The sequence below is a fragment of the Vulpes vulpes genome, unplaced genomic scaffold (genome assembly GCF_048418805.1).
Source record: "Vulpes vulpes isolate BD-2025 unplaced genomic scaffold, VulVul3 u000000899, whole genome shotgun sequence".
Taxonomy (NCBI): Eukaryota; Metazoa; Chordata; class Mammalia; order Carnivora; family Canidae; genus Vulpes; species Vulpes vulpes.
Genome location: NW_027325780.1, coordinates 590,421 through 878,778, shown reverse-complemented (window position 1 = coordinate 878,778; position 288,358 = coordinate 590,421). Strand labels below are relative to the sequence as shown.

The window sequence follows — 288,358 nt, the reverse complement described above, 5'->3', positions numbered from 1 at the left end:
CAGGTTTTCTGGTTGTTCCAGGCATATTCTTTCTCTATCAGGTTATTTCTCATTGGATTAAAGCTAGTTAGTATTTGCATAAATTCATGACTACATAACTCAATCTGTGTATAAAAGAGATTAAACTTCCCTGAATCTCTATTCTCAGCACATGCCATAGGAGAGATAAGCCAAGTTTAACTTTACTGTCTTTTAGTCCTTGCCCTTGAAAATAATATTGGCATTTGCTTCAGTAGGATTTTGACAACTTCCTCTATCAATAAGCTTACATTTTTCCCCTGTTATCTTTAGGATTAATCAAAATTAATTAAAATAATCAAAATTATTTATTGATCCATTTTTACTACAGCTTCCAGGGGAGGGAAAAAATAGGAGTTTTAATTTACTCTCATCAAAGTAATTTTTGCAAAAACTCCTGCTGGGTAAACCAACCAGTGACCGTTTGACAAGCTTCAGCCTCCAAGCAACGTTGTCATGTCATCATATCAAGACCCCTGCACTGTTTGGGCTTTCAGGAGGGCTCCATATCCAGTAGCACACTGACCCAGAAAAGGAGAAGTGGAAGATTCACAGCTATAGCTCTGTTGAAAAAAAAGTCTCAAGTTTTCATTTAAAATATTCATGTTGAGGGACGCCTGGGTGGCTCAGCAGTTAAGCATCTGCCTTCAGCTCAGGGCATGATCTTAGAGTCCCGGGATCGAGTCCCACATCAGGCTCCCTGCATGGAGCCTGCTTCTCCCTCTACCTGTGTTTCTGCCTCTCTCTCTCTCTCTCTCTCTGTCTCTCATGAATAAATAAATAAAATCTTTAAAAAAAATAAAATATTCATCGTTGAATACTTAAATCATTTGGAAAACCCCACAGCTTAAATCAAGGATCTTCCACAGGAGATTGGACTTGATCTTTAGCATTGGAGAAAAATCCTGAAAAGGTTCAAAAGTTCACTTGTGGGTGAGGGAAATGAAAGAACTTCTAACACTAAGGTGGTTTCGTCACCTCCACCAACAGGGAAGATCAGAGTGGATTTTGATGACTTGCAAGGAAAGTTGTTTCAGTGAGTCAGAGCTATTTCCAGTCTGTGGATTTTTAAAGCAAAAAAGCAAAAGAAGCATAGCATGAGGAGACTGTAGGTTGGGCCAGAATCAGTGTAAAAGCATTGGAAGTGATTTTCCCAGCTTTCTCATGTTCATGTACATTCTAAGGGTATTAGACTGAGTTTTGGAGAAGAAATGTGCTACTTATCTCCAACAAACAAAGATGTTTTTAGGGCTGATAGAGAAGGACTTTTAGTCAACTGGAAAAAAACAACAACAAAAAAAGCCAAGATACAACTAAAACACAAGATCCCAATGCAAACCCAGAGAAATGAAATGGCAGATTCGGCAAGATAAGTGGATTTGCTCACAGAGTTCACATTTAAATTTTTCATGGGTACATATGATACATAATAATAGTTCCTATTAATTAAATAACTTAAAATAATTTTGCATTAAGATTTCTTATTCATAATTCATGTATACTTTTCTGGGAAAAGTGAATATTGTAGACAATAATTGTCATCAGATCTAAGAGTCTACAAAATCAAAGAAAATTGAGGAAAAGTGAAAACTAACTAGAAATCACAGCCACACACTTCTGCAATATTTTTCCTTTTTCCAGGGTAAGAGTAGATTTGAATAAAAAAGAGCATCCTTGTAGTTCTTCTCAGTGTGTCCAAGGTTTACCAAAAAAAATGATGACAAAAAAAACTTGTTTAAAGTAACTGGGTAGAACTGTTGTAGTTTTTATTTAAAAACAAGGAAGGCATTCTCTCCTTCTAAGGAGTTAACTAATTGTGAGACTAGAATACTGTTTCTAGGACATCTAACCACTATTCTGCTTGAAAACAGAATTAAAAAAAAATCTCAAAGCTCTAGCTACAAATTATTGTCATACCAGATTTTCTCCCAGCAAATAAAACAGTTAAAAGCAATAGTGGCATTGAAAGTTGCCATTTACTAGGTCTTGACCAGGTGCTTGGTGCTTCCAGAAACTCTGAAGTGTAGTTACTGACATAACCTATAATTTATAGATGAGGAAGTTGCAATTTAAAGAAGTTAAACAACTTGTCCAAGATTCCCCAGGCAGGATACTGTCTCAGAGCTCCATGATTTAAAAGCTCATGCCCTTAACCATTTCCCTGTACTGTATCCCTCCCAAGGTTCACTCATTCTTTCCTTTAATACAAAACACTATGAGTTTCTGCCATCTTGGAGTTTACAGCCCATGCTCTAAACACACATTTCCAGTGCTAGGAAGGATAGAACAAGGTAGAATCTTGATAAATTAATGCCTCCTATCCTTGCCCATCACCCAAATGCAGACTAACCTCTCAGTTATACTTTTTTCTTTGTTATTGTTATGCCCAGCTGGTGCTGATCTTCCTTTCTCATGACCAGTTCTCGTATTCTTGCAAACCCTTCCACTCTCCTCTTCACACAATGTTTCCTTTCATCTCAAAGTCTGGGTGAAAAATCTATCTAATGATACCACACACCTAGGAGCCCACTTAAGAATTACAGTGAAAGGCAGCACCCACAGTTTCAACTCCATTTGACCACACCAAACCCTCACTTCTCAAAATTCTTGCAGAAGTGTCCAGGTTACATCATCTCCATATTTTTGTTTACTTTGGTCATCTCACTGACATTTGGTTTAAGATTTTCCTGTCTGCTCTAAGTTTTATCAAAGTTCTTAGTGATTTTTCCATCCATGTGGCTTAATTATCCAAGATCAACTTCAAAACATATCTCATGTCCTCTACAGACATTCACCCACGGCCACAGTCAGAACTTCACCATCACCCAGAGCTAACACACCTCTGATATCTTGAAGTTCTATGTCCACTCTCTCCACACAGTTTCCTATTCTTCTAGCTATTGTGTTTCTTCTACTAACATCTTTGTTTCCTAACTTCAGTGAGACCTGAAGTTTATTGACTTCTCCATTCTTTCTCATGAGTCAGCCTCTTCCTGATCCCATTTTCCACGGGGACAATAATCAAGAACTTGAATCACTCCTTTGTGCATTAATTTGTTGTACCAATACAATCTTCACTACTTAAAATGGATGAGGGATAATAAAGGTGATGGGGGCTAATAAAACATGAAATTGTAGGTCCATGTCACTGCAAGTTGTGTCCAGCTGGCACATAGTATTGCCTGAAAATCCTGTAGTGTTCCTAATCAGCTTGTCTCTCACTCTCCAGAATAACCATACAGCCTTACCTGTTTCTCCTGAGCAAACCATTCTATAATCCTATACACCCCTCTCAGCACTAGACCTCCTATCATGCTTTACAGAGAAAACAGAGACCATCAGGTGGAAATCTGGCCAACCTCACACTCACTCACCCACACATTTGCTATATTTGCATTCTATTCACTTTTTTCTCCTTTCTAGAAAAGATATTCTATCCTCCTTTTGAAAGCTAATCCTGCCATATCCTCTAGCTCCCATACAACAGTGGATCAATCACTTATTCTCTCTTATGGTAAATTCTCTGACTTCTCCCTCTTTGTTGGCATGTTCTTTTTTGCATACGAGTTTGCTCAAGCCTCTGCTAGGCAAAATGTTCTCCATTAAATGCCTACCTGCCTCTAGCTCTCGCTCAGTCTCTTCCCTATAAATAAAACCTAGTTCAAAAAAATAGTCTGTTCACAGGTACTTTAATTTCTTATCATTCACTTCACTCTTTTACTCTTATCATGTACAGCCACCACTCTTACTACTTCATTGAAATAATTCTTTCAAATGTGGCATGACCATGTATTCATGTTTGCTTGGAGAACTTCTAGTTTACATTTGTTGTCCTATCATAATTATCAATAACAACCCTTGTGTTAGTCGGGGTTCTCCAGAGAAACAGAACCAGCAGAATGTATAGAATGAATGATAAATAGATGGATGACATAGAGATAAGTAGACATGATATAGATGTAGAGATAAATGATATAGAAAAGGATTTATTATAAGGACTCACATGAGTTAATAGGGCCTGAAAAGATCTGCTGTCTGCAAGATGGAGACCCAGGAAAGCTGGCTGTGTGGCACCAGTCCAAGTTCAAAGGCCTGAGGACCAGGAGAATTGATGGTGTACATTCCAATCCAAGTCTGAAGGCCTGAGAACAAGGAGTGCCAATGATGTAAGTCTCAGTCTGAGAGCTGGAGAAACCAATATTCCCACTCAAGTAGTCAGGCGGAGAAACAGTGAATTCTCCTTTCCACATTAAACAACTATCATAGTCCCTTCACTCTCAGACTTACTCTATTTGGGATGATAATTTATATCTTTCAAATTTTCAGTCCTTAATTTACTTGACTACACAGCAGCAATTACCTCTGTAACCCAGGCTCTTTCATTGACTCATCTCACTCCAGGGGACCACTCTCATATGGTTACAATCTGACTTCACCAGCTAGTCCTTCTCAATTACTTTTATAATCTACTCTTTCTCTATCTTCTTCTTAAGAGTCAACATATTTCAACACATGCAGGTTAAAGAGCATCCTACTAAAAGATAAATGGGTCAACCAGAAAATTAGAGAAGAATTAAAAAGATTCATGGAAACTAATGAAAATGAAAATAAAATGGTTCAAGATCTTTGGGATACAGCAAAAGCGGCCTTAGAAGGGAAATGCATTGCAACAAGCCTCCCTCAAAAAATTGGGAAAAAAAAATACACAAGCTAACCTTGCACCTAAAGGACTGGAGAAAGAATAGCAAGTAAAACCTACACCAAGCAGAAGAGAGATAATAAAGATTTGAACAGAACTCAATGAAATAGAGACCAGAAGAACTGTAGAACAGATCAGCAAAACCAGGAGTTGGTTCTCTGAAAGAAAGAATAAGATAGATAAACTCCTAGCCAGCCTTATTAAAAAGAAAAAAGGCTCAAATTAATAAAATAATGAAAAAAGAGGAGATCACAATCAATACCAAGGAAATACAAACAATTTTTTAAAAGTATTATGAGTAGCTATATGTCAACAAATTAGGCAATCTAGAAGATATGGATGCATTTCTGGAAAACCACAAATTACCAAAACTGGGACAGGAAGAAATAGAAAACCTGAACAGGCCAATAACCAGAGAGGAAACTGAAGCAGTCATCAAAAACCTCCCAAGACACAAAAGTCCAGGGCCAGATGGCTTCCCAGGGGAATTCCATCAAACGTTTAAAGAAGAAATAATACCTATTCTACTAAAGCTGTTCCGAAAGATAGAAAGGGAGGGAATACTTCAAAACTCGTTTTATGAGACCAGCATCACCTTGAATCCAAAACCAGACAAAGACCCCACCAAAAAGGAGAATTAGAGACCACTATCCCTGATGAACACGGATGCAAAAATTTTCAACGAAATACTAGCCAATAGGATCCAACAGTACATTAAGAAGATTATTCACCATGACCAAGTGGGATTTATCCTGGGATGCAAGGCTGGTTCAACACTCGGAAAACAATCAACGTGATAGATCACATCAACAAGAGAAAAAACAAGAACTACATGACCCTCTCAATAGATGCAGAGAAAGGATTTGACAAAAGACAGCACCCATCCATTCCTGATCAAAACTCTTCAGAGTGTAGGGATAGAGGGAACATTCCTTAGCGTCTTAAAAGCCATCTACAAATAGCCCACAGCAAATATCATTCTCAATGGAGAAACACTGAGAGCCTTTCCCCTAAGATCACAAACACGACAGGGATGTCCACTCTCACCACTGCTATTCAACATAGTACTAGAAGTCCTAACCTCAGCAATCAGGCAACAAAAAGAAATAACAGGCATTCAAATTGGCAAAGAAATAGTCAAACTCTCCCTCTTCACAGATGACATGATACTATATGTAGAAAACCCAAAAGACTCCACCCCAAGATTTTTAGAACTCATACAGCAATTTGGCAGCATGGCAGGATACAAAATCAATGCCCAGAAATCAGTGGCACTTCTATGCACTAACAATGAGACTGAAGAAAGAAATTAAGGAATCAGTCCCATTTACAATTGCACCCAAAAGCCTAAGATACCTAGGAATAAACCTAACCAAAGAGGTAAAGGTCTATACCTTAAAAACTACAGAACACTTCTGAAAGAAACTGAGGAAGACACAGAGATGGAAAAACGTTCCATGCTCATGGATTGGAAGAATTAATATTGTGAAAATGTCTATGCTACCCAGGGAAATTTACACATTTAATGCAATCCGTGTCAAAATACCAAGGATTTTCTTCAGAGAGTTGGAACAAATTATTTTAAGATTTGTGTGGAATCAGAAAAGATCCCGAGTAGCCAGGGGAATATTGAAAAAGAAAACCAGAGCCAGGGTTATCACAATGTCGGATTTCAAGGTGTATTACAAAGCTGTGATCATCAAGACAGTGTGGTACTGGCAAGGAAAAAGACACAGAGATCCATGTAATAGAATTGAGAACCCAGAAATGTGCCCTCAACTCTATGGTCAACTAATATTCGACAAAGCAGGAAAGGATATCCACTGAAAAAAAGACAGTCTCTTCAATAAATGGTGCTGGGAAAATTGGACAGTTACGTGCAGAAGAATGAAATTAGACCATTCTCTTATGCCATACACAAAGATAAACTCAAAATGGATGAGAGATCTAAATGTGAGACAAGATTCCATCCAAATCCTCGGGGAGAACACAAGAAACACCATTTTTGAACTTGGCCACAGCAACTTCTTGCAAGATTCATCTATGAAGGCAAAGGAAACAGAAACAAAAATGAACTCTTGGAACTTAATCAGGATAAAAATCTTCTGCACAGCCAAAGAAACAGTCAAGAAAACTAGAAGACAACCTACAGAATGAGAGAAGATATTTGCAAATGACATATTAGATAATGGGCTAGTATCCAAGATCTATAAAGAACTCGTCAAATTCAGCACCCATGGAACAAACAATCCAGTCATGAAATGGGCAGGGGACATGAACATAAATTTCTCCAAAGAAGACCTACACATGGCCAACAAGCACATGAGAAAATGGCCCCACGTCACTTGCCATCAGGGAAATAAAAATCAAAATCACCTTGAGATACCACCTCACACCAGTGAGAATGGGGAAAATTAACAAGACAGGAAACAACAAATGTTGGAGAGGATGTGGAGAAAGGGGAGCCCTCTGTACTGTTGGTCAGAATGCAAGCTGGTGAAGCCACTCTGGAAAACTCTGTAGAGGTTCCTCAAGAAGTTAAAAATAGAGCTACCCTATGACCCAACAATTGCACTACTGGGGATTTACCCTAAAGATACAGATGTAGTGAAATGCTGGGACACCTGCACCCCAATGTTTATAGCAGCAATGTCCAGTAAGCCAAACTGTGGAAGGAGCCTCGGTGTCCATCAAAAGATGAATGGATAAAGAAGATGTGGTCTATATATTCAATGGAATATTGCTCATCCATCAGATAGGACCAATATCCACCATTTGCTTTGACGTGGATGGACCTGAAGGGTATTATGCTGAGTGAAGTAAGTCAATCAGAGAAGGTCAAACATCATATGGTTTCACTCATATGGGGAATACAAGAAATAGTAAAAGGGACCATAAGGGAAAGGAGGGGAACTGAGTGGTAAAAATTAGAGAGGGAGACAAAACATGAGAGTCTCTTAATTCTGGGAAATGAACAAAGGGTTTCGGAAGGGGAGGTGGGCAAAGGTTGGGGTAACTGGGTGATGGGCACTGAGGGGGGTAATTGATGGGATGAGCACTGGGTGTTATACTATATGTTGGCAAATCGAACTTCAATAAAAAAATAAAATAAATAAAAATCATTTTTTGAGAAAAAAATAAAATAAAGCCACTTAGATCTTAAAAAAAAAAAAGAATCAACATGTGTCTGGGTTTATCCCTTGGCCAATCCTGTTGGCTAATACACCCATACTAATGATAACAACTACCATTATTATTCAATAACTCTATTTTATATGTCTAAACCCAGATATCCCTCCTGATCTCTAGCTTTTTATATAAAACCACTAATGGGAATTTCCACTTGGATGCTGGAAAAGACACCATAAAGAGTACTCACCTCAAAGTGAACTCTTTAATTTCCCTCCAGATCTGCTTTTCTCAGACTCTCCTAACTACATCAATGGCAGCACCCATACCCATTGCTCAAATCAGACACAGACATCTTTGACTCATCATCTCCTATACCCCCCTAGTCCACATCAAACTGGTCATCAGTTTTAATTAATTCTACTTTAGAAATATTTCTTAAATTTTTGGAATCTGTTAATTTCAACTGTGATTACCTTGGTTTGAGACTTTATTCGTTCTCCCATTGTTAGTTATTAAAACAGCCTTCTGGGATGCCTGGGTGGCTTAGTGGTTGAGCTTCTGCCTTCAGCTCAGAGCATGATCCTGCAGTCCCAGGATGGAGACCCTTATCAGGCTCCCCTCAAGAGGCCTGCTTCCCCCTCTGCCTATGTCTCTGCCTCTCTCTGTGTCTCTAATGAATAAAATAAATAAATTATTTAAAAAAAAAGAAACAAACAACAGCCTTCTATATGGTCTCCTGATCCCCACTTGTAATTAATCTACATGCCACACTGCCACCAGTTTCATCTTTCTAAATCCTGCAAAGGCTTCATGGAGACTTCAGGCAATGCTTTTCAGAATCTTATCTAAGCCTACTTGCCTAGTCTTTGTACTGTATATACCAATATACTCAACTCAAAATTGCTAATTTGAGCCAAGTCTCTCATGCTTTCATATATGTTTCTTCCCTTCCCTAGAGGAACCCTCCTAACCTTCATTCTCATGTGGCCTTAGTATCAGCTCCCTCTGGAAGTCTTCTAGGCTGGGTTAGGTGGCCCTCTTTACATAGCATCCTTTGCTTCCCTTCACCAAGAACTCATCATCCTGTCATGCTCATTGGAGAGGTGCTGTTTGTCTCTTCTACTAGACTGTGAACTTTGGGACAACTCTGTGTCCACTGTGCCTAGATTAAGACCTGGCACAGAATGGGCACTCAAGGCTTTAAAGTAAATCATTGAATGGATGATAATCATTGTACTAGAAATAATTTCTGTGACAATAGAGTACATATGAATAAAACATATTAAAAATATATATGTAAAAAAATATATATATGTATAATTTATTTTCTTAAAAGCTTTTAGTTCAATCCAGAGACTTTACAATCCTGCAGAAGTGCTAAAGTTAGTTGGCTAAGTTCTGCTGCATAGTTCAGAACTTCCATTTCACACTTCACCATGTAACACCTGTAGCTTAATTTTTTTTGTCATTAATTACTTGATCATTAAGTCATACCCTACTGTCTGTTATGATTATATTAAGGCTGTGTTTGTGCAGTATTTCTGGCTTCCAGAAATGCAGACCAGCCATTATAGAGATTCTTTTCTTGTATAGCCACCTGCTTGCTGAGACTTTTGTTTCCTCTTTTCTAATACTGTATCTCTGAAGTACTTTTAAACTAGACACAACTCTAATGACTCTCAATACATACTCTCAATACACTACTTCAAAACTCTCAGTATTAGATTATTACTGTTCTTTTACACTCAAAAGATGAAGGATAATTTCTCTTTTTCCTGGCTAATTTGCAAAATGATATATTTTAAATTTTGTTTAAAAGAAAAACAATGTGGGACAACTGGGTGGCTCAGTGGTTGAGCATCTACCTTCAGCTCAGGTCATGATCCTGGGGTCCTGGAATTGAGTCCAACATGGAGCTCCCTGCTTCTCCATCTGCCTGTGTCTCTGCCTCTCTCTGTGTGTCTCTTATGAATAAATAAATAAAATCTTTAAAAAAAAGAAAAACAATGAAAGGGAAATGAAATAAGGGCCTATGATTAAAAATGAAGAAAGAAAATCTTCCTGCTCTAGCCATGCTATCCCAATTGAAAAGTATGAAATATTCAGTTTCTAAGAAAGGTCTGAATAAGTGTCAAATAGGAGATTTGATATTACATTCCATAAAGAAATATCTTACAACAACAAAACAAAAATCCATATTGAAACATGAAGTATTCAAGTTGGAAAATGAGAGAAGCTGTCATGTACAGAAAACTTAGCTCAATTTACCCCTAAGAAAGTTTTGGGTGGAAGGAAAGTAAAAGAAATATTTTTCATTCCACTAAATATCTGTTGTTAAGTGATAGAAAACTTTCCCTTGCTCCCAATAGACCAAGAGTCTCCAAAACTCTATCCATCAAGAATTCTGTTGGTATTTGCTCCTCTTTCTGGGATTACTCTTCCAGCCTCCCACTCAATCCAGCAATATCATTCAGTCTCTCTATTTAGAATTCCTCAGCAGAAAGGCATGCTTGGGTGTGTCTTAACATCAAAGGTTCCTCCACTTGTTTTGGACTCTTTCTTTTGCGTACACCTAAAAAGCATTTAATTAAAATTTTATATAAATCTTTTCATAATTTTATTTTAATTAACAGGAAAATTTTTAACACCAGGAATGGAAAAAAGAAGAGAGAGTGAAAGGAAGAGAAGAAGGAGAGAAGGAAAAAAGGAAGGGAGGGAGAGAGGAAGGAAAGGAGAAAGGAAGAAGAAAGAAGAAAGAAAAGATTGCAAAAGTTTCCAGAGAGACAAAAAAAAAAAAAAATGTCATTTACCAAGGACACTTCTTAGCAGCAGTGCTGAGAGCTAAAATAGGAGATAGTGAAAAAATAACATACAACTTAGAATCCCTTACTAAGGTACCAGTGACTGAGAAAATGGAATAGAAATCTTCAGATACGCAGTGCTTCAAAACATCACTCTCATACACAAACTTTCTCAGAAAGCTACTAGAGAACGCACTCCAACAGAATTAGATAGTAAATCAAAACTGTAAAAAACATGAAAGTAATGTGAAATCCAAGACAAATGGCTGTGAAGAAATCCCAGAAGATCTAGCAATTGATAGGCAAGACTCCAAAAAAAAAATAAAAAAAAATTGAAAGCTCCTGAAAAAATATAAAAAACTCAAAGAAAAAAACAACTTATTTGATGTGTTGGGTTAGTTCCTTTGTAGATTTTTATGAGTTAATAACACATAAATAAATGACTAAAAATGAATTGTTAACTTTAGAAGAGACAAAAAATGAAAAAAATTGTACAACTATAGGAAAGCCACTTTGTTATACCAAGGGTTCAGCAGTTGACAACATCTATGTAATAACAATAGTGTAAATACTGAATACTGACTTAACCAAAAGTGGCAAAAAACTCTGTGAGAATGATAGAGGAAGGGGGTCAACCAGGAAATCAAGGAAGAATTAAAAAGATTCATGGAAATTAATGAGAATGAAGATACAACCGTTCAAAATCTTTGGGATGCAGCAAAAGTAGTCCTGAGGGGGAAATACATCGCAATACAAGCATCCATTCAAAAACTGGAAAGAACTCAAATACAAAAGCTAACCTTACACATAAAGAAGCTAGAGAAAAAACAGCAAATTGATCCTACACCTAGCAGAAGAAGAGAGTTAATAAAGATTCGGGCAGAACTCAACGAAATCGAGACCAGAAGAACTGTGGAACAGATCAACAAAACCAGGAGTTGGTTCTTTGAAAGAATTAATAAGATAGATAAACCATTAGCCAGCCTTATTAAAAAGAAGAGAGAAGACTCAAATTAATAAAATCATGAATGAGAAAGGAGAGATCACTACCAACACCAGGGAAATACAAACGATTTTAAAAACATACTATGAACAGCTATACGCCAAAATAGGCAATCTAGAAGAAAGGGACGCATTCCTGGAAAGCCACACACTACTAAAACTGGAACAGGAAGAAAGAGAAAACGTGAACAGGCCAATACCAGGGAGGAAATTGAAGCAGTCATCAAAAACCTCCCAAGAAACAAAAGTCCAGGGCCAGATGGCTTCCCAGGGGAATTCTATCAAACGTTTAAAGAAGAAACCATACCTATTCTACTAAAGCTGTTTGGAAAGATAGAAAGAGATGGAGTACTTCCAAATTCATTCTATGAGGCCAGCATCACCTTAATTCCAAAGCCAGACAAAGACCCCACCGAAAAGGAGAATTACAGACCAATATCCCTGATGAACATGGATGCAAAAATTCTCAACAAGATACTAGCCAATAGGATCCAAGAACACATTAAGAAAATTATTCACCATGACCAAGTAGGATTTATCCCCGGGACACAAGGCTGGTTCAACACTCATAAAACAATCAATATGATTCATCATATCAGCAAGAGAAAAGAGTTAGAACAAATTATTTTAAGATTTGTGTGGAATCAGAAAAGACTCCGAATAGCCAGGGGAATTTTAAAAAAGAAAACCATAGCTGGGGGCATCACAATGCCAGATTTCAGGTTGTACTACAAAGCTGTGGTCATCAAGACAGTGTGGTACTGGCACAAAAACAGACACATAGACCAATGGGACAGAATAGGGAACCCAGAAGTGGACCCTGAACTTTATGGTCAACTAATATTCGATAAAGGAGGAAACACTATCCATTGGAAGAAAGACAGTCTCTTCAATAAATGGTGCTGGGAAAATTGGACATCCACATGCAGAAGAATGAAACTAGACCACTCTCTTGCACCATACACAAAGATAAACTCAAAATGGATGAAAGATCTAAATGTGAGACAAGATTCCATCAAAATCCTAGAGCAGAACACAGGCAACACCCTTTTTGAACTCAGCCACAGTAACTTCTTGCAAGATACATCCACGAAGGCAAAAGAAACAAAAGCAAAAATGAACTACTGGGACTTCATCAAGATAAGAAGCTTTTGCTCAGCAAAGGATACAGTCAACAAAAGACAACCTACAGAATGGGAGAAGATATTTGCAAATGACGTATCAGATGAAGGGCTAGTTTCCAAGATCTATAAAGAACTTCTTAAACTCAACACCAAAGAAACAGACAATCCAATCATGAAATGGGCAAAAGACATGAAGAGAAATCTCACAGAGGAAGACATAGACTAGACATGGCCAACATGCACATGAGAAAATGCTCTGCATCACTTGCCATCAGGGAAATACAAATCAAAACCACAATGAGATACCACCTCTCACCAGTGAAAATGGGGAAAATTAACAAGGCCGGAAACCACAAATGTTGGAGGGGATGCGGAGAAAAGGGAACCCTCTTGCACCGTTGGTGGGAATGTGAACTGGTGCAGCCACTCTGGAAAACTGTGTGGAGGTTCCTCAAAGAGTTAAAAATAGACCTGCCCTATGACCCAGCAATTGCACTGTTGGGGATTTACCCCAAAGATACAGATGCAGTGAAACGCCAGGACACCTGCACCCCGATGTTTCTAGCAGCAATGTCCACAATAGCCAAACTGCGGAAGGAGCCTCGGTGTCCATCGAAAGATGAATGGATAAAGAAGATGTGGTCTATGTATACAATGGAATATTACTCAGCCATTAGAAACGACAAATACCCACCATTTGCTTCGACATGGATGGAACTGGAAGGTATTATGCTGAGTGCAGTAAGTCAATCGGAGAAGGACAAACATTGTATGTTCTCATTCATTTGGGGAATATAAGTAATAGTGAAAGGGAATATAAGGGAAGGGAGAAGAAATGTGTGGGAAATATCAGAAAGTGAGACAGAACATAAAGACTCCTGACTCTGGGAAATGAACTAGGGGTGGTGGAAGGGGAGGAGGGCGGGGGGTGGGTGTGAATGGGTGATGGGCACTGAGGGGGGCACTTGACAGGATGAGCATTGGGTGTTATTCTGTATGTTGGCAAATTGAACACCAATAAAAAATAAATTTATTATTAAAAAAAGAGAATGATAGAGGAAAGTAACACATACACCTGAGTAGGGGTGCAGGAGGAATGGTTGAAAATATTTATTGTCTGTATTAGGAAATCAAGTCATAAAGTTTAAAATTTTTCAATCAAGAAATGATGCTATTATTCTGCCATTTAGATAAATGGAGAGAAATACTAGATGAAACAGCTAAAAGGGTTCATGTGGAGAAGTGGAACTGAGGGATAGAGAATGGGTCTATTAGGCAAACACTTGTTCTGATTCAGACCTCTGTACATAGTTTAATTCCAATAAAGGTTAAATGCATAGTTTAATGTTTATAAAAAATAATATAAAAACTAAAACTCTATTAACCTTCAAAGACTTCTGGCCTCTTCATATGATTGTGACTCTTCCATCAATGGCATACTTCCTGCCAGTACTACCAGAGAAAACAAAATCTTGCAGTCCTTTACCTGGAACCACTACCTGCTATTCTCCTGGTGGTACTTAGCAGGTTTGACTCTTGGAAAAACAGGTCATTCATTTACACAGTGATGATACATTAAATTTACAATTCCAGATATTTACTGTGCCTTTCACCCCTTTTCACAATATACTTCATCAGCTCAGAGTCGCTGATGCAAAACCCAAATCATTAGCGCTGGATGCCTCAGTCTGAGAGAGTTGTCCTACTCTACCTCAGGAGGCACAGGTCCCCAAGACTACTCTCAACAGGGGAATCTTTGGAATTTACCCTCACTGAAAAGGAGGGCTTCGCTTCCAGCTAGCAAGTTGTAATACTCATCAGTATGTCTTTCAGTACCTTCCAGTATCCATACACTATACAGGGAACAATTCACCCTGGCCAAGAAGAACCAAACCCACAATCCCCCCCGCCCCAATCACTACTACATAAAAATCCTGTGAACACAAGATCAGTTTGACAATCCTTTGAAATAATCATGCTGTAGTATGTACAGGAATGTGTGACAAAAATATATTTCACAATATTGCAACAAACTATTTTTAATTTTAACTCAGCTCGCTCTTGAGAAGTTTTTGCACCTGTGGTAATTTGCCTCTATAAACATGTCTGACTGGTAGCAAGTCTTGGCTTTCACTTAGATAATCTTCTCTTAGAGATGGGACCCAACCAGAACTAAAAATGCCTTAATAATCTCATAATAAAGTTTGTTTTCAGGAAGTTTCAAAGTGAATTACAATTGTTTAAGCGGCTTTTAAGAACCTTAGTGACAGCAAGATGAAAACCTTTCCCAAGTGTGACCCCAGATGTAATTTCAACAATTGGTCTTATGTCCCCAAACCCACTGTTACCCATTTAGTCCTTGCAGAGTCAAGACCTAAGCCATATAGTACATTTCTTTCTAACTACAAGCATCAGCTGTCCATTTGTGGAGGTAAAATGTCAGTCAACACAGAAGCCACAAGGAGGGCAAAGTCACCAGTTGTTTTCTGAAGTCTGGTACCATCTGGTGAATTTTCAGGAATTTGGGAACATTCTATCTCTGCTCAAGAAGACTAGACCACAGTGACCATTCATGGGGGCTCAAAAGGAAAGCAAATCTATGCGCAAGGAGGGAAAGTGCCAAGAGCTCAAATAGCTTACTCCTCCCAAAGCAAGCTATTCTTATGCCTGAGGAGAGGTTCCAAGCTCATTATCTATTTAAAAGATGCAAACAACTTAGCTTGATATAAAAGTGAATTGTTACCCAATTAACTGTCATAGAAGGTTGCTCTCCTTGTCAAACAAGCTCTCAGTGCTGCTGATATGGATGACATTATAACTAGATCACAGCTAAGAAAACACATAGGCATGCTAAGGAGTGGCTCATCTCACCAATCAGAAAATGGGTGCAAAGTAGAAACCAAGAAGAAAAGCAAATAGTGTCTGATCAAATTGATGATGTTTTGCAAAAGGATTTTCATAGGAATCAGTGGCCAGAAGAAAATTCTCAAGCTGAATATTAACTTTCCATGACTCATGGCAAAAGAAATAGGGAGTACAATTAGCCAAGAAGCTGAATTTTTTCCCCATAAGATATCAAGAAAAACACAGCCAATCACTTGATTTTTAACCCTATTTTTGTACTGATTTATATTTTTTGAGTTTAAGACATGGCAAGATAATTTGTTCAAAAGAAAGAAATTATTCTTAGAAAATATTCCATAGGTGATGTAATGTCAACTGAAGCCCCAACATAACAATGACAACAACAAAAAAGAATATTGGGTCTCTAATAAATCATGTCATAATGAAGGTTGAGCTCACAAACTTTTCTAGCTATTCCTATACCCTCAGCTAGTACATGTTTACTGAATTAATGAGTGAATAGATAAGTCTATTATGGTGTTGATAGCAATGAGTACAACATTAATACTCTCCTGTCTTCATTTTAACATTTCAGCCCTACGAGGTTAGATTTAGGATAGATGGCAGATAACAATCTCAGCCACGTTAGATCAGGGACCAGTCTAAGCACATTCTCACCTTGATCACCTCTGAAGAAGAGTGCACCTAAGGTGAAAGGAAACTCAGGAAGATGACTAATTTTCTAAAATCTATGAGAGATTTCTCATCCTGATTTATAAATTCACTGGCACCTGTGACTAACAGTTTGCTCTAAAGCAAAATTCAGCATAAGGCAGGTCCATCTTGAACTCTATCCAAAGGGGTTTAATTACTGAATCACACACAAAAAATCTTGTTATAAAATGGATTTACCCAAAAGGCAGCCAGATGGCCTCCTTCCAATGCATTAGTGAGGATAAAAAGAATGACAAACATGTTGTTTCCCCTCTAAGATGTTTGTTGTGTTGCTTAGAGGAGTCAAAACCCAGGTAATAAGAGGAAGTTGATGCCTGAGCAAGGAGATGAAATCAGCTTTATGACATCCTGCAGCAGCAACGGAACAGAATCTTTGACTGGGGTCTCAGCAGACAGATATTGGGGGAAGACCGTTCCTCTAGGCCAAGATCACTGTTTTCAGAAAATGTGGGTGCTACTTGCCTCCATAAGCAACTGTATCTTAGGAACAGAAATTTTAATTGACTGAAACCCACTGTGTGAAACTTGGAATGGAAATTGGGTTCTCCACCTCCGCAGCACCTTTATTTTGGGCTATGAAGCTTTAGAAGGATAGCAGGGAGTATAAACTGGCTATTGGTTGTCTCCTGTATTATTCATTTATGGTTTTAAAAAAAAGGAAGAAGAAAAAGAAAAAGAAAAAAACCATTCCTGGTTCTGAGGAAGTTACACAAAGGATAAGCGATAGAGGGGTGTGTGCTGTTGGCTTGTGAAGTAAATGGACTTTTTGTACATTTCGTGATGAAAAGAAGAGTTGTCATCTGTCATTTCTGAGAAGAATGTTACCCATGAGAATGATAGCAGCCTTCTGTACTGTATAGCTTTATCCAACTGTATGCAATGATCTATCTCTCCGAGGGTGGGCACTGTGCTTTATTTATCTTTGCTACACCTGAGTCAACAGAGTGACTGGCACTATGTAGGTTCTCAATAAATATTTGTGGAATGGAAAGAGAGATGAGCAAATGAAATAATGAGTCCATCCTATTTCCCATCCTATTAAGAAACACAAAAATATATAGGCATAATATATTACAGAATAGAAAAGGAAATGTTTTGTAGGAAAAGATCTTAAAAATCAACAGGTTCAATGCCTTGATTTTAAAGATAGGGAAAATAAGACGGAAATTTCACATTTTATATTGACTAGAAGAGTAATGAAGTCTCAAGATTTTGAAATACACGTATATAGCATATGTGAATGCCACACTGTTGCAATCATATCCACACTGCCTGGTTGTCTAATGACCTCCAACTAATTTCTAGTTCCCTTCATGTCTCTTTGCCTAAAGAATGCAAACTATTTTAAGATTAGCTTCAGTAAAACCTAGTTTGGTAAGCCATATGCTAAAATGATTTCCAAAGACACACGGAAACTTCCTTCTCTGTGCTGCTCTCTGAAGGCCGATCACATTGCAGCCCGTGAGCCACCTTTTTTGAACTGGCCAGGTTAGATGGGAGGAATAATCAAGTTTAGAGGCTTTCTAAATGGATTGGTAGCCTCCAATCCTCCATTGCTTAGGCTCCACATGCACAGCACCAGCCTTACAAGACTGGAAACAAGCGGTCACCATGTAGGTCATATGAGGAGTCATCACCCCAAACTGTCTTCACAAATAGCTTCTTCAGATGCCTGTAATTTCAGTTTGTGGATTAGCAATCTATCTAAATACAAATAGGCCTGGAACAAATTCTCTGTTTAAAGTGTGTCTTTTAGGTAGAAAAACTCACAGCTCTGCAGGTAGATAAGGGGTCAAATCCAAGTGTCATCAACACTTTCTAGCCATGCAAATTTGGGCAAGTTAATCTTTTGAAATGTGGAGTTTTGTTTTTTTGATCATTAAAGATTTGACACCCCACATTTCAAAGTAATTACAAGAATTATATTAAATATTATATGCAAAAGTGCATTGGTGCTTGAGGAAGAGGGAGAAAGGAGCAAGGAGGAGAGGATGGTTGGTTTCCCTTGTACAGAGTTCATATTTATTTTCCAGCATCTTTCTAAAAAAGCTGAAAATATTTTAACCTGATATCTTGGAATTTTTTATTTTAATTTGTCTCATTTTGGTTTTGAACTTAAAGCTAGTATTCATCCACTGGGCCTCATGCATGTACTTAAAATTGACAAGGGAACACATAAAAAATGTACATCCCCACCCTTCCCAAAGTGACTACAGCTGAAGAGCCCGTCCTGTCCTTAATAATAAGACTGCACAGCTGAGACTTGCCCTGTGCCCTGGAGCTTAGCACTCTCAGGCTGCAACAGAACAACATAAATGAGTTCCAAAATGGAAAATTCTCCACCCTTCTAGCAGAGCTCAAACTCAGGACCTGACAAAGTCAATGGATGCTTACTGATGGAGCATTCATATCTCATCACAAGTTTTCATCTACTTTGTTCTTAAGACCAGAACCTCCTGGTAGTTAATGGAGTATCTGTTTGTACTTAACAGATGGGAAGAAAAGGCAGAACTACCTAGCCATTGCACCTGGCCCATGTCTCTGGTACAGTGAAATATAATTGTCAAATCAGTCCAGTTCTGTATCTGGGCCCAACATGGGTTCCCGAATGAGTTGGATTCAGTGGTATACTTCATTCCTGATTCCTTTTCATTTCAATCAGATACTGAGGCATCATTATTCTCTTCTGTGCATTTCCCTCTTATTATTCATCACATGTTACTAGGAAGTTTATTTTTAAATTTTATATATTTTATACACAGTAGAGTGTGCAGAGCTTATGTGTGGAATTGGATGACTTTTGACAAATGTCATGCTTACGTAACCATCAGCCACTCAAGCTGTAGATTTCTCTTACCTCCTGAAGATTTCCTTTCTAGTTGATCATCCTCACCCCTCCCAGGAACCATTCTCACCCCCTGCCCTGGAACTTTGTTTCACAGTTTTTATCACCACAAATTAATTTTTCTTGAATTTGTGCATATAAACACAATCACACTGTATGTACTCTTTCGTGCTGTTTTCTTCTACTCAGCATGATATTTTTATGATTCATCCATGATGTTGAATGTTTTAGTATTTTTGTTACTATTTTTCCATCAAATGAACATAACATAGGTTGTGGAATATAACACATTCTTCCGTGGATGGACACTTGATTATTTCCAGTTATTGGCTGTTATGAACAAAGATACTACAAGCATGAATGTACAAGTGTTTGTTGAATACATGTTTTTATATATGTTGGGTAAATACAAAGGAGTAGAATTGCTAGGTTATACAGTAAGTGTATATTTAACTGTATCAGGATCTACTAAATTGGTTGTACCATTTTACAATCCCACTGGAAATGTGAGAGTTGTCCTGTTCTAAAACACCACCAACATTTAGTATTGTCTATCTCTTTTGTTTTAGCAATTCTAGTGAGTACAGGGAAATTGCACTGTCCCAATGACTAATGATGAACATCTTCTTATGCATTTATTGACCATTCATGTATCTTTTTTATTGTGTCTGTTTGCCCAGCCTTTATGGCCTAGTTGTAAGACTTTTTTATATATGGTGAATACAATCCTTTATCAGATTAATGCATTGTAAATATTTTCTTCGAGTATATTGCTTGCCTTTTCATTTTTTTAAAAATTTTTATTTATTTATGATAGTCACAGAGAGAGAAAGAGAGAGAGGCAGAGACATAGGTAGAGGGAGAAGCAGGCTCCATGCACCAGGAGCCCGATGTGGGATTCGATCCCGGGTCTCCAGGATGGCGCCCTGGGCCAAAGACAGGCGCCAAACCGCTGCGCCACGCAGGGATCCTTTGCCTTTTCATTTTTAAGTGTCTTTTCATAAGCAAAGTTTTTATTAATTTTGATGAAGCCCAATTTTCAATTATTATATTATGTTGTATATTTTCTATTCTATTTATTGTAATAATATTGTATTATATTGTATATTATAACTCATTAGCAATTGATGCATTATACGTATTTGTCCTAAGAACTCTTTGCCTATCCCAAAGGTCATGAAGATATGCTCATGTTACTTCTATAAGCTTTGTAGCTTTAGTTTCTACATTAATGTCTATAGTCCACCTCCAATTAATTTTTCTGTATATTGTGAGATAGGAGTCAAAGTTGTTCCCAAACCCTTTGTTAGAAAGACTTTGCTTTCCCATGAGTTGATTTTTTACCTGTGTGCTTTCTCAGTTGTGAGCTCCTATGTGGTAATCTATAACAAGATTGATCCTTGCCATCTTAGAGCTTGGCATACTGTCTCTTATATAGAAACTAATAAATGTCCATTGGATGAATACACTTTTCAGAAGCTGAAACAAAGCTGAATTAATACTAAAGATTTTCCCATGTTTATATGTCATTCCTTTACTCTCTAAATAAAATCCAAATTCAATAAATAAATAAATAAATAAATAAATAAATAAATAAATAAAATTAAAAAAATAAAATCCAAATTCCTTACCAGGCACTACATAACAGAAGTCCACTTTTCTTTCTAATCTCATTTTATAATATGGCCCTGCTATGGACACTATTGTATACCAAAACTGTATTGTAAACCAAAATTGATGTATTGAAGAGGTCTCCCTCCCTCTCTCTCTCTCCTTCTCTGTTTTCATGAACATGTACCAAGGAAGACCCATGTGAAAAAAGATCTGCAAGGCAAGAAAAGAGTTCTCACCAGAACTTGACCCTCCTGGCACTCTGATCTCAGACCTCCAGCCTCCAAAACTGTGAGAAAATAAGTTTCTACTGTCGAAGCCACCCCATCTGTGTATTGTGTTATGGCAGCCTGAGCAGACTAAGATAGCCTCTGCCCCATTCACCATGCTGTAGCCACATTAGCCTCCTCTCAAGTTCATCAAGTCCTTCTCAGCCTTAGGATTTGCTGTTCCCTCTCCTAGAATTAGTTTCCAGCTCTTGCCATCCTTTAGATCTCAATTCACATCTTCTCTGAGAACTCTCTAGTAACCTTACCTGAAAGAGACTTCCCCAGTTACTCTCCACCTCACCACCCAACTTATATTATTCAAAGCATCTTTTGCCATCAGCATTCGTTTATTTACTTACTTATTTGCTTACTGATTGTCGCTCACCACCACTCCCTGAACCGTACACAGTCAGCCCTTTCTGAGCAAGGATTCACAAATTCACCACTTTGTTGTGGTGTTTGTAACATACTTGACTCATTGCCAAGGTCCAACAGATATTTTTTGAATGTCAAAATAAGTGACCAGTTAATGAAGATTCTGTCATCTGAATAAATTCTTATTTTAATAATTCTATTTATCGATAGACTTTGAGTGTCAATAGAACATTAAAAAGGATTATTTTTTTAAAGGGGGAAATTCGAATCTGCTAGTGGTTTCCATAGGGCCTTGTATAAGTCAATTACCCTTGGTTACCATATTTCAAAAATGGGTTTAATAATATCTATCTTACCTACACCAAAGAGTAATTCTGAAACTTCAGTAGATTTCTGTGCTTCATTGTATTGTATATATTTATTATAAAATACTTTATAAACATGAGGCATTGTTTCCTGTTAGGTACCAGACTCATTAGGGAAGAGTAATAATTTAAAATATTCTCTTTGGCATTGAAAACTGCATTGCCCAATGTTGTAGCCTCTAGTTACATGTTGTTATTTATATTTAAATTAATTAAAATTAAATAAAACTGAAATTTTAGTTCCTTAGTTACACTAGCCACTTTTCAAGTACTCAATAGCTGTATATGGTGAGTGAGTATTCTGCTGCATAGCACAGAGACAGACTATGTCCATCATAACAGAGACTCCTATTGGAAAGCTTCTGTCTAGGACTTAGCAGCTGTTTTAGGAGACAAAATAAATATCTTTGAAATAACCCAAAAATAAGCAACATGATATGTTAACATCCACAAAGTAATATGCAATAAAATAAAGAAATATGGTATAACAATATAATATAATATAATATAATATAATAAATATAATACAATACAATATAAAATACTAAAGAAGCATATAGGAAAAGGAGAGTGGGGAAGAAGTCAGAATGTGGTATGTGAGTTCATGAAAGCTTTCCTGGAGGATATATTTGAAATGACTCTTTAAGGAGGTAAACCAGGAAACCAGGAATAGGACAGATGGGTTTCAGAGCGGGGGGTGGGGGGGAAGCATACCAGGAAGAGAAACACCAAGACAGAGATTAGAATACCTGACATGTGAATTTCTAAAACTGGAGATTAGTATAAATAAATGCATTTATTTATACATCAAACATTTATTTCATGGTACTGGTGTTAAGAGGTAGGAATTAAGAATACACAGATGCATAATATATAGTCTTTCCCTATGTGCTATAAGAGAGGACTATCAAAAATGCATCCAACATACAAGTCCAGTTAAATGTTACCTAGTTGTTACAAAGGCTCCAAGGAGTTCTGCACTTTGTAACCAGGGAAGTGTTCCGACAGGGTGGCAAATGAGCAAATCTTAGAAGAACAAGTGAGATTTGGGGAAATATGGGTGATTTCAAGGGAAAGTAATGGAGAGAGGAGGAATAATAAGGGTGAGTTCACCAAGCTCTGGATAGTACAGCTGGATGGAGCCAAAGTACATAGGGAAACAGAGAGAGATCTGGAAAATATAAACCTGAGAATACAATGGTTAAAAAGACAAAATTCCTGGCTTCATACCGTACAAGTAGTTAGGAATCTCAATGCAGTATGCAAGGCCCTCTGGTGAAGAAAGCACTCATGCTTCCGAAGCATATGGGAAAGGGTATGCAACCAGGCCTTTAGGGCCAGTGAAGGCCACATTTAGAAAATGGTCTGAGAGAGGCACATGAATGGCTCAGTCAGTCAATTGTCCAACTCTTGATTTGGCGCAGGTCATCATGATCCCAAAGTCCTGGGATTGAGCCACATGTTGAGCTCTGCCTTCAGTGGGGAGTTCACTTGAGGGTTCTCTCCCTCCCCTCCCACCCCATGCAGGCACACTCACTCTCTGTCTAAAATAAATAAATAAATAAATATTTTTTAAAAAAAGTGATCTGAGGGATAATATCAGAAATATGAGTAGGAATTAGCCAGGAAAAGAGTAGAACATAATGTTCAACAAAGGCAAAATGTTCATAGATTCGAGAAGGGAGTGACATGTTGCATTGAAGTATATTTCAGTGACTTTAAGGCAAGAGGTGTAGGCCTCTGCACAGAGGGGGCTGTGCGGCTCCGGGAGCAGCTCGGAGGGGCTCGGTTGGAGGCTCCGCAGAGGGGGCTGCGCCACCGGGAGCACAAATCCACCAGTGCAGGCTCTGGAGCACAGGCGCCGGGACACAGCCCAGGATCCGGCCTCCCCCGGGACAGGCAGAGGCCGGGAGGGCCCAGGACAGCAAGGACGCTCCTGCCCCGAGCTGAGCAGATCAGCGGCCCCGCCCCGGAGCCTTCAGGCCCTGCAGACGGAGAGCCCCGGAGTTACTGCGGGAGCTGACTCCAGGGCTGCAGAGCTGGCCCCACCACTGGGGCTGTTCCTCCTGGGGCCTCACGGGGTGAACAACCCCCACTGAGCCCTGCACCAGGCAGGGGGAGAGCAGCTCCCCCAAGTGCTAACACCTGAAAATCAGCACAACAGGACCCTCCCCCAGAAGACCAGCTGGACGGACAAGTTCCAGGGGAAGTCAAGGGACTTACAGTATACAGAATCAGAAAACCCGTGGTTTTCTTTTTGTTTTGTTTTGTTTTGTTTTGCTTTTTGATTTCTGTTTGCTTCCCCCACCCTTTTTTTTCCTTTCTTTCTTTTTCTTCTCTTTTTTTCTTCCTTTTTTCTTTTTCTTTCTTTCCTTCTTTCTCTCCTCTCTTTTTCTCCTTTTCCCAATACAACTTGTTTTTGGCCACACTGCACTGAGCAAAATGACTAGAAGGAAAATCTCACCTCAAAAGAAAGAATCAGAAACAGTCCTCTCTCCCACAGAGTTACAAAATCTGGATTACAATTCAATGTCAGAAAGCCAATTCAGAAGCACTATTATACAGCTACTGGTGGCTCTAGGAAAAAGCATAAAGGACTCAAGAGAATTCGTGACTGCAGAATTTAGATGTAATCAGGCAGAAATTAAAAATCAATTGAATGAGATGCAATCCAAACTAGAAGTTCTAATGACGAGGGTTAACAAGGTGGAAGAACGAGTGAGTGACATAAAAGACAAGTTGATGGCAAAGAGGGAAACTGATGAAAAAAGAGACAAACAATTAAAAGACCATGAAGATAGATTAAGGGAAATAAACGACAGCCTGAGGAAGAAAAACCTACGTTTAATTGGGGTTCCCGAGGGCGCCAAAAGGGCCAGAGGGCCAGAATATGTATTTAAACAAATCATAGCTGAAAACTTTCCTACTCTGGGAGGGGAAACAGGCATTCAGATCCAGGAGATAGAGAGATTCCCCCCCTAAAAGCAATAAAAACCATTCAACACCTCGACATTTAATAGTTAAGCTTGCAAATTCCAAAGATAAAGAGAAGATCATTAAAGCAGAAAGAGACAAGAAATCCCTGACTTTTATGGGGAGGAGTATTAGGGTAACAGCAGACCTCTCCACAGAGACCTGGCAGGCCAGAAAGGGATGGCAGGATATATTCAGGGTCCTAAATGAGAAGAACATGCAACCAAGAATACTTTATCCAGCAAGGCGCTCATTCAGAATGGAAGGAGAGATAAAGAGCGTCCAAGACAGGCAGGAACTGAAAGAATATGTGACCTCCAAACCAGCTCTACAAGAAATTTTAAGGGGGACTCTTAAAATTCCCCTTTAAGAAGAAGTTCAGTGGAACAATCCATAAAAACAAGGACTGAATAGATATGATGACACTAAACTCATATCTGTCAATAGTAACTCTGAATGTGAATGGGCTTAATGACCCCATCAAAAGGCGCAGGGTTTCAGACTGGATAAAAAAGCAGGACCCATCTATTTGCTGTCTACAAGAGACTCATTTTATTTTTTATTTTTTATTTTTTTAATTAATTTTTATTGGTGTCCAATTTACCAACATACAGAAAAACACCCAGTGCTCATCCCATCAAGTGTCTGCCTCAGTGCCCATCACCCATTCCCCTCCAACACCCGCCCTCCTCCCCTTCCACCACCCCTAGATCGTTTCCCAGAGTTAGGAGTCTTTATGTTCTGAAGAGACTCATTTTAGACAGAAGGACACCTACAACCTGAAAATAAAAGTTTGGAGAACCATTTACCATTCCAATGGTCCTCAAAAGAAAGCAGGGGTAGCCATCCTTATATCAGATAAACTAAAATTTACCCCAAAGACTATAGTGAGAGATGAAGAGGGACACTATCTCATACTTAAAGGATCTATCCAACAAGAGGACTTAACAATCGTCAATATATATGCCCCGAATGTGGGAGCTGCCAAATATTTAAACCAATTAATAACCAAAGTGAAGAAATACTTAGATAATAATACACTTATACTTGGTGACTTCAATCTAGCGCTTGCTATACTCGATACGTCTTCTAAGCACAACATCTCCAAAGAAACGAGAGCTTTAAATGATACACTGGACCAGATGGATTTCATGGATATCTACAGAACTTTACATCCAAACTCAACTGAATACACATTCTTCTCAAGCACACATGGAACTTTCTCCAGAATAGACCACATACCGGGTCACAAATCGGGTCTGAACTGATACCAAAAGATTGGGATCGTCCCCTACATATTCTCAGACCGTAATACCTTGAAATTAGAACTAAATCACAACAAGAAGTTTGGAAGGATCTCAAACACGTGGAGTTTAAGGACCATCCTGCTAAAAGATGAAAGGGTCAACCAGGAAATTAAGGAAGAATTAAAAAGATTCATGGAAACTAATGAGAATGAAGATACAACCATTCAAAATCTTTGGGATACAGCAAAAGCAGTCCTGAGGGGAAATACATCGCAATACAAGCATCCATCCAAAAACTGGAAAGAACTCAAATACAAAAGCTAACCTTACACATAAAGGAGCTAGAGAAAAAACAGCAAATTGATCCTACACCTAGCAGAAGAAGAGAGTTAATAAAGATTCGGGCAGAACTCAACAAAATCGAGACCAGAAGAACTGTGGAACAGATCAACAGAACCAGGAGTTGGTTCTTTGAAAGAATTAATAAGATACATAAACCACTAGCCAGCCTTATTAAAAAGAAGAGAGAGAAGACTCAAATTAATAAAATCATGAATGAGAAAGGAGAGATCACTACCAACACCAGGGAAATACAAACGATTTTAAAAACATATTATGAACAGCTATACACCAATGAATTAGGCAATCTAGAAGAAATGGACGCATTCCTGGAAAGCCACAAACTACCAAAACTGGAACAGGAAGAAATAGAAAACCTGAACAGGCCAATAACCAGAGAGGAAATTGAAGCAGTCATCAAAAACCTCCCAAGACACAAGAGTCCAGGGCCAGATGGCTTCCCAGGGGAATTCTATCAAACATTTAAAGAAGTAACCATACCTATTCTACTAAAGCTGTTTGGAAAGATAGAAAGAGATGGAGTACTTCCAAATTAGTTCTATGAGGCCAGCATAACCTTAATTCCAAAACCAGACAAAGACCCCACCAAAAAGGAGAATTACAGACCAATATCCTTGATGAACATGGATGCAAAAATTCTCAACAAGATACTAGCCAATAGGATCCAAGAACACATTAAGAAAATTATTCACCATGACCAAGTAGGATTTATCCCCGGGACACAAGGCTGGTTCAACACTCGTAAAACAATCAATGTGATTCATCATATCAGCAAGAGAAAAAACAAGAACCATATGATCCTCTCATTAGATGTAGAGAAAGCATTTGACAAAGTACAGCATCCATTCCTGATCAAAACTCTTCAGAATGTAGGGATAGAGGGAGCTTTCCTTAACATCTTAAAAGCCATCTACGAAAAGCCCACAGCAAATATCATTCTCAATGGGGAAGCACTGGGAGCCTTTCCCCTAAGATCAGGAACAAGACAGGGATGTCCACTCTCACCACTGCTATTCAACATAGTATTGGAAGTCCTCGCCTCAGCAATCAGACAACAAAAAGACATTAAAGGCATTCTAATTGGCAAAGAAGAAGTCAAACTCTCCCTCTTCACTGATGACATGATACTCTACATAGAAAACCCAAAAGCCTCCACCCCAAGATTGCTAGAACTCATACAGCCATTTGGTAGAGTGGCAGGATACAAAATCAATGCCCAGAAAACAGTGGCATTTCTATACACTAACAATGAGACTGAAGGAAGAGAAATTAAGGAGTCAATCCCATTTACAATTGCACCCAAAAGCATAAGGTACCTAGGAATAAACCTAACCAAAGAGGTAAAGGATCTATACCCTAAAAACTATAGAACACTTCTGAAAGAAATTGAAGAAGACACAAAGAGATGGAAAAATATTCCACGCTCATGGATTGGCAGAATTAATATTGTGAAAATGTCAATGTTACCCAGGGCAATTTACACGTTTAATGCAATCCCTATCAAAATACCATGGACTTTCTTCAGAGAGTTAGAACAAACTATTTTAAGATTTGTGTGGAATCAGAAAAGACCCTGAATAGCCAGGGGAATTTTAAAAAAGAAAACCATAGCTGGGGGCATCACAATGCCAGATTTCAGGTCGTACTACAAAGCTGTGGTCATCAAGACAGTGTGGTACTGGCACAAAAGCAGACACATAGATCAATGGGACAGAATAGAGAACCCAGAAGTGGACCCTGAACTTTATGGTCAACTAATATTCAATAAAGGAGGAAAGACTATCCATTGGAAGAAAGACAGTCTCTTCAATAAATGGTGCTGGGAAATTGGACATCCACATGCAGAAGAATGAAACTAGACCACTCTCTTGCACCATACACAAAGATAAACTCAAAACTGATGAAAGATCTAAATGTGAGACAAGATTCCATCAAAATCCTAGAGGAGAACACAGGCAACACCCTTTTTGAACTCAGCCACAGTAACTTCTTGCAAGATACATCCACGAAGGCAAAAGAAACAAAAACAAAAATGAACTATTGGGACTTCATCAAGATAAGAAGCTTTTGCCCAGCAAAGGATACAGTCAACAAAAGACAACCTACAGAATGGGAGAAGATATTTGCAAATGACATATCAGATGAAGGGCTAGTTTCCAAGATCTATAAAGAACTTCTTAAACTCAACACCAAAGAAACAAACAATCCAATCATGAAATGGGCAAAAGACATGAAGAGAAATCTCACAGAGGAAGACATAGACATGGCCAACATGCACATGAGAAAATGCTCTGCATCACTTGCCATCAGGGAAATACAAATCAAAACAACAATGAGATACCACCTCACACCAGTGAGAATGGGGAAAAGTAACAAGGCAGGAAACCACAAATGTTGGAGAGGATGCGGAGAAAAGGGAACCCTCTTGCACTGTTGGTGGGAATGTCAAGCGGTGCAGCCACTCTGGAAAACTGTGTGGAGGTTCCTCAAAGAGTTAAAAATAGACCTGCCCTACGACCCAGCAATTGCCCGTCATCCGATGAAGAGAGGGCCCGGGGACTCCTGTTCCTCCAACATTAAGTTCTCACTTGCAAAATGATACACGCGGTTTGATGTGCGCTGTAACTGATGTAAAGCTTTGCCAAAGGATGCCTGATTTTACCTGTATTCTACTTGAGCAAATCAATGCATTCTCTCAATTGAAAAAAAATTTTGAAATGGCTTTAAAAAAGGTTTCTAAGTCAGTTTCTGCTGCAGACATTGAAAGATATGAGAAATGGATATTTGAGTTTGGATCATGCTAAATTCTCACATGCAAACTGTGAGAAACCTGCCTTAAGTGTTTGAATAATAATTAAATGTAGTATTTCATTGCAAAAAAAAAAAATCTTTGGGATTTACCCCAAAGATTCAAATGCAATGAAACGCCGGGACACCTGCACCAGGATGTTTCTAGCAGCAATGTCCACAATAGCCAAACTGTGGAAGGAGCCTCGGTGTCCATCGAAAGATGAATGGATAAAGAAGATGTGGTTTATGTATACAATGGAATATTCCTCAGCCATTAGAAACGACAAATACCCACCATTTGCTTCAAGGTGGATGGAACTCGAGGGTATTATGCTGAGGAAGTAAGTCAATCGGAGAAGGACAAACATTGTATGTTCTCATTCATTTGGGGAATATGAATAATAGTGAAAGGGAATATAAAGGAAGGGAAAAGAAATGTTGGGAAATATCTGGAAGGGAGACAGAACATAAAGACTCCTAACTCTGGGAAATGAACTATGGGTGGTGGAAGGGGAGGAGGGCGGGGGTGGGGTGAATGGGTGATGGGCACTGAGGGGGGCACTTGACGGGATGAGCACTGTGTGTTATTCTGTAAGTTGGCAAATTGAACACCAATAAACAATAAATTTATTATAAAAAAAAGAAGGCAAGAGGTTTAGAGGTGTGCCAGAGAAGAAAGCAGGAACCAGGTCATAAGAGCCACCACAATCCACTTTCAATTGTTTATATTCAGAAAATATTTAAAGATTTTGTCTAGGGTGAGTCTAAATCAGAGTTTCACTTACTCTCCTCCTCTTCACCAACCTCCCTGCTGTCTCTCTCCTCACTGAAATGTGGATTGGAGGGAAAGGAAACCAGGAAGCCAGCTAGGAGGCTATTGTAGCATATTTGCATGAAAGGCAATGATGGTCTGAAGGCAGGCCGTTGTGTGGTAGGAAAAAGTGAAACAGAGGCAAAGGATATTTAAATAGTACCATGACAGGACTTGACTATGGATTGAATTCGGGGTTTGAAGGGCATAGAATTTCCCCCTTTGTTTTCTGACTTGGACAAAATATGCAAGTTTCCGTTTTGGACATGCTGAGTAGAAATTGACTCTGAATTATCCAAATGGTTGGTATCTGTCACTGAGTCCACAAGTCTGGAGTGAGAAGAGAGACCTCACTGGAGATAAAGGTTTAAAACTCTTCAGCACATCAATGATAGTGTAAAAGCTTCCAGGAAGAAAGTGGCTCAAGTATCTTAATAAGTTCTCTGTATTTTCTAATTAGATTAGCTTTTTAAAGCTGGATCAATTTTAACTTTTAAAGATGGATCAGCTCAATTTTGTTGCCATTCCTTGAAGCAGTTGCTTTCATTTCTCATCATCTAACTCTCTATATAGAATAAAAATCTGAAATAATCTACATGAAAATCTCAAAATGCCTATAATAATAGTAATAATCTCAGTCTTCCCATTTAACTATTTATTTTTCTTGGGATATTCCTAGAAACCTGTTGATATTTAAACATTGAAATATCAAACTTGATCTTAGTTTTTAAATGTTTCTTTTTTTTTTTTTAGATTTTATTTATGACAGTCACAGAGAGAGAGAGAGAGAGGCAGAGACACAGGCAGAGGGAGAAGCAGGCCCCATGCACCGGGAGCCCCATGTGGGACTCAATCCCGGGTCTCCCAGGATCGCGCCCTGGGCCAAAGGCAGGCGCCAAACCGCTGCACCACCCAGGGATCCCTTGATCCTAGTTTTATAAAGTAACCAAGTTTACAGCGGAGGAGGAGAGGATTGTCAAAGGCCTGCTCTATGAAATAACCTTTTAAAATATTCTTTTCTGTGATTCAAATTATTTTCATGTGTTCCAGAAGAGTTTCTTCATCATGCAAAATGTTTTTGCTTCATTATAGATTAGGATTCCACAGACATCCTAATTTGTAAATTTGCATCCAATACTAAGTAGTATATGAAGAGAAAAAAAAGTGGAAGTAAAAGTTCTAAAAGTTCTAAAATCACATTAATCCCTCTAAAATTATGAGGGACTTTTTCCTTCTTTAATTTTTTTATGTTTGTTTGATTTGTAAGCATTATTTTACATCATAAAAATAAATATTATTGATACAGTAGTTCTAATATCATACTGCATTGTATTTGTACAAAATATTAGTACTGGTATTGTTTTTAGTGCTTTGAATTGTGTTATCCTGCACTTCTTTAAATGTCTTCATTACCCACAGACTCATTTTAATTTTATTGTAAGCAAAATGTAGTCCAGGTACAGATGGTAAAAGATGACTTAATAAGCAGTGAACAAATCTTCAGCAATCTGGTTCTATATCCATCAAGAGATTGTTAGCATTGAAAACGGTCTTTTTCATATAGATAATGCTGAGAGAATCCATGGCTTTACCAGTTGCCAGTTAGTGGCAGAAATCTTTGCACTAAGGGCTAGGAATAATTATTAACATTACATATATTTTAAAAAGTCAATTCAATTGACCTTTCTATTTTCAGACTCAGTATAACTGGCAAATCAATGTTATCAACAGTAATTAAAACTGCCATCAATATGAAAGAGATCAATCTGATAAATTGTACACAATTAAATTCTTATTTAAGTGGCTTTCTAAAATTACCACAAATTAAGGAACGAAGGATGGGAACCACATTTTCTAAAAGTATAGCACAAACTGTACACTGCAAGAAAACAAATAAATTCTGAGGGCTCTTCTCTTTGTCTCTCCGCAATAAAATGCTATCATATTTGTCTTGAGAACTAACACTAAATATCCCCTACACACTTTGGACTTTATGGAAATTTTTTTAAAAACAAGAAAATAAAGTAAAGAAAGAAAGAAATGTTCTATGCACTTGCCAGTTGTGTCAGCAAGAATGTGTTCAATGAAGTATATCTCGCAAAATTACTTTACACATAGAACAAAAATCTCTCATAAGAGTTATTTAATAACAATTACAAGAGGACAAATGACAAATCAGATATTAAAAGGGAATATTACTCATTTACTTTTAGCAAAAATTCTATAGTAACACTTCTATCTATTCACTAAGACAATGGGAAGAAATGGAGTCCTTATAGTATATGATACCTAAAACGATCTCATTTATTTCATTTCATTCATATTAGCCTAATTTTTTGCTTGGTTTGCTCTCTAATATAATATAGTGTCAAGTAAAACAATTTCCTGTATATTAGTCATAGTCCTCCTTTTTTTTCCAAATAAAAGATTGATGGCCAGATACATAACCTACCAGGGTCATGTTAATGTCATGTCTTCCCCTAGAACATTTCAGACAGATGTGCTGGCTGGTTTGTGGTTAAGTTTAGTAGTTCCTTAAGGAGAAAATGATGTGTTTTAAAAATGAATTAGAAGCAGTCTATCACAAAGGCACAATACAAATCATTTTATCTCAAATACATCTCCAAGTTCAAGTGATTCTAAACGGAAGTTTTTTTCATATGCAAATGAATCTATTGTCCTTTTAATTTTATCACCATCTTTAGAAAGTGTGGCTGATAAATATAATATTTTTCTCATGAGTATATTATTATTTGTATATTTTGTTGGTCTTGATATTGCCTAAAAAGGAGTACAAGGTAGTTTGGAGCCTCGAAACCTAGAGAGAGGAATGTAGACACCCAGAGGGGAAAGGGCAACGTTAAAGCCTTTTGCGAAGATGTCCTTTCTGACAAGAGCCCCAACAAAACACTCTTGAACTGCTACTTCCTCTCAAGCAAGTGATTAATGTTGTTAGCAGAAAGACATGATCACAACATATAGCTCAGCAACTCAGTCTCCCGTACCAGATTTATGAAGCCTGGGTCAATATAAATTGTTGTAGGAGAGCTCACAACCTTGTAATTCACTAGAGAACAATGATCGAAAGGAAAACATGGCCTTGATGTTGTCTTTGTTCACCATTTTCATTGGCAGTTGTATAATTGAGTAAAAAACTATCTTGGCATTTAATGAGCAGGTAAAATATGAAGAATAGCCCCCTTTGGTTCCTGTCTTTAATCTTCAGTGATGGCTCAGGCATTAGAGACAAAGTTGAGTTTTAAAGGGGCACAGTTGACTCTTTATTCTGTTAGAGGACTCATCAACCAATTTCCTTGGTTGAATTAAGGTATTTATTTTTATATTTTTACATTTCAAGTGAAAGAATTCTTTTAAAACATGTACATGTTGGGAAGATATTTTGCATATGAAAACCATGCCTTTCAAAAATACATAATTCAACAATCCAACCTAATAAAAAAAGTTCCTGACTTTGAAGTTTATTTTAAAGTCAAATGGAAACAATCATCTACACTATTATCTCCATGTAATATATATCCACCTAGATGATTTTTAAAGGACCTTTCAGGCCATTAGACTAAAATAACAAAATAAGTCATAAGCACAGCATCAAGTGCTTATTATCACCCCATTGTCACCTAAAGAACTCATTCCTTTTATTACATCGATTTCTCACATTATCCTCTTTTAAATAAGCTTTCACACTTAAGCAAAATTGTTTCCATCAATAAAAGCATTGTCTGAATTATATAGTTCTTGAAATGTGATGTTCACTCTTTAAAGTTGCTCTATGGAACCAACTAAGAAAGGGCAGACATTCATTCATTTTTTTGAATGGCACATCCTGGATCCTGAATGAAATGAACAGTATTTAATTTCAGTAGCAGCTATGCAGGGGAAAGGAGGAAATGTGTGAGTCTCCAATGAGATGTCCAAGTGAAAAACAAACTGGAAATTCAATAGATGATTGTGGTCATAGCAATTTACATTGGTTTGCAAATTGTCATGTGATTTTTAATGTACTGTTCTGTTTACCAAATGTACTTCTGAAAGGTGGTTTAAATTTTATTAAGCCTGTGTCTGTACAACCTAAAAGTAAGGTAAACTAATGCAAAATTGGGCAGCGTGGTAGCTCAGCGGTTTAGCTCGGCCTTCCGCCCAGAACCTGATCCTGGAGACCCGGGATTGGGTCCCACGTCGGGCTCCCTGCATGGAGCTTGCTTCTCCCTCTGCCTATGTCTCTGCCTCTGTGTGTGTGTGTGTCTCTCATGAGTAAATAAATCAAATCTTTAAAAAAAATTTTAATAATAATAATGCAAAATTAATCAATCGCATTGTTTCATTTGTTTGACGAAAATGCTAGATATCCGAGAACAAACAACAGGGTAAATTTGCTTTTCACTTGCCCTCTAAGTTGTGTAGCAAGAATATGTACATATGTGGGGCTGGTGTGGCTTAGTCAGTTAAGCATCTGCCTTTGGCTCAGGTCATGATCCCAGGGGCCTGGGACTGAGCCCCACATTGGGCTCTCTGTTCAGTGGGATGTCTGCTTCTCCCTTTCCCCCCTGCCTGTGCTCTCCCTCTCTCTCTTTCTCTCTCTCTCTCTCTCTCTCTCTCAAATAAATAAATAATAATTAATTAATTTTTTTAAAAAGGCAGTATATAGGAACACCTGGGTGGCTCAGCGGTTAAGTGTCTGCCTTCGGTCCAGGGCATGATCCTGGAGTCTTGGGATCGAGTCCCACATCAGGCTCCCTGCATGGAGCCTGCTTCTCCCTCTGCCTATGTCTCTGCCTCTCTCTCTGTGTCTCTCATGAATAAATAAATAAATAAATAAATAAATAAATAAATAAAATCTTTAAAAATATATTTTAAAAAGTGTATGCACATATGATCTACTTACTATCAAAGGATCCCTGTTGAACTGTATGTCCAACGCAGCATGCCTGGACGGTATCTGTCTGGAGTTCATACTGTCAATCACTTTTACAAAGGAAAGTATCAATGGTCCTCATTAAAGTAAGAAAATTATTCTTTGAGTTACTAATACCTTCATTACAAATTAGTTTATAAAACTAAGTAGTAATCTGGTAGTAGTAATATTAGCTACCACCTGTGATAGTTGAGGACATGGCACATAGAAGATTGGCGGCACAAACAGGCCACCACAGCGTCAGTGGCATTACTAAGTGGAGAAGATTCTTCCCACTTTCACACTCACAAAGATCAATGTAATGGCTCACAAACTTGCCATGAATTGGTGATATAAATGGATTGAGACGGAAACAATGTGTTTGTTCCAGTACAAATATATATACACACATATATAGGGATATGCATATGCACATATATGTACACGCACATGCATAACACAGGTTTACATAAATGCACGAGAAGACAGCTGAGACATTAGTGGTAACACAAACTAAAAGAACAAGAGCCTCCTAAAATCTAAGGCACAGAAAAACCTACGTGAAATTCACAGGGCTCCAGTTCTAAGTTTATCTTCACAAAAATCACATTTAATTAGGTTCAAACAGGTACATCTCATTTATAACTTTTTTCAAGTTTTGCCATTCTTTGCAGTCATTTCATTATTGTTAATTATTATTTATTGAGTAAATGCATGATTGTTTATTAAGGGACTAAAGTAATTATTATTTATTGAGTGCTCCCAATATGCCAGGGACGGCTGGCTGGCAGAGCATAAAGGGACACCATCCTGCCCTTGAAGAATTCATCAAATAAGGAGAAAAGACAAATGCACATTGCCTTAGCCTTTAAATGAGGTTATCGGTGCTCATGTTACACCAAGAGGAGGTTCATGTGTGTGTGCACGGGTATATTCAAACAGTATGTGACTGACTTGACTATTCCACTTAATCACCAATTCATAGAGGTGTGGCCCTCAGGAAACTGAGAGTAAAGTCACATATCATGTTGGAAATCAGTATTATGATTTGCCTTGTCTAATTAGGAAAGGGTCCCTGATGGTGCTTTTTTCTTTAAAATCATTAAGTATGAATGCTTTTAAACATAATAACAATAAAGCAAAATAATATAACAGATGCCTGTGAGAATAAACATATGTTAACAGGTTTTATTATTATATTAGTTACCACCTATAGTGTTAAATGTGTATCAAGCATGAGGCTTGATATACTTGCCTCACAGACAGAACCTCCCCTTCCTTTCTATTTTATGCAGACCAGAGGTAACTAAATTGATGGGTACAGGTGGCAGGTTGAATTTAAATAAAATATTTTTAAAAATTAATTAATTAATTAATGGGTACCTTTTCCACAGATGATTTTGTATTTTCATTCTCTTTTCATTTATCCATAACATAACAGATACTATTAGTTTATTTGTTTTAAGAATTGACACAAATTCTATCATATGGCAGGTTGCCTTTTTTCACTCAGTATTCTATTCTTGGGATTTCTCCATATTAATACATTTACTTTCACTATATGAATGATCCATGGCTATTCACCCAGTGGCCCACAAACACGCATTAGATGATTTCCATTCCTTCATGGGCATTGATCCCCAATAAACATTTGCACACAAACTCCATCTCACCATCTGCTTCTGAGAAACCAGCGTATGTAACTCAGGCGGGTACTTGCAGGCACTGGAATAGTTTTGTGCTGGGTTAGTTTCTGATTCCTGAAACAGATACCCAGACTTTTATGACACTTAGCAAGCCCTACACATGCTCCTCCCTCTCTATCTCAGTGAATCCCTTAATTTCCCACTGTGACAAGAACCTCTGCATTCACCTTCTCACCTTTTTTCCCCACCACACAAGAAGACAAAGAAAGGCCCATGTCCCTTGCATGACAAGGCTTGTATCTGCATTCTGGATCTTGTTTTGCTCTTTGGGAGTTTTAGTCTGATGTTACATGGCTTCCTTCTTTATTGGCTTCCTCCCACCCCAGTCAATAAATAAATTTAAGTCACCTTAGAGGGGAACAGTCACAAAAATATAACTTCTTTTGTTCTCTAAAGTCCTATTTCTGATCTTTCCAGTCAACCTCCCTATCAACTTCTAATCCCACTGAACTCTGGCTGCTATGGCCACCAATTCACTGAAATTATTTTTATTAAGGTCCCTGGTGACCACTTTGTTACTAAATCCAATGAATAGCTTTTAGTCCTTTCCCTACTTAACTTTCTTCAAGATTTTACAAAGTTAATTAGGTTTTTTTTGAATTTTATTAATATCACAAGCACTTCAAATATGCAAGTGTTTCAAATATAAAAATATATACATATAATAAGTATAACAGACACTCATTACTCACCCTTCAGATTAAACAAATACAGACATTTTGCCGTACTTTCTTGAACTCGCTGTTATTAAAAAAAAAAAAAAAGTAAGAGATACCTAAAAATCCCCATATCCTTTCTCTGTCTCTTCCTCTCTGGGAGTAACTTATAACCTGAAGTCAGTGTGCATTATATCCACTGCTTCCTTTTCAAAATACTATGATGCATCAACTTCTATATATCACTCTTTTTTGATCACTATTAGTTTTGAGAATTATTTTTGGGCTCCACTTCCATCGGTATACTCCTACTGCAGGTGTTCCCTGACAGTCTATTGAAAATTGCCACTTATGTATTTCACAAAGCTAAGTGAGTAGGACCAGAACTAAGTTCACAGGTCCCCTACAATAGTTGGAGCAAAGCCAACTGCTATAATAAATAAGCTTGTATTTCCCCTATATTAGTATAATAGTTTTTAAAATACACCCACAAATTCTTTGACACTCCTCCCTTTAAAAGATGGAGCTTAATTCCCTCCCATTGAGTGTGAGGCAGGGCTTAGTGACTCTGTTCTAACAAATAGAACAAGATAGAAGCAGTGGTGCACAGCTTCCGAAACTATGTCTTAAAAAGCATTGTGTTCCCTATCTGTCTCTGTCTCTTCCCTCACCACTTGCTCTGGGGGATGAAACCTATGTCATAGGGTCACTACTCAAGGAACTCTATCAAGAAGTTCATATGTCTAGGAACTGACATCTTCTGTCAACAGCCATGTTACTGAGTTGTCTTAGAAATAAATTTTAGCCCCAGGTCAAACCCTCCCACATTAATGAATGACATCACCAGTCTCTTGCTAGTCAAATGGGCCAGAGTCAGATATTTGTGGTGTTTGTTGATTCCCCAACTCCCTTCACGTCATGTGGGTCATCAGTCACATACCTTGCTGATTCTAAGCTCATAATATTTTTTCCCATTATATTTTACTTTCCCTATCATTACCTGCTTAGACCATAGCAACAATCTCCCAACTGATGTCCCCACAAATTTTGCACCCTCCAATCCATTTTCCTTCCTGTATAACTTGTCTAACTCCGTATCTAATTATGCCTCTCTTCTGCTTAAAAATAAACAAATTTTAAAAACCAAAATAACCTTAATTAGTCATTACCTAATAATTATCCTCTAAGCACTTTAAAATAGGGGAAAGAAATGGTTAGACATGACACTGGGGTCTTTGATTAACTTTCTAAGCTCCTCTCATGACACTTTCCTCACTGCAAATTTCAGGTTTCAGCCAGGCTGAACTTCTATAATTTCCCCCACATGAACCATGTTCTCTTTTGCTTCATTGATATTATACATGCCTCTATATCTGCTCTTCCCCCATCTTTACTCTTTATCCATTGAGTCTCATTTCAATACCAACTTCTTCAAGAAGTCTTTTCTCAGCACCTAATTGGTATTTGTCCCCTCACCTATAACCCCCTGCGCACACACCTCTACCACTTTCTTTTCTTTGCCACTAGATTGTTTAGGAATTTGAAACTTTGCTATCGCTGGGTATATTGCAGGTTCCCCCAAAAGGTATTTTTAAGTGACCAGATGCCAGTATGGATTAAGCAAGTTTATGAAGCCAATGATGTGTGCTGTTCAATATAATAAGCACTAGTCATAATTAAATTAATTGAAATTAAGTAAAATTGAAAATTTAGTTTCTCAGTCTTTCTCACTATATTTCAAGTGCTCACATATGGCTAGTGGCTACCATATTGGACTGTGTAGATTTATAGAAGTTTTCCATTATCTCAGGGAGTTCTATTGGACAGTACTACCTAAGATTAAATTAATTGGAATAGGAATAGCAAAGAAAAGAAAGGGAAAACCAGTGCTAGTAAGAAATAGGAGAATAAAAAAGGAAGGAAATTGATTATGATTTCTAGATGTCATGATTGGTTGATGAGTTGATGGGTATAGGAAATGCCAAGCTATGAAGGGGTCAAGATGAGAGATTATTAGTGTTGTTGCTATTGTAGTTGTTGAGTGTGAGATGACAGTGGTACATTCTAATGGATAATTCCTGTGTCACTGCCTATTGTTACTATAAGAAACTCTCTTCTATACCTTGCCTTTATATCAAGAAACACTTCATTAAAAATTTTCTTCCTGTTTCTCCAACTGTTTAATTTAGCAAACTACTCCAAACAGTGCTGGATTGTCACTGTCCTTATGATGTGTTATATTTAGAGCTTTGTGAAAATCAATTGTTTCTATTAGTTTGTTTCTCCATTCAGAGGTAAATATTTTTTCCTGTGGATTACATTTAACATGAAGAAAACTTAATAATGGTATCATATGGGGAAATGAAATGTATCAAGAAATTTTTCAAGCATTTGAACTTTTTGAAAAAGAGACAGACATCAAAGGATTTTAAAATTTCCTTCTAGAATGACACGACTCTAACTCCCACTATAACAGCATGGACACACTGCTCCTTAAATGCCTCAATACACTACTTTGAGACTACTACATTTTATCCTATAAAAAGGCATTCAGGGACTTGTACAAACATATATTAAGTATGATGGATTGATTACCTTAGAATTCATATTTTGTTTATAATGGAACACAGCTGTTAGCACTTGCCCAGTAATTGACTGGTTAGTTGTCTGAATATAGACTTTCTCTGTTCCACACAACTAAACCTTGTTTTTAAGCCAAATCTCTGAGCAAGATATTGAAGAAATCTCTGTCTTAAGAGATCTTTGCTATCACATGTTTTCTAAAGGAGCATTAAAAATTATACAAAATTCTGTCCAATTAATTAAATAAAATTGACTTGCATTTGTCTTTTTGCATATTAACCTCATATTACATTGTAATCAATAGATATTTTTGAAATAAGCCACTTAACTTTTCTTCTGGTTTGAATATTTAAACCAGTCATGAGGCATCACATTCCTTTAAATTCAGGTGCCTCTGGCAATCTGCTTCTCTATTTCCATTTGTGCTTTCCTTATAAAATTTTATTCATTGGTAATTTTTCTATGTTCTCTGGCATTTACATTGTTTGGTGGGGTTTATTTTTATGTTATTTTTATTTTCATTCCAAAACATAAGCCTTTTCTTTCTTTTTTGGGGGGCTGGGTGGGGAGTTAGTCTTTATATTTGCCTTTAAAAAGGATTATAATTTACATAAAACAAAAGTTTCTAAACATTTAGCTCTGTTGATCATTTATTATATCTACATAAGTATCACCCAAAACAAAGTGTTGATTCTCAAAGTTTTGCATATATTTAAAATCTGTGAGAGGACTTAAGATAAAGATTGCTGGGTCCCACCTTCTGGATTCCTGTTTCTGTTTCAGTAGGTCTGGTGTGGGGGCCAAGAATTTGCATGTTCATCAAGTTCCCAGGTAATACTTATGCTGCTGTTCTGGACCATCCTCTGAGAGCCACTGATTATAGAGCATGTTTATTATATTCAACACATTCCTTTGTTCCCTTTTCCAGTAAATCCAACACTGCAAGCCCCCCATCTAACAACTTCCTTATTTCTTTCATTAGAGTTTAGTTTTGCCTGTCCTTGGACATAATATAAGAGGAATGATTATTTTGTGTCTTCTTTCACTCACCATGAGCCATTGAATGTTTTTAAAAGTTTGAATTATTCCATTAGCAGTTGTAATGTGTGTTTGATCTTCAGAGATTTTGAATTTTTGATTTCTGTATTTTATCTTTTATTAACCAATCAACTTTTTAATTCTATTTGATATGTTAAATTTTATTTTGATTTATATTTTGCTTTACTTATTTTATCTGTTGTGCTTTTGTATCATTTAATTTCACTTTTATTTCTATTTTAATCTTTGATAAAATGCAAACCACTGAATTTTACAAAAGAATTTAAATCATTTTTATTTGCAATTGTAAACTATATATTTGGTCTTACTTCTGTCATTCTGATATTTTGGTTTCTGTTGTTTGTCTTTATGTTTATTTTATCACTCCTTTTTATGATCTTATGATCAATTTTGTTTCATTTAGCTTTGTTTTCATCATCCTCAGTGACTTGGAAATAAACAATTTACATTTAACTCTATAAATGTCTACTTTTGAAATTACTTTAGAAAATTCTTATCCTCCCATATGCAAAATCTAGAATAATGTGCTATCTGACTGGACTCCAGGTCTGCCTTTGCTCCATGTAAAGAAAGTATGCTTTAACCAATCAGCAAATACCCAGTGTAATTTCTTTGTTTCTGCTCATCAGTCTTTCTCCTGTACAGCTCCTAGGAGCTCCTTTCTACCTGCTGACTGGATGCTCCCTGATTCATGAATCACTGAATAAAAGCCTATTTGATCAGTAAATTATATTAGTTAGTAGTTTAGGAAGGTGAGTGAGTAAGGGTAAGGTCTTTCAAGTTCATCATCATGGTTGTTATCTTTTGTCTCTTTTTTTTCCTCAATTTTAAAAGAGCTTCTCTGTGTTTTTCATGTGACTAAGTATTCTGTAGCATCTCTTCTGATACGGTTGATTTTTGTTGATCTAGCTATTCAAATTTCACTTTCCTTCTAATTTTTACCTTAACTCATTCAATTCCATCTTCATCTCACTATTATATTCTTTATTCTTGGTATCTCACATTATTGTGTCTCACACCTTCACTTTGTATCTCACACTACATTTTATAACCTAGTATTTTTAAATAAGTATATACAAATATATATGATACACACATATATACATATTTACATACATGTATGTATGATATATATAATATATATGATACATATATACACACTTACATATATATGATACACATTTCCCATGTAATCAAGTATTCTTCATATGTCATATGTACTAGAATTTATAACTGCCCTATTGTTATTTAGATGGGTTCCAATATTTTATTATTATTGATTATACTGCAATATTTAATCATATGGTTATATTTTTGTTTATGTCCATTTTTTTCTTTTTTAGGAAACATGAAGTGAACCCGTTTGACTCTAGAGAATGCACATGTTGATTGTCTTCCAGAAGAGTTATTTATTCTCAACAGCAGTAGAGCTGTGTATGATACCAGAAAACTACTCACATACACACACACATATTCTTTCTTTTTAATGGTGCCAATTGGTAACTGACTCAAAGTCCTCTAGCTGTGTTCCCTAGCTTTGTAACAGGAAAACTGAAAGCAGTAAATCAGAATTAGGAGCTGTATGGTGGATGTGGCCAATGGCTGTAGACCAAGAACCTGAGAATGTTGAGCCTTTCAAAATTACTAGAAAGGGAGACAGAACATAAAGACTCCTAACTCGGGGAAACGAACTAGGGGTGGTGGAAGGGGAGGAGGGCGGGTGTTGGAGGGGATTGGGTGATGGGCACTGAGGTGGACACTTGACGGGATGAGCACTGGGTGTTTTTCTGTATGTTGGTAAATTGAACACCAATAAAAATTAAAAAAAATAAAAATAAATAAAAAGAACATCTTCAAATAAAAAAAAAAGAAAGAAAAGAAAAGAGGCCTTGTTTAGCATGAGGAAAACCAGAATTTTTCCACCTGAGTTTAAATAAATCGGATTTATCTGCAATTAAAACAAATATAAATTTTCAAATGCCATTCATTATGAATCTGAGTAATTTTTAATTTGGTTCCATTCTCAAAGCACATGATATGAATTTAAACTGTTACTTGAAATAAATTTACTTCAAGAAAATATGTTCAGAGGCCAAATTCTTAAATTCATTCTCTATGCAGTAGACTGAATAATGCTCCCCTCACTCAAAGATGTCCAGACCCTGTGAATATGTTACCTTACATGTCAAAGAGAACTTTGCAGATGTGATTAAGATGAAGGTCCCTGAAATGAGCAGTTTATCCTGAGTTATCTACCCAATATAATCATTTCTTAAAAGTGGAAGAGAAAGGCAAAAGACTGAGTCCAAGAGATGCAAAGTGAGGAAGGTCTAACTTGCCTTTGCTGGCTTTGAAGGTGGAGGAAGACAGCCATGAGCAACAGAATGGGGTACTTTCTGGTTACTGGAGTGGCAGTTGCTGACAGCCAAGGGAAAAACCAGACACCTTAACCCTAAAACCTCAAAGAAACATATTCCACCTTGGGCAGCCCGGGTGGCTCAGCGGTTTAGCGCTGCCTTTAGCCCGGAGTATGATCCTGGAGACCCGGGATCGAGTCCCACGTCGGGCTCCCTGCATGGAGCCTGCTTTGCCCTCTGGCTTGTGTCTCTGTGTGTGTGTGTGTGTGTGCGCGCGCGCACGCGCGCGTCTCTCATAAATAAATAAGATCTTAAAAAAAAAAAAAAGAAACATGTTTTCCCTTAGAGCTTCCATAAAAAATGTTGACAGACTTCTGATCTACAGAACTGGAAAATAATACATTTGTGTTGCTTGACAACATAAGAGTTATGGTAGTTTGTTATATCGCAATAAAAAACTATTAAAACTAGAGATAAGATGCTTCCTCTCAGTCAAGGATCATGTGTCCTAGTATGTTGCCAGTAATCAATAAATATCTATTGACTTAATTAATTAAGGCTTGGAATTATTTTCATTATTTTGGCTTTACTTAGTAGGGGAAATGGTCTCACTAGAGTTTGATGAAGAATAGAAAACAGTGATTGAATTGACTTCTAACTAGCTTAAAAATATAAACAAAACCCTGGGAAAAGAGTAATTTCTTCTATGATTAGGTAAATATAACTTTGTATGAATGGGGAGGTTGGACCTTTCCAACCTAATGCTTTATCTCAGTTTATTTGATTAGGCAAATTATGGAACAACAGCATGAAATGCATTCCCATAGTAATGTTGCCTCCAAAATGTGAATCTCATTACAGCTGTGGTCTTGAGGACTTTTAATGTCGAATGGGAACAAACAAGTTATGTTAGTTCAAAAGAATGTTCACACACAAATGTATTAATTATACTTTCTCACAAAGGAAAGTTTAACTCATGCTACAATTTAAAAAAAAGAAATGGCACATTGGCTTATTTGTAAATATGACAAAATCAAACATGATGCATGTTAAACAATTCCAAAAATGGAATTTTGGCATATGGAGGTCCAACTGGACCTTACTGATGCTCGCACGGGATGGGGGCAAAGCGTAGTGGTGACTGGTCCAGCCGTGCGACCCCAAGTTAAGTCTTATGGCTTCTAGTTAAGAGTAACCCCTCAACTCACTGTCACTCATTTCCACTAGAGATGGGAGATGAATCTAGCAGGCAAATGAGAGCTCACTGCCTTCTTCCATGTTGTTGTGAGGGGTTGAGTGGTGGAGGCATGGGGGCTTGGAACAGCAATTCCCACTCAACTCTGCTCAAAACACCAGGGGTGGGTGAGGGTTTTGTTTGTTTGTTTGTTTTTTCTGTAGTCATTTGGTTGGATTTGACCATGGATTTCCAGAAAGGCTTTCTGCTGGTAGGCAGCCCTTTCCCAATTCTTTGGGTGGTTGAAAGCGGCTTTCCGTGGGGCTTTCTCTGTCTGGCTGGTGGAGGTTTCTGTGGCACCCTTTCCAAGGTAAGGCAATAAGGAAAACCAGGGATTCACCTATGAGTTCTAGGGCCTCTACCTTCTTTCCACCTTTCATGGCCTTCCTATGTTTTTGTTGTGTTATGTGCAGTAATTTGGGCTGTAATAGGGAGGACAAAGAAGGAACTGGGACTATTCAGTCGTGGAGGAACTGGAAATCTGAATAATCATTTTCTAACTCACTAACAAATATTCATTGAGAACCTATTGTGTGCCAGGCAGTTGGCTGTCCTGTTATATTTATGTTGCAAAGTGAGTAGGACCAAAGAAAGGAGGGACGGAAGGAAACACTACGCACCCTGCCCCCAGTCTCAGTGACAACTTCACTGCATTCCCTAATTACTCAGATGAGGTTAGCCCCCTCCCATTACATGCCCCTGTAGCACTTCACATTTCCCCTTTAGAGAACTCATGACTTCACATTGTCTTGTTCAGTGTCCATCCCCACTTGCCAGTAAGACTGCTGGGACCTCTATCTTTCTCACTGCACTGCCTAGTGCAGAGATGAGCCCAAGGTAGGCACCCACTGATATTCACTAGGTAAGCCAAAGAATATGCAAATTCAAGGCAGCACCCTCTCTTTCTGACTTTGTTCTTACCTTTGCTTTTCATCACTTGTAAAACTGGGCATTGGCTTCTGACCTTCTTGGTTTGTTTTTTGGCAGCAGAAACAACTCCCTGAATTTAGTTAGGCATGGTTTGCATTAATCTGGGGTCTTTCTGGCTACTAAGCTCCGCTAATCTCCTCTATCTACAGGACTCCACCTCAGACACATCATGCCATCTCCAGGGGCATTCAGAAAATTAGGGTGCTGTGGAGGCAGAAAGATTTTGGTGCCTGTGTCCTCTGCAACATTGTTCCTGCTTTGTGTAGGTCAGTTGGTAAAATGTAGAGGAAACACTGATGTCAAAATACAATAAATACCTGGAAGAGTTAAACATCACAAGGTAAAAAAGCAAAATATAAATCTAGTTCAGTTTTCTATTATGAAGGGTCACTTCACCATATGATCCTTGGAAATTAAAACCAAGACTGAATTAATTATCCTTTCACTGTCTTGGGTTTTCTTTCCTTTCTTGTTCAACATTAACTGCCTCTGAAATTATGTTAAAGCAATGATCTTTATCATAATGTCCTTCAGCTGGCCCTGAAAACAATTTCCTACAGAAACCTTTTTTCTAGGAATCATGTCAACCTTCTTAACCTCATCATTTTTATGGTATTTTGTTTTGTTTTGTTTACCCTTGGGGGATATTAAATTTTTATGTGGCTTAACTTATCTGTGAGTTAGACCAAAGTAATGTTTTAAAGTACATTAAATGATTTAAAAGTATTTTGCTTCCTCAGGAAGGCTGTTAATATACACAGAAAATTGTGTGGCAGCAAAATGAGATACTCTCAGCGGTCCAGAGTTTATCTAGGGTTGCCCATATAAAGCAGGCCTCATTTAGCATTAAATCTCGTTTTATGTGATCAGGGTTTATTTTTAAATGGGCCACTCAGGATTCATACTGCAAGACTCCTTTTACTGAGCATCATGGGAAAGCCATTTTTTCCACCTTCCACCCATACCTTGCACCATAATTTCACACAAAATTTGCATAGTTTTTCACCAAATTTGCACAATATACATAGTATATAGCCAGTACATATTTATTAAATAAAAACAATAAAAAATAAATGTGGAAATACTTTGGGAAATTACAAAAGGATATATAAATGCAAGTTATTAATGTTAAATGATTTACCTTGTTTTCTTTAAACATGCTAAAAATGATTATTTTCAGATCTAATAATGCTTCACATAATAATCAGGGATATCCTTAGAATTGTGAAGTACACAAAGGTTCATATTTTGAGTCATTTATAGCACTTTTTAATACAAATGTGTTTTCTAAAAAGGAGTGTGTGTGTGTGTGTGTGTATGCAGCTATATAAAATAAAAAATATGAGATGTAAATGCTATCCTTTTTGCTGTATAGAATCTAATAATTTGTTCCTGAGAATTCAAGGTTCATTGGCACATGATGTAATATTTTAGGGGGAATTTGGAGACTCTGATCCCTTTTATGTCTATCATTTTAGAGTTTATCAATTTTATGGCTGTCTTGTTCAAGATTTGAAATATATGTTAGTTTGATTGACTTTAAAATCACTCTCCTTTCTTATTGTATATATAAATAATATATATATATATATACATATATATATAATCTAGAAAAACAGTTAATGGTGGGGGCAACTTGCTGTTTAAAATTCATATAATATTACCTTAAACCCATTCATCAGTTTTGGAATGGCCAATCTAAATATTTTTGCACATTTTCAGAGGGCTCATTTTTAGATTAATCTTAAGGATCATTTTATCACCCCTTGAAAGCTTTTCCCAAACTCAAGCAACTCCCTTAAGTAACACAAAAACAGAGTTAGCAGAGGAAATTATGAGACAGTAGGCTTTGCATGCAGGTATGCATGCTGTGGAAAACAGAGCACCAGGCAACCCCATTCTTAAAATCCCAAAATTCTCTCTGTCATTTTCTCAGTTTATGCTCTAACCTCCTATAATGTTGCTCAGCCCTTCTTCTCTCTCCTTTTTCTCCATTTTATTTCCCTTCTGTTTCAGGGGAGGGAGAAATGCCTCCAAGGTTTGTTTTATGCAGAGAAATTCAGTTTTGTTCAGCCACTATTGCAGAGCTCAAATCTGAGATTCACTTCAGGTGGGAGAACTCAGCTGAAGCTTCCAAGGGATGACTTACAAGAGTCCCTCTTCACTGAGGTAAGTTCCAAAGCCTGTCATGCTCCTTTATTCACTACAAAGGGGTGGGGGGCATCTGGGTGGCTCAGTAGTTGAGCATCTGCCTTGAGCTCAGGTCATGACCCTGGGGTCCTGGGATAGAGTCCCACACCGGGATCCCCATGGGGAACCTGCTTCTCCCTCTGCCTATGTCTCTGTCTCTCTCCCTGTGTCTCTCATGAGTAAATAAATAAAATCCTTTAAAAAAAGAAAGAGGGGAAAGGCAGTTTATTATTCCAGGTACCCAAACACACAAACAACTGGAGCACAAGATATTTTTACCTCTCTGGTATTGCTTTTCATAATATCAACTTAAAATATGAAATACAGTTCTTCTATATTGATCACTGTTGTTTGGAAAACACATATATGAACTATACATGCACAGGATTTTAAAGAAAAGATCTCTCAATGCTTCATACACATCTGCTTCCCTTTTGGCCTCCGAAGGCTTATTCTCCACCCAGAAGTTAGAGTCTTTTTTTTCCTAGTATAAAGAAGATTGTATCACTTTCCTGTTCAACTCCTCCAAGAGCTGGCTTCCTACCACAGTGGGAGTATCATCTCATTTCCCTACAAGTTCTTAGGAGCTCTCCAAGCTCTGCTCCTTGCCACCTCACCTTCTTCTCCTATCATAGACTCTCTCAACCCTTTTCTGCCCTTCACCATTCAACAGCTTGTTCTCACCAAGCTCATTTCTCAGCCCCTGGGAATGTGCTCTTCCCTCTACCTGGAATTCTCATACCTTCTGAGACACCTTCCCTCACCACCTCAACTGTAAATCCTTTTCTACATACTCAAGTTTGTAGCTCGTCCTCCTTTATTTCCTTCACAACATATGTGAAAAAAGTATTATATATTTGACACCTTCTGAGAACATCTCTGGAAGTCTCCTTGTTTATTTTCTAGTTCCCCACTTGAATGTAAAATCCACAATGGCAGAGACTGGTCTTTTTTCACTACTGTTTCCCCAGCACCAAGAATGGTGACTTTTTAGTAAATTATAACATTAAAATGGGATGTTTTGTCTCAGTTGCAGCAGAAGCCCCAAAAGTGAAGGATAATTTAATAGGAGTGACATCCTAATGAGTATTTCACTAGGTCTTCTGGGCAGGACAGACTGTGATCATGGAAGTTGTTGCACTAGTGTCACAGGTCACCTTTAGCTAATGTGAGGGGAAGGCTGAGGAATTTAGAGTGGCAACAAGAGACCTAGTGGAGGCTAGACCCCCAGGGATCTATCTAGGCCCAGGGCTGAGAGGTCCCATAGAGATGGGGTGTTGGGGGGGAGGTAGTACTGTGGGCCAAATTGTTCAAAACAATAGTACTCTTTTTGAATCTTTAAAAGTAATGGAGAAAAATACAAGAGTGAAGCAAGAATGACTAGTTCTAACTTTAAACACATGGCATCTGTTTAAACTGAGGGGTAGGTTTTAATTGAGGCAGTAGAAAACAAATGCTCCCATAATTGAAGGAGGTATGACAAGCTCAGAAATATAATATCCAGACAGTGCACAGTGATGTGGAGTTTGAGGAGAGATGTTGGAAGTTTCTGTGTTGCACTCTTTCCTCCCTACTCTATGCTTCAAAATGGCAACATGCTGATACTGCTTTCCTGCTTTAGACCTCCGACATCTGCTCAATGACTTCTTTCCATCCTGAAGATATAGTAAAAAAATTAAAAATTTTATTTTTAAATTAAAATGGCCCTATATCTTCTATTCCCTTCCTAAACCACCCTGCCCCACCTTTCCCCACTCTTTTTGGCTCTCTTTTCTGTATTTCATATCTCTTGGTCCTCACAGATAGCCTGTTTCTATTAACTCTAGGGCATGCTTTTCCACGGTCCATAGCATTCTTCTTTCCTTCCCCTTTTGTGTCCTTATCCTTCAAAGTTCTAGTTTTTCCCTGGCTTCTAGTTTTTCCCGGAAACCCACAACCCTATTAAATCATCAGTGTTTGCAACCACAGCACTCACACATTTACAATACTCATCCCATTTGTTACCTATGCACTGAAGGTCTTTTCTTCTCCACTAGAGTAAGCTAAGCTTATTTATTATACTACTTCCCTAGTGATCCACACATTGTCTGGCCCTCAGTAGGAATTCAGTAGTTATCTGTTGAATTTTGGTTGTGGAATATATGTTCTGGAGTGACATCATACTTGGTCCTATACATATATATATATGACCTATACATATACATATGTATTATATATATGCACCCCTACAAATACGTTTACACACACACACACATATACATACAATGCATGAGAAGATTGTGACCAATGACCTATATAAACACAGGGTGTGCCACGTGAATGCCACATGATTTAGAACTAAATAGTTAAAATACAATAATTTAAGAAATGTTTAACGAGTTCATTTTATATGTGTATTACTAATCTTAGCAACATCAACTTATTTTTTGTCCTTTGTCTCTAGTGGTATTTCCATATCTTCTAAATAGATTTTCAGTAGGACAGCAGAAAGTATCACAGAGACTAAATCTAGGTTAACTTCTGGGCTTGTTCAGAAAGGCCAGGTAAATTCTCCAGAGGCAACAAAAAAACTGCCCATATGCTTCTCAGCCTTGTGCAAGGTTTATCATCTGGCAAAAAAAATCTTCGAAGAATTTATTCTCTGGCATTTTTCCTTTTCTGAGAAAAATTTCAAGCAAAATATGAAGTAGAATGGGGACAAATGGAACTCCTCCGAAAACAAAATCACTTGTGTGATGACAAGATCTATAGAACATGGACAGGCAAGGATTTAATGGAGACAGTTGAATTCAACTTGTATTTTCTTAGGGTGTTAGATACAAGGGAAAATTTTAATGAAAGGTAGATCAGTCTAATCTTTGTGGCAGGCTGAATAATGCCCCACAAGACATCCATATTCTACTCTCCAGAACCTGTGACTGTTACTGCTCATGGCAAAGGGACTCTGCAGATGGGATGATGGGAAGGGTTTTGAGGAAAGAAATCAGGAAAACAAAAGGTGATGTGATGATTGTAGCAGAGGTTGGACTGATACGTTTTGAAGATGGAAGAAGGGGCCACAAGCCAACAGGTGGCCACTAGAGGCTGAAAAAGACAAGAAAACAAGTTCTCTTCTCAGAGCCTCCAGAAGGAACTAATGCTGCTGAAATTTTTTTAGTACATCGAAATGGATTTTGGACTTCTGACCTCCAGACTGTTAAGAGAAGACATTTGTGTTTTTTTAAGTAACTGAGTTTGTGGTAATTTGTGATAGAAGCAATAGAAAAGTAATACAAGCCCTCTCTTCTCAGTATAATTGATACTAAGAACATTTGTTCAAAGTTGGAAATTATAAACACATGCATAATGACCTTGGGTTGAGACTAGTGGACTGATTTTTGGAGAGTTGAGGGAAATCTTTTCTAAAGCACAGCAATCCCTTCCATTTTATACAAATGTACTTAATTAGAAAAATTAGAAAAAATAACTTGGTGATCATACTAATCATCAAGATTAGAAAAAATAACTTGGTGATTATACTATTTTTACCCTATCAGCTCAATAGATTTAATAATTTTGAAACCACTTGTGAACTGGTCTTTATCATTTGAATTAAATGTCTTTAAATCATTGATATAAATAAATCATTTCAGTGCTTTCTGGATGGTGGCAGGAATAGAGAGATACTGAACAAACATTAATGCCACTGTGATTTTCTTCTGTTTTTAGTGTTGTGCCATATTTAATCATACCAATATCCTTTAAAATGAGATAAAACACACCAAATATTGAGTAATATAGTCTTTGATATCCTATTTAAGAAACATATTTAAAATCTTTTCAACCTATCTGAAATATTCAGCTCCTTATGAAGAATCCCAAGATGTTAATTTAAAAAGTCCTGGAACTTTTGCCCATTTTTTTTTAAACATTAAGAATTTGTTGAAGATTTTTTACACTTGAACATATTGTTTAAAATATAATCTTTCTTTCCAGGTGACAGGCTCACACAAACAAAGTATTTAAAGAAGATGAAGGTCTGTCATTACTCTAATTATCAGAGACTTTTAGGATTATAGGATGTTAAAAAAAGATCTCAAAAGAATAGTTTAGTGTGATAATGATAATCATCTCGTTCACATCAGAATTTCAACTGGTAAAAATTCTGTTTACAGGTGTCATCTGGTAGAACTAGTCAATCTTATTTTATGAGTTTTTCTTTCCCCAGTTACTTCCACAAATCAGATGGTGGAGTACAAAAGCATGGCTAGAGATTTATGTTCGCTTCTAATTTAGCACATGATGTAACAATTTCCTTTCTCTATTATCTAAGACTTTGGAAGCTCTCCGTTCCTTTGTTTTGCATCTAAATTGTTCAATCACCTTGCCTTTTGGGCATTATCTTTTGGATAATATATATATTCTACAAGATAAACTAATGTTCCTAACCAAATTGAGATCTACTTAAATGTACATATTAATAACGTTTACAATTTATTTTGGATTAACCACTGACATTTACAATCTTGCAAATACAATTCACCTAAAACATAACTTTATAGCAATTAAGGAGACAACGTTAAGCATCCTTTTTAAATTCTTACTTCCATAGTTTTCCCCTACAACAAGACAATGGTAATTTTGCCAAAGTTTAGCAATTCTAATATACTGCATATCCTAAGTATTATTCAAATTAGTGAGTAAAATGCTTTCCATTTAATACTTCCTATGGGGAATATAGCACAGTTATTGTCAATTAAGATTGTTTTCCAATTTTGACTAAGGAAAGAAAAGCTTAATAATGTAACTTTCTGCAGTGTAAAAAGTACATCATTAAAATTGGTATCATAAATATATTGTAACAATGTCTATACATATTTAAATATGCCTTTGAGAACTTGGTATGACTGTAAAGTCAGAGTAAAATACATAGATATACTTCCCAATATTTTTTACTCGTTTCAAAGATTTCATCAAATATAAATTTTATTATCAGTTGCCTCTTTGACAAATTCTAATTGTAATAAATTAACTGAGAAATTACTCTATTATGGACAATTATAAAATTATGTACTACGGTTCAATGTCTTTTTGGTAACTAAATGGCAGTTTATGGAGCTAATATTGCTGTTGCTCTCCAAATGAGACCAGTCATTAAAAATATGAAATACATAAATACTAAAACCTCCAATACGACTATATTCACAGAAATGTTGTCCATGCTGGAAGGACCTTGAGACATCTCCTGTCCATCTCTAGTCTATGGTTGAGAAGCTCATCAGTTCAATTTCAGCAAGTTAGTTGTGGCGAGCTCTATGGGCTAAGGCATTCATCACCTGTTTCCTAAGCGAAGATGATGTGTAGCATGTCAGACTGACTCTCAAACACATACATTACCTTAATATAGGTCTTGTAAAGTAATCTAAATAAGCACATTTTAATATAAACTTGCATGTTCTACTGTGTAGTTTTTTTTATCGTTTTCTTTTGGCAGAACAGCACAAAAATATATTTTAGAAAAAAACAGCCCAGGGTTTGCTGCATTATGAGTTCTCACGATTATTTTCCTTTGCTTAATTTGACTGAATTATACCCTAGAAAGTGTAGGAATATACCAAAATTGAAGTGTTCTTAGAAATACGCCATAGAAATTCTCCAAGAAAAATATTAATCTAACCCCAAAACTAGAATACATGGCTGTACTCAACTTCATTACCAGCGAATAGGCATTCTCTAGCCTCATCTGTCCTTCTTTTCTTATATATATATGACAGATACACCACTTATTCTGATTGTAGATTATATATTTCCTTTCATATTTAAAGAATGTATATATTTCTCTCCTGAATTACATACCCACCAAATTTTTTTTTAGTAATACAACACTAATAAACTTCCTAAAGTAATGCTGTCCAAAACCTAGTAAAAGTGACAGACAGGCTTTGTCATAGAAGAGGGTTACAATGCTTTACAATACTTATAAATGTGACCTAATTATATTTTGTTCTCTTAAATTCAAAGATTATGTATAGAAACTGATGAATCAAAACATGTTTTAGATACCTTTTGGCCATAATATAGACAGTGTTTTTAGAAATAAATTAATAAATTGCTTCTGAGCAGTAGACAATGGTCGGTGATATTTAAATAATAAAGTTATTAACTTCAGAGACACCCAGATCTTATATCCAATAAGGATTTATTAGAAAAACAAATATTAAATAATTTATGATTTAAAATGGTTCAAATAAAGTTCTGAGGGAGAATATAATCAAATCATTTCTCAAACAATTTGAAATATAGAAGGCTTAAGCCTTCTGTATTTCTGCCAAAATAAGAATTATCTATAGGTGACAGATGCTGCTCCCTACTTAATGGAGGGTCTCAATTTTTACTCTGCATCTCATTGGGAAGGAAATACAAAATTTTAAAATAGAATTAACTTGGGGAAAGGCATCAGTGCTGCAACTCTTAGCACCAAATGTTTTTTCTTGGAGCACCAAATGCTTTAAGGAAAACATTCCAAGTATCAAAGTTTTCAGATAGATAAATATTTATGGATCAAATCCATAAAGAACAGACATTGTTATGAAATATATATAGATGCCTTCAAAACTTTCTTTCCAGGCAGAGTAGACACATAAGTTAGGAATCATTTCCCACTTAATTGTTGTTGCAACCTTATGCAACACAAATGGATTATGGATAAAGACTTACTTGTTTATACATAGAAAGTAGATCTTGACTGACATTAGGTCCAAAAAATTAAATAGGAAGTATTGCTCTCTATAAAATATTAAAAATGTTATTAAACTTATAGAAATGGCTTTTATTCTAACCTTCTATTTTCCTGTTTAGGAGATATAGAGGTTTTTTATTTAGTTCTTTGGTGAGTAAACAGCTCCCTTTCAAAGAAAATTCTTCTATATGCTAGATGGCAAAATGAGAGAAAAGAGCATAGATCTGGTTTCATGTCCTTAAGTGCAATGAAATTCCGTCTATCTTTGAACTTTATGAATGGTACTTTTTTAGTGTACATATAAACCATTGCCTCTCCCTCTTCATTGAGAACTCTTCATAGTGGTATTAGAACTGGAAACCTATTTATGTTACAATCTACAGAAAGCTATTTTGTCCTCTAAAGACAGAAGTCTACTTTCATTGTTCATGTAGCAAAATACAAATGCCATACAAATGCCATGATAGTAGACAAATTCCAAGTGACTACCAAAGAAACAGCCTTAGCTTCTGTAGAATCTTTGGTGCTCTTAAATATCATTTATGGGTGTGCACACACCAGAAAAGAAGCACCAAAATTTAAGAAGACAACAATAAGTGCTGTGCCAGATGCAAAGCTAGAACAAAGGTCTATGAGAAGAACTCATTGGGCGTATATCAGGCTTCCAAGTCACACTTGTAGACATGGATTTTTAATGCCAATAGTATCATTTGTGAACTTAATTAAGCGACATCTTAGAACTGGGTATCATTCCATCCTGAAACTAATCAGGACAATTATATATTTAGCCAAACAAAGCTTGAGTGTATGTGGGCTTACAATAAAATGGTAGCAGAGGCACAGGTAAAATTTTATTTCTGAGTATGCAGACACATGACTTTGGATCCAGCCAGCCAGTGACATAAATAAACTTGAGCAAAAGATTCAAGCTAGACAATATGCATAAATATATACAAATATATATATTTGTGTGTGTGAGTAAGGCTTCTTGGGTCAGTGTCACAAATCTGGACACCAACCAACAGAATCACTCCCGTCCTCTGAAATTTCCATTAAGAGCACAATGGGGGTAATTACACTGGGATGTTCCAAATCGCTCTTTCCATCCTGTGCACTTACATGCCCGCCAAACATGAAACGTTCGCCTTCTCCCTTCCAATGTGATGGTTGTTGAACTTATTTTTAGTGTCATTTGATAAGCCTTTGTGCTCGCAGAGAGACATCCCACTGACCCAGCCACTGGTCATTGTCTATCCCAGTTCACATCAAAGCAGGCGCGCTTTGTCAGGTTTCGAGTCGAATATCCATTTCGCATCTGAAGTACAGTATCGAAAGTGACTAGATCATTTGAGCTTTTTTCTTCAGCTGCTGCCTCCTCCCTCCCCCATAGTGTTTCCACTCACGCTAACATAATTTGGCATCGTCGACGTGACACGATGGTGGGTTTTCTAAAAAATTATAATACATACATTTCGATGTTTTGAGGTGGCGGACCCTCCTGAAAATTTAATTTATAAATTGATGAGAGGAGGTCTTTTTCTTTCTCTACTGAATCATCACCAAGGTAAGAGTGCCCCTCAAAATCCAAGTAATGCGCATACAGTAATAGGTCATTCAATGTCAAAAGACATAAAAAAGATGAGCAAAATCTTCACAGGCTGCTGCTTGCTGTTGCCTTTAATTATATTAATTAAACTTTGAAATTTTCATGCAAAGAGAGTTGCTGGCTTGTGACGCTGAAGAGCCCTTGGAGACTTGGAGGAAGGAAAAACCCTGAGCAGAAGCTTTGTGGTTACTGCTTCCTTTAAATTAAAAGCAAAACTAACTCCCGGTATGTTTACAGTTATTAATGCTTTATGCACTACTACACCCTAAACATTGAGAGTGGGGATAAATCTACCATCCCAGGGATAAGTTCTTAAAGCACAAGTCCCTTAAACTCCACTTAAGATCCCTGGTTAGAGGCCGTCTTCCTATGGAATAATGCTCTATTAATTTTCTTCTTTTCCCAAGTGCATAGTGAAAGAAAGGTGTTTTCAAACACTAAAGGGCAAAATCTTGCTTGCTACCAATACCTTGAGGCGTCCTGTCTACATTTTGTCATGCGTGTGCACTTTTCAGTGTTAGAATGACAAGATTGCCCAGTCAGAGGCTTCCTGTAAGGCACACTGTGATAGGGACTTGGGAGGATTTTGTAATCTGACATAGTTATAAGGCAATGGACCTGTATCTGCTTGGCTGGTGGGAAATTTCATACCCTGCCTGTAGCTAACAGTCTTGTGATGTGAAAACACAAGTGCCATGTCTCCTTGTAAAACACTCCTCTCTCCATTACAGATCCATCTCAGCCAGTTGTTCTATGGTCCCCGTTTTGATATCATCTTCATGCTGTTGCTTTTTCCTCCTCTCCACATTCCAACAAACTTGCTTATATAAGACATAGCATGTAGATTAACATTAGTCTTTATTTTCAATGTCATGAATCATGAGTTACCACTGGGTTTCATCAATTCTTGTGTAGATGGCAGAACAAGTATTTAAAAATGTTTAGTGCAAGCAAAGCAGAAGGCAGAGAAAACATTTCCTGACTGAGAAGAATAAAGCTGTTCTTCCGAAATCTTCTGAAATGTACTTATTACTATTTTTTTTTTCATTTGGTTGGAAATCAGCAGTGTGAAGATGTATCTTCATACCTCCTTGGTCTTCCTGCTTTCCTTTTACTGAGATGGAACTCGGGAGAAGTTTATGCACCGGCCCTAGAAAAGAAAAAAAAAATCAATATTGAAATATTAAAGCAATTATAAAAGCATAAGAATACCTAGTTTTACTACCACAATAATAAACAATTACTCAAGAACAGGTCAATTTTAAGATAAACCATGAAGTCATATTTATCCTCCTCAGATCAAAGCATGATGGTTCATTCAGATCTTTTCCATACCAAGTTCATCTACACAATGGTATGGTAAAATTAGAGTGCAAAAAAAGCTATGTAAAATAGAACTATGTTATTGCTATTTAAAGTACAGCATTACTATCTTAGCAATAAAAATATCAAAGCCAAACCCTATGCTTCCTTCTATAATGGATTTAAATGAAAGCACTCCTTTATGCAATCTGGTGCTTTTAAAACTGATATAAAACTGGTGCTTCTAAAATGCATACATGAGAAATGTACTTGAAAAAGTATTAAGAGGCTGAGGATAAGGAGTCAGGGAGAAAGGGAAGAGATGCCATCTCTTTGTGATTCCATTTTATAATAGGCTTTTGTAAAAGACTTAGAAAAATAGTCTTCTGTTGTTGACCATTTCCCTGTGCACAACTACACATCATCATTATGTGTCCTCTCCAAATTGTAACTATTTATTTTCATTCCACATTTTCAGAGACTTTGGCATTCTAATTCCTTAGCACTTCAAGAAAAGCTAGGGAGACACATTGTTTCATATGTAATTGTAAATAATCCAGGAATTATTTGAAAACAAAGTTTTCAATTATTGGTAAAGGATCCCCTCTTTCCCTCTCCTTAGTATGACCCTGCTGATACCTTATACCACACAAATCACATTCAGATTTCTCAACAGGCCAAAAGCTCACATACCACTTTCTAGTTTAGGGTAAGGATTATCATCTTATTGAGACTTTCCTATTTGTCATAATATGTGCTCTCTAACTTCAGATTTTAGAACTTCTCTTTATTTCTCTCTAAATGTGAATAGTATGTTTGTTTTAAATATCAAATACAGGATAATATTAAAAAAGAACAACAAATATTGTTGGAGAAGAAAGACTGGAACATCAAAACAGGATTTTGGTCCATCTTCCTCTCAAAAATGTCTGCTCAATAAAAGTAGGTATTTCAGAAATTAATGAAGAAGGAGAAAAGCCAAAAAGCAAACTAGTTTCCATTAACTTTTGGCTAAAGGCAGACACATTCACCAAATTATGTGTCTTCTAAATAATTCTGGAGGCAACATTATTATTACAATTGTCGATTTTATTACTTACTTCATACCTGATATCAACAAATAATATCTGTGCAAAAGGGAGTTTGAGAAAAGCAGAGAGAAGATATGAGAATGAGGTTGAAATTCCATGGTAATGCAATGGTCTCAGGTCATGCACTCAGACTATATTTTTGTGTTGTCTTGAACTTTCAAACAAGATCTTTAAAATGACTATTAAGTAAAAAGATGCTTTTCTCCAGATTAGCTAAGTAGGACACCAAAAGCCATGGAAACATTAAAAATGTTATTTTTATTTCATATCCCCTTTCTAATTTTTCAAGGGGGAACAGGTAGGAAAAATGACATGATTAATAAATATTTGAACAAAGCAATAAAACAATGCTTCTAAGCCACAATAGTAACTATATATACAATAAGAAATAGATCTGACTAGAATAGAATGAACATCAAAAATACTATCTTCTGAAGTCTTTTGAGAATCCAACAAATACATGAAGAATTTTATTATGGCAACAAGGATATGAATTAATTGTACCTCTTTGTTGTGCATTTAATGGACCAAAAAAGTAAAAATTTTCTCTCTTCTGCATAATTTTGAAAAAAAAGTTATCATGAATCTCTACTTTTACTTGAGTGTCATTGCTAATTAACTAGATCTGGATAGAGGGCCTCTTCTCTGATCACTTTTGTTCTACATATCAGATTAATCTTAGTGACTCTGATTCATATACTTTAAGCAATTAGATAGTTTAAAAAAATGAGATTCATAGTTCACCTGAATTCTTAAAATCACTTCAATGCCTAAATTATGCCAGACCTAATTATTTTTCATTTCATTTGGTGTCATTTAATTATAGACATAGAAACTCAAATGAAGAAGACCCTACTGATTTTAACTCTGAGGTCCTTATTTCCATTCTTCCAAAGTTTGGGATTAAGTACTGATCATCAGCTGTCAAATGTCTAAAAAAAAACTGTTAAATCAACATATCGTCCTGTGTTTTAACACACGCTCATTAACAAAAAAATAAAAATAAAAACAAATAACCTTTCCCCCTCCTAATCAAGGACTCGATATTTTTCACTTTTTATCAAGAGTTGATCATGTGGGGGTGTATTTTTATTTTATAGAACTCTAACAGATGGTAACCTGGAGGAGTTATGTTCAAGAGTTACTTTCTCTGTTAAACATTACCCTGTTCTCCCAGTCAAGGGGCTCTTTCCCTCAAAATTCCCATAGCATCTCCACTATAGCCAAACCACATTATGTAGTAATCGTCTGCTTGAATATCTAAAAAGAAAGGTAACAGTGATTAAGTCTAAGGTTTCCACAGCCCAAGGTATGTATTGCAGCTTTGGCACTTGTTAACTGTGTGGGCAACTCATTTATATCCTGTGTGCCTCAGTTTCCTGATCAGTACAATAAGAAATAAAAATTGGACCCATTCTTAGGACTGCTATAAAGATTGTATCAATTAATATGCAGAGAGCACTTAGAATACTACCTTGCACTTAGTAAACTCTCAATAAAAAATAGGTACCCATTATCCATACCTCCTCTACAATGTCATTGCAGTGTCTAACAGAGCAAACTGATAATAAATACTCACTTAGAAACAAATGGATGGATGATGAACATAGAAATAAATAAATACATAATGACTAGACCTCAAAAATAGGAAGACAGAAGTGTAAGTTTGAAAGAGAAAAAGGATTACCAAGGAGAAAAATATAGCCATGGGAAAGGTTAGAAGAAAATAGAAACTGGAAGAGAACAGCCCTAAAGATGAAAGGATAAAAATGGAGTAATTAAGAAAAAAAGAAAACTATTGGCTAGAAGGGAATTTTTATTCAATACTCCACCAGGGATCTTATTCCTAGAGGATCTGCCAATTACTCTTACTCTTAGGGTAACCTCCAACAACCACTGTGCCAAAGTGTTTCAGCATTCCATGTTTCCATATTGAATTTGTTTACTTGTCTCTGGATTATATTCATTTAACATCCTGGTTGAGCCCATCCGAAGCAATTCTACTCAAGAGTACATGGGTATGACACAAAACAATGACCAAAATATCTTACAACCTAGTTAGCATTTTCATTCTTATGATACACAGCTCTAAGAGTTTCCATGAAATGCCTGTTCAAGCACTTGTTCAGGTCACAAACAGCAACGTAACTTTTAAAAATGCATGTGTGTGTGCTCACATGTGTACACACAGCCCATCTCAAGTGCTATGCATACTGGGATTGACTTACATAAAAAGATAGGGAGCTCTTCAATTTTCATACCACATCAATCTTTCTAACCATTTCCCTAGTAGCTAGGACATATATTTCTCCTTTCAATGTAACAGATTCATACCTCAGGCACTAATAATGGTAACTTTGGAATCATTTCTCTCCAGATCAGTTGGCAAAACTATCTTGAAGAGGTAAGTTCTAAGTGAAATGCTAGCCATCTAGTTCTCTAGGTTGAGTTCTCCACACAGTGAAGTCCCTGAAGACTCCTGGGTTCTACAAGATGCCTCGGGGGGTTACCGTGGCTGGTAAGGTACACAGGATGGGAATGAGCAGGCACAATGCAGCCTCTCAATGCTCATTTGGCTCAAAGAACACAATCTCACCTACCTTTAAAACTGTAATTCACTAAAAGGTTTCGTTTATGTTTGCATTAAAAATGTATTTTGATAACTATTATTCAAGATATTCCTGCCTATGTTAAGGGCAGGTCACCAGTAAACTATTTACATACCTGAACTTGGTTTCTTTACATACCTGAACTTAGAAGTGCCTTCCTAGATCTAGATCTAGGACACCATTTCCTCAACTTTTGGTCATACGAGGAGCCCAGATGACTTCTGGTCATACAAAGAATTTTTTATTTTGGAAAATTGCTACTGAGGACACAGATATTAAAGGATCAATTCTTAAAATTAAGTGCCAGCTAGAAAAAAGCTTGTCACTTCTGTTAAGTTTATGCACTTCCTTTATATTATATAATGGCAACCATGACTCAGCCCTTCTCTTTGTGATTTGGCTTTCAAAAAGCTCAGGCATATGATGTACTAGAAGTTTTGCTGCCCTTAGTGTTCACTTTCTGGTATAGCCCTATCTTGACTTCAGCCCATAATTATTTATTTTTTATTCTGAAATTTTATGATAGGTCTTTTTCTTTAGAAGTAGACCACCTATAAGTAAATGTAAACTAATACATACTTCTTTCTTAAATCTCAACTTTCTTATTTATGAAGGCTCCATATTCAGCTAAACCTTCAAAACCCCCCAACAAATAAATTACCTCAACTTCTACCTTATACAAAAAGATAATCTCAGGTCTACTTCCCTTCTTTGTTGCCTTTTCTTATTCTGATGGGACTTAATGAAGTACTCTGCAGACAGCTGATGTCAAATGATGATTAATATGACTTAATCTGAGCTTTACTCCATTACCCACTTTCTGTCCACCTAAGAAGGAACAAAATGTACCAGGTCGTAACAAAGTCTAAATTCACATTGGAATCTGTCAGCTTTAGCTTCACTGAGGGACTTTCAGGCATTTAACAAGTATCTATTGGAGTAAGAAGTTCACTGACATTTCTCCAGAAATCCTTGTTGGCAATACCTTCTCTTGGGTCTCATCATAAGTAGAAATGGGAAATTGATGCTCAAAATAAAATTGCCTGGTGCTGTTACTACTTTGCACTTAACAAAATGAGAGATGAAAACAAGATAACAGTAGAAACTGATATATTTGCTGTTGGTTACGTATATAGACCTCCAACTCTGCTGCAATCTTTGAAAACTGATTTCACCCATTCATTTTCATTGTAGCCAGGAACAGTAGTGTTAGCCAGAGCAAGTGCCATGTTTCCCATCTCTTGAGCATTAAAATTCTGCTGGCATTAACGTTAGTGAACTCCTTTACTAGCTATCTGCACAGGATATATTTCACTGCTATAACTGTTACAGTATTATGCTCACCTCATAAATATCCATTGACAAGCTGAAGCATACAACTGCACTTTAGTTTAGACTTTTCAAACACAGATAGCTGATTTATTTGTATCTCCGTTTCTAAAAAGAATTTACTAAACCTTCATGTTTTGTGCAACTTTAAACAGTGATTCAAATTTCAAATTGTATACAAAGGACCCATGCATATAGAAACAGACACAAAACAATTCTAGAGGTCCAAGAAATCCTGCTTATCAGGTAAGAATGTCAACTTGAGGAAACAACAGGCTCTTTGGATGGAGATTTTCTGTAGCAACTGAAGATGCAAGACTGAAGAGAGGGCACAAACTATTATCTTTCTCTCTCATATATATGTGACAGAGATCTATCTATATGTGAGATATAGAATATATATGAGGTAATATATATGAGATTATATATATATATATATATATACACATACATAGATATGAGATAATCTGTAGTATCCTCTGCTCAAACTAAAAGTGCAAGATTCTGAGCTGAAATATAAATTCCACATACTCTTTTGTAATGAAAGCTCAACCTATATATGCCCCATTTTACAGGAGAGACCACATACCACACGGATATTCAGTAGATGTCATGAAGTGAAGTGCTGAGTTTACTTGAGAAATTTACTTTCAAATGGCTTTTTTCCCCTTTTTATTCTATTATAGCATCTGCAAAATCTTAATGACTCTACACATACTGTTAACATTTACTTTGCAAATATTCAGTTCTCCCACTAGTTTTTCTTGAGATTCGGGAATATAGTTGGAAGCTAATAAAATATGCAATCCATACCTCATAATAATAATATATGAAATTGATCTTTCAAGGTTATTACTTGTAAGATAGACAGACATACATACAATTTTGGTAGTTTTCCAAAAACATTGTTGGCAGTTCCTTCTTGAGCCTCATGATGGATTGTAATGGGGAATTGTAATGGTGCCCAACAGAATCATATATGTAAAATCAGAACTCTGTACATTCTTTTAGTTGGGAACATCATAAGTAGTGTAGAAATAATTTCCCTTTTCCTAATCTCGATTAGAGTACTAATTGTATCTTAAGTCTTAAATCAACAGTAAAAAAATAAAAGAAAAATCTACTTAAAAATATAACTTAAAGCTACAGAAAAACAGTATATAAATTCCATACATGCACAGTGTAGCATTATGGGTATATAACAAAAGACTGAAACAATCCAAATATCCATTAGTAATGGACAAGATGAGTAAACTATTAGATACAGATAGATAATGGAATACTTATATTTTCAAATGGAAATCAAAAGCTAGTATTTGCCTTGAAAATAAAAATAGTTATTAACAGGTGCAAGGTGGGAATGGAAAAGGATAAATGAGATCTTTGAATAGATCTTGTTATGTGCTATCAAATGCAATAATAACTATTTTACATTAAAAAATATTTAATAGTAAAGAAACTCCTACAAACTAAAACAGCCTTCACTAAGAGCAAGTCAGAATGCTGCCAAAAACTGAGGACATGACACAAAAGCTGAGAGAGACCCCTCATTATACACGAGGTTTTCCCTGAGAACAAAGGGATAGTCAACTGAAAACTGGGAAGAAGTCAGGAAGGAAGAATTATTTTCCTCTCCAAAAGGACTTTCCCCAAGGGAAAGTAAACAGTTTGCTTTAGGTTTGGAGAATAAGAGAAATGAGAAAAATAATCCTGAGGGACCCAGGTCCTTTTACAATGATAAAGCAGCAGACTGATGAAACTTGGAAATAGGAGAACTGAGAAAAATCCCTCCAAGGTTCATGAGGCCTCTGACAATGCAAGGCGTTGGTCAAAGGCTGGCGGCAGGAATTAAGATGGAAGCTTGTCTCTCAAGCTACAAAAGTGGCAGAAAGTGTGAGTGAGGAGATGGGATCCTAGCAGCTGGAGAGCAAAGAAAACCCCCCTGCAATCCAAAAATCTCACAGGTGGGCTGTATAGCAGAGAGAGAGAGAGAGAGAGAGAGCTCTGATGAAAAGAAATCCCTGACACTGCCCTCAAATGTTTAAAGCCTGTAGTGAACTAAAAATAACTAAGAAGGCAACAAACTGTGATCTAGCTCAGCTACAGATTGGCAACATGCCAGAGGTAGTGATAAATATGTTTCTACAGGTAAATATTATCTAGTCTCTATTTTTATGTACAATTCCCAGCACAAAATAACAAATTGTGGTCACACACAGAAGCAGGAAAATATGGCCCATAATCAATGGGAAACAGTCAGTTTGGGTAAATCTGTAGTTAATAGATACAAACTTTAAAATAACTATGATAAAAAATACTAGAAAGTCTAGTGAGAAAGATATAGGTAGCATGCATAAAAATATAGTAAATTTCAGTAGAAACTATAAATAATGAAATGGAAAAACTAGTGAGGAAAATGTAGTATCAGAATAATGTATTTTGGGACACCTGGGTGGTGCACTCAGTTGAGCATCTGAACTCTTGATTTCAGCTCAGGTCATGATCTCAGTGTTGTGAGATCAAGCCCTGCATCAGTCTCTGCACTCAGCACAGTCTTAAGCTGATTGTGGAGCCTGTTTGAGGTTTTATCTCCCTCTACAACTGCCCCTTCCTCCCTCTCTGCATGCACTCTCTCTCAAATAAAATTTTTAAAAAATGTTTTAGATTAATGTAAAAATAGATGACATAGTAGAAGAAAATCTCATTGAACTTGAAGGTAGGGGAATAGAAATTGTTCAAACTGAAAAACAAAAAAAATAATTAAAGAGAATCTAAGACTTGCAGGACCATATCTAACAGCTTAATGAAAAATTGGTGTTCCAGAAGGAAAGGAGAAATAATGTAGAAGAAAAACTTGAAAAAGTAATGGCTGAGAACATCCTTAAATTGATGAAAGTTGTAAACCTACAGATCAAAGAAACTTAGTAACCCTCAAGCAGGATAAGTACACAAAAAACTGCATCAAGGAACATCTAATAAAAGTTATGAAAACCAAAAAATATGATAAACATAAACATACCTCTCTGTTCCTCCTACCTTCCCCAGAGATTATATATAGAGAAAACACAAGCAGGAAAGCCAACTTTCCATCAGCAACAGTGAAGGACACAACACAATGGATCTCCCCTCAAAATTCTAACTGGGGTTGAGGAATGGAAGTCAACCTAAATTTCCATATCCAGAGAAAATATCCATTAAGAATGTAGGTAAAACAAAAGCAAAAATGAACTATTGGGACTTCATCAAGATTAGAAGCTTTTGCACAGCAAAGGATACAGTCAACAAAACTAAAAGACAACCTACAGAATGGGAGAAGATATTTGCAAATGACATATCAGATAAAGGGCTAGTTTCCAAGATCTATAAAGAACTTATTAAACTCAACACCAAAGAAACAAACAATCCAATCATGAAATGGGCAAAAGACATGAAGAGAAATCTCACAGAGGAAGACATGGACATGGCCAACAAGCACATGAGAAAATGCTCTGCATCACTTGCCATCAGGGAAATACAAATCAAAACCACAATGAGATACCACCTCACACCAGTGAGAATGGGGAAAATTAACAAGGCAGGAAACAACAAATGTTGGAGAGGATGCGGAGAAAAGGGAACCCTCTTACACTGTTGGTGGGAATGTGAACTGGTGCAGCTACTCTGGAAAACTGTGTGGAGGTTCCTCAAAGAGTTAAAAATAGACCTGCCCTACGACCCAGCAATTGCACTGTTGGGGATTTACCCCAAAGATTCAGATGCAATGAAACGTCGGGACACCTGCACCCCGATGTTTCTATCAGCAATGGCCACAATAGCCAAACTGTGGAAGGAGCCTCGGTGTCCATCGAAAGATGAATGGATAAAGAAGATGTGGTTTATGTATACAATGGAATATTACTCAGCAATTAGAAACGACAAATACCCACCATTTGCTTCAACGTGGATGGAACTGGAGGGTATTATGCTGAGTGAAATAAGTCAATCGGAGAAGGACAAACATTGTATGTTCTCATTCATTTGGGGAATATGAATAATAGTGAAAGGGAATATAAAGGAAGGGAAAAGAAATGTTGGGAAATATCAGGAAGGGAGACAGAACATAAAGACTCCTAACTTGGGGAAACGAACTAGGGGTGGTGGAAGGGGAGGAGGGCGGGTGTTGGAGGGGAATGGGTGACGGGCACTGAGGTGGACACTTGACGGGATGAACACTGGGTGTTTTTCTGTGTGTTGGTAAATTGAACACCAATAAAAATTAATTAAAAAAAAAAGAATGTAGGTAAAATAATCTGCAAAATGTGGAAGGGGCTAAAGTGTATTATGCTAAGTGAAATAAGACAGAGAAAGGCAAATACTGTATGATTTCATTCATATGTGGAATTTAAGAAAGAAAACAGATGAACACAGAGGAAGGGGGGGAGGAGGAAGAGAAGGAGGCCAACCATAAGAGACCCTGAACTAGAGACAACAAACTGAGGGTTGATGGAGGGAAGGTGTTAGGCTAAATGGGTAATCTGTATTAAGGAGGGTACTTGTGATGAGGACCGGGTGTTGTATGTAAGTAATGAATCACTAAATTCTACACTTGAGACCAACCTTACTACATATATTAACTAACTAGATTTTAAAAAATTAAAATAAAAAGAAAAGATGTAGGCAAAGTAAAATCATTTAAGATATGCAAAACTTCACATAATTTTATCTACAATAGACCTCAACAATAACAAGTCCAAAAACTCTTGAAACCAAAGGAAAAGACATTAGATGGAAGCCTAGAGTTGTAGGAAGAAATAAGGAAACAGAGGAGTAAATATGTGAATAAACAGGAAGTACAAAAATACAAAAGAAATTAAATTTCTTTATTACACTATGATTACTTAAAGCAAAAATATGTTATTGAATTCCTAACATATGTAGGATTAAAATATATGACAATAAAAGCATACAAAGTTAGAGGAAATGGGGATCAGGTACTATAATGTTTATATATTGTTCTTAAACTACTATATTACTTGATAGCAAATTGTGAAAAGTTAAAAAAGTATATTTATCTCTAGAGCAATCACAAAAAATAGTAGAAAAATATAGCGAAGAAAGAGAGAACATGAAATGGATTACAAAAAAATTACTGTTAACCCAAAAGAGGGCAGAGGAGAAACAGAATAAAGAATGGACAGAACAAATAGAAACAAAATATATAGATGTAATAACTGGGAAGAAACCGAAACAAATGAATTGGATACACAACTACACTCAGAAAAAAATATTATTTCAAGTGCCTAAACCAGTATTTGGCCTGTATATCAATAATAGAATATAATCCAGGATAAATAGAGCAGCAAAGAAATGTTTTATTTCATTCATTAAACTTCATTTTACTATTTTATTATTATTTGTAGCTATTTATATAATAGATTAGAGCAAATAAGTACTTTAGTATTGTTAAGGCCAAGACTTTTCATGTAAGAGAAAGGTGATGCTAGTATAAATTTAAATATTCAGGAAAATCTCTTAATGCTAAGTTAGAATTGAAAATATACCATAAACTCATGATTTTTTCAAAACTATTGAATTTTCTAGCCTTATGTGCTGAAATGCTTAGAAGTAATGACAGCCCAATAATAATTATCACCCCTAATATCCAAAATGTGTTCTCTAAATACCATTATCTAGTAAAAACATCTAGTGTCCTTTGGAGTTGAATAGTTTAATCCAGTTTTAAAACAGAAAATGTAAAAGATGAGTCTGGGACATATTCTGCCAAAATAAAATAAATTTATGAAACATTAACATGAGCCATATCAAAAATATATAATAACTAACATGACGGATCAGGCATTTGCCACCTGCTTTTCTCTGATCTATACTGACATACCTGATGGTAGAACAATTGATGTGATGCACTATAAAGTGCACAACACCACTTATGAATAATCCACGCTAAAAGAATAAAGGCAAATCTGAATCAGAGTAAGGGGGTACAAAATATCAGTATATATGAGTGTGTGTTGGGGACCAGTGCTGGAGGAGTTGTAACTGTATAAAAAAAAGTGTTCAAGGTAGCTCTTGAGCAGAGATTCAAAGGCAGTAGATGAAACAGTGACTACCCGGGGAAGGATAATCCTGTTAGAGAAACCAAGTGCAAAGACCCTGGGATGAAAGCGTCTTTGGAATATCTATAGAGAAGCAATATAGGTGGCAGGTACAGACTGAGCAACAGAGAAACTGTTAGATGAGGTCAGAGATGAAGCAGAGACCCTATCATGCAAAGCCTTGTTGAGGGAACTATTACAAATCCTCCTTTTTAAAAGCAAAGTTACTAATTATACAAAGTTAACATCTGGATCCCTCTCATCTCTTTTACAGTAGATTGAGTTAAACTGTTAAATGAGTCACTTTTCAAAGTTCTTAAGAACTTTGTCCCAAAATACCCTCCCTCCCCTACTTTCCCTCCCTCCCTCTCTTACATACCCACAATTAACAATGTATCACAATAAAGAGCTCAAATTCTCACTATTATATCAATCAATGGCTAAGTGAAAACTCAATCCATATTTGAATTACATATTTAGGAAATTTTTTTAAAAAAATCCAAATGAAAGCTATACTACATCACTATTATTTAATTACATGAGAAAGAGAATAAATTAATTTATTCTGTGTGGAAGAATGCTGCATGAAAATACTAATTTTCACTAGAGTATTTCTAGAGTTAAAATTTTATGTTACTATCACGGAGCAAATCTTTTACAAGTAATTTGCGTAATTTTTCTTAGGAAATAAGGCATTGAGAAAGTCATTTGTCTTATCAAACTGCCTTTGGCACATTTAAGAGAAATCTCAAATATGTATTATATACATTAGCACTGAAAAATATTCACTGAGAGATTTTCCTAATGTATATGACTCTAGGGATGCAGTGATGTGTCTCTAGGTACGTTAAATTACTAAGAATTAAATCCTCACTTTTGTGACCCTGAAACAGTATATGTTGTCCCACTTGAAAATTAATAACTAAAAATATGTTGATGATTTCAGCTTGCACTTGATTCAAACAAATTTTTATTAGCTCTATTTAGAAGAATTCACAGTTCTTTGGGTCATTTGTCAGATGGTTAAATTCTCAGCTAACATGAAACTAAGGATTTTTCAAAGAAAACCAATTACTAAAAACTTCACTTTAAGTTTTTAAATTGATAGTGTATGGATAATGTCAATTAAAGATACTTTATAGAAATGTACAGTTTTCAAAGCTTCACTGTGAAGGGCAATTACAGATTACTCTCTTGAAGATTATAAACAAAAAAATTTTATGAAAAAATCTGCTTATCACTTTATCTGGAAAATCAGTTACTGTGAAACATTCTTCTTTTGCATGGCAAGTATTAAGTGAACTCATTCCTGGCATTCAGTCTTAATAAAAGACATATGTATATATTAAACTTTTGAGCAACAAATCTATGCGTTATTTATTTTTATCACTTTTTGGAAAAACAATTTTAAACAGCTGAACCCTTTTATATCTAATGAGAAGACATCCAAATCCCCAGAGTCAGGATTTAATTTTGCTTCTTAGAGACTAATATTTAGATGTATGATATGAAATGATATATGCCTTTCTATAACACATAAGTAATGTGGATTAAAATTCTTCACATTATACCTCTACATTCTAGACTGCCAACACAGCAGCCAAATGACTACATTTATTGCTAAATTTATACCATGGAGAACAAAACTTCAAGTGGCACCTTAAATTGTATATATTGAAATTAGGCTGATAAGAGCATGAAGTCTCCCTGCTTCTATGTGCAGACACTTTTCAAATATAGCCACAGGGATTTATATTCCAAAGGTAGATAGCACTGTAACCCGTGATGTCAATTCACAGATTAGTTACAATACAATGCATTTAATGGGAATCCCTTACTCATAGTTTGAAAAGAAGCTAAACAGGAATTAATTCTGCCTCTTACTCAATACAAGCATTCCTAGTCTAAATAACATACTGACTAACAAGTTAGACTGACTCTTGAAAGAACTGTAGAAATATTAAACCATCTCAGAGATATATCCAACATAATTTATATATAATATTAAATATTATATATATATTATATTATTATATTGCTATTGGTTATAATATATATTATATATATAATATATCCAACATAATCCAACATAATTTCCCAAAACAGAAAGAATAAACTTACAAAGTTTAAATATTTACACCCATTAAAAGCATATAGATGCATTCAAGTAAGTAAGCAAATATGACTTGATGTCATAGTGTTTCCAACTACTAATAACTTACTTGTGTGTAATAAATTACTTCTACATACAAAGGACAGTTTGCTTCTTGGTCCAGAGAACTCAAAAAAGCTGAAGATATGTACATTAAAGAGTCAAATAACAAAAAGTAATTGGTTTTGATTTTTAATCTCCATTTGACTGTCTATATGTAATTATTCAACATAAATCCCAGGACTAGAACCTGGAGTTTAGTCTATCTACAAATATTGGATCTAGTGTTTGCACAAAACAGATGATAGATGATAGATGGAGAGATAGCTAGATAGCTAGATAAACAGATAGATAAGATATATAGATATACTGAAGTGAATATATAGTCAATTTTCAGTTAGCTTAGAAAAATAAATTCTGATATTCTATGCCAAAATGATTTTCTAAGCCAAAAATAATATTAGCCCAATATCTTATTCTACTACACAAAATAAAGACTCTGGATAATAGTAAAGTTTGTTCAGCATTACAACAGCCCTGCTAATTTATTTTTAATAAATAAATCTAAGTATTTCTTTAAGCTTCATGGTCTTTCCTTTTTTAAAAAAAAGATAAATGAATTCATTCATGAGAGACACATACAGAGGCAGAGACATAGGCAGAGGGAGAAGCAGCCTCCCCTTGGGGAGCCTGATGTTGGACTTGAACCCAGGACATCACGATCATACCCTGAGCCAAAGGTGCACTGAGCCACTCAGGCGATGCCCCATTCATCTTCTTTCCTCAGACTGCAAGTTCCATGATGTTTCCAATCATTTTGCAAATGCCTAGAACAGTGTTCACCCTACAGTTTAAGTGCTTAACAGTATTTGCTGACTTAACATCTACCAGGTTTGAAATATTAAATTTGATCTACGCAGCCACTATCTCTCTGAAATATATAACTGATATCGAGAACCATACAAACATTGAGATAGTTCAATCTAACAAGAGAATGATTAGCAAGCTAGCTATAAAATAAAATAGGATGGTTCACTTATCTAAACATAGGAACACAAAACTTTAAAACTGTACTTCAATTTTTGCTAACTGACTTGTAATTAAACAATAGTGGCCATCACTCCATGGGCAAAAGTCTTCCTGGCTTATTTTGAGACATGAACATTCAAGTCATTCATAGTTGCCCCATTTTCTGTATGCCAACCCAATGGGTAGGCCTAACAGGGAGATGGCTGAACTACAGGATAGAATTGTTCTAAGCTGGGAAACAAGTAGGCATCAGAGAGGAACTGAACTTGATGTCAATTTTAAATGGAGAGCAGATGGTTGAAAGTGAGGTCTGTTTCATGCCCAAAACCACCAACAGAGAAGATAGAGATAAAAGCATATATTCTAAGTCCATTATGATTCTTAGATCTAAATCATCACATGTTTGACAAGCAGGAAGCAGTCGTTTTGAGCAACCTAACCACCTGCAAGCATATCATGAAGTAGTGAAACATTAAATCAATGCCTGGTTAATTCACTGATTTGCTGGGCATTTATTTTCCTTTATCTCTCAGTTATTCCCTGTCAAAGAAATCAATATTTGAAGACACATGATATTTCTTCACACAAGTGGCATACTACTTGCTATCTCTACATGTGTTAATAAAATTACAGAGGCTAAGTTATTCATCAAGGAGGGATTATTCTGCATTTTTTAGTTATTAACATCATTGAATTTGAAAACAATATAACCCAATTCATGCAGATTTTCCAAAACACATATTTTAAAACAATCTCAGTATCACTGGCATTTGCTGACAAATATGAAAAGTTAGGATTTAATTAATACTGGCCTATCAACAAGTAAAGATTTGGGCTTAAAAAGACTGAAAATACTCTTTAAAAGAATAAATACCTCTTGATAAATCAATTTCAACTAATACATCTTATTTAAAATCAATGAGAATGTCTTTAATCTTCAATTCATTGTTGGAATTGTTCTTCCTTTGGTCCAGAAGGTATTAGAAAGTTATTCATTCCATGTTAGGACTGAAGCACAGAACATTCTTTAGAGTCAGAAAACATGAAAGGAAAAGGCAAGAAACTGTCTCTTGCAATTGCAAAAAATCTAGTGTTCATTAAACTTGCTTTCTTTAAATTCAGCCTCTGGTACACTTTTTAAACACGACAATGAAAATTCCCTTTCAAGACCGTGTCCCTTTAAAATATCTCTTTGACTGAAACAAAAGAGAGGTAGTCATGCATCAGTACAATGCCATAATAAAAGCTGTGCCAAGCTGTCATACTTTAACCTGGCATCCCATCATCACAGATAGAAAGGCTATGTGAGATGACAATGTAATGTGTTGCTTGAATGGCATCCCTGAGAAAAATCCAACTGCAGCAGCACATTTTTAGATTTAAATGTGAAAGATTGGTCATTCTAAATATATATCATTGTATTTTTTCATCAAAGTCAACACCTATCTTTGCAACTTAGAGAAGATTGAATGAATAAAATATTCTTGTATTGGCAAACCCCAACATGGACAACTGTATGAGCATTTTTATCCTCTTCTGACAACATCAATGCACCTTGCAAAAAGGAAACCAGATGTTCTTTCTATTTAGTGCTATTATAAGTCTGTTTTACAGACTTAAATTATATTCACTGGGTTTTTTTTTTTTTCTCAAATGACGATGGCACTGAAGCTTTTGATAATGAAGAAAACATATTTTTATGTGGATTTTTTGGTACTTCTAGCTTTAAATATACAATTTAACATACTTTTAAAATAGAGCATATGGAAATGCTATAATCTGAATTCCAGGCTTAAATAATGGTTCAAAAGCTACCTTACAGTAATTGCGAACCATGCAGGTTACTGAGACTGAGAACTAACAGAAACATAAATCTCTTTGCTGTAATCATACTAACTTTCAGGACTTAAAATTTCCACAGTTAATAGCCCGTTGTTCAGGTTCTACAAAATTTATTCACATATTTTTAAAAGGATTATATCATGAGAATCTTTCTTTTTGTGTGACTTGAGGTCATTTTGTATTGAGCAGTATTAAAAATAACACCTGTACAAGTCAGCCAGTGAATAAAAATTAGCAGCAACCAATGAGTTCTCTTAGTGTAGCAATTTCTATCTATCCACTTAACTGCATTATCACAGAGGTGATGTCTATGAAAAAGTAAGCACTAAGCAACTAAAGTCTGACCAAAACAATTTAATATCATTCAGCTGTTCTCAAGACAAGAAGAAATTCTAAAGCATTTTTCCTTTGTTGCTGCTTTTCACTTTTATGGGGAGAAGACAAATTATACCTAAAAAAATATGACTTTAGAAACAATCTTCCACCAATCAGTGTGTTCTTAAACAATCACTTCAATGTCTTAGGGTTCTTTATGTTGGGAGAACTGCATACTAAAAATTTATTCAAAATGATGGCTTTGGAAAACTTTCAAGATTGCGAAGGATGTGCTGAATTAATAGTGATTAATATGCATCGAATGAATCAGCCAATATTTGTGAATGAGATTCTGAATCCAATTTCTGTAAGAATTAATAATTCATTTAAGATTCGTATGTTCTTCGGCATGTTTTTGAGAAAATTCAGTTAACCAAAATATTTAACTTACCAAAACACAGCAATCCCAATCATGTCTATGAAAAGAGTTTATTGTACCATGTTGTTGATGAGACGAGAAATGTGTCTAGCTTGATGTTAGAAGTAAGGTTTGAGTTCTAACCTTATTATTTTATAAACCACATGTCAGCTTCCTGTCTTGAAGGTTGTGTTAGCTTATGTGAGCTGAACGAGAAGTGAGATGGTTGCCATATTGAAGCAAATTAAGAGATCTGATTTCAAGCTTAGAAAGGAAAATGAGAATTTATAAAGATCTGTAAAGACTTGCATGTGAAAGTAACTATTTTATTTTAAAAACAAATCAATTTCATCAAATGTGGAGACAGCTGAACATAATATGTCTGTAGATATTTTTAAATGAACTAAGAAATCCAACTATGTTTCTTATATGGGAAAGCTGCTATGAGGTTACCATAATTTATCATATAAGTCTTTTATCTTTGTATTCCAATGCCAAGCAAAATGCTGAGCTGGAAGTACATACTACCTGTTTACAAATGGAAAAATAATAAGAAAAGTAGACACTAAAAAAAAGCTTTTCATTATCCCACTTTACATCCATTAGGATAGCTATTATCAAAAAATAGATCAATAAATGAATACAATATAACAAGTGTTGGAGAAGATGTAGAGAATTGGAATCCTCACACATTGCTATGGGATAGGTAAAACCATGCACTGTGGAAGACAGAATGGTGATTTCTCGAAAAATTAAACAGGATTATCAGATGACCCAGCAATTCCACTCCTGAGTGTATATCCCAAAGAACTGAAAGGAGGGACTCAAACAGGTACTGACTGTACAGTCTTATCCTACACTTGTGTTGATAGTGGCATTTTTCACAATAGGCAAATGCAACACCCAAAAAGTCCATTGACAGATGAATGGATAAAGAGAATATGGCATATGCATGCAATGAAATATTATTCAGGCTTAAAAACAATGAAATTCTGATACATGCTACAATATGAATGAACTTTGAAAACATTGTTAGGTAAAATAAGGACAAATGTTATATGATTCGTCTTTTATGTTTTACCTAAGATAGTCAAATTCACAGAGACAGAAAATAAAATGATGGTTACCAGGGGCTAGGGAAATGAGAAAGGGGGTAGTTATTATTTGATAGGGATGATGAAAAAGTTCTAGTGATGACTGCACAACAATGCCAATGTAATTAAAGCTACTGAGTTGTGTACTTAAAAATGGCTAAAGTTGTAAATCTATGTTATATGTGTTTTACCACAATAGACAATTATTATTTATAGGATTTTAAAATCAGCTGAAATATCATAATTTGTAGAATTCAGTGATAAGGTAAATTTAAGATAAACAAAAATTGAAAATTCCCATATACCCCAGTAATAATTAAATTAGGAATATTATGGAAGATTTATGCTTAAATAAACATTTATTAATTTATTTTGAAAATATAAAAATTTTACTATAAATTTTTAATATGTGGTTATATTTCTATATATACTTATCATGATTATTATATTTATCAACCTAGTCAGTTCATTTTAATGTTATAATGATGGCATGTACAAAAGAAATGGCTATTGGTTAATATATATTTTTATAAGACATGTAGCCAAGAAAATATTTGACATTTCAAAAATTAACTCAAAATTCTATTTCAGATATATTGCTGTCCTAACCCAAATTGATTCTAACAGAATCCAACAAAATCTTAACTGTATGTAGTAGTTGAGAAATAAATAATTCAGAGTGAAATAAGTAAGTACCCTTTTAATTGAGAGTAGGAGGCAAAGGAGCTACTGGTTTCCCCAGCCTCTATTCTGTTCCTGCCATTATGGTTGACCCTAGTAGGGGATCTTCTCCCCTATTGCCTATCACCTGGTAAACATAGGTAACCACCACTGGGCTAGCAGATGTGGTCATCAAAGATAAAAATGTAAAGACCCTAGCTACTCCATATATACATAATTTATAATTTTCTGACAACAGCAGCAATAATTCTAACCATTACATAATTTAGTCCTTACCATGTATACCAAGTGCTTTTCTGAGGACTTAATAAGTACTGGTATTATTTAATCATCACAATGGTCCAATGTGGCAGGTATTAATATTCTGAATTTATTGATGAGGAAATTGATGTTTGGAGAAGGCAAATCACTGACTCAAAATTCCATCCCAAGTAAATGGCAGCTCCTGGTTTTGGAACTATCGGAGTCAACTTCCAACATTCATAATCATAAACACTATCGCACTAATATAACTTAATATCTTAATATAACTTAATATAACTTAAATATCTTTTAAACTACATTATAGATAGGGGTGTCTGGGTGTCTCAGTTAAATATTCAACTCTTGGTTTCAGCCCGATTGGCTCTGCCTGTCCCTCTCCCTCTGCTCCTCCAACTCAGGCTCCCTCTCTCTCAAATAAGTAAATAAAATCTTTTAAAAAAATAAACTACATTAGAGATAATAAAATATTACAGAATTAAAATGAAGGAAAAAAAAGCCCATTTTCATGAAACTTAAATCCACTGGAAACACAGAAATTAAATACATTATAAATTAAGTCTCAAGAACATTATGAAAAGGAACATAAAATATATTAGGGGAACTTATATGAGAGTTTCCTATTTGAGACCACAGAAAGTGTCTCAGATCTCTAGAACGGAAAACACAATACAAGGCAGTATGTGAGAGTGTAGACTAACTACAATAAGTTCTAAAACTTTATAGATTTTCCATTTTGGATGGAACTCTCTTTGAGAATGTATATTCACACTTTCACCTTCCTAAGTGGAGTTGTCAGCACACATTCTCAAGATGAAACTCTGCAATAATGAATATTGGTTATTATACCAGGATGTAGTCAGTAATGTCCTCAGGGTATAATGGGGAACGTGAAGCTCTTTCTTCCTTTATATGACACCCCTTCCCTCAACGGCATGTTGGTCTAAGTCTTGGGTCTATCAGTCCTCTCATTCTCTTCCTTGCAATGCTGACGTCTCATTACTGTGTTGTATCCCTTTTGTAGCCTCTCTGTCCCAATTCTACTATCCTGTTTCTAATGTATCACTGGTAAGGAAACCCGATAATCAAGCCCACTAAAAAGAGGCATAAGATAAAAATGGATAATAGTATGAGCTGGAACTCTGAACATTTATTTTACTGATTAGAGAGTTATTTACTTCCACTAACACTTCCAGATTATGTTTTAGGTATGGGAGTTGCTGATCTATTCTGTAATACCACATATAGTTGACTCTCACTGGAAGAACACAGAGGTTAGGGGTGTTGCCATGCACTGGCCCCCATGGTTGAAAATCCACGTATAACTTTCAACTCTCCAAAAGCTTAACTACTAACAACGTACTACTGACTGGAAGCCTCACAGCATAAATAGTCAACACATACCTTGTATGCTACATGTATTATATGTTGTATTCTTACAATAAAGTAAGCTAGGGTAATGAAAATGTTATTAATAAGAGGACCATGCAGTTCAAATTCATATTGTTTGAAGGTCAACTGTAGTTGATAACATAATCTCATGAAGATTCTACAGAATAAATTCTATCTCCTGATTATATGTTGAATATAGAGCCATACTTTTCCTACATGATTGTAATATTCTTAAGTCTACATTTCAACACATTTACCAAAATAGAGTCCAATTCAAGCAGTCTACCAAATCTAAACAACAAAACCAAACTCACATTATGTATATTCACTGTCATATAAGTGCACACATATTCAAATTGTACATAATTTTTCTCAACTTGAAAATTTTGCAAATGTGCTTTGTTATATTTCCTTATTTAAATGCTTGGTTTTTAACTTCTTTTGCATATCCAGGCTAAAAGTAAATAACTATTATATTTTATTTTTTAAGAGAAAGCAGATGAATAGTTAGCTTTATAAGGGCTGAAGTCAGGGGACACCAGCTGCAAATATTTTATGCTCACTGATGTGTCTCCTTTCCAAAACTCCACTTGTGCCAACAGAGTAAAATAAATGCCCTTGGATCTCTCCCTCTCGCTCCCCTCCCCCCACCATCTTTCCTTTTTCTCTTCCTTTCTCTCTCCTTCCCTCCCTCTCTCTCCTTCTCTCCTTCCAGATAAATGCCAGTCATTTGGCCAGGGCTAACTCACAGAAGGTACAGCAGGCACAGATGGTACTAATGCATAAATGTAATCTAGTAAAAGAATGCCAACGCCAACCCAGAAAAGATTCCAAATAACTGCAGTGCACTTACAGGAAGTCTGTGATTGGCAAGGTTAAAGCTGCAACTGCGAGAGCTCACTATTTGTTCCCAGATCAACAATAGAAATTTTTGAGCAAGTAAGCATATTTAATTCATCTTATTTGCCACAAATGTATTAACTTAGATGGTATTTAGATGAATGAGATATCCTTAGAAAGAATACAAAAAGGGGATAATATCTTTAGTGCACCTGCCTGAACACAGTCACATATTCATATGTATCTGGGTATCTAGAGACTCTTCCCACCCATTCTCTATTCCCTAACTTCATTTTGTTTTCTTTATAGTTCTTGTTACCTGGAATTACTGTTGGCTGCCTATTAATATCCCAAATATGCTTCCCCCAGTTCCTCTTATTATATCATTCTTCACAGGACTTCACAACCATAGTTAAATATTTGTTTTCTGTCTCCTGAGCTACAGGTAAACTCCCCAAGAGGAGAGACTTGATCTGTCTTCTTTACTGCTGTCTCTTAGTACACAGTAATAAACTGTTGGTTGAATGATTATCAAAGAAAAATAAAGGTACTCAGGTATAACATATGCTTACATGTTAAAACTCTTCTGACACACATTCAAATTTATTGTAAACTGCTAATATAACATTCCTTGAAGATTGTCTTTAAAAAAAAAGAGAAAATATTAAGTCAAATCACCATAATCTGGAAAGTCCACCAAATATCCATTATAAAGGCATATTCCTTAAATATTCATCAGTTGATTCTAAATACAAACAAAACATTAATAAAATTACCTTTGCTTAGTAATCCTACCTGTGTCTATCTCATAGTTAAGTTTGTTTCATGAAGACTGCCACCAAGAGGAGAAAAGGGTTAAATATTTAATGTGTGATTCAGTTAGCAAGAGCAGAAAGATGAGTGAAGGAGACATTCCAGGAGGTAGAACAGAGGTGCAGAAAGAATTTCCTTGTGTAATTATTTAAATGGCTCACAACAACTCTTAATGGCATAAAGGAGTGGTGCATTTTTCTTGGAAAAAGACATTCCTTCCTAATTTTTCATTATAAACTATTTATATTCTCCTCAAATATACTGACTTTGCAATAAAAGTAATCACTGCTGCATTAGTTATAATGGTGTCCTTCCCATCATCAAAAAAATGATTAAATTATCCAAACACAGAGGTTCCTAAACTGATTATAGTAAAATGCTTGGTAAAATGTTACATGATTGTTATCATAAAAACCATGTAACAATATAAAGAATGATAATCACATAATTTAAAGAAGGCTAGAAATCAGTATATGATTTCATTTATACTTTAAAAACAGGTTGAGAAAAAGTTTGAAGTAATACTTTAATAGTTTTGGTTTGTATGATATGAAACAATACTTTCTTCATCTCTGCCAAAAAACTTTTGCAAATTTTTCTTAATGAGTACATATTTGTTCTGTAATAAGAGACATTTAAAAGAAAACTTGCTACCTTATTTATTATACCCACCTTCCACACACACACACACACACACACACACACACACACACACAAAATGGAGTTACTTTTTCTCAGTCTTCCCACCAAATCAAATTATTGGAAGAAACTAAATAGCTGCTGATAATTTTAATTTTTTCTCAGATACAAGAGGCATGTTTAAAAAAAGTGTATGGAAAAAGCAACAGAAAAGTGCTTCTGGGACAAGAGTATCAGCAAATGACTGTCAATACTTTTGAGTAAGATGAAAGGAGTAGAAAGAATGGAGGCTTTTTGGGGGCACCTGGGTGGCTCAGTTGGTTAAGCAGTGGACTCGTTCAGCTCAGGTCATGATCTTGGGGTCCTCGTATCAAGCTCCATGTTGGGCTCTGCATTCAGTGGGGAGTCTGCTTGAGGATTTCTCTCTCTCTGCCCCTCCCTCCCTGCTCGCGTGTGCATGCTCTCTCTAAAAAATAAATAAATCTTTAAAAAAAAGAATGGAGGCTTTTTTTTGTCTTTGAAAACCGAATCTGCCATTTGAGAGTCATCTGACCTGGAACAACTTATCTCTTTCACCCTATTTTACTTATTTATAAAATGTAGGAAGTTGTAGTACTGCCTCATAGAGTGAGTGGGTAAACTGCAGGCTTGCACATGAAGCTCCATGTTGGATACATGATAAACACTAATAAACACCATTCTTACTGCTGCTACTACTCCTACTACTATTTCTATCTAACAAAGATGAACTGGCAAATAGTTTGATGCATGGAATTATTTTATGTATAACTTCAAAGGAGATAATAGAGATAAAAGAACCTTCATTAGTCAGGCTCCAAACCAAAGAAATACCTATCTACTGAGAACTTCTTTCATACACATAGTTGTTGGAGAGAGATCTTGCATGAGTTCCGAGGACTAACTCTGAGCATTCTAAGAAAACAATAAAATAGTGCTGGCCATTGCTAAAAAGAGACAGGTTTAGGGGCACCTAGGTGGTGCAGTTGGTTGAGTGTCAGCCTCTTGGGGTTGTGATCTCAGGATCGTGAGATCAAGCCTCCTGCTGGGCTCGTGCAGCATGGAGTCTGCTGACGATTCTCACTGCCTCTCCCTCTGTCCCTTCCCCCCTCTCTAAAATAAATAAACAAATCTTAAAAAAATAAAAATAGATAGGTTTATAACATGCTCCTAAAATTAAAACGCATGTCCTCCCTTGGGGAGGATTAAGATTTTAAAAATTATATGTTCCTTTTTTTTTTTTTTTTTAAGGCACCACCTTGGCCAATTATGACTAGCACCCTTTCTTCCAGGTTGACTCAGCTTGACCAGCACAAGGTGGGCTGGATTTCAATGCCCCTTCATTACTTCCTCGGTTTCCACCTTTACGTGAAACACACTTTGCTCAACCAGAAACAGCATTCCTGAAATTATATGGACTAGAAAGGAGTATGCTGTGTTCACTTGTGTCTACACAAGTGGCCACTTGGTTTTGGAAGGAACACTGGCCATTTCACATCACTGTGATTATATGTAGTGCATTTCTGTCATGGTCTAGCTGTTGTATAGCCATTTTAAAGGGTGACACTTCAGTCAGTACACTCTCAAGAGATGACTCAGTTTCCAATAGGATCTCTCTTCTTAAACTACAAGTGCATTTCCCCCACCCCAAAAAAGGACCAAGAGCTATGATCCCATTCTAGGGTTGCAAGAAAATGTGATTTATCGGGATTTGCCATATTACCACCTAATTACAGATCACATGTTCTAATACTGAGATAGCATTCAGTTCAAAATTTAGGAAGTAACTAGACATTATTGCCAGTATTGTTATGATGTTACTTTTTAAAGGGGTTCAGCGGTTTTCAAATACTACAAATAATAAAATTGAGTCCATTATAATTATGATGATATGATTATTGAGGTGTATATGTATATATTTATTTTTGCTGGATTTAATCTCTAATCAGATCAATTTTGAAATGATATAATGCTATTTAATTGTGCTATTTTCAGATCTTCTGTCATCTGAACCTGGCTATTCTCTTTCAAAACTATTACAATTCTTTTTTCCTAAGTCAGCACTATAATTGGTAGCACTACATTAGTACTTTGATACATCCTGTTACAAGTAGCTTTCTTAATCTCACATCCAAAACCCAAACGAACAGCCCAAATGTTCTCACATTTTTCTAATTCTATTAAAGTTTCTTTTCCTTTTAAGATAATTTATTTCCTCATAAAAGTTCAGGTATAATTGCTGATGGAAAAAAATAGTGAGATATTTCAACAGTATTCAAGTTGGTCTCAGGGACTGGACGATGATACAAAGGAAATAAAAATCCTTTATCAAACCTAAAGATAGTAAAGAAGAAAAAAACTAACACATGAAATAATTAGAAAGCAATTAACTTTAAAATGATTGCACAATATTGAAAATAATTCACTTTAAGCTCCAGTTATTTATTGCACTGCAGATTATAATGACCTTTGCACTTAAAATCAAGGTACAATAGTACTATCCATGGTTTGGATACTACTTATCTACAAGCATGCTTATATACACAAGGGGACTATCTAACAGTAAAAATTATACTTTTATTTTCTTTTTGCTATCTTTTATAGACTTCGAGGAACAAAGTCAGCAAGTAATGAATAATTTGATTATGTATTCACTCAATCATTTGAAGGCATTTCTCATTTTAATCTTTGTTACAAAGAAGAAAAATGTACTGATGATCTCTTTACTCTTAAGAAATAAATGAATTGGCCCTAATTTTATGCAGTTTAAAAACACCCATAAACTTAATTAAGCTTTTAACTCAGTTATAGAGAATAGGAATCAATCACTATAGTCTCAAAAGTAGCATTAAGAAAACAAGGTGCCCATTTCAGTTTCTTAATGAGCCAATTATCAGTAATAGGAAAACCTCAAAAGATTCAGATTTGGCTCAATTAAGTTCCTTGAAAACTAATCTCGTATAACTATCTAAAACAGAACAGAATAGAGCAGAAGAGGAAATTCTCTGGAAGACTGCAGTATCCATAAAGGTTTAGGCGTTTCTGATTATCGACATTTGGACATATCTTCATCAAAGTTCTCACTGTAGCACATCCACAAAAATTATCCATTTGCAAGTGACTTTTTTTTTTTTTTGCCACTTGGGCTACTTCTTCCCAACTCTGACGTTGTGACTTATCTACCCTGATGGAGCTGTTGCCTAGATTGTGCAATTCTCAAAAAATACATCGCTGTTTCATTATCCAAACTAAAAATAGAGAAATCATCAAATGTTGTGTGTCACTAACAACGTACAACTTGAGGAGTTAAGTATCTATAGAGTCATTTGTTTATACTGAGCACTAACTGTATACCTAGCACTGTGCTGGTATTCTTTAAGACCCCCTAATACTACTGAATAATTCATTGCTTTTCAATAAAAACAAGAAATAATATTTTGACAGCTGGTTACTATTTCATTCTCGTTTTTATTCATATGACTGTCTTACCTAGTCCTTATTTTTAGGAATTTGTTGTTTCAGCTTTTTTGCAAAACCTTTCATGAAGTTGATTATAAACATCACTATTGTCCATTTAGACAGAGATTGGTCACAAGGAAAGAACACTGAGCAAAATGGCAAGTAATCTCGCTGAGTCTGAAGGCAAAATGTCATTCATTTCTGAGTTTGAATCAAGCTAATTAAAACCTGCCAGAGGCTTTGCAAAGCCTAACATCATTGGTAGTGCTACTCATACAAATTAACAAAATATTTTACTCTCGAGGATTATCTTTGTGAAATGCAGAACGGTGATGGAAAAGCAGGGAAAAGAAGGGAGCTCTAGAATTCAAGCCCATTAAATGTATCCAAAATGCTTCTGTATTTTCATGGCAACCTCTCTATAACCAACTCAGTCCCTACAGAACAATTTAAATAATGCTGAGAAAGTAGTACATTACCTTAAGTCTTGCTACTTTGTTATCCGTGGTGGTTAATATATTGTATTATATATAGGAATAATTACTACTGTTATACTCATTAAAAGCCACTAAATCACAAGACCATTTTAAACTGCTGCAGTAGGAGAAAAATGTTCCGATTTTTACAGTATCATAGTCTGGCACCACCCCCAAAGAATGATGTACTGCACTGCTTGGGGGGAAAATGTGAACATGAGTTCTTGTACCTAAGTATATATTTCTAATTTGTGTGACAAATAAAAGGTTGTTTTTTTTTTTGAGCCTACACACACACACACACACACACACACACACACACACACAGCCTACTCTATGCCTATCACAATATAAAAGCAAGCCACTGGCCTAAGCTGTAGCCCATATGGTTGTTATACATACCTTTGTGCATTTGGGATAATATGCTTTGTGTTGGCAATTTTCATTTCAATGGCCTATTAATCTTTTAAATACATTAAGCATGTCCATCACTGCTGCCAGACTCCCTGCCCCTTGGATTCTCTTTCCTTTTAAGGGAAGCCAGAGGTTGCAGCAGAATGACTCTTGCCAATGGGACGATAAAGAAATTCAGTTAAAATTACAAAGTTGTTTTGTAATTGCCTGAAGACATGACAATTTTCTACGCTTAAGCTTTCTAAAATTAAGCGTAAGTGCTTTTCAAACAGGCCATTCTTGGTTTTTAAAACATTATGTGACTTATTTAACTCCTGAATCTAGACGTGGTTTCCAGCAGCTTTACTGGAGACAGACTCATCCATTGCAGAGCTGCTTCGGGGAGAGTGGGTCTTCTTTCTGCCACATGCCTTCTGCAGGGCACCACCCACCGAAGGGAGGGATGAGAGAGCAGGTACGTGGAGATCTCTTGCCCAATGAGAAGTCAACTTAGTACGTTAAGCAATATGTGCAGAAGTTCAATATGGAGATCTCTTAGAGGTATGCCTCAGAGTTTCTTTATATAGCAGTAGTTAACCTAAATATGGAATAATCTTATTCCTCAAAATTCCCATTATAATTTCAGCTTCCAGATCTTCATGTCATACAGTACTCATCTTATATCATCTTATCAGAAGAAATGCACTGATTTCCTATGTCAACCATTACCCATCTTATTTCATTGGAAGAAATGCACTGGTTTCCTATGTACTGCAATTAATGGCTAAAATAGTTGGTAATATTTATTGAGTGTTTACTCCATCACAGGCAACGAAATGAAGTAGGGTATTTATATGACATAACATAAAGCCAGGGAGGCAGTTTTATGTTTTCTGCCTTAAGAAAACTACTATCTGTTGATGTGAGATCCTCAATACAAGTTAAACTGAAATACTCAGTTTTTATTAGGTACCTCTGTATCAGAGCGTTCAGACTCATTTTGTGGTGTTCCTCTGGCACTCCTCCAGAGGATTTAGCCATCCTGCCTCTGGTATAATGAGAATGAAGGAAGGACCCCCATGTGGTTGAGAAGGTCTGAAATACAAAAACTAGAACCCAAAATACATTTATTCTGGCCATCATAAGTAGGCCTTACTTTAATGTATTTGTTCTTATACAAAAATACATATCCCAGATTTTGTCACTACATAATGACCTAAAATTAAAAAAAAATAAAAACAAAAAAAGCTGAAGAGGGGGGAAAGTACGCTCTTCTAAAGCAGAATATGGGGATCCCTGGGTGGCGCAGCGGTTTGGCGCCTGCCTTTGGCCCAGGGCGCGATCCTGGAGACCCAGGATCGAATCCCACATCGGGCTCCCGGTGCACGGAGCCTGCTTCTCCCTCTGCCTATGTCTCTGCCTCTCTTTCTCTCTGTGACTATCATAAATAAATAAAAATTAAAAAAAAATAAAGCAGAATATGTAAAGTGGGAAAATACAGTTAGAATGAGATTAAGAAACAGAGGCTGCCAATTTGGGAAATATAATAATTATCATGGTAAAAATAATAACAGCAAATATTTTTTAAGAACTTTCTGGACTTCAGTCCAGGGGCTATGTGCTTTACTATCTCATTAAATCTCCAAACAACCCCTATGTGGTAAAAGTGCTATTATATAACAATTTCTACTTTAAATATTGAAAAAAGGAAAATGAGTTTTAGAGTACCTCAGAATGTGTTTCAGGGACACCTTATGCAGTTAAAGTGAGACTAAAAGTAAGGTCATGTCCCCCTGTAAACAGACTCTAAGGGAACTATCTGTCTGCAAAATGTTCACTGGGAGTGCTTTTAGAAACAGCCCTGCTTCTGCGAAGAAGTAGGACTGGGCAAAGCGAGAATCTATGTTGTGTTCCAGTTTCAAGAGACCTCACCCACATCACCAGGGAGTGGGAAGTGGGACTGGCCCTTCAAATTGCTCTGAACTGAGGACCCCCACATCAATCAGTCCCTGAATGTGGGTGCCCTCCTCTGTTCCTGTTGAACCATTAGAGGAAATAGTTTTCCTATAATTTTCATGAACTGCTCAAAGGAAGGAAGGAAGGAAGGAAGGAAGGAAGGAAGGAAGGAAGGAAGGAAGGAAGGAAGGAAAGAAGGAAGGAAGGAAGAATGAGCATAGGGGACGAGAGAAAACCCGATTTTCGTTTTTTAACTGAAGGCATTTATTTTTCAGGATGGTTAATGCTACCTAAAGGTATACATACCAGATAGTTTATATCCTACTCCTAAAACTTTAGACAGCAGGTACCACATAAAATAGAAAAGGGCACAATGCTCTACCTCTTTTCTTACTAAAGTGAAGATTCATATTCTCACACAGACAATATTTCAAATTGCTATGAATCTCTACTATGTGTGAGATGCTTGCTTCTTCTGGCCACAGAAGCAAATAGAGACGAACTATAATAACTGAATGGTAATCCCTATTTCTTAGCCAGATGGGGCTATGTTGAGACCGTTGAGAAGAGGTACCCAGGACAGAAGTTCTTCCCATTGGAATCATCCTCCTTCCTTCAAATTTGGGGCTCAGTGGATCATTCACATCTTTCACATCTAGTCTTATTTTAGACTAGCCGATGTACACAGGGAAGAAAGTTCACAGAAGCAAAACATGACACTAGAAATAAAAAGATAATTATGCAGCTCCAGCTCTGCACTGCTACCTCCTCTTAAAGCCGAATTTTTCTTATTAAACCTGATTATTTGGGCAGCAAGGTCCTATTTACAACAAAGATTGGTTTGGCATGACCATCATTCACGTTTTAAGTGCTACAAAGAATAAACAGCAAGATAAGCTCATAATACAAACAATATAGAATTGTTTATTTTGTTCCAGTAGAACATTTTCTAACCTAGGGCTTCTAAACACCCTTACTATGGGTGATGTTGAAAACACTTCCTGCACAAGCAGAGATCTGTGTTTCCTTTGCCACAGACAATAAATCTTTAGTGTCTTCTCCTGATACGCATCACTCCACTTGCTCTCAAGAGGCAGTGTATGTCTCTCTTGCCTTCCCCTTCACCTAACAAGGTCACTGCTGAGTGATGATACAACTTACTGCAAAAACGTACACACATGCACAATAATTACCTACTATAAAGTATCTTGTCAGTTTATCACAAAACTCTTAAAAAAGGTTGCTTTCTAAACAATATATAAACTTAATATCACAAATATAAATTTGAATACGTCTATCTAAAAACAGACTTCTGTCCTCTCTATTCATTGCCATTATAAAATTATACTTTATACAGAAGGCACATAACTGAGAAATTAATTTTAGCTTCAGAGAAATTGACCTACTTTTCCTTGAGTGATAACCTGGGAAGTAAAAAATAAATAAATTACTAGTCAACTGCATTCACTTCTAGCTTGCAAAACCAAAGCTTTTATCAGTTACGGAGAAAAACAATGGCAAAAATGTGTAAGGTGGAAAATTTTGTTAGCCTCACTAGCTTTTTTCCAACCAGAGTTCCATGAGTGCCTTAAGATCTTTGGAGGCATCTATTTGTATATGATAGACTAACTTCTCACCCAAGCCTTATGCTCACTGTATGGCATCCTTGTGAGAATGAAAAATCATCCCTTAAAATATTTCCTGTTCTGTGATTCAGATAAGAAGACTCAACTGAAAATTTCAGTTTAAAAAAAAGAAAAGGTTCAGAGAGGTTATATAACTTGCTCAAGGCCAAACAGCTGGTAAATTCAAAAGCTGATATTTGAATCTGGATTTTTGACAATAAAGCTGGGGTAAATCACATAATGAACACAAGGCATGCATTATTACAAATTTCAGGCATGACTTATTTTGTTTTCTTAAGCTGTCAAATTAAGATACACAGAAATTCAGAAGCACATTTTAGACTAACTCTCTTAAGTAAAATAAACCATAACAGATGCCTATGAGTAAGGTCTTAAGCAACACAAAGATAATACAAGTCTTTTTTAAAAAGTCACAATCTTCAATCTCTGGAACAAAGCAATTTCTAAACCCATTCAATAAATATTGTAACAATATTATAATGACTTAAAATCATGATGGAAGTCCTTTCCATTTCAGTAACAAAGGAAGGAAGGAAGGTAGGAAGGCAGGAAAAAAGAAAAGAGAAGACAGCAAAGCAAGGAAGCAAGGGAGGGAACAAGGGAGAGAAGGTGGGAGAAAGAAAAGAAAATTGTCCTTGGAACAATTATTCAGATCTTTAAATTAAAACAAAGTTTTTAATATCAGCATCATAATACCCTCCGTTACATGACTTATACCCTTTGGACTTAGTCATCATCTTTCCTTTGAGTCCTCTTTCATTCTCTGATTTCCACTTTAGATCTCCAGTATCTTTAGCAGGACAAAGAGAGCCTCTACATCCTTTGGCCATACTTGATGTTCAGAAAAGATTATCCCTGAATGTCTTGCTATTATTTAAAGACAAAGGAAATTAGCTTCCAATATGGATGACAAAATGAAAATGCTTCAATTAAAGTATAAAGTGTATCTGAACATCATGAGAAGAACGGAAAGGCAGAAGACACAGGAACCCACAAACAGGATGAAAGCGCAGGCGCTAACCTGGGTTTGGTACATTGTCACCTGATATTCACATGTCTGGGATGACTAAGAGCTGTCTGTTAAATAGAGGATGACAGGTAGTAATTATTTTAATGCAATACATTGTGCGCTAAACCAAGATGGCTGGTATAAAGTGTCACATGCAGGTCATTAATGATGACAAGGGCTGGATTCTGCTGCAGCAGCTGTCACTGTACCAGGTGGGCAGCCCTACTGCCATACTCCTTATCTCTATGGAGGTCCTTTCTGGCAAAGTGCAGGCTGAGGAAGGTTAGGAAACATATGTAATCACAGATACAGAAACAGGCACATAAAACCTCAGCATGCACTGTGTGCCCCAAGAATTTACTTCTTGGTGGAGTATGTCTTCATAAAGCACTAACTGCAGGGTACTGTAAGTGCAAATGTTGACGTCATCAAACTCGGAGTTTAAACTGTGAGTTTAAACAAACCACTGCTTGATCTTTGTTATATTCTTTTGGGCATAGCAGAGAACCTACTTTTTATAAGGGTTAAATTAAAAATGGAATGCAACATAGCTGGCACATAGAAGGTATGGGATAAAGTTTAGTTATCTGCTTAGCCACGGAGTATTTTGGTTAAATCTAGATTAAGACTTTCTGTTAGGGAACATATGTCACTCTTAAAAGTTTTGCTGAAAATACATCAACTTACAAGTAGTATAACTTATGAATTATAGACCTGTATTTTAAAAATAAGGCATGCAAGTGATGACTATATTTAAATGCTTAGGAAAGGAAAAGAATGGCTATCATATCAGTATTGTCCTTTTTAAATATGCATGGTTATAACCAAGTCTATAAAATCACTAACAAATTTCTTTAAAAATTCCCACTCAATATTCATTATCTTACTCACTATGTTACATTCTTTTTTAACTGAACAGTCATCCTAAGATTCTTTGTTGGATCATCAATCTTAGAAACAGTTGTAGAATATGAATATGGTTTAATATGGTTGTAGAATATATGCCCCCAATTTCTTTATCATATCTTCATTCATTACTCTTTCCCCCAATTTAAGACTTCAGTAGTTACTACTTATACCATTCCTATCAACACATCAAATATCATTATTAGCATGAGTCTGTAACACTGTTTTCATATCCAACAGTTCACAAGAACCTACAGACCCTCATCTTTCAATTATTAGCCATGTTCATTTATGAAACTCTCATTGCTTTAGAAGCACAGCCACATCTCCAGTAGCAACATATCCCCACCTCTTAATTTCTAAAAAAAAAAAAAAAAAAAAAAACAAAGGTAGGAAGTATGTTTAAATGCTCATGTTTTTCAACACAATGAAAAAGAAAAATTCTGGCATTAACAATTTTAAAAATCAAATAGTCACCTGTATGGCATTAACAATTTTAAAAATCAAATGGTCACCTGTAATCTTATAAACCATATAATTGTACTAGTACAATTAATTATTCCTTTGTTTTCCATTTCTGACTCCTAAAAACATTCTAAAAACAAAGCAGGATATGTTTGGAAAGGATGAGAAAAGTGTTTATTCTAAATATTGTGACTGAAGCTTTAAAATTTGGTTTATATGGACATTGTTCTTATGCCTTCAATTATAACATTAGTATCTTTATATGGGTGGAAGCACATAGAATGATATCTTGGGAACAAGAAAGACTTATTTATTTCTTACAGTTTGGTAAAGAGGTATTTTCTTAGGACATAAAAACGAAAATAATAATGTCAGCAGGCCATGACACAAACATCTTTCAAAATTCCTCATTGAAAATGGAATCAAAGACAGCTTTAAAATGAGTAAGTCCTGACCTTCATGTTGAAGGTTAAGAAACCTAAGAACCAATACACTGTGTCAGTAAAGTCCTCAGCACTGATGGCAGGCAGAGGAAGAGGAAGCAGACCTTGACATGTTTAACTTTCAGTTCACTACTTATATGCTAGGGATTTGCCTTGAAACTAATGGCTAGCTACTCAGTTGCTTCAATTTTCACTACTGTACCCGAGAAGAGAGACACTTGAAAAATTACTGTAGTATGGTCTTTGGAATAATCTGGGCATACTATTTATAGCTAGAGCAAAGGATAGTTTTGACAAATGGAATCAGTTGCTACAAAGATCAAAATGAGAGCTGAAGCAAGAGAGGATGATCAAGAAAATAAACAGTAGATTTAATGTAAATTTAACTGCAGTCTAAAACGATGATGATGAATTCTGAAAAAAAAATTTAAACCTATATAAAAAAGTAGGTTTTAAGAGGGACTATGAATAATAAATTACAAGACTGTGCCAACAGTCCCCAAAACTAAAAATTATGGGTTTTCTATAGTGAATATGAATTTTGATACCAAGCATACTTGGAAAATTTAATTGGGGACTGTGTCATAATCTAAGTGTCTGGGTAGAACTCTCCTTTTTAGTTTGATTTTATAGATCAGAAAGAATGATTTTAAAAGTTTAATATTATGAGTAACCTGTTAAATTGACCATAGCAACATCTTTCCAAATATGTCTCCTGAGGCAAGGTAAGCAACAGCAAAATAAATAAATAAATAAATAAATGATTGGGACTACATCAAAATAAAAAGGACAGCAAAGGAAACAACCAACATAACTAAATGACAACCTATGGAATGGGCAAAGATTCTGCAAATGACATAGCTGATAAAAGGTTAGTATTCAAAATATACAAAAAAAAAAAAACTTATACAACTCAACACCAAAAACCCCCCAAATGATCCAATTAAAAAATGGGCAGAAGGTGGGGCAATATGGTGGAAGAGTAGGATCCCCATGTCATCTGTCCCCAAAATTACCTAGATAACTTTCAAGTCACACTGAAAACCTACGAATTTGGCCTGAGATTTAAAGAGATTTGGAACACTACAGAGACAAGAGTTTGTGCTTCTAACAAGTACAACTCGTTTTCAGCCAATCTGCACTGAGCAAAATGACTAGAAAGAAATCACCACAAATGAAAGAATCAGAAGCAGTACTCTCTGCCACAGAGTTACAGAATTTGGATTACAATTCGATGTCAGAGAGCCAATTCAGAAGCACAATTATAAAGCTATTGGTGGCTCTGGAAAAAAAGCATAAAGGATTCAAGAGACTTCATGACTACAGAATTTAGATCTAATCAGGCCAACATTAAAAATCCATTAAATGAGATGCAATCCATACTCGAGGTCCTTACAACGAGGGTTAATGAGGTAGAAGAAAGAGTGAGCAACATAGAAGACAAGTTGATGGCAAGGAAGGAAGCTGAGGAAAAAAGAGAAAAACAATTAAAAGATCATGAATAAATGTTAAGGAAAAAATAAATGACAGCCTCAGAAGGAAAAAATCTATGTTTAATTGGGGTTCCAGAGGGCGCCAAAAGGGGCAGAGGACCAGAAAGTGTGTTTGAACAAATCATAGCTGAGAACTTCCATAACTTGGGGAGGGAAATAGGCATTCAGATCCAGGAGATAGAGAGATATTGCCCTAAAATCAATAAAAACCTTTCAACACCCCGACATTTAATACTGAAACTTGCAAATTCCAAAGATAAAGAGAAAACCCTTAAAGCAGCAAGACACAAGAGATCCCTAAATTATATGGGACGAAGTATTAGATTAACAGCAGACCTCTCCACAGACACCAGGATCACACCCTGGGCCGAAGGGAGGCACCAAACTACTGAGCCACCCAGAGATCCCCCCATGCATATTTTCAAACCATACTGCCTTGAAACTAGAACTCAATCATAAGAGGAATTTGGAAGAAACTCAAACACATGTAGGTTAAAGAGCATCCTCTTAAAAGATGAATGGGCCAACCAGGAAATTAGAGAAGAGAATGAGAATGAGAATGAAGATACAACCGTTCAAAATCTTTGGGATACAGCAAAAGCAGTCCTGAGAGGGAAATACATCGCAATACAAGCATTCCTCAAAAAACTGGATAAAATGGAAATACATAACCTAACCTTGCACCTAAAGGAACTAGAGAAAGAACAGCAAATAAAACCTACACCAAGTAGAAGAAGAGAGTTAATACAGATTCGAGCAGAACTCAATGAAATAGAGACCAGAAGAGCTGTGCAACAGATCAACAAAACCAGGAGTTGGTTCTTTGAAAGAATTAATAAGATAGATAAACCATTAGCCAGCCTTATTAAAAACAAAAGAGAAAAAGACTCTAATTAATAAAATCTCAAAGGAAAAAGGAGAGATCACCACCACTACCAAGGAAATACACACGATTTTAAAAACATATTATGAGCAGCTATGTACCAATAAATTAGGCAATCTAGAAGAAATGGACGCATTTCTGAAATGCCACAAACTACCAATACTGGAACAGGAAGAAATAGAAAACCTGAACAGGCCAATAACCAGGGAGGAAATTGAAGCAGTCATCCAAAACCTTCCAAGACACAAAAATCCAGGGCCAGATGACTTCCTAGGGGAATTCTATCAAACGTTTATAGAAGAAACAATACCTAAACTAAAGCTGTTCCAAAAGACAGAAAGGGATGGAATACTTCCAAACTTGTTCTATGAGGCCAGCATCACCTTAATTCCAAAAACAAAGACCCCATCAAAAAGTAGAATTATAGGCCACTATCCCTGATGAACACAGATGCAAAAATTCTCACCAAATACTAGCCAATAGGATCCAACAATACATTAAGAAGATTATTCACCATGACCAAGAAGGATTTATCCCCGAGATGCAGGGCTGGTTCAACACTCGTAAAGCAATCAATGTGATAGGTCATATCAACAAGAGAAAAAACGAGAAACATATGATCCTCTCAATAGGTGCAGAGAAAACATTTGACAAAATACAGGATCCATTCTTGATCAAAACTCTTCAGAGTGTAGGGATAGAGGGAACATTCCTCAACATCTTTAAAGTGATCTACAAAAAGCCCTCAGCAAATATCATTTTCAATGGGAAAACACTGGGAGACTTTCCCCTAAGATCAGGAACACGACAGGGAAGTCCACTCACACCAATACTATTCAACATACTACTAGAAGTCCTAGCCTCAGCAATCAGGCAACAAAAAGAAATAAAAGGCATTCAAATTGGCAAAGAAGAAGTCAAACTCTGTCTCTTTGCAGATGACATGATACTCTACATAGAAAACCCAAAAGAGTCCACCCCAAGATTGCTGGAATTCATACAGCAGTTCGGCAGTGTCGCAGGATACAAAACAATGCCCAGAAATCAGTGGCATTTTTATACACTAACAATGAGACTGAAAAAAGAGAAACTAAGGAGTCAGTCCCATTTACAATTGCACCCAAAAGCATAAGATATCTAGGAATAAACCTAACCAAAGAGGTAAAGGATCTGTACCCTAAAAACTACAGAACACTTCTGAAAGAAATTGAGGAAGACACAAAGATGGAAAAATATTCCATGCTCATGGATTGGAAGAATTAACATTGTGAAAATGTCAATGACCCAGAGCAATTTACACATTCAATTCAATCCCTATCAAAATACCATGGACTTTCTTCAGAGAGTTGGAAAAAATCATCTTTTTTAAAATTTTTTTTAAAAAAATATTTATTTATTCATGACAGAGAAAGAGAAAGAGAGAGAGAGAGAGGCAGAGGGAAAACCAGGCTCCGTGCTGGGAGCCTGACGTGGGACTCCATCCTGGGTCTACAGGATCACACCCTAAGCTGAAGGCGGCGCTAAACCACTGGGCCACCAGGGCTACCCGGAACAACTCATCTTAAGATGAGTGTATGGAATCAGAAAAGACCCTGAATAGCCAGGGGAATATTAAAAAAGAAAATGAGAGCCGGGGGCATCACAATGCCAGATTTCAGGTTGTACTACAAAGCTGTGGTCATCAAGACAGTGTGGTAGTGGTACAAAAACAGACAGAGAAATCAATGGAACAGAATAGAAAATCCAGAAATGGCCCCTCAGCTCTATGGTCAACAAAGCAGGAAAGACTATACACTGGAAAAAGGATAGTCTCTTCAATAAATGGTGTTGGGAAAATTGGATAGCCGTATGCAGAAGAATGAAAGTAGACCATTCTCTTAGACCATACACAAAGATAAACTAAAAATGGATGAAAGATCCAAATATGAGACAAGAATCCATCAAAATCCTAGAGGAGAACACAGGCAACACCCTTTTTGAACTTGGCCACAGCAACTTCTTGCAAGATACATCTATGAAGGCAAGGGAAACAAAAGCAAAAAATGAACTCTTGGGACTTAATCAGGATAAAAATCTTCTGCACAGCCAAAGAAACAGTCAACAAAACTAAAAGACAACCTACAGAATGGGAGAAGATATTTGCAAATGACACATCAGATAAAGGGCTAGTATCCAAGATCCAAGATCTTTAAACTCAACATCAAAGAAACAAACAATCCAATCATGAAATGGGCAAAAGACATGAACAGAAATCTCACAGGGGAAGACAGACACGGCCAACAAACACATGAGAAAATGCTCCGCATCCTTTGCCATCAGGGAAATACAAATCAAAACCACAATGAGATACCACCTCACACCAGTGAGAATGGCGAAAATTAACAAGACAGGAAACAACAAATGTTGTAAAGGATGTGGAAAAAGGGGAACCCTCTTGCACTGTTGGTGGGAATGTGAACTGGTGCAGCCACTCTGGAAAACTGTGTGGAGGTTCCTCAAAGAGTTAAAAATAGACCTGCCCTACGACCCAGCAATTGCACTGCTGGGAATTTACCTCAAAGATACAGATGCAGTGAAACGCCAGGACAACTGTACCTCAGCGTTTATAGCAGCAATGTCCACAATAGCCAAGCTGTGGAAGGAGTCTCAGTGTCCATCGAAAGATGAATGGATAAAGAAGATGTGGTCTATGTATACAATGGAATATTACTCAGCCATTAGAAACGACAAATACCCACCATTTGCTTCGACATGGCTGGAACTGGAGGGTATTATGTTGAGTGAAGTAAGTCAATCGGAGAAGGACAAACATTATATGGTCTCATTCATTTGGGGAATATAAAAAAATAGTGGAAGGAAATAAAGGGGAAAGGAGAGAAAATGAGTGGGAAATATCAGTGAGGGTGACAGAACATGAGAGACTCCTAACTCTGGGAAACGAACAAGGGGTGGTAGAAGGGGTGGTGGGCCGGGGGTGGTGGTGACTGGGTGATGGGCACTGAGGGGGGCACTTGATGGGATGAGCAGTGAGTGATATGCTATATGTTGGCAAATTGAACTCCAATAAAAAATATTTTTAAAAAATGGGCAAAAGGCATGAATAGACATTTCTCCAAAGAGGACAGAGTTGGCCAACAGACACATGGAAAGATAATCAACGTCACTCATTATCAGGAAAATGCAAGAACCACAAAGAGATATCACCTCAAATCTGTCAGAATGGCTAAAATCAAAAAGAAAAGAAACAGCAAGTGTTGGCAAGGACGTGGAGAAAAAGGAACCCTCTAGCACTACTGGTGGGAATGCAAATTGTTACAGCTACAGTGGAGGAAAGTATGGACACTACATTAAAAATTTAAAAATGAGGGCACCTAGATGGCTCAGTGGACAAGCATCTGCCTTTGGCTCAGATTGTGATCCCGGGGTCCTAGGATGTAGGGCCGCATCAGGCTCCCTCCGGGGAGCCTACTTATCCCTCTGCCTAGGTCTCTGCCTCTCTCTGTGTCTCTCATGAATAAATAAATAAAGTCTTAAAAAATATAGATATAACTACCCTGTGATCCAGTCATTGCACTACTGGGTATTTACTCAAAGAATACAAAGACGCTAATTTAAAGGAATATATGCACCCCCCTACGTTCATCGCATCATTATTTACAATAACTAGCCAAACTAGATAGCAGTCCAAGTGTCCATCGATAGATGAATAAAGAAGATGTACATACAGAGAATGGAATATTATTCAGTCATAAAACAGAATGAAATCTTGCCACTTGCAACAACACGGATAGATCTAGAGAATAATACTAAGTGAAATAAGTCAGTTAAAGGAAGACAAATGCCACATGATTTCACTCATATGTGGAATTTAGAAAGAAAAACAAAGGAAAAAAGAGACAAACCAAGAAAATAACTCTTAACAAAAGAGAACAAACTGAGGGGAGGTGGTGGGGGCATGGGTGAAATAGATGAAGGTGATTAAGAGTACACTTACTGTGATGAGCACTAAATAATGTACAGAATTGTTGAATCACTGTATTTTACATCCAAGACTAATAACACACTGGAATTATAATTTTCTAAGAAATAAATGAGTAACCTACTGATTTATTCATTACCACTACTTATACTTTTTAAGAGAAAAATGTTTCATAATTATTCCTTAGCCTTGGTCCCTGCACAGTATCTGTAGATGCTCAAAAATCAATCCACAAATGACTTTCTGACCCCAATATTTCCAAAACTGTGGTTAATCAAAATCACTAACGATTTTAGGTTATTTAAATAGTTTACTAGTATTTCCCATTACTATATTGGTCTCTTCAATTTAATTTCACTGGCATAATTTTCTCAATTCAATGTATGAGCCTATAAATTACAACTAAAACACTGAATTTTAAGCTGTGGTGCATTTTCTATATAATTGGCCAATTAAATCTGAAACATAAAGTAGAATTTAATTAGCAAACTTAATTTTCCAATCAAAGAAAGTTAATATCACTTACTCACTATCTACCTGTGTGACTCTGGCAAATTACATGACCTTTCTGAGTCTGTTTCCTTCTATAAAAGAGAGATAAATGTACTTTGTAGTGAGTTACTTTGAAAATTAGAGCAACATACATAAGGTCACTAGTATGCTGGCACATAGCTACTTTTCTATAGATTATGCTGGAGTTTGTTACTAATGATGATATCAATAATGATGGTGATGTGCTCTGTCTTCTATACAATTATATTCTCAAACAATTTTTTTAGTTAAGTCTATCTACAAGTTTTGACTTTCCATGCTGGCCATAACAGTTTGGGATCCTAACACTGTTCCAACATCACTATAATTACCTTAGGTATATGTTGCATTAGAGTCTTTCCTGACTCTTTATATTGCCTGTTTTAAAGTCATAGGGATAGAAGGCACATGATAGGGAACATAGTCAATGGTATTGAAATAGCATCGTATGGTGGCAGATAGTTACACTTGTAAGAAGAGCATCTCCTTGTTGAATCACTATACTATACACCTGAAACTAATGTAACATTGTGTCTCAACTGTATTTCAATTTAAAAATAAGTAAATAAAATAAATTTCTAAAATAAGCAATTAAAAAATAATAAATAAATAGGTACAGCCTATGGGAAGTAGTACGGAGATTCCTCCAAAAATTAAGAATTAGAACCATCAAAAAAAAAAAAAAAAGGACTAGAAGAAGAAAAAGAGAAGCTAAAGGCTGCTGTGCTTCCATGTCTTGCTTGATCTTTATAATTCCCTTTATTTTGCTGTTTCTATCCATACCGTATTCTTAATGAAATATTTCTGATATACATTTGAAATATTAAAGATCAAAAAATTTGAGATTAAAATAACATTAATCCTGTACTTTTATTTATGAATAATATCTAAAATATATTTTTATTTAACTGATCAAGAGTAAGGTAATTCTACTATAAGAATAAAATCATAATCAAACCATTGTCCTTAGAGGTTTATCTTAAAAGCATTCAAAACCTAGAGATCGCCAAAAGTGTTGTCATCTAGTTAGGGGAAAAGACCACTTAATAAAAGTAGTGTTTTTGGTTAATTTAAATCAAAATGGTTGATTTTTTTTTTAGCATTTGTCCACTGATAACTCAAGTTGGAAAATCAATTTCAGAGTGACCCAATAGGAAAAAAGGTTCCATGCAGCTATATATATATTTAATGACAAACATATTAGAACTTCACTACTTATAAGAGCATCAAATAAAAGAAAATTTGTGTTTAAATTACTTTGCAGTTGTGACACAAGGCAGCAAATTGCAACATATCAAAATGACAATGGAGATAATCCAGTATCACACATTAATATCTTCTCTTTTTCTGGAAGAAGAAAAGCAGTAAGAAATTGACTAGTCTTATAAAGACAGAAAACTGGCATAAAATTTAAATATATTGCTCTCTTAAATCTGTATTCTTTCTACTTTCTTACACGTGCAGTTATTTTTAATTTATTTAAAGCATAATAGCAAAATATCCAGTATGGATTTAGAATCATAGTATTGTTATAGTTTTTTAAACACGTTTCAGAATACTGCGAGGAATATGTGCAATTTTTTAACTCTTAAAGTAACCTGTAAAATGTTTATATGTATTACTATTTTTATTTTAATTCCAATGAAGTTAACATACAGTGTCATACTAGTTTCAAGTTGTTTTAGGTATTATTCAATTACTGATGAGCTTAAAATATGTCTAATAACTACAAAAGTATGAATTAGCTTAAGCAGGTTTGTAAAAAATAGACCCACCTTTTTTACATACACAAATTTTTTTTCATTCATCAGAGTTTATTAAAGCCTACTGTCTGAGAGGCAATGCACAATGTCCTGGGGATACCCCTGTGAACATTACAGGAAAAGTCCTGTCTTCATAGAGCTGGCCTGGTTTGAAATTAGAAAAAAAAGACAAGATTGCTAGAATTCAATGGTTATCTTTGTTATCACTTATTTCTCTATATCCAAATGAGAAAACTGAGGACCAGAGAGAAGAGGAAATTGGGGCTCGGTTTCAAGTTAATCAATGACAGAATAGAGATCCAAGTCTCCGGACTCTCAGTGTAGTAGTTTTACCAATATGTCACCAGGGGCTTTAGGACTCCTCCAATCCTGCTTTCTTCTCATAACTTACTTCCCTAATTCCCAAGCTCATGCCCCAACCTAGAACACTACTCTTCCTGGAATCCACAGCTATTTCATCCCTCTTGTGCCTTTGAAAATAAATGCTCTTCCTTCTGGAGCATAGAATTGAACTGGAGGGGAAGTTTCTGTACAAAAAGGGGAGGACTTAGACAATTTCTAAGGTCCTTTATGATGCAAAAGATCCTTATTAAGTTTCTGGGCACTTTATTGCCAATTCTAAACATTATCTTTTATTTATAGATGCAGCTTATTAACCTTTTATGGGGTTCATTGCCATTTCTAAATGTGATCTTCTATTTATAGGTGCATGCAAAATTAAATGGGCATTACATATAGAATGAGATAATATGCATGCATTCTGTCTATATTTCCAGTTTACTGATACAGACACTGATTCAAAATCATTAATTTCTATACCAGAAGAATCAGATCCAAAATTGAAATTTTATTTTTTTTTCAAAATTGAAATTTTAAAAGTACTTTCCTACCAGTACAATTGTCTTAATTCATTTAGTTATTGACTGAATAGGGAGAAAAAAATAAAGCGATGCACTGGAAAATGACAGCATGGCATAATGGAGTGCTCACGCACCAGAAATCAGAACACTTGGGTTTGAATCTAAGTTCTGTTACCTTCCAGCAATATAACCTTGGGAAATTCACTAAATATCTCTGTGTCTCAAATTCTTCATCTGTAATATGGGAATATAGACAGCTGACTCTTAGCACTACAAAGAGTTGAGTATACCTAACAGAACACACCTCAGACATAGTAGGTAGTCAGTGACTGTTAGCTACATTTGAGTTCTAAATCTCTCCCATGAAAGATTTCCTCTTTCCTGAAATTAGACACATAAACACCCCCTGCATGCACATGCATTTGTACACATGAACACACACGCATTTATGTACATTGATATTACAAGCCTGAGCTTATCTATCGATATATTCCTAAGAAGCAAGGAAGAAGACTCCTGAAAAATCAAGAAAAATATCTGAAACCATGGATCTCTTTTTTTGTAACTAATAAACCTAAGTTGATATTCACCCTCTAGCAAAAAAGGGGGGGGAAGGATAGGATTCCTATTGGAAAAAGTGTTACTTGACCATTGACCATCCACCAGACTTGCTATACCAAAATTTTCATGATTCTTTTTTATGGCTCACGATGAAGAGACTACATACAAAGACAAAAAACACTGATAACAGGTCTAAGCTATACAGGAAAACACAAATTTCTCCACTTTTATCACAAACTTATTTGAGAACCTTTCAAGAGTCTAATTCTAATTTTATTTGATCATGTTACTGGCCAGCTCCAATCCTTTACTGGTTTGCCTATTAACTATAAATTATAATCTAAACCCTTGACGAATGCAGATTTTTGCTTATATCTCCAATAATTAGTTACTATGTACAAAAATAAACGGGTGAATAAATAAAATGATTTCACTTTCATGTTTTTTTCCTATTCACATTTAAAGCTAATGTAAAATGAAGAAAACATTGCTGCAAAGAATAAAATCCGTGTGTCACAGCCAAATCTGTGATTTCAAATGTGTAGACAATATATATCTAAGCTGCATAACTTGCTACTGAAATTTAGTTCATAGTTGTCAGAAGTAAGGTATACATGTAAGAACTAATTTACTGTGTTGCACATTTTCATTTTAGACCTTCTTGTTTTTTATTTTGTCTAAAGTGCATGGAGAACCTAAAATGTAATCCTAAAACCATAACGCTTAAATTTCCAGTCTTATGTGCTTTTAAAGATTTTCTTCTGGAAGAATTACAAGCCATTTTTCTATAGCCAAAATACTCATAATTAATATTTTTTGTGATTTTTACATTCAAAAATATCACAGAATAATATCATAGATTTAATAGCGAAGGGAGATTAACCTGACAAACATGAATAGAACATCTAGAGGGGGAGGGAAAAAAAGAGAGATTTTTAAGAAGATGGTTTAGTCATTTCAAGGGTCAATTTCATTCCAAATGATTAATGCTGTATTAGAGTGAAGTAGGCAACTTTACAAACATATAAATTTGCAGCTTATTATTTCAATAAGCACTTGAATCTCCTATTGCCTACATGTGTTTTCAGAGGAATAATCTTTCTTCCGTTTTTCATTTCTTTCTCCTCTTTTTCCCCTCTTTTCCTCTTTCTGCTCTTGATCGTCCCTCCTTCTATTTTAGCCCATAATCTGACATTTCCTCTTCAGTGAAGTATTTTGTATGCTGGTAACCATGAAAGTAATATTATCCAGATTTACTGCTGATGCTATACCTAGAGATTTTATTTGGATTTATTGTTACTTGTCTATAATTCCTAACTGCCCTACAGTAACTGTCAAAAGGTGAAGGCCTGAATATTAACCCAGGGAAATGTTTGAAAGATGTAAATGAAAATATTTATGTAAGTCTCTCTTTCTCCTTCTCTCTCACCCTTCTCTCCCCGCCCCCCCAAACCTCTTACCTCATAAGAGAGCATCTGATGCCAAAGCATGAACAGTGTATTAAGGGCTTAACTTCGGTATTAATTACTCAGGTTTAAAACTCTTGGTAATTAATTAAGAATAACAACAGAAGTCATCCCTTTTTCTTCACTGTAACAGATCTTCCTCTCTCTTCAATTTCTCATTCCTGTGACCATTCCATGCTCATCTCAGGCTGTGAAAACCTTAGGCTCTAAAAGTTTGTTCCTGTTATCTGTTGCCTTTTGTATGAGATTAACGAAGTAGACATTAACAAATTTACAACCAACAGCTCAGACAGCTGCCCTACTTTAAGCAGTTAATGGAAAAGGAACTAATCTAGTTAAGAGCATAGGACTAGTTCATAAATCTGGATTCAGAGGACAGATAAAGCCGTCACACCTCTTCTGGACAGTATGAACTGAATTCAATCATCAGCCCTCTTCTGTTTGCTGAGAAGAGCTAGCATTTCCATAAATTGGACCAAGAAGGCACTCAGGATTAGCATAAGCCACATATAGCACCGCACAGAGATGATTAATTGATATGAATGCATGATTTCACTGGGACAAATACATATCTCACAAGAATTCCAATCACCGAAAACTCTTCTTGGATCAAATATGAAACAAGATTAAATGTAATTTAGAAAAAAATGAGAACAATGCAATTTCAAGCAACAAACTAATAAACATATCTTGATATAAAGAACTAATAAAAATGGTAAGCCTTTATCTGTTCAGAATTCCACCTAAAAGAAAATGGTGTCATGCTTTTATAACTCAGAAAATGTTTAATAGAGTTAATTATAACTTAAAAGTTAATTATTATGCAAAAGGATAAATCATAGCTCCACACAAATAACATTTTTATGTATCAGCATCTTCAGTCATATCTTAATAAGAAATAATTCAAATTTATCAAATTTCAGAACTGTTCTGATGTCTTGATTTTCTTAGTAGCTTAGTCTCAGGGGAAGAATCATGAACCTAAAATCATAAGTCATGATAAAAACTTTTAAAGTGTACAAAGTCAAAATGACGTATCTTTTAAGAATCACTAGAGTCCAATGCATATTTTCTTCACTAGCTCATTTTTATCTTTAATCAATTATGAAACTAAGAGAAACTATGATGCATAAAGATACTGAATGGGGACACCTGGATGGCTCAGTGATTAAGCTCTGCTTTTGGCTTAGGGCCTGATCTTGGAGTTTCAGGATCGAGTCTTGCATCAGGCTTCTCCATCTGCCTGTGAGAGACACACTCTGTCTCTCATGAATAAATAAATAAATCTTTTTTTTAAAAGAAAAGGCACTGAACCGAACTGTGTGTATATTAATTCAGCATCTTATACGCATTATAGTGAAATATTTTGATTTGTTGGCATAAGATTTCGTACCCAGAATAAGAAAGCTAGTCTCGAACCTGCTCACTGAGTTGTACAAACCATGAAATCAGCTGGGCATTAACTCAGATACACCAGGTGAAGAGCAGAGAGACTGACAGAAAAGTCATATAGTAACTACAGTTTGAAAGCCATACATAGAAAACACCATTTAAGTCCAGTTGAACACAGATGATGTGGTGACAACAGGACATCCAAAAGGAAATTCATACAAGCTCTCAGAGACGTTTAAGTAAAATTTAGAAGAGAGGAAGGGATTGTCTAAAAATTATGTAATTAATGATGATAGCAAAGTAGTTCAAGTCCATATGCTCTCTATAGAGAAGAGTGAGATGTGAAAATAACAAGAGACCAAGGGTTAAACCTTAGGAATCAACCAGTTAGCCTGAGGGAGAAGAGAGAGAAATGAACAATGTAGAGAAAGAAATCAGAGAGTAAACACTCTTAACTCTATAGAGCTTTTACCTGTACACTATACACACACACACACACGTAAATAATATAAATGTGCTGTTTTGATTCTTTATTGAAATATGTTTTACAGATTTACTTTGTTAGGCAAGTAAGGTATGACCTGATATATGACATCTCAGTGTGGATAATTGCAAAACCATATAATCCTGTGTGTGTATAGCCCATTCTCATTAGTGTAGACCTTAATAAAAGTAAATAAATAAAATTTACTGAATTCATAATAAACTCTTTGTTAAGATACCATTACTGTCAGGAAATGGCTCTAAAAAGAATTTACTGTTAGAAGGAAACAGAGCTTGATTTAAGAAAAAACCATTTGAAGTCTCTAATTTTGATTCAAAACAAAAATGTGCTTAATACTGGAGAAGATTCTAAAATATACATATAATAGTTATTATTTTTAGTGCACTAACCTCCTGCTAAAAAACATTATGGGAATCCAAAAGTTTAAGAAATCAAATCTATCTTTTTTCCGCATTCTCAAAGTGAAAAGAACTCTCTGATAAATAGGAGGCATATCAGAGAGTAAAATGGTTTTGAAATGGGAACAAATTAGTAATAACTAACCCAACTTTATTAATTTTTAAAAGCAAAAAGGAGGCACCTAGGTGACTCAGTCAGTTAAGCATGGCCTAAGTCACGATCCCAAGGTCCTGAGATCCAGCCCCACTTCTGGCTCCCTGCTCAGCCAGGAGTCTGCTTCTCCTTCTGCTTCTGACCCTCCCCCAGCTGTGCTCTCTCTCAAATAAATAAAGAAAATCTTTAAAAAAAGAAAAAGAAAACAAGAAATTTCTCATAACCCTTTGAAATAAGAGTTAATTTTTTACTCCAACCATATAATGATAAACAAGTGAATGTCTACTGGTATTCTTAAAAACAATTTCCTGCAAAGCTTGAAAAGTAAATCATTTTTAATTTTATACCTCAAAGTTATGCCAGTTTCAAATTTCTCAAGTGTTAAAGGTTGCAATTTGATTCAGTCCAGAATTAATGGAAAATATAAAGATTATGTGAAGTAATTTTAAAAAGGACTTAAGAGATTAAAAATGGATATTATAAAAATCCTAGTGTTTTGTTTTATTTAGAAATAAAAATGAAAGATAATTAGCAAAAAAAAACATTTATTTCTCCTTAAAGTATATATTTATATAATGTATTAATATAAATTTATTTTGAAGAATAAGGAAGCAATAAAAGTTTCCTACTCAAGCCAATTTCCTTAACTGAGTTATGAAGCTTTCCTTAAAGGAAATTTATAAATGAGGGTCTGGTAGACATGTAGGCACCATCATAATGTACTTTGTTAAAATAATAAATTATCTACAAAAATAATGCATGTTTCCCCCTTGGACTGGGTCCCTGGAGCTCTAAATTGAAAACCTAATATATGCTGAATAATATAGATTTTTATAAATTATTAGAAGTTATAAAGTGATGTACGTAAATATATTTAATCCTCTGTAATTAAAATTATGAAAAGCTATACATATAGTACTTGAAACAGTTAAAAAAAAAAAGTCAAAAGTTTTATCTATGCCAACATTTCTGCTCCCAGTTAGATGATTTAACTGATATCCTCAAGATGGTCTACAGATATGCTGTATACTAAGGCTAAGAAAATAATGTGTTTAGGCCTGGACAAACAATATTAACTGTTGATATTTTAAAGTATTGTTTTAGTGTGCCAAAACTCACTGATGATGAAAAAAATGAAAAAAAAAAAGTTTATTTCTAAAACCAGCACACTAATCTGAGAAGAAGGTATCTACACTACTATAATAATTTTTGTCTCTTGAGTGTCAAAAGCTTGTTGGTCAATTTTAACCAAGAAATCTAACCAAGAAAATCTAAACTTAGAAGTTAATACATAAAATATGTATGAGGCCACTACACACAAATTATGCTGGCTTGGGGGGTTAAAAATCCAATTTAGTATCCATATTCTATTTATACTTTCCTTGAAAATGTAAGTCTTTTGGGTAATTTAAATGATTACCTTTCATATATTCTATATTTCACTTTAGGGAACTGAACTGAGTCAATACTTTTGCCAGTGGACATCCATAATTAAGAAATAGTTTCCTTTAACCTAAGAAATAGCATCAAAAAAGTACCCTATTTCATGAAATTGTGATTCTCCACTGAAACAGGCATTAGTTGATAACATACACACTGACAAAATAAGTTCTTCAGGTATATACACAGATATTTATATGTGTATAATATATAATTGTGTAATATGTTACACATATTACACAAACTCAGTGGGACTACAGAAATAATGACATGCTTCTGTGTTATTCTAGTAAAAATTTATCTTTCAAATATATATAAACCAAAGTGAATTAATTCTACTCATTTAAGCAGGATATTTAAGGTAGTTTAAGGGTGCCCCAAAATATAATGACAAGAGATAATCAGAATGAACAATACTAGTGATAACACAAAGGGTAGAAAAAACTGATGATAGTCTTTCCCAGTTATGTCACATCATAATTAGTTTAAAGGGTCATATAAAATTTCAGATCTTACAAAAATAAAAGGTAAGCAATCACTGGAGCTTTTTAAAAATCTTGATATTTTTCTCCATTCTTTCATTTAAGAATTCAAAACAGAAAAGGTCTGAACATAACAGGGACATTTTGTGTACCCTAGGACTGAATGACTCAGGCTAAAATAAAAGGTTTTCTCATAGCTTTTAAAACTTATGGCAAAGTCCAGACACAAAATATTAAGACAGAACCTAAAAACAAAGTGTAAGAATGTAGTCATTAGCAGCCTAATTACCAGCACTGAAAGCATTTAAAATAGCAAATCATTTAAGTGAAGGTTTTAAAACACCCACAAGTGGTTTACATTTTGCAAATGTGGTGGAGAATTTAAAGGCAGTGTAGCACAAAATCTCTGTCAGGGCAATGGGATTCAGCGGGAAGATAAAGTGGTTTAACAGCACTGAGCACTGGGTGATTTGCAAGCATGATGGACTTCACAGTGACCCTCCCGGGGGTTAGGATCAGTGAAGAAGCCGCCAGTAGAAGACAGTGAGGCCGGTTCTGTTTTGAGTATGAGAATTCAGATGCAGGACCGGCAGAAAAGTGAACACAGGCTAGAATTAGAAATTTAAGGAGGTGCAGCCTTAATCATTTGACAATGAGGTTATCAGGTATCTCTGGAGCCTTTTTTTTTTTTTTTTTTTTGAAGGTTTTATTTTTATTTATTGGATAGAGCACAAGCAGGAGGATCAGCAGGCAGAGCCTGGATATGGGTCTCGATCCCAGAACCCTGGGACGGTAACCTGAGCTGAAGGCAGACGCTCGACTGACTGAACCACCCAGGTGCCCTCTCTCTGGAGCCTTTTAAATGAACCTGTGCTATCTTTGTTCTCAGATATTCTCCCCCATAGACTTTTTTTTTTTTTTTAAATCAGAGGACTGACATTGGATTCTGTCAAAATGGACTTCCATTTTTTAAAGCAGCTACCATCAATCATTTCCAAAAAAGTGACAATTATATCTGCACAATTAATAAAAGTCCCCTCAACCTAATAAATTTAGCTTAATTGGAAACTCACTATGCACTTCTGTTGCTTATTTCACCACCAACTGATGAAAACTTGGCCACCATCTAGCATCTGTTGCCCTCTCTCGCTCGAAGGATACCTTTGAGTTTAGCACCTTTGCTTCCTCTCCCAGTAACCTTGCAGGTGCTCCCCCTCAAAGGGAGGGAGCCTACATTTTATTAATAATAACACTTTAGCATACCACAGAATACTATGTTACCACACCCTGGAGCTTTATTTGTCAGACTAGTATCCAAACGGATTCTAATTATGCTCTAGGAGTTCCTGCACAATTAGGAGCTTCTGCAGTCTTCCCACTGAAAAGTATATACATTCTTGAATTTTTTTCTAGCTGACCCTAGGTGATAGGGTGGGAAAACACCTCAAAAAGTGTTTCCTTGAACATGCAATTCTGGCTTTTCACTTAAAATCTTATTTTTAATATCCAACTCCAGGCATAAGGCCTTTATACATAGGAAATTAAAGCTAATGGGATGTCCTAAATTTTATTTTCCTAACAATCTCCATCCACCTGAAAATAATCGAATTTCCTTTCACCTCCGTGTAGGAAGCAGCCTCGTGATCCAAGTATAAAGACAAACAGTGGAGGCGCTTCGTGGGCGCCACTCTTAGCAGGATTCGTGTCTGCTTACTGGTGAGCGAGGGGCTGCGGTCGGTCTGAAGGTCAACGTCACCTCCACCACAGCCGAGCAGCTCCTCGGCGATTTAATTGGTTGGAGGAACAACTCCAGAACTAGTGCTTCGCTTTCTTCTTTCTTTGCCTTTTTGCTTCTCCAACTCTCACTTTTCAAACAGGAAAAAGAAAAAAAAAGGTGCACGCGTGGTAATGCATGATTTATAAATTACCTTGTTATTGCAAAAACAAAACACTGCTTTGAAAACCAAACAAACTCGCGCCGCGGACTCCAGCGTGTTTGATGGAGGCCCTTCAAAGGAGCCCAGGGCTTAACGGGGGCTGTTTACGCGGGGGCTTCAATCTGTACCTGCTGTCCCCCGTCACTCCCTGGAAACTTGGCGGCAGATGTTGCAGCGTTGAGTTGCCTCTGAAGTGGCTTCCCGTCCCCTCTCCCCACCGCAACGGAGTCCAACTGCATCAGATCTCTTTATTTGCGCCTAAGGCAAGTTTGGGAGCGCAGCTGTGTCCACCCCCACTCCTACCTTTGGTGTTTGAGGCCTCAGGCAGCGCGCGACGCACCCAAACGGCCCTGCCGCTCTCAGCCCCCTCCGCGACCGTCCGGCCGCCCGCTGCACCTGGCCGCGGCCCCGAACCTCGCGCGCCCAGCGCCGCAGCAGTCGGGCCTCGAGGAGCCGGGAGCGGGGAGCGGGGAGCGGGGAGCCGGGAGCCGGGAGCCGGGAGCCGGAGCGCCCAGGGGCAGCGGGAGCCGGAGCCGGGGACCCAGCCGGAGCCTCCTCGCGCCGCTTAGATACTTTATGCCTGAACTTCAGCTACTGGATCAAGGACTCAATTCAGCGGTGAATTCTGCTGCCAGTGAGCCCGCTGCGGCCTCTGAGCCATAAAAGGGGGGCATTTGGCTGCAAATCCGGCGTGACGGGACTTGCAGGCTGAACGCGCTAGACTCCCGGTCTAGTTCCACGTACGCTGATTTGTTTATTAAACTAAACTCTCAAGAGGCAGAATCTGCAGTAAACAATTCATAAATAAATGACAAGACTGTTTTCCAAGGTAGAAAACGTGCCGTAGACTAGGCATTGGTTCTGTTCTCTTGGAACCATCAGCCACAAGCGGAAAACGACTGTTTTATTGTCTCCCGAGCGCACGGTTTTGCCTTTCTTTCTAGGAAAGAGAATGGGACTCCCTTAAAATTCACAAATGAGAAAACGTTGTTGCTCATTTCCCGAAAATATCAAACATTTCCAACGACCAGAAAACTCTTCCAAAAGCCTTTCCTTAATTTCTACAATGTACAAATTGCTTTATACTACACACGCCTTGTACGCCATCACACAAATACTTCTAAGAAGTATAATCCAAAGTAAACACGCACAAGGTTTTACGAGCACAGGAAAATAAAATTATTTGCAAAACCTTTTCACCAGTTTATACGTTGATAAGAAATTTTCTTTTAAAAAGATTGTCCTTGAATAGCCAGTAACATTTTCCCAATGCATTATTTGATTTTGCATATCTATCTGCAAAGACAAACGTTTTTTCCGGGGTAATCAATGAATCTAATCTAAGTGAATACAATACTATTTACCAATTTCCTAATATTTAATGGAAAAATAGGTTCGTGAAATAAAAGTGATAAAGAGATTGGAAGGACAATTATCCTATATACTATCTACAGGTGTACACACTTATACACCTATACACACACATATATGAAACCCTTCACAAGTAGTCTGAGTCATCTAACTTAGCTTAATTAATTGGTTTCAGGGGAGTAAGGTTGAAGACAGGACTTTACCCTTCCCAGTGCTATGGTATCCAATCACATTTGAATATGGGTATCTAAAACCATCCAAAAAAATTCCAAGCCCAGTTTTCTCATTCAATGATTCCACTCTGGCTTACCTGGAGTATTGAACACAAAGAATAGCCAGGAAAGTGGAAGACACCACACTTGGATATCTCAATCCCCTAAATTTAAAATTTTGTCTACTCCATGTAATCCTAGAAGACAAACCACATCTACATACACTGAATTGGTGAAAAGCATACAGTTCAGTCCATTGAATTTTTGAGGGCTTAACTAGCCACAGTAAGTAGGAGGTAATGGGGAACCATGGTCTTCTTCTCATGCATAAATAAAGCATTATCTAGGCAAATCATTCCATTTTTTTAAAATTTTTATTTATTTATGATAGTCACACAGAGAGAGAGAGAGAGATGCAGAGACACAGGCAGAGGGAGAAGCAGGCTCCATGCACCGGGAGCCCGATGTGGGATTCGATCCCAGGTCTCCAGGATCGCGCCCTGGGCCAAAGGCAGGCGCCAAACCACTGCGCCACCCAGGGATCCCCAAATCATTCCATTTTAATATCATACACCACATGTACATCAAAGTTAACAGTGCAAAATACCCTGATTCTCTTTCTACCTTTGGGTCCTCATTTTCTCACCATGTAAGTCACTTTCTCAAAGGAAAGATACTGTAAAGTATCTTGTATCTCTTTTATCTTGTAAAGTCTTTAAAGTCGATCAGATTCTGTGTTTTATGATTGGTGCAGATTTTTGGGGGACACAAATATCACAGAGTTACACGGTTGGCCTTGTCAACAATATTTACTGTGCTCATGAGGATAAGAATAGAGCCCTTGAAATGGTAAACTGAGATTGTACCATTGGGTGAGTTTCTAGCTTTACCATACTAAATGTCAATTAGCTGGATTGTCAGCCTATGGGGAAAGCTTTCACGGAGTGCCACACTGAAGCTTTCACAGTGGGTTTGAAATAAGTAACAAAAACTTGCAGGTGACAAAATGTTGGAAGCAATAAAGGTATATTCAAGAATAAGTATTATGAAAAAGACTAAATCATACTGTGTCAGATACACATACAATCAATATGTATTTGATGGAGCATATATAGGTATACGGTAGAAAAACTGGAGACTTAATCATACACAGTAAAGATCTACTATCTTTTATCTACATCTTTGAAATACAAATCTTTGAAAACTCTAACTTTTGTGCTGAGTTTATCACCGAAATTCATTTGCAAGCCAAACCTGACTTGAACTTGAGATTATTAATAGTCTATGTCTACTTGCAGTAACTAATATTTATCACAAAAATGTCTAAATAATGTAACCCAAGGTGCTGTTTCACATAAATATATGATATATGGACTATATCAGATTCCTAAAATCTGAAAAATTCTGAATTTTCTAACTTAAGAGTTAGAATAAAATCCTTTGGGCCTATAACATACAAAAATGTGTCCAAATTACCAGAACAAAGGAAATCCTGGTCAAAATAATGAGTAAATTACTCTTGAATTACGGAAGAATAAATAATAATTTAACCTGCTAGGACATGTACAATATTCTAACACTATAGTGGTTTTTTTTTTTTCTTCTTTCTTTCTTTTTTTTTTTTTTTTTTTTTTTTTTAAGTAGGCTCCACACTAGGTATCCCAGTATGAGGCTTGAAACTCACAACCCTGAGGTCAACACCTGAGCTGAGATCAAGTCACATGCTTAACAACAGACTGAGCCATCCTGGTACCCCTCTAAGCAGTATAATTTTTTAAGAATATTAAATTTGTTTAGAATCTAACAAAGTGCTTGGCATATGTTAGACACTAGTTAAAAGAATATATCCAGTATGGGCAAGAGTGCTAGAACTACTATCTGCTTTTGCCAGCTAATACATCTTTAGTGCTAGCACAATCCTCAACACATTTAAAGGTGAAAATTATTGAACAAATGAAATAATGTCTAATCTGGGGGAGAGAAAATTAGGGTGATACACAAAAACACTTTGAAAATACAAACAGTGAAAGCCTAGCACAAAAAGAGTAAATAGGGTTGCTGTATGGCGTCCCAGAAGCAGAACTCCAGATTATGTGTGTGATTTAAACAGAGGCACAAATTCCAATAAACCTAAGAACTTTCCATTAACCACAGTGGTCTGGTAATGAAAGAGGCTGGTTATCTCTGCCTATGGTCCAAGCAAAGGCTAAAAGGTCTGTGGAGAATTCTCAAACTGGATTTCCTAAATGGTTGAATTCAGATGTTTTCAAAGTGACCTTCATTTCATAGAAGTAAAATTTTAAAGATTTACATGTTTTTGTATGTGAAGCACCATGCTAAAATATATAACACTAAGCATAACTTAGTTTGGCACTATAGAGTAAATACTAATTTCATCAATCATTTCATACTTAAAAAAAATAGTCTGTCAAACCTGAATGAACTGAAAATCCTCTGAGGCTGAGGTAAACAAAGTTCACTCACTTCAGAATTGGTGATCACAATGATGATCATGTTGACACACAATGAAACGATTCTATTATTACTACTAATAGTGATGTGTCTGAACTATAGTGATGAAAACGTTTTCAATTTTTTTACATTGATACTATAGAAAATAGTGCTAATATATCAAAGAAATTATAATGCTAGAGTAATTCTAGCCAAATTTCCATAAACAACAACAACAAAAAAAACTCAAATAAGCTTCCTTGGTAGGGAAAATGTATACACATATATGTGTGTATGTATGTATTTTTACAATGTGAGCATGTTCTAGAAATCACAGATTTCTATATTGCTTTACAGTCCCTTATCCACAGGTGATATGTTCCACGACCCCCAGTAGATTGCGTGAAACCACAGATAGTACCAAATCATAAAAATCCTGTGTTTTTCCCTATACATACATACCAAAGATAAATTTTAATTTATAAATTAAATGCTGTGAGAGAGATTAGCAAAAATGCCTAATAATAAAATAGAAAAATTGTAGTGATATACTGTAATAAAAATTATGTAAATGTGGTTCTCCTCTCAAAATAACTTATCATACTATACCCACACTTCTTGTGATGACATGAGATGATAAAATATCTGTGTAATGAGAGAAAGTGAGATAAACAATGTGGGCATTGCACTGTGGTATTAGGCTACGACTGACCTTCTGACCATATGTGGGAAGGATATTACCTGCTTCTGCGCCACGGTTGACTATAGATATCTGAAACTGTGGATAAGGCAGGACTACCAAAAGACACTTTCATCTATTTAAGAAATTAGTTTGCATTAACTTGTGAAGGCATAGAAATATATATTTATACCTGAAGAAATGGAGGCTCTGCATGTTCCCTGGGGCTTGCTGATAGTAAATGGTAGAGAAAGACTCCAACTACAGATCCTCAGTCTGTCCTTCCCACTTGATAAAACCTCAGAATGTAATGTTGTCCAAGTCAAAGGCTGAAGTAATGAGTGTACATATTAAAGTATGTGTACACAGATCATGATTTTTCCAGATTACTTGAGAAGGGACTTGTGTTAAACCATATCTATAAGATGTATTCTAACAACAGGTAGTAATTTATTAAGTGCCCTATGTAATAGGAACTTGCACAAGACAATAATTCCTTCCCCAAGTGTAATGAGGGCTTTAAATTCTCTTTGATTATTATTTCACTTCCTTCAACATACTGATCCATGCACTGCTCTTTCCCAACATATCCCCACATACAAACCTCATCTCCTTCCTGAGGCCGCATCAAGGAAACACGGTCGTACTGCCGCCGCAACAGAGCCCAGAGTGCATCAAGACGACCCTAAACGGAAACATGCTTTGTAAATCTCTAGGGAACAGATTCCACCTCTATTTACTTAATAAAGAGTTAAAATGAAGACAGTAGTTTTGTTCTCTACTCTCATTTCTTTCCTAAATTAAACAAATAAATAAATAACAAAAGCAGAGGTTCTTGCTGAGAAATAGTCATTAGAATGGATAATGAATGCCTGCTGCTTGATGGACCTCGGTCCTCATGCACACAGCTGGGAGCTGGGGGTAAGCTAAAGAAGTCAGAGTTTCTCTTGTTACAGGTTCTCAGTTAAATCACACAAAATTGGGGTGCCCAGGTGATTCAGCGGTGGAGTGTCTGCCTTTGCCTCAGGTCCTGAAACTGGGGTCCTGGGGTCAAGTCCTGCATCAGGCTCCCCAGAGGGAGCCTGCTTCTCCCTTTGCCTATGTCTCTACCTCTCTCTATATACCTCTCATGAATAAATAAATAAATAAAATCTTTAAAAATTAACAAATACAAAATAAATAAATAAAGCATACAAAATTTACACAATTACCTTAATTGGTGTGTACCACTTTGTCTGAGGAGGCTGGTATGTGGGTTTGGGCCGAGGTGGTCTAGGCCTGACAGGTTCCTCAACTTCTTCAGGAATCTTTACCACAGCATTTTTGGCTTTCTCTAGTCTTGCACCTTCCTCAGTAGATCCTTTATCACCCCAACGAACCTTTAAAACAAAGGGAAAATACTTGTATCCGACATCCAGGGTCCTAGAAGAACAAACTGAGGAGATGGTCCTTTGGTTCACCATCTTGAAGTAAAGAGAGGAGTCATATACTAACTATAAATTCCTCCTCTCCTGAGATTTAGTTAGGTACATTCCCCTTCTAGCTAAGTATGTACCCCTATGTACTGATGGCAGTGGAGGGAACAGATGGTGATGGTGACAATTACTATGTGCCAACTGCACTTAATCCATACCAAAAAAAAAATGCAATGAGATAGATAATACAGGTATCCAGTTTTTTTCCTTCCAGATGAGGAAACCAAGGCATGGAAAAATGAAGTAATGTGTCCAAAGTCACACAGCTAGCAAGTGACAGGGCAGGGATTTGAACCTTAAATAAGTCAGTAAGTTTCAAATAGGATTACAAATGTATTTTTACATGTATTTTACCAATGTATTTTATACAAAGGAGTAAATTGTTCCTCCCCAATTTATTTCATTAAGTTTGCCTAAGTCAAAAAGTATGACTTAAACATTTAGCTTTTGGAAGTAAAAGAGTTATATATGATTCTTCCTTACTTTTGTAAAGCTCGACTTTGTAAAGTAGCTTTCAGTCTTTAGTTCTGATGTATATCAGAGAATGGTTATTCGATTATCAATTTTCCATTGAGGAAGGCAAATCTGAAAAGGCTCCACTTTGAAAAGAAAACTTCAGGGACACCAGAGAATCCCACAAATTTTAGGGTATATCCTTCTCTGAAAACTCTGGACACTGAAAAATCATAGGGTCAAATTACTGTTTTCTTTATTCTTCAATGAACAGGAGTTAAGAGCTAAATGTGATCTCTTTATGGGCATGGGGATAGGATGTGACCACTGGAGAAAGACTTTGTCCAGCCAGGAATGTGGAGAAGTCCTACAAAAACCACAGACAACATGAACAAAGATGACAAAGATAAGGCAAGTGAAGCTCTGCAAAGAAATATGAAGGCCTGTGCAGGACACACTGACTCACCAGAATTAAGTGATTTCCACAAAGGAAAAAAAAATTAAATCCTCTGTAAAGCATTTTAATGACCTGAGTTAGTGAGTAGGTGTATGATTACTTTTCATGGAAAGAACTATTCATGGCTTTTTGATAAGGCTTCCTTAGATGTTTTTACCTTTTTTACTACAATTTTAGAATAGGCTTTCCACTTCAAGTGGACCCTGTTGAGTCATTAAAATGTATCTGTATCCTTCAGTGTGATCAGCAGTACTAGAATGTTCTTTATAGGGTTGTTAAAATTGTTTTAAACACCATTAAACCTTTAGAGCTAGTAGTTGGCTTTCTTTCCAGAGAAATGACCTTCTTGTTCCAATCACAGTGTCTTCATCTAGATAAATGAAAACTTCTGAAATCTTTAGATATAGCTAAACTGAGTTTAAAAACTCTAAAACCAGGATATATATCCTGGCAGTTGTGAAGTCTCTATTTTGAGGGAAAACAACAACAATAACAACAAAAAGTTCAGTAAACAAGCAAATGTCGTAACTCAGAAAAATAATTCAGAATAAAAATATAAGTAGATAAGTGTTCAGAAATGGTGGATTTAATATACACACCTCCCCAGCCTATCCTTCATAGTTGATATCATAGAGATAATGGTAATCATATTCATCCTCCAAGAATCACTGGCACCATTCTCAGATAAAGAACACAAAGTAACCAAACTGGAGTTTTGACTCAGTGTATTTCTAGAGACTCACCCCTTAAAGAACTGTACTCTGAAATAGAGTTGCTAAGGTCTAAAGGAAATTCATTAATTAAATCCTCAGAGTTAGTTTCATGAAGTAGCTGTTCCATCATCATTATCACCATCATCACAAACAACACAACAAATAATTCTCACTCAATCCCAAAGTATAAATTACAAAATAATTTATAGATTTTTCCTAAAACTCTCAGAAGCAATTATAGGCATACCTCAGAGATACTGCAGGTTTGGTTCCAAACCACCACAATAAAGCAAATAGCATAATAAATTACTCAAATGAATGTTTTGGTTTCCCAGTGCATATAAATGTTATGTTTACAGTATGCTGTAGTCTAGTAAGTGTGCAACAGTGTCAGGTCTAAAAAAGACAATGTACATACCTTATTTCAAAAAACACTTTATGGCTAAAAAATTCTAAGTGTCATCTGAGCTTTTAGTAAATGGTAGTCACTGATCACAGATCATCATAACAAATACAATAACAATGAGTAAGTTTGAAATATTACAAGAATTACCAAGACATGACACAAAGACACAAAGTAAGCAAATGCTGTTGGAAAAATGATGCTGATAGACTTTGCTGCTCAGTGCAGGATTGCCAGAAACCTTCAATTTGTAAAACAAAAACAAAACAAAAACAAAAACCACAGTATGTGAAGTGCAATAAAGCAGAGTGCAATAAAACAAGGTATGTCTATAAATATACATACATGTATACGTATGTTTTAATATTTTAGTTTAACCACATTGCAATAGTCAAAAAGGATTAAAAAAAAAAAGAAAAAAACAAGAATAGGGGCACCTGGGTGGCTCAGTGGCTCAGGTCATGATTTTACAGTCCTGGGATCGAGTCCCACATCGGGCTCACTGCCGGGGAAGTCCCACTTTTCCCCCTCTGCCTTTGTCTCTGCCTCTCTCTGTCTCTCAGGAATAAATAAATAAAATATTTTAAGAAAAAAAAAAACAAGAATAAACTGCTAAAGAGAGCTTTAGCAGAATTAATATACCTGTCTTTTTTACTATGGAAAAAAAAATAAGTGCAAACTTGATAGCTAAACTCTTCCAAGTCTACTTGGCTTCCATAATAAACAATAAAATTCCATAATTTCCAGAGTATACTTAGATGACTCGGAGGTTGTATCATAAAGGAGCAATTTCAGAATTGAGAAAAGAAACAAAAACAGTTTCACACTGAATTGGCAGAAACACACATTTGAAGTCATTAGGTATTGTGGATCAGTTGTGCTAACAGCTGTTATTAACATCAGCTCAGTTCCAGCTTTCTCCAAATTGCCATTACCGGAGCATTTAAATATTTAATTTAAAGGAGGAGTAAGAAAAAAAAATCTACGTAAAATCCCTATCCTCGCTTAAAATAACATCAGTTACGAAGATTTATTCTGTAATTCAGATGTGCACATAATTTCTATGATTCCATTTATTTTTCCCAGTTAAAGGCATTTTTTTTAAGGGAAATACTTTCTAGGTTTAAATAAGTAAGTTTTTAAAACAGATGATGTTTTCTATTTTCCCTAAGTTTAAATAAGATCAGATTTGAGAGAACTTAATGATGCTTAATTCTCCATTCAATTTTACGATCTCAATTGTCTTTTTATGTATTGTTTCCCCTTCGTAATGTTCACATTTACTTTCTCATTTTTTTCTCATTCCCATTCCACCATGTTGACCAAATACCATATGCAATGTAGCTAAAATGGTCCAAAGATAAAATGTACCCTAGTTAATTAAAGGTGGGTGAGTCCTTTTCACAGATTTTCTTAAACTGAAAAGGACAGGCAATGTATTTCACATATTAAGAATTAGTAACTCTTGAAACTTGAAATGTGAGTTATTCAAGAAGGTGCACAAGCCCTTGGCTTTCTTGACCATAAACCAATGTTATTCCTCTAGGAACTCATGGGTATGCTTTTTTTTTCTTTGGAAAGAGATCTCAATCTTTAATACACTGGAATATTGGACTAACAAAAATCTGGCATAACTAGTGTTTTCAGCAGAAATATTCTTTAAGGCTCACTTACTAGCATATCATTATCTCATTGTCACATGTGAAGATTTCAAAATGGAATTAAATTTATTATTTTGAAATCAAAGTAGCACATGCTCATTGTCAAATGAGTTAGGAAAAAGTAGGGAAATACATAGCACAGATTGAAAATCACTCCACCCAGAGAAAGCTACTAACATTTTGTAGTATATCTTGTCAAGCCTTTTTCCCCTTGCATACAGTCTTTACACATATATTTTGGAATGAGGTGAAATAAATTAAAAAATAAGTTGGGATAGACTATGTTTACATATCCATATGTAACTATTTTATTTACAAGTTTATTTTTCATATATGTAAGATTATCCATCTGCTCTTTCCTCACCCCTCCAAGGGAAACAGAAGGAAAATGGCCTTCAGAACGAAGTTGTCTCAAGCAACTAAAGCTAGACTAGCCATGTTCTCTTGGACTATTTAATATTCTCAATCATCCACATGTGAACACATATGCACTATCTTCTCCAAAAGACAAGTGCAATAGCTCCTAGCACCTGCCTTTTCCGTGGCTTACTAGCAGTGAGGTGTCTCAGGGGTTATTTCAGCATAAAGTGGCATGCTTTTAAGGAAAGCATGCATTATTTTAAGATCTAATGTGGTCAAGAAAGTGAGAATCACTATCAGATGACTTGAATAAGCACTTTGGCAATGACAACCATGTTAAGTAGGTCTGAGCTTCTTCAGAAGAATACTGACATTTATTCTGAAAAGGGGAAACTCTCCATGGGAATCTGAATTTTATTGAAATGTAGAAAAAAGAGAAAATTTTAAGTTGTGAGGTGGTTAATTAGTTTACTGATTTTTGCTGGCAGTAATAGGACAAAGCCCATACGATAGTAGGAGACATGTGCGATGACTGCAGAACACATAAAAAGGTCCTTCTTATCAAGAAGTAAAGTTTGGGCAGCCCGGGTGGCTCAGGGGTTTAGCGCCACCTTTGGTCCAGGGCCTGATCCTGGGGACCTGGGATCGAGTCCCACGTCAGATATAATATTAAAGTTCAATTTTAATCCACACTTTGAGCCAGTCTCAAAGTTCAATATATTCTATAAATGATATTTAAAATTAATTATGATTGTTCATAAGTGGTAACTAAAAGTTGCAAAAATTTTTTTAAATGCACTTCTTCTACATTTGTGATAAGATCATACCCATACTACTGAATATTTTAACATTTTTTATCCCTAAATAGTACATAACTATTGGATCTTTACAAAGACAAGCATTGTTGGTACTTTAAGTGACTGGCTTCTACAAAGTTGATGCTGTTTGCAGTAATTTTTTCCAAAATAGTGAGAAAAACCCTAACTTTGTTTTGCCCTTTAGAGTTCAAATGTCTTATCAATGCAGCTCTTTGACTAATGAAGTCAGTTCTTCTTGGACAGTTTTGAAATGGCCAGGATGATTCCATAGGACAAAAAATTCTCCAAAGAAATACCCAGTGCTAAATAAAATTGGATGGAAGAACGTGCTAAAAAGCACAATCTCCATGGCTTAACAGTTCTAGAATTACACATTCCAGATTAGCAATTTCTGTTTTTTTAAAAGATACCAACCTCCATTCTTTTAATTCCTCCAACCCCTCGACCACCATAATAGGAGGCATCCACAGTTGGCCATTTCTTGGTAGGCAGAGGTTCTTCTTCCTCCTATGTAGACACAAGTTTTTAAAAATGGGTTTAATTAATTTTTTAAAATACTGTTTAGTCAGAATTACTCACATTTAGGGGTGCCCGGGTGGCTCAGTCAGTTAAGCATCTGCCTTGGGTTCAGGTAATGATCCCAGGGTCCTGGGAGTTGACTTCAGCCCCCAGCTTAGTGGGGAGTCTACTTCTCCCTCTCCCTCTCCCTCTGTGCACTCTCTCTCTCAAATAAATAAATAAAATATTTTTAAAAAAGAACTAACACACATTTAAACATTTTTTTCCTGAATAATGCTATTGATATGGAAGAAATGTAGTAACAACTATATACTGGGCATTTGGATGTACTTATGTGCATAAATTTCAAGTGGAATTCTACAGAATATAAGGACTCCTGCCTTTCCAATTTAAGAATCTCTCTCATTTCACCAGGTTACCAGAAATTGCTCCTCAACTATGAGCAGCATCATTTGGTTTTTTTCCAATTCCATTCATTATTTCATATTTAAAAAGATAAGACATTAAATTTAGGACAGCATTTCAAAAATCATTTCAAGTATCAACATACATGTTAAGCTAAACTGCAAAAGTGGTACTAAAACAGATTGGCAGTTAGGAGGTTTAGAGAATGCACTACTTCTATAGTTCATGTTGCTAACACAATTCTAGCTAACATATAGAGTAATATAAGAGTAATAATCATTTTGAAGAGAAGATTAATATCATTACACTAACAGCTTGGATCTTCTTTTTATAAATAAAATAAGTAACATCAGGACTATTGGTATCTGGGTAGAAAAAGTTAAGTAAATCTCTATGCAGTATTGAGCCTCATGGCCAGTGTATATTTATCAGTTTTTGAAGGTCTTATTCATTCCTCCAGCACATGAAAGAAATCATAAGATTAAAAATAACAATTAATTTTCATAAATTCAAAAGTCTAATACATAGGTATCAGAGTTATCTAACAACACGGTAATTGGTCAAATTTGGGGATAGTATCTAAATACAGGAAAAAATATCCACATCACTTCTTAGGCACTATTTACCTGTTTTGGTGCAGGAGGTGGTGGAGGAGGAGGATCCTTGATAACCTGTCCAACAGCAACAAAAAAAAATCAAATGTAAAAATGTTGGTGGCATAGGAAGGTGACAGCAAAGATGAATAAAAATAACCAGATTAGTAGCATACTGTGGTAGTGCCAAAGACGTTCCAGTGAACTTTGTCTCTCAATGGGCATGCCTCTCCCTTTAAATGTAGGCTTGCTTGTATTTTGACTAACTAGTATTGAGATAGAAGTAGTACTTTGTGACTTCAGCTAAGTCAGAAAAAGCTTTTCCACTCTCCTAATATCCTTGGGATACTCACTCTGGAGGAAGCCTGCTGTCATGTCAGGACATGACATGAGACCACCAGGCCAGGAGGAGGAAGAAACCCAGGATAACGTTATGGAAAGGCTGGGTGATAAGAGAGGTGCTTGGTCAGCCCCCAGCCATGTCAGTCATCCCAGCTGCCATGACAAACATAGCTTTCTTGGCCCTGGAGGCCTGTCGAACTTTCAAATGATTCCACTACAGCTACCCCCTGACTGCAAACATGTGAGAGAACCCCTAGAGAATCTCCTAGCTGAGCCAGTCTCCGCAGAACCGTGAAGACACTAAATTGCTTGAAGACACTAGGTTGCAGAGTGGTTTGGTAGGCACTGCTAGATAACAATTCACAAAACTCCTTCATTCATTTTATCTTTATGCCATAGACATGTTACTACCTTTATTTTTCAGGTGAATAACAAGACCAAAATTGTCAAATACCTTGCACAAAGTTCCACTAAATTGTTCTTCTAATGTCCAAATGCAAACATTTTCCACTAGATTACCACGTCCCTTCAAATGGAGCAGGAATTTACTACTGAAATCTGCCTTCTAAGACTCATTGACTTTTTCATAAATTTTTTTAAAGATTTTATTTATACATGATAGACATAGAGGGAGAGAGAGAGAGGCAGAGACACAGGCAGAGGGAGAAGCAGACTCCATGCCGGGAGCCCGATGCGGGACTTGATCCCGGGTCTCCAAGATCACGCCCCGGGCCAAAGGCAGGTGCTAAACCACTGAGCCACCCAGGCGTCCCATCTTTTTCATAAATTTACAAGCTACAAGTTAACTTGCTTTGCAAGAGATGATAGGGAAACTAACTCATTTTCTTTCCTCACCCCTTAATCTAGAAGTAAAACAACTTTTTAACCAAGATCCTTTTCTATGACTCATTACTCAATATATTCTTTCATGAAATTGTATATGTGGCTGATTCTTTATGTGAGAATGAAGCCTGAGATCTAATCTTAAAGACCTCTATCAGCATTGGGGTAGCTAACCCTTCACATTGTCATAATTAAAATTATTGACCAGGAGTACCTGCATGGCTTAAACATCCAACTTGATTTTTGCTCAGGTCATGATCTTAGGGTTATAAAATCAAGCCCTGTGTGAGGCTCTGTGTTAGATGTGGAGCCTGCTTAAGATTCTCTCTCCCTGGGGCGCCGGGGTCTCAGAATGTTCACATCTATTATTTCTTCTTCATATCTAAATGACTTTACCAAATTATTTACCATATCCAATAGATTCTTTGAAATATTTCTCTCTTTCTTTCTCTTTCTCTCTTTCTCCCTCACCTTCTTACCCCAGAACTCCCCTCAATCTTCCCAATGCACATAAGATTCCTTTCGTATGCATAAATGCCCCATTTGTCCCCTAGCATCTATCAGAGTTGATCATTTTTAACTAGCTCCACAAAAGTGTAATTTCCATGAGTAGGAAATTTACATCTGCTTTGTTGCTCGCTGTATTCCCAGGACTTAGTTAAGTGTCTGGCACAAAGTGGATTATCTATTTTGGAAGGAAGGAAAGAAGGAAGGAAGGAAGGAAGGAAGGAAGGAAGGAAGGAAGGAAGGAAGGAAGGGGTAGAGAGGAGAGAAAAAGGATGGAGGTGAAAAAGGGAGAAAAAAGAGGGAGGAGGGGACAAAGAGAGAGAGGGAAGAAGGAAGGAAGGAGAGGAAGAGCAAGGGAAGAAGGAAGAATTCTTTGCATTCTATTCCCACTATTACCACCTAAAAGCATAAACTCATAATTCTTTGGACCTTAAAAATATCTAGTACAACATTTTTCAACTTCTCCAATTCATATTCAATCAAAACTTCAATATTCTGAAAACGTTCCACCAACTTGTAGTCCAACTATGTTTTAATTCCTGTAATAAAGAGAAATTCACTACCTCACAAAGCAATTCATTCCATTGGCAAGGAATTCACATCATTGCAAAGATTTTCCCCCAAAAGAAGCCAAAGTTTCTGTAGTTTCCACTCTTTAGTCCTGATCCTAGGATGTGAACACACACACACACACACACACACACACACACACACACACACACACTAATCTTTCTTCCAGAAGAGAGCAGTCTCTATTTTTGAATACCAGGATAATAACTGTGTAACTACTAAGCCCTACTCATCTGGAAACTAAACATCACAACTATTTCTCATGCAATGGTCCTAAGTTATTTGGTCATCTTAGTCCATTTCTTTAGCACACATTCATTTGATCAATATCTCTACAGGGGTTTAAGGAACTGATAATAGCATTTTATGTGTAGCCATGCCATTATAAGTAAATGTATGGTACTCAGACCAAACAGATGCACCCCCATTAGTCTTTATTTCTATTCTACACATTTTAAGTAATAACACACTGATAACATTGATTGATAGTCGATAATTATCAAAGCTTTTTTGGCACCAATGTCCATACACTCTACTTACTTAAACTAGACATTTATCTTATTTTTCTATCTCTAACCCATCCCTCATTCTAACCTGTGTAATCAGGTATATTTTCCTAACAGAAGCCTAATTGTTTTCTTATCAAAATGGGTCAGTGGGTCCAATGACCACAATTGAAATCAATGAATTACTGATTTTTATTATAAGCTCCTTACAAATCATGTTTCTACTCTTAATTTTGCAGATTACCTTAAGTGCTCTCTGGAGTTCCTTCACTTGAAAAAGAACAAGGTACATCCTTCATTTCACTAAATCTGAGCACAATGTATCTGGACTCATTTTCATTTTCTTGTGAGGATTTCAAATTTACTCTGCTTATTACCTGTACATTTTGTACCAGTTTGTACAAGTATGTAGTAGTATGTATTTCTGAGAACATAAACAGTATATCCCCAATCTGGTTCTATATTATATCCTCCTGAAAATTACTGAACATCTTCCTCCATGGCTCATCCTTTATGTCATACTTGTCATACTCATTATCCTGCATATCATCTAGATTTAGCATTGATATAGGCAAATGCATTTCAATTTAAAATCCTCATATAATATGGGGTGCCTGGGTGGTGTAGTTGGTTAAGCATCTGACTCTTGATTTCAGCCCAGGTCTTGATCTCAGGGTTGTGAGTTCAAGCCCTGCGTTGGAGCCCACTTAAAAATTTAAAAAAAAAAAAAATAACCTAAGTCCTCATATGACCACTACTGACAAACTCACAACAGGATAATAAAAGACACCTTTGCATTTTTTCCCTTTACTAGAGACTCTTTATCTGGTAACATAAGCCACAACCTGGAAAACCAAAGCTCTTTTACAGCACATTTATATGACCAGTTCTTCTATACTCATTGTTCAAATGTCTCAGTGTGATGTAGTTTTGCCATCATACCCTATCTAGAAACATCCCTTTATAAGTATCTCTACTCTAGAAAAAGTAAAGATCCTTTTGCTTGCCCCAAATAAAATGACCATTTCCATGTTAAGTCCCATCCAACCTTCAGAGAACTGTTCCCCCAACCTCCTACTGCTTTATCTAGAAGCTCAAAAACTTCTAAAATATAAATGTTGCTGCACTGTTGAATCATTCATGCTTCATTAACTTGGACTTAGATGTTTATTTGGGAATTTCAATTATCCCTTAAGAATATAGATTTATTAAGGGCAATAATCATTTTTCCTTCTTTATAAGTACCACCAGTGCCTAATAAAGTGCTCTGAAAATAGCAGATACTAAAAAATATGATTGACAATGACCTGAAGGAACTAGCTGAGAATGTTCACAAAGACTCATAGCCAGCCTCTAAATTTAAAGAAAAATACTGAGAAAAAATATATAAATGATAAACAGATAGATATAGGTTCCCATGAAACTAAAATATTGTTAGTTTCAAAGAAAATGAAGCATCAAATTTCTCTTTCAACCAATAAAATCAGAGAATTAATCAACTCAATGGCAGATGGGAAGTCATAGACCATCTTAAGTTTCTTCATCTAGGAAATAAATTTGATTAATTGTAGGTCATTTCTAACATAAAAATTCGGATAGAACATTAAAAAATGCATATCACAATTTTTCCACCAGGTCTTTTGATTCTATGCCTTCTCATAATTACGCAGGCCATGTATCAATATACATTTGTATTCACCTTATTCCAGAAAAGAATATTAGGGTCATTTTTTCCAATAATATCTAATTAATCTTATGTATGACTAAATGAATGACTTATTATGAGTTTAAATTGACTTTGAATTCTAGCAAGTATATTTTCTACATTGTTAACAATGGAAACACAGCCCTTAAAACCACATCTAAATCAAATTTTGATCAAGTAAATCAAAGGACACAGCCACCATCACAACAAACAGCTAAGGCTAAACCTTCAGAAACTGAACCAGAACCAAGGGTCATCTCTGTGCTGTAATTTATTACTATTAACAGTAATCATCATTTATTGTTGCTGCTCTATGTCACAAACATTTCTCTTATTCTCCTAATAGCCCTGTGAAGTTACTATACTTACCCCCATTTTAAATATTAATAGGAGGGAGACTCTAATTTCAATAACTTGCTCAAGGATATACAAAGAGAAAACAGAATTAGGACTCAAATCCAGGACCCAGGTCCATCTATTTCCAAACTCTGAGTTTACCTTCTTCTGCTAAATGACATCCGTTTTTTTTTTTTTTTAAGATTTTATTTATTTATTCATGAGAGACACAGGGAGAGAGAGAGAGGCAGAGACACAGGCAGAGGGAGAAGCAGGCTCCATGCAGGGAGCCCAATGTGGGACTCGATTCCAGGCCTCCAGGATCATGCCCTGGGCCAAAGGCGGCGCTAAACCACCGAGCCACCTGGGCTGCCCAAATGACATCCTTTTAAAATAAGGTTTGGACTGCAAAGGGAAAGGATATAAAAGAAAAGGCCAAAGATGTATTGAGTAGTTAATAATTGCTAGGATGAAAAAAAAATAATAATTGCTAAAATGCATGAATGGATGGATAGATGGATGAATGGGTGGATGGATGAATAAGTAGGTAGGTAGAAATAGGTAGGTAGGTAGGTAGATAGACAGATATAGATATAGATAGAGTTTGATTTAAACCTTATAGTAACTATGAAAGATGGAGATTATCATTCCCACTTTATAGAGACATAACTTGTTAATTAATATGCCCAACATCACTGACCTAGAAATGTTGGAACAGGAAATAAAATGATTTTTATGTGATGTTTCAAAATGTTCCTTCTCTCCACTCTACTGCGGGCCTCATAAGTAACAAAAAAGGATGAAAATAATCTGAATCCATTTGGCTCAAAAGTCAAAATGGAAAAAATCTGTGTCCAACTGATATTCCTGCATTTCAGCAAAACCAGTGCAGGAAAAAAAGGAAACCTTACTGTCAGTGTAAATACATTAAAAATAACAGTCATGAGAATCCCATTCTTGTACTAAATAGTGCAAGAACACATCCATTTCAGAAAAGGATGTATTCATATGCACCATATTTTATGAGAATTTGCAGATTTTAAAAGGCATAATATTGCCTAGTTGCCAGGATTTTTTCCACTTAGCATCCTTTAGTTCTGTATTGAAGATTCTGGAAAACACTTTCACCACTTTATGAACCATATGTAGAGTTTGATTCTCCTCCAATTTTTTTTTCATTTGTTATTATCATCATCAGGGAGGATTACATCTCATCTACTTAGCTGCTAGAATGAAGATTTCAGTTTGGAGGAGAGCCGATTTCTTAAAAAAAAAAAAAAATGTTAGCTGCTTAAGGCAACAGTCCTTTTGATCTGCTCATTAACACTTTTCAAATGTTCGAGTGATGTGGGCATTCTTTGTGCTAGAAAATGTCAGCATTGCAGCCTGCAGCCAGCTTGATGCAATCATATGTTCCAATATTCAGAAAAGAGTGAAAAGAACTGTCAACAGTGAACTGCCTTGGATTAAAAAAAAAAAAAAGAAAGAAAAGACACTGTACAATGCCTGTAGATCAAGTAGTGTTTCAGGACGGATTCTTGCCAGTGACAAAAACAAATGCCCAATTTATCAGCAATGTCATCTAAGTGACTAAGAGCCCACACAATAAAGAAGTCACTCAATGTTTAGAAAAATTTGTTTGAAATATGTGGGTCTTCTTTTCGGCTTCCCTTTTCTTTTTGATAAGATCAGAGAACAAGTGTAGTGCCTTTCCTCTGAAGTGCGTAAACAAAGTTCTCTTACATTAGTATTTGGGAAGTTTTCTTCTGAATTTCACAAAGTTAGATGCTTTCATCATCTAGATCAAAATATGGTCTGAACTATCTCATCCTCCCTCTCCCTTCCTCCTTGACAGGCTCATCAGTGATCAAAGATTCCTACTTTGAACGAATAACTGGTGGGAGGTCTGGACAATAAATATAATTTAAAATGCCAAATGGGGACTGAGAAGAACAGTGTGAGCGTATATTCTGCCAAGAGTGAAGGAAAGGTCCTGCTGGCAAAGCAAATAAACTAAGACTCAGAAGAGTTCGATACCCTGTTTTGCAAATGGTGTTCTGTTGGAAAACATCACCATGGAAGCAGTAAGTACTAACAGCACACTCCATTTCAAGGAGGCAATCAAACATAAATCATTTTAATTAATGGTACAAGGAAGGCATATTAAAATTTAAATTACTTCTGTTTTATTGTGCATTCCCCCAAAAATCAGGCTACACTCAAAGTAACTCAATAAAGGCACCAAGAGCTCTCCTCAACAATAAAAAACAAGTGCAGTATAGAAGCATTATTACTCTTTAGAAAGAACAGCACAGCTGTTGCTGGCTAAGAAAATGCTTCCATGGAGTTCCAGTCAGATATATCCTCATCATGAAAGCTCAACTTACTTATAAGCAAATTGGGCTTTAAAAAGATAACTTTTTAAAATTGTTTTTTAAATTAAGATTTATGAGATCTTTATGTAATGTCTTAAATGCACCAAGGAAAAATGAGCTTGCAATTTTCCCTCGAGGTTGGAGAACTTTGGCCAAGGATGCTAGAGCAAAGTGAACATTTATCAATTCCGGCATATTCAGATATTTATCTGCAGCTGTATAACACTCTCTAATTGACAACATTCCAGAAAGCCTTTGTTTGCCACCTCATTAGCCTTACATCTGTAATTCTGCAGAGTGTCTGGTTATGCCAAATGATACAGCTATAGGACTGTCATTTCTGCCATCCTGATAGTAAAACAAATCTGCCATAAACTCAACATACCTTCTAAGCTAAACAATGATGAAAACATCCATATTTTCTAATATTTCACTCATGATTCAGTACATGATAAGTTTTTTTTTTTAACCTCTCCTGCCCCCATTTTTAACTTAAGGATAAAGGAAGGATGCAGCTGATGTCTTTGTTAACGAAAAGCAGCTGTAAAGGATGGCTATGAGGATCCTCAATAAGCAGTATACAGACTCTTCAACAGATGGTGAGAAATAACTTCACACAAAAAATGAGAACTTTTCCCCTTATGGAATAGTTTGCAAACTCAACACACTTTATAATTCACTAATGATAGTGCCTAAAAATGTCTGCTTTGCATGAGGGCTCTTTTACTATGATTATTACTAGATCAAGTCTTCCAGCTATCATTGGTTTAGATTTCTTTTGTCAGTGAAAAGCCTGAGTACACAGAGGACACTATTCTGCAAAATTTTAAATGACGTTGTCTTTCTCTTTTACCCTTGAAAATATGCAGTAAAATAAACTGAAAGATTTAAAATTTTAAAGTAATCTCATAATAAAAGCACCCTGTGTGGCCAGGTTTCCTATTGTAGGGGTTTTCCATAACCTTTTTTATTCTATGCCCCTCTCTGGCAATCTGGTGAACCTCCGGATCCCTTCCCAGAATAATGAAGCTAAATTTAAATACAAAGGATTTTAAGGAATACAATTACATCGAGATATAATTATCATACCTGTAAAAAAATCTGCAAAATTTATGATATAGAAACCTATGCTACTTCATTAATAATTCATTAAATAATGAAACGCAATAGTAGGTCTGGGAGCTACCCTAAGTTTTGAAGTTATACTTATAAAAGACATTTCAAAAGTATCTGAAGAAAAAAAAAGTATCTGAAGAACTACATGTGATATAGGGTATCTGTGATACTTATTTGTGACAAGTCTCTGGAGCTGCCAATACTTCTGTGGGTAGTGGCCTACATTTATAAGTGAGGGAAATGATAAATTTCAGTTGGAAGTAAAAAATAAAGGTTAGAAAAAATAAAGGTCAGAAAAATAAAAGTTAGAAATCCCTGTAGGGTACATCTAAAAGCAACTAGATAAAAGTTAAATTGCTTCTATTTCAGAATTTTATTACAATTAACAATTTTTATGTACTTGTATCTTTGTTCCCATTGTATAGAAGGGTGAAGGCCACATATCCTATTGTATACACATTATAAAGGATACCTTTTAAATAAAATCAGTGAAAACCACACAAAGAACTAAGATTGTACCATAAAGCCACTCATGCAAAATGCTTCCCTACAGTTGACAGAATTTTGATTAAAACTGGCAACAAGGTACTCTATATTGAAGCAGTCTTCCAGATAAAGAGATGTCAAGTGTTTCAATTTTAAGAATTAAAATAGTTCAAAGAAGGTAAGTGTTTACTGTGCAACATGCCTGGTTTACAATGATGAATAAAATACACACAGTACTTGACTTCATGGAATTATTAGACTATAAAGTGAGAGAAGTATTCAACAAATAGTCACATAAATAATTGTGCAATCTTAATTTCATTTATGTATCACCAAAAAAATACCATTTTCTAACCTGACAGGGGAACTTTGAGGATTTTGGTTAAAATTTTAATAGAAAATTTTATTTTCTATTAAATAGAAAATAGAGGGATATTTATAACTTTGATATGTTTCTTGTTCCTGAAACCAAATTCCTACAAGTAAGGTATATGTCATAGTTTTAGAGACATGGTATTTAGTTAAACTTTCAAGTTCTTTGCTTTTCCCTGCAGAGTGAAAGGTCACTTTCTAGCTTTTAAGAGATTCAGTGGCCCAATATCTGAATATGAATGTGATGGTACTGGCCTCTTCTAGCAAATAACAAGCACCCGAGAAAGCTGTCCATGGATCCCTGTTGTCAGCGGTTCTAACAACATATATATCTCAAATACTTTTAACAATTAGAGACCTGTTTCTTCCAAAAATTCCTTGCCTCTCTGAAACAGTAAGTTAATTAATTCTACTCAATATATAAAACATTATGCACATTTATCTTATGGTTACTCAAAACAAAACAGAAAGGTAATTCTAATTTTAAAAACTGCATACTGACTTTTTTAATAGCCTTGGAACCACTGCTAACATTTTGAAAAATATTTCATTGTCTTCCATTTTACAACCTCTTATACTCCCTCCATGAGCAGTTTTTGTAATGATTGATCTGCAAACATATTACATAAGAATTGCTAAAATCAATAGCCCTAAACACTGATTGTCAACCCTGGGGAATATCAGAATCATTAAGGACTTTGAGAGTTTCTTAATGCTGCTGTAACAAATTACCACAATTTCAATGGATTAAAACAACAGAAATTTATTTTCTCACAGCTATGGAAGTCAGAGTCTGAACTGAGTCTTATAAAGCTAAATAAAGTATTGGTAGAACCGGTTCCTTGATACAGGCTACAGGGTTGTGGCTGTTGCTTGCCTCTCTAGGCTTCCGGGGATCGTCAGCATTCCTTGGCTAGTAGCTGCACCCTCCAATCTCTGCCTCTGAGGTCACACTGCCTTTTCCCCTCCTGGAGGCTAATCTGACTCTTGGGTTCTTAATTTAATCATTGCTCAATGATCCTTAATTGAATCACATCTCAAAGTCCCTTTTGCCATAGAAGATACCATTCACAGTTTCCAGAAATTAAGACCTGCATATCTTTAGGGACCATTCTTCAGCCTACTATGGGGGCTTTTCCAAATGGCACTGAATCCTGGAGAACCTCACCTGCCCAGCCCTTTCCCTTCTGGGAGAATCACCAACATTGGAAATCTTACCACTACTGCTCTGGGAGTTTCCCATTACTTAGGGCAGGAAAAAAAAAAAAAAATGAGAACCACTGTCTGAAATGTAACACTGTCATTTTTGAGTTTTTCATTAGAGATCTGTGAAATTTTAATCTCTGAACAATGAACAAAGCATTTCACAAGATATTTATATAAAATATGAAATGACTGAATAACAATGTGTGACAAACATTAGAGCCTCTGTGCAGGACTTTTATTTCCAGACTTTCTATCTTTAAAAGATCTCCTGAGCATATGATTCCAAGGAGGTAGACTGCTGACATAATCTAAATGTGACCGAAAACAGACATTTTAAGCTGTTTTGTCATGTTTCAGTTGAAAGATTAGATTTACATGTTTGCCACTAGTACTTTAAAAACACTCGAGGATCCCTGGGTGGCTCAGCAGTTTAGCGCCTGCCTTCGGCCCACGGCACAATCCTGGAGTCCTGGGATGGAGTCCCACATTGGGCTCCCTGCATGGAGTCTGCTTCTCCCTCTGTGTCTCTGTCTTGAATGAATGAGTGAATGAATAAATAAATAAATAAATAATTTTTAAAAAAGAATTAAAAAAAAACTCACCTAAAACAAAATTTATACAATGCCAAGCTGAAATAAATGCTTTTCATTTCCCATTGGAAAGTAATATTACTGATAACAATAATAATCAAAGTTAAATTGATCCCTAGTAATTTAACCGCTAAGAATTATTTCTTAGTAATTTAACCGCTAAGAATTTGCATTGTGCAAATATGTTCTCTAAAAGAAACAAAATAAAATGAATATCCTGCCACTGATATTCAGGATTTCTTTCACAAGGCCCTTTGCCCCCTTTTTTTCACATCACCTCTTCATTTTTCTCTAGCTCATTCAGCTTCCATCTTATATGCCTATCTACTTTGTTAGCGATCCTTTGCTTTGGCCATATCTAAGATGCATTATCTGTCACTGGCTTTCCATTTCAATTGTTTATGGAAACTCAGTTGGGTTACAAACTTAATCCCCTCCAGGACTAGACCTGGGCAGACACTGCTGTAAAACAAGCAAAGCTTCTTTCAGGGGATTATACTGATCAAATCTCTCCAGTGGCTTCTCATCATCCCTGAGGTGAGTTCAAACTTCCTAAAAGACAGAGGAAGCCTCCCTAAATGGGATTCCTGCCTAAATCCCAAACCATCTTTCACTGCTCCCTTTCACTGGCATGCTAGGTAAGCCTCAGCCTAGCACTTCCCAAAGCATACCAGAATAATTCAATGTAATTCCACACACACTTCATCTGAAATATCCCACATCAACTGTAAACATCTTATTCATTATTTAAAACTCAGTTTGGGGCAGCTGGGTGGCTCAGTCAGGTCAAGAGCTTAGAGTCCTGGGATCAAGCCCCACCTCCAGCTCCCTGCCCAGCAGGGAGTCTGCTTCTCCCTTTCCCTCTGTTCTCTCTCTCTCTCTCTCTCTCTCTCTCTCAAATAAATAAATAAATAAAATCTTAAAAAAAGGGGGGGGGGGCTCAGTTTGGAATCATCAGCCAGGTAAGGTTTCTCTGAGACAATCCCGTATGTTCTTACTGTGCTTTACAAATGTTGCTGTTGGGGCACTCAAGCTCCTTCAATTATACTTTGCCCACATTTTCTGTGTTTCCATATTAAAATGTGAGTTTCCATATCATATATCATATTATAGTCATTTTCATAACCCCAGTTCCTAATATAGTAGTGACACAGATTGCCATGGGCTAAATACAGAATTTTGCCTCTACTCTGCCTTTACATCTACTTTAGTAAACATGTGCTATGATTCATTTATACTTAAGTATAAATATAAGTTCATACTCAGGGCTAGCTGCTCTTTAATCTATAGTTCTAAATGTCAAACACAAGCAGATCTCTCTATTAAGTAGGTTTCAGAAATTAGTAAGCATTCATGTTTGTAAGGATAGGAAGCCCTCCTAACATCCTGACAACACACTTTAAAGGCATCCCTCTACGCCTTGCATAAAGAAATATACTCCATGATTACAAACTCTGCAGTCTCAGGGTTGTAATGAACCTATTCCCACCATCTGGAGATTGAGTCCTCTCTGTAACATCCGAAATTATGGTCAAGAACTATGTTTGAGCACATCTAGCAATGCCCCAAAGAAGCCTATTTTAGTTTTCACATATATTGTTTAAAAAAATCATATACTTTTACACTTTTGAGCCCTCTGATCAATAACAAATGAAACTGCAAAGTAACGAAGGAAGGAAATCCACCACTGCAAAATTTAAATTAAAAAGCCAAGGAGCACAAATCATCTCAGGGCACGTTTTTGCTTTTTGAGACTCAAGAATGCTAGACACCCTAAAATAACCGTATCTAGGATAATCAAGAATACAACAGGAAACCATTTGAGCATAAACTGCTATGGCAGAAAACTGATTAGCTCAGCAAAGAGACAGGATGCTTCTTGTCTCTACCGTTGTCGGGGTTAATTCTGTGCCTCCTCTGTGGACCAACTGTTCTGAGATAAAGGATTGTAAAGTTGACTCATGAAAACAGATTTAAGTACAATTAATAATAAATAATAAATACAGGAGTAGTGCAGAGTAGTGCCTGAAGTTACAAGGAAGCTGAAATTAGTCAACAAAGGTGAAGGAGAAAAAAGGCAGTCTAGGAATACCATATACAATACCACTGTGATCTACAGAATATAAAGGGCTCCATAATGTGATCATGATAAAAGGAATACTATCAAACTAAGTAGGAGGTTAACTTTTCAATGAGTGCTTTGTCAGGATACTCTTTTCTATGAAACCTGAACAATCCAAATTGGATTGCTTGAAATGTGAACTCTACTAGTCAACATTCCACCATGTGGTAGACAGAACAATGCTCTCCCACCGAAGATGTTCCTGGAACAATGAATAATTTTCATTTCATAGCAAAAGGGACTTTGCACATATGTGAAAGTTAAGGATCTTGAGAGGATAGTCTCCTGGATTATCCAGGTGGGTCCAATTTCTCCCCATGGTTCCTTAACATTGGAGGTCCTTTCCTAGTTGGTGTGAGAGTCAGAGGGAGATTAACTATAGAAGAATGGTCAAGGAGATGCAATGTTGGTGGCTTTGAGGATGAAGGGAAGGGTGCATGAGGAAAGGGACGTGTGTGTCCTCTAGAAGCTGGAAAAGCCAAGAGAATAGATTCTTTAGAGAATCTATTCTTGTGTTGCTTTAAGTCACTAAACATCTAGCAATTTGTGACAGTAGCAATAGAAAACAAATATAAACCTATATTCTTTCAAAGGTTTTACTCAAACATGAAAAATAACACAAACAAACCAACTGTCATAGCTTCAAAACTTCCTATTTGACACTCTAACATGTGCACATGACTTATTCCTAAAATGTTTTTCTGAGAGGCAAACAGAGAAGGTCCTGAAATAGATTTTTCAAAGAGGTAATAAAAGATTCAATAAGCACTGACAAGAAAACCTGACAGATTACCAGCTTCTCCCCACGAATCCAACAGAAAATATCATTCAACTTACTTAAGACTCTTTTGTGCTTCAGTAGAAAACCCTTTATTCCTACCCATCTTCCTCTCCTCTTCTCCCTCCAAACTGGATTTTGAAATGTTTTAGATGAAGTTTTATAATCAACATTTACTGGCATACATGTTTTCTAGAATTTACTATCATAATAACAAACTATTAAAATTCAATTTGATAACTGAAACTTTGTCGTTGTTGGAACACTAGCATTGACTCACATTTAAGGCCTTACTTTACATCTATCTCACCGCTTGACAAGAGTAGAGTTGAAAGTCCTCTTTACTCACCACTTTGCAGCAAAGAGGCCAAAACCACCACATCAAACCAATGCCCAGTAGTAGCAGCAACACCAAAATAGCAATGATGGCTGTAGTCCCGCTAGACTGGAAGAGGTAGAAGACAAAAACAAAGTGGTCAGTAAAGCATGGGGTTAAATCCCAAACACATATTTTTTTAAGGAAACACAAGATAATGATGCAGAAAGCATAATACTGTCAAATCAGATTTTCATTATATTCCTTTAAATTCTATAAATCCCCTTATATTCTATTTCATACCTGTTACGTTCAAACAGGCAATAATAAACATGAAATCTTCCCAGGTGCTATAGACAGTTTTAAATTATGCCTTAAAAGAATGTAGGAAAAATCACTATCTGGGGTTATATGAACAGGCTGAATGTTCCCTATCATTTGTCTCTGGGAAAGGGTTATTTTGATTACAAGCATGATTACTTCTAGGCAGAACTTATGTAGCATTCTTCCCTTTTGATAACAGGACACTAGATGTATTATATATTTAAATTGTGGGTCAAGATAAATATCAAAAATCACCAAGCAAGTGACAAGCCAAAGACAATAGTTCTTGTTGGCAAATGGTACATTCGCATCAATGCAAGAAAGCAACCTCATGCATTCATATATCAGATTTCTCACTGAAGCTTAAGGACTACCCACACATGGTTCTTGTGGGTAGTCCTCTGCTGTCCTCTTACTTCCTGATGTAAAGCTCCTCCTGCCCTAAGGAACCTGCTCTGGGCTCTGCCTCCAATCCCCTTCCTGTAGCGACCACTTAGTCATCTTGCACAGCTCAGCTCCAGCCATTCCCTAGGAAGACTTCTTTGCACCCTCTGGCCAGAAAATGCCCCTCTTTACTATACAATTCATAACTGTCTATACTTGAATCTTGACCACTATCACAATTTATCTATTTGTTCATTTCTGATAAACTATTTCTTTAATTTCTCTTTTCTGTCATTATTTATTGTGAGCTCTTAGGAAAGCCATGAGGTTATGTTCAACCCACTTACTAATGTATACTCCGTGCTTGGCATTTAAAATGACTTACTAAGAGAACGAACTCCAGAGAAATAAGACTGCAAAAGCCATAAATGCAAAGTCTAGTATTCACTGAATTTTTAGTGTGGGGATAAAGTTCCCCAGGGGACAAGATGTCTCGCCCAAACCCCACTCTCTGGTATCCCTAGTAATAATGTTCTGTTTGGTGTGTGTGTTTTTCTTTTTTCTTTTTTTCTTGCTTGCTTTCTTTTAAGGGAAAGAGTACAGAGGGAAAAGATATAAATAAATCAATACACTCTCCAGGTGGAAATTTGAGATTTCATGGGCAGTTTTTCAGAGATACACTTCCTGTCATTCAAAACAAATAAAGGGACCCTGAGGGGCTCAGTGATTGAGCACCTGCCCTTGATTCAGATCATAATCCCAGAGTCCTGGGGTCAAGTCCTGCATCAGACTTCCCACAGGGAGCCTGCTTCTCCCTCTCATGAATAAATAAAATCTTTAAAGAAAACAAACAAACGAAAAAAACAAATAAGAAGTACAAGCCTAGAGGTCAGAGTAAGAGCCACTTTTATCCTAGAGCTGATAGAGGGGTGGCAAGGTGTGGGGGGACCCCCTGTATCCATCTTAGAAGGGCACTGTATTAATAGGTTGCTTAATTTCTTGGAGCCTCTGTTTTCTAATCCATATGAAAAGAAAGCTAGTTGTTCCCAAAGCATGAAACTCTTTGTGGAAAAGTCATTACTATGATATCTCTGTTAGAAAATCATTTTGCATATTAACATACTTATAAAGCTCTGACTGGTTTTTCAGTAAAGAAGCTCAACTTATATCAGCACAGAACCATTTTTTTTCTCATAACATTTTAAATATCCTGTAAATCTAGGGTTCTCTAGAATCCACATAGAGAAATGTTGGGATTGATCAAAGCTGAGAGACCTCCCGATGTTTAAGTGACAATGATAGTGGCATTCAGTCAGAATATTTTATAATGGAATAATGGAATTTAAAGTGCAATACGAGGCACCCAGGCACAGCTGGTTAAGGGTCCAACTCAGGTCATGACCCCAGAGTGGTGAGATCGAGCCCTACATGGTGCTCTGTGCTCAGTGCGGAGTCTGCTTGAGACTCTCCCTCCCTCTGCCCCCCTCCCAATAAACAAATAAATCTGGTTAAAAAACATAAATAAAATGCAATACATAACAACGTATGCACAAAAAGATAATAAACTTTATGTAAACAGTTACATGTAAACAACTGAGAAAAGAGAAGAGAAGGTAGTTTTCAAAAGCAGTGGCAAGGAAGTGCCAGAAAAATATACTTGGTTCAGCTAATCAGAACAATCTTTACATGTGTATTCTTTCTCCGTATCATCTGTTATTATCACAATGGAATAAAAAGAAAACAGATTAGCATAGAGCAGCATGGAGACTATCCCAAAACAACTCCATTTTTATAGATATTGATTACTAGCAGCCTTTCAGTTTTAATAAACCTATTTTTAAAATGACTAATTCCCAGAGCAGCATAAACCATAAAACACTCATTACTTTTAGAAATGTTCAGAAGATTAATAATCATCTACACATGAACAATTAAAGTGATCCTTTGGTTTCTGATTTTGCATCTGAATAGAAGAAGGAACAAGCATACAAGGCATTTATGTAGCTGATGGAAGGTTGCAAATTAACCACAACTGGCACCACCAAAGTATCACTTAGAATCTTTGGTAATTTTATTTATCTTATCTTTCAGAAGACAGCAAGAATAACTATGGCAACTTCACATGCACACACTATCTTTGCTAAATTCTACTGTTCACTATCTGACCATTCTTAAGGCATAGAAGATGCTATTAGATGATATTCACCATAAAGAATTAACATAAAATAGAAGAAATAAAAAGACATGGATTCATTTAGCAACTTCCTGTTGTAGAGTTTGGTTGAATGAAAATGCAAGCTCAACATTTCACTACCAATATATCTTAAATATCTAAATCAATGTCTGGCACATAGAAACTTTTGTGTGTATGTGTGTGCATGTGTGTCTGTGTGTAACAGAGAGAGAAGGAAGTGGAGAGGGAGAGAAAGAGAAAGAGAATGTAAATACTTTACAGAAAAATTTCAGGCAAATATCTAAGTTCTATGTCCTTAAAGCCAAAGAAAACAATTCAGAACGTACATCAGGCCACTGAAGAAATACTCAGAGTGCATCTTTCTACATAGAATTCTAAACATTCATGAACAAATTGTGTGACTCTCCACAGCATTGACTACTCTAGTTCTAAACAGTAGGCAAACAGGGATATAACAGGAAAAGAATGTCAAAGAAATACATAGAAAAGTGTGATATCCTATGGGAGAAATGCTGCCAAATACATAAATTCATGTTCCCACCTCTTATGTGAGATACCCCCCCAACCTGTTTATGTATAGAAATGAATACGGCATTCCCTACTAGCCCTTTCCCACATTAGGATCTAGTCATAGCACTCATGGAAATGGCTCACCATTTGTCTGTGCTATACAGTTTTCAAAAAAGTTCTATGAATACTGGGTTTCCTCTTTTCTTAGAACTCAAACTCTGTGTTCAGAAATAGGAACTTGCAACTAAATGATATCAATCTGCTAAAAATTTAGTGGTTACTTTTTTTTTCTTCCTATGGATGTGTCATTAAGAAGATCAGAAAATTATTCAAAAAAAAAAAAAGAAGATCAGAAAATTGTATTGACAGAATGTAAAGTAGATGGGCTCGCCATGATAGGCAGTGAAAATTCTTTTTTTTTTTAAGATTTTATTTATTTATTCATGAGAGGCACAGAGAGAGAGGCAGAGACACAGGCAGAGGGAGAAGCAGGGTCCCTGTGGGGAGGCCAATGTGGGACTCGATCCCGGGACTCTGGGGATCATGACCTGAGCCAAAGGCAGATGCTCAACCGCTGAGCCACCCACGCGTCCCAGCAGTGAAAATTCTTGATTTTTCCTCCAATAAAGATGACTCTGTTAAGAACATTAATAAAATACTATACACATCCAGATGTAAATATACATTTATTATAGCATTATCATGTCAACTGACTCCAAATGTTCATCTTCAATAAAATTAAAAAGAAAATACACACTTTCTAAAGACCTGCAGAACTAATCTTTATCATATTTAAGCTGAGCATGATGGAAAACTGGTTCAGAGGAAGCAAGAATGTAACGCAACCCCACCTTGCCATTATGTATGAGACACAGTCCCTGGATGCCCCAGTCCCAGACATGAGATCAGTTAACTGGATATATAAACTCAGGCTTTCCCATTTCCGTTGTTTTCATTTGCTCAGAGTCTTTATCAGAGGATGAAAGACTTCAATCGTGAAAGGGAAATAATTTCATTGTTCACATAGCTTTATAAACAAAATAAGGAAAGGTCAAACACATAGACTTCAGTCCTATGAGCAGATAGCAGGCCACAAACTGCAGACTTCAGAGTCAAATGAAACTGGCCATGATTACACATAGATCTGTGTCATGAGCAGAAACTAAAAGTCACTTAATTTCTGATAAGTGTGCTTCCCTTTAAATCTGAGCCAGGGAAGTAGGTGCTAAAATTACAAAGTTCCATAAGTCTTTATGAAGCCCACAGGTTAGCTGGAGAGACAAACGAAACAAATAATCCCAAATGTGAGGAGATGGGAGGCAGGTACAAATAGAGACATGGAACAGTAGGGACTAACCTGGTCTGGGGTTCTGAGGAAGTAAGAAAGTCCAGGGAGAAAGTGATGCAGAATTAGTGGCCTCTTGCAAAGACAAGACAAGGACAAAGGTGGCTGGAACACAGAGTTTGAGAGGACTTGGTAGCACCTAAAGAAGCTAAAGAGAAGGTTGGAAACACACATCTCTGAAAAGTGGTAGTCCTTTTTAATACAGAGAGATTTGGCCATCCATTACAATGGATTAGTATCCGTTTGTTAGATGACCTTTCAACTGGCCATTTGTTGGATAGATCTAACTATAGTTTTGAAAAAATGGCATTCTCAAATATCTACAAAGAATAGATTGCACAAATTAGCTGAGGAGTCCAGTTTGAGACTTACTACCCAGATGATGATTCAACACATGGAGCCAAAACTCTTTTAAAGGTTAACTATGGACATACCAGAACCTTGAGCTTGAAATTAGGGTAGAAGGAATATATTCAGTAGTCATCCTGGACACATTGAGTTTTTGAACTTGGTTTGCACCTAATTTCTTCTTCTTCATCAAAAGCAAGCTTTCCAATGAAAAACTTCACTCTGCCTAATGTCACTGAAATTCTAGCTAAGAGGACCACAAAAGTATAAAAACAATCAGTCACTACTGTACTTGAAAAATAACTATGAGCCAGAGGAATCACTCAAACATTTCAAAACTCAAATAACTATTAGAAAGAAGACTCACTCAAAAATTTTCAAAGCTGTCACAACCTACCTAGAAAATAATCACAGCAACTGCAATCAAAAAAGAACGAAGCAAAAAGGGGAAATGGATCTCCACGATTTTTTTTTCTATGGATTTAGAGTTAGAGGAAGAAAAAAGAGTCAAAAAATGGGTGATAATTGCATGCTCTGGATTCTTCTGGAAGATTCGATATCAGGAATTATCAAACTATGTCCCAAAAGCCAAATCAGTGCATCTGTTTCCTAAGACCTCTGGCAAGCTATGATATTTTTTTTTACATTATTATGTAGCTGAAAAAAAATCAAAGAGTAATATGTTACATAAAATTCAAATTTCAGTGTACATAGCTTTGCTGAACACAGCCTTACCCACTTGTTTACATAGTATGTTTTTAGGTGCCTTGGTGCTACAACAGCAGTGTTGAGTAGTTGTGTCGAAAACTGTGTAGTCCTCAAACCCTGAAATATTTGTTATCTGATCTTTTACAGAAAAAATGAAATTGCCAACCCCTGTTTTATATAAATCAAATTAGAACCTGTTTGCAAATAGCAGATTGCACAAGTGTTCAGGTCGGGGGTGGGGGGGAGACAGACTCGGATTCAATTCTCAATTCTAGCATTTACTTGACTGTGAAACTGAGCAGGGAGGGAATCTAACCTCCAGAGTCCCCAGGCCCCAAGTACCCCCCTCTCAGGGGCAGTGAGGGCTGAAATCAGCCCATGTTCTTACTCATCAAGCCAGGTGCCCTGCTGAGGGCTGGGTCTACACAACAGAAGCAGCACTTTCTAATGTGTTTGCATAAATGTGCACTAGAAATTGGAGGTGGCTCTGTTCCTCATCAGTAAAATTAAGGTAATAGGAATAGCCTCCTCTTGAGTTGTGTGTGTTAAAGTCATTAAATGCTTAGCACATGTACAGTGCTTAGCACAGTGTCTGGCACTTAATACATGCTCAGAAAACACATTCTTGATACTGTTATGTCAAAAGAATCAGAAGAACAGATGTTCCAAGGGGGAAAAAAGATATCTTTCACTATTTTTTTAAGCAGAGACACATTTAGGAGATCTTCTGAGATGGATGAAGAGAAATGACTGTCTAAATACAAATGCTTCTCAGGCTCTAATCTTAAATCTCTTAAATCTCATCCTTCATTTCCCTACTCTTAAACTAGGTGTACAGCTACTTTCACTCATTCATTTAACAGATAATCTTGGAGCACAAGCTTTATATAAGGACCAGACACTGGGAGGAAGGCAACGAGCAAGGCACAGGCCCTGCTGTCAACAACTCAAAACCGGCTAAGAAAACCCCAGAAGTAAACAGGAAATTACAGCTCAGTGACATAAGTGCCTTTAACAGAACTGAGCCTGGATGCCCTTGGAGCACACAGAGGGGCTCCTTTATTTGTGGGATTTCCACAAGGATTAATCAATTCCCAAAGTAATGGTGTTTTATTTTGTTTGGCTTTCAAATGCCTGTGAAAGCCAAAGGCATCATCCTATAATGAGTAATACTACTAACTGCATCTCATCATCTCTGAATATGCCTGACAGACTGAATATCACTTAATGCAATGCCTGGGTATTTATCATATTACCCACTATCCTATTCTATTTTGAATAGAAATTTAATGGACACATCAGCAGATACATCTCAAGGCAACAGTCTCACTTTTCATATCTATAAATGATAACATTACTACCACACACTAGAGGTATTTGAGTTTGAATATAAAATAATGGCTAATTCTAATGGGAAAAATGAATTATACCATGTTTATTAGCAATACAATAAAGTGAATCATAGTATTTATTATTTTATAATAATTGATTTATAGAAGACTATAAATCATCACTCTGAGCTGAAGCATCACTTGACTTCACAGTGACTTCACTGTGACCCCTCTGACCTTTTCTCCTTCACTTCTCTGAAGCACTTAATGTTGCCTTCTTTTCATATGGAATTCCATTTTCCTTTGGCTCCTTTACCTGGTTAGTGTCCTGGTTTTCCCATCTCTTGAGCTATCTATCCCCTCTTATTCACTTCACTTATTCTGTTGACCAAGATGGACTTAAATTTTCTGTCAACTTGATTAAACTTTAGATAGATTTTTTTCCTGGCAATAGGCTCCTGGTCTCCCTTTGTGTAGAAAATCTGCTTTAGAAAAGTGCTAATTGTTGGGGATCCCTGGGTGGCTCAGCAGTTTAGTGCCTGCCTTTGGCCCAGGGTGTGATTCTGGAGTCTCAGGATCTAGTCCCAGGATCGAGTCCCACATCAGGCTCTCTGCACGGAGCCTGCTTCTCCCTTTGCCTCTGTCTCTGCCTCTCTCTGTGTGTCTCTCATGAATAAATAAAGTCTTTAAAATAAATAAATAAAATTAAAATGGCAGAAAGAAAACTTTCAGAATAAAATCTTTTTCAAGTTGAATAGATCTAGCATTATGAAAAATATAATCCATATTCTTTCCTTTTTACATTTTAGCATTGACTTCTCTGCTTTAGGAACCACAGACCTATAAGATGAGCTTTAAACTCCACCTGGTAATTTTCTTTCTTTAGGCCACTGATTATCTGTTCTACATTTTCGATTTTCAAGCTTCCCTCCCAGTCTTTCTCACTCCAATCAAATAGATCACCTCTCAACTTCATTTTTCTATTAATCTATAATCGGCTTTCCCCTCCTCTCTTCTTGCCTAAATCTTGCTTTCCTTTCAGGACCTGGTTTATCCAGACTCCTCCAAGAATATAAAACCTTTCCAAAACAAACTAGTGGTTGCCAGAGGGGAGACATGAGGGGCTATGGATGAAATTGGTGAAGGGGATGAAGAAGTAAAATCTTCCACTTGTAAAATAAATGAAGGGCACCTTGATGGCTCAGTGGTTGAGCCCCACATCGGGCTCCCTGCATGAAGCCTGCTTCTCCCTCTGCTCTCTGCCTCTCTCTCTCTCTATGTTTCTCATAAATAAATAAAATCTTAATAAAATAAATGAAACACAGGGAAGTAATGTACAGCACAGGGAACATAGTCAATAATATTGTACAACTTTGTGTAGTGACAGATGATAACTACTTATATACATTTCAAAATGTATATAAATATCGAATCACTATGTTGTACACCATAAACTAATACAATTATGTCAACTATTCTCTAATTAAAAAAAAAAAACTTTATCTGTTATTCTTTCCCTTCTGCTTTAAGCTCCTGAAAGCCATTCTCTTTTTTATTCTTTTTCAGTGAAAATCATGTGGAATTTGTTGACTACTTCATTCTATACAACTCACAAATGTGTATCTCCAATCCAGACCTCTTTCTAGAATTCCAGACTTGTGTATTCAGCTGCTTTTATGATATTTCCACTGCGAATGGCTATATAGACATCTTTCACTCAACATTTCCAAAACAGAAGCTGCCACTTTTTCTAAACACTGCTCTACCTGACAACAATGCATCCTTCTAGTTGCGCAGGTGAAAAGTTTAGAATTATCTTTAATGTTCTTCTCTCATAGCCACATATAATCTGTCTACGCATCCCACGTGCTCCACATTTACTCAAATATATCCAAATCCAATCACTTCTTACCATTTCCACTGCTGTCTTTTTAGTGGGGCCATCCTCCCCTCTCTTAGATTACTGAAACAGCCAAGGACTTGGTCTCTGTATTTCCACATTTGCACCCCCTGCAAAGTCTATTTTTACACAGTAGCCAGAATGATTTTTTCAAAGTATTAAGTCATATCATGTCACTATCCAATGGTTCTCCATTTCACTCAGAAGAAAAACTCAAATCCTTGCAAAACCCTACATAACATATTCCCCTCTGTCCACCACGGTTGAAACTCCTGCTCGCCCCAGCTATCTCCACTCTAGCCTTCCTTTAAACTGGTCAGATAGAGTGCTTCCTTAGGCTTTGCTCTAGCTGTTCCTGCTGCATAAAAAACATTCTTCCCTTGGGGGGTTTTCAGGGTTCACTCCCTCACCTTCCTCAAGTCTTTATTCTTTGACAGAATAATGAAAATTTCTTTGATCCCTTACTTAATATAACAACTTGCCCTCCACATTCTCACTGACACAACCAACGTCACTTTTTTTAAAATCACCTTACTCTTAAACTTGAGTCACAAATGTACTCTTCCTGAGAACCGGAAAGGCCTAGGAAGACTTTCAGAAAAGTACATGACTTGTAAATTCCAAATGAGTCACTTAATCTCAACATCCCTGCACACCAAAACTGTGAGTGGTTATAGAATACAAAAACTTATATTCCTGCTTGCATGGAAGAGAGGTGAAATAAGATGTCTTAGAGGCACAGAATAAGAGGAAGGATGGCGAAAGAACGCTGTTTCAGTGAGCTAAACACTGAGAAACTCTATTACCACAAATGTTTGTTATCTCAACCACATCCTGAGAGACAAGGAAATCTGCAAATTGCAACATGAATTACAAATAAAAAGAGAAAAAAAAAAAAAAACTAGGTATTTTCAAAACAGAGACAGGTGTTGATAAAGACTTATCCAGAGAATTCAATAATGGCCCAAGGGTCCCTATAGATGTTTGTTTTCCTTGTAATGTTATCTTACAATGAGAAAGACCATTGTCTCTATACAGATAATATTGGATTATTTTGTTTTTGGAAGGAAGGATATCTCTCTGATTAAAAGATCAAAATATAAAACTGTGAGACCATGAGATATGAGAAAATGTTTTGGTTTATAATTTTGGTCTTTTGAAGGGCAAGAATTTAGGGGGGTTTTTTTGTTGTTGTTTTTGCTTTGGTTAATGCACTTTTTCAAAAGATACTATACTCATAAAAATAATAGCCATGTGATCAGTTCCTTTTAGTGTTATTTTCATGTTCAACAATCAAATATAAAAAAAATGAACCCCAAAACTTATCTATAAGGAAAATACTGTCTTAACAATGAAGTTTACATTCTAAACTATTGCATCTTAGGTAATACAAATTAATCATCTCAATCAAAACAGAGTTCTAATCTAGATATATTAAGCTATCAAAATCAAATTACTTACTCATATTAGAAAACACCAACATTTAAAATAAACAAAATGTGAGGTCATCATTAAGATATACTAATAATTTCAAAAACATAATCAAGTCTTAGACACAATTCAACCTTCATGAGAGAAAAAACTGTATTCCATTTTGATATTTAATGTTTCAAGGAAAATGCTTCATTGGAAAATCATTCTCCTATCTTATTTTTAATATGACTTGAATTTCATAAATATCAAAATAAAATTTGTACTATCTTAAAATCTCATTTTAATAAGGCTAAAGGTTAAAAAAAAATCTAAAATAAATTCCATACAGAGTTTTTGTGGTAGTCTCCACTGTCATTGTTTACATCTTCCTTATTACAGCATGCAACAACACTGACGATCCATAAATTATTTCTGGATGGAATCATTTTTAAAAAGTAACTTTATGCAAACTTTTTACTTACACATTCTGTGGCTGTGACTATTAATGAACTCGAGATGACAGATTTTCCTCCATTAAAGCTCACCGAAACATCGAGAGTTCTGAAAGAAAATGAAAAAAAATCATTAAAAACAAATTAAAAACCAGAGGATTATAGGAGGTTTTAATTTCCTTATGTAATTCAAAACTAGTAAGAAAGTCTATTTTTGATCAGTTATCCCAGCTTTTTCCTTTCATCCTTTGGTCCAGTCCTTACTTAGTAGCCAGAGGCAAATCTCTTAAATGATCTAATCGTTCCAGAGGTATTAATGTAAATAGGAACATTAAAAAATTCCTTGAGAGAAATCCTAAGACTGTTTTCACCAAAACCTAAAAAGAAGAAAAACCCTTACTTACATCCTATTTAGCTTATTTTTCCTATCTTCAGACATTACTATCATCGTAAGATTATTAAGAATAAAAAATTGGAAATAATAAACCATTCAAGGGTAAAACATAGAGAAAGTGATAATACAAGAGAAATAAGCTGAATAAAAAAGAGAATGCAATTTCCTTGTGGGTATTTATTGTAGATGATCCCAGGACATCAAAATATCTCAGCAAAGGTAGAAGAAACAATAATTTTTTTCATGACTAAGATACATCAAAGTTAGACTGCAGCTCTTATTTTGGAAACATGATTTCAAACTATAAGACAATTAGTAATAATTAAAATTGTATTAATTCAGATTCTAGTAATTAATTATTTGGGATCAGTCAGCCAGAAGTTGGTAACTTTTTAAATTTTTTTTAAATTTTTTTAGAGAAAGAGAGCAAGAGCACACAAAACATCAGAGGAGGTGCTGAGGGAGGAGAGAGAAAGAATCTTAAGGAGGCTCCATGCCCACCACAGAGCCTGATGCAGGGCCTGATCTCACGACCTTGAGATCATGACCTAAGCCAAAACCAAGAGTCCACATGCTTAATTGACTGAGCCACCCAGGCACCCCTGGTTACTTTTTTATTATTAAATAGCTCTAACAAGGGAAAAAAATAACTCTAACAAGATATCAAAGGGCAAAAAAAATGACAAGGATATTTTTAAATATTAAGGAAATAGCCCTTTTCTAAAATAGTTTACACAGTATATTATCCTATAATGAACAGTATGCCAACATTTCAAAGCTATCCACTCATTAAAGTAGAAAGCAGTAGGTAACATTTTGGTAATCTAGCTCCTATGCAGTGGCATACTCCCATTCTCACAAAATATTCTAAATTCCAAGAATTAATAGCTAAGATACTTTAGCTATTACTGAATTACTGAATTAGTAAATTACTGATTACTCTGAATTAGTAAATTTTGTTATATTTAGAAGATTTCCTCCCTATCTCTTGAATTAAAAGCCAAATACTACTAGATACAGAGAATTATGACAAAAGAGAAGCAATCTCAAACCACAGATAAAATTTTCAATTATGATGCCAGAGAGGGGAGATAAAGTATATTATTTAGTCCCTGCTATGTGCCAGACACCACCCTCAGCATTTTATGGATGTTATCTCATTTAATCCACACAATAGCCCTTAAAGTAAGGAGTAGTTTCACAGTTGTGCAGATGGGGTACAGAATGCTCAGAAATGCTAATTACCCTTGCCTAAACTGGTAAAGCTACATAGGGTTCTAACTAATTTTGAAGTCTTCCCATCAAACCATACAGGCTTGCTGAAATCAAAGTCTTTAATGTGTTTCTTTGCTCAATGTGATATGTAGTTTGGATTCATACAGGACAGAGCCACCATGAAAGATACTCCTAGCAAACTTGGAGTTGAACTCTTCTTCAAAACTCACAAATACTCCTATTAAAAATATTTCTTGTAAATTATTCCCTCCAAAATGTTAAAAACAAGTTTAGCTATATCCAGAAACAAATGAGAACTTAAGATGTTTACATCAACTTGTTTGAACTTTTGAACTAGTTCACTACAGAATGCCAAGTGGTTTATTCAAGAAAGAAAACTTTAACCCAATTTGCTTATTCTGCAGAACTGAGTCCCTTGTTTTGTTTTATTTTTTTTGAAGACAAAGCATAGTTGAATCCAAAAATAATCTCTCCTGGTTTCCAATTCCTCTATTTTTAAAACATGTACCAGAAAGCATATGACATGGTAGGCATGGTTTTAGTTTGGGGGAAGATGATCTGATTCACAATAATGTATGATTGCTGCAAGTAATCTTACTGATTCAGCTTTCATGGGTTCAGTATATATAGACTGAAGTTGTTTAAAATCTGGCACTTAGAATTCACCAGAAATAAGCCTTTTCTCTAATTAATGAAGGAAACATTAAAAATATTAATGCTTCCAGACTGAAAAAAAAGGAAAAAAAAAACGAATGCTTATCTAAGTGGAATAAGAACAGAAGATGTATCTTACAACAAATTCACTCTTTCCTGACAAGATCTTGTAGGCAATCAAAACAACTGTGCACTATCCCTAAATCTCAGCCCAGTATGATGTAGCTAGTGTCACATAAAACAGAGTTGAATCTCCACAGATATGGAAAGTCATCTGATGATTCTTTGGACATGTGTCCTCAACTGAAACAATATTATCTTCACCTTCTTGAGAGAGAGCATGGGCATCAACAACAGCACTGACCGTGACGGCATTTATCAGGTCCCTACTATGAGCCAGGCACACTGCGTTCATCTTTTCATTTAACCTTCAAGAGACCCACTGTGCTGGACAGCAGCATTTTTTTCTACTTTCCAAGTGAAGAAACCCAAGCTTATGAAGGTAACTTGCCCAAACATTGAACTTCTCTGACTCTGTAGTCAAAGTGCTTTTATTTCTACCCCATAATTCCTTAATCCTTGATAAATACATTACAGTCTTACATTTAAATTTCTCTCATTGGCAAGAACTGAGTGACGTTCCTCCAGATTTTTGTTATATTCATATATTGCTCATGGTTAACTAGGAGGGCATTCGTTAAATGCTAAGCTAACATGAAAAATACACTATTAAAGTTACTTCTGCTTTTAAACCTTTCATTCCTTTAGAAAAACATTTTTGAAATTATTGGTATGATACGGGCACTGCCATGAATGATACCATTTGCCCAAAGTTATGCTGCTCCTTTGCTGGCACACAGATTGATAAAGCCACCCCACCCTCTAACCCAAAACTAATACCCTGATCTTTCATTACCCTAAAACTCCAACACATGTATGTAATGTTTTCCATCATATTTCATGTCAGTTTTGTTAGTATCTACAGATTTCTCATTCCTACATAACTCCTACTTCTGGTTAGTGTATTACTAACAGTAAAACCCACACTCTCAGTTATAGAGACTTTACTATGGATAAAAATGTATGAAAGTCCATGCTAGTTTTACTTAATTCCATACAGAAGTGAGAAGTGAGGGTAGAGTTCATTTTTATTTATCCTCAGAATCAATTAAAATTATAAAAGGGGAAAGATCTAGGCCAGGAGTTGAGGAATTAGGAATTCTGGGTTCGAAGCCTAGTCACTGCACTTTCAATCTTCCATTCCTCAATCTGTAAAATGGGAATAATTTTACCTATGTCAGAGTTATTTGGGGGAGGAGAGCTTGATAAAATAATAAGCATAAAATAGCCAACTTAGTGGCTAGAACACAGCAGGTATTCTCACATTATTGTAACACCTATTTTTCTAACAGATTATTTAGAATAACAAGACACTTTTTATATAAAATCTCTTAGACCCAAGCTGAAAAAATAATACAGATAACACAGAAGAATATACAGCAGCAATAAAATCATTACCTAATGCTTCTTGGCTTAACAAACTTCTACTCACTGTAATATAAAAATTATAGAGAGGGGGCATCTGGGTGGCTCAGTCAGTTAAGAGTCTGCTTTCAGCTCAGGTCATGGTCTCAGGGTCCTGGGATCCAGCCCCAAATGGGGCTCCCTGCTCAGCAGCAAGTCTACCTCTCCTTCTCCCTCTGCCTCTCCCCTCCTGCTTAGGTGTGGCTGGTTTGGCTTTGCCACAGGCACATCAACCAAGGTTTCCTTTCCTGCAGGAAGTCACTCAAGTCACTTTTTTTTTTTTTTTTTTTTTTTTTTTGTAAAGTCCTCAAAGTAGGTTTTATTGATACATTTCTTCAAATGATTGTGGAATTTTTAAAAATCCCTCCCAAATTTGACAATTTAGGGACAGTGGCAGGAACCAAGAGTATTTGAAGAAAGCAAATACAAATACATTGGCACTTTGCCAGCTCACTGAGCTAACACCAAGAAGCCAATTTATTCTATTTTCTTAAAGAAGCTTATATGTGGGTATGTTTGAATTGGCCCTCTGAGAATTGTTCAAATAAAGGAAACATTATGGAAAAAAGACTGGTTTTCAAATGTGCAATCTCTGAAAATAAAACTTCAAAAATGTATGTTTGAAAAGATCTGCACAGCTTGGTACAGTGTTTATATATAAAGAGAACCAATAATCCCCATTGACTTTAAAACTCAATCTAAAAAATACTTTAAATGGCATGGCATTAGTGACATTCTTTTCAAAGCATTCCATTTAAAATAAAACTGATAAAACTGTTCTCACCCTCATGAAAAGATCTAATCCCTTTCTAAAACAAAAATATGATTTGCAAGAGAAACAACACTGTACAATTGACTGGTAAATTAAGATTTCTGAGACTGTAAGAAATGGGGCCAAAACAAGTCACACTCAAAAATGAGGAACTGGGATTAGAAAGGGATCCAAGAGGAAGGAGTGCTATTTGACTGGCTGGAAGGTAAGAAAGGCACAAAGCAGTCAAGGAACTAAAAACCATTCAACATGGCAGTAACACAGAGTGTGAAACTGAGAATATGTGGCCTGAGGCTGGAAAAGAGAGTAGAGAAGGATCATGAAAAACCCAGGATGCCATCTTTTAAACATTTGGAATTAGTCTTAACAGTTCTTAAACTATGCGTTTTACAAATATTCTTTTTACAGGATAGAGCATGGATTGGAAGAGTAAATTCAACAGTAGAAAGACCAAATATGAATATCTTGGTGTATTTCAAATAAGAACCAAAGTCAGACTGAACTGAAATAGTGGCAATAAGGGTGGTGTGAAAATGAAAACTGGGAGATATTAAGGAGTCAGAATAAAAATGATCAGATATTTATTGGATATGTAAGAGGAGGAGGAAAGAAATCATTAAAGATGATCAAAATTCCTGTCTTATTGTGAGGTGGGTTGCATAGAAAACACAGGAGAAGGAGTATAAGTTGTACTTGGGAATTTCAGGTTGAATGTACCCATTAAAAATCCCAGCAGACACGTGGATGGTGGACTGTTGTTGTTGTTGTTGTTGTTGTTGTTGTTGTTGTTGTTGTTTTTGGATGGTGGACTTTTAGATCATGGGTTGAGAGCTAAGGAAAAGATCCTGTCTGGAGATTTGGAGCTCATCATCACGAAAAGAAAGCCTTAGAGAAGATGCATAATGATAACTGAGTTAACGGACTCTAAGAAGAGGAGCCTGCAGTGACATCTGAGAAGGTGCAGCCAAAGAGGTGAAAGTATAAAGTCCTGAAAGACAAAGGGAGAACTTCTGAGACAGGACTGGCCCACGGTGCATAATGCAGGGGTGATCAGGGTAAAAAAGGCTGAGAACTGACAACTTCCAACATCCTTTTCTGTAAATTGGTTCTACATTGCTTAGAATGGCTTACAAATATCTTAATCCGCTCTTTGTTCCAACCTTAGAATATTTTTCTAGAGTAGAAGGGTAGGCATGCCTGGCTAGCTCAGTTCATATTGCACTGACTCCTGATCTCAGAGTCATAAGTTCGAGCCCCAATTTGGGCCTAGAGTTCACTTAAGAAAAAAAAAAAGTAGAGGGATAGAAAAAACTTAAACAAATTACCATAACAAAAAAATTGTTTGAAGTGCATTTTAATGTCAGTTGGTACTCAACAGTGATAAAACTAAATTCGTTCCACATGAAAAATTATTAAATAGTATTGTGATATATAAGTAAGTAAATAAAATTCAGTAAGTCCTAATGGTCACAGTGAGTTTATTTAATGTTTAAAGATGTAGGGGAGTTCCCAAACAAACTAGTTCAGGGCCATATGTCAGAGCTACTTTGAACTAAGAAATTTCATACACCATGAAATATGGTTGACATTTAGATCCACAGTAATGTATTTGCAAGGTATTCATTTACTACTGACTTTATGTGTATCCAATCAAAGATTGCCATTTTATGATCCATTAAAAAGTTGAGAAAATTAAATAAAATTGTGAAAGACATTTGCTAGAAGTAATAAATAATTTACCTCCAATTTGCACATACTGAAAATTCAGCTGGCAACTATGTCTAAGTTATTAGAATTTCAGTGACTTACGGTATTTTGAAATTGAGTGCTACTATTAAATACTCTGCAGAGCTTTTTAAAAGTTACTTTTGTCCATAATAAAGATTATGTGTTGAAAAAATAGGTCTTTATATTTACAAACAGTTTACAGATTTCACTTCTAGTGATGAGCATATATGTAAATTAATGTTTTGTCTAAGGATACTTTCTTTAAAGTTAAAGGATTCTTGAATTAAAATAACTTCTTTTTTAGATATTTCAATATATGTGTAAACTAATATATGTGAAACATGACTGCTAGATTTCAAAAGGGAAAAAAAGCCATCTTCAGAGATGTGCTACACATCAAATTTTTTCAGTATTACACCAAAAATAACTCCCTTTAACTGTTTTTGCCTATTATAATAAAATAATAAAAATATACTTTGAAATGATCACTCGATTTTTAGTGCTTTTCATCAAAAATGTCAAATGCCTTAGTAATATCAAAAAAATTGATAATATAACACTTAGAAGCAGTATATAAGAGAATTTAAATACATATTTAAGGATATCCTCTGTCTCATCGTTTATCTATTCCTCTTTGAACACTTCTGGTTACCAAAACACTCTCTAAATAATTCTAGTTGTTAGAAAGATCTTCTTTACATTGAGCTGAAATGTGCTTCCCTTTACCTTCCACTCTTTCCTTCTCCTTTCCTTCTCCTTTCCTTCTCCTTTCCTGGGAGCAATAAAGAATAAATCAAATCTGTCTTTCAGATGACAGAGCTAATGTTTGCAGACAGCTGATGTGTCACCCTTGAATCATATATTTTTCAGTATTTCAAATTATGCTCTATTTAATATTTCCATTCTAGGCAACATCTTGTGAGCCATCCTTCGATGTGCCCAAATTGACTGTTGTTCCTCTTAAAAGACAATTTTCAGAACCAAATCTAATACTTGGGATAGAGATGCAATACAGATTAGGTGAACTGATCACATTTATAGGTATAATTAGAAAGCAATACATCATGTGAAAGAAGAGACAAATGTTCTACCATTGGGGTGAGGGGTTGAGAAATAAAGAAACTCAACCTTGCAAAGGTTTAGATTAGATTAGATCTCTCACAAGATTTTTATGTTTACATTCAAAGTAAAGATATAACTAATGTCCTAGTATCCATGGTAAAAATAAATAAATCAAGTCTCATTCCTCATAAGGAACAGAAGAGAGAATAAGGGATTATTATATCACCTGCTACTAAAACAATGTTATTAGAGATTGTATATACATACATACATAGGTATATTTTTGAAAAGAAGTGTTCATTTGTGCTAACAGCAGAATTTGTCAAACCAAGAAAGAGAAGCAGAATGAATAGATTTCATTCCAGGCAAAATAGTTGTATTGAAAAAAATAACAACGTTGAAAAAGAAAATAAAAAGATTCTGTTACCAAGTCAGGCTCTAACCCCAAGTCTGCCACACCATTCATTTGAATGACCCTTCAATATCACATGCTTAAAATTTTCCACATATACTAATGTCCCACCACTTCTTACTCAAAACACTCTGTCAAGTTCTTCCCACATTGCCTTTTAGGAGAACTAATACTATCAGTTTCATCTGATTTAGATATTTATTTCATATTTGCCAGAAGACTCTGGCCAATGTTTTTGAAAGCACATTTAACTATACCATATGCCTCCTTAAATCATCTCTATCAAACAAGCTGTAGGATAAGGCTCTGGTTCATTCTGTTCTGTTTTTCTTCCTTCACAATGTGTTTATGTATATTTACCCAATTTGCTCTGTTCTTCTTGCCAAATTACAGGTTTGAGATCTCAACTATTGCAGAGCAGCTGTGCTATTGTTGATGTCTCACTAAACAGGGGTCAGAGGATGAGCCTGTACTGCAAGCACTGGTGACACCTGCACATCACACCATGAGGTAAATGCCCTGCCAAGTAAGGAGGTGAAGAACTTCAGAGTCCTTCCTATTCAAACTTAAGACATGTCGGTACAAATGAGCCACTGGTGGAAATAAACTCCCAAACTATCTATAGATTTTTCTTGATAAGATAATATGTTTAATCATATGACATTTTAAAATTAAATTGCATCCAACAAAAGAAATACAAAAGAATGACCTCATTACTACCACCTTTGCATTCCTCCTGTTTAAGTACTAAGAATCCATCTACCTTAGTGGTGCCTGGATAGCTCAGTTGGTGAAACTTCTTCCTTTGGCTCAGGTCATGATCCCAGGGTCCTGGGATGGAACCCTGACTCTGCCTCTGCCTCCACCTGTGCCCCCAGTTCAGCAGGGAGTCTGCTTATCCCTTCCCCCTCTGCCCCTTCCTCTCCCTCTCCCCTGCTCATGCTCTCTCCCTCTCCCTCTCTCTCTCCTGATCTCTCTCTCTCAAATAAATACATAAAATCCTTAAAAAAAAAAATCCATCTCAACCTGGAAATCTACATTAAATAAAGAAATTTGATAAACAGAGATCTCTCTTAAAGAAAGTATTTCAAAGACCCATTTCAACAATGCTAACCAATGATATACCTGGATAAGATCTACCCAGATAGCTTTAATCTTCGTTCACTCCACAAGATCAATTTCCAAATGCAAATCTATTGTCCTAGCTGCCCATCTCCAAGTAAAGCAATTTCACATTAACCTTCTTACAAATTAAAATTCAGGAACCTGGGACACCTGGGTGGCTCAGCGTTTGAGCGCCTGCCTTCAGCCCAGGGCGTAATCCTGGAGTCCCGGGATCAAGTCCCACATCGGGCTCCCTGCATGGAGCCTGCTTCTCCCTCTGCCTGTGTCTCTGCCTCTCTCTCTCTCTCTCTCTCTCTCTCTCTCTCTCTGTGTCTCATGAATAAATAAATAAAATCTTAAAAATAAATTCAGGAACCTTTAGGTTTTTAAAAGAATAATCCTCAAACACAATGGAATTCAGGAAGTAACATAAAGAAGAGAAAGGAACTGATAGAGCAGGCTAATGAGATGAGGCATATGTCCACGGATCCAGCTCTGAGACTATGCATCTGGCTTTGAGGCTGTCTATCTAGGGTTACTTCACTGGGGTGTTGTTAATTATTTAAGTGAGAGAACAGGGGGAACCATCACCACATCTGTCACCCTCACACAGGAAAAACCTTCATTCATTGTTGGGCCAGATGTGTTTGTTTGAAACCTAGACTAACTAGCTACTTAATGGGCTTGAATTCTTAGCCAAAAGCTAATTAGGCAAACATATTAAGCATCAGTCACCTTACAAGGCTAAACTGTTTCCGTTGTGTTGATTTTAATCCAAGCTCATAAGAGAGCTCATCACCTACAAAAGTATCTGAATAAAAGTCAAGGCAAAGGAAAGGTCCAAATTACTCACAACATACTTAGAAGAACAATAATGATGTCCCCAATCATTGTAATGCCCAATACATTAACAAATAAAACCTTCTCATGCTTTGCCTCAGTGGTATCATGTCCTTGATACCAAAAAGAAAGAAAGAAAATTAAAGAGAAGAAAGAGAAAGAAAGAAAGAAAGAAAGAAAGAAAGAAAGAAAGAAAGAAAGAAGAGAGAAAGAAGAAAGAAAGAAAGAAAGAAAGAAAGAAAGAAAGAAAGAAAGAGAAAGAAAGAAAGAAAGAAAGAAAGAAAGAAAGAAAAAAGAAAGGAAAGAAGAGAAAGAAAGAAAGAAAGAAAGAAAGAAAGAAAGAAAGAAAGAAAAAAGAAAGGAAGGAAGGAAGGGCAAAAATTATTATTTTAGACAGATCTCCTTCCCTCAAAATCCTCAGCTTGCTTGTAGGTGAAATATTAACATCAAAAGCCAAACCAATGACAACTTCTCATGTCTCATATTTATTATGTTCTATATGATTTTTTAAAATCATGCCTCCTGCCTATTTAGCCAATCTACAAATCACTGAAGAATATCAGTAGTTTCTAGAGTAGCCTCTTCAAAATGAGAGTGTCGAAAGGCAAAACAAATTCAGTGTCTGGGACAGAACAGGCATACTGCATTTTATAACTACTTTGGAGAAGAAAGTAAACTGTCTTCCTTAACCAATCACTGTAATTAAAAAGCCAAGATAGTTTCCTTTTCTCTTAAATGACATGCACCCCAGTAAGATTCTGGTCATTTATCTCCTACCTGATATAAGCCCCTGACCCCCCAGCAATCACAGGTACTCTTTTTGCTTCTTATATAACTAGTAATTCAAAATATTTGAGAAAAATGCAGACATCTTCTCATCTAACAAACATTTATGACTCTGTTGTGTGTCAAGTATTGTGTTAGGTGTTACAGACAGAGCAAGAAACAAAACAAAATTTATCCTAGAAGGAAAAGAGATATAAGAACAAACAAATAAATGCTTGGGAGAAAAAAATTAACCATGAAAACGGAAGAGGGAGTGCCAAACTTCAGAGGGAGAAGACTGTACCAATTAAATAGGGTGATCAGGAAGGGTTTCCCAAGGTGACATTTGAACAAGGCCTGAAGAAAGTGAGAGTGAATGAGGAGCAAAGCATTTCAAGCATAGGGAACAAGTGTAAAAGTGCCAAAGTTGTAAAGAACAGCAGAGAGATCAGTGTGACCATAACAGAAAGGGCAAAAGGAAGATGTAGTAAGGGGGGCCAGATCCTACAGAACCTCGTAGAACACTGCAATATTTAGATTTTCACTCTGAGGGGAATAGGGAACCCATTATCAAGGATTTTAAGTGGAGGGGGTGACATAAATGAATTATCTTAACAAAACCATTCCTGCCAAGGACAGAAACAGAAAAACTAGGAGAAGCTAATAAACTCTGTATATTTTCTTGGATATGTGTGATCAATATAAAGTAATCCTGTAACTTATTTATTATCCTAAACATATTGTAATCATTACTGTTGGACTAGGGAACATCTGAACTGTCTGCAATCATTTCCCTCATAATAGGGTAAAAAGAAAATCACAAATGGAAATACTAAATGACTAGTGAAATTATCGGTGTTTAGGTGATTTAAACAAAAGCTCTTCATCCAAACTAAACATCCCTGATTTTAACCAGCTATCATTATGGTTTATTGCCAGACTAACAAACATGAAAAAATAGACCTTAACAAGACCTGGATACAAATTAAAGCACAAATATTTCCTAGTCCAAGGTATGCCTTACTGAGCCATGTTCCTTTTCTTCTTTTATCTTGATATTTAACTACCATAGTAATTAGTCAAAATCTCACTTTGGAACTCGTGTGAGTGTGTGTGTGTGTGTGTGTGTGTGTGTGTAAATGTGTATGTGTAAATGTAATACTCTCAAGTTCGAAATAATGACTGTAGCTCTGAATATTTAAAGGCTCTAGCAATAGTTCTCATACCCCTCCAGATAAATATTTATAGGGCCTTTTAATCAATATTTAAGAAACCAGATAAAGCAGACTTTAGCATTTTCAACCTACTAAAAGCATATTATAAATAAAGTACTAACCAGAGTGGTTTGCCTTGAGCTTTCTATTTTCATGTTCATTTTGTACATCAAAAAAAAGAGGTAGTATATAATCAATGTATATTTGTCATCATTTCCTAATAATTTATACAGCTAACATGTTTTCAAAAAGTTAATGAAGTGCTTACTCTCCAACTTTATTCAGGGCAGGTGCAGGACAAAGCATAGAATTCAGCTCCACACTTACTGGATTCACACCTAGAAAATAAAACGCAACTGAATTAATATAGAACTTTACGTATCTCACAGTTTTATCAACAGTATGAAAAACATAATGGTAATCAGGGTTCAACAGTGGAACATTAGATATATTACCATGAAGAACTAAATAGACTTTCAACTAAAAAGAGAAGGAAAAGAAAATGAAAAAATAGAGATCATATGTCTCATTGATATGCAACATTGGTAAGTTAGAGTTATGATATTTTATTAGAATAAATTCATGGATATTTGTAGATACTATAAAATTATCATCTTTTCCACCTCCATTTTTCAAACATCTTAGTGTTTGAAGGATAAATGATATATATTTTAAAAGCAGAACTTAAAATAATGCAGAGGGCAGCCTGGGTGGCTCAGCAGTTTAGCACCTGCCATTGGCCCAGGGCGCGATCCTGGAGTCCTGGGATCGAGTCCCGCATCGGGCTCCCTGCATGGAGAGCCTGGTTCTCCCTCTGCCTGTGTCTCTGCCTCTCTCTCTCTCTCTCTCTCTCTCTCTATGTGTCTCTCATGAATAAACAAAATTAAAAAAATAAAAAATAATGGAGAATAGATGAATATCCAAAGGAGAATGAATTTATTTCAAGAGTTTAATAAGATAGTGGTATGTTAAATAAATAAATAAATAAATAAATAAATAAATAAATAAAACTAGATGCTTAAATTATCCTATTTTAATAATAAATTAGAAAAAATTTGGACTTTAAATATTCAGAAAAGTTCCATAACCAAATGGATAATCCTAGAATGTAAGGGATGAAAATACAATCTGACTCCACTTATTTGTTTGGGGATTTACTTTAATAAACTTAATCTTATGTAGTGAAGGAAAAAATATGTTCACACTATAATCAAATATGTACTCAGAGGGAGTCTCATAAAGCTAACTCTTAGATTCAGATGACTAGTGAATAAAAATAAAATTATTTTGTCCTCTTCAATTGTGGAATCTACTATGAAGAGTTTGTTACAAATATTATTGTCTTGCCTTACCAAAATGATGATCCTAACAGGAAAGAGAAGAATTAATTATGACATTTACCATGCTGAGATCCTCACCACGTTAATTCAACAAATACACACTGAACAGTTGCTGTGTACATAGGCAAAGCTGCGCTATTGGAGTATTTAGTACCATCAGGAAAACAGCAAAATTGTACATGAATCTTTCAAAAAATAATTCTACCAGAGTTCACAGAGTTATAGCATCTGCATTACAGATTAAAATTTTAGAAGCCACTACAATCATTGATGAAGAAAAATGTCTTAAAAGAGATCCAAAATGCTCAGAATATTAAGATCTATTTAAGGAGTTTTTCTCAGAATGAAGATTAAAACATTATATTCACCTGCTTTTTTGAAAGACACATTAGGAAAAATAAAACATAATTACATAAATATGGTAACTATCAATAAACAGTGCTGAGCAGGCATTGAAGATCAAAATATGTGAAATATCTAAATATATAAAATATATAAAATATCTGTAAGACAAAAAGCTTATGTCCAGGAGCTGATTGGCAAGTTATTGGGAAATTAGATAAAGAAAATGAGTGAGAATAAAATAAAGCAACAAGTAGTAGAATAGTCCAAGAGAGTTAGATTTTTAGGCAAGAGTAATAATAAATAAATCTAGAGAAAGAAGCAATTAAATCAAGCAGTTGATGTGCCCACACAGAGTATAGTCAGGAAAACTGGGTTCAACTTTCAGGTTGGCCCTTTCCTGGCTATATTGCCATGGACAAATTATTTTACTCTTACAGATAATTGGAACCATTATTTGTAAAATGAGGCTTCTTAGGATAGGGTTCAGCATTTCTTAAGTTATAAACAAAGGTTGTAATCATTACATAACAAAAATATTATTACTATTTGTACTACCACTGGACTTCATTTCTTTCTCCTTTGATTAAAAATATAGCATGGTCGATTTCAATTGAAAAAAAAGGAAGAAACACTTGAACACTTGGGGAGGAAACACTTGGGGAACCTACTCTTTGTGTAGGTTTCATTTACAGTGTAGGTACAGAGAACACTCCCATTTCGACTGCCCAAGTTGAATCCTCTTCCAGTCAAAACAATTTGAAATTCATCTAGAAGTAAAAAGAGAAATAACATTTTAATCCCTGCTGTAAAAAGAGAGAGAGAGAGAGAGAGAGAGAGAGAGAACTTGAAAGTGTCAAGGTGCACAGAATGAATTTCTTCATAGCATTCAGCCTACTAGTAACAATGAAGACATTGCTTTATTTCCAACTCTCTATCTTGGGCCCTCTAGGGAAATTCAGGGAAGATATCATCTATTGCCATATAAAAAGGCATTATTTTATTTTTTAAACAAAATGTTTTCTGGTAGTAACCAAGATACTTGAATTGAAGCCTAACAGTCATTCCCACATACCACAGAAACTTACCCTCCCCTTATTTCTGTCCCCAGAAAAAGAAAGGAAGAAAAAGAAAGAAAGAGAGAGAAAGAAACTTCCCCAAATTCTATCCTTGGGAAAATATCAGCAGGAAAGAAGCTTCTTTGTTCTTCTCTACTCTCAGGTATTAAGGTATGGGAATGTAAAGAAAATTACTTACTCATTTCTTTCTTAGAACTGTCATGTGTTGTATTTTCTTTATTCTCTGAAACTCCCTATAGAGTTCTTTAACAGTTTCTTGACATTGCTAATCCCAGTTTCATTTTCTGTTGCATACATATTTATAACTCACCAGAAGTCATGCATTTGGGACTATTCATAGTCTATGGCCTGTCACTAAAGGAAGTTTATTCAACTTACCGCTCAGGACTCTATATAAAAGGAGCAGTCACTACATGTTAGAGAGTAAAATAAAATGCTAGGAAAACAAGCTAACTGATCAAATATCTTTATTGGCATTTAAATGTTTGCTATTTAGCTATAAGATGATATATTAACTATTTTAACAGTGATTAACTCTCAATCTTCTCAAACAATTGCTTATCTATCAGAATCTAACATATTTATAGTAATTTATTGTGGAAGAAACTATCATTTTGCCTCTCCTCATGAAGCAGGTTATAAAAGGAATTTTATTTAAAGTGCAGGTAAAACTTAAAATGTGACTCAGTGAAAAGAACATGGCTTTAGAGCCCACAGACAAGAGTCAAATGGGACAATTAGTAAAACAAGGACTGAACCTCTCTGCCCCAATTCTGTCATCTATGAATCAGGGATTATAAAACTGTCAAATAGTGTTGTTATGAAGATGAGGTAAAATTATGAAAGCAGAGGGATGCTCTGGGATGTCCAAATGCGCTATTCCTCTTAAACATCTCAAAGCCCATTAAACAGGAATTCTAAAAGATACAGAACTTCAGACCATACCCAGAGGTTGGGAGGCTCTGTGGGAAATTACACAGCCCATTTCCTCTTCCACTAGACCCAATATTTTTCCTTTTCTAGATTAAAATGAACTCCAGGTCAGACTTGAACAAGAAACAGAATCGCACTCTCTTTGGGTAAGGATGGCTTCAAAGTGCTAAAACCTGAGTCTGTTCTTGGCACCTGCTAATGAAGCCACCTACTTCTTTCCTGCCATCCACCCATACATCACTTCTTCATGTGCCCCAGGCCAGAGGGACTGTACTTTGGCCGGGTCATCAAAGCACAGAGCTCAAAGTCTACAGATACACGACTGTTTATATAATTAGATAAAAGAAAAAATTTCATATTTTATTTTACTTGTCATAGGAAAGGTCTCAAACATGAACTAAATATACAGAAAATTCTAAAAGCCTGTCACACAATATGTTCATTATTTAAAATAACACTCCAATCTTAAAAAATTTGAATTTAAAATAGAAATATTTCAAGGAATTATTTAAAAATTCTTACAGAAAAGGATGCCAAAAAAGTTAATTTTGTTATTCTCTTTCCAACATGAGTTTCAAATCATATAATTTAACTAGGGGGAAAAAATACAATTTCTTACACGGTATTTTTAAATTCTAACCACTTACCCCCCACACAGACACTTGAAGGCCGCAATTCCAGGATTTCAGTGCATGACTGAGCTAGTATCTAAAAAGGAAAAAAAAGAAGACCAAGATAGAGAATGAAATTCTAATATGTAAAGTGAGTTATAAGATTGCTAATAATCATAAGGTCCTTCCCTTAACTTCAATAGATGGCAGAGAAAATCTTTTAACTATCGTATATACAGCTACCAAGGTCTTAGGAAATTTCTATGTTGTCTTTCAGTATATATCCCAAGACTATATTCTGTAGGAATCCTTGTTTGATTATTAAATACAGATAAGCACAGATAAAGGAGATGTTACCTCAAAGTCTGGTAGCCTTGAATGCAAAAATAACTGAACTTTCTTGGAAGCCATAAAACCTAATGCTGACCTTCCCTATCAGGCAAAAGCAAGACAGCAAATTGGATCTCCTGTTCAATTATGCGAACTTAATATGTTTTTTACAAAGAGGTTCAATACACTATCAATAAATAAACACTTCTTTATTTGACCGTGGCACTTCTATTCGATTTCTCAGCCTCAATTCCCACAGATGCTAATCCTCCTTGTAGGCACCAAACGTTACACTTGGGGAACACAGGCTCCTTGTATGAGCCAAATATTATCCTTAAAAACAGACCCCGTACTCCAGCATTCCAGAAACAGAATGGCTCTTCTTAGCTTGTTCCAAGAAACAGAAACCACCCTACAAGGCACAGGCTACAAGTGAAAAACAACAGTGATGAAATCAGCTGCTCCCAATGGACACAACAATCCCATCTTTATTTTTAGAACTGCTCTGCACTACATTATCAAATTCAGACAAATTCCAGATGATCTCTGAACAGCATTCCTTTCTTGACAGAGTTGAAGACAGATGATGTACAGTGGGCTCTAGCATCTCCTGCTCAGAACTAGAACAGGAAGGAAGGAAACAGAAATGCTTTCTGTGCTTTCTTGAATAACAGTAGAAGGGTAAATTGTCAGCTGGGAATCTTTGTTGCTGAATATGCATCACTGAGGCAGGAAATCATTGGTACTTTTTAAGATCATTTCCCAGTGAATCCACTTTTCACAAAGCAATTGAAGCTATAGTGATAGGGAAACAGATACAGTAAAATTTTGTATCTGAGAAATTTAAACTCAGAAATGACCAAAGAGACAGACTCCACAGTCACCCAAAGAACTTTCAGTACCCAAAGACCTCCTCTTGGTCTACTATTTTATCTCCTATAACCAACACTCACTCCTCTGATCAATGCGTACTGTGGTTCAATTAAGAATTTGGAAAAAGATGGACTCCTGGGCAGCTCAGTGGTGAGCATCTGCCTTCGGCCCAGGGTGTGATCCCAGGGTCCCAGGATTAAGTTCCACATCAGGGTCCCTGGATGGAGCCTGCTTCTCCTCTATGTCTCTGCCTCTCTCTCTCTCTCTCTCTCTCTCTCTCTCTCATGAATAAATAAATAAAATCCTTTATTTTTTAAGTTGGGGAAAGAATTGAGGGCCACTGTGAAAGGGTAACACACGTCTAAGAAGGGAAGTATCTTAAATCAGTAATATCCTTAAATATTTTAACACTACACAGGTAACAAGACTCTGAAGGGAACAGAATGGAAAAGTTTTGCTAAAGGAATATGGAGCCAAAAGGTTCCAACTAACAAAAATGGAGCATTATAACCTTGGCTTTGGCCAATGTGAGATAAAAGGAGAACAGTGGGCCACACAAATGGAGGGTCAAAGGAAAACACAAAGCCTCCAAATCTACTTTACTTGCCAGCAAGTCTGAAGAAATTTACTTAAAAACAGATCCCATTAAGGATGCTCCTATGAAAAAACATTTTTCGGTTCACACTTTCTTTATTAGTTATTTTAGGCACACCTCTAGCAACATTACAGAGAAATGTTTCAAGCATCAAGAAAAATTATCAGAGGTTTAAAGACTGAATCCATTGGAAATTGCAACTGTTCTTTAAAGATTCCTTAGAAGAAGGTAAACGAAGAAATCACAAGATTTTCCAAAGGCCATGTCAAAGAACATACAACTCAGAATGATCTGTGTAAAACTTCTAAAATTGTGTTGTTTTTCTCTATCCTACCAGTATTGACCATAATCAAATCAGATCTCAAAATATTTAAGACAAAAGTGTATATCTTGATTTCCTCTTTTAATTTGATGTAATCCATTGAATAGTTTTAAAATGATAGTGCCAGGGGTGCCTGCGTGGCTCAGTCAGTTAAGCATCCCATTCGTGATTTTGGCTCCGGTCATGCTCTCAGGGCGGTGAGATTGAGCCCCACGTTGGGCTCCACACTGGGCACGGAGCATGCTTAAGATTTTCTAGCTCTCTCTGGCACTTTTCCCCTCCTAACCACCTCCCTAAAAATAAATAAGTAATTAATTAAAATCAAAAAATAAAATGATAGTTCCAACAGTAAGATCAAATGGTCAATTCTTACAGGCTCTCCTTACAACTGGAGAATAAAAACGTTTTTAAAAATTTTTTTTTATTTTTATTTATTTATTTATGATAGTCACAGAGAGAGAGAGAGAGAGAGAGAAGCAGAGACGCAGGCAGAGGGAGAAGCAGGCTCCATGCACCGGGAGCCCGACGTGGGATTCGATCCCGGGTCTCCAGGATCGCGCCCTGGGCCAAAGGCAGGCGCCAAACCACTGCGCCACCCAGGGATCCCAAGAACAGACACTTTTAAGGACTATTGTTGGTATCCATTTCTGAAGCCAGACCTTATTTACTCCATGTAAGGTATTTTGATTTTAAAGATAAATTCAGGAGGGAGGGGCAAGACGGCGGAAGAGTAGGGTCCCCAAGTCACCTGTCCCCACCAAATTACCTAGATAACCTTCAAATTATCCTGAAAATCTACGAATTTGGCCTGAGATTTAAAGAGAGACCAGCTGGAATGCTACAGTGAGAAGAGTTCGAGCTTCTATCAAGGTAGGAAGACGGGGGGGAGAGGGGGGGAAGAATTAAAGACACAAAAGGCCTCCACGGGGGAGGGGCCCCGCGAGGAGCCCGGCTGAGGCCGGGGCGAGTGTCCCCAGGACAGGAGAGCCCCGTCCCGGAGGAGCAGGAGCTGCACCAACCTTCCCAGGCAGAAAGGGCGTCGCAGGGAGGTGGAGCAGGACCCAGGAGGGCGGGGATGCCCTCGGGCTCCCGGGGACACTAACAGGCACCTGCGCCCCGGGAGATGCGCCGAGCACCCTAAGGGCTGCAGCGCGCACGGCGGGACCCGGAGCAGCTCGGAGGGGCTCAGGGGCGGCTCACGGAGGGGGCTGCGGGGCCGGAGCACGAATCCACCAGCGCAGACCCGTAGCACAGGGCGCCGGGACACAGCCCAGAATCCGGCCTCCCCCCCCCCGGGACAGGCAGAGGCCAGGAGGGCCCAGGACAGCAAGGACGCTCCTGCCCTGAGCTGAGCAGATCAGCGGCCCCGCCCCGGAGCCTCCAGGCCCTGCAGACGGAGAGCCCTGGAGCTACTGCAGGGGCTGACTTCAGGGCTGCAGAGCTGCCGCCCCGCCACTGGGGTTGTTCCTCCTGGGGCCTCACGGGGTGAACAACCCCCACTGAGCCCTGCACCAGGCAGGGGGAGAGCAGCTCTCACAAGTGATAACACCTGAAAATCAGCCCAGCAGGCCCCTCCCCCAGAACCAGCTAGACGGACCAGTTCCAGGAGAAGTCAAGGGACTCACAGTATACAGAATCAGAAGATACTCCGCCATGGTTTTCTTTTTGTTTTGTTTTGTTTTGTTTTGCTTTTTGATTTGTTTACTTCCCCCACCCTTTTTTTTTCCTTTCTTTCTTTTTCTTCTTTTTTTCTTCCTTTTTTCTTTTTCTCTTTTCTTTCCTTCTTTCTCTCCTCTCTTTTTCTCCTTTTCCCAATACAACTTGTTTTGGGCCACTCTGCACTGAGCAAAATGACTAGAAGGAAAACCTCACCTCAAAAGAAAGAATCAGAAACTGTCCTCTCTCCCACAGAGTTACAAAATCTGGATTACAATTCAATGTCAGAAAGCCAATTCAGAAGCACTATTATACAGCTACTGGTGGCTCTAGAAAAAAGCATAAAGGACTCAAGAGACTTCATGACTTCAGAATTTAGATCCAATCAGGCAGAAATTAAAAATCAATTGAATGAGATGCAATCCAAACTAGAAGTCCTAACGACGAGGGTTAACGAGCTGGAAGAACGAGTGAGTGACATAGACAAGTTGACAAGACAAGTTGATGGCAAAGAGGGAAACTGAGGAAAAAAGAGACAAACAAAAGACCACGAGGATAGATTAAGGGAAATAAACGACAGCCTGAGGAAGAAAAACCTACGTTTAACTGGGGTTACCGAAGGCGCCGAAAGGGACAGAGGGCCAGAATATGTATTTGAACAAATCCTAGCTGAAAACTTTCCTAATCTGGGAAGGGAAACAGGCCTCCAGATCCAGGAAATAGAGAGATCCCACCCCCTAAAATCAATAAAAATCATTCAACACCTCTACATTTAATACTTAAGGCTTGCAAATTCCAAAGATAAAGAGAAGATCCTTAAAGCAGCAAGAGACAAGAAATCCCTGACTTTTATGGGGAGGAGTATTAGGGTAACAGCAGACCTCTCCACAGAGACCTGGCAGGTCAGGAAGGGCTGGCAGGATCTATTCAGGGTCCTAAGTGAGAAAAACATGCAACCAAGAATACATTATCAAGCAAGGCTCTCATTCAGAATGGAAGGAGAGATAAAGAGCTTCCAAGACAGGCAGGAACTGAAAGAATATGTGACCTCCAAAACAGCTCTGCAAGAAATTTTAAGGGGGACTCTCAAAATTCCCCTTTAAGAAGAAGTCCAGTGGAACAATCCAAAAAAACAGGGACTGAATAGATATCATGATGACACTAAACTCATATCTTTCAATAGTAACTCTGAAGGTGAACGGGCTTAATGACCCCATCAAAAGGCGCAGGATTTCAGACTGGATAAAAAAGCAGGACCCATCTATTTGCTGTTTACAAGAGACTCGTTTTAGACAGAAGGACACCTACAGCCTGAAAATAAAAAGTTGGAGAACCATTTACCATTTGAATGGTCCTCAAAAGAAAGCAGGGGTAGCCATCCTTATATCAGATAAACTAATATTTATCCCGAAGACTGTAGTGAGAGATGAAGAGGGACACTATTATCATACTTATAGGATCTATCCAACAAGAGGACTTAACAATCCTCAATATATATGCCCCGAATGTGGGAGCTGCCAAATATATCAATCAATTAATAACCAAAGTTAAGACATACTCACATAATAATACACATACTTGGTGACTTCAATCTAGTGCTCTCTACACTCGATAGGTCTTCTAAACACAACATCTCCAAAGAAACGAGAGATTTAAATGATACACTGGACCAGATGGATTTCACAGATATCTACAGAACTTTACATCCAAACTCAACTGAATACACATTCTTCTCCAGAAAAGACCACATACTGGGTCACAAATCGGGTCTAAACCAATACCAAAATATTGGGATTGTCCCCTGTGTATTCTCAGACGATAATGCCTTGAAATTAGAACTAAATCACAACAATGAGTTCGGAAGGACTTCAAACACGTGAAGGATAAGGACCATCCTGCTAAAAGATGAAAGGGTCAACCAGGAAATTAAGGAAGAATTGAAAAGATTCATGGAAACTAATGAGAATGAAGATACAACCGTTCAAAATCTTTGGGATGCAGCAAAAGCAGTCCTGAGGGGGAAATACATCGCAATACAAGCATCCATTCAAAAACTGGAACGAACTCAAATACAAAAGCTAACCTTACACCTAAAGGAGCTAGAGAAAAAACAGCAGATGGACTCTACACCCAGCAGAAGAAGAGAGTTAATTAAAAACGAGTGGAACTCAAAGAAATCAAGACCAGAAGAACTGTGAAACAGATCAACAGAACCAGGAGTTGGTTCTTTGAAAGAATTAATAAGATAGATAAACCATTGGCCAGTCTTATTAAAAAGAAGAGAGAGAAGACTCAAATTAATAAAATCATGAATGAGAAAGGAGAGATCACTACCAACACCAAGGAAATACAAACGATTTTAAAAACATATTATGAACAGTTATACGCCAATAAATTAGGCAATCTCCAAGGAGGAAATTGAAGCAGTCATCAAAATCTTCCCAAGACACAAAAGTCCAGGACCAGATGGCTTCCCAGGGGAATTCTATCAAACGTTTAAAGAAGAAACCATACCTATTCTACTAAAGCTGTTTGGAAAGATAGAAAGAGATGGAGTACTTCCAAATTCGTTCTATGAGTCCAGCATCACCTTAATTCCAAAACCAGACAAAGACCCCACCGAAAAGGAGAATTACAGACCAATATCCCTGATGAACATGGATGCAAAAATTCTCAACAAGATACTAGCCAATAGGATCCAACAACACATTAAGAAAATTATTCACCATGACCAAGTAGGATTTATGCCCGGGACACAAGGCTGGTTCAGCACTCGTAAAACAATCAATATGATTCATCATATCAGCAAGAGAAAAACCAAGAACCATGTGATCCCCTCATTAGATGCAGAGAAAGCATTTGACAAAATACAGCATCGATTCCTGATCAAAACTCTTCAGAGTGTAGGGATAGAGGGAACATTCCTCAACATCTTAAAAGCCATCTATGAAAAGCCCACAGCAACTATCATTCTCAATGGGGAAGCACTGGGATCCTTTCCCCTAAGATCAGGAACAAGACAGGGATGTCCACTCTCACCACTGCTATTCAACGTAGTACTGGAAGTCCTTGCCTCAGCAATCAGTCAACAAAAAGACATTAAAGGCATTTAAATTGGCAAAGAAGAAGTCAAACTCTCCCTTTCGCCAATGACATGATACTCTACATAGAAAACCCAAAAGCCTCCACCCCAAGATTGCTAGAACTCATACAGCAATTTGGTAAGCATGGCAGGATACAAAATCAATGCCCAGAAATCAGTGGCATTTCTATACACTAACAATGAGACTGAAGAAAGAGAAATTAAGGAGTCAATCCCATTTACAATTGCACCCAAAAGCATAAGATACCTAGGAATAAAGCTAACCAAAGAGGTAAAGGATCTATACCCTAAAAACTAAAGAACACTTCTGAAAGAAATTGAGGAAGACACAAAGAGATGGGAAAAATATTCCATGCTCATGGATTGGCAGAATTAATATTGTGAAAATGTCAATGTTACCCAGGGCAATTTACACGTTTAATGCAATCCCTATCAAAATACCATGGACTTTCTTCACAGAGTTAGAACAAATTATTTTAAGATTTGTGTGGAATCAGAAAGGACCCCGAATAGCCAGGGAAATTTTAAAAAAGAAAATCATACCTGGGGGCATCACAATGCCAGATTTCAGGTTGTACTACAAAGCTGTGGTCATCAAGACAGTGTGGTACTGGCACAAAAACAGACACATAGATCAATGGAACGGAATAGACAATCCAGAAGTGGACCCTCAACTTTATGGTCAGCTAATATTCGATAAAGGAGGAAAGACTACCCATTGGAAGAAAGACAGTCTCTTCAATAAATGGTGCTGGGAAAATTGGACATCCACATGCAGAAAAATGAAAATGCACTCTCTTGCACCATACACAAAGATAAAATCAAAATGGATGAAAGATCTAAATGTGAGACAAGATTCCATCAAAATTGTAGAGGAGAACACAGGCAACACCTTTTTTGAACTCGGCCACAGTAACTTCTTACGAGATACATCCACGAAGGCAAAAGAAACAAAAGCAAAAATGAACTATTGGGACTTCATCAAGATAAGAAGCTTTTGCACAGCAAAGATACAGTCAACAAAACTAAAAGACAACCTACAGAATGGGAGAAGATATTTGCAAATGACGTATCAGATAAAGGGCTAGTTTCCAAGATCTATAAAGAACTTTTTAAACTCAACAGCAAAGAAACAAACAATACAATCATGAAATGGGCAAAAGACATGAAGAGAAATCTCGCAGAGGAAGACATAGACTAGAGATGGCCAACATGCACATGAGAAAATGCTCTGCATCACTTGCCATCAGGGAAATACAAATCAAAACCACAATGAGATACCACCTCTCACCAGTGAAAATGGGGAAAATTAACAAGGCAGGAAACCACAAATGTTGGAGAGGATGCGGAGAAAAGGGAACCCTCTTACACTGTGGGTGGGAATGTGAACTGGTGCAGCTACTCTGGAAAACTGTGTGGAGGTTCCTCAAAGAGTTAAAAATAGACCTGCCCTATGACCCAGCAATTGCACTGCTGGGGATTTACCCCAAAGATACATATGCAATGAAACGCCGGGACATCTGCACCCCGATGTTTCTAGCAGGAATGTCCACAATAGCCAAACTGTGGAAGGAGCCTCAGTGTCCATCGAAAGATGAATGGATAAAGAAGATGTGGTTTATGTATACAATGGAATATTACTCAGCCATTAGAAATGACAAATACCCACCATTTGCTTCAATGTGGATGGAACTGGAGGGTATTATGCTGAGTGAAGTCAATCGGAGAAGAACAAACATTATATGTTCTCATTCATTTGGGGAATATAAGTAATAGTGAAAGGGAATAGAAGGGAAGGGAGAAGAAATGTGTGGGAAATGTCAGAAAGGGAGACAGAACATAAAGACTCCTAACTCTGGGAACGAACTAGGGGTGGTGGAAGGGCAGGAGGGCGGGGGATGAGGTGAATGGGTGATGGGCACTGAGGGGGGCACTTGATGGGATGAGCACTGGGTGTTATTCTGTATGTTGGCAAACTTAACACTAATAAAAAAATAAATTTATAATATAAAAATAATAATAAAGGGGAAAAAAGAAAAAATAAAGATAAATTCAAGATGACTTTAAAATGTATTTTCTAATCACGTCTAATATTAAATCAAGTTACATCAAACAGAAACTAAGAATAGCTGAAGATTGGGTATATGTTGCTGTAAATTGTATAATATATTTTATTCCTAAGAATACATTTACACTAGTTTAATATATGTACTTATTTTTAAGAAATGAATTATATAGAAATGATATTACTGAATGGCAAAGTGACCCAAGGAACATATTCACGGAAAGGCAAGCAGTTTAGACCATGAGTCCTAAAAGTGGCATCACCATCTGAAGGAATCCAGCTGTATTCCCCACAGGACATTACATGCCCTTCTCTGAGGTTTGTTCTGATTTTTAAAAAAATTTATTTGGATCTTATGTTCTATTAGTTGGATATATGAATCACCTCTACTAGGAGACAAACTCTTTGAGCATAAAGATAGGACAGTATATTGTACAATCCTTTCAGGACTAGCACACTGTTTTGCATATGAAGTACAACCAATAAATGCTTAGGGAATACAGATTGCATGAATTAATGAGAATATTAAAAAATATCTATCTAGCAAGCAAATCAACAACCATTTCATGACAAACATAAGGCAGAATAAAGTTAATTTATGTGAAAAGGCATCTAGCCCTCCAAGAAAATGTGAATGCGGGAAACCCAGAAACCCATGATTTGAAATAAGAGGTTCACCCAAACCGTTTCCAAATGAAAAACAAGCAAAGAGAGGGAACGAGAATGTGTTGGGGAGGAAAGAAAAGAAAGCATGTGCATTTTTAAAAATAAAATTTGTCCTAAACTTGTTTTTTCCATCTAGAGTTTATCATGTTCCTGTAGTAAAATAACTGAAAGTCAAATAATTCAATGTTTGTATGCAGATAGTTTATATCATTAAATTTTTTAAAAAAATCAGTTCCATAAACATGAAGCAGTTCATAATCTAGTCTCAAGACAAGTAATTGCACAAGTTCAAATGTTCAAGATATCAAAATAGGTCCATTATATTAAAACTGTCATCACTAAATGACAACCGATAGAGGACAAATATTTTAAACACTCTAGTTAATTTTCACTAAATTAAATAATGTTATTGATTGATTGAACATTGGATCAGGTGTCCCATCTATGATAATTGACGCATTATCTTTCATACTCTGCACTTCCATCATTTGTACAACAGAGCATCTTGTAAGGATGTTTCTTCAAATATGTGTTGCCATCTGTCTTCATTATATCTCAATAGAAACAGAAAATAGTTTCCACTGAAGGTCAGCCTTGGTTGACATCAGAGAGAGCTAATAGCACCATAGACCAAATTTAAAGACAAGCCAAATGCTATTAATAAAACCAGGGCACATTAAGTCATGCACACCCTAGATGCAAAATTACATCATTTGAGATTTTGAAATATATATATATATATATATATAAATTGGCAAAGAACTTGATGCTCACCATGAAAAAAAGTATACTACTGAAGCATCTGTTCGCTCACAAGCATCTGTTCACTCAAAAAGTGATATTAGTGTGAAGGAATATTTACAAATGAAAATAATAGGTACATTATTCTCTACTCCCTACTTTTAAGTCCTCAAATATTAATAGGCATAACAAGAGTCATATTTACTGAAAGTTAACTCCCTAAATTTAGTACAAATATCAGTAGCCAAAAATTCAAAAGTTTCTAACAATGGTAATAATAATTATCATTTGTTGGGAACTATGTTCCAGGCAGTATGCTAAGCACTTTATATGATTTTCTTCAGTTAATCCTCCTAAATCTTATGAATATATACTATTTTTATCTCCACATTATAGATGAGAAAACTGAGGTTTTTAGAGAGATCTTTTTAATTTTATTTTTTAAATAAGAACGATTAGTTTTTAAAAAGTAGAGCCAGATCTCCTCAGGTTTGATTGACTCAGGTTTGAAAGCCTGTTCTAACCAGTGCACTCTGACAATCTAACATTACAAAACTCTAATAGCTAACAAACTAGTGAAAATTTATTGGCCTGTCTTGACCAGATTCCTTTTATACTATCAAAACCATCTAAAATCTATCTTATTTTTTATCTTCAAAAGTATGTCAGCTTTTTTATCTTTCAAAAGTATGTCAGCTTTTTATCTTCAAAAGTAAGCTTTCACCTACATTTGTTGGGATTTTTAATAAATTTGTTTTAAAATTTCCAATTCCAAGGCAACTGGGTGGCTCAGTTGGTTAAGTGTCCGACTCTTGATCTCTGCTCAGGTCTTGATCTCAAGGTCCTGAGTTCAAGCCTTGCATCTGGCTCCATGCTGGGTGTGGAGCCTACTTAAAAGGAAAAAAAAATTCCAATTCCATTGATTTGAATAAATCAAAAATTCAGATCATATTCTGAATTAGTAACATATAGGAAATACAAATGCTTAGGGCCTTCTCTCTTTTGATTTTTTCTGTCGTCTTATTATTGCTTTCTATCTCAGTGTTTTTCTGTATAGATCAAATACTTATTCATAATCCAGAACCTAAAAGATAAGAGAGGCTATATATACTAGAACAAGAGGCCCTAACTGTGCTTTGGAGGCACAATAGCCACTTAAAAAAAGAAAATCAAACTGTTTAGAAATTGTTATCTGAACACATTTTTTTTTTTCAGTCATAAAAGCAATGATGGCATTTAAGGGTATAAGGTTTCATACATTTCTAGAGCTTGCCTGAGTGCTGGGAAGAGAAAGGATATTCTGAGCCAAGCAGCAAAAGGTTGGGGTATTTTGTTTTGTTTTCTTTTGGGGTTTTATTTTCCATTTTTTCTGAACATTGAACAAACTTTAGGTGAATTTTTGACATAGAATAAGTTAGTCTTTCCCTCCTATACACTCTGTCTCACCTAGGTTGCTAGACAAACATACACATTCCTTTTCTAAACACAATCGGTATCCGGGTTTTCTACTGTGCAAAAGACTCCATTTCAATGTAGCTGTTCTCATCTTATGAACTCATTCATATAATACATATGAGTGCAAATATATGAAATGATGACCTTTCAAACAACCTAGATAGGGTTATACACCAAAGAGAAATTTTTTAAACCACAAAAATCCCTATGTATGGAAATTCTGACAGCATAGCCATTCAGTAAAGCAAGAAATGCAAGCAGCATGAGGGAAAATGTTTTCTAAAAAGGACAATGAGGTCTGCTTATATGTCTGCCTGACAGTGTTCTGTTGCTCTGCTGTTCTTTTCTTGGTTTCTTTTCCTTCTATATATATTTGTGAACCACAGACTCTTTAAAAACTTCTTAACCTACAGTTGCACCCATGGGACACAGGTTGGGTAGGAGATGAAGGTGTGAACTCCAAAACAGAGAGGTCTAGACAGAGTCGCTGTTGGTATACACAACACCATCTACAAGACTTGCGTTTATAAGCCAGTACAAATCTATAATAGAAAAGAAGTTAAAATACATAGAATCTGAATTCTGATACTCTGTATAAAAATTCTATATTCCAACATGTTGGCCCAAACTGTGAATTAAATCCTAAAGATGGTTTTATATATTTAATCTCTATAATCACAGTTACTGTCCTTTCTCATTAACAAAACATTCTGTCCTATTTAAAATGTATTTGTCTTGAGGCACCTGGGTGGCTCAGTCAGTTAAGGCTGGGACTTTTGGTTTTAGCTCAGGTCATGACCTCAGTGTCGTGGGACTGAGCCCTTGCCTGAGCCCTGCATAGGACTCTGTACTTAGCACTGAGGCCACTTGGGATTCTCTCCCTTTCCTCTCCCTACCCTTGCACAACGCTGGCTCGCACACGCACACACATTTTCTCTCTCTCTCTCTCTCAAATAAATAAATATATAAAAATAAATAAATAAAACCTTTTTAAAAATGTATTTGTCGGGACACCTGAGTGGCTCAGTGGTTGAGCATCTGCCTTTGGCTAAGGGTGTGATCCTGCAGCCCCGGGATGGAGTCCCACATCAGGCTCCCTGCATGGAGCCTGCTTCTCCCTCTGCCTGAGTCTCTCTGCCTCTCGTGAATAAATAAGTAATATCTTTTTTAAAAACTGTATTTGTCTTGAATGCTCCCTTTAAACATATGATAAAAGGCCTGTCCTGCATGGCCAACATGCACATGAGAAAATGTTCTGCATCACTTGCCATCAGGGAAATAAAAATCAAAACCACAATGAGATACCACCTCACACCAGTGAGAATGGGGAAAATTAACAAGGCAGGAAACAACAAATGTTGGAGAGGATGCGGAGAAAAGGGAACCCTCTTACACTGTTGGTGGGAATGTGAACTGGTGCAGCCACTCTGGAAAACTGTGTGGAGGTTCCTCAAAGAGTTAAAAATAGACCTGCCCTACGACCCAGCAATTGCACTGTTGGGGATTTACCCCAAAGATTCAGATGCAATGAAACGTCGGGACACCTGCACCCCGATGTTTCTATCAGCAATGGCCACAATAGCCAAACTGTGGAAGGAGCCTCGGTGTCCATCGAAAGATGAATGGATAAAGAAGATGTGGTTTATGTATACAATGGAATATTACTCAGCAATTAGAAATGACAAATACCCACCATTTGCTTCAACGTGGATGGAACTGGAGGGTATTATGCTGAGTGAAATAAGTCAATCGGAGAAGGACAAACAGTGTATGTTCTCATTCATTTGGGGAATATGAATAATAGTGAAAGGGAATATAAAGGAAGGGAAAAGAAATGTTGGGAAATATCAGGAAGGGAGACAGAACATAAAGACTCCTAACTCGGGGAAACGAACTAGGGGTGGTGGAAGGGGAGGAGGGCGGGTGTTGGAGGGGAATGGGTGACGGGCACTGAGGTGGACACTTGACGGGATGAGCACTGGGTGTTTTTCTGTATGTTGGTAAATTGAACACCAATAAAAATTAATTTAAAAAATAAATAAATAAATAAAATAAAATAAAAATTCAAATAAAAAAATAAAAAAAAAAAGGCCTGTCCTGCATTATGATAACAAAGTCAAAACCCAAATATTTCCCCTCTTCCAAGTTGTTTGGGATAAAACTGTAAATGGAACAATAGTATTCACTCTTACAATTTATGATTATTTTCTGTTTCCTCTAACTGATTGTGTATAATTTTAATTCCACTATTTGTGTAATTCTGATCATCAAAATACTCTCATTAGTTCGGCATACATGGCAAATACTAATTTCACAGAATTTCTCTATTTGGCAAGGGAGGGGGATAGGTTAAGATAAGGTTATTTGCCTCCCACTGGTTTAGTTTTTGGTCAGCAATAAGACCAAATGCAGCCTTAAGAGTCAGCTCTGACCTTGTGCCTGCTGGCCTGAGATTGTAGATGTTTGGCAGAAGATCAAAGTAGATCCCATTGCACTGTCCCTTCTCTGTAGAGTGATTTGAATGAAATATAAGAATGGTGTTTCACCCTAGCTACTCCAGGCATGTTCCAAATTAATTTGGATTGAGTCTATATCTAACATTATGTGATCAGGTCTCAGGATTTCACTCCAGGCCAAATTTACACACAAGGTAACAAGTGGCAGATGTGTACTCTGGAGCTAGAACTGGCAATACTTGCCGGAGCGGGATGTGAACCATTGCGAAGTCAGACACAACTCTTTCAAGAATCCCACTGGTTACAAACCAATTTCTTACCTTTCTTGACAATAGAGTTACAATCAGATCTATATAATCACTGAATAATAATCAGGTAAAGTGACAGTATTATCAAGGAACAATCTACACCAGAAATAACCAGATAGCATCATATTTAATTTCTTATTTCTGAGATTTTTTTAAGATGCATATGAAACCATATATTGATTTGAGATCTTGTAAGTTCCTAAACATGTTTACATAATGAATACATGCTGTAATAGCAGATATGGGACATTGGAAGAAGTAATAAAAGCCATATTATGGCCTGAAAAAATACATACAATGTATATAGTTGTGGCCTATTTCTTCTGGCATTTAAGATAAAATGGGATTAATTGGCGGGAAACTGAGATATACCCAAGATAAAATTTAGCATGGAATTACTTAAGATGGGGAAATGAAGACAACATATGATTTAGGACATGCAGTGTCTTTGAAGTTGATGTTGAACTTTGGAGAAATATCTAGGTTTTATGATTTGAAGATCAAGCATCAGTTAAAAAAACAACAACAACAAAACTTCCCACAACTAATATAAACCAAAACAGATTTCAAAATCTGTACTTTTTCCAATTTCTAACTGGCAATAGAAAGGTTATTATATTTGGAAAATAGGACAGAGCCCATTCCAGAAGAAACTAGGTAAATACTTTTTTAATGAATGATAATACCATATATTCCAAGCCAATCTAACATAAAAAGTAGATAATACAATATATTAAAAATAGCAGCTGCTCAATTAATGTTTATTGAATTAATTGAAAAGTAAATGTAAAACTTTCTAATAAAAGGCAAGACCATTTTGACTATAAGGCAAATAAATGAGGTGTGTAACACTGAACAGTTAAGCATATAAAAAAATACAGAGCTTAAAAAAAATACAGAGCTTAATTAGGCACTACTAGAATTAATCAAATCACATCTTCAGTTACATACAGTGAAGGGAAAACTTTTTGTATGGTACAAATTTTGGTAATCAATGGCATCAATAAGGCATTGAGCCAAATGGAAAAAATAATTTAAGAAACAATAAAAACAACACGAAAAGATACATGAACTTAATATATGTGTCTTCTCAAGAAAAGAGGGCTAATTCTAGACACATATATGAAAAGAAGAAAAAAAATTAAATCCCATCAACCAGTTTCCTTTGTGATCCCATTTGTAAAGGTCAATTCTAAATATTAAAGACTTTTCCTTAAAAATGGATTAGTTCACTACACTTATATTCAATGCACTACCTAGACATTTTTAAAAATTTTATCAAAAATTAAAAATATTCATTCTAGCAATAAATTTCTAAAACCGACTTTGGGTATATAATGTGATCTACAATACAACATTATAGATAATTTATAAGCACCCTAGGTATGTCCTTAACAGGTAGAAACTGCTAATTTCCATGACATACAGGATGTCAGAGAATATATCAGTAAGGATAATAATAAATCTAAAAAACAAGCATTTTTCTTCCTTACTCATTGAGCAGCTTTAAACACTACAGGAGTTCATCCTAATATGAAGGATTCCAAGTTTATACCTCATACGGAAGGTCATTATTCCCAAGGTCGCAACAAAATGAAGCCTTAGTAATTAGCCATAGGTACGCATAAAATAAGCAGCTAAAACAATTGTAAGGATATTTTCACAACCTTTCCTTGTTTGCTTTTTAGATTTCAATATTCAGATGATCTTTATTTTCTTTCTGGCTGTCAAACATCCCTATCAAACGTCTTTTTCTTTAAGTGGTAGTATTTAAATAATCATGGGGCACCTGGCTGGCTCAGTCCATAGAGCATGTGACACTAGGTCGCAAACTTGAGGGTTCAAGCCCCATGTCAGGTATTACTTTAAAACTAATTAAATCTGGGGCACCTGGGTGGCTCAGTGGTTGAACCTCTGCCTTTGGCTCAGGTTGTGGTCCCAGAGTCCTGGGATCGAGCCCCCACATTGGGCTCTCTGCAGGGAGCATGCTTCTCCCTCTGCCTGTGTCTCTCCCTCTCTGTGTGTCTTTCATGAATAAATAAATACAATCTTTTAAAAATAATAATAATAAAATCTTTTAAAACAAATTTTGTAATCACATGTTTTGGTTGAGTTCATTTTTTAAAAAATGCTTGGAGCTTCAAAATACCAGTTGCACAATACAGTGAGTGGGCTTTGCCCCAGCCCATTGCGAAAAATAGATTCTCTCTTCCTTCTCAAGTGAGGGAGTTGTATAAGCACAAGTGACAAATATTTAAACAAACTTTTACTGTAAGAAGTCTAAGGAAGAACATAAGTTATAATCATTGCCTTTTACTCTACTCAGCTCCAAACACAACAGAAGAATAGTTGTGATTATACTGGTGATGAAAATATGCCCATATCACAAATTGCGACACAAAAACCCCAAATAACATTTAAGTTCCTCTGCATCTCACAATTGCAATTTTCAAAACAAATCATGTTAGAAGGGCTTCCTTTCCCACTACAACATAGAAATCTGCCAAAAATTGATTGTTATTTGAAACAGAAGTGTATCTGATTCCACCCTTTTTTTCTTTTTTTGGTTAGCACAAACTCCAAATAATCATTTAATGCTTTCTTAAAGGATGAATAGATTTCCATAAAAAGTACATTGAAATTATGGATAAAGTTAAAACAAATATACTATTTGCTTTAGAATGTAAAGAAATTGAATCTCAACATAATTTTCACTTTGACACATATATTATTTCATATTGGTCTTACTTGACCACTCTTTTGTTTTATTAACTGAAACATGAAATCTATCTGTCAAGCATTCTAGATCTATCTTTGTTCTATTCGATTTCTAAAAATCCAGAGTGGCAAATAAAATATCTTCCTAAGCCACAAGAACAGAAATACAAAGCCTTACCGAGTCTTCGATTAGTTTCATAATCAAACACCTATGCCTAAAAACAGTGAACTCCGAAAAGTCGAGGGCACCATGTTCATCTTTGTAACTCAACACGAGAAAAGTGTCTTAAAAACATTCAAAAAATGTTCAAAAACATTCAAAAAATGCTTCCAAATAAATCGGGAACTGTTATATTTGAGGAAAAAATAAGATATAACTGAAAAATCATGCATTTTAATAATTTATACTGGTGGTAAATTTTAACTATTTTTTCCTCCTTTTCAATGTCCTTCTATTTGATTGAATTTGCTTTCAAGTAGAGGTGAGCCTCTAAAAGTCTTCTTTTATAGCCCAAACAAATTGATGTTAAGAAGTAAACAACTGGCACTTCATTTTGGCAATACAACCCAATGGCACCAGTTTAGTTTCATCTATATTCAGTATCAAAGATTCCTGGATAAATAGTTTAATTTGGTTTAGTTCATGAAATATCACAAAGCTGTATTTATTAAAAGTAGATTTGATTTTCCTAGACTACAGACCCAACCAAATAAAGAAAAAGAATAACGTTATCATTAAGTAAAATTATCATGCAAATGCAAACAGAGCACTGGGCTACGGACACAAGATTATAAAATTTCAGTACATAAAATGAATAACTTAAAACAAGCTTTCTATTTGTATTTTTTAGTTTATTCAAATTTGGAAGGAATGAATTGCCTTAGTAGAGTATGTGTCAAACATATTTTAAAGGTATTTGAATATATGGACTGTAATAGCTATTAAATTTTTTTCCTACCATGAACAGTTTTTCACCCTTAGATGTGTATGAACAGTGTTTCCTTTGTATTGACGAAACTGTTCTCCACTCTATGGGGTCCTAGTGAGGCTATGGATCATGATGCCTTCTCCCTCTTTCTTCCCCATGAAGCCAACCTCTTGTCACCGGGTAGGCATGTTACTCAGGCCAGCCTAAATGTTAACAGGACTGAGCACTTGACTCAATTGAGTCACTCAGAGTCCTCATCTGGGACAGAGTATTCTGATGCTCCAAAAACGATAGCTCTCTCTTTCCAATGTGCTTCTAATTGAGGCTCATGTAAGCCTGAAACTTTTGATGAAGTTATCTTCATCTGACACTCATTTGAACAAGGAAAAAGAATGAAGCGAGTAAAATCATAGGTAAAATTTACAAAGAGAGATTTTAAGAACATAGATTGGTTCTCTGGCTCCAAATGTACTTGAGGCAATTTCCTCCCTCTAGACCACCTAGTCATATAAGACAATAGCTTTTTTCCTCTTAAGCTGGTATGAACTTGGGTTTTGTAACCAAAGTCATGATACAGTGGAATACAAATACGATGAAATCAAAGTTATACGGAATCATAAGTCAATTCAAAATAAAGGTTTTTTTAACGTGTAAATACACCATAACTGTATTTAAAAACGTTCAAAAAGCACAGATTTCATTTACTCATTCACTGATAAATATGAATTAAGCAATAACTACTTACCCAATGCTCTATTAGGGCACTGGACAAAAAAAAAAAAAAAAAAAGGAGGAGGATGAATCACAGCCCCAATCGTCCTATCATTAATGTGAATGATGTTATAATAAGACACTTCATCTATATTCAGTACCAAAGATTCCTGGATAAATAGAAGCCCAGAAGAAGCTGACTTATGGTGAGCCTCATGTTATAGCCAGTCTTTTTTTAAAGAGTCCTAGAAACTGATTTCCAATTTCGAAAAAGTCCTACCAGTTTGTTTTTTTTTCCTGTGAATGTATCTTTACAGTTAGCTCAGACTTCAGATTTTTTTTAATCAAACCATGACTTTATAAATAGAGATTTCCACAACTAAGTCAGCATTCATAGCAAAACCTGCTAAAATCACTTGAACTGATGTCTTAGCAGAATGTTCATTAGGTTCCTCTTCTATGAAAATGATTTCCTATAAAGAATATGATTTTGCAGTGTCTTCTCATTTCATTAAAACATAATGTAGACACCTTTCTTAGAAACTTTCCAAAAAAAAAAAAAAGGAGAGAGAGAAAACAACAACAAAAATAGACATTACTGAGAAAAACAATTTGGTGCAAAGTTCAGATGAAGCTTACATTTCCAGCACTTAGAATGAAGTTCTTTTTTGAAATGTATATTGCACTTTTTTCCCTTTATAAACAATCTATTTCAGTTTTATTTAAATTTGCTACATGTATGAGTGATCGTCCCCTCCTATTTATGCTCCTCTATTTCCCCATTAGATATTTAAAAATTCTGGCACTGGCTGCCATCACCTAGGATATAGTGTTAATTCTTTTGGATCAGAGCTATTTATAAAACCAGTTTCACAATGGATTCATCTCTTCTGCTTAATACTTCTGAGGTACTGTATCAAAAAACAATTGTGCAAGTAATTGCAGAGTACAACATCCCAAGGTCTTGATTTTAGGAGGAAAAAAGAGAGAGGGAGGTTTTCCACATAGTATTTTTATTTTTATTCTTTCCATGTTATTCACCAATCTGTGGTTTTGTTTTATTTTGAATGCTACCATCCACACAGCACTGCCTAATGAAACACTGAACCACATGGTATTCACATGTCAGTCTGACTAGTTCAAATAAAATTTCATTTTCTTTCTTTTTTTTTAAGATTTATTTATTTATTTATGATAGACAGAGAGAGAGAGAGAGAGAGAGAGAGAGAGGCATAGACACAGGAGGAGGAAGAAGCAGGCTCCATGCCGGGAGCCAGACACGGGACTCAATCCTGGGACTCCAGGATCACGTCCTGGGCCAAAGGCAGGCGCTAAACCACTGAGCCACCCAGGGATCCCCTAAAATTTCATTTTCAAACAAAAGCCTTGCAATCACCTTTCCAAGAAACCAAAAATAACTGTTTAGCATTTTAAGACATTAAAGATAATCTAACATGGATAATAGAAGAATTATATCCTGTGTTTGCGGGCAATGGGACAGGAGAAAACACAAGAAGAGGAACAATGAGTCAATTCTGAAGTTTTCTGACTTGAACATTTCCAGGGACTTCACATCCCTAACGGACATTCCCCACAGGGACTTGCCAGCCCCAATTCAATGTCTCCCTCAGCCCTTCTGCCTGATCCCACCGAGTCCTCTAGCACTCCGGCACCCTCTGTAAAACAGATCGCCCCCTCCCTGCTTCCAGTTATTCAGAGGAGTCGGGGCAAAATGCCCAAGTTCCATTTGACTCCCTGCTCTGTCCTTTTCATCTCATATCCAGTGATCTCTCAGGTTCTATGAACTTTTCAAGGTCTCCCAAATCCACCTTCTTATTTCCAGTTTCACCGCCATCACAATAATAACAGCAGCTAATATTTTCCAGAGCCGTCAGAGCCTGGCTCAGCAAGAGAAACGTTTTATCCCTGGAGGCTCTGCCCCACCCTGTTCCTAACATGATTCTGACCAGGGCAGAGAGTTTATTACGTTTTCCTTGTGGTCCTTAACCCAGTTTTACTGGGAATCTAGAACCTAGAATCCCAATACCTAAAATAAGCCCCAAGGAGCTATAGTCCATTAAGATGTGGTTTCCCCCTTAACAACTAAGTCTCTATCCCAACAAGAACCGTAGCTCTTTTCTAAATGCAGGTTCCTGAAATTCTACACAGTGTTTGCCACGGTAATACTGAATCTGCTTTCCCAGTTGTTGGCTGGGCCCAAGCCCTAAGGCCTGAGGATTCGGAACTAGGGCACAGTCAAGTATTTGATTTTGGTTAGCTACACCATCTAGACATCCTTGTAGTTATGCCCACTTGTTAGATCTGATCCTCCCATGTATCCATGCCATGTCCTTTTAGACCTAAGTCATTGATTACTTAGAAATCCGGCCATCTCTCTCAGTGGACTGCCCTGCAGAAAGATCAAGAACCTCATCATACATGGTCCCAACTTCCTGACATTCGTAGCTTCCCAGCAAATGTTTTCAAGCCCAGCCCTTCTGAGTTAGACTGTTCTTTTTTTTTTTTTTTAGAGTGTTAGACTGTTCTTAATCATGATCTCATTTATTTCACAAAACAATCCAATGAAATAGAATAGAACTGTCCCCATTTGACTCGATGAGAATCTTAAACTTGGAGAGATTACATGGTATAAAGTACAAACATCACAGAGCTAGGCAGTGGCAGAGTTGGAACTCACACTCAGCTCTTCCTATTCCCAATTTCATACTGTCGTTCACTGTATTAGGTTTCTTTTCACCATGTCTCTCACAAGGACTATTGCAAGAGACTTATGACACACCTTTCCATCTTCCAAATTATCCTATGTATTCCCACAAGAATATTCTTCCTGATCATTCTCAGCTGTCATATAAATCTCATCCCTCTGATGCTTTTCCATCCTTCTCTGAGTACTTAGGAAACACATGCCAATTCCCCCATTCAAACGTTTGAAAGTTTCCATAATCTGGATCCAGGCCACTTGTCAAGGTCTATCCCTCGTATTCCTCCATAATCCAAGCCAGGCCACACTCCCTCCTATGCCTCAGCCACTCAGCCCAGGCTCTTTCTGAAGTTCTATGTTCCTTGTTTCCAATTTACTCCAATTGTCAGAGCACAGTTCAAACTGCACCACCAAAAGTCTCCCATGACTTCATATATCCACACTTATCCCATCCTTCTGTTAACTTGACTCTCACCATATTGGCATCTTCACACAAACTGCAAGGTAGGATTCCTCTCTGTCACCCAGAGTCACTCGTCACTCCCTGAACTTCCTGGCTTCATTTTATCCCCACATTTTATAACTCTTGTAGTGACCACTATATTCCAACCCTCAAGTCATCACTATTTTCAAGCTCCTTTAGAACAGAGAATTTGTCTTATTTAAGTTTACCTCCTCTCTTGCAAGCTTGACATAGTGCCCTAAGCATGGTTAGAGCTCAATAAATGAGTGGATGAAAGAATAAGGCAGATAATGGATGTAGGGGGAAGGAAGGTGAAAAAGAGGAAAAGTTTTTCACCAGCACCTACTTGATCTAATAATGAATTTTAAACTTTCATCTTCCTAATTAAGACTGGAGAGTAAACCAATATTCCCAAAAGTGTTACATATCATGTTTGCCTGGACAGAAATCCAAACATTTTGAAATGTCCCATTTCATTCCAAATCAAAATAAAATGTGAAAATGATTTTCTGAATCAAATAAATTTTACAGAAGGTATTAAATTGTTAACATGCAAAATGTTCATAACAAAGGCCTTTTCAGTCACTCACGTTTGAAGTTATAAAGATAGAACTGCTATAGTGTTTTTTTTTATTTTAATTACAATGAAGGAAGATTCCAAAATGAAACTCCTAACCTTGCTGACTAAGAAGTTGATTTTGAAAAAAATGTGATTTACAGTATGAGGACCAGACCATCTAGGTCACTGGATTTTTGTGCCCAGTGGAGGGAGAAAAAAGAAAACAAGAGTATCGGCTTACATTTTTTTCTAATTAAAGATTAACTTCAAAGAAATTAATTCATTTGACAATAAGGTCAGATATATTTGAACAATCTCTAACAAAATAATAATAATAATAATAATAATCTCTCTCTCAATTTAGCAAATATTTTGCCTTCAAAGTATCAGACATGGGATCCCTGGGTGGCGCAGCGGTTTGGCGCCTGCCTTTGGTTGGCCCAGGGCGCAATCCTGGAGACCCGGGATCGAATCCCACATCGGGCTCCCGGTGCATGGAGCCTGCTTCTCCCTCTGCCTGTGTCTCTGCCTCTCTCTCTCTCTCTGTGACTATCATAAATAAATAAAACTAAAAAAAAAAAAAAAAAGTATCAGACATCTGAAAGACTTAAATTTTCTGATAATTTACATTTGCTTAGCATTGCATAAATCTATTCCACAGTACAATTTTCTCCACTAGTTTGTTAAATCAAAAATAAATGGATAGTCTCTTCCTCTCGGCCCTTACCCTGAAAAATATAGAGGATATTTGTTTTAAATACCAAATATAATGTTTTAAAGATAAGATGGTACTTTTGTAAGTATCAGGTGCAATTCAAATTTAAGGCAGAATTATAGCTTTTGTGTATTATCACACATGGAGCAAACTCTGCCTTGAAGAGACATAAAGTGCTTGAATTGCCTTAAACTTCTATAAAGTAAGCAAAAATCCCAAGCTACCATCACGTTGATAAAAATCTCAACCATTAGTGAGATCAACTTAGGTTGTAATGATTTCATTCGTCTACCTGTCAACTCTGCCATGTTACTACTTCCCGGATTCCCTGAGGATAATTTACTCCTCCTTTTTTGACAGAAAAGCAGAAGTTTAACTATATTAGAATGAACAGTGCTCTCTTCGGCAGCACGTATACTAAAATTGAAACGATACAGAGAAGATTAGCACGGCCCCTGCACAAGGATGACACACAAATTCATGAAGCGTTCCATATTTTTTATCAAACTCAAAACCCAAGAAACAAACAATCCAATCATGAAATGGGCAGGGGACATGAACAGACATTTCTCCAAAGAAGATCTCCACATGGCCAACAAGCACATGAGAAAATGCTCTGCATCCCTTGCCATCGGGGAAATACAAATCAAAACCACAATGAGATACCACCTCACACCAGTGAGAATGGGGAAAATTAACAAGACAGGAAACAACAAATGTTGGAGAGGATGTGGAGAAAGGGGAACCTCTTGCACTGTTGGTGGGGATGCGAACTGGTACAGCCACTCTTCCTCAAAGAGTTAAAAATAGAGCTATCCTACTACCCAGCAATTGCACTACTGGGGATTTACCCCAAAGATACAGATGCAGTGAAAGACTGAGACACCTGCACCCCAGTGCTCATAGCAGCAATGTCACAATAGCCAAACTGTGGAAGGAGCCTCGGTGTCCATCGAAAGATGAATGGATAAAGAAGATGTGGTCTATATATACAGGAATATTACTCAGTCATCAGAAAGGACCAATACCCACCATTTGCTTCAACGTGGATGGAACTAGAAGGTATTATGCTGAGTGACAGAAGTCAGAGAAGGACAATCATCATATGGTTTCACTCATACGTGGAATATAAGAAATCGTGAAAAGGATTATAAGGGAAAGGAGGAGAACTGAGTGGGGAAAAATTAGAGAGGGAGAAAAGCCATGAGAGACTCCTAACTCTGGGAAATGAACAAAGGGTTGTGGAAGGGGAGGTGGGGGGGGATGGGGTAACTGGATGACGGGCAATGAGGAGGGCACATGGTGGGTGAGCGCTGGGTGTTATACTACATGTTGGCAAATTGAATTTAAATTTTAAAAATGTAAAAAAAGAAAAAAAAAAAGAATGAACTCTATACCCATTGGTATAGTATTCCAAAGGGAATAACCCAGAGAAGTCTCCTCTCCTCCCCACTATAATTATAAAAATAATTGCAAATCCCCAAAAACAATAAATTCTATTTAAAATACAATCCAATGGTTTGTTTATTTTCAGGATCAAATTATGCTCCCTTTTGCATTGTCCATCCATTTTCCTGTATTTTAAACCAAATCACAGAGTATTTACCTTGAATCCAAATATAAATCCATAGAAATATTCATAGAAATATGAATACAAATATTTCCTATTTTTTACATTGCAATTTTTTCCAAATACTAAACATAATTAAACTCCTAAAATAATAAAATTTCTGTCCCATTCTGTATTTACATTCAGCCTGTCCACTAGAAGTACTGATATGTAATAGAACCAAATCATATTTTTTTCTTCGAAAAGCTCCATGAATTAGGGGGAAAAAAACTACATGCTACTTAAAAACAAAACCAACCAATCTCACTGTTTCTGAAAAACACAATCTTTAAAAAGAAATTTTAAATGTCCAAAGATATTGAGACTTATTTTTTCCTTCAGTTAATACCTAAAGATTAAAGGGAAAGCTTTGGCTTAGAGAATATATATTATTCACTTCCATTTTAGGATGGTGTTTACCAAAATATCATAAATACTTAATAGCAACTGTTCCTAGTGCTTCTAGAAAAAGGCAGTAAAATGAAACATAAACCTCAGCTTTGAAAGCCTAGGAGTTTTGCTTTGCATTTCATCATCATACTTCCCCTTACCCTCTTTAGGGGTGCCCCGAGTCTAACAATCATCAGAGAGAGTGCAACTGAATTCCAAACAGAAATATTATGAGCTCCAGTGAAACTATTAATCATTAAAATGGAAAGAACAACAGCAGTCAAATACTCAGCCACTGTGCAAGGTGTCTGCTTGATAGCTAAGAAACGCCATTTTTGGAAGAGGGAGAAATCACACATTCCAATCCAAATTTTTATTTTATACTTCTTCTCTAAAGCCTATAAAACTTTCAAGATATCAAGACAGGAACTCCACGCTCAAACGGTAGAAGTATCAAAGACTGTTTATGAAGATCCTAAACTTGAAATCTCAAACCCAAGCTCACAAAATCAAATTTACAAGAATTAATACCAACCATTAATACAAACAAAATCCAGAAAAAATCCAGATCTTTAGAATTAAGCCATGTTCTCAATACCAAACAAACCTCCTTCTTAATCTCTTTCTTCAAGATAATGATCACCTGAAGGTATATCAAGATTACTTCATATGTTTTAAAATGTATCTAAAATCGTTAAGCCTTTCTTACTCCCAGAAAAATACTCACAGAATTAATTATTCCTTTAAGAGCTTGAAATCCACCCTTGACAGGAAAAACTTGTTCCTTGGAATCAGCAATTCTTTCCAGCTTTAGAAAAACGAGGAACATTCAATTAACGGGTAGTTGAGACATACATTTTATACACTTCATTATGTTTCAGTTATGTTCATCTGGAAAATTACACCACAGGATTAATTCACCAGTGTAGTCTGTCAGGAATTGAAGGAGATGGCACTAGTGTTATTCTAAATGTATCACAGTGAAATGAATCAGCCACAACCCCTTTACACTGGCCTCAAGTTTGAATCTCAAAGCACTGCAGAGCTCTACTAGCCAAAAATGTCATAAGACACAGAAATCTTAGTTATGTTCAACCAAAAATTTAAATGTGAGACCATATAGTGAGCAGGGGAAAAAATTAATATATAAACCTCCAAAACTTATGAAAAAATTGGGGTTTTGGAATGAAAACTATTAAAAATTTCCTCTAAACAGATTTCCCAAATCCCTGCACTCCTAAGTGTCAAGTTTTAAATCAAACTAAAACACCTACATAAGACTGTCATAATAATCTTGTCCGTTGAGTTCAAAAAGGAGTATTCATATTATTTTAGTCCAAATATGTGACCATAATATTACTTCCTCTGAACCAAATGAATATTCAGGAAATTTTAGAGTGTTGTTTTCAGCAATGAAACCTCTCAAAATCAGACATAATTGATGCAGAGTTCAAAATAATTTTATAAAAAATCTTTAGTAACAGATTAGTGTCACAGTAGGTCATCAGTGAAAAGAACTTGATAAAATACCCTTAAGATGATGATGTAATTTAGATTAAGGTTTGCAGATCCGCTGTACTCACCTGAGCTTGTTCAAAGTCAAGGACACCAACACAATAAACTCTAGCCCCAAATGACCTGGATATCTTTGCCTATGGAGGGGGGTGCAGAGAGAGGGGTGCATTATTCCAATATCGGGCTATGAATACAGAGACACACAGCAAAGTACACCAGGGTATAATGAACAGTTTCAGTTCAACACTCACCTCTTTCTCTGCATATGATGGCACCAGACCGTCCAACTTACCATCTGTCAGAGCAATTATGATGCTGGAGGTTTTTAAGCCTCCTGCTTTCTGAATTTGTTCATTTGCCTGAAAATGAAGAATAATTATCTCACTAACAATTTCATCTTAACTTTTAACCAGCATGTTTCATCAAGCTGAATGTATGAGTCTGACAAAATCAAAATATTACAGACTGGCTTTGAAAACAGGGTATTTTGACTATATGTTGGCAAATTGAATTTAAATAAAATATTAAAAAATAAAAAATAAAATAAAAAAGAGTATTTTGTGTTAGCTATTTTATTTGAAATATGCATATATTCACATTATAGAGCAGTTACAATTGGGTGTAACGAATATAAATTTTAAGCCTTGATTGACTAGTCTGAAAATAAGCACACAGAAAATGAAAAATTCCTTAAAAAGCCAAATGCTATCCAATTTTTTCTTATCACCATGGTAAATCAGTCTCCTCCTTAGAACAACTAAAAGCATTTAAAAAAATTTTTTTAAAGATAAACCTGTAATGAGATATTGGAGTTTTACTAGAGAGTTACAGTTTTTTGCATTCCAGAATAAGGAAACTTTCTCTGCCATACTTACAAATGTTAAAGAACTTACTAGCTTTAGTCCTTCGTGGATGTATGTCTCTCCTACTGGACTAACATGTTTTAAATCCTCTAAGCCTTTACTGATTTTGCTTCTGAAAAATAATGAAAATTAAACGAAAGAAAAATAAGCAAAGATTACAATAAGTGTTTATCAAAAAACATGGCAGGGTTACAATTAAAGTTTCTTCAGGAAGAGGAAAGAACATGAGCTTTGAGGATAGATAACTTCTCATACTTTTTGCTATTTTAATAAATAAGAGCACTCATATTTTAAATACAACAAATAAAAGTATTATTTTATTTGACAATATGAAATATCTTGGAAAAATCTAAGTATATTCTAGACATTTTGAGCTGAGAACAGATGACTTCTGTCATATTGGTTTGACTAAATGCTAGGGAGTGAAACATTTTCCTTCATCCAAAACAAACAACGGTTGCTTAGGTCAGCTTAAATGAAAAAGTATTTCTGAAGCACACACCCACTTCCCTATAAGCTGGAAATTTACTTTGTTATTTGTAAATTTCTAAAGCATATTACTTAACCCTAACTTATAGAAATTCAGTTTCTACTTTGTGTTTCCCAGAGTCACATGTCTCAGAAATTTAGTCACTTTTGTAGCATCTTCTCCTCCATGCAGACACCAACTCATTCTCTTGAATATTGTAACTACAATGTACTAGCACATTTTTGATGAACAAATGAAAGAATTAATGGATGGATGGTCATGGATTCTTGAAACAGGCAATATGAATGAAAAACTTGAAAAACTATAGAATAATCTTTTTCATCATGACCAATTAGTGTCTCAATGCAGTATATCCAAATGAAGTATGAATACATTATTAAAAGCTATTTTGGGGACACCTGGGTGGCTCAGTTGCTTAAGCATCTGCCTTCAGCTCAGGTCATGATCCCAGAGTCCTGAGATCAAGTTCTGCATCAGGCTCCTTGCTTAGCGGGGAGCCTGCTTCTCACTCTACCTGCTGCTCCTCCTGTTTGTGGTCTTTCTCTCTCTAATAAGTAAATGAAATCTTTAAAAAAAAATCTATTTTGTGTGTATTAAGTAAAATAAGACCTATTTTTCAGGTTTTTTTAAATATAGGTTCCAAAGAACCCTTGAAAAATAAAGAAACCATAAGAATAATATGAGATAAATACAATAATGTTGCAAAAACAATCCAAACTAAACTCAGAATTTCATTTTCAATTTTTAAATTTAAAGGATCAGAAGAGAGATCTTAATATACTGTTTATAGAATTTTAATTTTTAAAAAGAAGCAAATAGGGATCCCTGGGTGGCGCAGCGGTTTGGCGCCTGCCTTTAGCCCAGGGCGCGATCCTGGAGACCCGGGATCGAATCCCACGTCAGGCTCCCGGTGCATGGAGCCTGCTTCTCCCTCTGCCTGTGTCTCTGCCTCTCTGTCTCTCTCTGTGTGACTATCATGAATAAATAAAAACAAAATCTTTAAAAAAAAAAAATAAATAAATAAAAAAAATAAAAAATAAAAAGAAGCAAAGAAAAATACCTTTTTTTTATTATTTTTTTATTTTTAGTGAGACAGAAAGAGCATGCTCCAGCAGAGAGAGAGGCAGAGAGAAAGAGAAACAGAAAGTGAGAGAGAATCTCAAGCAGGCTCCACACTCGGCGCATGTGGAGCCTGACATAGGGCTCAACCCCACATCCCTGAGATCACGACCCCAGCCAAAATCAAGAGTCAGACGCTGGACCAACTAAGCCACTCAGGCACCTCAAGAAAAATACCTTTCTTTTTATTTATTTATTTATTTTTTTTTTTTATTTATGATAGTCACAGAGAGAGAGAGAGAGGCAGAGACACAGGCAGAGGGAGAAGCAGGCTCCATGCACCGGGAGCCCAACATGGGATTCGATCCCGGGTCTCCAGGATCGCGCCCTGGGCCAAAGGCAGGCGCCAAACCGCTGCGCCACCCAGGGATCCCAAGAAAAATACCTTTCTAAATAAAAAAGTCCTGCAATGGTAAACTGAAATATAATGTTTTAAATAAAACATGAAGTGCACCCACATTACTAACAGTGATAGATGAAACATTAATCACAAAACGTAGATTATCTGATTATCAAGGAACTTACTAGAGTCATACATAAAAGGTTATATATATATATTTACACACACACACACACCATACACTATTAAAATAAAATTATATACATATAACATATACCACACACCATTAAAACGTATGTCCGAAACAGTAAAAAAAAAAAAGTTTCATCGAGCTGCAATGTTGTATTTTGAACACTTGAAATAAATGAATCATCCACCAGAGCTTCACTCATGTTTTAAAAGTAACTTACTGATTATATGTTGATGCTGTAATGAAAATTAGTATCAGACAAGTTTTCCATCTCAAGGAGTTTCCCAAAAACAGAAGACAACTTTCAAAGTATGACCTAATCCTCTTTCTTCCTGACTCAGTCATCTCTACCAATCCACACTGTTTCCTTTAATACTTGGTCTAGAATCAGCCTATTCTGAACCTGTCTTTGACTTTATTACACTCTTTTTTCTAAGGTGTCCCAAACACATCCATGATCAACTTCTACTACAATGAATAATTTTGTCTCAAATTTATACCTTAAAATAATGTAACTGATTTAATTTAGTGTTTCACTTCTCAACTAGACTGGAAGTTTACAGTGGACTATCACCCTGTCTATCATTTATGATGTATCCTCCTACTCTGCGCTTATTACTTAAATAATGCCTTTAACAAAGTAAGTGTTCAATAAACTTTTAAATCTACCATAGGAAAGAAATTCACAGATGATGAACTAAATTACCTACTTTATAAGTTTGTTTTATCTAAATATTTATATTTAGTATCTACAGACAAAACTTGAAACTGATTCTGTCTGAATGCAGACAGAAACCAAATATTTGGTACTTCCAAGAAATGAGTGGCAGCGTGTCCTCAAGCATTAATGTTTGCTGCCAAAAGGGAAATGAAAAGACAACTGAAATTCAAGTTCACACAACAAATAGATTTTGCATGGTAGAAGCTGCCTTCTCCATTCAGTTCAGATTCACCTCACCATTTAATTTCTTCTAAGACCCAGACAATAGGACTCCAAGCTACAAGAACTTGCCGGACGAGGAATTCAGAATTGTTTTTGGAAGGTAAGACTCAACTAGCTTATTTCATTGGGAGAAGTAACACTGTCCCTGGCTTTTCTATCCATGACAATACCTGACACCATAAGATTCTAAGTAGCACTGAATTCCATCATTACTTTTGCAGCTGCATCGTCACTGGAGGAAAAGTGTTTCTTGCCAACAGTCAATAACATCAACACACATGAGCTCTGGTCTTATCTCCTTCCAGTATAACTACACAGTCTGTCAGCCTCCACCAAGTGTCATTTTAGGGGAAATAAAAGCCAAAACAAGACAGGGCAGATCTCAGGCCTTCAAAAGATCCCAAGCAACTAAAAGTAAGTTCTAAGTTTGTCTACTAGTAAACAGCTAACTGGGGGAAGGCAAAATGATGTCATAGGTTAAAAAGAGAACTCATCCATCTATACTATGACTTAAAGAAACCTCTAAAAAAAAAAAAAAAGCAAGTAGGGAATGACAAAAACAAAAGAAAAAATGCACATGTTATAAAACTCAAATCCAACAACATCTTAGATCAACCTCACCAAGTTTGGTTTTAACGTTGTCTTCAGCTACAGGAATAGTGATATTGAAACTACTTTGGTATTTGTTGTGAAGCTGTAGTCAAGGGTGCTGCTATCACAACACAAAATGTCCCCTCTCAGGTCTTGTGGCAGAAGTTTCTCATCATCCCTGAGTAATCACTATACACTTCCTCCTGCTAGCTACAAGTATGTAAACCATTTCTTGCCCTAACTATTGGGAAGCCCACAGCAAATTTCTTACTCATTCACAAAATTCTAAGTTCCTATGGTTATCATATTGCTACATCCTCTTTTCTAAGATCTTAACTTTTCTTTTTATGTTATTATCTTTCTGCAATGTTATTATGTTCAGCTTCAAATACTTTTTGGAAAGAGGCAAAATGAAACAAATAAAATGGGATAAACCTGATTCTTTTTGTTGAGAATCAGTGGGCTAAAATCTATCAACTCTTTCTTTTTTTATTTCATGATTATATTGATCAGAGAAAGGCAAAAACATACTGATTCTTTTTTTAATCTATAAAATAACACTTTATGCTCTGTTAGTACCTGTCAAATTTCTCTGCTGAGTAGGGGAAAGAAGAGAGATAAAAGGGAAGGGAAGGGAAGAGAAGGGAGGGGAGTGGTGGGAAAGAGAAGATGAGATGAGAGGAGAGGAGAGGAGAGGAGAGGAGAGGAGAGGAGAGGAGAAGAGAAGAGAAAGAGAAGAGAGAGAAGAGAAGAGAAGAGAGAGAAGAGAAGAGAAGAGAAGAGAAGAGAAGAGAAGAGAAGAGAAGAGAGAGAAGAGAAAGGAGAAGAGAAGAGAAGAGAAGAGAAGAGAAGAGAAGAGAAGAGAAGAGAAGAGAAGAGAAGAGAAGGAAGAGGAGAGGAGAGGAGAGGAGAGGAGAGGAGAGGAGAGAGGAGAGAGGAGAAGAGAAGAGAAGAGAGAAGAGAAGAGAAGAGAAGAGAAGAGAAGAGAAGAGAAGAGAGAGAAGAGAAGAGAAGAGAAGAGAAGAGAAGAGAAGAGAAGAGAAGAGAAGAGAGAGAAGAGAAGAGGGCAACTACACTACCACACGCTGCACATCAATGGCTCTTCTCCATCCACTGAACACTTTGTATTTTGGAGGGTATTTATGATGTCATAACTAAAATAAGTATATATTGTAAATGGTAGCATAATAAAATGATTAGCAGAGAATTCTGACTTGCTCAACTAATACAATTAAGGCACAATTTTTTATTTTAAGTACCTTCTGCTTATAACTAAGGATATTATGTTTATACACATAATTATATGTGTTTATACACGTAATTATATTATCTGTATAGCATTTGAACTTTCCAACAGACAACATCTTAACTAATCACATTTCTGTTTTGGCCATCTATTGCTGCCTAATAAACTACCCTAAAATTAGTGGTGCAAACCACTAATTTTATTATTATTTTTTATGATACTGTGCATTGATGGGCAGTTCTTATGTTTCACACATTGTCAGCTGAGAAGGAGGAATGGCTAGAAAGGTTGAAATGACCTCACTCACATGGTTGGCAAGTTGGCACTGGTGCTGGCTACTGCAGAGGAGCACAGCTAGGACTGTTGACTGTAGTCTTCATTCTCTTCCAGATGGCTTTTCCACATGGCTGGGTTGGTTTCCCTCCTACCATGATGGTCTCAGGGTAATCAAAGTTTTTATATGCCAGCTGGCTACTGAGAGCACAAGAAAGAAAACTCCCATGCCTTATTAAGGCTTAGACCTGGAACTGGCACTCTTCTACATTTATGTATGCTATATTCTATCAGTTAAAGTAAGCCATGGGCCCAGCCCAGAGTTTTTAAATTATATATTTAAATAAGTGTATAAGTTTAATTTATAGACTTAAATATATTTAAGTATATATACATATATTTTTATATGTAGTGTGTATATATATATATATCTGTCTATTCTGTATACATATATAGAGAGAGAATATATATACACACATACATCTTTATATGCATTCTGTGCTTAACTGGAGGCCACAGAACAATCTACTACAAAAGCTAAAAAACTGCATATTATTTATGCTACCAAAAGCCAATTAATACAAGTACATTAGTGCATGAGCATAAATGTTATAGAAACTTGTATCATAGGTCAATTCCACCCTTTGTCCTCAAGAGATTTTTTTTTAAATTTTTATTTATTTATGATAGGAACACAGTGAGAGAGAGAGGCAGAGACACAGGCAGAGGGAGAAGCAGGATCCATGCGCCGGGAGCCTAACGTGGGATTCGATCCCGGATCTCCAGGATCGCGCCCTGGGCCAAAGGCAGGCGCCAAACCGCTGAGCCACCCAGGGATCCTCAAGAGATTATTAATCCTCAAGAGATTATTAATCCTCAAGAGATTATTAATCAGGAACATTAGTTCTTGAAACAAACAGTAACTGCAAATAAAATGTAGCAATACACAGTAATTTTGTAATGATCAGCCAGTTACATAATTAAATGTTTTTAAGAAGGTAAAAAACTTAGTGCATTGAAATATGAAACAAAACAATGCTCTCAAGATGTTATTTTGCATCTATACAAATATACTAATCATTTATAATCTATTTAGCACTTTAGTACTTTACCAGAGCTACTGCTTACAAAGCATTTACCAAAGTGTCTGACACACAGTTAGTGCTCAACAAATTTCATCTGCCACTGTTATTATCTCCTTCCATTAATAAAACACAATGTTAAGCAAATTGACAAAATTAGAAAAAAATTATATGAGGGAAAATCTGTTCATTCATTCAAATATACCCACATTTCTATTTATTTATGTTATTATATACTACTATATTACATACTGTATAAAGGATAAATTGCAAAAAAGTAATTGCTCTCTACCAGCTCCTCAACTTAAAAAATGTTCGAAGTTTACAAGACAGTGAAGGAGTATCTTCTAAATGCAAACATTGCTAATACATTCTATTATCTTCGGAACTAACAGGTTTACCTATCTCTTATTATACTTGATATCAAAATGTACTTATTGTTTATTTAACATGTCACTCTAAGGCCAACATTGCCAATGTCTCTGTGGTCCAGAGTCTAGACCAATGAATCCATGGTCAAAAATACATGCTTACAAAATGCTCTGCACTATCTGGGTTTTGCGAAAAAATTCCCTCCAGTTTAGTCTATGCTTACAAAATGTGGTACATGGATCACACCTTAAGTCCAACTGGCTGCATTCTGTATATTTTTTCACCCCACTTCCCCCATTCAATACCTACTGAGTCATGAGAAATTGACCTCTGCATTTTAACACTTCAGTGTGCCAGGTTGTCTCTCAGGTATGAGTAACAATGTATTTAATTTCCTAGAATATAAAGCATATGTGGGACTGCATTGAAAGTTAACTATTAGCGGGATCCCTGGGTGGCGCAGCGGTTTGGCGCCTGCCTTTGGCCCAGGGCGCGATCCTGGAGACCCGGGATCGAATCCCACGTCGGGCTCCCGGTGCATGGAGCCTGCTTCTCCCTCTGCCTATGTCTCTGCCTCTCTCTCTCTGACTATCATAAATAAATAAATAAATAAATAAATAAATAAATAAATAAATAAATAAAAAGAAAGTTAACTATTAGCATATCCATGACTAGAATCTGAGCTGCTATCTTGCCCAGACCTCTCAGGATTAGCACAAATGCGTTGCCAAAACTGACTTTTCTCAACAGGAGGAATCATTTCTCTAACAACAACAACAACAAAAAAACTACATTCACTTCCTCTCACATCACTGTTTGTAAGAGAACAGCATAAATTTAGAGGAAGAATATGTCTTTGAATATGACAAATTCTGACTAATTGTGAAAAGTAGAGAAGGGGGAATACAGAAAGTCTGAGGCAATGCAGTAGTTAAGTGCTCACGCTCATGAGTCAATACCGTCTTAGTGAGATTCAGGATGGAATGGACCTTCATTTTTTAATTTCCACACACCTTGGATATTCCAATTTTATATCAACATTATTATTTGTGTCAGACACTTTGCTAAATGCTTTGTAAGCAATATATGTATAGATGCAAATAATATCTTGTGAATCCTGGCTCTAACTACTTAGCTGTGTGACTTCCAGCAAGTTTATTTGACCTCTCTAAACTACTGTTAGAATTCTGGCACATGAGAATGAAACTTATGATGGTGGTGTACACTGATAACCCGCAAATCCCTTTTCAACCTTAGACTCCTCCCCACATCAATTAGGCCTTCTCATGCATCAGATGCATTTAACCATCCCAACATTGCAATATGGTAGGAATGATTAGTGCCTTCTAACAGGCAAGAGAACTGGCCAGCAAGAAGTGAAATTACTTACACAAGGTCATAAAACTAGTATATAGCTTCCATGTCTACGTGACTCAACGTCCACTCCTGTGTTTTCATTTTAACAGGGAGCCTTCAGGATCTCCCGAGGTAACAACTGGAAATGTGTTATTCCTGAATACTTTCTATTTCAAACCCCTAAATTCCATTCTGACTCCAACATAGCTATCTCTGGCTAAAGAAACAGTAACTTTTTTTTGAGCATGTTTTTTTTTTTTTACAAAGAATAATGTCGAAATAAAACTGGAATAGCCAAGGTGTATGGAAATCAAAAAATGAAGGTCCTCCCCATCCTGAATCTCACTGCTAAGACAATATTGTCAGCAATTTGTTGCTTATCTTTCAGACTTTTTTCCATACATTTATGATCTCACACACATAAACACTCACACACATACATCACAAAAACAGTTAAAGGTATTTTTTGTTTTTATTTTAGAAAAATAAAATCATACTTAGTGTTCTGCCACCTGTTTTTCTCGATTAATGTATCTGAGATATATTTTTATGTTAATATATACAGATTTTCCAATTTTTCTACTATCTACATAGTACCCCATTCTATACATTTTTTTCATTACATCACCTGAAATACATTTAGACTGAATATAATTTTCACTATTATGAACCATTACTGCAGTGTCCAATTTTGCATTTACCTATTTTTGCCCACCGGTGCTAGTATTTCAGTGGAACACAATTCTAAAAAGTAGAATCACTGATAGAAACCTTCTAAACTTTTACAGATCCTGCCAAGTTTCTGTGCAAAATTAATGAACCAATTTATAAGTTACCAATTCTTATGAAGGGCTGTTTTATCACAAGTAAACTTTTAATTCAGATTTTAAGGAATAAGAAAACTTTTCGGGACACCTGGGTGGCTCAGTGGTTGAGCATCTGCCTTTGGCTCAGGGCGTGATCCCGGAGTCCCAGGATGGAGTCCCACATCGGGCTCCCTGCAGGGAGCCTGCTTCTCCCTCTACCTGTGTCTCTGCCTCTCTCTGTGTGTCTTTCATGAATAAATAAATAAAATCTTAAGAAAGAAAAAAAGAAACTTTTCAAATAATACAACTGTATATATTATCTAAATTTAATCAAATGACTTCTCTTTAATTTCCTGTAATTATACCTAAGAAATATTTTTTCCAAAGTAATTGATTATTGTGCTCAGGTCAAACAATTATATGACTTTTTCAATTTGGGGACAAATACGTTAAAAAGAGAGTTGGAAATATTTACAACTGATCTATAAGAGTGGGAAAGAAACTTAGCAAACCTAAGTCATCACTTCTGAAAGAGAGAATATGATAGTATTTAATAACTTAGTAGTTATTAAATATATGATAGTAGTTAATAACTTAGATTCTAAATCTGTGGAAGGAGCCATGATGTCCTTTGACAGATGAATGGATAAAGTTGTGGTCTGTATATACAATGGACTACTACTCAGCCGTCAGAAAGGATGAATACCCACCATTTACATTTACATAGATGGAACTGAAGGGTATTATGCTGAGTGAAATAAGTCAGTTGGAGAAAGACAATTATCATATGGTCTCACTCATATGTGAAATATAAGAAATAGTGAAAGGGACTAAAAAGGAAAAGAGGGAAACTGAATGTGGAAAAATTAGAGGAGGACAAACCATGAGAGACTCCTAACTCTGGGAAACAAACAGAGGGTTGCAGAAGAGGAGGAGAGTGGGGGGATGGGGTGAGTGGGTGACAGGTACTAAGGAGGGCACCTGATGGGATGAGTACTGGGTGTTATCGTATATGTTGGCAAACTGAATTTAAATAATATGTTTTTTTTAAATAACTCAGGTTCTAGAGTCACACCAATTCTACCATTCATCTCAACAAGAAATTGTTGATAAAGAAGATGTGGTCTATGTATACAATGGAGTATTTTACTCAGCCATTAGAAACGACAAATACCCACCATTTGCTTCAACGTGGATAGAACTGGAGGGTACTATGCTGAATAAAGTAAGTCAATCAGAGAAGGACAAACATTATATGGTCTCATTCATTTGGGGAATATAAAAAATAGTAAGGGAATATACGGGAAAGGAGGAAATGAGTGGGAAATATCAGTGAGGGTGACAGAACATGAGAGACACCTAACTCTGGGAAATGAACAAGGGGTGGTGGAAAGGGAGGTGGGCAGGGGGTTGGGGTGACTGGGAGACGGGCACTGAGGGGGGCACTTGGCAGGATGAGCACTGGGTGTTATGCTATATGTTGGCAAATCAAACTCCAAAAAAAAAAAAAAAATCAAAAAAAAATAAAATAAAATAAAATAAAATAAAATAAAATAAAATAATTTGTTGAGCATCGGGATGTCTGGGTGGCTCAGCGGTTGAGCATCTGCCTTCAGCTCAGGGCATGATCCCAGAGTCCCGGAATTGAGTCCCATATCGGGCTCCCTGTATGGAGCCTGCTTCTCTTATCTCTGCCTCTCTCTGTGTCTCTCGTGAATGAGTAAATAAAATCTTTAAAAAAATAATAATAATTTGTTGAGTATCTACTGTGTGCTAGACTCTGTTCTGGTATCAAATACACCGGTAAACAAGACAGAGAAGACCCCTCAGCTCTCATGCAATTTATGTTAGGGTGATGGAAATAAAAATAATATTAATTAACAGAACAATTTCAAAAAGTAGTAACCAAATAGACTATCCTGGCAGATTTCTGGGGAAGAAGGCCAGGGTTCCTGTAGACTTGATGGCCAGACTAAGGGTCTCAGAGGAGGGGACACATGGGATGACACCTAAGTAATAAGAATGAGCTAGCCAGGAGCAGTTCTGGGGCAGAGAAAGAACAAAATTCATAATGTGGAAACAAAGTTGGCCTGTTCAGGGAATGGAAAGACCAGTGGGCTAAACTGTAGTGCATGGTGTTATTGGAGAGGATGGGCAAGGCAATCAGGAAGGGCTCTTTGGCCATCAGGAGACATGTGCTTTCCATTCTAAGCCATTAGAACTGTCATAAACACAAGAGTGGCATACTCTATACTTTCAAAGACGATTCTGCTCTCCACATCTTAACTCTATGTCCTTGGATAAGCTACATTACCTTTCGCAGCTTCCATTTCCTCATTTGTAAAGTTAAGATAATTGTAGTATGTATTACATGTATTAATATGAGGATTAAATGAGGTAATGAATGGAAAGCATCTTGCACACTGCCTAGCACATAATAACTGTTCACTAAATGTTTTCAACTAAATCATTTTACATCATTAAGATCATATTGAATAGATGTGAGCATAATTCACTATCCCCAATTATGTAGCATAATAACTAAAAATATCCTTTAAAATTACTCTTGATTCAGATTCTCTAATATTGAGAGGCCAGATTTATCCATATTGAATCAACATGGCACTTTTCTTATCTGATCCTATAACACAACCCTGAGCTATTTCAATGTATGTGCACACTCCTCACTGTCACACACACTAAATTAGTCATGTTTGTATTGCCTCCAGAGCCCGTAATGCTCAATATATCATATATAAGATAGGCAAGCAGGTAGGTAGGTGGGTAGGTGGATGAATGGGTGAACAGATACACAGAAGATAAAAATCATGGTGGCAAGAGAAGAGAAGAGAAGAGAAGAGAAGAGAAGAGAAGAGAAGAGAAGAGAAAGAAGAGAAGAGAGTGGTTCAAACTGAAACACTAAAAAGGGTAGTTTTTATATTACAAGTATACAAAATGACTGATCATTTCTTGCCGAGTGTATTATTCTATTCATGTATTTACATAGTATTGGACTCCATGTTGAAATTCTCTAAGAAGACACTGCTCTTATGGACTTACTGCCTTCCAATCTCGCTTCATCTCTACTGAAAATATTTAGCAACACTCTGAAAACTTGAAAGAAGTACTTCTCATAACCAACGTAATGAAGAATTACGAGTAAGAAAACTAAAATTATGAAACCTGCTATGTTTCTCATTTACTCAGATCTCCTTGTAAGTGTGATCTATGACATCAAGAAAGTTTATATGTAGAATTCCAATGTCTAGGCTTTGAAACAAAGATCCACAATAGTTGGGGAAACATTTGTTCAGTGATTTTTGTATCTAAACATGTGACTGTTTCTACACACTTGAGAGCCGGTAATGGATGAAGACACCATATACCCAAATACCCCGGACAGAAAAGTTTGAGAAGTTACTGATGTAATAAAGTTAAATTAGTAAAAGAACAACGAGGAGCAGAATATCCTTTAATGGAGACTGTGATATACAAAGCACTTTTCCAAGCACTGTCTTATTTTCATCTTTACAACAACTCTCTTAAGAAAGCACATAAGAGTATCAATAAAGATTCAAAAAAGAAAGAAAGAAAACATGGCCAGTTATGTCTGCAGTTTACACACATAAAAACTGACACCTGAGTAGATGATTTGCCCCAAGTCTCTAAATCAGTAAGCAGCACAGCTGTAATCTACCTAGACCTTCTTAGTGTACTTTCGGCCACCTCACACTAATTCAGCATGCCACAAATAGTGCAATCCGTTACAACTGAATGTATCTCTATTTCAAAAGAAAAAGAGTGAACCCTACAGAAATTGTAGTAGCCTTAACAATATTTCTCCTAGAAAATTATAAATTCTGTCAAGCAGGATAATTATCCCTTTAATTAATAATAATAATTCCTCACTAATCATGAAAAACTACATATTCCCTAGATCCAAACAATAATAATCTGAGCAAAAACTATGTTTTCATACTTTGTATTAAATAAAGTAGTAGAAATACATATAAATACATATAAAATAAAAAAAGTAGTAGAAATAAATAATTACAAGAACGTTCTCTCTTGAATACATACACACCAGACTCTCCCACGTTCTCCATATTCACTGACTTCATTCTCACAATAGTCTTATGGGGTAGATATTGTTAGCACCATGATCATTGTCATCATCACACAAGCGGACAAAACTGAGGCACAAAAAGGTTAAGTATCTTGTCCATGAGCATTTGGCTAGTAAATTGGTTCTGTGACTTAACTGCAACATGCTTGTTTTATGCTATGTCTTCAAATGGAAGCCTCTTTATCCCACCTCTCTCCTCTATTAGATTCAACCAATGATAAAGGAAGAATCTCTAATTTAGATTAACATGTTAAACCCTTTCCATGCATTTCCATGCAATACCAGTTTTGGTGACCAATCTCTACACTTCATCCTCAAAGTGCTGGAGGATCCATATGTGAAGTGCCTAACAGAGAACCTGGCACAGCATATGCAGGTGACAATCACTGAGAGTCTACTGTGCCTGGCGTTATGCTAAGTGCTTTTCCCTACATATACACTCTATAAATGTTAACAACATTCTTTCTTTTTCCTAATGAATAGACTTCATTAGGAAAATCTGTTTCTTTGAAAAATAAACTGGGCAATGAACAAAATTTCTTTTCAGGGAGACAAAGAGTGTTATATCACTGGGTATAGAGAGCTATTCTATGTGGGGTATAAGAGACTACTATTGCTCTGACTCTTGATGACACCCAGATGTACACAAGAAAGTACAGAAGGAAACTATCAATGAGAACACTGAGGTCATCTACAGAGGTACTTCCTCTCCAGAAAAGTAAAACTTTAAAGCACAAGCAAATTAGAAGGATTTATCTTTTTCTTCCAAATTAATTCTGACAAGCATAAATAATTTCTCTCCCTGAGTGATTTTAAATGTTATGTTTCCTTAACTAGAGTTCAAATAAAAAATTGAAACAAACAGAACACTAAATATATATTACATTTTAACATTTTCAAAGAAAAAAAAATCATTTATTAAAAAAGCTGCATTCAAGCATAACTTTTCAGAAATCCACATATTATGCAAAACAAAGTACACCAGCTTCCTGTACCAAAATGACAGTTTGGAGAAATATGATTTCAAAATAATGCTAACCCATCCATTCTTTCAGCAAGAACTGAGCAAAAACTATGTTTTCATACTTTGTATTAAATAAAGTAAATTAAATAGATAAATAAGTAAAGTAGATATAAAAATGAAAAGGAAAATCTCCCTTCCCACTTTGGAACTCATAGTCTACTACACAAAGGTGATCCCATGGAAAGCAGCCATTCTTTAAAATATGTCAGTGACTACCTCTAACCTGACACAATATTTCAGATGACATTAAAATGGCCATATGAAATATCATAAGATTATATATATTTTTATTTATATGTCTTTATGTACATAAAATATATGTACAATATATTTAAATATATAATATATATTATTTATATATATTTACAAGTTTGTATATAATATTTTATATATACATATAAAATAAAAAATAGTAAGCAAGTTCCTTTACAAAGGCAAATATATTCAGCATCAGTAGATCTCAGAGTAAGACTGGAGATGGGGGATGTCGGCTGAATCTAGTAAATTATCCAGAGATCCATATCTTTCTCCTCCCTAATGTTCTGCAGACTCCTAGTTGATTAATGTATTACATTTAAACAAGAAAGATGTAGAAGTACTTACAGAAACAGAGGGGGAAACATGGGAAGTAGTAAATATACAACTAAGGCAGAGATCTGGGTTTCATTGTACATCCCACAGCCAACAAGAATGATACATATTTTCAGATTATCTGCTCTTTTATATCACTCATACCTCCTTTCCCCTCTATTAGCAAACAGAGCTGAATTGTCTGTGCATTTGTTTGATTCCACTGGGAGGCCTGAATCACTACTTGGAAATATCCATCATCCCTTCAAGATTAGTCCCTACTAAAAGCCTACAGTGAAATGATAATGCACTAACCTGTCTCCAGTTAATGGCAAAATAATGGTTGCTTGAGAAGAAAACACAATGAAAGATAATCTCATTTGAGGGCTGCAAAATAAGAAAAGAGGCAGTTAAAATACAATATAAGAGACTTGTATCTTGTAGCTATGGAGTCTCAGTTAAAATCAGACTCTGAAAAAAAAAAAAAAATCAGCCTCTGATGGTCCAGACTTCTTTTCAGTGGAACTCCCTAAGTATATATACTAATTCAGCTTAACCTTACCACATAAGCCGTTTTGGATAGAGTCAGTGCTTCTCAGCACTCAAACAATGCTCCATGAACCATAGGGTCATTTAGGGAAGAGACTACAACTAGAAAGATGAATTCTAGGCCAATGTAAAATCCTTTTGTAGAAAATACTTCTTCCCTTGGTATTCTATCTCACCCCCTTAAAGGAGGCCAGACCCTTCTGAGAGAGTGTCACTAACAATATTTAGTGCTGGAGAGCAGTCAGTTTGATTTAATTACCATAATTTGATTTAATTATCATAATTGATATGAGTTCAGAAAAAAGTGATCTGGAGGTAAGAATACATAGAGAGAGTATCATGGACAATCTGAAAGACACTAACAAATCAGTTTTGATTAGGCTGTCCAAGTCTCAAACATCCCACTTCCAACTGGCAACACCTGCCCCAGTTAGCCACCTCTTTTAAGCTTTAGGCATTGATCTCACAGAATGGTTCTTGTCTCCATGACACTCTACACAACTGTTACTAAGATCTGAAAGTAAAGATAGGAAACTAAGATCTGTAAACTGAAGATCAGAATGATCTCAAAGTCCTATTCATATTGGAAGACATCCTCTTCAGTAGTCAACTTTGATTCACTTTCTACAATGTATTATGAGTTAATAACTAAGCAACTAAATTTGAGCTAGAGAACTATGTATTATAGAATTCCAGCTTGCAAGCCAGATCTAATAAATAAAAACCCCACCTCTTCAAAATGTTGTATTGAAATGATCCATTGCTTTCAATCAAAATCTATGTGATACTCTCTGTACACTCTCAGATCAAATCAGAACATTTATAAAAAGCTATCTCTACTGCCTTTAACATTTAAAAATATAGGGCCTTATTTATTTTTCTTTCCTAGACAGTTTTACTTCAGACCCTGTCCAGAAATGAGAGTGTTATACTTGGCTTCTTAAGCAGGAGACTGATGATTGAACATGGACAAGCATACATTTTTATAGGGATAAGTTTACTGCTGCCAATAACTGAAAGCAAGGATTGCCTAGGCCTCTACAGATTGTTTGAAGTTACTTGCAACATGACTTTCAAAATGTTTTGATCATCCAAGCCTGTTTTACAGAAAACATTTGGGCTAACAAGACTGAAAGAAGCAATATTTAATGATACAGCTCCTTTTTGTGTCCTTTCCATTATCTTGATAAACTTGGATTTGCTCATTGCATTTTTTTCTTTAAAAAGAGAGAGAGATAAAGAGAGAGAGAGAGAGAGAGAGAGAAAGGCTCAAAAGTCTGGTGTCCTGGGGTTATTTTTAAATAGAGATGCCACTAATTCCTAGTTACCTCCAAATAAGAAAGTAAGCTGGATTTCGTAGCAGTTATGCTTTTTATAGGAGGAAAAAAACCAGTCTTTCCTAGTAAGGCTTATTGCATATATAGAACAGTTAAATTTTAAACCAGCCACACACCCACACATTGGGTAAACACAGTCTTTCTTTAAACACATACAGTGCCTTTTCTGGTAGTGGGTTATTAACACATGTTCATTTGAAGTTTACCCACACTTCTTTTTTTTTAATGATGACCTCTACAATGCTAAGAATTATGTGGAAAGAAAAATATATTGTGGATACTATTAGCATAAAATTTGTTTAATGTGATAAATTATGAGAAAGCGTAACTGAAATTCAAAACATATGAAAATTCAGAAAGGAAAAGACATTTGTAATAGTATTTGAAGATGCTTCCCCAGAGCCTGAGCCAAGTTTCTGGGATCCAGATAAAATAAGCCCTGAACAACTGAAGGGCTGTCCTAATAACTACATGTGTGTTATAGTGATCTTGAGGCACTTAAAAAAAAAAAAAAAATCAACATTTCTGGAGAAGCTTTCCCTACAAAAGGTTTCAAAAAAGGGACACCTTACACTTCAATCTACTTCCCTCCACCTCAAATTCCCCTGCCGAGTAAAGTGGGAGAAATACCTCACAAATCTCTCTGTAAGTTGCTGGACAAAATTGTAAATTTCAATCCAATTATTTGCCACACTCCCAGACCTGTAAAATGAAATTGAACTGATCAGAAACAAACAAACAACACAAAACATTTACGTGGGGTAACCCGGCCTCTACTTGGAGCAAAGTAACAGTATAGACGGTTGAAACTGAGGCACTAAAAGAATCCAGGAAGCCGACCCCCCCCCTCGGGGCCACCTGACCAATCTTTTGGAGTAGGTTCCCGGCTCTTCAAAACAAACACAACTTTCCTCCGCAGGACCTGCAAACCCCTCGGTGTGTGCTGACCCTGGGGTTTCCTGGCTACAGGAAAGCGCCGTGATCGGTGATCGGGGTGGGACCGGGCGGACTTCGGCCAGCTGGGCGGCGCGGCAGGCCCGTCCGGGGTCTCGAGCTGCAGACGGCTACTCCACACAGACTCGCCCCCTCTCCGGAGAGCCCCGGATTGGCGCACGGTGCCCACCCCGACCTCCCCGGAGGGCCCAGCAGCTGGGGCGCCCGCGACACCGCCCAGCGGGCGCAGATAGGGACGCGCTCGCCCGTGGGCCGGGAGGGCACCACGCGCCCGCCGTGTTTCCCAGCGCCCTCCCCGGGGCGCACGGGCGTCGCGGTCTCCCCAGCGCCAGCCCACCCAGCGCCACCCCGCAGCAGCCCCCGGGCCTCCCTCGGGCACTCACTTGTCCAGGACGAAGTAGAGATCAAAGGCTCCTCTGCAGGAGGGCTGCTCCCGGGCGCTCACCGGCCCCCCGCGAGCGCTCAGCAGCAGCAGCAGCAGCAGCGGCGGCGGCGGCGGCCACAGCCCGGGGACCAGCCGGCTCCCGGGGCTGCGGGCCGGAGTCTGCCCCGCCAGCATCCTCCCTGCGGCGGCGGGGGCCTGCGCCTGCCTCCCGCTCGCAGCCCCCTCGGCTCGACTCGGCGGGGCACGAAAGTGGCAGGAGTTCCCGGGGACGCGCCGGGGGTGGGCAACGGCGAGCCGCTGGGGCGCCGGCGCCCGGGGCAGCGGGAGCCACTGACGGGTGGAGGGAGGGGTGAAGGGAAGGGGGGAGGTCCTAGGAAGACAAAGAGCAACCCCGCAGCTGCCGCCGCACTCCGGACGAATCCCGGGGCAGAGCGATCCCGTGCCCCCCCCCCCCCCCGGACTCCGCAGGGCCCCTGCCCACCACGGGGCCCGCGGCAGGCCCGGGGACGTGCCCTCCCGGCTTCTGGCCGAGCCTCGGGCGCCCGCGGCGGGGCCGCCCCGGGAGCCCCTCCCCCCTCCCCGCGGGAGCGCCGAGGTCCGGGCTGCGGCGTGGGCCGCTCCGACGCCCAGGGGCGCTCCCCGCGGCGGGCGCCCGCCTCCCGCGGCCCCACCCCCGCCGCGCTCCCAACTTTCTGCGGGCCCGCCCGGCGCCGCGCGAGGGAGGAGGCGGAGCGGCCCTGGCTGGCGGCCCGGAGCAGCCGCAGCAGCGCGGCCGGAGCGCGACCAGAGCGCGACCAGGCCGGGCCCGGCTTTCCCCGGGCGCCCGAGCGCGTCTGAGGGCGGGGCGGGGCCTGAGCCGGGGCCGCACACGCACACTTGTGGGTTGGTGCCCAGTGGGACGGGACGGAAGCTCGCCGGACTCCACAGAGGGGAGGAGGCGTCTGGAAGAACAAATGCCCCTAGAAACGACCCCGCTGCTGGGGCCCGCGGGCCGGTCCGCCGCGCAGAGCCCGGACCCGCACTGTCTGGGGAGGCGGCGGCCTCCCCGCTCCGCCCCTCCCCGCCGCAGCTCTCCGGGGCTGTGCTGGCCGCAGCGCTACCCAAATTAGGCAACTTCCTCTGTTTATGAATCTGCTTTGCAGCTGCATCTCAAAGAGCCAAAACCGGCCCGGGCGGAGCCGGGGGGGTGGGGGTGGGGGAGGGGGAGGGGAGGGAGGGGAGGCGGGCGGGGGATGGCCCGAGGCCTGGCCCTTGGCAAAACTCTTTAGGAGTGGAAAGTTGTGCCTCAAAACACTCCATCCAACTGTCATTTCTCCCAAATTACAGATAATTAAAAATTTCATCTTGCAGCAAGTTGGGCCCTCCTTGCCAAACTTGTGCTGGCGCTGAAGTTCGAGTGCGTTCGCATTCTCTGCTTACTCATTTTGCGTTTGCATCCTCTCTCCTGCCCATCACCTCCGCATGGGCCTTTTGCCTTCCCCTTGTGGAAACCGGCTTTAGAACTTGCAGCCTCACTGACGGGAATATGAGGTGTCCTTCCTCTTTGATATTTTATCTGAGTTGATGCTTTATAATAAAAGGTTCATATACTACTGAAATCACATATTGCCTTTCAGCATCTCTTCTGTTGGTTGTCATGTGTATTTAAATTTTCATTTACATTATCTTTGACATACTACCAAATTTGTAAGCTGGTTGCGAATAGAAACCAGTCACTTTAACAAAGATTTACTGGGTACCTATTAGGCCCTGTCCTAGGACTCACAGTTAATGCACAGAACAAGATGACAAGCCCCTGCTTACATGAAGCTTGCAGTCTGGTTGAGGAGGAAAAACAGCAAAAATAAAGAAGTAAATGCCCATATTAGCAAACTGTTTGCAGAGAGCTAAAATATAGTAAAATGATAGAAAATGACTGACTAGGTGACTCAAAAGGCAACCAGCTATTCCAAGAACCAAAAGAGAAGACATTCCTACTTTTTACAACTCACCATAGGGATTGGCTTAGCACGTTGAAGAAACACAGAAAGAAAAGCAGAATAACTAGAGCTTTGTGGGTAAGATGAAGTAAGAAAGGAAGGCAGGGACCAGATCATAGTGGTGCTTTGTTGATTGTGACAATTCAGATATTTTATATTAAGTGTGATAGGAGCCCATTAAGAGGATTTTAACCCGGAGGTGGGATAGAGGATAAAGTATTATGATCTTTGCTTTTCAAAGATCACTCTAGCTGATATGACACAGTGGATTTGGAGGCAGCAAGAATAAAAGCAAGGAGACCAGGCAGGAAGCTATTACAGTATCAGGGGCACAATAAAATGGTACCTTGGACCACCACCCCTGTAGCAGCTAAACTGAAGAATATGAATGGATGAAAGCTTTAATAAACTCAGACAGACCCCCAGTCTGGAAATATCAGCCACTTGGAGATAGAAATTCCCGTACCATCCATTTCTTATCTGATGGGATGGAGAGGGTACTGATGGGACAAGTGGCTGGCTGACTGAATGGAAGATAACTTACACTTTTGTTAGGAATAAACATAAACCCTCCATTATTTTTGAATAATTGAGCTCTAGGAGAAAGTCTAACGAAACGGATGACTGGATTCAAAGCATCCTAATTAATTCTGTCCCCTTTGGCTTCATCTTTTCTAGAGATTCTGAAATTTTGATTCCTCTGTAGCCATCAGTTCTCTGGAGCTGGGCTACCATCTCTTAGCTCACCTTGGGGTCCAACTGTGGATACACTCATCTCATTGCCTTTCCACAACAAAGCTTAAACAGGCTCATATCTTCAGCCAACTTGTATCAACAGCTTGTTAAAGTTTATCGTCAAGGCTTTTATTATTTACTGTTGGTTAAAACTGATCTCCATTTTCAGCTTTACTTTGAATCCAGACAGAATCAAAGATATAATATACACTTGGCAATTAATAACATGACTAATATAATCTGGGGGGAAAATCTGCCAGAAAGTAATAACAACTAGATTTAAAAGGGGACAGAAGATGAAGAAATAGGAGGCAGGATGCTTACTGTATACTCTATCCTCATGACAAATTATTTTAATCCCCACATTTAGTGGCTTTCTTTTCCCGTTTTGGTTGTTGTTGTTTCACCATTTATTTAAATTCTAGTGAGTTCATATGTCGGGTCATATTGGTTTCAGGAGTAGAATTTAATGATTCATCACATACATATAACATCCAGTGTTCAGGGATCCCTGGGTGGCGCAGCGGTTTGGCGCCTGCCTTTGGCCCAGGGCGCGATCCTGGAGATCCGGGATCGAATCCCATGTCGGGCTCCCGGTGCATGGAGCCTGCTTCTCCCTCTGCCTGTGTCTCTGCCTCTCTCTCTCTCACTGTGTGCCTATCATAAATAAAATTTAAAAAAAAATTTTTTTTTAAATAAAAAAAAAACATCCAGTGTTCATCACAGCAAGTACCCTCCTTAATACCCACCACCCATTTAGCCCATCCCCCCCACGTCCCTCCATCAACCCCCAGTTAGTTCTCTGTAGTTAAGCGATGGACATTTGGGCCCCTTCTGTAATTTGGCTATTGTTGATAATGCTACTATAAACACCAGAGCGGATGTGCCCCTTCGAATCAGTATTTTGTATCCTTTGGGTAAATACCTAACAGTACAATTGCTGGGTTGTAGGATAGCTCTATTTTTAACTTTTTAAGGTACTTCTCTTTTGTTTTCCCAAGTGGCTTGCACCAGTTTGTATTCCTGCCTCCCATAGCTGCTTGATTCATTGCCCGCTCATCTTCTGATCCAAGAACCTATCATGTCCTAGGCCTATAAACTACACCAAAACTTGTTCTTCTTCAAAATTCGCAGGCCCTCCTCATGTCTCCCTACTCAGTTCTTCTGTCCTGACTACAAGATTAGTAAAGGTGATTGACATACTAAAGCATATCACATTCTTTTGTGTATTTGTTTGTCTGGGTAATTAATTGAGCCCACTTCTGGAAATTTTACTTATTTGCTCATGTAAGATCTACAATAAAGTAGGGAAGTGGCCTCACCTTGCAGAGATAAATAATTAATCAAATCTCTTTTATCTAATAAAAATTAGGGAAGGTCATTAATTATGGAGGCAACCAACTGTCCAGATTTGCCCCAGACTGAGGGGTGTCCAGGGAGACAGGGCTTTCAATGCTAAAATAGAGCAGTCCCTGGGATGATCCATGGTAAAGGAGGCTGTTGGTCACCCTATTCCCAAGCAACAGTGAGAGACAGTGAAAGCAAGGGCAGGTTTGGGAGTTTCACCAAGGCATGAAGAAGGAGGGGTATTGACAACCCTTTCTGTTCCCCTCTCTCAGGTGAGAGGCCTTGGCCATTATGTCAGCTGTACACTAGCCAGGTAAGGTTTCAACTTTTGCACCTCGGTAGACATGTTGGAACTTTCCATTTTAAATCAAGAATGAGATAGGGAATGCAGATGTCTAAGCTGAGAGAGAAAGAGGTTAGAGTGAATTATCTAGATAAACAAATCTAAAATGATTTTCTTTTATCAAATTATCTGGACTTCTGCTGAAGTATTTTGTTTCACAATCCATGCAAGCCTCTATTCTCTGAAAATTACTCTTTGTACCAAACCAAACTTCTAACTCAATATTAGAATTTATCACAGTTACACAAAAATGCTAATAAATCCAAAAACATTTTAAACTCAGTTTCATGCAGTTAGAATCGCTTGAGATTGACACCTGATAATTTAAAGTGTTCACTATCATTGTCTACCTCTTTTACCTGCAGAGCTCCTATGGGATTCATGTTAGATTTTATTTATTTATTTATTTATTTATTTATTTATTTATTTATTCGTTCATTCATTCATTCATTCATTTATTTATTTTTATTTTACTGACTCTCATTTAACTAATGTTTATTGGTTCCTACATGTATCTATTGATGTTCTAAGCACAAATCTTATTTCTTGCTCTCAGGAGTTCACCTTTCCAATACCTTATCACCAAGTTATTTCCATCTCCTCCCACCTTCACAACTAACAGAAGGGACAAATAAGCAACAACAATAAACATAGAAAAATAAAATAAACGTATCCTTTATGTGTTAAAAAATCACAAAATCTATATTGTTTCCAGTAAATATCTTTGTATGACATCCACAATGACAAATATGACTCTCCTGGAAGTTAAGTGCCATGCTGGAAGTGATTCATATTCACATTACATGTGGAGTGATTCATTATATGATATCTACACTGATTCAGAGGAAGAAAATAAATCTTCATAGCTGTATGTGACAAAGCTTGTTTAACTTGTATTGAATACAGTCATTACAGTAGACTTCTCCAGTACCTGAACTAGTTCCTGAGAGTGGAGGAAATGCTTTTGGAAGGTGGGATTACTACTAATTTACCATCTCTATGCATGACAACAGGATCTGCATTTGGGATTAAATGTGTTTTAAATTCAGTTTCCCAGAAACAGATCTGACACTCTTGAGATTTGCATGCAGGTGGTATCTTGGAGCATGCTCTCTCAGAAGCAAAACTTTGAAGGCTAAGAGAAGCAGACAGGAATGGTCAGAGGGAAAATTGAACCCTGACACAATTGCAAAGGAAGGCTCAGCCAACCCCAGTAGTAGCTCTGGGGCGTGGATGGTCTTTTACAGTCGTCCTGAATTGAGTGAGGGAAAGGGGCCAGTGATTTTTGTGTCCCCTCACAGACCAGTCATTAAATTTGGGCTGCCCCTACAGAGGAAGCATACTCTTGGGCAAAGCAGCTTCCTTTGGTTTAGGGCGATCAAAAGAAGGCTCTCAGCTGGGAGCTGTCAGCAGTTAAGCTCCCAGCTGTGGGGACTGAGTGCCTCAATCCTGAAGGAGGAATCTAGGTGTTCCAGCCACAGCAGCCAGAACACCCACAAAAAGCCAGGATACCAAGCCAGGATACCTGGTTGATAAAAAGTCTTATCTCATGTGCATTGTCAGACCTTCACAAACTAAGTCCGGCTCAGACTGGTATCCTGGAATGAAAGTCACATAGCTGCCTCCCTTCTCCCTCCAGGTCAGTTCCCTCAACGCTCAAAGGAATTACTCTAATAGTCTTCCGTCTTCTCACACCAACCTGCTTCAATGTGATTTATTTTCGAAGTGAAAAGTTGATCACATTAATCACTTACCTAACAACTGCCAATGAAAAATCATTTTCTAATCATTGAAGGCCCTCCACCATAGCAGCACAGATTAGCTCTAGATCCTCACCTCTGAAAAGACCATATTCCGTGCTCCAGGGAAATCATTATAGTCCCTGTGTCCTCACATACACAACTCTACCTTGAGTCTTACCTCATTTGTACCCCCATTTCTCTGACACTGTGTTCCAGGTATCAAATTCCACTTCTTTCTCTTCCTTTCCATTCCCTTACAGATCAATTCAGGCCAAAAGCCATTAGATGGGTGCAAACAAATGGTGTCAGAGTTGACAGGAGCTCTAGTAGTCCAAAGCAGGGTGTCAGAGACCAAACAGATTGAGGAGTATCCCTCTGGTGCAGAGAGGGTCTGCCTGGCAAGGGGTACTGGCACCCAAGAAAGGTGAGGGTAGTGATTGAACCTGAGGAGTTAAAGAATGGCCCAGGGGAAGAGGTTATCAGGGTGTGTATGTGTGTGTGTGAATAGAGGTGGCACAGACCAGTGTGAGGTTTCTGAGCATACTCGAAGGGAGAAGAACTTCTGTACAGGGTGGGATGCTCATTGTGGAGTAGCTGGAGTTAAGCGTGGACTTCTATGCACCTTGTCACCCCAGTGCAGGATGTCAAAGCATGAACAGGGAGAGATGAGAGTCTACCCTGGAAGACAAGCTGGCCAGAATGTTGGAGCATGAGTGGGGCAAGAGGGCAGCTGGTAGCAAAGTGCAGGGTATAAGAACCAGCAGTGTAAAGAGGAATTCTGCACAAGGGTGCCAGCCTTGTGTGGGGCTGAACCCAAGCAGAGTAAGGAGAGTTTCAGAACAAGGAGCAGCCTGGCAGGAAATATGAAACCCAAGTAATCAGATGGAGGACTTTTTTGCAAGGATCACCCTACCCATGGGATGTCAGAGCCCATATGGGTGTAAGAAGTGCCCAGGCAATGCAGCAGCTAGGTTCAGAGTGTCAGAGTCTGAGTGTGGGGTGTAGAGTGATGACAATGTCAGAACTCCTACAGGATGAAGGAATTAGTGTTGGAGGGAAAGGAGCAATGGTGATAAGAAAGTGATTACATACAAAAGGATCAACAAATTAAGTGAATATAGAAAATGGAAGGTACATCTTTCACCATCACATAAGGAAGTTACCAAGAAGGAAATGGGAAAATAGTTATTCTAGTAGTTCCTCGAGGCATTGTGACACAACTTGATTCATAGTCCAAATGTCAAGTACTAGTCATTTTGCTGTTTATCAGCATCCCTGCTGGGGGAAAGGTAAGAATCAAAGAAAACAGAAGATAAAAGTTGCCTGAAACAGAAAACACCGTGAATGCACTCACCTAGCACTGATCTAACTCTGCTCTATCATGTCCTTCTGCAGGCTAGAAAAAGCTGAAAATGGGCATTTCCCAAACTACCCTATAGGCAGGCTTCCTCGTGGTTTAGAATCTACCCACCTACGCTAGTGCCAGACTTTGAATCAGAATCGAGTTACCTTCTTTATCCATTCATCTTTCGATGGATGTGTTTTATGTATACAATGGAATATTACTCAGCCATCAGAAAAGACAAATACCCACCATTTGCTTCGACATGGATGGAACTGGAGGGTATTATGCTGAGTGGAGTAAGTCAATCGGAGAAGGACAAACATTATATGTTCTCATTCATTTGGGGAATATAAATAATAGTGAAAGGGAATATAAGGGAAGGGAGAGGAAATGTGTGGGAAATGTCAGAAAGGGAGACAGAACATAAAGACTCCTAACTCTGGGAAACGAACTAGGGGTGGTGGAAGGGGAGGAGGGCGGAGGGTGGGGGTGAATGGGTGACGGGCCCTGAGGGGGGCACTTGATGGGATGAGCACTGGGTGTTATTCTGTATGTTGGCAAATTGAACACCAATAAAAAATAAATTTATTATATAAAAAAAAAATAATCGAGTTACCTGAGGAGAGAGGCAGGACATGGAGTGTTGGTTTTGCTGGGGCCACTGTGTGCAGGAGGTCATGACAGAAGCTGTGTGCAGGAGGCAGCCTCTGGGGCTCATTATGTGGTTTCCACCTCACCTCCTCCCTGACCTTCGCAGAGCAGGCCAGCAGCTCCTTACAGCCCAGTGCTGGAGTGTTCTTGGGGAGTTGCTCCTGAATGTTTGGCCTCCACTCTCCTGCTACAATCCAAATGACTCTATGAGCTACTTCTACTCCTTAAGAAGTCCCTTTCATTTAAAGTAGCCACAGTAGATTCTGTTTCCAAAGACGTCTACGGTTTTTAACATTCTGTAATCTCTATGAACCTTAAATTAGTCATTTTGCTGGCACTTAAAATTGCAATAAAGGGTTATAAATGGAAGAAAAGAGACAAGAAATTGTGAATTTTTAAATTATCCATTGCCCTTATTTGATACTATTCCTCTCCTTGGTAAACTCAGGCTGGAAGAAAAAAAGAAATTATATTTTAAAAAAAGAAGACCCAGTCTACTTCTCTGAAAATCTTGCAAGACAACTACAAATCTTTTTAGCTACTTATGGACACACAACTAGGAGTTTTAAAAAACAAATTCAAAGAACAGGAGTGACTGTAGATAGAAACAGACAACTCAGAAGGGAGACGAAACAAGTTACAGCTAAGAATGATTAAAATTGCAAGGACATAAGTAATCTTTCAATCCGCTCCCAGATTACTTTAAACAAACAAGTCACATGTTTGCACCTACTTTTAAGAGGTTACAATAGAGAATAACTTAGAAGAGTTTAAATTATCTTTTTTTTAAAAAAAAGATTTTATTTATTTATTCATGAGAGACACAGAAAGAGAGGCAGAGACATATCAGAGAGAGAAGCAGGCTCCATGCAGGGAGCCCACATGGGACTCGATCCCAGAACCTAGGATCCGAAGGCAGGCGCCAAACAGCTGAGCCACCCATGGATCCCCTAAATAATCTTTTTAATAGTCATTTTATCACGTGTTATAATAATAATGAACTTGGGAAATAACAATAGGAGCAAATGTGGAAAGCAATTTATAGTTTTTAAGATGCTTCTATCAACATTGTCTTTTTGATCAACATTTCTGGTTTTCAACCAGGTAGCTTTTGATGCTGGGTGCATTAAAACTTAACAGCATTCAATCTTCATTCTTCCATATCTATCACCTTCCATACCTATCACCTTATCAACAAACAAATAAAACAAATAAAAGGGACAGGATGATCCTGGTAGTTATACCTAAGGAAAATGTCTAAATGGCAAGGTTCTTAACTAATCCACGCAGCTGAGAGAATTCAAGTGTGTCTGTCCTTGTTTCTTGCCTTCAACCCATCATGGGAGAGAGACCTCTATACCTTTGCCTCCACCATTTTCATAAAGCGAAAAAAAAATTCTCAAAGGCTCTTTTAAGCTAAGCACTAATTTAAAGATTTTGTAGGCAACATGAAAAAGAAAACTTTTTTTTTTTTGCTTGTTTCAAACTTTTTTATATAACATTTAAACAGCCATAGTGTTTCTGCTCCAAGATATTTAAGCTTTGGTATAAACTATTTTTTTAGATAAAAAAGTTTGAAATGTAATTTTGCTATTTGGAGTGCCTACCATAAGTACTACAATTAAAAAGATTTTTCATAGTTTTGAGTCCTTGTGTTTCTCATGGAAACCGCTTGATTAGAGCATATCCAACTTTATTTTAACAGCACATATGGCACATAGATTATCTATCCCAGTTTTCTTGGGAAGTTCTTTGAAAGGAGCAGTAGGAAAGTTGTCAATCCCCAAATGGCCAATGGGTTTCATATGCAGCAAATTTGGCTAGCAAAAATACCAACTTAAGTTCAATAACACTGGACTGTAAGTGTTTGAGGATATTTTTTAAAGGTAACTAAACCAGAGGTTTGCCTTTGACCCTGATCTTTAAACAGAGTTAACACTTCTTCATCACGTAGGGAGCGTCAAATGAAGAAATCCATTTTAACAAATTTTTAAAATTTATTGATCAAATATTTAATGCCTACTCTCTGTAAAGCACTGATCCTTGGGATACCCAGAGCCTATTAAGAGAGATATTCCAGATGTATCTTCTAATTATTGAACTAAGGTACTTAAACAAATCGATGTGGGAAACAAAGGCGGAAGAAAAATTATTAAATTTCCTTACTACCTGCAGCCCACTGACAAGTCCTTGAAACAGGCTGAGTGACCTTCCTCTAAAAACTCTGCTCTCTTGGTGTTAATGCTTTGTTGAGTGCAGAAAGCAATCTTAGCCTGACCCCCAGGATCCTATAAGTCTACTTTAACATATAAAAATTATTTTAGAAACTTCCTTTATCTCTAACCCCCTATGCCCAAGATACATGTTGGCAATCATCCCCCACACATATAACCCACCAATACATATCTGAAATGTCTCACAACCAAGGTTTTATTAGACAATAACACATGACCTTTTCCCAACAATAGCTAGCCCCTTCAAAGTCCTGGAAACCTTGCTTCCAAAAGTCCTTAGAGATTTACACTATCCCTAACCCTCTCCCAGCTTGAACATATATAATCAGCCACTCCTCCTGACCCCAGTACAGCTCTTTCTGCCCATGGGTCCTGTCCTGTGCTTTAATAAAACCATCTTTTTGCACCAAAGACATCTCAAGAATACTTGGCCACCAGTTTCAAATCCTAATGTCTGTTTTACATTGAAAATAACCATAACACCAAGATTAAAATGATGTGATAGAGTGTAATTGGAATTTCAAAGAATGAGAAATCACTCTTAGCTGGAGAGATCAGAATTAATAAAGGAAAGAATATTTAAATTACATCTTGAAAGATGGGTACTACTTTTAAGATTAACACAGATGAAGGGAAGAAAACTATAGGAAGAAAAGGCATAACCTGCTTCTATCTGAGGACGGAGGGTGGTAGAAGGATGGCATCAATTATTGAAATGAATAGAAAAGCAAGCATATTTTTAAAAATGCACAACTTTTTGCATTGAATGAATAGAAAAGCAAGCATATTTTTAAAAATGCACAACTTTTTGACTACCTTCTTTATCTGTCTCAAGTTATTACTTGTTTCATAGTATTAGTATTGCATTTAATCATTCATTTTATTATTCTTTCTCTGGAATATTGTCATCATACTCTTAACAGATAGTATGATTACATGTTATCTTAAAGTTGATGTAAAGGCATTTTGTATAGGAAATGTGCTTGGAGAAATGATAGTTTCCTTGTGCCCTACCCCAGCTCCCATCCAAGGGAACAGAAGAATAGAATAATGAATGTACAGAGAACCTGAAGGACATAGGAACTTACTTTCAGTTGAGTACTGAGTGCATGACAGGATAGAAGAGAAAGCAAAGCAGAAAAAATTGAATAAAGTCTAATACGTAGAGTACTTAAGTCAATCCTGCCCATCATCTGTTTTTAGAAATAAAAGGGTTTTTTTGTTTTTCTTTTTTAAGTAGGCTCCACACCCAACGTGGGACTTGAACTCATGACCCTGAGATCAAGAATTGGATGCTCTACCAACTGAGTCACCCAGGCTCCCCTAAATAAAGTTTTATTGGACCTAGCCAGGCTTATTTGTTTACTCACTGTCTGTGGCTGCTTTTGTGCTACAATAGTAGAGACAGAAACCATAAGGCCCAGAAGCTTAAAGTATTTACTATCTGGCCTTTAATAAAATAGGTTGCCAACCTCTACCTTAGATTTAAAAAAAAAAAACATTTTAGTGTACATACTCTTTGTGCAGAAAAATGAAACATAATAATTCTAAACATCCGAGAGGTTTGGACAGAGCCATGCTTTTGGAAGAATGCTCAGGTTGCTGTGGCAAGACTAGTTAGAGAGGAAAGACACTGAAGAGCCAAGAGCTTTAAAACTATTTTCAAAATAGATAAAATTTAGTATTATTTTCTTACTTTCTACCTTGTCTTCAATGAAATACTACAGCCTAGATTCATTCAAAACTGTGAATTTAACAGCAAAATCAGAAAAATAACTCTCTTAAGAGTGGAAAGGTAAGAGAATTTCTGTGCTTCAGTGAAAGAGTTGTGGTCCATAGGTAAGATGTGCCTGGGAAAAAGTTGGGAGACTGAGCAGCTATGCATGAACTGGATGAGAAGGCTCAGAAGAAAGGACACATGGCTGGAACAGGATCCCAGGCTGCCTTGACAGTAAATAGAAAGCCTGCCATTTCTAAGCCAGTCTTGAATTCAATCCATGAAGGTCATCCCAAGAAAGAAAGAAATTTGATTATAGTAACAGATACCAAAGCGAACCAGGTAAAGACAGAAGGAAACACTGTTAGGTTATACAATGTGGCACTTATGGATGGGACTATAGTCTAAACTGGAAAGTCCAGGTCCCAATCTCCAATTCTCAAGCAAGAAGATTTTGCTGTATTGATATTGTTTGGATCAGGTATACAGCTCAAGTTCAGAGGCATGAACATGTACCCAACCATGAACATGTAACATGGCAGACAGGGCACCATCCCTGGTGGTAAGAAGACGCTTCCTAGTGATGGCGTGCTAGGAAGATACTTCAAAAGATGTCCTCCACAAGAAGCATAACACCTCTTTTATAGAGTCCTCAAGGAAGCAAGATTCACTGCAAAATTCATGCTTTCAGGTTTTTTAGGATACCTCAGTTCCACAGAGTGCAAAATCTGTATTGTAGATACCAATCTATCCTATCTCCTCTCTCATATCAGACAAAGGAAAGGCTGAAAATGGCTTTTATAAATTAATTTTTAAACAATTATAGTTAACATTTTGATTGATAATCCAACCAACTAGCTAAAGAGAAATAAAATGCAGCGCATGGTACACCAACAAGCTTCTGTTTTTGAAAATCTGACCTTGACAAATTTGCATTTTAAAGGCATTCATTAATTTCCTTTCTGTGGCACAAATACTGAATATAAACCAAGGGAGCCAAGTATGCACAGACATCAATATGTAAAAGATATTGCTGATAAATTCATTGCACCTTGAGGTGATTAGTTTAAAACTCATTGAATTTCTAGTCTTTGAATTAATGCCTTTTTTGTTCATACATGATATAGTACAAGAAGAATCATGTGGCAGTCAAAAAAAATAAGCTAACACAGTTGATATCTTCACCATTCATCATATTCTTGACACTTCTAACAAAATGGTTTTCCACCCTGAATTGACAGTCCAAACAGAGGGACTTCACATAGAATTTTAAACTGCATTCCTGTTAGATGCTATCACAACACAATACCAAACTCATGAGATCAAACAAATAATTTCTCTTTTCCCTGATGCAGACTTAAGAAGTGTATCATCTCTTTCAACCAGTAATTTTTCTTACAAGAGTATCTTGTAGGAAATAAAGTGCATTGACATTCTTCATACATTACTATATGCTAGGATTTAAACTGAAAGCTAATTCCATAGGGAAACAAGGAGAAAAAAAAATAGTGTTTTTGTTAAGTCTTTTTCTGTGGCTTACTAAGAAAGTTAATAGTACAGACTAAAAATGTATAAGTGAAAATGAAATAAATGTCTGAAGAAATATGACAAAATACTTGCAATCACCACTTTGCTAAAAGCTACAAGCTATTCCGTTTCCAGTATATGGGGGGGATGAATCTTGTGATTGTATCTGCATTATTGGCTCTTTCTTTAGTTGGACTTCCACTACAAAATAGATATTTAATATTCTTGATCCTAATGATTCAGGAAAAAGTTTTGGATTTTGGTGGGGGAGGAGGTATTTTTCCTCCCCTTCTCTGTCTTCCTCTCATCCTAATGTTGCTGATTTATCAATCCCATATTTATACACGTATGTCTCTGAAACATTTGTCTGTGAGCACATATATGTAGATTAATCACTTCCCATGCATTAGTCTTAGGACCTGCCTCAGATAAAGAAGGTCTTCTTTTCTTTTCACCTGTGCCTTTTAATTTTGCATCCACTTGGGATTAAACATTCATTTCCTTTCAACCTTCCTTCTCTGGCAGGCTTGGCATTTGTAGCTTTTATTACAAAATTATTAATTATTATTTTCTGGAATAGATCGTCTTTTCTGAATAAGAAAATCCAGACTTAGCTAGTACACATTGCAGAGCAGAGACTTAAGTACGAGTCTTTTGATGGATGCCACATGTAGTTTGCTTTCCACTTGCCTTGGTCCTTGCTCTGCAGGGTCTTCCCACTGAAGGGAACAACTTCAATCAGGCTGCCCTCTATGCACAGGTCTCTGTTCCTAGAACCTTCTCCTTTCTGATCTATTCATTCCCCATCCTTTATAAATCCTCTGTCTATTGGATTACCCAGTTTGAATGTTTTCTGTTTCCTGCTGGGAACCTGACCGATACAGCATAACCCTAAACAGCGTTCTCCAACTCTACTAACTTCCTTCCCACTTCCCCATTTCTACCATGTGCCACCTCAATTGCTCTCGCCCTTGCTCCCATTGAACTACTCATCCCTGAGATCCTTGTTCTAAACAAACAAGCTCTTTCAGCTTGCCTTATAATAAGAAAATAATCTGATTCTTCAAAAAAATTCACAGTAATATTTTCATCATTAATAAATGTGTACTGTATTACCATTCTATCGCATCTCCAAACTGGCCAACAGTATTTGCATATTTGCCTTACTCTCAACAACTAATGTCAGCATGCCAGGTATCGGCTGCAGGTGGCTTAGGGTCAGATGTTTTTGACCATGTAAGCTCAAAGATCTGTAGTTAAGGGAAGGAATTGTTGGCTACGGCTGAATTTCAAAGCTACTTTTATAGCATCTAAATTACTCTCTTCCTACTTTGAATCTGATTGGTAATAAAAGCTAGACTGTGATAGGTAATACATTAATATTAAGCAGGAGTTCATTTTTGCTTTTGTTTCTTTTGCCTTTGTGGATGTATCTTGCAAGAAGTTACTGTGGCCGAGTTCAAAAAGGGTGTTGCCTGTGTTCTCTTCTATGATTTTGATGGACTCTTGTCTCACATTTAGATCTCTCATCCATTTTGAGTTTATCTTTGTGTATGGTGAAAGAGAGTGGTCCAGTTTCATTCTTCTGCATGTGGATGTCCAATTTTCCCAGCACCATTTATTGAAGAGACTGTCTTTCTTCCAATGGATAGTCTTTCCTCCTTTATCGAATATTAGATGACCGTACATTTCAGGGTCCACTTCTGGGTTCTCTATTCTGTTCCATTGATCTATGTGTCTGTTTTTGTGCCAGTACCACACTGTCTTGATGACCACAGCTTTGTAGTACGACCTGAAATCTGGCATTGTGATGCCCCCAGCTATGGTTTTCTTTTTTAAAATTCCCCTGGCTATTCGGGGTCTTTTCTGATTCCACACAAATCTTAAAATAATTTGTTCTAACTCTCTGAAGAAAGTCCATGGTATTTTGATAGGGATTGCATTAAACGTGTAAATTGCCCTGGGTAACATTGACATTTTTACAATATTAATTCTGCCAATCCATGAGCATGGAATATTTTTCCATCTCTTTGTGTCTTCCTCAATTTCTTTCAGAAGTGTTCTATAGTTTTTAGGGTATAGATCTTTTACCTCTTTGGTTAGGTTTATTCCTAGGTATCTTATGCTTTTGGGTACAATTGTAAATGGGATTGACTCCTTAATTTCTCTTTCTTCAGTCTCATTGTTAGTGTATAGAAATGCCATTGATTTCTGGGCATTGATTTTGTATCCTGCCACGCTACCAAATTGCTGTATGAGTTCTAGCAATCTTGGGACTTCATCAAGATAAGAAGCTTTTGCACAGCAAAGGATACAGTCAACAAAACTCAAAGACAACCTACAGAATGGGAGAAGATATTTGCAAATGACATATCAGATAAAGGGCTAGTTTCCAAAATCTATAAAGAACTTATTAAACTCAACACCAAAGAAACAAACAATCCAATCATGAAATGGGCAAAAGACATGAAGAGAAATCTCACAGAGGAAGACATGGACATGGCCAACAAGCACATGAGAAAATGTTCTGCATCACTTGCCATCAGGGAAATACAAATCAAAACCACAATGAGATACCACCTCACACCAGTGAGAATGGGGAAAATTAACAAGGCAGGAAACAACAAATGTTGGAGAGGATGCGGAGAAAAGGGAACCCTCTTACACTGTTGGTGGGAATGTGAACTGGTGCAGCCACTCTGGAAAACTGTGTGGAGGTTCCTCAAAGAGTTAAAAATAGACCTGCCCTACGACCCAGCAATTGCACTGTTGGGGATTTACCCCAAAGATTCAGATGCAATGAAACGTCGGGACACCTGCACCCCGATGTTTCTAGCAGCAATGGCCACAATAGCCAAACTGTGGAAGGAGCCTCGGTGTCCATCAAAGATGAATGGATAAAGAAGATGTGGTTTATGTATACAATGGAATATTACTCAGCAATTAGAAATGACAAATACCCACCATTTGCTTCAACGTGGATGGAACTGGAGGGTATTATGCTGAGTGAAATAAGTCAATCGGAGAAGGACAAACATTGTAGGTTCTCATTCATTTGGGGAATATAAATAATAGTGAAAGGGAATATAAAGGAAGGGAAAAGAAATGTTGAGAAATATCAGGAAGGGAGACAGAACATAAAGACTCCTAACTCGGGGAAACGAACTAGGGGTGGTGGAAGGGGAGGAGGGCGGCTGTTGGAGGGGAATGGGTGACGGGCACTGAGGTGGACACTTGACGGGATGAGCACTGGGTGTTTTTCTGTATGTTGGTAAATTGAACACCAATAAAAATTAATTAAAAAAATAAAAATTAAAAAAATAAATAAATAAAAATTAAAACGAAAAAAAATATTAAGCAAGAGTAAAAGAATGTGTTTAGATAGAAAGTTCCAGAAAAGCCTTCTATATAGGATGCTTATATGTGGTCTCCAACCCTAAGTACATGGGCAGTTTGCTTAATTAAAAAAAAAAATCAGTGAGATGAGATAATATAGTCAAATCGTTTTCCATGAACATATTTTGTCATTCCATGTAATTACTTATTCTTTTCCTGTTTAATATGGATGCAGAAGTCTTATGTACATTTCAACTAATAAAATATGAATATAAAAAATATAACCATTAAAAAATTTCCTATGGACTCTTAAAAAAATAGACACATTAGAGAGGATTGGAGATTGGATTGTCTGTACATTATCAAATAATAACCCAAATAAAAACATGCTTCCAGACATGTACAGATGGCTGTTTTATAATCACTGAAACTTAAGAAATGATGAAATATGGTTGGCCTTTAGGTTTCCTGGATGAAGTCTAATACAGGATGATTTAGCATCTGAGGATCCAGAGGATGTATAACAAGTGTTATCACCAAAATAATGTTGGATAAAGTCTTCAGCTGAGCAGAAGTAAGAAAGCAGCCTGGGGCCTTGGGAACCTTCTGTCTGGCCTGTGGCATCGTTATCTGCCACAGTATCTAGTCTGTACAGAAACCTTATTTTAATTTCACTTGGGATCCATATGTTTCTGCCGACCTTTCTTTGCAAAGATGACTTTTTTCCCACATTTTGCTATTTTCTGCTTTCTAAGCATGTGGGTATTTTTTTTTTAATTCTTTTGGTTTTGTTGAAGTGACATTTTACTAGCTAAGACAAACAAAGCTTCCAACATAAGGGTGGTGATTAAAAGAGTTTGATAGTATCTTAAATGTACACACAATATAAAGAATATCACAGACTGTGCATTCTATACTCTGACACTAGCACCTACGCTTCTAATGCCATATTTGTTTAATCCAATAGATTAATCATCTTTAGCTTCATTCTTATAAAAATTAATTCAAGTTCATTTTAGTTAATTGTTGGGTTTTCTTTTAATGTGCTTAAAAGAATATTTAAAAACCATATGGATATATTACTCATTTTCAATCCCTGCAGAGCCGAGTTTTCCAACTGTCACTTAAAATATATAATACTCATCAAGAAGGCACGCCTGGAATGTGACTTGATATAAGAGAAGGCTTTAACCTAACCAACTGTACTGATATAGCTGAAGAATAAATGTCACCAGATGGTCTGCATGAAGTCAAGGAACACAATTCTGTCAGTGTACTTCAGCACCACCCAGAGATGAAGGTGACTTGGCCAGCTGACATGGACATTCTGGTTGCTTGGCAAATATACCTTTAGGGTGTGTTGGGGGACATGATGTGTCATAATTTGATGATATCAGCCATTTAAACATCCCATAACTGTTCTGATTGCATTTCTACCAACTCATTTGAATTTTCCTGGAAGTGTATTGGGTTTTAACAGGAGAAAGAATGTGCAAACCAGGTGATATCAGTATTTTAGTTCATTTGGCAACTGTACTTCTCACTGAAAATTAATAAACTGTCACACTGAGTTATAAAAATAGGTAGCTATAACAAAATTATTATCTCTATCTTGCTTCCATAGCTATGCTAGTGTTTAGGCAACTTTTATAGTTTCCTTTTCTTTTTACCCCTCTTCCTCATTTCTTGCCTCCTAATAAGCCTTTTCTTTTTACCCCTCTTCCTCATTTCTTGCCTCCTAATAAACCAACTGTGAATATCTTACCTGTTTTACAGGGAAATTATAAAAATGAAGTGAAAACATGTAAGTGAAAGCACTTACATGAAATAAAACAACTATGTACTTTTGTAATTGAAAATAGTGCCTTCGGCATTGCAAGTACTCAAAAAATACTTTGGATTTATTTATGTCACCTTGTTCCACAAAGGAGTTATGGTGAGACAACAAAGATTATTTAGGAAATTTATCTCTCATTTTCTTTCTTCCTAGAATTGACATTCTTTCTTTTAATATAGTTCCACCCCTTACTCACTTCCCCTTTTTATATACTGTGTGTGTGTGTGTGTGTGTGTGTGTGTACTCAGAGCCAAATATTTATTCCTCTCCTTACTGTAAGTTGGTTTTTTTCTTCCCATCATTCACAAAGTACTGTTATAATAGCATTAGTTAAGCTTTATTGTGTATTATACTAAGTATTTAAAATATGCTATCTCATTTAATATTCAAAATAACCTTGAAATGTAGCTATTATTTATTGACTGCTTACTGTCAGCTTGGTCTTATTTTTCCACTTACCAAGGAGGGAACTAAAGTTCAGAAAATGTAAGCAACATGACCAAGGTCACAGAGATTATAGGTAGAGAAGCTAAAACTTGAATCCAGGTATTTGACCACATGATATTCTACTTATTGTCTCTCTCTCTCTAAATATATATATATAGGAGTAAAATATTTCTCCTTTACTTACCCAACTCCCAATCCTTGATAGAAGGAGGAAAATTGATAAATCCATTTTCAAATATGTTAGCACCATTTTCTGGTGTTATCTCTATATTTTCAATACTATGTAATTACAACTAACATGCTTATTGTAATATACACTGATTTTTCACTAATGACTGCATGCTATGAAAGGTGGGACTTAACTCCCTATGCCACTGTCTCACATACAAACATTTCCTTTCCCTCATCTTTCCATTCCAAAAAAAAAGCTGTATTCCTGATAATATGTGTAGGTCTTTTTCATGAGCTATATTTTTCCAGAGAAGAATCCTACAATCTCCTGCCTAAAGAATATAAATCGAGCCTTCAATATTCTGGGTATTAAGAACCCCATGGGAAGGTGTTCTGAGGATCTCAGTTTTGAGAATATAGACCTCCACATATCCCCCATTTTTATTATGGTGTCTTTCCAGCACTTAATTGTTTCTAGTATCTCCAAAAGCAGAACACCCTTGGATTCAAACAGTTAACCTTCAGGCTTCTGATTGGAAAAAAGTGGAATAAAGAGGAATTGGGAACTCTTTATAACACTGTCAACCCATTCCCTGTTTTTAGCTCTGCCCTGCATTCCCACCTTCAGAAGCACCTGGTGGTTTCAATTAGGGAGCCTTTCCAGGGTTCAGCAGTTTTTATTAGCTTATTAGTAGGCTTAGGTTTCAGCTTTCTGGATCTGCTAAGTCAGTTACCATTCATCCATCTGCTTGGCAGCTTCCAAAATTATCTGTTGTTCCAAAAATGTACCAGAATGTTAGTGAGTGATTGAGAGGTGAAGTCTTATACTTCGAATTAGCAAGCCAGACCAACCAATGAGAAGACACTTGCCCACAGTGTTCTCAGTATCTTAGCCCTCTCCAAAACTATTTAGGGAAAGGGAATGTTGGTTGAGAGAGGAAATTACAGATTATCCATTCCATTTAAGTCTATGATTAAGTAACCTTATGTGAAAATTACTTATAAGATCCATACTTCATTCACTATTATTTCACATAGAATTTTAGCTTGTCCACTTGCATATATGGTCTCCAAGGAGACTATACATGCCTCTTGTCAGTATATCCCCAATGCTAAGCATGCTGCCTAACCTATAATTGGTGCTCAATAGATGTTTACTGGGGACGCCTGGGTGGCTCAGTGGTTGATCATCTGCCTTCAGCTCAGATCACTATCCCAGGGTCCCAGAATCAAGTCCCACATCGGGCTACCTCTTTGAAGCCTGCTTCTTCCTCTGCCTATGACTCTGCCTCTCTCTGTGTCTCTAATGAATAAATTAAATAAATAAATAAATAAATAAATACTGAAAAATGAACACAAAGATCTACTCCTTAGGTACAGGTTTAGTTCAGCTCAGTGACAAATGATTACAATTCATGATTATAGAGAACAGCAGTGAAATCCTCATGAGAAACTTCCTTGTATTTCCTTGTTCACAAGTACTGCCAGAATATAAATCCTTTTATTTTTATTTTTTTCATTGCAAAAGATTCTTTTATTATAGCATAGGGACAGGACCCATGGGCAGAAAGAGCTGTACTGGGCTTGTGAGGAGTGACTGATTATAAACTTTTTACTTCGTGGGGCTTAGTGATAACGTAAGTTTCTAAGGAATGTGCATGTTGAAAGCAAGATCTCCAAAACCCAGGAGGGCTAGCTATTGTCAAGGTAAATTTGGTTTTAGTATTTAATGAAAGATCAACATTAAGGCAGCTCTGAATTCTTTGAGGAATGCCACACTCTGCATGTCTCAACAGTCTTATCAGTGGGCTGCAGTTGTAAGGAGACTTAATTTAGCTGCATTTCTTTAGCCTTTGTTCTCTCCATCATTTTCCCTCTAAACACTTTTGACCTAAATCTTTAAGATTGCTGAGGGTGGAAGGTCTTATCTTCTATAACGTCTTCCTGCTGAATAGGGAGGTAAAGATGTCCCTATTTGCGGATCAACATTGGCCAGTTGGGAATGTAGGAGTTATGAAAGGCAGAGGCAGCTGAATTCAAGGTAGACAATATATATGAATTTCCTTGAGTAGAAAGGATCATCTGTCAGCTTGAAGTTATGGCAATCAAGGAATCTCTGGACCAGGTGGAGAGAAATTAGAGAAGCCAAAAAAATAATATTATTATGAGAGAGTGGCTGGGTGGCTTAGTTGGTTAAACATTTGCTTCGGCGTGGGTCATGATCCTGGAGTCCTGGGGTAAAGTCCCACATTGGGCTCAGTGGAGAGTCTGTTTCTCCCTCTCCCTCTGCCCCTCCCCCCAAATCATGCTCTCTCTCTCTCTCTCTGTCTCTCTCTCTCTCTCCCTCTCAAATAAATAATCTTTAAAAATATTATTATGAGAATATGAGTCATTTTAATTTTTTAAGATTTATTTATTTATTCATGAGAGACACAGAGAGAGAGAGAGAGAGAGAGGCAGAGACACAGGCAGCGGGAGAAGCAGGCTCTTCACAGGAGCCGGATGTGCGACTCGATCCCGGATCGTGGGATTACGATCCAAGCCCAAAGACAGACGCTCAACCACTGAGCCACACAGGCGTCCCAATATGAGACCTTTTAAAGATATTCTACCTAATGTCTACTTGGATAGACCCTGGAAATTTAAGACGAAAAAATAAATCTCATTTATATATGCTTTAGGAGTGCCTGGGTGGTTCGGTCGGTTAAGCATCTGACTCTTGATTTCAGCTCAGGTCATGATCTCAGGGTCTTGAGAAAAAGCCCCACATCAGGCTCTGTGCTGGATATGGAGCCTGCTTAAGATTCTTTCTCTCGGTGTCCCTCTGCCCCTCCACCTGTTTGCATACATGCTCTCTCACTCTCTCAAAATAAGTAAGTCTTTTTAAAAAATTTATATATGCCTCACATTTGAATCTCATTTTCAAACTCAGATGTTCAAGAAGTTAGTAGTATTTCCTTAGTTCTAAGTACTAAATTTCTACCGGGGCAGAAAGTCCCTCAAGTAATTAAACAGTCTCAGTCAACCCCAGTAAGTCCCCACTCCTTCTTTTTTTTTCAGGGTACATCTCCAATCAGAGGGGCTTCTTTAGTACTAGGACATTTATATACATGGATGGAATAAAGAATGGACAGATAGAATCTGGTTCTCAGTGTCATCTATGTGCATGGCATGTGCCAACCAGTTCAGTCTGCAAAGAGGGAGGTATGAAGGATGAGCTTAAGAGAAAGGACACTGGGAATAGAAAATGCCAAGAAAAGCTTTATTAGTATCTCAAATATATTACCCAACCTTTTTCACTTGGAATCCCATGGCATTGATCTGCCTCAATTTTAATTTTATCGCCTTTTTGCCCAAACTTCTTCCTTGTCTTACCTGTCTTTCCAGCAGCATGCTGCACCCCCTTCCCACATTCCCCAGTGGTTGACTGTGCCTGGCCCAGGCTGTTTGTTTCTGTCTCACAGTTGTCCTGCTGCCAATAGGGTGGGATGACCAGGCTGAGCCAAGCTATCCAGGTAATGTCACTCCTGGCAGGAAGAGAGATTTGCAACAGTAACACACATTGCGCCTTCCTCACATTCCAGACACTCCCAGGAATCCTGTGGGGCCCACTTGTACAAAATTGGCTCTCCACCTTATTCATCTGGCAGCCAAGACCCATAAACTAAATCTGATTTCCAGCAACAGCAGTGGCAACATCAATATGAAAACTAGTTTGGTCCATTCCACAAATGTAAAAATTTTTAAATTTGCTTTGACAAATACTCCTGTGAGCAGTGTTTCTGAAGACCACCTCCAACATTTTTACTGAGAATTTGTCTTTTTGTGAATCATAACAATAATAACAACTGACATACAGTGAACTTTTTTTCTGAGCTTAGGCTAAATGTTTTACATAAACTTTCTCATCAAATCCCCATCACAATCTCATCTCCATTTTACAAATAAAGAAATGGGATTATAGAGAGTAGTTACATTATTGGTATTGGTAAAGTCACATAACTTGTAAATATTGAGTCCAGAATTAACTAAGAATTATGTCAGAATCTAAACTCTTTTTTTTTCAAGATTTTATTTATTCATGAGAGAGAGAGAGCCAGGCAGAGACACAGGCAGAAAGAGAGAAGCAGGCTCCATGCAGGGAGCCCGATGCAGGACTCCATCCCAGGATGCCAGGATCACGCGCTGAGCAGAAGGCAGACGCCCAACCGCTGAGTCACCCAGGTGTCCCAGAATCTGAACTCTTAACCACTACCATATTCAGCCAACCAAACTGGCATATGAATTTATTAAGTAATCTCTAACTTAAAAGATAGTACCAAAAAAATAGATATCATTAGCACAAAGAGAACTTCAAACCCATATTAGCTATTCTAGGTTGAAACAATTTTTATTTCTCAATTGAAATACTAGCACAGATATATAATTAACAGCAAAATATAATCTGAAGAAAGCAAGAGTGAATGGGTCTGTTTTTTTTAAACTAGAAACACATTCATAACTATCACAATGATTAAATCACTAACCAGAGAGCCAAAAACAAAACAAATAAACCAAAAAACTATCCCATTCCATTTACTGCCTCTATTCCTTTTTATAATTTTCTTCTCCTAGTACTTGGATATAAAATACTATGGAAATGTATATTTATTCATCTTCATGTTATGAAAAGACATCCTGAGAGAGCTGACCCATCACTAAGCTGAGAATCAGAAACTGCATTCAGGGACACCTGGGTTTCTCAGCGGTTGAGTGTCTGCCTTTGGCTCAGGGTGTGATCCTGGGGTCCCGGGATCAAGTCCCACATTAGGCTTCATGCATGGAGCCTCCTTCTCCCTCTGTCTGTGTCTCTGCCTCTCTCCCTGCGTCTCTCATGAATAAATAAATAAAATATTAAAAAAAAAGAAACTGCATTCAGTGCAAACTCAACCACTAACCAGCTATGAGAAATTAGTAAACATGTCTCTTGAGCTTTGTCTTAAAGAAATATGCAAAACAAGAGAGCTAGACTGAATAAACTTATGAGTTTTTTCCAGCTTGAACATTCTTTTATGTCAATCATGTAGCTCAAATTATGAACATTTCTTTTCTGAATTAGCAGTCCGAGAGGGAGCTCTTGAAGTAGAGAAATATAACAGGAAATTAAAATAAGTAAGGGTCTTTCATTACAGATCAAGCCCAAAGTTGCATATTTCTAAAAGGTCTTATTTTCTCAAATATTATACAAATGCAGCTGAAATGATGCAATAATAGTATTTTTATACCATATGGCAACTTCTATCTTAAATACTACTCCATGTCTCCTTATCTTACTGCTACTTGTTACTCTCTGTTCTCATCATAAACATTGTTTACCCTAAGAATTTTTCGACTCTCTCTGGAGACATATAAATCCATGCTTAGCAGTCTGTGAATTTCCTAATAGAGACTTTTTATGATTTATTGTAATTGCGTATGAATTGACTTTTCTTCCAATAATATCATAAGCTCTGAGAGTCTGTCTCAGTAACACCTAAACAGTTGCTGGCACATGGTAGTTGCTCAATGAATGTTGACTAAAATTTTCTCTAGTCCAATTTCCTCACTTACAGATGAGAAACTGTGGCTCCTGGACACATACACTAAATTCCTGGCAAAGAGCTCTTTTCACCACATAACACTGTCTCTCAAACTTTGAAGTATGTATTACACATTTTCAGACTAACTTTAAGTAGAGACAGGGATGATAATAACTATATTATAAAATGCAAATATGCTAAGACATATGTGGAGTTAAAAAAAGTCTTGCCCTAGATAAATGCAAGCAGAAAAAATTTAACATTGCTAACTGATTGTGAGATATAGATAGGATCAAAGAAGTTGCTGACAATTCCTCAGTTTTTAAATCAAATCACAACCATGACCAGCTGAAGACATAACATAGGTGTTTACTAGGATGACTGGGTGGCTCAGTCAGTTAAGCATCTGCCTTCAGCTCAGGTCATGATCCCTTTAAGGTCCTGGGATAGAGCCCCACATTGGGCTTGCTGCTCAGTGGGGAACCTGCTTCTCCCTCTCCCTCTGCTGCTATCCCTGCTTGTGTTTTCTCTCTCTAAAATAAATAAATAAAATCTTTTTTTAAAAGTAGGTATTTACTCCCAGGACCTGGCGGGGTGGGGAGGCGGGGAGCAACAAAATCCACAGCTCTCAGAAGGAATGAGAAAGTTTGAAACTTATTTTTAAGTAGACCCCACACTCAGCATGGAGCTCAAACTCAGGATTCCTAGATCAAGACCTGAGATGAAATCAGGAGCCACCCAGATGCCCTGAAAGATTGAAACTTTTAATGTTGCATTAGTAGATGGACAAGAGTGATTTGTAAAAATACACATACAGCACCACCACTACCACCATATGTGTGCAAGAGTTTTTAAGGTTTTAAAAATATCCATAGGTGTACATGTGCATCACACAAAAAAAGTCTGGATAAACTGTAAAATTATAAAAGATTGAATGAGTTGTCAGTACAAGACAACTGAGGATCAAAGTCTGGGCACATGATTTTATTCCTAAATCTGACTCTAACTCATTGGATCATTTTGAGTACTGAACACTCCAAGAGGTCTCTGCAGGCAAAATGGAAGCACTCAGTGGTACTGACATGGAGCCTTTTACAGTTAGTTCACATGGAAAACTGAAAGGAGAAGTCTTACTTGAGGAGTGGGAAGGGTAAGACAGATACCAGGAGAAAAGAGATTCAAAGAAAGCAAAACTGGGTCCTCAGCACAAGGCCTTTACATAGCCCACTTCTCACCCTTTACCTAACTTTCATATTTTGGTGCTGTAGTAGTTACCTGGGGTCCTTGAAGAAACAGTACAAAAACAAAAAGCAATACACTAAAGGGACACCTGGGTGGTTCAGTCAGTTGAGCACTCTACTCTTGATTTCAGCTCAGGTCATGATCTCAGAGTCCTGAGATTGAGCCCCATGACAGGCTCCGTGCTGAACATGGAGCCTGCTTAAGATTCTCTCTCCTTCTGCCTCTACCCCTCCCCACCCCACTGGCATGCTTGTACTCTCTCTATTTCTCTCTTTCTCAAAAACAAAAAACAAAAAAACCACTAAAGATGACAGATTAACAAGAGGAAAAAGCCTTTTTAATATTACTCGTAAAGATTCTTATGATTCAATATGGTTTTATATAACAGAAGAATTTATTGAAAATAAGTGATTTATACTCTGTAATCAAACTATGTAAAGTTCATCAAAAAGTTAAAAATAGGGATGCCTGGGTGGCTTAGCGGTTGAGCGTCTGTCTGCCTTTAGCTCAAGGCGTGATCCCAGGATCCGGGATCGAGTCCCACATCAGGCTCCCAGCAAGGAGCCTGCTTCTTTCTCTGCCTATGTCTCTGCCTCTGTCTCTGTGTCTCTCGTGAATAAACAAATAAATCTTTTTTTAAAAAGTTCAAAATAAGCACCTTACACACACACCCCACTTATTCATATATACACATAACTAACCATACAACTGAAAACTGACAATACTTCGTAACTGGCTTATTAATGTAAATCAGAGTAGGGGATATGATTAAGGGAGACTTCTTGCCTGTTTCTAGTTAGAATCTTTTCTCTTTTATTTTCACATGGTTGAAAATCAGCCCCTTTCTAATGTTTTTGGAAGGAAAAATGAACATAGCATTTCCTCCATGTAAGCCCTCCAATCATTTTGTTATGAAAATGTATCCTAGAACACCATCAAATATAAACATCCCATGCTCTATAGGATATGTCAGCAAAAGTCTGCATCAAAGACAAAGGGTTCATATTAACAGAACAAATAGGCCTACATTGGAGAGTACATACAAAGATTTAGAACATTATCAAATATTTGATCTGTTGCAGTTTAGATGTTATTAATAAAACAATAATAAAACTAGAATGTTTGTGTATGTTAGTAAGCAAAACAATGCTTCAAAAATAGAAAAGATGGTAGTTTTTTAAAGTTGGATTTTTTAAAGCATAAAATATGTATCATTTAAAAATATGTGTAGTTTCAAAAATGTAAAACTAAAACATCAAAACTAGGAAAGACAAAAGAGATCCTCTGGACCATTTTAAAAAAAGAGGAAAATCTTAGAACTAAGTGACAGAAGGTGAAAGAACTCCTCAACCAGTGCTTCTGTGCAAGGCTTTTTAAACACTTAATAACAGAACAAGTGGGGGGATGGAGAGGTAGATCACTTGTTCAAGGTCACACTATGCCACTTCACTTAACCTGACCCTGTGTTCTTCATCAGTCTCAAACCTTGAGTAGGTACTCTCCAACTTCTCTCTTGTCCCTCTCCTTTGCACTCCCCACAGCTGGGTTGTGTTTAGTTTTTCTTTTTGCATATTTAGAAAAATGTACCATTTTAAATGTACTGCTCCCATCTCAGTGTCATTTTATAAAACTCTCAGGTTCCACAATTTTCCTCTCAACTTCTCTTGAAGGAAGAGAAATCTCTAGAATAACAAGTGATCGCTCCTTCACCAGGAGTAGGGATGGGAAGAAATAATAACCCAAGGGAGAAAAAGTGATAAAAAACAACTGCTTATAGTGGTGTTTGGAGAAAATTATGTAAATATTTATGCAAAGACAGCTTTGCAGAACACATCGAGATGCATCCGAACTGCTTGTGCCAGTGAGCACAGGCAGCCTCACAGTTGGATCAGCAGCCTGAAAAGCAGATGTGCCAATTTCCTGTATTTGATTATGATGATTCCTAATTATGCCAAAGCTGTGGCAATGTCCTTTCCTAGAATGACTCTTAATTTTGTTTTGCTAAGCCACACACACACAACCTGTTTTGGACGTTGTAATTCATTGTCACATTAAGTCTATCAAATACTCATTCGCTGCCTAATAGTTCTGAGGACAATGGAGCGCATGGATGCTGTTTTCTTTTTTAATTTGGCATTTTCAAGCATGCAGGGGAAAAAGAAAGAAAACATGCAGAGTGATAGAGCCATGCTGTTTAACATCAGTGAAGCTCAGGCTTTTCCACCTTGGTCCACAAATGAAAAACATACCATTATGTGGTTATTCTTAAAAGCGCAGTGTTCTTGCTTTCCTTGTGTTCACACTTATAATGTCATTTTCAAAGGAAAACTCTGCACCATTTAAATTAGGCATGAACTATAAGCCATAGCAAACTGACAATGCCTCTATCAGATGTCAAAATTAGTAAGTAGCTTGACCTTTGAGGTGCTTAGACCCAACTGTATAATAATTGGAGGTGGGGAAAGCAAAATATGGCTGATTCAGGAGTCATGGAACCTTCCCTATGAACCTTGAACTATGCTGGCACACACATTTGCTAACCTGACTTTAATAGATGTATTCTTTTATACTTCAGACCCTACAACTGATGTTCATATCTGCTTTATAATTTAAAATGTGCTTTTCACTTATAATCCTTTATTTACACTGCACAACAATCAGTATTGCTATTAACCTTATTTATAGATGTAGAAATAAGTACAGAGAAGTTAACTTACATGTCAAAGTAAGCAATGGAGGAGCACCTAGATGACTCAGTAGGTTAAGTGGCTGCCTTTGGCTCAGGTTGTGGCCCTGGGATTGAACCCTGCATCAGGCTCCCTGCTCAGGGGGGAGTCTGCTTCCCCCTCTGCCTCTCCTCCTTGCTCATGCTCTCTCTCAAATAAATAAATAAACACATATATTTTTTAAAAAGTAAGCAATAGAATTTGGACTTCAATTTGTGCAAGGATCAATAACTATTAAGCATCTATTTATTAACTAAGTTTAGTCTTTCCGAAAAATCATGACAGAGGCAGAGCTGGGTCTGGCTCCTTCCCATCTTCAACTTTTAACAAATTGTAAATACGTTTCTCTCCCTCCAGGAATCTAGTGGCTTCCTGCTTCTCTTGGTTTAAGGAACCAATACCAGCTCCTCCATCTCAGATTCTGAATCTCCCTCTTCTCCAATTTTGCTCCTTTTCACACGTAATCCAGATACACTCTCTACAGAAAAACTTGAGGACTTGATTGTGATTTGCACCACAATATAAGGTGAAGGGAGCCCCTTTGTCTGTGTCTTTCATTCTTTATCTCCAGCAGAACTTTGAGTGGTGCTTGGAATACTGTGGGCCTCAGTGAATACCTGTTAAATGAATATAGTTGTAGTCCATACATAAACTCATTAAAAAGAACTATTTTCTGTCTTACTCTGAGTTTTCTAAAATAGAGCATCAGACAAGGACTCTGATTGATGTAGTTTATATGGAAAACATCTTCTGGAAGCAGGAATGAGGGAGGAGGGGATGAATTCAGGGAGGAAAAAAACCAAGATAAAGTTTTATAATCAAGTTTACTTTCTAGTTGATAGGAGCTCAATCCCCTCCCCCCACTCCACCAGAACCACTTACCTCTGTACAGAACACTCACATAACTGTCCACTCAAGAAACAGGAGTCTGGAGCATTTACCTGCAGACTCTTTTGATAGAGAGCCACACTGAGAGTGTTAATATCCCCACACTTCCAAGAAGCACCACTCAAGGTTCCTATAGCTTCGGAGAAGTCCCCGAAGAAGAAAGTAGAAATACTAAGCATAGTAAATCCTATCAACATGAGCTGAATCTGAGCCTACACAAACAAATGAAACATGGTAGCAAGGGCTAATATTAAATGGGGCAAAGAGGATGTGTAACAAAGGACCAAAGTACCTGCCCTACCAACACAAAAGAAAATCAAGAGATATTAGTGCATTCTTTGGTGGTAGGGTGGTAGGGTAAGAATTAAGGCATGTTTTCAGAATACTAGAAAATGTCAGTGATAGCTGAAGGGAAAATAGGTCTTTTGGAGTCAAGCTTCAAATTATCTTAATTTCTTGAAATAAAGCCATTGAAGAGTGCCCCTACATCTTATAGGCCAATGTAAAATCTCTCTGTAGAAAGACACTAACTCTTAGGGCTGAAATTATCTCTATAATGTTCCATATGCAATGTCAGACATGCAATCCAAATTAAAGAGGAATAAGAGAAGGGGCTGCTGGGTGGCTCAATCAGTGAAGCCTTTGATTTGATTTCGGCTCAGGTAATGATCTTGGAGTTGTAATATTGAGCCCTGCCTCTGGCTCCATGTTCAGTGCTGAGTCCTATTGGGATTCTCGCTCTCCGTCTTCCCCTCCCCCTCCTCCAACTCACACACTAAATAAACAAACACACAAATAAATACAAATCTTTGAAAAAGAGTAATAAGAGAAGATAAAATAACAATCTGATCAAAACCAAGAAGAAGAAAAAAAAAAAAAAAACAAGAAAAAAACACGAGAAAATAAAAAGAGAGCCACAGGGATGTCAACAGGAACTTTAAAATAACTATGCTTGATACAGTGAAGGAAATAAAATGATTTTTTTTTTAATTTTTTTTTTTTTTTATTTATTCATGATAGTCACAGAGAGGCAGAGAGAGGCAGAGAGAGAAGCAGGCTCCATGCACCGGGAGCCCGACGTGGGATTCGATCCCGGGTCTCCAGGATCGCGCCCTGGGCCAAAGGCAGGCGCTAAACCGCTGCGCCACCCAGGGATCCCCGGAAATAAAATGATTTTGACAGAGAACAAATAAAGCACAATTTAGAAAGGAAAAATGCAAATAACCAAAATTAGGAACTTTATGTAATGGGTTTATAAGTAGATTAAATAAGGTAAAGAGGTCATTAATGAACTTGAAGATGAGTCAGAGGAAAAGATTCAAAGAAAGACAAAAGTATGAAAAATGGAGAAAATATGTTAAAAGCATAAAAGACATTGGAGAGAGGCACCTGGGTGGCTTAATGAATTAAGTGATGAACTCTTCATTTCAGCTCAGATCAAGATCTCAGGGTCCTGCTCCATGCTCGGTGGGGAGTCTGTTTGAGATTCTTTCTCTCCCTCTCCCTTTGCCCCTCTCCCTGCTCTCTCTCTCTCTCTCTCTCTCAAAAAAAAAAAAAAATCATTGAAGAAAAATATAACACAGGTATAACTAGAGAACCAAGAAGGCAAGGAAATAGAGATTTGGGAAAGATGAATAGAAATGTTGGAAGCCAGAGCCATGGAATAGTTTAAAGAAAATGACTTCAACTCAGAATTTGCCACTGAGAGAAAACAATATCCAAAAACTAAGGAGAAATAAATTATTTTTATTTCAAACTCACACTGAAGAAAATTCTAAGAAGTATTGAAGCCAGGAGGTATATAGTCTTAGAATTTCAGAGAGTGAAGAAAAACTCAAAAGCAGTTTCTAATTCTAAATAAATATTGGCTATTTAAACAAAAATAATAGTGTTTTATGAACTTCAATATTTACTAAGGATCAAAACAGATGGCAACAATAGCATAAAAACCATGAGGCTTTGAAGATAAATGGAGTTAAAGTATGCTAAACTAAGCTTCTCATATAATCCAGAAAAAAGAAAAGAGTACTAATTTGAGTTACTTTGATAATTTAGGGATGCATGCCTTAATCTCTGGCTTAATCATTAAAAGAATAGTAAAAGAACGTATGACTACTAGATAACAGAGAAATTAGAAAAATAGAAAAAATATGGAATCAATCCAATGAAGGAAAAATAAGAGATAAAAAATAGATGAGTTGGGATGATTAGAAATTACATAGAAATTTAAAGCCAAATATATCAGTAATTGTACTGAATGTAAATGGCTTAAGTGTTCCCCAAAAAAGACAGATTATCAAAGTGAAATTAAAAAAAAAAAAAACAACAACCATGTCCTGCCTACAGAGAAACAAATATAAGGATATAGAAAGATTGAAGGTAAAAGGATATAAGATATGTGCTGCAAATATTGACCAAAATAAAGCTGATATGGCCCTATTAATATCAAACCAAAAAAGATTTTATGGCAAAAAACACTACTGGGACTCCAGAGAACACTTCATAAAAGGCTCAATCCACCAGGAAGATACATTAATTCTAAATATGAAAAACAGAAACAGAATTGAGAAAAATAAATAGATCTATAACCATAGTAGGATATAATAACATTCTTCTCTCAGAAACTAATAGAATAGGCAATCAGAAGTTTAAGAAAGGTATAGAAGATTTTATCAACATGGTTAACAAATATAAACTACTGTCATGTAACAACAGACACTGCATTCAACAGTTGTAAAATACACATTCTTTTTGAATGCCCACAGAATACTGACCAAAAAGTGACCATACACTGGACTGTAAACTGAAATTGTATACAAAGTATGTACAAAGGATGGCCACAGTGGAAAGAAACTAAAACCAATAATAATAAAAAAATTATATATGTTTGAAAAATAATAAATACATTTCTAAACAATGGAAGGCCAAAGAAGAAAACAGTCTTGAAGTCCAAAAAATAAATGAGTAACAGTAAAAATGCTACTTATCAAAATTCACAGAATGCAGCTAAATCTGAGATTATCCTTAAATGAACATACAAAAGAAAGCAAGGCTGAAATTCAATTATCTAAGCATCACTTTCCCATTTAAAAAAAAAAAAGATTTTATTTATTCATGAGAGACACACAGAGAGAGAGAGAGAGGCAGAGACACAGGCAGAGTTGGAGAAGCAGGCTCCCTGCAGGGAGCCTGATGTGGGACTGGATCCCAGGACCTGGGGATCAGGACCTGAGCTGAAGGCAGATGCTCAACTATTGAGCCACTCAGGCGCCCCCCGCCCCCAACCTTTCCCATTTCAATAGAGGAAAAGAACAGCCAAAGAAAATAGAGGCGGCGGGGGGAGAAGAAAACATGTAAGAAAAAAAGTTAATACAATAAAAACAAACATACAAATAAAGAGGACCAGTCAAGTCAAAAGTTAGTTCCTTAAAAATAAGGCACAAATTTGTTAAACAGCAGAAGTTAGAAAATTGGGGATAAATGCTTTATCTTTAAATGACCTATAATGCTGACAAAAACAAAAATCTCTATCTTCGCATTTTTAACTTGACATTTGGTCCTCTGGTTTCTGGTCTAACTTCCTTCAGTCTATCTCTCCATCTCATTATTGGCAGTATGATAATGCAAGTGTTTGTTGAATAAACAAGTGAATGTTGCTGCCACCTAGGAAGAACTTTTCCTGAGGCTATTCATAATTGGGATGCTGAGTAGTCAACCACTGCACAAGCAAGCCACTCCACGGAACTCAAGCTTCTTCAAGGACTCAGAGAATTTTGCAATCTCCACTAGGATGTATTGCTTTTTCAACAAATAGGCCTTAGACTAAAACTTGAAGTTTGAACACAGACTCTGCTCCAATCCATTTTATACATACTGCCTCTGGCCTCTAGTCCTCTGGGTCCTTGAGAGACCAAGATCCTTTCATCTTTCCATCTAAAATTAGGAAGAGGGGCATGTGGGTAGTTCAGTAGTTGAGCATCTGCCATTGGCTCAGGTCATGATCCTGGGGTCCTAGGATTGAGCCTCCTGGCTCCTGGGTGGGCCTCAGAGCATCCTGCTCCTCATTGCTCTTCTTGGACCTTCTGTGTTGGTCAGCCTGCCCTGGCTGGGTCGTCTCCACCTGCAGACCCTGACCGATCCTGCCCAGCCGGTACTGCCTCGTGCCTTTGCTTTACCCGGCTCCGCTGTGGGCCTCCTCTCCATCCACACGCACCTGGGGAGGGTCTGAGCCACGCCCCTCAGTCCTCTCACAGTGCCTGGGCAGCCACGGTTCTCAGACTTCAGCTTGGGAGCTAGGCTGGCCAGCCCCCATTTCTTCCATCCCCAAACCACACCCACATCAGCCTAGGTGTAGCTGAGCTCTGAGGACCCCGAATAAATACTCAGTGACTGACAAAAAAAAAAAAAAAAAAGCAGAGCCTATGTCTCTGCTTCTCCCTGTGCCTCAAGAATAAATAAATAACATCTTAAAAAATAAATAAATAAAATAAAATCAGGAAGAGTTGACTTGAGTAGAAGCCACAGTGATACCATAACCACCTCCAGTACTGCTTCCTATCTGCCAAATCTAGCCTTTTCCTCTCTCAAGACTTTGAAATTCTTGTATCTCCATAATATCTTCCCTTCAAAAAGTCCTTCTGTTATGTTATACTGGATCATACTGTCCACTCTCCAGTTAAGCATGCCTCCTGACTCAGCATCGCAGTCCTCATTCACTCATTTATAACTACATGTCCCCCAGGCAGGGTGAAGGGAGAATGGTCAGCAAGACTGTCAAAATATTACAAATTTAGGCCTCCCTGTTAAAATTTTAACATAGCTATCCCCATATGAATCTTCTAATCTCTGCTCGATCTTGTGATTCTCAATAACAATTCTTGGGGGGAGTACAGATTACTTAGACTATAATGATTAAACTGTAAGTAAAATATCAGAGACCCCAAAAGATGCCTTTACACGGAGATAGACTTACCTCCAAATTATCATTATGAGGCTTTTTCCAATCTGCCCAGTAAAATGGTTGCATGGTTGGGCTTGGGTTCAAATCCTAGCTCTGCCATGTATTAGCTGTGCAATGTTGGGCAAGTTGCTTATCTTCTCCATGACTGTTTCTTCATATATATATATATATATATATATATATATATATATATATATAGGTAAAATCAAAGCATCTACCTATAAGGTATTTTTGAAGATTTAATGAAGTAATATATACAAATTACCTAACAGAGTTCCCTTAACAGAACACAGAAGAAATGTTATTATTATGGTTTTTTTATTGCAGATATAATTAACAAAGTGTTATACTAGTTTCAATTGTGCATTATAATAAACCAACAACTCTCTACATTTCTCAGTGCTTGTCAAGATAAATGTGCTCTTAATCTCCTTTATCTACCTCATCCAGCCCCTGTATGTACCTTCCCTCTGGCAACCATGTTTGTTCTCTGTATTTAAGAGTCCAGTTTTATCTTTGTTTCTTTGTCTCTTTTTTAATTTTGTCTGTTCATTTGTTTTCTTTGTTTTTTTTCCTTTCAAGATTTATTTAAATTCAAGTTAAAGTTCACATATAATGTAGTATTAGTTTCAAGGGTAGATTTTAGTGATTCATCAGTTGCATGTAACACCCAGTGTTCATTGCATCCAGCGCGCTCCTTAATGCCCAACACCCTGTTACCCGAACACCCCACCCTCATCCCCTCCAGTGACCCTCAGTTTGTTTCCTATATTTGAGAGTCTCTTATGGTTTGCCTCTCTCTCTGTCTTTATCTTATTTTATTTTTCCGTCCCTTCTCCTATGTTTTGTTTCTTAAATTCCACATCTGAGTGATATCCTTTGGTATTTGTCTTTCCCTGATTTATTTCACTTAGCATTTTACCTTCCAGGTCCATCCATGTTGTTGCAAATGGCAATATTTCGTCCTTTTTTATGGCTGAGTTATAGTCCACTGTGTGTGTGTATGTGTGTGTATGTGTGTGTGTGTGTGTAAAACATCTTTTTTTATCCGTTCATCTTCACTGGACACTTGGGTGGATCTTAGCTATTGTAGATAATATGGCAATAAATATAGGGGTGCATATATCTTTTCAAATTAGTGTTTTCATTTTCTCTGAGTAAATATCCAGTAATAGAATTACTGGATAATATAATAATTCTATTTTAAAATTCTTGAAGAATCTCTACTTTTTTCCACAGTGGCTGCACCAATTTACAATCTCACCTATAGTTCACAAGGGTTCCTTTTTCTCCACATCCTCACTAACACATTATTTTTTACTTTTTCTTAAAAAGACTTTGTGTATTTATTCATGAGAGACACAGAAAGAGAGGCAGAGACACAGGCAGAGGGAGAAGCAGGCTCCTCAAGGAGAGCCCAATGTGGGACTCAATCCCAGGACTCCAGGACCACACCCTGAGCCGAGGGCAGATGGCCAACTGGTGAGCCACCCAGGCATCCCTTTTTCTTGCATTTTTAATTTTAGCCATTCTGACAAGTATAAAGTGATATATCATTGTAGTTTTAATTTGCATTTCCCTGATGATTAGTGATGTTGAGCATCTTTTCATGTGTCTGTTGGCCACCTGTATGTCTTCTTTGGAAAAATGTCTATTCAGGTCCTCTACCCATTTTTTAATCAGAGTATTTGTTTTTTTGAACTGTATTATTATTTTTATTTTTAGTATTATCATCCTTTGCTCCTGTTCAATTGTTGCTATATTTCACCTTCCTTTCTCTTCCCTTCTAGTCACTCAATCTCTCTTATCCTTTCTCAGAACGTTCCTATCAGAGAAAAAAGAGATTATTATCTTCCCATGCCTTCACTAAAGAATTAATCATTTATTGATAATAGAAAGCAATATTAAAAAGTGTTCATGCTGGTGAGCTGTTACAGACTTAATGTTTATGTCCCCTCACCAAATTTATGTTGAAACCTAATCTCCAAAGTGAATAATTAAGTCCTGAGGCAGAGCCCTCATGAATGGGATTAGTGCCCTTATAAAAGACACTCACTCCAGAGAGCTCCCTTACCCCTTCTACTATGTCCTCACATGGAGAACAGGCTGTCTATGAACCAGGAAGTGGGCTCTCATCAAACACTGACTCTGTGGTGACTTGATCTTGAATTTCCCAGCCTCTAGAACTGTAAGAAATAAATGTTTATTCTTTAAGCCACCAAATTATGGTATTCCGTGATAGCAGCCCAACAGAGTAAGGCTTGGTCTCTAGAGCCAGATGGCCTCAATTTAGTCCTAGCTTTGTCACATCCTTGCCGTGTATTCTTGGACAAGATACTTTACTTCCCAGATTTCTTATCTTAAAAATGCAGAAAATATCTATGCCTCATGGGGTTACTGTGAGTATAAAATAATTCATAGAAAGTATCTGGTACAGGGCAGCCCGGGTGGCTCAGCGGTTTAGCGCCACCACCTTCAGTCCAGGAAGTGATCCTGGAGACGCAGGATCGAGTCCCACGTTGGGCTCCCTGTATGGAGCCTGCTTCTCCCTCTGCCTGTGTCTCTGCCTCTCTCTCTCTCTCTTTCTCTCTCTCTCTGTCTCTGTCTCTCATGAATAAATAAATAAAATCTTAAAAAAAAAAAAGAAAGTACCTGGTACATAGGATGCTCTGTATGAATATTGCCTGTTTATAGTTTATTTTTGTATTTTAAAGATTTTATTTATTTGAGAGACAGAAAGCAGGTGGGAGCAGAGGGAGCGGCAGAATGGGAGGGAAAGGGAGAGATTCTCCACGCTCAGCATGGAACCCAACATGGGGCTCTATCTCACCACGTTGAAATCATAACCCGAGCTGAAACCAAGAGTTGGATGCTCAACCACCAGAACCACCCAGGCTCCCTTATTCTTATATTTTAAAATACATTAGAGAATTACTGATAAACTTCAGGCAGGAACAAACCTCCCAGGTATTCTGCCTATTGAAGACCTAAAACAACTTTCCCAAAGGCCACCTATCTCTCAACTAATATTTTTCTTTCTCCCATAGGAGATTTATTCTGGATTGCTTCTCATGAGTCATTTCCCACTCCCAGTTTTGTTCACATTTTAAACCATTCTATGGTTAGTGAATCACTTCTATATACTGCCTCATCATTTGCTTTTTTCCTCTCCTAATTCCCTTGGAGAAAGAAAAGAAAAAAGAAAAACTATATTTGGGACCAGAATATTGAATACCAATGAAATTCAATGCCTTAAATAGCTTTGGATGGAGCCTCCACCCAAATGGTGAAATAATCTCCCTCACCTCACTTCTTTCAATGCTAGAACTCATGATTCTAACCTATTTTCTTCTTTAAAAGTCTCTAATTGATGGGCGCCTGGGTTGCTCAGTGGTTGAGCATCTGCCTCTGGCTCAGATCGCAATCCTGGGGTCCTGGGATTGAGTCCTACATTGGGCTCCCATCAGAGAGCCTGCTTCTCTCTCTGCCTATGTCTCTGCCTCTTTTTCTGTGTCTGTCATGAATAAATAAATAAATATTATTTTAAAAAATAAATCTCTAGTTAAAATCTTGGTACCAATGTATATGTTTGTTTAGTGATACATTTTCTACATTTAAAGCACTTTGGAAAATGTAACCTTAGAAGAAGTGAGGTGAAGAGGAAAAAGAGAAGGAAAAGGGGAGTATGAGAAGCAAAGAAGACCAGTAAAAATGAGGAAAGGAGGTAGTGAAGATGTAGAGAAAGAGAAAGGAAGAACAAGAAACAGAATTAGGGGGAATTAGTTTTAAAAAATAAAAAAGGAAAGCAAAAGGTAGAGATTAGACTTATGGTTTTTGGTTCCATATATAAGAAGCCACTTATCCATGCATAAGACACCAGTCCGCTCTAACAAGTACAAAGTTGAAGAGACTGAAAAATCAACAATTCTTCTTGGATCTATAAAAGAGAGGGAAAACCACTGCCTGCAAGATTGGAGAGACAGACAAATGAATACAAGGAGTCATGGATTACCAGAAGATAGTCTCATGAGAAGAAACTATCAAGGAAGAAAATGCTGGTGTACGAAACCAGAACTGTAATTGAAAAATTGATAGAGGCTCAGTGAGGACAAGCCTAAGAGTTAAAACTCCAGGGGAACTCCATGATAAGGGGGTCTCCAAAATATTGTGAGATTTACCTACAAGAGCTTGGCCAGGTTCCCATAGTAAATACCAGAGAAAAATCCTCTTGTGCTTCTAGCAAGGGGAGGAGAAAAGAAACCATTTGGAAATATGCCAGAGCACTCTCTTCCTTTGGGGGAAACTACTTAACCAGAACCTAACCTACTGGGTTATTATCAGAGCCTAACTGGCTCCAGGAAAAGAGAAATACTCAACTCCAGCCAGCTCTACTCTTCCACATGAAAGGAGGGTAATATTCAACTCCAGCACACTCTAGACATCTCATCCCAACTAAGGGGAAGAAAAGACTGAGAAACACTTGTGGGGTTCTTAGTCCAGAGGCATACACAGTCAAAGATTGAGACCTAGTCATAGACTATAAAACACGTCCCCTTTTGGGTCACCTGGGTGGCTCAGTCCATTAAGTGTCCAACTCTTGGTTTTGGCTCACGTCATGATCTCAGGGTCATGGGCTCCATGCTCAGCAGGGAGTCTGACTGAGATTCTCTCCCTCTCTCTCTGCCCCTTCCCACTCGCATATTCTCTCTCTCTAAAATAGTATCTTTAAAAAAAAATAAATAAGATTTCAAAAAAAAAAAAAAGAAAAAAACTCATTTCCCCTCCTTGACATCTCACCATGTTATTCAAAGCTTATTTATAGCAGTAATACAACATGTCTGTTTATTTTTAAAAAATTGAAGAGACAGAGCAAGCATCAGAACTACACATGGTAAGAATGCTGGAATGATCAGATCAAGGATTTAAAACAACTATGATTAATATGCTAAGACCTAATGGATAAAGTAGGCAGCGTGTAAGAACAGGTGAACAATGTAAGCAGAGAAACAAAATCCTAAGAAAGAACCAAAAAGAAATGCTAGAGATAAAATACTTTGTAACAGAAATAAAGAATACCTTTGATAAACTTATTGATAGACTGGACAGAGCTAAGGAAAGACTCTCTGATCTAGAGGATAGCAGTAGAATCTTTGAGAATTAAAAAAAAAAAAAGCAGCAGATAGAGACTGACAAAAATAAACCAGAATATCAAGACTGTGGGACAGCTTTAAAAGGTATAACATATATGCAACAAGAATATCAGAAGAAGATAGAAAAAGGAAAAGAAGAACTATTGAAACAATAATGGTTAAGCATTTTCCCAAATTAATAGCAGATAACAAACCAGAGATCCAAGAAGCTAAGAGAATATCAAACAGGATAAATACAAAAAAAAAATTTTAATACCAAAAAATTATAACCTACGCATATCACTTTTAAACTACATAAAATCAAAGATAAAGAAAAACAAAAAACAAAACAAAAAGATAGAAAAAATACAGAAAAATCCAGAGGAAGAAAAACATTTTATATACAGAGGAACAAAGATAAAAATTACATCTGACTTCCCTTCAGAAACCATGCAAGCAAGAGGAGAATGGAGTGAAATATTTAAAGTATTGATAAAGAAAAAAAAACCCTAGAATTCTGTACTCTATGAAAATATTCTTCAAAAGTGAAGGAGGAATTTTCTCAGACAAATAAAAATTGAGGATATTGATTACCAGTAAATCTGCCTTCCAAGAAATGTTAAAGTTCTTAATGTAGGTCAGAAACTCAGATCTGCATAAAGAAAGAAAGAATATCAAAGAAGGAATATATGAAACTAAAATAGAAACTTTTATTTTTCTTATTCTTAATTGATCTAACAAATAACAGTTTGTTCAAAATGATAGTAACAACAAAGTATTTGATTATGTATGCTTGTATGAATATTTTATGGATATATCTTATGCTAATATATGCCTCTATATGAGTGAAATTAATGACAGCAGTGATACAAGGGAGGAATTAGGATTATTTTGTTATTATCAGGTACTCACAGTACCTGTTAAGTGGTATAGTATTATTTGAAAGTGGATTTGGATTAGCTATAAATGTAGGGCAACTACTGAAAAAAAAAGTAAGGAAGGAAGTATAACTGATAAACTAAGAGAGGAGATGAAATGTAATCATATAAAATGCTAAAATGCAAAAGGCAAAAAAAGAATGGAAACAAAAAAAGCAAGGGTAATAAAAAGAAAATAGTAACAAATAAGATAGATACTAACCCAACTATAACCATAATTACTTTGAAATCACTAGTCTAAATGCACTAATTATTGTTGATTGTCTAATTGCACTAATTTGATTGTCAGAGTCAATCAAAAAACACAGCCAACTATATACTCTCTGCAAGAAAGCCACTTTAAATATAAAGGCACATATAGAAGAAAACAAAAGAATGGAGAAAAGTATGTCATACTAACACTAATCAAAAGAAAGCAAGAGGGGCTGTATTAAATTCAGATGGAATAGACTCAAAGCAAGGAAAATTGTTAGGGATAAAGGATACTATGTGATGATAAAAGGATCAATTCTCCAAGAGGACATACTAATACATAACATGTATGCAGTTAACAATAGACCATCAAACTAAGTGGGGCAAAAACTAATAGAATTGTGAGAAGAAATAGATGAACCCACTATCATAGTTGGGAAAAACCTCTACACTTCTCTATCAGAAATGGACAGATCAGCAGTCAGAAAATTAGTAAGACTATAGTTAAACTCAACAGTACCATCAATCAATAGACATCTGTAGAAAACTTCATCTGGGAACCACAGAATACACATTCTTGTCAAGGTCACATGGAACAAGACAGAGCACAATCAGTGTGACAACACCACATTTAACAAATTTTAAAGATCATTTAACAAATTTTAAATACATCTCTCAGGCTAGAGTGGAATTGAACTAGAAATCAGTAACAGAAAGATAACTGGATAATCCAAAATATATGTGTTCAGTATAACACAAGGATCAAAAAAGAAATCTCAAGAGAAATTTTAAAATATTTTGAACTAAAGGAAAAAGAAACTAGGATTTAAAATCTTTAAAAAAAAAAAAAAAGAAGAAATTTGTACCAATTTTCTGCAATCCCTTTCAGAGGATAGAAACACAGAGAATACTTCATAATTCATTCTATGAGGCCAGCATTATCCAAATATCAAAACTAGACAAAGGCATAACAAGAAAAGATAATTACAGACCAATATCTTTCATGAACAAAGATACAAACATCCTCAATGAAAAATTATCTGATTGAATATAACAATGTATAAAATGTAGGATTTATCCCAGGTATGCAAATATAGGTCAATGTTCTAAAATCTATGTAATACATCTCATCAATAGGCTAGAAAATAAAAATCATATGAGCATCTATTTAGATGCAGAAGAAGCATTTGACAATATCCAGCACTGACTCATGATAAAAACTCTCAGTACAGGGCAGCCCAGGTGGCTCAGCAGTTTAGTGCCACCTTTGGCCCAGGGTGTGATCCTGGAGACCCGGGATCAAGTCCTGCATCAGGCTCCCTGCATGGAGCCTGCTTCTCCTCTGCCTGTGTCTCTGCCTTTCTCTCTGTGTGTCTCTCATGAATAAATAAATAAAATCTTAAAAAAAAAACTCTCAGTAAACTAGGAATAGAGGAGAATTACTCAACTTGATAAAGAATATCTATAAAATTCTAGAGCTAACATCCTACTTTAATGGTGAAAACCTCAAAACTTTCCCACTGAGATCAGGTACAAGGTAACATCATATCCAAAGTTTAATCTAGTGCAACAAGACAAGAGAAAAGAAAGAAAAGGAATACTGGTTGGGAAAAAAAGACATAAAACTATCTTTGTTCACAAATGACATGATTTTCTTTGCAGAAAATCTGAAAAAAAAAAAAACAGCAACAACAACCACCACCACCCCTGCAGGAACTAAGAAGTGATAACACATTTGCAGGACACAAGGTTAAAGCCAATTACTTCCTTTTACACCAGCAATAAACAAATGATATTTGAAATTAAAAACACAATGCCATTTATATTGACAACTAAACATGAAATACTTAGGTATAAATTTTTTAAAATATGTATAAAATCTACATGAAGAGAGCTATAAAAGTATGATGAGTAAAATAAAAAAACTAAATAAATGGAAAGAGAGTCCATGTTCATATTGAGGAAGACTCAAGAAATTCAGTTCTTCCCAACCTAGTCTATAGATTCAATTCAATCCCAATCAAAATACCAGCAAATTGTTTTGTGAGTATGAACAAACAAATTCTAAAATTTGTAAGGAGAGAAAAGACCCATATTATTCAACACAATACTGAAAAAGAAGAGCAAAGTTGGATTATTGATATTATCTGACTTCAATTGGGTCCATCAGAATTAAAATTTGCATTTGCTGTACCAAGGGCCTCCATCTAAAGGCCAGCCTGAGAATGAAGCAGAGTGAAGCTCACAGCAGAGTGAGCAAAATTAAAAAAAAAAAAAAAAAAAAAAAAAAAAGACAAGCTTCTTGAACATTACTTGAGTCTTGGACTTCACAGTTACGTGAACTAATGTGCCGGAGGATTTTGCTTTGTTTTGGGTTGTTTTGTTTTTGTTTTGTTTTGTTTTTTTGCTTAAGCTAGTTTGAACCAGAAACAGCAGTACCTGATACAGGCCTTTATGTAGTCAATCAATATTACTAGGTCCTTAAGATACAATAATAATAAAACATCTTTTCCAAAGAGGTTAGAGAAAGATAAGAAAGTAAATTTTATGTTAAGTGCTGAGACAGGAGTAGTTCAAGAAACTATTTGAGTGCATATAAGTTCTAGTTAGCATCAGTTCTCAGCATCAGGGGAAAACTAGATTATCACTAGGATGTTCATTTGATACAAAGCAGTAAAAACTGGATAGAGTATAATCCTCTTAAAACTTTGTGGGAAGGCTGGTTGTAACTGTGGGACCAATGGCCCAGCCATTCACTGGGATTTAGAACCTAAGTTTCCCCACTGATGGGATGCTAATAGTTAAAAACAAAAAACAAAACCACCAAAATGAACAAACACATAAAAACTTATTTACAAGGGCTAGAACCAATTTGGGAAAGTAGCCTCAAGACAGTGAGTTTTAGGGGTGCCTGGATGGTGCAGTCAAGTTCTGACTTGAATTAAGCTCCAGTCACCATCTCCGGTCACGAGATCAAGCCCCACGTCAAGCTCTTCGCTCACTACCGAGTTTACTGAGTTTCTCTCTCTTTCTCTCTGTCCTTCCCCACTGTGTGTTCTCTCTTTTTCTTTCTCTCAAATCTATTTTTAAAAAACCAACAATCGTGAGTTTTGGGTAGGGATACCTTAGGATATTTTCTCATCCACAGTGTTCTAAAGTTCCTTCAATCTGAAGACTTAGGGATATGGCAGGAAAAAAGAGAAAAAAGATAAAAAGAGGGAAGTCAAAAAAAAAAAAAAAAGAGGGAAGTCATATCAGTTTCACATTCTAACCTTTACCAAGCTCAGATTCCCCCCTTTATAATAGCACTAAGAGGGGGGTAAGTAAGATTTACTATAAAGCTACAATAATCAAGATAGTGTGGTATTGGTAAAAGAATAGACAAACAGATCAATGGAACAGAATAGAGAGTACAGAAATAAACCCTTATAAATAGAAAGAAGACAAAAGGCAATACATGGAACAAAGATACTCTCTTTAATAAATGGTGCTGAGCTTTCCAACCAGGGCCTGCAGAATGGCTCCCACAAAGAAAGGTGGCAAGAAAAAAGCCATCCTGCCACCAAAGCAGTACTAACCAGAGAATACACCATCAACATTCACAAGCACATCCATGGAGTGGTTTCAAGAAGCGTGCCCTTCAGGCATTCAAAGAGATCCAGAAATTTTCCATGAAGGAGATGGGAACTCCAGATGTGTGCAATACACCATGCTCAACAAAGCTATCTGGGCCAAAGGAATGAGGAACATTCCATACTGTATCCATGTGCAGTTGTCCAGAAAATTAACGAGTATAAAGATTCACCAAACAAGCTCTATGTGTTGGCTACCTATGTACTTGCCACCATTTCAAAATTCTACAGTTATTGTGGAATAGAACTAACCACTGATTATCAAACAAATGTATAAAACTACAAAAAAGAATGATGCTGAGACAATTGGACATCCACATGAAAAAAATGAATCTAGACACAGAACATACACACTTCACAAAAATTAACTCAAAATGGATCTTAAATATAATGTAACATCTAAAACTATAGACATTATTTAGAAGTCCAAACCATTGTTTAGAAGACAATTTAGGAGAAAATCCACATGGCCTTGGGTGGGGCAATGACTTTTTAGATACAACACCAGAGGCACAATCCATGAAAGAAATAACTGATAAGCAGGACTTTATTAAAATTAAAAGCTTGAGCTCCAGAATAGGCAATGCCAAGGGAATGAAAAGAAAAGCCACAGAGTGAGCTGGACTGATTTTGTTCACATTACACCTTTACCACTCACTAGTTTTGTAAACTAGAGCACAGTGTTTTTAAAAAATTCTCAGTTTCCTCATCTTTAAAAGGCAGATAATAGCGGCACCTACCTCAGAGGGTCATTGTGAATAATAAGGCAACACGTGGAAAGCACTGTAAAAAATGCCCAGAACACAGTAAATGTTCAACAAGTGTAGCTGGGGTTATTACTATTTAGAATATTAGGTCATCACAGTAATCATTAGATTCCTTAAATTATTAGTATTTAGAATTTATGCCAACTCCTGAATAACTACAGACCCAATAATTAGAAAAACTCTTACTAGAGATGCCCAATGTATTTGTCAGTGATATTGAATGTTACTATCTCACTAAGAATGTGCTAATGAAAATTCAGCAAAACAAGTCTTTTAACAACTTTTGCAAATGTGCTGCAAACACCCAGAAAAAAAAAATCTAACCACATTTTGTACTTGATTTAATGTATCTATTTTAGAATATCTAGGCACCATCGTAGAAGCAGGACCTCCATTTAAAATACTAGGAGCAGTGCCGGGTTTGGTGGGGAACTCAAAAGCCCATGTGTTAAATGTGTTTCCATACATTTCACAGAGAGCTGACCCCTCAGATCTCAGCATGTGTGCATAACTGTCACAGATACCTGAAAATAAACAAAGTGGATAACTAGTCCCGCCTATTGAACCAACATAAAAGTTCCGATCAAAAAGATCTCCTCATCAGATGTTCATATATTCAAAAGTTTACCACATCCCATAATGTGTTGACATGTTTACCATGATTTGCTAAGAGGCAGGACAGACTTTTTTCCACTAAACAGGAGGCTTCCTATAGGGTTGTAGCAGTTCAAACAGGTGAGGGACAAATGTGATTACAATCAACAAGAAATTTAGGCTAAATCGGCATCTTCTCCTACCCCCGCCCCATGAAATATCTCACAGTAAATTGCCAAAATGGTGAACTTTAGAAAAATACTCACAGCTCAGTGACACTCACATTTTCAAGCTGTTATTAACAACTAGTCAGACTCCCAATAATATTCCCTTGCTTTGTGTGACTCGAAAATGGAAAAACTTGAGCACTTTCCTTTTTCCCATCATCTGATGCTGTCATCTTATAGTAGGTTGAGGCAGAAAAAGGGAATTCATGACATGAAATAGGATGTAGCTGGTACTATAGAAAAATAAATGGACCACAGGTAAGAGAATATGGCTTTGCCATTTAAAAAATGAAAACAAGGATCCCTGGGTGACTCAGTGGTTTAGCGCCTGCCTTCGGCCCAGGGCGCCATCCTGGCATCCCAGGATCGAATCCCACATTGGGCTCCCTACATGGAGCCTGCTTCTCCCTCTGCCTGTGTCTCTGCCTCGCTCTGTGTCTCTCATGAATAAATAAATAAATCTTTAAAAAAATAAAAATAAAAAATGAAAACACAGCAGCCAGGGTGGCTCAGAAGTTTAGCGCCGCATTTGGCCCAGGGTGTGATCCTGGAGACTCAGGATGGAGTCCTGCGTCAGGCACCTTGAGGGGAGCCTGCTTCTCCCTCTGCCTGTGTCTCTGCCTCTCTCTCTCTGTGTGTCTCTCATGAATAAATATATAAAATCTTTTTAAAAAGTGAAAACAAATTGTCTTTCACATGCAAGTAGGACTTTCCATGAATTTTTCACACATACTGGCTCTTAAAATCTTCCCCATGATCTTAGGGAAGGTGAACCTCTAAGATTTATCTCTGGGAAAAAAAATATCTTAAAGCTAACACTCCTGATGATCCTAAGAACAAAGAATCTGAAATATCAAGGAACATTATGTATGGTCAAATAATCTTCATCAAGCCTGGTAATTGCATTACCTTTGTTAAAGTATTTATATAAAATCTTTCCCTATTTAAGGAGCATGACCCTCTCAGGCAACATGTCAGGTTTGCTAAAATGTAACCTTTGTTTTTCTATAAATGATTTTCACTTAACTCTCAAGTTTGTTTTATTGGAAAATTTAGTCTTCCTAATTCAAGGTTGCTCAGTCACTCCCAGATATGCCTCAATCTCTTTGGATTTAAAAATCTATTATTTCATTGTTTTCCTTTTTTCCCTCTTCCTAAGGATAATCTAAATTCTATGAGGCTTACATTACATCTCTAGTCAGGCCAGGAATATCTATGAAATGTGCATCCTCAGTCTTCACGTGACCAGTGATGACTGTTTTGTTCACTCAATCTTTGGGGAAACTTGAACACTTGATGCCTGCCCTGTCTTTGACAAGCCTGTCCTGTTGTAGCCTCCCGATATTAGCAGATAAGCTATTTGCCCTTTTTGGGATTACTGACTTACATTTTGCTCTTGCCTCTCCCACTAGCGTGCCATGGGGCTCTGAGTGGTTGTCCTTGAACCTAGTGATCAAATATCTTTACCAGCATTGCCAATATACCTCTCAGGTATGATGCTGGACTTGGGGCTTCTCTAAACTTTGCAATTTGGAAACTGAAACTTATGGAATTCCACTATAGTCCCATCTGCTCTGTGATCCCCATAGATTTGATCAGACTTTTGCCTTCCCTCTGAGGTTTAAACTTCCCAAAATATAAGGAAGTAGGGCCCTTTCTGGTCACCACTACAGCTTACTAATATGTCATCTCAGATTTCCATCTTCCCACCAGCTGATCACACTTACATCTCCTTCAAATGACCAAAAAAAAAAAAAAATGACCCAGATTCTACATCATTCTGTAGTTTTGACAATTCTACACACTAGTATTTAGCACAGAGTAACCACTAAATGCAAGTAGCTACCAAGCCTAAGGAAGTTAGACCAAAAAAAATGTATGCACCTTAGAGTTTTGGCTGAATGAGTGATTTTCATTGAAATTATTTGATTACAAGGTTAGAAAGCAGGGTAGGCTGAATAATGGGCCCCCAAAATATCCAGGTCATAATCCCTGGAACTCGTGACTATTAACTTATATGTAAAGAGCAACTTTTGCTCAGGATTATAATATAATAAATATGTGATGTTTTAAACCACTAAATTTATGATGATTTGTTACAGCAGCAATGAGAAAATTAATAAAGAGGCTTTGAAACAAAAATCATTGACAAATAATTTGATAATTTATCACAAAGGTAAACATACATTTACTATATGGTCCAACAAATCTACTGCTAGGTACTTGCTTAAGAGAAATGAAAAAATAGTCTTTTACAAAAGTATTCATAGCATCTTTAACAATAGCGAAACACTAATAACAGCCATTCAACAGCTAAATGTATAAACAACATGATGATGTATCCATATAAAGAAATACTACAACATAGCCATAAAAAGAAATGAACTGCTGATACAACAACATGGATGAATGACTACAACATTGTGCTGGATGAAGTCTGGAACAAGAAAGTACATCCTATATAATTCCACTTTCTTAAGTTCTATATAAAGCAAAATTGGGGGGGGGCCAAGATGGCTGAAGAGTAGGGTCCCCAAATCACCTCTCCCCACCAAGTTACCTAGAAAACATTCAAATCCTGAAAACGCATGAATTCGGCCTGAGATTTAAAGAGATAACAGCTGGAACACTACAGAGAGAAGAGTTTGCGCTTCTAACAAGTACAACTTGTTTTTAGCCACTCTGCACTGAGCAAAATGACTAGAAAGAAGAACTCACCACAAAAGAAAGAATCAGAAACAGTACTCTCTGCCACAGAGTTACAGAATTTGGATTACAATTCGATGTCAGAAAGCCAATTCAGAAGCACAATTATAAAGCTACTGGTGGCTCTGGAAAAAAAGCATAAAAGATTCAAGAGACTTCATGACTGCAGAATTTAGATCTAATCAAGTCAAAATTTAAAATCAATAAAATGAGATGCAATCCAAACTGGAGATCCTAACGACGAGGGTTAATGAGGTAGAAGAAAGAGTGAGCGACATAGAAGACAAGTTGATGGCAAGAAAGGAAGCTAAGAAAAAAAGAAAAAAAAAATTAAAAGACCATGAGGAAAAGTTAAAGGAGATAAATGACAGCCTCAGAAGGAAAAATCTACGTTTAATTGGGGTTCCAGAGGGCGCTGAAAGGGATAGAGGACTAGAAACTGTATTTGAACAAATCATAGCTGAGAACTTGCCTAACTTGGGGAGGGAAACAGGCATTCATCCAGGACATAGAGAGACACCCCCCCCCCCAAAAATCAATAAAAACCATTCAACATCTCAACATTTAATTGTGAAACTTGCAAATTCCAAACATAAAGAGAAAATCCTTAAAGCAGGAAGAGACAAGAGATCCCTAACTTACATGGGGAGAAGTACCAGATGAACAGCAGACCTCTCCACAGACACCTGGCAGGCCAGAAAGGGCTGGCAGGATATATTCAGGGTCCTAAATGAGAAGAACATGCAGCCAAGAATACTTTATCCAGCAAGGCTCTCATTCAGAATAGAAGGAAAGATAAAGAGCTTCCAAGATAGGCAGAAACTGAAAGAATATGTGCCCACCAAACCAGCTCTGCAAGAGATATTAACGGGGACTCTGTAAAAGAAAGAGAAAATCCAAAGAAACAATCCACAGAAAGAGGGACTGAATAGGTATTATGATGACACTAAATTCATATCTTTCAATAGTAACTCTGAACATGAATGGGCTTCACAGAAAGAGGGACTGAATAGGTATTATGATGACACTAAATTCATATCTTTCAATAGTAACTCTGAACATGAATGGGCTTAATGACCCCATCAAAAGGCGCAGGCCCTCGCCATCAAAAGGCGCAGGGTTCCAGACTGGATAAAAAAGCAAGACCCATCTATTTGCTGTCTACAAGAGACTCAATTTGACCTAAGGACACCAACAGCCTGAAAATAAAAGGTTGGAAAACCATTTACCATTCAATCGGTCCTCAAAAAAAAGGCAGGGGTAGCAATCCTCATATCAGATAAATTAAAGTTTATCCCAAAGACTGCAGTAAGAGATGCAGAGTGGCACTATATCATACTTAAAGGATCTATCCAACAAAAGGACCTAACAATCATGAATATTTATGCTCCTAATGTGGCAGCTGCCAAGTATATCAATTAATTAACAACCAAAGTGAAGACATACTTAGATAATAATACACTTATACTGGGAGACTTCAACACTGTGCTTTCTGTAAAAGACAGATCTTCTAAGCACAACATCTCAAGAAACAAGAGCTTTAAATGATACACTGGACCAAATGGATTTCACAGATATTTACAGAACTTTACATCCAAACACAACCGAATACATATTCTTCTCAAGTACACATGGAACTTTCTCCAGAATAGACCACATACTGGGTCACAAATCAGGTCTTAACAGATACCAAAAGATTGGGATTCTCTCTTGCATATTTTCAGACCATAATGCTTTGAAACTGGAACTCATCACAAGAAGAAATTTGGAAGAAACTCAAACACATGAGGGCATCCTGCTAAAAGATGAAAGCATCGACCAGGAAATTGGAGAAGAATTAAAAAGATTCATGAAAACTAATGAGAATGAAGATACAACCATTCAAAATCTTAGGAATACAGCAAAATCAGTCCTGAGAGGGAAATACATTGCAATACAAGCATTCCTCAAAAAACTGGAAAAAAAAACTGAAATACATAAGCAAACCTTGCATCTAAAGGAACTGGAGAAAGAACAGCAAATAAAACCTACACCCAGCAGAAGAAGAATGCTAATAAAGATTCGAGCAGAACTCAAGGAAATAGAGGCCAAAAGAACTGTGGAACACATCAACAAAAGGAAGAGTTAGTTCTTTGAAAGACTGAATAAGATAGATAAACCATTAGCCAGCCTTATTAAAAACAAAAAAGACTCTAATCAATAAAGTCACAAATGAAAAAGGAGAGATCCCCACCAATACCAAGGAAATACAAACAATTTTAAAAACATGTTATGAGCAGCTATACACCATTGAATTAGGCAATCTAGAAGAAATGGATGCATTTCTGGAAAACCACATACTACCAAAACTGGAACACGAAGAAATAGAAAACCTGAATAGGCCAATAACCAGGGAGGAAATTGAAGCATTCATCAAAACCTTCCAAGACACAAAAGTCCAGGGCCAGATGACTTCCCAGGGGAATGCCATCAAACATTTAAAGAAGAAACAATACCTATTCTACTAAAGCTGTTCCGAAAGACAGAAAGCGATAGAATACTTCCAAACTCATTCTATGAGGCCAGCATCACCTTATTTCCAAAACCAGACAAAGACCCCACCAAAGAGGAGAATTATAGACCAATATCCCTGATGAGCACAGATGCAAAAATTCTCACCGAGATACTAGCCAATAGGATCCAACAGTACATTAAGATTATTCACCATGACCAAGTGGGATTTATCCCTGGGATGCAAGGCTGGTTCAACACTCGTAAAGCAATCAATGTGATAGATCATATCAACAAGAGAAAAAACAAGAACCATATGATCCTCTAAATAGATGCAGAGAAAGCATTTGACAAAAGACAGCATCCATTCCTGATCAAAACTCTTCAGAGTGTAGGGATAGAGGGAACATTCCTCAGCATCTTAAAAGCCATCTATGAAAAGCCCACAGAAAATATCATTCTCAATGGGGAAACACTGGGAGCCTTTCCCCTAAGACCAGGAACACGACAGAGAAGTCCACTCTCACCACTGCTATTCAACATAGTACTGGAAGTCCTAGCCTCAGCAATCAGACAACAAAAAGAAATAAAAGGCATTCAAATTGACAAAGAAGAAGTCAAACTCTCTCTCTTCACAGATGAGGTGATACTGTACATAGAAAACTCAAAAGACTCCACCCCAAGATTGCTAGAACTCACAGCAATTCGGCCGTGTGGCAGGATACAAAATCAATGCCCAGAAATCAGTGACATTTCTATATGCTAACAATGAGACTGAAGAAAGAGAAACTAAGGAGTCAATCCCATTTACAATTGCACCCAGAAGCATAAGATACCTAGGAATAAAGCTAACCAAAGAGGTAAAGAATCTATACCCTAAAACCTACAGAACACTTCTGAAAGAAATTGAGGAAGACACAAAGATATGGAAAAAACACTGCATGCTCATGGATTGGAAGAATAAATATTGTGAAGATCTCTATGGTACCCAGGGCAATCTACATATTCAATGCAATCCCTGTCAAAATACCATGAACTTTCTTCAGAGAGTTGGAACAAATCATCTTAAGATTTGTGTGGAATCAGAAAAGACCCTGAATAGCCAGAGGAATATTGGAAAAGAAAACCAGAGCTGGGGGCATCTCAATCCCAGATTTCAGGTTGTACTAGATAGCTGTGATCATCAAGACAGTTTGGTACTGGCACAAAAACAGACACATAGATTATTGGAACAGGATACAGAATCCAGAAATGGGCCCTCACTCTATGGTCAACTAATATTCAACAAAGTAGGAAAGACTGGAAAAGGACAGTCTCTTTAATAAATGGTGCTGGGAAAATAGGACAGCCACTTGCAGAAGAATGAAACTAGACCACTCTCTTTCACCATACACAAAGATAAACTCAAAAGGGATGAAAGATCTAAATATGTGACAAGAATCCATCAAAATCCTAGAGGAGAACACAAGCAACACCCTTTTTGATCTTGGCCAAAGTAACTTCTTGTAAGATACTTCTATGAAGGCAAGGGAAACAAAGCAAAAATGAAGTCTTGGGACTTAATAAGGATAAAAAGCTTCTGCACAGCAAAAGAAACAGTCAACAGAACTAAAAGACAAGCTACAGAATAGGAGAAGATATTTGCAAATGACATATCAGATAAAGGGCTAGTATCCAAGATCTATAAAAAACTTATGAAACTCAACAGCAAAGAAACAAACAATCCAATCATGAAATGGGCAAAAGACATGAAGAGAAATCTCACAGAGGAAGACATAGACATGGCCAACAAGCACATGAGAAAATGCCCCGCATCACCTGCCATCAGGGAAATACAAATCAAAACCACAATGAGATACCACCTCACACCAGTGAGAATGGGGAAAATTAACAAGACAAGAAACCACAAATGTTGGAGAGGATGTGGAGAAAGGGGGACCCTCTTGCACTGTTGGTGGGAATGTGAACTGGTGCAGCCACTCTGGAAAACTGTGTGGACCTCAAAGAGTTAAAAATAGACCTGCCCTACTACCCAGCAATTGCACTGCTGGGGATTTACCCCAAAGATACAGACGCAGTGAAACACTGGGACACCTGCACCCCAATGTTTATAGCAGCAATGTCCACAATAGCCAAACTGTGGAGGGAGCCCCAGTGTCCATCGACAGATGAATAAATAAAGAAGATGTGGTTTATGTATATAAGGGAATATTACTCAGCCATTAGAAACGACAGGGGATCCCTGGGTGGCGCAGCGGTTTGGCGCCTGCCTTTGGCCCAGGGCGCGATCCTGGAGACCCGGGATCGAATCCCACATCGGGCTCCCGGTGCATGGAGCCTGCTTCTCCCTCTGCCTATGTCTCTGCCTCTCTCTCTTTCTCTCTCTGTGACTATCATAAATAAATAAAAAATTAAAAAAAAAAAGGAAAGAAACGACAAATACCCACCATTTGCTTCAACGTGGATGGAACTGGAGGGCATTATTATGCTGAGTTGCTGAGTGAAGTAAGTCAATCCAAGAAGCACAAACATTATATGGTCCCTCTCATTTGGGGAATATAAAAAATAGTGAAAGGGAATTCAGAGGAAAGGAGAGAAAATGAGTGGGAAATATCAGAGAGGGTGACAGAACATGAGAGACTCCTAACTCTGGGAAACGAACAAGGGGTAGTGGAAAGGGAGGTAGGTGGGCGGTTGGAGTGACTGGGTGACGGGCACTGAGGGTGGCACTTGATGGGATGAGCACTGGGTGATATGCTATACGTTGAAAATTGAACTCCAATAATAATTTTTGAAAAAGTAAAATTTATCTATAGTGACAGATGTCAAATCAGTGATTGCCTAGGTATGTGGCAGCTTTGACTGTAAGGTAGCATAAAGTGGGGTGAAGGAAATGTTTTACATTTTGATTGTGGTGGTGGATTTATGGGTGTTTAAATGTAATAAACTGTTTTAAATTATCCTGGCAAACGAGTGGCTATATTCAAAACTTTAAAAAATGTGAGTCTAGATTAGAGCCCTAAATCCATGTGGATTCTAAATTTTCCATACAATCTCCAGAAAATAGCCGTGAGATATTGCAGGAATAAATTATAAGTGATATAATTGCAAATCTTTAGATACCACTCAAAATATAAAAAAATCACAAAAGGGTTACTGCTTTAAAGAGTATCCCTTTTTTTTTTGAGAGATATTGTTCCTTTAAGGAAGCCTTATATTTTAAGTTGAACCATGTGAAATTACCCTCTGTGTTGGTTAAAAAACTTGAATATCTGCAACTTCATATGATTTCACCTAATAAAAAGCTATTTTTTTCAACCAGCTTCACTTCATAGCCAAGTGTTAAAAAAATAACTGAGTAAGATATTCACTCTTTTCTTACAAAGTAAAAAAATATATATTGAGTGAATATTCTCTTTCAACGTACACTTTAAAAATAACAATAGAATGATTGTTATTGTTTTATTCTCTGTCAATTGAATTTCAAATACGGTATATATTTGTAAAAGTACTTTTTCATACAGAATGCTGTTGGTTTTAAACATCCTGCATATATTTACATTCCAAATCAGTGTCACTTTCATCATATGTTACCATAGTGGAGTGTTTCTTCTGTAATGCATTTAAAAAAAAAAAAAGAGCAAAAGCAGGATATTCTTAAGCAAACAGACTTAACAAGCTGCTCTGCAAGCTTACATGCATGTGTTTGATTACTTCAGGTGTCCATAATTATCTAAAAGGCAAACTAGAGATAAACAATTTCAATCCAATTCAGGTCATTCCTTCAAGTCTTCACTTTAGTTATGGTTACTGGTTAAAGTAATGGTCTTGTTACTTTCAGAAACTGTTCTATGAGTGATTTGGGATGATTGGGATAAGATCATACTGTCCACTTGGGATGAGGAGAGTTCTGAGGGAAACCTGAAACACTTTCATCTTTTCTTCTTGCTTTCTCCACCAATTTGGCTAAAAATAATAAAATTTAGATGGACTGTCTCAATCATTTTGGAAGAACATATACTGAAAGCATAGTCCTAGTAAGTTTTTTTCCTTTGCATAGAAGGGGCTTAAATAAATTGGAATTAGAAAAAAAAAAGAAGAAGAAGAAATGCTGTAAAAGAAGAACACAGAATGGTTTATTTTATTTAAATGGAGGGTCTGGGGCTGGGAGAAAAGTCCTATTCAATCTGCTTTTCATTACAGAGTGATACCTAAATCACTGAAAATGAAACAAAGAGAAATTGTACTACCACCAGAATATGTATTCCCCACCCTCTGGATATTTAGGACGTATCCAAAAATACATTCTCTTTCATTCTTAAACTCACAAAAAATATTAAAATGTCATTAGTATTTTGACCTTAAGTTTTTTTCTGAAAGATTTTCTATCTTTGGGAACCCTAGTTAGTATTCATAAAATTTTCAGAATGTTTCTCCACAAAGCAATGAATTCCTTTCTCTCATGTATCAAGCCACCCCTAATCTTCTTGTTCCCATCACTTAATTGTTCTTCTTTTCCCAGTAAGCCCAAACTTCCAAATCCTCTAAAAACCCAAATTAACAGAAGTAAGACACAGTTCTTCAGTATGTTTTTATATTTTTGCTGGTGTAGCCAAGTCCACATATAATCCAATGACTGAAAATAACTATGTTTGGGGACAAGGAGACATATTCCAAATACTTCTTTTCTGAAGTGAAAATAAAACCCTCTTGAATTGTTTGTTTCTCCTCAAACAGTCATACTTTTAACCTTCTGTTTGCCAGATGGTACAACTGAATATCCACTTAATATGAACGTGATACCTAGATAGGTTAGTTTGAGTCATATCAGGAAGAAAAATAGGAATGTCATTTCTCTGTTTTCAAAAAAAGTATGTTCTTTATTTTCTCCTCATTTGTCTGACTCTGAGACAGTGAATACTGATTATAAAAGACACATTGGTGCACCCAACTTCAGTCCATTTCATCCATCTGGGTAGAGAAAGTATGACAGGCGTGCGTGGGTGTGGATGTGTGTTGTGAGAATGTATAAGCAGGAATGCAGGCTTGAGAGAGCGAGAAAGTGAGAGCGAGAAAATGGACTGTGAAAATGTAAGTCTACCCCAAATCCTGATTAACAAGTCTGCTATTTAATCTTCATTTATCTTAACTCATTTTGTAGTCAGGGCACATGGGCATCATTTTTCTCAAGGAAGCTTTCTCTGATTAGAAATACAGAACCAATGAAACTGTGGGCTATTATTTTAAATGCTTCCCTGGTTCTTGTCTTTGGATGCCTGTCAGTAAATACAGATACAAATGGAAAGGTCCTAAGTCTAATAACTGAAACGAAGTATAGAAGTCAAATGGTCACACTGGTAATGGGGACTGATAAACCCAGAGCTGCAAACTTTCTATACAGTGCTTCGCTGCAGACTCTAATACCAGTCTTGAATGAAACATACTTTCATTAACTTTGCCCTTTGAGTTCTTTTCCCTCCTAAACTCCCGCTGTTAGCCCTATTTTGGCTTTGCCCCTTGAGTTATCTTTCATCTTCCACTTATTTTCTCTAACTTCTCGCCCTCTAATATTCTTTTCTTCTTAAATTTCTATTATCACTTATGTCAGCTACTATGACTTCTCTTATTTTTATTTTTATAAACTTTAACGTTTCTTTTTCTCTACAAATGTACATTTCTTAAAAGCTTAGTATTAATGGACAATTTAAGTATTTTTATGAAGTATACTATATTGCAAGACCCTCCTTCCATTCGCATTTTTCTCATTTAGGGAAAGTACATGGACCTGATAAGCTTAGAAAGATACCGAGAGAAAAATGGCCAGCAACCCTGGATGGTGGTAACAGTAACTGCTACTATATTTTAGTATTTGTGGGTGAGTTTTACAAAATGCTTTACATTAAACTTATTTGATCCTCACAGCCAAATATTATTATAGTCCCGTTTCATGAAGAAAGAACCAAGACTTAGAAAAGTTAAGCCCCTTACTCAAGGACACACAGGTAACAAGTGGAAGTACAGGGCTGGAATCCAGGCCATCTCTCTGCAAATACCAGATTCTTTTCAACATAAAACCCAGGCTAAGCAGAACAAGTCTTAAAAGTAAAAGTGTATCACATACATAAGTCAAATTAAAGGGGATTCCTGTGAAATAGATGCTTCTATTTATTGCCTTTACTTTGGAAAGCTTACATAGTAAGTTATGTTTCATTAATTTCAGCTCCCCCTTAGTTTAGATGTCAGCTGACCCAAAGGTCAAATTAGGTCTGGTGCCTTTTTGGGAAAATAAGTTTTGTAGGACAAATAGCCTCACCTAACTTTTCATGTGTTGTCTAGGACTGTCTTTGTGTTATAATAGCAGGGCTGAGTAATTGCAACAAGTACCACATGATCCATAAGGCCTAATATGTTTCTTATCTGGACCTTTTCAAAAAATATTTGTTGACCCCACCATAGAACATTTTTTACTATTGTTCACCCTTAAAAATCTAATAAACAGGGGCACCTGGATGGCTCAGTGGTTGAACATCTGCTTGGCTCAGGTCATCATCCTGGGGTCCTCAGATAGGCTCCCCATAGGGAGCCTGCTTCTCCCTCTGCCTATGTCTCTGCCTCTCTCTGTGTGTCTCTCATGGATAAATAAATTTTTTAAAAAATCTAGTAGACAAATGAGAATAGATTGTAGCTAGCAAAGTATAGCTTTCCTAGAAGTAGACTGTGTCTATGCCGGGCTATCAAATTAACCATTCTAAAATTGTCTTCAAATATTACCAAGTGCGAGTCACACTGTAGTTGACTCAGGATACTCTTAATTAGGTATTGAAAATCAACCGTATGGAAACAATTAAGGTTGTGGTCCAGTATTGTTTTTTTTTTTTTTTTTTTTGATCCAGTATTTTTAAACACATAAATCCAAATCATAAAGAAATTCCTGAGTTTTCAGATTGTTTCCACAGAGATTTTGCTAATATTGACTGGTCTCCCCCAGATGAGAATTCATTGATTTTCTTAAAAAAGAAAAATGTTGAGAAATGTTTCTGTTTTACAAAGATTAAATCTGTTAGATGTTCACTGCCTTGTCTCAATAATAACTAAACAATATGATGTGACAGATGTTTGAGAAACTCGTGTACTAATTATACATATCCATTTTTAACTTCACAACTCATGAAACTATTGGTCCTGAGGAGCAGCCTTTTTTTTTTCCTGCCTCTGATGGATACCAAAGAATAGGTAATGAGGATGCATATATATGTACTGATATTCTCCTTAAAGCTAGAAATAAATCCACAATTATCATTTCCCTTTAAATAACAACTTAAATGCAAGTCACAAGAGTTTATTAAATTCTTTTTGGAAATTCTACTTTCATCAGGAACCCTGTCTCCAAGAAATAAGTTTCATAAATCCACTCTGTTGAATCTATCAATTAAAATGGCTTTGCTTTTTTGTCTTTGCTTTTTTGTCTTTGTTTTGCCTCTTTTAAGAGAATTAGCCAGTTTTAACATACAAAATTTTTGGAGGTTTTGGCTCTATTCTCTCAAACTTTGCCATTCTATGTTAGGTTTATATCTTTTAGACTATATCACATGGTAGTCTTGCCATTCTTCTTGGTTGTTTCAGATGTTTTACCCTTTATTGCTTTTATTTTTATTATGTTCTTGAATATAGTGATCAGAACTATGAATAAGAGGTATATCTGCACAATGATTTTCTGTAAGAAGAGGATACTATGTTTTGTTTTCTTCTTTCGCCTTTCTAGTGATTGCCAGAATTTTATCAGCCTCTAATGGACTCATCATTGTCTTCAGAGAAGAGTCTACAATGATCCTGGAGTTGTAATGAACAACTCCAAAGCCCATTTACTTTGCAAGTATACTCTGGACTGTTTTCTTCCTACCTGTGCTGGTTCGTTATCTTATCTTTGTCCTTTCTAAGGTTTATATGTCAATTTTCTGTCCAATCCACACAGCTTCATGAGATCCTCCAGCAGCTTATCCCAACTAGCTCAGTATTTCATTAACCAGAAGAACTTAAGGTCACTGGCAAACTCTGAAATATTGTAGTGAACACTTTCTTTCCCACATATTTATTAAGATGCTAATAAGATCAGCCTCCAAACTCATCCCTAATGCTAAGTGGCTAAATAGATCACTAAAATAAAGCAATTTATGGAGAAAAATTAAACCCTATATTTGTTATCACGGTACAAAAGATGGTTTTGAATTAATGTTATTTAGAAGACAGATGAATGAAATCCATGGGTGTAGAAAGTGAAACAATAATTAAGGAGACCTTTAACTATTTATAGTAAGATCCAAAGGTAGTGGGCAGAGTAGGTACTTTGTTGTTCTTTAACAAAAGACAAAGATGGGGAATTCTCCGTGTGTGAACTGGAGATTCCCTTATGCATAAACCACCACCAGTACACCAGACATAAATGTTATGATCTCTTAAAGCTAAGGGCCAATTTTGAACACAATCAATTGAATATCCATGATCAGGAGGAGGGGCAAGATGGCTGAAGAGTAAGGGTCTTCAACTCACTTGGCCCCACAAACTTACCTAGATAACTTTCAAAACATCCTGAACACCTATGAATTCAACCTGAGATTTAAAGATAGAACAGCTGGAATGCTATAGAGAGAAAAGTTTTTGCTTCTAACAAGGTAGGAAGGTGGAAAAAATAAAAAAATAAACAAACAAATAAATAAATAAATATAAGAATAAAGTAGGAGAGCGGCACCATGAGTAGCAGAGCTAAAGCAGAGTAGCAAGAGCCTCTGGGGCAGAAAAGCCCAGCCCTGGAGAAGTGGGAACTCTAAAAATCCAAGCCAGGTTTTTCCTGGATGGAAACGTGCTTAGTAGGGAAATTAGGCAAAATCCCAGGAGGGGCAGTGAAGCCTCAAGAATCCCAGAGTCACTATTAGAGGAGGTGTGCCCAGGGGAAAGCTCACCTCAAACCACGGTCCGATATTGGTAAAGGGCTGGAGCGCTGCAGCCCTCAGGGCATTTGGGAGAAGCCGGTCGGTTAGGTGGGCCAGCTCTGGATAAAGGTGGCTGTGCTCATTCCCTTGGGGAGAGGTGGCCCCCAGGAGTTGGAGTCCGGAAACACAGGGCCGAGGATCCCTGGGCAAGCAGACACACCCTACCATCCTGCACTCCCCCTGAGACAGGTGGAAGCAGGGAAGGCACAGGACAGTGAGAACTCTCCTGCCCAGGCACCCTCAAGATGTGCAGATCAGTGCACCCACGCCTTCCTCCAGGAGCATCTGGGCCAGTGCAGACTGGGAGACTGTGGTTAGTTACTCATGGGGAGCTGACTCAAGAGCTGTAAATCTGGCCCCCACCATTGTTGTTATTCCTCTTTGTTTCATTTTGTGCCTGGGAGAAGCAGGGCCTCCGGGGAACAAAAAGGCCTCACAGGATAAACAACCTCCACTGAGCTCAGGGCAGCTCCCCCCCCCTGCACACACCTGACAGTCAGCACAAAAGGCCCCTCCCCCAGAAGACCAGCTGGAAGAATAAGGGAAGAGCAAGTTCTTGACCAAGCAGCACTGGAAAGCTCCAGGACTGAGGGAAACAGTATATAAAACTAAAGGGCCCCTTTTTAAAATTTGTTTTTTCCTTTTTCCATTACAACTCATTTTTATATCAGACTAAAATTTTCCAACATTTTTTCTCTTAACTACAATATTTTACCAGCTCTTCATTTTTAAGCATTTTCCTTTTTGACTTTCATATTTCTACAATTACATGTCTTAGATATATTTTTCACTTCTAGATTCCTTTCAACATATTCCATTTAATTTGGGGAGATATACAAGATATGGGTATTTCTTTTCTCTTTTTTGTTTTCTCTGCCTTGTTTTGTTCTACAATGGTGGAGGTTAATACTTTCTAAAACACGACCATTATACACCTAAAACCAAGTGGAACACTGTGTTGGTTAATTCTGTGAGATTATATACTCTCTTCCTTCCCATTCTACCCCCCTCCTTTATCTTGTTTATGTTTTGGTGGTCAATGTTGGGGCTTTATACAAGTATTGCTGGTTTATATAAATTTGAGCATCTTCTAACATACAGAACTTAATACACTCAGAACCAAGAGGATCACCCTCTAGGACCACACAGGTAGACAACATTCTCTTTCCACTATCAGTTCTTCACCACTATCTATCTCTCAGTCTCCCCCAGTTATGTTTCTTTTTTTCTCTTATTTTCTTTTGCTTTTTTATTCTTCATTGGGGTTTTTGGCCTTTGATTTTTTACTGCTTTATTTTAAAATTTGTTTTTCATTTTAGTGGTCCTTTTTTAAAATTTTGTTCTGTTATTCTTTTTCATTTTCTGGTTCTGACCTCATTGGAATCATCTACGGTAAATTTTACTTAGGTTGTGGTTGATATTTTTGACTCAGCCCACTCATACAGCCACTCTGCACTGAACAAAATAACTAGAAGGAAGAATTCACCACAAAAGAAAGAACCAGAAACAGTACTCTATGCCACAGAGTTACAGAATATGGATTTCAATTCGATGTCAGAAAGCCAATTCAGAAGTATAATTATCAAGCTACTAGTGGCTCTGGAAAAAGGCATAAAGGACACTAGAGACTTCAATACTGCAGAATTTAGATCTAATCAGGCCAAAATTAAAAATCAATTAAATGAGATGCAATCCAAACTGGATGTTCTAACTGCTAGAGTTAATGAGATGGAAGAGTGAGTGACACAGAAAACAAGTTGATGGTAAGAAAGGAAGTTGAAGATAAAAGAGAAAAGCAATTAGGAGACCATGAGGTAAGGCTCAGAGAAATAAATGATAGCTTGAGAAGGAAGAATCTATGTAAAACTGGAGTTCCAGAAGAGGCCAAGAGGGAGAGAGAGGACCACAAAGTATGTTTGAACAAATCATACCGAGAAGTTTCCTAATCTGGGGAGGGAAACAGGCATTCAGATCCAAGTGATAGAGAGGAGCTCCCCAAAAAATCAATAAAAACCATTCAACACCTCGACATTTAATAGTGAAACTTGCAAATTCCAAAGATAAAGAGAAAGGTCTTAAAGCAGCAAGAGACAAGAGATTCTTAACTTATATGGGGAGAAATAGCAGATTAATAGCAGACCTCTCCACAGAGACCTGGCAGGCCAGAAAGGGCTGGAAGGATATATTCAGGGTACTAAATGAGAAGAACATGCAGCCAAGAATACTTTATCCAGCAAGGCTGCCATTCAGAATAGGAGAGATAAACAGCTTCCAGGAAAGACAGAAACTGAAAGAATATGTGACCGACTCTGCAAGAAACATTAAGGAGGACCCTGTAAAAGAAAGAGGATGCCCAAAAAATATTCCACAAAAATAGGGACTAAATAGGTATTAGAATGAAACTAAATTCATATCTTTCAATGGTTACTCTGAACATGAATGGGCTAAGTGATCCCATCAAAAGATGCATGGTATCAGACTGGATAAAATCCCATCTATTTGCTGTCTACAAGAGATGATTTTTATTCGTGAGGATACCTCAAGCCTGAAAATGAAGGGGTGGAGAAACATTTACCATTCAAATGGTCCTCAGGAAAGCTGGGGTAGTAATCCTCATACGAGATAAATAAAGGGACACTATATCATACTTAAAGGGTCTATCCAACAAGAAGACATAACAATAATGAATACTTATGCCCTACTGTGGATGTGGGAGCTGCCAAGTATATCAATCAATTAATAACCAAAGTAAAGAGATACTTAGATAATAGTACTCTAATAGTAGGAGACTTCAACACAGCACTTTCTGCAAATGATATATTTTCTAAGCAGAACATCACCAAAGAAACAGGGCCTGAAGTGATACACTGGACCAAATATATTTCACAGATATATACAGAATTTTCCATCCATGCAACTGAATACACATTCTTCTCAAGTGCATGTGGCACTTTCTCCAGAATAGAATGCATATTGCATCACAAATCGGGTCTCAACTGATACCAAAAGGTTGGGATTTTCCCTGCATATTTTCAGACCACAATACTTTGAAACTGCAACTCAATCACAAGAAGAAATTTGGAAGAAACTCAAACACATGGAGGTTAAAGAGCATCCTACTAAAAGATGAATGGGTCAACCAGGAAATTAGAGAAGAATTAGAGATTCATGGAAACTAATGAAAATGAAGATACAACCATTCAAAATCTTAGGGATGCAGCAAAAGTGGTCCTAAGAGGGAAACACATCGCAATACAAGCCTCCCTCAAAAAATTGGAAAAAATTGAAATACACAAGCTAACTTTGCACCCAAAGGAATTGGGGAAAGAAGACCAAGTAAAACCTACACTAGGCAGAATAAGGGAGATAATAAAGACTCGAGCAGAACTCAATGAAAGAGAGACTAGAAGAACTGTAGAACAGATCAACAAAGCCAGGAGTTGGTTCTTTGAAAGAATTAATAAGATAGATAAACCATTAGCCAGCCCTATTAAAAAGAAAAAAGACTCAAATAAATAAAATCATGAAAAAAAAGAGGAGTGATCACAACCAATACCAAGGAAATATAAATGATTTTACAAACATATTATGAATAGCTGTATGCCAAAAAAATTAGGCAATCTGGAAGAAATGAATGCATTTCTGGAAAACCACAAATTACCAAAACTGGAACAGGAAGGAATAGAAAACCTGAACAGGCTGATATCGATAACCAGTGAGAAAATTAAAGCAGTCATCAAAAACCTCCCAAGACACAAAAGTCCAGGGCCAGATGGCTTCCCAGAGGAATTCCATCAAACGTTTAAAGAAGAAATAATACCTATTCTACTAAAGCTGTTTCAGAAGATAGAAAGGGAGGGAATACTTCCAAACTCGTTTTATGAGGCCAGCATCACCTTAATTCCAAAACCAGACAGAGACCCCACCAAAGAGGAGAATTATAAACCAATATCCCTGATGAACACAGAGGCAAAAATTCTCACCAAGATACTAGCCAATGGGATCCAATAATACATTAAGAAGATTATTCACCATGACCAAGTGGGGTTTATCCCCGGGATGCAAGGCTGGTTCAATACTTGTAAAACAAATCAATGTGATAGATCACATCAACAAGAGAAAAAACAAGAACCCTATGATCCTCTCAATAGATGCAGAGAAAGCATTTGACAAAAGAAGCATCCATTCTTGATCAAAATGCTTCAGATTATAGGGATAGAGCAAACGTTCCTCAATATCTTAAAAGCCATTTATTAAAAGCCCACAGAAAATATCATTCTCAATGGGGAAAAACTGAGAGCCTTTCCCCTAAGATCAGAAACATGACAGGGATGTCCACTCTCACCACTGCTATTCAACATAATACTAGAAGTCCTAGCCTCAGCAATCAGACAACAAAAAGATATAAAAGGCATTTAAATTGGTAAAGAAGAGTCAAACTCTCCCTCTTCACAGATGACATGAAACTGTACATAGAAAACCCAAAAGACTCCACCCCAAGATTGCTAGAACTCATCCAGCAATTCAACAGTGTGGCAGGATACAAAATCAATGCCCAGAAATCAGTGACATTTCTATACACTAACAATGAGACTGAAGAAAGAGAAACTAAGGAGTCAATCCCATTTACAATTGCACCCAAAAGCATAAGATACCTCGGAATAAACCTAACCAAAGAGGTAAAGGATCTATACCCTAAAACCTACAGAACACTTCTGAGAGAAATTGAGGAAGACACAAAGAGATGGAAAAACACTGCATGCTCATGGACTGGAAGAATAAATATTGTGAAGATCTCTATGGTACCCAGGGCAATCTACACATTCAGTGCAATCCCTGTCAAAATACCATGGACTTTCTTCACGGAGTTGGAGCAAATAATCTTAAGATTTGTGTGAAATCAGGGCAGCCCCGGTGGCGCAGCCGTTTAGTGCCGCCCACAGCCCAGGGTGTGATCCTGGAGTCTCGGGATCCAGTGCCACATCGGGCTCCCTGCGTGGAGCCTGCTTCTCCCTCTGCCTCTCTCTCTCTCTCTCTCTCTGTCGCTCATGAATAAATAAATAAAATATTTTAAACGAATCTTTAAAAAAAACATTTGTGTGAAATCAGAGAGACCCGAATAGCCAGAGGAATATTGAAAAAGAAAACCAGAGCCGGAGGCATCAAAATGCCGGATTTGAAGCTGTATTACAAAGCTGTGATCATCAAGACAGTGTGGTACTGGCACAGAAACGGACACATAGATCAATGGAACAGAATAGAGAACCCAGGAATAGGCCCTCAACTCTATTTTCAGCTGATATTTGACAAAGAAGGAAAGAACATCCACTGGAGAAAGGACAGTCTCTTCAATAAATGGTGCTGGGAAAATTGGACAGCCACGTGCAGAAGAATGAAACTAGACCATTCTCTTACATCATACACAAAGATAAACTCAAAATGGATGAAAGATCTAAATGTGAGACAAGAATCCTTCAAAATCCTAGAGGAGAACACAGGCAACACCTTTTTTGAACTTGGCGACAGCAACTTCTTGCAAGATACATCTATGAAGGCAAGGGAGACAAAAGCAAAAATGAACTATTGGGACTTAGGTAGGATAAAAAGCTTCTGCACAGCAAAAGAAACAGTCAACAAAACTAAAAGACAACCTATAGAATGGGAGAAGATATTTGCAAATGACATATCAGATAAAGGGCTAGTATCCAAGATCTATAAAGAACTTATGAAATTCAATAGCAAAGAAATAAACAATCCAATCATGAAATGGGCAGAGACATGAACAGAAATATCCCCAAACATGGGGATATGGCCAACAAGCACATGAGAAAATGCTCTGCATCACTTTCCATCAGGGAAATACAAATCAAAACCACAATGAGATACTACCTCACACCAGTGAGAATGGGGAAAATTAACAAGACAGGAAACAACAAATGTTAGAGAGGATGTGGAGAAAGGGGAACCCTCTTGCAGTGTTGGTGGGAATATGAACTGGTACAGCCACTCTGGAAAACTGTGTGGAGATTCCTCAAGAAGTTAAAAATAGATCTATTCTATGACCCAGCAATTGCACGACTAGGTATTTACCTGAAAGTTACAGATGCAGTGAAACTCCAGGGCACCTGCACCACAGTGTTCATAGCAGCAATGTCCACAATAGGCAAACTGTGGAAGTAGCCACGATGTTCTTTGACAGATGAATGGATAAAGATGTGGTCTATATATACAATGGAATATTACTCAGCCATCAGAAAGGATGAATACCCACCATTTGCTTGACATGGATGGAACTGGAGAGTATTATGCTGAGTGAAGGAAGTCAATTGAAGGACAATCATCATATGGTTTCACATATAAGAAGCAGTGAAAGGGATTATAAGGGAAAAGAGAAGAACCAAGTGGGAAAAGTTAGAGAGGGAGACTCATAACTCTGGGAAATGAACAAAGGGTTTTGGAAGGGGAGGTGTGAGGGGGGATTGGGGTAATTGGGTGACGGGCACTGAGGAGACCACCGATGGGATGAGTACTGGATGTTATACTATATGTTGACAAATCAAACTTAAATAAAATAAACCAAAAAAATACTGGAATTCCTTGGAAATTCACTACATAGCCATTTTCTTCACTACCTAAATTTTGAGCAAATATACTAATGCAAAAGGTTGTAGTTATAGGCCAAAATAGCATCTCTTTTGCCTAGATAGGGTAAGTTATATCATGTGAAGATTAAGTAAGTCAACCTTTTTACAGCACTCCAGGTGAGTAGAATTGCCCAAGAACAAATAGTGCTGGAGCATACGGAACTGCACCATAGGGATAGAGTTTGTCTCTCAGGGAGACATGGGTGGCATGTTCCCAGTAGGAAGCTACTAGCAACAGTTTTCCAAGAGGAAACAGGAAAAGAACTGATGTGACAACTCCAATTTATTCTTCCCAAATCTACCAGTCAGATAAGTCATTTCACTCCCTGGGATAGATGGAGTGATGTTTTTTTAAAGACAACAGCAGGGCAGCTCGGTGGCTCAGAGATTCAGCACCACCTTCAGCCCAGGGCCTGAACCTGGAGACCCAGGATTCAGTCCCATGTTGGGCTCCCTGCATGGAGCCTGCTTCTCTCTCTGCCTCTCTGTCTCTCTGTGTTGTTGGTTTTTTTTTAGATTTTATTTATTTATTCATGAGAGACACAGAAAGAGAGAGAGAGGCAGAGACACAGGCAGAGGGAGAAGCAGGCTCCATGCAGGGAGCCCGACGTGGGACTTGATCCAGGGTTTCCAGGATCATGCCCTGGGCGGAAGGTGGAGCTAAACCGCTGGGCCACGGGGCTGCCCAAATAAATAAAATCTTAAAAAAAAATAAAGACAACAGCAGTTGCACTAATTAAGGTCTTTCAATATTGAGGAAAATATCAGGAAGAAGTAAGAAATATTTCACTGCTAATAGCATGTATTAATCATTGATAACTTACTAAATGCCAAGTAACGAGTATTATTTCATTAAATTCTTACCTTAATTCTATGAAGTAGGTATTATTTTAGAAGAGATACTGAAGGTCTGTACTGAGGGGGACTTAGAATTACTCAGAGTTCACAATATTTCTCAGTGTGAGGTTTGCAAGCCATTTGCATCAAAAGTACCTAGGTAGCTTTTAAAAATGTAGTAGGTAATGCAATTCCCAACATCTGTGGAAAATATAACTTACATAAAATTTTCATGTACCTGAATTTAATTTATGCTTAGAACCACTATCCTCAATAGATGACAGAAATATTAATTTACTGACATTTAGTTAAAACAATTCATGAATTGTTTTGTCATTGTAGGTTTAAATTTATTCATATTCAGTATTATGTTCCACCCCTTTTCCTAAGGCTGTATCTAAGTTCCAAAATTGTTTTTTTAATGATTCCATGGCATCAGAGCTTTGATCTTAATTGTCCACTAAACTTGATTCTTGCTGCCAGGAATTTCACATTACAGCTAATTCTATTCTCCTTCTGCAAGGTTTCTGTTTCTGTAATTGGGCAGATTTCATCTACTCTTGGTTTGGAGGTTGGGGAGCATGGGGATGCTATCTGACTCTTACCCAAATTCCATTGTCTATGTTGTAATCCCTGGATTACTACTGTTCAAACTAGGTTCCCCCTCTCTTAAAGTTGTGGGCTCAGTGGAATTAAAATTTCTGTTGAAAACTAATAACTGGAGGCGCTGGGTGGCTCAGATGGCTAAGCAGCTGCCTTCAGCTCAGGCCATGATCTCCAGGCCCTGGGATTGAGCCCCATACCAGGTTTCTGGCTCAGCGGGGAGTCTGCTTCTCCCTGTCTCTCTGCCCCCTACCCACTTGTGCTCAGGCACATTCTCACTCTCTCTCTCGCAAATGAATAAATAAAATATTTAGAAAGAAAACTAATAATTAGATTCTTGTTAATGTTTTTGTCCTGAGATAATGCTGCCTGACTGAATAGGGAAAGGACAACAAGAAAATGTGGTGATAGGAGTGATAAATGGGGAGAGAAATCTCAGTTATTATTTCAAAATATTAGTCTCTTTTGTAAAAATGCAGAAGGAAATTTTGAATCACAACCTCTGGGCATGGGGCTGGGGAATCATCATTTTAGCAGAGTCCCCAGTTTGGACACTGGTGTCATATGGATTCCAGAGGTTGTTGAGGAAGTAGGAGATGATCTAGAGGGTGTTATAATAATGTGAATACTTGGCTTCTCAGACTAGACATAAACATTTACTCAGATTTATCAGAATGCGTATGCTACAAAGCCTTCTGTAAAGTATTTTATCTTTCACTCTTTTATTCTGTACTTTTGCCTGGATCTCGGCTTTTTCCCTCTGTAGGTTCAGTTTTATTTGCCCAGGGTTCTACTCCTTCCATCTCCTCGTTGTGGGAGGTGGGTTTGAATGGGGTAGGAAGATTAATAGTTATTGGGCATCTATGATGCTCCAGAAACTTTATATGATCTCAGTTAATCTGCAAAACATTCAGTTAATTCTCAGAAAGGTTAAATAAATTGCTCAAGATTGCACAGGTAGCAGGTGGCAGAGCTGGGATTAAAATCCAAACCCATCTGGTGTTGAAACTGGGCTTTAATTACTTTATGTTACTGCTGTCCTTGACAGAGGCTTTAGTGATACCCCTTATTCCCTCATCATCAACATTTCCCTACTTCCTAGCCCATGGAAGACCAAATATTCACTTTTAATTTTTCCCATACTCATTATCATACTGAGTCTGTAAAAGAAATTTCATGTTATATTGTCTTTTCTATTTTAGATTTCTAGTAAGAGTACTCTTGTTTATATGGCACTTTACAAAGTACTCTACAGTTGTGATTTAAGGCATCTTTATTTATACTGACACAGGTTTGAATCTCAGGCTAACAGAGGGTGAACAAGTTAACCCCTGAGATCCCAATATTCCTCTTTCAGTTTCTGTGTTAGGACCCTTAGAGGCTTAAAAATACATATATTTTTAAAATATTTTATTTATTTATTCGACAGAGAGTGTATGTGCAAAACAGCACAAGCAGGGAGAGAGGCAGAGGGAGAAGCAGAAGCAGGGTCCCCACTATGCAGGACCCCAGGATCATGACCTGAGCCTAAGGCAGATGTTAAACTGACTGAGCCACCCAGGCACCCCCCCAAATACATATTTTTAAAATACAATATATATATATATATATAGTATATATACATAAGACTCCACATACAAATTGTATATATATTTCTTTTATATTTATTATATATTATATTTAATATATAAATATATAAAATATATATTATATTTAATATATATTTCTTATATATTTCTTTTCTTTAGAAAAGAAATTTAAACACGCGGGGGAGGTTCAGCAGGGCTCTTTCCAGCCCTGTGGGAAAAAAATATATATATATTTTTTATACACACACATTTCTTCTGAATGAACTTCTTCAGATCTGAGGTACCTAAAATTCCCTTTGTGTGAGATTCTCTTTTAATAACATTTTGGCTCACAGTGGCTTAATTATGAATTGTTAAGAGAAGACATAGGAGAACTACAGGGGAAGTGGTAGGACAAGAGTTTCCAGGGAGAAGGAGAAGGGACAGGGACAGTTATTATTTGTTTTTTGGCTTTCTGGCCCTTTCAGGTTCTCCGAAATCCAGCATCCTTTAACACACAATGTCACCTCTTTGCTGGTCTCAGGTGGGTGTGGCTGGATACATCCAAGGACTTTCCTTGTCCATGCAGCCTACTGAGCTGATGCATGTGCCTTCTGTTTTCTCTACATCTCTGGAAGGTGTATATTCATATACTACTTGGTGTACTTCAGGGCTGCATAGTTTTTTTTTAATTTTTATTTATTTATGATAGTCACACACACACAGAGAGAGAGGCAGAGACACAGGCAGAGGGAGAAGCAGGCTCCATGCCCCGGGAGCCCGACGTGGGATTCGATCCCGCGTCTCCAGGATCGCGCCCTGGGCCAAAGGCAGGCGCTAAACCGCTGCGCCACCCAGGGATCCCAAGGCTGCATAGTTTTAAAATTAGTTATCAAAAACATTTTTCCCTTAATAAATGAGGTAAAGTGTGGATCCAGTTACTTTTTGCATCTATGTAATGGGGGTGACATTAATATAAAAATCTTCCTTTTCAGCTCTGCTTTCCTGGGTTATATGGATTGTACCATAGCAGAATCTAAACTGGCCAATTAAAAGCATCTGTCTCGGGGATCCCTGGGTGGCACAGCGGTTTGGCGCCTGCCTTTGGCCCAGGGCGCGATCCTGGAGACCCGGGATCGAATCCCACATCGGGCTCCCGGTGCATGGAGCCTGCTTATGTCTCTGCCTCTCTCTCTTTCTCTCTCTGTGACTATCATAAATAAATAAAAATTTAAAAAAAATTTTTAAAAGTATCTCTCTCTTGGTTTTAAGTGGTCTAATTTTGTGTAATTATTCAGACATTTCAAAGTTCAGCTTATAAGGGCTCCCCCTCTTCTATCCTATTGGAAGGATGATAACTGGATTTAAGAGGTCTTATATGCCCTGATGGTCTTTTTTTAAAATATTTTATTTATTCATGAGAGATATAGAGAAAGAGAGAGGCGAGACATAGGCAGAGGGAGAAGCAGGCTCCCCACAGGGAGCCCAATGCGAAACTCAATCCCAGGACCCTGGGATTATGACCTGAGCCAAAGGAAGACACTCAATCTCTGACCCACCTAGATGTTTCATGTCCTGTTGGTCTTGGGAAATGAGGAGATTGAGCTTTGTGGGGGTTTGGGTTTTCTCTGAGTTCTGGGCAATGCTCCCTGTCCCTCCTCATCATAGGCACCTTCATGGACTCACTTAACAGAAGTCTGAGGCTAATGAAACCTGTGGTCTGGTCTCTGGGTATGACCAGGGCATGGTGATCGACCATTTACAGAGATAGTTCCACCTTATCTTTGTGGAATTGCTGAGCCTCAGCAGCTTCAACAGTGATGCTGCTTATTTCTCATGTCCTCCTAGTGGGCCTTCTGGCTCCTAACTTCACTTCACAACAATTTCTAAATCTCTTATAGACTCCACAGAAAAAGACTCAAAGGTGCTTATTCCTTGGCCACTATGGTGCCCAAGTGTTATACCAGTTTCTAATCTCTGTGAGTTTCTCTGAGTTGATGATGGGCACCTTAGGGGGTGATCTGCTAGACTTTCAAATGAAAAAGAGAAGAGATTGTTTACCTCCCATTCTGCTTACTTGTATATTTTAATATGGATTCCTCCTCAGAAGCAGCTCCAGAAATACATATTCAAGTCACATATTTGGGAAAGAATCAATGGTAACAGCAGTAGGGGAAATGAGACCAGGAAGGGAGGAAAACCATGATAGAATGTATTATCCAGTGACTCATGATGTGGTTTGAAACAGAGGAGATAGAACATAATCCTCATAACATAGTTATCCCATCCAAGGCAGCAGGGAATTGGGGTATTTATATACCATGTCCACCAGTCATTGGTTGAGGGTTGATCTTGTGGGGCATTCATTTTCAAGAATTTTCTGTTCACAGTGTGTGGAAGCAGAGCAGCAGGCTTTGATGGTCAGAAAAAGCCACCAGGCAAAGAGATGAAAATGTTGCAGTTGGAATTCAGGCTGGCATTATAGGGATATGGCTGGGGCATCATCAGCATCTGTTATAGTCTACTGTAGCTCTTGATAACTCATGACCTATGATGACTTTATTCTGTCCTGTCACTGATTCTTCAAATTTGTGGCTGGTCACAGCTTCAAAAAAACAAAATAATAGCTATACCCCCAAGTAAAGTATTTGACATAAAAGGGCTAATGGGACAAATTACAGATCCCATTTCTGTTCTTATGCTGTGGCTATAACTGATTTTTTTTTTTATTTTCCTCCTCTATTACATATTGTAGATTCTCCTCACCTGTGGACAACATTTTTGCTCACTCAAGTATTCCAAACCTTCATCCCTGAGGAGTCTGAGCTCCTAGTTACTATGCCTTTGTCTGGCTGTGGTTGCTGTAATTTTCTGCTTTTTTCTATTTGTTGTTACTACCAAGAATGTAGGCCCTGAGAGGCATGTCAGTGAATTTCCTGAATTCCAGACATATTTTTTCTCTTTGGTATCAGCCAGTATAGCTATTGAGAATGATAATCGGGTAGTATAGTAGTTTTTCTCTGTTGGAAACAGATAAGTGACAGCTGCAGCTTTAGGTTTATTGGAAAACTTACTGTATCTCCTGGTAGAACTTGGAGTTCTTGTAAGAGCTGACATTAAGGGCACCTGGGTGGCTCAGTTGGTTGGGCATCTGACTCTTGATTTTAGCTCAAGTAATGATCTCAGGGTCCTGGGATGCAGCACTCTGTTGGGCTCCATGCTCAGTGGGAGTCTGGTTGAAGATTCTTTCTCTTTCCCTCTGCCCCTCTTCTTCACTCTCTCAAATAAATGAATAAATCTTTTTTTTAAAGAGCTTACATTCCTTCAAATAAGTCATAAGGGATAATGGTATAGGAGGCCATTCCCACTGCCATGGATTCAGCATCATATAATTGCCATAGTTTCAAAGATATAGCTCACCTTGAAGGACAGCAATTAGTGTGACTGGATGTCAACCCTATTTAGCAATTGGCTTCACCTTCAGAGGTCATTCGAGTGTTTTTCAGGCTTGCAGCTTCTGGATAATGCTGTATCTGGTAGGATAGGAGATCCACTGATTGTGTGTCTTACTTCATTATAAAATGTTTGCATTGTATTAGTACTATCTCAGTTTTTATCCAATAGCCCTGTAGATTTTGGGGTATTTCACTTTCTTTTTTAAAAATATTTTTAATTTATTTATTCATGAGAGAGAAAGAGAGAGGCAGAGACACAGGCAGAGGGAGAAGCAGGCTCCATGTAGGGAGCCTGATGTGGGACTCGATCCCGGGACTGCAGGATCATGCCCTGAGCCGAGGGCAGACGCTCAACGCTGAGCCACCCAGGTGTCCCATTTTACTTTCATCACTGTAAAAATTCTTTCGGAAATGGTTATGGGTTACTCTGGTGAAGTATAAGGGGAAATCACTATTATATATACTTGTAGTGTGCAGGTTCCTTCCTCAAGGAGTTTGGTTTTCCCTTTGATCAATGGGAGCTGGGTCTGAGCACTGGCCTGGATCTGGAACCTGGGTGAAGGATCATGGCATTTAATTGCAGTGGCTGACACCAACCTTCTGCTTATCTACTCCTGATTGTTTTTTTCGTTATATAGGTGAAGCAATATCCATATTTTCTGTCAAGGTTGCCTCTTGGAACTCCAAGGTATATTAGCTGTTGCCATATGGTCCTTGTGAGTGAAGAGCTCTCATTGTCATTTGAGTTTCACTGTCTATATGTCCATCTTGCTTCTGGAAATTAAGTGCTACCACCTGGTCTGTCCTATATTAGAATCCTATCTTCCCCCATTGAAACTAGGGGACCCAGTGCCACTAGAGTATGCCATGCTATTATCTCTGACTTAAAAAGAGCAGCCACTTCTACTCAGTGATGTGATACTGATACCTTCCTTATTGCTCTAATGAAAGGAGCATTGTTAAGGCCCTTATGCAGAATATAGCTAATGTGTTCTCTGGTCATATATAATAAATCCATTTTAACGTCCTTTTCTCTGAGCCTTTTGACTCCATCATCAATACTTTCCCAAGGCAGTTCTATCTCATTTACTATAGGTTAGTATCATCTCCACATTTTAAGCAGCTACCCCAGCAACATTAGGATTGGCTCAAAGCATCTTTGTTCTGAGTCAAAGGAGAGTGATCCACAGGGATCAACAAACCGAAAACTGCTTTATACCTGCTCCTCTTCCATCCTAAACCCTAATATCCATTTTGGGGCATGTTTTGTTGGTTCTTACTATACATATTAGTCAGGTTATTTCGCCTTTTTTTTTGGTAAATAACATCTTTCTTTCCAACAGAGATAGTACTTCCCAAATGGGGATGGGCTGAAAGTTTTTCCTGAATATTATGCTAAAACAGTGGTTGTAGAAACTGATCTCCAGACCAAGCAGCATTAGCATCACCTGGGATTTTGTTAGAAAATCAGATTCCCATGTCCCATCATAGACCTCCTGAATCTGAAACTCTGTGGATGGGAGTTCAGTATTCTGTGATTTCATATGTACTTCAAAGGATGCTGATGCAAGCTAGTTTGGAAGCCACTCATCTAGAAGCCATGAGCAAAAGTGGGGGCAGATATGGAGGGAGGCAGAGATCATCTTATGAGGCATCTGCCTTAGGTGAGGACTTTTCATGGTCTCCAGCTAAGGAGGGGATAGTTGCTTTTGCTACAGAGTTTTAGAAGATATAGCATTCAGGGTTCATATGTGTGCATACCCAGATGTTCTTATTTCAGATTTTAGGTCCCTTTCTTTCCTATTAGGGCAATAAATTTAGCATGAGGATTTGCCAGGGAATTGTAAATTCAGCTTTTATTTGTAACTGTGCCTTTTCCAATAAGACCTATAGCCTGATTTTTCAGCATACTCTACCTTCTGGCTCCTGAAGATGAAAAGTCTGTAAATACTGCTACAACAGACTAGTGGCCTTCACACTATGTCTTGAGTTGACAGGTGCCTGATATGACCTTGTGATTTTTTTCCTTTACCACTTTGATGGCCCAACAACACCCAAACACCTCCACAGGTCATATCATTACTACTGCCCCCTTGCTCTCAAATCCCTGAGATGTTGCATAAACCAGTGTATCTTCTCCGGCATGAATCCCATCCTAATTTGCCAGGGGTAAGTCTCATTCTGTTGCTGTAGTACTATAGTACACCATCTCATTGCTGTCTTAGTTTTGGTGTCTGTAGAAGAATGTTCTAAGACAAGCATTCAGTTGCATCTAGATTTAGCAACTCCCATCTCATTCCCCTGGAACTGTGGCACATGGCCTAATTGTATTGATGACTATTGAAGTATTTCATTTTCCTACTCACTATGATGGAAAGCAGCAGGAGAGGAGGGGAATAGAAGTGTATATTGACTCAGCCAAATAGCAATGTTTGCTTCATAAAGTATGTAAAAAACATTTCACGTGAACATACATGCATGTAAATGCATATATATTTTATTCTAGCTTCCATTCCTTTTTAAAAAATATTTTGTTTATTCATGAAAGACACACAGAGAGAAGCAGAGGCATAGGCAGAGGGAGAATCAGGTTCCATGCAGGGAGCCTGATGTGGGACTCAATCCCAGGACCCCATGATCTTGACCTGAGCCAAAGGCAGAAACTCAATTGCTGTGCCACCCAGGTATCCCTCTAGCTTCTGTTCTTATAATGATGTACATCTTTTAAAGTGTAGAATGAATAGTGGGATGATGGTTGATCAGAAGAGATGCTAGAAATGACAGGAAAGTGGGGATATTGATCTGTATTTAGAAGGGCTGGAAATGGTGGATGTGCTTCTGCAATACCAACAACAGTTTGTGGGGTTGTGGAAATTCTGTATAGACTTCTTTCTGTATTTAAAAGCAGTTTTAAGTAGATAGGAGTTGAGAGAGCAAAAAGTTTGCACAATAGATTACTGAGAGGCTGCTAAATCACAGAGAAAAAGATGGAATGCACAAAATAATGAGAAACGGAGAGGATGCACAAAAAGATTGATCAACAATTTTTATTGACCAGAAATGAGTTTGAATTCTTACAATCATGTAGACCTGAGTTGCTTAGACTAAATCAGGAAGTTCTTCATTTCCTGTTTAGGAAATTGAATGGTAAGGTTTACTTACCTGGTTGCCTTTGTAAGATAAAAAATAAAAAATAAATTAAAAAAAGGTAAGATAATATTAAATTAAAATTTGAAAACTGATTCTAAAAAGGAATTCCTTTCCCATGTCTTTTTCTAAGATTTAGTAACAATATTAGCATTCTGTCCTACAATAGCACAACCATGTATATTCCTAATGCTTAGAATTTTGTTTCTTACACTATTTTCCACTGAGAAAACCACATCTGAGGGTGGTTACCTCCATGTCTTCAAGTAGGAAAAAGTTAGGATTGGAAACAGCAAGTCTGAAACGTACAGTTTTTGTTAGACAACAAAGAAAATTTTAAGAATGTCAAGGGATAAAGATTAAAAAGACAAAGAAGCTCTCTAATAACATCTAAGTTATGAAAATTTGAGCATCAAAACACAGTAATAATGATCATTAATTGACATAATTGAATGTATGAAAGCCTATGAATTCATAATCACGTGTCAAAAAGAGTTATAAGTATGAAAAGTTTGAAAACCAAAAGGAAGACAATGTAGCAGAGTAGGATTATTTTTTTATTTATTTTAAAAAGTAGAGGAAAGATTTGCTTCTTCTATTAAGCATATGAATTTTGAATATAGAGAACAGTGAGTAGAACAAATGATCAGTATAATACTGGTGTATGATCGGTGGTCATACACAATAACAAAGTAGACAGTAGAAAAATTACCTGTGTATACTGAAATGACAGATTAGTTGAATTTCCTACAAAGGAGATTTACATTCACATAATTTATTATTTTTTTACATAATTATTCTTTAACTAGGTGATGAGACTTATAGATGGCCCTACTGACTATCTGAGATACAGATATCAATAAATTTCTAATTGTAAGCATCCTTTCTAGATGATTCTTGTCTCCTAGTGTTCACATCCTTGTGTGATCTGGCCTTGCCAACTTACTTACATCTAATGAATAGACTAAAACAAAAGTGATGAGATATTATTTCCTAGCTTATGTTTTAAAAAGTCTTTTAAAACTGGTGCCGTCATTCATTGTCTCTCTTTGGCTTTATTGGCTTGTTTGCTCTGATGAAGCCAACCCCAAGAGCCAGTATTGGCTCTTGACAGCCAAACTGTCAAGTTGTGAGCTGCTCTATAGAGTTCCCAACAGTCAGTAAAGAACTGAATTCTACCAACAGCCAAATGAATAAGTTTGAGGGATCATTCACTTGAGCCTTGTGATAACTGCACTCCTGGATAACAGACACCTTATTTGCAGCTGTGTGAGAGACTTTGAACCACAGGACCCAACTAAGCCATGCCCAGATTCCTGACTTACAGTAACTGTGAGATAGCAAATAGTATCATAAGCCACTAAGTTTCAGAGTAATTTGTTGCTCGCTAATAGATAATGGATAATCAATACACCAACAATGATAATGCCAAAGAAATGAAGTTTAAGTGCATCCTTATCCCATGTCCAAACAGAAATAGACTGGCAGATGATCCAGAGTTTGCTATTTGTGCTAGAGACAAAACTTTTTTCAGTTGTGTCTGTTGAGGTTTCTACTAGGAAGATACATCTGCTAAACTCACTCATATATAAGAATAAGAATGTGCATTAGGATAAGAAAAGAGCTAATAAAGAAAGAAAATGTAAGGATTTTATATATCAGAAAAAATTTAACTGGTTTTAGTGCAGGTGCAATAAATTCATATCACTGTTACTTTTGTGCATGTATTTTCTCTATTTCCTAAGATGTTTAAGGCATTAAGAGATTCTAATATAGTAATATATGAGATTCTGGTATAAATAGATTTAAATTAAGTTTTAGAATAATTTCAACAAATAAGTTTATAATCAATGTTCAGATGTTTGGGGAAATGTTGGCTTATTAATTAAGCAATATAGTGTAGATATTTATAAGAATGTTAATTTTTAATTCTTGAAGGATTATTACATTTTTAATATTTCCATTGGGTAAATAATTTGGATGTTAGGAATATTTTTCTTGATACACTAAAGTTCCTTGGACATTAAAAAATCTTTCAATATTAGCTACTGATGAGGATTTCTTAAATTTTAAATGCCTATGAAATGCCAATGCCTCCTTAAGCTTTCTTCCCCCTGTTATAAATGTGAGTGACTTCTAGTGACTTTTAGTGTTAACACACATTCATATCCAATATAATTTCTCATTTACCTTTTAACGGTAATTACTGAAACTAGATGATATTCACTATTGGTCAAAAATCAAAGGTGAGTATCTTGGTTATCAGATGTGTTATTGAACTGGTTATTGCTATGGATGAAACCCAGCACTCTGCAGAGTCACATAGAATACACATAAACTTTTTTCTGTAAAAGACAAGAAAAGCCGGGGATCCCTGGGTGGCACAGCGGTTTGGCGCCTGCCTTTGGTCCAGGGCGCGATCCTGGAGACCCGGGATCGAATCCCACATCGGGCTCCCGGTGCATGGAGCCTGCTTCTCCCTCCGCCTGTGTCTCTGCCTCTCTCTCTCTCTGTGACTATCATAAATAAATAAAAATTAAAAAATTAAAAAAAAATTAAAAAAAAAAAAAGAAAAGAAAAGCCAAGGCTTTTATCCAGTCTGTCTCCATTTGGTTGAGTGTTGTCCTTCAGAATCTTTGTACTTCTGTCTAGGAATCCCAATCCAAATACATGCAAGGAACTCCAATTCAAATGAAAGAATTCAGAGTAACTCATTCTTAAGTAATTTTTTAGGTAGCTAATAAAGGGCTATATTTACTTTGTAATCTCCCATGTTACACTCAAATTCACCTTAACAAGTACTTTCCTTTTTTTCATAGAAACTAAATGCAGAATGGTGAGCATTGTAGGAGATTGTGTGATATATCAGATAGTGACTGACCCAGAGAAACTTCTTTCCCAGCTATTGGGAGTGGGTATTTTTGCTTTTCCCCCACTCCTGAAGTCTCATTCTACAAGGAAGGAATAGTCATATCTCAGAGATATTGTGGGTTTGATTCTAGACCACTATAATTAAAAGGAAATATCACAATATAGTGAGTCAAATGAATTTTTTGGTTTTCTAGTGCGTATAAAACTATGTTTGGGGCGTCCGAGTGGATTAGTTGTTTGAGCATCTGGCTCTTGGTTTCGGCTCAGGTTCTGATCTCGTGGTTGTGGGAATGAACTCCAATGTCAGGCTCAGTGTGGACTCTGACTCTTCCTCTCCCTTCCCACCTCCCTTCCTCTTGGCCCCTCCCCCCACTCCCCACCCCCAGAGTGCATGCGCACACATACACTCTCTCTGAAATCAATAAAAACTTAAAAAATTATGTTTACACTATACAAAAGTCTACTAAGTGTACAATAGCATTATATCTAAAAACTACATATCTCAATGAAAAATACTTTATTGCTAAAAAATGGCAACCATCATCTGAGCTTTAGTGAGTCATAATTGCTGATCACAGAGCACAATAACAAATATAATAATAATGACAAAGTTTGAAATATTGTGAAAATTACCAAAATGTGTTACAGAGACACTAAGTGAGCAAATGCTATTGGAAAAATGGTGGTAATAGACTTGCTTAGTTCAGAGTTGCCACAAACCTTCAATTTCTGTAAAGCAAAGTGCAGTAGAATAGGGTATGCCTGTATTTAATTCAGGTGACATTCATGGCCTCTGCCCATGTCCTTGCTCCTCCCTTAGAGAAGAATGAGCAACTTATTTGATAGTTGGGTTTGAAAGGAGAAACTAGGCAAGCATGGTTGATTCATCTTGACTCCTGTTTCTCTTGGGATCTAGCTGTACAGAGAAAACACACTTAGGATTTGACTCTTCCTGCCATAAGTTTTAGAGTTGTAGACCCCTCCACTCGAGGTGTGTGTGGCAAGTTGTTGGCTGTGATTTAATGAGTAAGTATGAGGAAAGCCCCTGGCCTGTTAGCAAGTCTCAGTAGTAAAGGTGATATTTTGATTTCTGTCTGCTTGATTCCTCTTTGTGTTTCTCCTAATTAATACAAAATACGGTTAT

The 288,358-nt window shown here is 37.0% G+C and overlaps 1 protein-coding gene and 1 non-coding gene across 2 annotated transcripts; one reads left to right on the top strand and one right to left on the bottom strand.

Moving 5' to 3' along the window:
- Positions 1-55,184: 55,184 nt before the first annotated feature.
- ANTXR2 (ANTXR cell adhesion molecule 2) lies at positions 55,185-208,660 on the bottom strand. The gene is made up of 17 exons (XM_025998217.2): positions 207,641-208,660; positions 206,934-207,005; positions 204,733-204,804; positions 189,920-190,001; positions 189,278-189,385; positions 189,095-189,163; positions 188,239-188,319; positions 162,162-162,222; positions 160,174-160,272; positions 158,089-158,158; positions 146,146-146,224; positions 135,240-135,335; positions 121,070-121,114; positions 119,934-120,026; positions 114,391-114,558; positions 113,784-113,864; positions 55,185-57,102 (listed from the first exon to the last, which is right to left on the bottom strand). The coding sequence occupies exons 1-17, from the start codon at positions 207,814-207,816 to the stop codon at positions 57,064-57,066; spliced, it is 1,491 nt and encodes a 496-aa protein (XP_025854002.1). The 5' UTR covers positions 207,817-208,660; the 3' UTR covers positions 55,185-57,063.
- On the top strand, positions 185,906-186,012 carry LOC112919759 (U6 spliceosomal RNA). Its single transcript, XR_003234956.1, has one exon. It is a non-coding gene; the product is annotated as a U6 spliceosomal RNA (small nuclear RNA).
- Positions 208,661-288,358: the final 79,698 nt, after the last annotated feature.

Coding starts and splice junctions, on each gene's coding strand:
- ANTXR2 (XM_025998217.2), bottom strand. CDS start 207,816: ATGCTGGCGGGGCAGACTCCGGCCCGCAGCCCCGGGAGCCGGCTGGTC. Junction 146,225..158,088: donor GCCCTGAATAAAGTTGGAGA/GTAAGCACTTCA, acceptor ATTTTCTTTCAG/AACTCTCGATGTTTCGGTGA. Junction 120,027..121,069: donor CACCTCCTGCACCAAAACAG/GTAAATAGTGCC, acceptor GTGTCTACATAG/GAGGAAGAAGAACCTCTGCC.